Consider the following 288,358-nt stretch of genomic DNA (forward strand, 5'->3'; position numbering starts at 1 on the left):
ATGACCAAGTAGGATGTATCCTAGGAATAAGAGGCTGAATTAACATTCAAAAATCAATCAATGTAAACATTACATTAGTAGAATAAAGTACAAAAAGAACATGATCAACTCAATAAATGTAGAAAAAGCATTTGCCAAAACCCAACTCATTCATGATTAAAACAACCCTCAACATAGTGGGAAGAGAAAGGAATGCCTCAAGCTGATAAAGAGCATCTATGAAAAACCTACAGATAACATCATATTAAATAGAGAAAGACTGAATTCTTTCTCTTTAATATGGGAACAAAACAAGGATGTCTGCTTTTACCAATTTTATTCAGCATTGTACTATAGGTTCTAGTAGGGTCACTAGACAAGAAAAAATAAATCTGTCTTTATTTGTAGATGACATGACCTTATATATAGAAAATCTTAAGGAATCCACTAAAAAACTAATAGAACTAATAAATTAGTTGATCATGGTTCCAGAATATATTAACATTATAAGGCAACTGTATTCCTTTACAGTAACAATGAAGAATCTGAAAATGAAGTTTTAAATAATTTCCTTTCATACTAGTACCAAAAAATAAAATAATTAGGAATACATTTGATAAACAAGTATACTTGTACATTGAAAACTACAAAACATTAGTGAAAGCAATGAAATAAGACATTCTAAATAAACATCCCATGTTCATGAATTAGAACCTATATACCCCAGTGTTCATAGCAGCACAATATACAATAGCTGAGTGCTGGAAGCAACCTAAGTGCCCATCAGTAAATGAGTGGATCAAAAAACTATGGTACATTTACACAGTAGAGTGGATACTATGCATGAGAAAGAAAGAGCTACTACCCTTCGTGACAGCATGGATGGAACTGGAGAGCATTATGCTAAGTGAAATAAACCAGGGGGTGAAAGACGAATGTCACATGATCTTACCTATAAGTAGAACCTGATCAACAAAACAAACAAAGAAAATATAACCAGCAACATTGAAAGTAAAAGGAAGCTGACAGTGATAGGAGGGAAGGAGAGGTAGGTGAAGGGGATAGGAAGGGGACGGGTCAAATTGGGGAGGGTGTATTGAGGACCCATGGACAAAGCCAAAGTGGGGAAGGATTGAGGGTAGGAGGTGGGGGTAGTTGGGGCAGGGGAGAGCAGTGGTGGGAAGGTGGAGACAAATGTATTTGAACAATAAAAAAAAAAGACTATTGTTAAGATGGCAGTGCTTCCCAAATCTGTCTGCAGATTCAACACAATCTCTATCAAAATTTCAGACATCTTTTTTGGGGACAGAAAATGACAAGATGATCCTAAAATTCATGTGGAAATACAAGGGACCCAGAATATCCAAGAACAATCTTGAAAAGAATTAAACTTGGAAGATGTATACTTGCCCATTTAAAAATTTACTACAAAGCTACAGTAGTCAAGTCAGTATGATACTAGCCTAAGGATAGACATAGATAAATGGAAATCACTTGGATCCCAGAAATAAGTTACTACATAAAAGATCAATTGATTTTTGATAAAATTGCTAAGAAAGTTCAGAGGGAAGGAAGTGATGTTAAGCCAAATGGTGTGCAGCCAATAGGATGTTCCCATGCAAGCAATTAATTTGGTCATGAACCTCACACCATACACAAAGAATTAACTCAAAATATACAATAGGCCTAAGTATAAGAGCTTAAACTGTAAAACTCTGAAGAAAACATAAGAGTAAATCTTCACAATCTTGAGTTACACAAAAAATTTTAGCATGACACCAGAAGCACAAATGATTAAAAAATGATAAACTGGATTTAGTCAAAATTTAAAAATTTTCACTTTAAAAGATGCCATTGTGGAAGTGAAATGTCACCCCGAACTCTGGGAGAATATACCTATAAATAATATATCTTATAAAGTACTTGCATTCAGAATATATAAAGACCTCTCACAACTCAATACTAGAAAGATAAATTACTCATTAAAAACAGAATAAGAGTTTGAATAAATACTTTTCCAAAGAGTATATACAAATTGCCAATAAGCACATGAATAGATACTCAACATTATTAGTCATTAGGGAAATGAAAATCAAAACCACAATGAGGTAACATTTTTCACTCATTAGCGTTAGTGAGGATGTAGAGAAATTGGAACTCTTTCATACATTGCTGTTGGGAATGTAAAATGGTGCAGTTCTTTGGAAAATAGTTTGGCAGTTCCACAAAATGTTAAATATAGAATTACTCTATAACTCAGCAATTCTACTCCTAGATACCTATTTACCCAAGAGAAATGAAAACATATGTCTACACCAAAACTTATACATGAATGTTCATAAATCATTATTTACACTAGTCCCAAAACAGATACATCTCAAATGTCCATCAAATGATGAATTGATAAATAGAACATTGGTTTTATTCATGGTATATTCATATAATGCAATATTTTTCAGCAATGAAAAAAATGGAGCACTTCTACATGCCATGATATGAACAAACTTCTAGCACATTATGCTTGATGAAAGAAGCCAGACACATAAGGCTACGTGTTTATGATTATGTTTATATGAAATGTTAAAAAAATCTGTAGAGACAAAGTGATTGGTGGTTGTCTGGGGCTGGGTATGGGAATGGGGATTGACTACATATGACACATGGTGTTTTTTTTTTTTTTGATAATTGACATCTAAAATTAGACTGGAGTGATAGTTGCACAACTCTATAAATATGTTAACATTCTTTAAACCATACATTTTAAGTGGGTGAATTTTATCATATGTAAGTTATATATCAACAAAATTGTCAAAATGCAGTGGTTTAAGAAAATAATTATTATGATGACTTTATAAAGAATAAGATTACTAAATAAATTAAATTTTAAAATGTTTCCAGACATATTTTAAAGAGTTAAAGTATAACTCTTAAATTTATATTCCTGTTATCTTTTCAAGGCATATATAATTTTCCCCATGTACTCATTCTGTACCCTACCATGGACCTCTTCCTTTGGATTCTGTGCTCCACCTCCACCTTTTCACTTGCCTTGAGCTTATTTACCCTTTCAGAACTTCTTTCTCCCCAGCATTCTGGCTTGTACTCTCACCTCTCTCCTGAAGCTCTTTTCTCCTGAGGCTTATTTTAGTTCCACATCCTGAGTGTTTTTATCAAAGTTCTCTATTTCTTTGATGAAAAGTGGCAAATAGTTTCTCTTGGGTTTATGAATTTAACATATGTTTACTGAGTACCTGCTATGTACTTGACCTTGTGATGATACTTGTGGTGGCTTATGTTTCTGATCTTTATATTTTGAGGGCAATATGAATTTTTAAATGTCACTTAAAATATTCTGTATAGAAAAGTACCAGCTAGTTACATTTCCTGGCAGTTTTTAAAAATTTTATTGAATTTATTGTGGTTGACATTGGTTAATATAATTACAGTTTTTAAAAAAGATTTTATTTATTTATTTTTAGAGAGAGGGGAAGGGAGGGATAAAGAGAGGGAGAGAAACATCATATGTGGTTGCCTTCCACATTCTTCTACTGGGGACCTGGCCCGTAACCCAGGCATGTGTCCTGACTGGGAATCAAACTGGCAACCCTTTGGTTTGCAGGCCAGCACTTAATCCACTGAGCCACACCACCAGGGTTAAAATGATAGTTTTTGATCAACCTATAGAAAGGTCTCTATTTCAGAATGACACATAATTGTCTTTTCTTTGTCCCTGAGTTGTCCTTGTGTGTTAGACTTTAAGGCAGTTGTATGCTGGCCACCTGGCTCTCCAGAGAAAATTAAAGAAATAAAACCTATGTGTGTAGTATTGTGATTTCCATAGTGGATATAGTCTCACTATAGCCAGTTTCAAGTTATGTTAGTAACTTGATATTACTCAATGCAGAGTTGAGAAACTAGCCAGTTTGAACCCTCTATTAAGAAGCAATTGCTTTTAATCCTAATCCAACCAAGAATAGTTTACACACTGTTCCGGAGATAACGCCCAGCTTGTTTGGAAGGACTTTGGAAAGGATAGGACTAATGCTTCTGAAATACAAACTCTGTTCTAGGCACTGTGCCCTTTAGGTACTCCTTATAACTCTGTGAGGGAGACACTCATTTCACAGGTGAGTAACTAGAAGCTCAGCGAGTTTTGGGGCATGGTCTGCCCAAAGCTATGCAGTATACTTCAGAGCTAGAATTTGAATCCTGTTGCCAAATCCCATGCTGCTTTCATTGTAACATAATACATTCTAGGGACAAGCTGGCAGTGGAGAAAATGAGATACTGTACTTTTCCAGTGGTAGTGCCCTGTATATTGTTCACCATCTGAGGATTTGGTACATCAGTTGTAGTGCATTTGGCTTCCTAGAGGATGTTAGGGTAATTTCTATGTGGGTAACAGGCAGGGAAGGCAGTGAAGACCAATGTATGATGTAGACCAGGGAACTTCTAAGTCCTTTAATTGATTTGAGACTAAGGAGGGACTGAATTGAATGGCTAGGTGTGGAGGTGGCAGAAATGTTAAAGTAGCACATTTTGGGGGCCTCAGGTGAGGCCTAGAATTGTCCATTTGAGAGGTCAGTGCTGTCCTGGAGGTAGTGGTTTCACAATCAAGTCAAGGAATATAAATAATTGGAACAATTTTCTTTTTTATTAAATTTGTTGGGGCAACATTGATTAATAGGATTATAGAGGGTTCAAGTGTACAATTCTGTGATACATCACTTGTATATTGTGTATGTTTTACTAGAAAAAAATTTCCATAACTGCAGGAATCTTTGTTTTGTTTATTGCTATATCCCCATTGTCTAGAACAGTGCTGGACACTCAATATGATGGGTGGATGTATGGATGGATAGATAAATGGATGATTTGCCTCGAGGCCTGTAGTTCTGTTCCAGACTTGGCTACTGCTTGAAACTATGTTTTTTCTCAGATATCCATAAGAGACCAACACCAAGGACTCACATTTTTCATAGCTAAGTATCTCATCAGCAATTACTTAAAGACAAATGATGTCAGTTGGATGATGAGATGTGTAACGTTGCTTTGGGAAGCCCTCTTCACTCTCTTTGGGTTGAAGAGCTACCAATTATTGAGTGTTTACTGTATACCAGGTAGAGAGACAAGTGCTTTACATGCATTAACTTACTAAATTCTCATAATGAACTTATGAAATAGATAATTAGGCCTATTTTATAGATGAAAAACTGAGGCCTGGAGAGTTTGTCAGCTGGTATGAGGGAGAGCCAGTAATCAAACCAAATTTCCCCCAGCTATTAATCTTATACTTGTTCCACTGTACTCTATTACCTCCTTTTATGTTACTATCCATTCATTGATTCAGGGGACATTTATCAAGTCCCAAGCTCTATTGTATGCCAGACACTTAGACCTTCTGAAAGGAAAGGGGAATCTTGCTGTGCTTAAATGTCATGGAAAACACTTATATTTTCTAACACCATTTCCCCCTATTTCTCATAACTGTGATGCCTGGTAATTTGGAAATATCAGGGGACATTAAATATTCACCGCTCCTCTTCCCAAATGCTTCAGCAAGTTACCTGGGGTGAGGGTATCTTACTTAGTTCCAAAAGATAAATGAAATCCCGAGCAATGGTTTTATAAACTCTACCATACCCAACTCCTAAAATTTTTCTTTATGCATTCAGTACTTGAGATGTTCCCAAGAAAAATCTCACTTTATATCAGAGGAGTCAAGAGAGATAGAATACAGCCTTTAAGAATTTTTTTCGCCCCAAAATGTAAAATCTATTTAATGCTAGTAAAGGGGCTTTAAAGGGTCACATAAGGAGTCCCAGGAGCACAAGTACTTCCTCTTGGGCTTGGATACTCAGAAGGAGGTAGAAAGGGATTGGGTTAAACCCAGGGCTGAACCAGCCATTCCTTTATACCTTCATTAAGGTTCTGGTCCTTTTCATTTGTTTGATTTTTTTGTTTCTTCAACAAACATTTATAGAATGTCAACTATGTGGCAGGCAAGGTGCTAAGCTGTGCTGTCCAATAGAAATATGAGAGTTACATATATGCCATTGTAAATGTTCAAGTAGTCACATAAAAAAAGCAAAAAGAAACAGGCAAAATAAATTTTAATTTATTTTATTTAATGCAATGAATTAAAAATGTTAACATTTCAACATCTCATCAATGTAAAAAGTTATTAGTAAGATATTTTACATTCTTTTTTCCTATTAAGTCTGAAATCTTGTATGTATATTAAACTTACAAATACATCTCAATTTGGACTAGTCACTTTTAAGTGCTCAATAGTCACATGTGGCTTGTGGGTAGCAACTGTACTCAGGTCAGTGCTAGGCCTTGCTCTCAGGGATACTGAAATGTATTAGATACCTTTCTGTGAAGTGATGAAGAAAGGCACATCAGCTGGAATGAGTCTGATAATAGTTTGTTTAGCAGAAAGCTGTTCTTTTAATTATTACTTACATGGCCTGAAAATCACAAGGTTAAATCCCCACATAACATTAATAGTCTTTCAAGCTCCTTTACTGCAAATCTCTTCCACTGCTTTTGGAAGAGTAGTTGTCTTAAAGCAGGATAACATTTTGATTCTTCAAACATTCCCCAAGGCAGGGAGGTCACAGACCTCTGCAGAGTGCCCATGAACTGAGGCAGGAAGCGATTTAAGGTAGAGACCTTCAGGGTCGCCAAAGAAGAGGACCTTGCCATTCAAAACCTTCAACAAGTGCTGGCCAGGTGGTGGAGAAAAGGGAACCCTAGTACACTGTTTGTGGGAATGCAGACTGGTGCATCCACTGTGGAAAAGTTTGTGATTTCCTCAAAAAGCTAAAAATGGAATTGCCTTTTGACCCAGTGATTCCACTGCTGGGATTATACCCTAAGAATCTCAAAATACCAATTCAAAAGAACCTATGATCCCCAATGTTCATAACAGCACAATTTACAATAGGCAAGTGTTGGAAGCAACCTAGGTACTCAACAGTAAATGATGGATCAAAAACCTGTGGTACATTTACACGATGGAATACTACACAACAGGAAAAGAAAGAGCTCCTACCCTTCGCAACAGCATGGGTGGAACTGGAGAGCATTATGCTAAGTGAAATAAGCCAGCTGTGAAAGACAAATACCATATGACCTCACCTATAAGTGGAACGTAATCAATAAAACAAACAAGCAAGCAAAATGTAACCAGTGACATTGAAATAAAGAACAAACTGACAGTAACCTGAGGGGAAGGGATAGGGTGATTATGGGGGAAAGAAAGGGAAGGGTCATCAAGAACAAGTAAAAAGGACCCATGGACAAAGCCAAAGGAGGGTAGGATTGAAGGTGGGAGGTGGGGGTGGGTGGGGCAAGGGAAAATGGCAGCAGGAAAATGGAGACAACTGTACTTGAACAACAATAAAAAAAATGAAAAAAATTATCGGTACTTTGTTAAAAAAAAACCTTCAGGTGATCCATGGGAAAGACCAACAAACAACAAATTACTAGCCTGGGATTCCCTCATTTTTCTCTATCCGCTACCTTACCCCATTGCTCAGTCTCTTCTCCCAGGACATTCCCATCACTCAGGGGCCCCCTTGCTCTCCTCTTTGCTCTGGAGGATATATAACTGTATGTGTTAGGGTGTGCAATCGTGTGTGACTGTGTGGAAGTATACGGCGGTGTGTGGGACTGTGTGAGTGTTACCATGGTTCAGCTATGCAAGGGATGGATGGGTGAGTTTACAGATCCAAAAGTATATCTAGGAATAATCAACTGGAAAGATTCTTCCTAGTTTGTGTCCACTCAGAAGGAGATACAAATTAATGAAGCCTGAATTTAAGCCCAGTGGTCACTTGACAATTTCCAGGGACAGACTTTCCCTGTAGTTGCAGGGCCTGTCTGGATCAAAGGATTCAAAACTGGAGTTGAGTTTGCTACCATTGAAAGAAAATATTTTAGTCTATTTTCCCACATAAAGGGCTCTCAGGGTTATCTTAGATTTTAAGTACTGTTTCTTGATTAGAGACATAGAGGTGGGTTTTAAAAGAGTGCCCTTGGAGAAAGCAGTTTTCCTTTTTAACCCTTTGGGGCAGTAAAGAAAGGAGTGATGGGAGAGTTGTATTTTGCAGTGGGGACCCTTTTCAGCAGCTCATAAGCCACATCAGTCATTCCATCAGACTGGTTGTAAAGGCAATCTGGCTAAAAGGTTTAATCATCTGGAAACTAAGGCAGGTGGCCATCTTGTTGCTCTGAAACAGACACAATCACAGATTGTTTGTTGTCTGCTTCCCTAGGGGGAAGATGTGGCTCTAAGCCAGTGTGTCAAAAGAGAAGAAAAAAGGCACATTCCTTAGGATTAAGGTGTGAGTGAGACCCTCTCTGTTCTATCAGAATAGAAAATGCTTATGGACCACATTTCCCAGAGAGCCTAGTCTGCTGTTGACAAACCATGTGCAGCCAGGATTGACTAAACCTAGGTTTAAAGCTGGAAGGAGATAAGAACATGGAATCCTTGCAATATTTGACACAAAAATAGTGAAGTAAAATGTTTAACCTCTATGTTTAGTCAAGATTACTGAATCAGATCATCCCGTGTTATCCTACCAGATTTAAGAATAATAGAGGAAAGTAACATTCATTTACAGAAATGTACCAGGCACTTCACATATACTTAAGGCCATCCTGCGGGGAAGATTGCACCTTCCCCACTTTGTGGACTAAGACCCATAAAACTTATATGACTTATAGCTAGCAGGGGGATATTCAGACTTAGATATGCCTTATTCCAAAGCCCATTTCTCCTATTTCCATACACTGCTACCTTAAATCTTACTGCTTAGCTATGGATATATGACTTCTATTCTCAAGAATCAATCAGAGAATAATTGTAATTAATTAATTATAATTAATTGTAATTAAACACTAATAATGTGAAGTAGAGATGGCATGTTTTTGACATGATCAGGAACAGTTCTAAGATCAGGGAAGACTTTGAATTTCCCTGATAGTGTCGGTCAGTGTCATGTTGGGTAGCAGGAAAAGTAGATAAGGAGCTGTGAACAATACAGCCCAATGTTGCTAAAGAAAATTACTATAGTCATCTTCCAATTCCCCACAAACTATGCAGAAAGAAACCTGGACAAAAATCTAACAATGAACCCAAGCTCTTCTTGATATACAGAATATCATTAGTCCCATAGCTAACATTATTTTGCCATACTGATAGAGAGACACTCTTTTGGCAAGGCTAGGTTTGAATTCTGATAGGTGGAGAAATACTAGTCCTCTATTGTTCCCTCTGAAGTTATAGCTGAGGATTCAATGCCTGATAGTTATAGAAGATAAGTTTCATTATTCTTTTGTTCTATTGTCACATCACCCTAGGAACAACAATTTCACGGTTGATCAAAGTTGTGGTACCATATAGGTTCATCTATATTCTGAACAATGTTTAGCATAGACTCCACAATTTCAATTACAGAATTCCATTATTGCCTACTAAGTCTTAACAAAGCCAAGTGTCTTGTTATAAATGAATGAAGGTAGATTAAATTAACAATGCTTCTAAAAATACATTCTTCTATGTGTATGTCTTTATGAAACCTTGGGTGAAGGTAATGAAGTCAAGTCTTAAAATTTTCTTATTTTTACGTAGCAAGGCAGACTCTTACTGTTGAATATAGAGTGTCATATTAAATGTCTTAATGCTTAATGACCATCCTCTTCTGGTAACTCATTTCAGAACAATCTTAACCAAGCTGTAGTTAGAGAGCTTTTATTAAATATCCAGCACTGTACTACTACTGTTTATCATTTTCCAACCTGGTTACTTGCTTGAGGATGATGAAAGATGATAATGAACACTATACATAGGGTTCCTTCCTTTATGGTTCATAAAATCAACTGAGTGCAATTAAAAATAACAGATTCAGCAGAAAGAAAAAAAGAACTACTAAACTTCGCGACAGCATGGATGGAACTGGAGAGCATTATGCTAAGCGAAATAAGCTAGGGGGCGAAAGACAAATACCATATGATCTCACCTGTAAACGGCACCTAACCAACAATACAAAGATGCAAGGAAAATAAGACCAGCAACACTGAAAGGAAAAGAAATCAACAGAGACAAGAGGGAAGGAGGGAGGGAGGGCGGGGAAAAGGAAGGGAAAGGGAAAGTCAAGGAACATATAGCAAGGACTCATGGACAAAACCAAAGGGGAAGAGCTGAGGGAGGGAAGGAGGGAGGGGGCAAGGGAAAGTGGTGGGGGGGAGGCAGAGACAAATGTATTTGAAAAAATAAAATAAAATAAAATAAATAACAGATTCAACTGCTTCAAAAGAGGTTTATCAGTAGAAAAAGGACTGCTTTAAACCATTTTAAAAAGGTGGCTACCCACAAATGCAGAAGTTCATCCCTTTAGGAAGGGTCTGCAATAATAGCAATAAGGATTCCTGAATGAAGCCCTTTGGACCCTTCCCTCTGGAAAAGCATGAACCTTAGATAGCTAATGTTGGCCAGGTGGACTGGTACATGAGGCACTCCTTTCTGGTCTCTCAGTATTAGGGTCTCATCGCTGGGAAGTCTTGGCATAGATTCTAGCAAACACCTCCGCAATAATCACTTAATTCCTGGAAGTGCTGCCTGGAGGAGGTCAAAATAATGAGATGGCTTATTACCAGCTTGAAGTCCCCAAGAAACATCTCTTTTGTCCACTACTGGTTCACTGTGGCTTTGATAACCCTAAAAAGATAGATGATGGAGGTCTTATAACAACCAGATTTCTAATGGTAAGTATATAGCCCAGTGTGGGGTCAGCAGTGGAAGCTAGTTAAGGGTATCAGTGATTGGTAAGTTTGCTGAAAGTCTGTTTTAGAGAGAATCTCACCATAGCATACCAAGAAGTGACTTCCTCACACATCCTATCCCCTAAGCAATCCATATCTGATAAACTGTCTTCTTCAAATATACCAAGATCTTTCCTACCTCTTTGTCTTTGCATATGTTGTAGCCTTTGCTAGAATGTTCCCAACTTCTTTTTACACAGTGAACTCTCAACCATTCTTCAAGGTCTAGCTCACATGGCATATTCTCTGTATATCTTTCTCTCATTTCAACCCTACCTTTGCTGTGGTCCCATAACCTTTTGTATAGATCTTTATTCTAGCATTGCTCATACTAGGGAGTATATTATCTATGAAGATATATCTCTTTATAACTGTAACCTTTTGAAAGATGGGAATTATACCTTATTATCTCTGTTACCTCCATTAACCAAAACAGGGACTGGCATGCAGCAGGCTGAACCAGGTAAATGATGACTGAGTAATTATTCAGATGTGACTGGGGTTGCATATTTCTGGATTTCATCATCATTAGGCTTTATTTGGTATTATATCCTGTGTATATGTATTTCAGAGACCTCTTGTTTAATGAAATGATTAAACTTGTTGATCTTTTTTGTTTGTTTCTTAGAGCAAAAGATACATTTGTAGTCTTCAAGTGAATTGGTTCAAGGCCCAGATTCCAATGGAACACCACTGGCTCCCTCTTGTGAGGCAGTCTCAGAATTTCTCCTATAATTAATTTCTTAGGACATCTGTGAACAAGTTCTTAGTAGAGTTATTCTAATGACCTGAGTGCTTTGGCTCCTAAGTGTTGTAAACCAACCAGTTGCTTCTTGGGAAACATTAAGACCTTCACTTGACAAGGGTAAGCAAAGGTATCATTTTGGGAATCTTGACCAGTTCAAAATCTGAGCATCCTAAAGTCAAAAGGGTTCCTGAGGGTCATCTTTATAATCTAATTTCACAAAGCAACTCACACAAGTTTGGAGTTGCTCTCTCTTCTAGAGGGTTCTTTGCCTTTTAGAAGATTATTTCCTTTAAAGAACTAAAATATGCCTCCAAATGAACCAAGGCATAGTCTTTGGAACCATATAAAATACTCTGTACCTTCTTAATAACTAACTGCCCTTTGGATAGTTACAATGTTGGATTCCTCATGACCTATTTTCTTTCTTTCCTTTTTCTATTTCCTTTTAAATCATGTTTATTCTATTACAGTTGTCTCAATTTTCCCCCCTCTGTCCTCCTCCACCCATCCCATCCCATCCCCCTGCTCCCAGAGTAAATTTCCACTCTGTTGTCCATGTCCATGGGTCACTCATACATGTTCTTTGTCTAGTCCCTTCCCGTTCTTTCCACCATTGTCCTCTTTCCCCATCCCCTCTGGTCACTTTCAGTCTGCTCCATCTTTCCGTGCCTGTGGTTTATTTTGTTCATTAGTTTATTTTGTTGAATAGATTCCACTTATAGGTGAGATCATATGGTATTTGTCTTTCACCGACTGGCTTATTTGACTTATCAAAATATTCCCCATTTTCATCCCTATCGTCTCAAAAGGTAGGAGTTCCTACTTTCTATTTTTTAAATGCAGATTGATTTGATTTCTTTATTTTTTTAAATGTTAAAATCCATTATAAAACATTAAGTAATTTAAATCCATTATAAAGTCTCAGCAATTAAACCAACATGACACCAGCACAGAAATAATCAAGTAGATCAATGAAATGAAATGAGCATTCTAGAAAAATGTATATATCTCTTTAACAATGTAATATATTATTAAATTGATATTTCAAATCAATAGGAAAAATTAGGCTTATTCAACAAATAACATGCATGAACCACTATTACTTGACATAAAACAAATATAGAGCCCTATTTCACACATTAAACAAAACATATTCAGGTGAGTTAAAAATCAATATGTAAAATCTAAGATGTTTTCAGAAAAAATACAAAATAATATTTTTCTAACCCTGAAGTAATATATTCAAACCAAGAAGCTATAAAGTAAAATATTGACAGTATGACTATACTAAACATTAAGACTATACAGTCATACACACATAAAAAAGTTAAAGGACAAGTAATAGAATAGGAAAGTATTTGCAACACGTCTAGAACAGGGGTAATAGTTTTTTTTTCCCCCATAGGGAAAAAATTCTACAAACATTTAATCAAAAATGGATAAAGAATTACCAAAAAGTCATTTAAAGATTTTTAAATAATAATAGAAATAGGCAAGAAATATACAAAACAGGTTTAGTTTCAACAAATAATAAAATGACAATTAAAATAACACATCATTGTCACAATCAGATTAATAAGTATTAAAAATGTTCGTAATTTTAAGTATTGGTGACTGTGAAAGGAACTGGGTTTTCATAGACTCTTATTCTTCATCTTCTTAAAGCCGTCCCTTTAGCATATTTTGCAATGCTGGTTGGGTGAAGCTGTATTCTTTTAGCTTTCTTTTGTCAGGGAAACCCCTTATTTCACCTTCCGTTTTAATTGAGAGCCTTGCTGGGTAGAGCAGTCTTGGTTGCAGGCCTTTGCTTTTCATTACTTTGAATATTTCTTGCCATGCCCTTCTGGCTTGCAGGGTTTCTGTTGAGAAGTCAGCTGCTAGCCGTATTGGGGCTCCCTTGTATGTTACTACCTCTTTCTCCCTTGCTGCCTTTAGGATTCTCTGTTTGTCTTTGATATTTGCCATTTTCATGATGGCGTGTCTTGGAGTGGGCCTCACTGGGTTCCTCTTCAATGAGACCCTCTGTGCTTCCTGGACTTGCATGACTTTTTCTCTCCTCAGATTAGGGAAGTTTTCCATCATGACTTTTTCAAACAGGTTCTCTATCCCTTGCTCTTCTTCTTCTGGTATCCCTATTATACGGATATTATTACGTTTCAGGTTGTCCTACCTTTCCTCAATGTCTCTTCATTCTTTTTGAGGCTTTTTTCATTTTCTTGCTCTTTCTGGGAGCTTTTTTCTACCTTACCCTCCAGCTCGCTGATTTGTTCCTCTGCTGCATCTAGCCTGCTTTTGATTCCTCCTACTGTGTTCTCCAATTCAGAAATTGTACTCTTCATTTCCTCTTGCCTCTTATTGATAGTTTCTGTGTCCTTTTTCATGCTGATGTAGTTTGCAGTAAGTTCTTGATAGTTTCCCTGTAGTTTCTCATAGTTCTCTTTGAGCTCACTGAGCTCATTGAGCTTCCTTAGAACCATTGTTTTGAACTCAATATCTGATAGTTTACTTGCCTCTATTTCATTTAGTTTTCTTTCTGGGGATTCCTCCTTTCCCTTTGATTTGGGGGTGTTTCTTTGTCCTCCCATTATTTGTGAGACTCTTCTCTTTTGCTTCTGCTTCTTAAATCGATCTGTCTTGATTTCCTGACATTGTGGTGTGAATTTTTATTGTAGGAGACCACTGTTTTGTTTTGTTTTTTTCTTTTTAGATCTGCCTCTGATGATGTCAGATATTGGCCCTCTCTGACCTTCAGCAGTCTGTTCAAGTCTTCGAGGAATCTATTGTTTGTGTCTGTCTCCTTCAGTTGTTAATCTAGTCACTCTGCACTCATAAGTCAGGCTTAGACACCACACGGTAGGGCAGAGTCTCTCCAGGGGGTGGGGTTATTTGGTCCTCTCACTTTGCTGCCACTCAGGGGAAGGATCTGCCTGAGCCAGATGGCTGCTGCCATATGGAGAAGGAGTCAGCACCAGGATCCCTTCAGCTACTCTCTCCATTCTCTCTTCAAAGCCTCTGTCTCCAGTCTCTCATCAAGTGTCTCTAGACCACTCTGCACATTCTTTAGCCAGGGATCTACTATCACTCTGTACTCAGCAGTCAGGCTTTAGCACTACTGGGCCAGGGCCGAGTCCCTCCTGGGGGCAGCGCTATTGTATCCTCTCATGCAGTTTCCTATCAGGGGATGGTCTGCCTGATCCAGATGGCTGCTGCCTTATGGGGGATGAGTTAGCACTGGGATCCCGCTCACTACTCTCTCAGTTTTCTCCCCAAAGCCTCCTTCTCCAGTCTCTCCTCAGGTGTCTGTAGCCCACTCTGCCCCTGCCTTTGACGGAACCCAGGGTACATGAGTGCAAATAAAAATTTATGCATTAGCCCTTTAAAAGTCTCTCTGCATCTCCAGCTGCCTGTGTCTGGCAGAGAGCAACCCTGCCACTTTTTGCAGCTGGCTGTTATCTGTGTACTTTTTGGGCTCTGGTACTGTAGACCGGACTTCCCCACTTACAGTTTAGACTCTGCTCTTCTCAGGGGGATCTAGCTGGCTGTTTCAATATTCTTCTGGTGCTGCTGCCCATGGGCACCCCGCCCGCCCTCTCGAGTCTCTAACGCACACCTTACCAGTTACGTTGTGCTAAAGCTGATTCTTCTGTCTGTCCGAAGTTTTAAGGCTCCTCTCTTGCTATTGTTCAGTTGTTTGTTCCAGGTTATTTCTCCCCAATTTAGTTGTAATTCCAGATTGGTCCTGGGAGGTGCTCACTGTGACTTACACTCACTCCTCCGCCATCTTGATTTTTTTCCTCATGAAGTATATTCTGTATTCATTTTTTCAGCATTTATGATCACCTTCCTAGTGCCAGGCACACTGGCCTAATCTTCAGGTCCCTCAGCTGTTTCCTATTATGTAAGGTTTTGAGTCCTCTGAACCACTTCTAGATAATTTCCATCTTGTCAGTGGATCCAAAGGTTTTAACTAGTTACATGTTATCCTTGTTAAATTCTTCCCATTGTTCCAGTCAATCCAGATCTTTAAGTTTCCATCATATGTTGAACCTACTATGTCTGGGTGAGCCTGCTCTTTTAGTTCATCAGTATGAGCTCTCAGTTATGTACTTTGGAATACTATTTCTCGTGAAACGCCATGGTGGCGTTGAATTGATGGGCACCAGATCTGTGTTTAGTTCATTCACCTCTTTGAGACTAAAATAGTGCTAATTATCCTTCCTTCATAGGGTAATTGTCAGGATTCATAAGATACTGTCTTTAAAGCCTTAAGCACTGTGCCTGAGCACTTAGTGGGTGCACAGTAGAAGTTAATGTCTCTTTCAGGTTCCTGCCAGCCTTGTCCTGCCCACCACTGCCCTCTACTGAGGAGAGTCAGTAACTGTTCTGTTTCATTTAATCTTTTAGAACTTCAGAGAAGGGGAATCTTGCGTGAGATATAACACAAGCTGGCAAACTGGCCTCAATTCTGTAAAGTAGTTCTTGTAAAAATATTGCAGTAGGTATCATTGTCCATTTCTGACACAGCACAACTAAATTAGACTTCTGTATTGCATGGATAGCTATTGGTATGAACTTACTATTTTTTTAAGTATTACAAAACCCGAATGTGGTAATCATGAATGCTTTGAATATAATCCAAATTTATCTTGTTCACTGTCATGTGAACAGTCAAAATCACAGCCTGAATCTGAATTCATTCACAGATTTTCTGGATAAAATGATTCCTGTGTTCTTTCTGAAGAGGAGCATTTATATCAATTAGCTTTCTTAATTCCTGTGAAAAAATGATCTAGGTTTGCATAAAAGCAATAAAAATACAGGGAAACAAGTGTCACTTAGTCACACACTGATGAAAAGCCATATTGTTGGAATTCTTCTCCATGAGAAGATTTTGAGAGTACAAAGTGTAATTCCTAAGTTTGGCAATCAGACATTATAGTAGAGTGAACAGAGGGTAGTCTTGGAGTCAGATATGAGTTTGAATTCAACCTCTGCTATCCATTAACTGTATGATCTAGGACAAGTCTTTTGACCTCACCTTTCCTCAGCTTTGTCTTGTGTAATATAAGAAACAATTATACCAACATTCTGGGTTTATTGTGACTATTATAAATGAGGTTAAAAATTTTGTACCACTTAGCATAGAGCTTGGCACATGGTAGGCAAGCAATAAATCATTTTTGTTAAGATCATTTCCAGTTAATAGCCGCTAAGCCACTTAAAGCTACAATATCATTTTCCTATTGGAGAGTGAAAGAAACAATATTATGTACATAATTTGGGGATTCAGTTCTTGGGTTCATGTAGAAACTGAGCCACCCTGAGTCATTCAGATTCTGCTGTAAGTTTATAACCATTCACCTGAAGGGCATAAGAGTACACTAGGTTGCTTAATTGCCCTTGGTGGCATGTGGGCAAAGACAGTGAGAAGACGCCTGGTGAGTAAGGTACCACTTATGACCTGGCCCACAATTCTTTAAATCAAAGGACTTGGGTTTACCAAACCAAACAGAAGTGAAATGTTGCTTCCTTTTTTGGATGTCTATAAACATTATGTTCATTAATCTTGTGAGCTAGTCACCAAGGGCTCCTTTTCAGAAGAATATGGTTGCTAGAATCATTGCTTTCTATTGAGGAATCTTGATCTAGAGGCAAAAAAGGAAACCCCTAAAATGTTCAGCTCACAAGAAAAGAACAATCTGGCTGAAGTGGGTTTCTTAGTAAAGGTTAAACTTGACCACCAGCCAGCTTTGTAAATTAAAAACAGGCACAAAAAGTAATATATAGTGACAGAAAGATAATCAATGGTTGCTTGAGGAGTAGGTCATGGAAGGGTGGGTGGCAGTACAAAGGGCTGAAGGAAATTTGGGAGGTTAATATATGTCAACTGTTCCTTAATAAAGCTGTTAAAAGAAACCCAGTAAACATAACACCTGGCACCTAGTAGGCATTTGCTAAATATGTAGTGAATTAAGATAAATGTCTGTGACAGAGCAACTTCTGGAATAGCTGTGTGAGGAGTTCAGAAAACTTCTCACCAGTGAAATAATCAGTATAATGATAAAAACTACAAAAAACCCCCCCACCATTTAAGGTGTCTGGAAATTAGTTTAAAGACATGCAACATTTATTTAAGAAAATTTATGGAATCTTGGCAAGAATGATTGGCATCTGAGACATTTGAGCTAAGGCTTTCCCCTACTCCTCTTTCTAGGTTTATTTTTCAGAAGATTTATTCCAGGTGGTTACAGCCAATAAAATAGGAGCTTTCTTCTTTACCAGCTCCTGGCTGTTGGTCTGTAGTTTTACTCTGGCATGGACAGGCTGCAAGTGACTCTTATTCTTCCCTCTAGTTTTGTGATGTGGAAAATTTATTATGGGTGAGCATGACCAAGAAGACTGCCCTGCCCATCTCCCACTCTTAAGATGGAGTCTATATCCTAGACAGGTGTGGCAAACTGTTAGTGGCAGTTGGGGAAGACCAGGGACTCCCATTTCATCCCTCCCAGGTCCAGGGCTCAGACCCAGGCATTGTATTTGTAAGACAAAGATTTCAAAGGTTTCTAAGGCAGAGGTGTCATCCCAGAAGACACAGGCTGCCATATCACCCTCTCCCCACCTAGCTCCAGCATAGAAGCACAACGTATAGAGGCTGAATTTCTTTAGAAAAGAGCATGAAAGGAACTCACGCTTAAAGGTGTTGCTGAAAATCATAGAGATCACAGTAGTGAAAAGTATAAAAACAATTACATATTAGTAGAAGACGGAAAAGAGCAGACCAGCCAGATATCTTTGCAGAAGGACCTAGGAAAATAAACCATCAAAAATGCCCTACAAAGATCAAACTTCTCCCTAGTGCTCTGGAAAACTGTACACATGCACTAGATTAAACCTGTGTAGGAGCAACCAGAAAAATTATTTGTGAACTTCTAAACTCTGTTTGAATGCAGAATAGAAAAAAAAAGTTCCTGAATTGTGAAGGCATTCCACAACCATACAAAGATACATTGGCAAAGGGTAGAAGCTTTATTGAATCTGAGTGCTTAAGAAAAACCTCTATTTTATCACAGGCTAAACACTAACTATGCTGAACTAGAGATGACACCTATAAAGCCAAGTATAAAAACAAAACAAGGGGAAAATGAGCATGATGTTAGAGACTGCACACTGCAGAGAAAATAGACTTCAGAGAGAATCAGTCCAGGCAAGTCACTAAACAAATAGAGAAAAGCAAACAAAATAGAAACAGCAACAAAACCCAAGGGAGGTGGGTAAACAAAAACCAGAGTTATTACAATATATTACTTAAAATAATCTATTTTACAATAAAATCATGAGCCTTGTCAAAAAATATCATTTACATTAACATCTCCCAAAATGAGATACTTAAGTACAAATCAAACAAAATATGTACAAGAAATATATGAGGTAAACTACAAAATTAAAATGAATGAAATCAAAGAACTAAATAAATGATTAAGTATTCCATGTTCATGGATAGAAAGACTCAATATTGTCAAGATGTCAATTCTTCCCAACTTGATCTATGGATTCAATGCAGTCCCTATCAAAATCTCAGCGAGTTATTTTGTGGATATTCATGAACAAATTCTGAAGTTTGTATGGAGAAGCAGAAGTCCCAGAGTAGCCAACACAATTTTCAAGTCAAAGAACAAAGTTGGAGGACTGATACCATATGGCTTTAAAACTTACTAAAAAGCTACATTATTCAGCCCTGACTGGTGTGACTCAGTGGGTTGGGTGCTATCCTGCAAACTGGACAAAAGTTTAATTCTTGGTCAGGGCACAGGCCTGGGCTATGGGCCAGGCCTCTGGTTGAGGGTGAGGGAGAGGCAAACAATTAATGTTTCTCTCCCTTCCCCTCTCTCTAAAAATAAATCTTTTTTAAAAAAACACTACAGTTTCCAAGACAATGTGGCATGGGTAAGAGAATAGACAAATAGATCAATGGAACAGAGTGGTGAGCCCAGAAATAAACTCGCATAAATACATAATGGATTTTTTTTTTTTGGTTTTGCAAATACGCCTTTTTAATCTTGACAACGAACAGCAATAGACAACAGGATAATAATACATTTTGAATTTATATAGTTATTACAAAGTGGCTTCTCTCCTCCAATTAGTCTTCATAAAATATTTGAGAAGTAAGTATTCTTTTTCAGAATTTAATACTCACAGAACTCATCTTCCCCAAGGAGCAATGGCATTACAATGAAGCAAAAACAGTATTTGGAACAAGTGATGTTGTAACAACTGGACAGTGATATGCAAGAAAATGAATCAAGGCACTAACCCTGACCTTTCACAAAAATTAACTAAACATATATCATAAAACTAAATGTGAAATATAAAACTGTAAAACTCCTGGAAGACACATAGGAGAAAACCAAATGACTTTGGGTAAGGCAATTAATTTTTAGATATAATACCAAAGGCATGATCCATGAAATAAATAATTGATAAGCTGGGCTTCCTTAAAATAAAGAAAAAAACTTCTGCTCTGTAAAGTACATTGTTAAGGGAATTAGAAAACAATCCACCAGACTAGGTGAAAATACGTGCAAAAATACATCTCTGGTGAAGGAATTTATCCTAAATATACAAAGAACACTTAAAATTTAACAATAGGAAAACAACTCAATTTAAAAGTGGGTCAAATATCTTTTTTAAATTTTTAAATCATGTTTATTCTATTACAGTTTTCTCAATTTTCCCCCCTCTGTCCTCCTCCACCCATCCCACCCTGCCCCCCTCTCCCACAGTCAATTCCCACTCTGTTGCCCATGTCCATGGGTCATTCATACATGTTCTTTGTTTAGTCCCTTCTCCTTTTCACCATTGTCTTCCTTTCCCATCCGCTCTGGTGACTTTCAGTCTGCTCCAGGTTACATTGCCTGTAGTTTATTTTGTTCATTAGTTTATTTTGTTGAATAGACTCAACTTATAGGTGAGATCATATGGTATTTGTCTTTCACTGACTGGCTTATTTCACTTAGTATAATCCCAGTTCCATCCATGATGTCACAAAAGGTAGGAGTTCCTTCTTTCTTACTTTTTTTTTAAATTGCAGATTGATTTTATTTATTTATTTTTTAAATGTCAAGATCCATTATAAAATATTTAAAAAATTAAGTCCATTATAAAGTCTCAGCAATTAAACCAACATGACACCAGCACAGAAATAATCAAGTAGATCAATGAAATAAAATGAGCATTTTAGAAACAAATGTACATATCTGTCTAACAATGTAATATATTATTAAATTGATATTTCAAATCAATGGGGAAAATAAGGCGTACTCAACAAATAAGGTTCATGGACCACTATTACTTGAAATAAAACAAATATAGAGCTCTATTTCACACATTATATGAAAAAATATTCAGGTGAGTTAAAAATCAATATGTAAAATCTAAGACGTTTTCAGAAAAAATACAAAATAATATTTTTCTTACCCTGAAGTAAAATATTCAAACCCAGAAACCATAAAGTAAAATATTGACAATATGATTATATTAAACATTTAAGACTATGTAGTAATATACATATAAAGAAAGTTAAAGGACAAGGAATAGAATAGGAAAGTATTTGCAACACATCTAAACAAAGGTTAATAGTTTTCTTTTATTACCTTTTCCTTTTGTTTTTTAGGGCAACAGTTCTACAAACATTTAATCAAAAAATGGATAAAGAATACCAAAAAGTCATTTAAAGCTTTTTAAATAATAATAGAAATAGGCAAGAAATATACAAAACAGGTTTAGTTTCAACAAATAATAAAATGACAATTAAAATAACACATCATTGTCACAATCAGATTAATAAGTATTAAAAATGTTCGTAATTTTAAGTATTGGTGACTGTGAAAGGAACTGGGTTTTCATAGACTCTTATTCTTCATCTTCTTAAAGCCGTCCCTTTAGCATATTTTGCAATGCTGGTTGGGTGAAGCTGTATTCTTTTAGCTTTCTTTTGTCAGGGAAACCCCTTATTTCACCTTCCGTTTTAATTGAGAGCCTTGCTGGGTAGAGCAGTCTTGGTTGCAGGCCTTTGCTTTTCATTACTTTGAATATTTCTTGCCATGCCCTTCTGGCTTGCAGGGTTTCTGTTGAGAAGTCAGCTGCTAGCCGTATTGGGGCTCCCTTGTATGTTACTACCTCTTTCTCCCTTGCTGCCTTTAGGATTCTCTGTTTGTCTTTGATATTTGCCATTTTCATGATGGCGTGTCTTGGAGTGGGCCTCACTGGGTTCCTCTTCAATGAGACCCTCTGTGCTTCCTGGACTTGCATGACTTTTTCTCTCCTCAGATTAGGGAAGTTTTCCATCATGACTTTTTCAAACAGGTTCTCTATCCCTTGCTCTTCTTCTTCTGGTATCCCTATTATACGGATATTATTACGTTTCAGGTTGTCCTACCTTTCCTCAATGTCTCTTCATTCTTTTTGAGGCTTTTTTCATTTTCTTGCTCTTTCTGGGAGCTTTTTTCTACCTTACCCTCCAGCTCGCTGATTTGTTCCTCTGCTGCATCTAGCCTGCTTTTGATTCCTCCTACTGTGTTCTCCAATTCAGAAATTGTACTCTTCATTTCCTCTTGCCTCTTATTGATAGTTTCTGTGTCCTTTTTCATGCTGATGTAGTTTGCAGTAAGTTCTTGATAGTTTCCCTGTAGTTTCTCATAGTTCTCTTTGAGCTCACTGAGCTCATTGAGCTTCCTTAGAACCATTGTTTTGAACTCAATATCTGATAGTTTACTTGCCTCTATTTCATTTAGTTTTCTTTCTGGGGATTCCTCCTTTCCCTTTGATTTGGGGGTGTTTCTTTGTCCTCCCATTATTTGTGAGACTCTTCTCTTTTGCTTCTGCTTCTTAAATCGATCTGTCTTGATTTCCTGACATTGTGGTGTGAACTTCTATGTTAGGAGACCTCTGTATTTTCTTTCTGGATCTGCCTCTGATGATGTCAGATGTTGGCCCAGTGTGACCTTAGGCAGTCTTTTCGAGACTTCCAGGAATCTACTGTGTGTCTGTCTCCTTCAGTTGTTAATCTAGTCACTCTGCACTCAACAGTAAGGCTTAGATACCACAGGTCGGGGAAGAGTACCTCCTGGGGTGGGGTATTGCATCCTTTCACACTGCTCTCACTCAGGGGAGTGGTCTACCTGTGGTATGGGGGAGGAGTCAGCACTGGAATCCCCCCAGCTACTCCCTCCATTCTTTCCCAAAAACTTCCATCTCCAGTCTCTCATCAAGTGTCTCTAGACCACTCTGTGTCCCCTTTAGCCAGGGATCTATTATCTATGGCTTCCACTCTTTACTCAGAGGGCAGGTTAGAGACACCACAGGGCGGGGCCAAGGTCCTCTTAGTGGTGGGGTCATTGGGTCCTCTCATGCTGCTGCTGCTCAGGGGCATGGTCTGCCTGAGCAAAATGGTTACTGCCACATGGGGGATGAGTCAGCACCAGGATCTGGCAAGCTAATCTCTCAGTTCTTTCCCCAAAACCTCCTTCCCCAGTCTATCCTCAGGAGTCTCCAACCCACTCTGCCCCCGCCTTTGCCAGAGACTAGGGTAAGTGGCTGCAAAGAAAAATTCGTGCGTTGGCCCTTTAAATGGCTCTTTGCATCTCCAGCCACCTGTCTCTGGCAGAGAGCAACACTGCCGCTCTTTGCAGCTGGCTGTTATCTGTGTATTTTTGGGGCTCTGGTGCTATAGGCTGGAGATCCCTGCTTCTGGTTTAGACCCCGCTCTTCTCAGCGGGATCCAACTGGCCGTTTCAATATCCATATGATACTGTCGCCCGTGGGCACCCCGCCCCCTTCTCGAGTCTGTACTGCACTTTTTACAGGGTATGCTAAAGCTGATTCTTCTGTCTGTCCTAGGTTATAAGGCTCCTTTTGTACTGTTATTCAGTTCTTTGTTCCAGGTGTTTTCTCCACAATTTAGTTGTAATTCCTGGTTGGTTCTGGGAGGAGGTGAGTGTGACTTCCACTCACTCCTCAGCCATCTTGATTCTCCTCAAATATCTTTTTTTAGTTTCCTTTTTAAAATAAATTTTTTTGGGTAACATTAGTAAATAACATTTTTATGTTTCAAGTGTACAATTCTATAATACATCATCTGTATGTTGCATTGTGTGCTTACCACCCAAATCTAGTCTCCCTCTGTCACCATATATTTGACCTCCTTTACCCTCTTCAATATTTCTCCCACCCTCTTCTGCTGTGGTAATCACCATACTGTTGTCTGTGTCTATTAGTTTGGTTGTTCATTTGTTGCTTTCTGTTTTATATCACCCATATGAGTGAAATCATATGGTTCTTACCCTTTTCCATCTGACCTACTTCACTTAGCACGATACTGTCAAGATCCATCCATGTTGTTACAAATGGCAATATTTTATCCTTTTTATGGCTAAGTAGTACTCCATTGTATATACTTATCACATATTTAGCCAAACATCCATTGAAGGACACTTAGACTGTTTCCATGTCTTGGCTACTGTGAATAATGCTGCAATGAACATAGTAGTACATATATTTTTATGAATAAGTGTTTTAAAACATTGGGCCAAGGATCTGAACAGACACCTCATCAGAGAAGATATACAGATGGTAAATAAGCATATGAAAATTTATTCCATATCATATGTCCTCAGGGAAATGCAAATTAACACCACACTGTAACTCCACTTATGTATTAGTATGGCCAAAATCCAGAACATTGACATCAAATGGTGACAAGGATATGGATCTGTAAGAACTCTCTTTCAATGCTGGTGGGAATGAAAAATGGTACAACCACTTGGCAAAAAATTTTGACAGTTTCTTACAGAAACTAAACATAGTCTTGACCAAATGATTCAGCAATTGCACTCCTTCGTATTTACATAAAGGAGTTGAAAACTTATGTCCACACAAAAATATGTACCTGTGTGTTTATAGTAGCTTTTTTCATAATTGCTAAAAACCTGGAAGCAACCAGAATGCCCTTCAGTAGGTAAATTGATAAATTGTGGTACACCTAGATAATGGAATATTATTCATTATCACTAAAAAAGAATGAATAATAAATCCATGAAAGGACATGGAGGTAACTTTAATGCATATTAATAAGTAAAATAGCCAATCTGAAGAGGCTACATAGTGTATAATTCCAACTACATTGACATTCTTGAGAAGGCAAAACTATAGATTAGTAAAAAGATCAGTGATTGCCAGTGTGCAAGGCTGGGATGAATAGGCAGAGCACAGAGAATTTTTAGGGCAGTAAAACTACTCTTTATGATACTATAATGATGACTACATGTCATATACATTTGTCCAATTCATAGAATGTACAGCACCAGAAATGAACCCAAAGATATACTATGGACTTTGGGTGATTATGATGTATTTATGTAGATTCATTAATTGTAACAAATGTACCACTCTGGTGGGGGGTGTAAATAATGGAGAGGCTATGCATATGTGGGACAAGGGGTATATGAGAAAGCTCTGTACTTTCCTCTCAATTTTGCTTTGATCCCAAAACTTCTCTAAAAATGGAAATCTTTTTAAAAAACAATAGCATTAAACAGTATTTATAAAATCAATAATAACAGCACAAGCAGAGGGACAGGGTAGAAGCCAAAGTTAAACAAGGAAATGACACCAAAGTAACTCTATATACAGAAAGAAATGGAAAAAAAAAGTTGGAAACAGTAAATGAGAACATTAATACAAAATCATTAAATATTTTTTCTTCTCTTTTGTCTCAGCCTCTTTAAAAGACACTAAAGAACAATCATAATACTGTATTATTGGGTTTGCAAAATATAAAAATATATATTTTAACATTTAAATTAACAGGAATGCTAGGATAGTTTAACATTCATAAATCAATATAATACACCATATTAGTAGGGAAGAGGATAAAAACATATTATCATCTCAATAGATGAAGTAAAAGCATACAACTATTTAAAAATCTGGGAAATATTCATGATAAAAAAACTTCAACAAACTAGGAGAATAATTTATTCAACATGATGAAGAGCATTTATTAAAAACCCATAGCTAACATCATAATAGTGAAAGTCTGTTTGCTTCCATCATAATATCAAACAATAAAAGGGTGTCCACTATTGCCACTTGTATGTAGCATTGCACTGGAAGTGCTAGCCAAAGTAATTAGGCAAGAAAATAAATAAGAGGCATCCAGATTGGGAAAGAAGAGGCAAAACAGTCCAGATTTGTGGATAACATGGTCTTGTACATAGAAAATTCTAGGTAATCCACTAAAAAAAACTATTAAGTGGTAAATGAGTTAAGCAAGGTGACAAAATACAAGATAAATGAACAAAAATCAATTGCAGTTCTATATACTAGTAATGAACTGTCCAAAAATAAAATCAAGAAAACATTTGTATTTATAATAGCATCAAAAAGAAAAAAACTTATAAATAAACAACAAAAGAAGTATAAAATTTATATTTTGAAAACTACAAAGTATTGGCCAAAAAATTTAAAAAGACCTAAGTAAACAGAAACACATACCATTTTTACGGATCAGAAGGGTCAATATTGGCACTCTTGCGAATATGGCATTGTGAGTGGTGCTGAGTGTGCAGGCCAGGGCCTGAAGCTTGCCTGCTGTGTGGGTTTCCACCACATCCTGCCTGCCTGCAGTCCTGGAACCTAAGGTGAGCACCTTCTGGACCAATGTGTTCTCTGTGGGTAAGTTCACAGAGAAAGGTGAATGGATAACAGCAGAAAATGGTGTTAGAATGGTGGAAATCAATCAATTTTGCATAGGAAGCTATGGGAGATGATGTTTACTATAGTCTGCCTGAAATTGGGACAAAATTGAACAAATGAGGTGAGTGTTGTGCTTTGGAAAGTATGAAAGTTGCTAGTGAACTCATTTCTCCTCTAACAGAAGAAGTAACTGAAATTAATGGAACTCTTGTAGAAAATCCCGGACTTGTCAACAAATCTTGTTATGAAGATGGCTAATCAAGATGACACTGAGTAACCCTTCAGAATTAGATGAACTAAAGAGTGAAGAAGCATATGAGAAATACATAAACTTGGAGTCCAGAGTGCTAACCATTACACTGAATTCCAGCCAAGATGGAGGCATAGGTAGATATACTTTGCTTCCTCTCACAGCCAAAAGAAGGACAACAAATTTAAATACAAAAAATAACCAGAACTGCAAGAAAATTGAACTGTATGGAAGTCTGACAACCAAGGAGCTAAAAAGGAAACATTCATCCAGACTGGTAGCGGGGGTGGAGACGGGCAACTGGGGTGGAGAGGGCGTGCAGCAAGGCAGCGGCTGGAGGAATGGGTGGACAAGGTAGTGGCTGGCGTACTGGAAGGTCCCACATTGCATGTGGATACACTGGGAGAAACAATTTGGGAGCAGGACAGACCGTGCAATCCAGGGTTCCAGTGCGGGAAAAGAAAGCCTCAAAACCTCTGGAGGTAAAAACCTGTGGAGGTTGCGGTGGCAGGAGAAACTCCCAGCCTCAGAGGAGAGTTTGTTGGAGAGACCCACAGGTCTCTAGAATGTACAGAAACCCACCCACCTGGGAATCAGTACTAGAAGGGCCCAATCTTCTTGTGGGTAGTGGCGGAAGTGACTGAAAGCTGGCTGAGATCTGAGCAAGTGACATTGTTCCCTCTTAGACCCCTCCCCACCACACAGCATCACAAAGCAGTGACCTGGGTTGCCCTGCCCTGGCAAATATCTAAGGCTCTGCCCCTCCCAACATAACAGGCACACTGAGACAAAGAAATATGGTCCAAATGAAAAAAGCAGATCAAAGCTCCAAAGATAGAACTAAGCGATGAACAGATAGCCAGCCTATTGGATGTACAGTTCAAAACACTGGCAATCTGGATGCTCACTGAGTTGGTGGAGTATGGTCACAAAATGGAAGAGAAGGTGAAGGGTATGCAAAGTGAAATAGAAGAATATACAGGAAACCAACAGTGAAGGGAAGAATACCGGGACTCAAGTCAACAATTGGGAGCAGAAGAAAGAGATAAACATTCAACCAGAACAGAGTGAAGAAACAAGAATTAAAAAAAAATGAGGAGAGGCTTAGGAACCCCTGGGACAACTTTAAAAGTTCCAACATCTGAACCATAGGGATGGCAGAAGGAGAAGAGGAAGAGCAAGACATTGAAAACTTATTTGAACAAATAATGAAGGAGATCTTCCCCAATCTGGTGAAAGAAATAGACTTCCAGGAGATCCAGAAAGCTCAGAGAGTCCCAGAGAAGTTGGGCCCAAGGAAGCACACACCAAGGCACATCATAATTACATTAACCAAGATTAAAGATAAGGAGAGAATCTTAAAATCAGCAAGAGAAAAGGAGACAGTTACCTACAAAGGAATTCCCATAAGACTATCAGGTGATTTCTCAAAACAAACCTTACAGGAAAGAAGGGGCTGGCAAGAAGTATTCAAAGTCATGAAACGCAAGGACCTACATCCAAGATTGCTCTATCCAGCAAAGCTATCATTTAGGCTATCTGGAAGGGCAGATAAAGTGCTTCTCAGATAAGGTAAAGTTAAAGGAATTCATTATCACCAAGCTGATATTATATGAAATGTTAAAAGGACTTATCTCAGAAATAGAAGAAGGTAAAAAATTATGAACAGTAAAATGACAACAAGCTCACAACTATCAACAACTGAACCAAAAAAAAAAAAAAGCAAGCAACTAGAACAGGAACAGAGTTATAGAAATGAAGATCAGAGGGGAGGGGAAAAAATGGGGGAAAAGGTACAGGAAATAAGCAGCATAAATAGTAGGTACAAAATAGGCAGGGGGAAGTTATAGTATAGAAAATGGAGAAGCCTAAGAACTTATATGTACGACCCATGGACATGAGCTAAGGGGTGGGGAAAATAGTGGGGGGAGGGGTGGTGCAGGGTGGAAGGGAATATAGGGGAGAAAAAAATGGGACAAGTGTAATAACATAATCAATAAAATATATATTAAAAAAATAAACTCAAGGAGTGAAAATGGACCCCCCTAAATAAAGTAGTATGAAACAAACAAACACACACACACACACACAAAAGAAGTGTCAAGGTTGTCAAAATAGCAACAATTCACAGTTTGGTTCATAGATCCAATGCAAACTATATCAAAATTCCAGATTTTTTTTTTTTTTAGAAATTGAATAATTGATGTCAAAATTCATGTAAGAATTAAAAGGACACAAAGTATTGAAAACAATTTTGATAAAGAAGAGGAAAGTTAGAGGACTTACTGATTTTAAAACTTACTAAAAAACTACTACAATCAAAGCCTTGTAGAACCTACATAAAGACAGACATTTAGATCACTGGAATGGATTTGAAATCCAGAAATAAACTCTTACATTTAGGGTGAATTGATTTTTTGACCAATTAACTAAATTGATACAAAAAGAAGAATGACAAAATTCAACAATATTTCATGATAAAAAACACTGAATAAACTAAGGATAAAAGGGAAGTTCCTCAACTTGATAAAGGGCATTTGTGAAAAATCTACAAATAACATTATACCTAACTGTGAAAGACTGAAAACTTTTCCGTATTTAAGAGCAAGACAAAGATGTCTACTCTCACCACTTCTATTCAACATTGTTCTAGATGTTCTAGACAGAAAAATTAGGCAAGAAAAAGAAATAAAGGTCATCCATTCACAGATGACATGATTTTATACATAGAAAACCCTAAGGAATAAAAAAAATCTATTAGAGATGGTAAACAAAATGAGCAAATTTGCAGGATACAAGATCAATATTTTAAAAATCAGTTGTAGTTCTACATACAAACAATGAACAATCCACAAATGAAATTAAGAATTTCCATTTCCAATACCACCAAAAAGAATACTTCGGAATAAGTTTAACCAAGGAGGTGAAAAATTGTACACATAAAACTCTACAGAATTATTGAAAAAATTTAAGGAAGTCCTAAGTAAATTGGAAGACATTCCATGTTCATGGATTGGGAGACTTAATATTGTTATGATGGTAATGCTTTCCAAGGTGAGCTACAGATTCAGTGCAATCCCTGTCAAAATTGCAATGTCCTTTTTATTTTTTACAGAAATAGACAAGCCCAATATTTCATTCATTCATTCATATTCCTTTAATGTTAATTCTAAAATTGATATTAAATTGCATGTACCTTTTTTTAGCCAAAATGATATTGAAAAAGAACAAAGTCTGAGGACTCAAATCTCTTAAGTTCATACTTGGTATAAAGGTACAATAATCGAAAGTGGTGATGGTTAAATGGAGACAAATGTTTGTGAAAAATTTAAAAAAAGACATAAATACATTTAAAAAATGTAAGTGAAAAAAATTATAAACTTTCCCTCAGTAGGGAGAGAGGATATACAAACCTATTCATTGTGATACAAACTTCATGGTGATTAAAAAAACAATGTGGTACTGGCATAAGGAAATATATAGAGAAATAAATGGAATAGAATTGAGAGTCCAGAAGTATACTCATGTATCTATGGTCAGTTACCATATGACCCAACAATTCTATTCTTAGATATCTACCCAAAAGAAATGAAAACATTTGTCCACACAAAAACTTCTATCAAATGTTCATAGCAGCATTATTCCTATTAGCCAAAATGTGGAAATGTCCCAAATGTCCACCAACTGGTTAATGGATAAACAAAATGTGATACATCCATACAATGGCATACTGTTCAGCAATAAAGAGAATTGAAGTACAGTACTGATACATCCCACAACATGGATGAACCTTGAAAACATTATGCTAGGCAAAAGAAACTAGATACAAAAGACCATATACATATTTTATGATTCCATTTATAAGAAAGGCAAATCTATAGGGACAGAAGGTGATTAGTAGGTGCCTGTGGTTGGGCATGGGAACATATACTGAGCCCAAGTTACTTCTTGGGGATGATGGACTTGTTCTAAAATTGATATGGTTTTGGTTGCACAACTATAATTGTACTAAAAACCATTGTACTTAAGATGGATGAATTTTATGGTATGATAATTTTATGGTATGTAAATTATATCTCAATAAAGCTATTAACTTAAAAATGACAGATAGTTGTTTTCATAAATGCTGCACATTGTCATGTTTTCTATATCTATATATCTCAAGGGAAATGATAGAAAGGAGGCAAGATAAAAAATAAAGTGAAACCTGTTCTCCTAGTCTTTTTTTCTGCAATTGAGATTTCTGGAATAAAATTGTCCATGTGTATGATTCTAGTGTTTTCAGACTGGGATAGACACACATAACATGGCCAGATTCCTTATCTGGGCTCTATTTCAGAATTGTACAGATATATAAAGAGGGAAACCTAGGAAGTTTTTGTAAGACCCTCCTGTTCTTTGGGAGAGTGGGCTTCTCAGGAGTGCGTTGATAGCTGCCTTTACCTGTGAAATATTTTGATTTATTTTAGTGTATTTGTTTCCTTGGTTAATGGTCAGAAGCCACACCTCAGGGTTGTGCTGGTGCTATAGCAGCTGCTGATGACCAGAGTAAAATCAATCTACTGATTGCAGAGGAGCCAAGGGCTGGAGCTGGGCTGTGTGTTAGGGCTTCCCTTAGGTAGACTTTTGCCTGACTTCTCTACCTTTGCCCTAGCTGAAACCCCCACCTCCACCCACCAACAGTCACATTCTTTGGACTTCTCCAGACATTGCTGTGGGTCCCCACACTGGATTTCCCTCCTTCCTCTGGACTTTTCCAGAAATATCTTTTCTGCATTGCTTCAAACTTTCCTTTTCTCTTCCCCTCTGCTATTACTTAACTCAAGGACAGAGGAAATAGTTGCCATAGTGCTCTTTCTAAAACAGAGATCTGATCTCTGTATTCCCCTCTCTTCTAGTCTTTCTCATTTCCTTCAGGAGAAAGCCCATATTATTTAACATGTAGACTGACCTCAACTGCTCTAGTCTCATTTTCCATCACCTGTCCTCACCCTCAGGTAACCCCACAAAGCTATTTACAGTTCTCCTGAACATGCTTTTTCCTTTTCTATATTAGCCTCTTTGCATCTGCTATTCCTTTAACCAGGAATGAATACTGTTTTTCTCTTTTTCTCTATCAGGGTATATTCCACTCATCATTTAACATCAAGTACCTCTGTGAAACCTTAGGCTTACTTGAGAGAGGTTTTCAGCTTTCTTACTGTTTCCAGAGCTCACCGAATATAACTCAGGAAGGCAGAGAGATGCAAAGGAGAGAACTAAGATTATGCAGTCAGCCAGACTGTATGATAATGAGTAAATGACTTAATCTCTCTCTCTCTCTGGGCTTGTTTCCTCAAATGTTAAATGGACATATAAATCCCAACAGGGCAATGTAGTGGGTGTTGATAAATTCCAAGTACAGTACCTGGTACACATTGGATATTTGGGCAATATTGCATGTTGTAAAAGAAATAGAAAAAAAATGATCCCTTCACCTTCAGTTGGGACTTCTGAGGAGGCTTTTCTCATCAAGTGACCTAGTGGGTGGTATTCTCTGGGACTTGGTTACCTAGTCATCTTCTTGGGGTTCATCTTCCTTTGGCCACCTTCACATCTAAAGGGTGCTGTGCAAGTATTCTGCCTTCTTGGGAGTAGCCATCTGCTGCCTTCCCATTCGTGTCCCTTAGAAATCTATATGGGAAAGTATGAGAGAGGAGGAATGAATTTTTAGCACTTCATTCTTCTCTCCCTCATGCTTTAGTCTTGCCCCCAAGCCTAACAGAGATTATTTAGCAATCACTCCCATATTGGCTTTGCTCTTTCTTATAACCTGATCCCTAGTCTTTTTTATGCAATTGGGATTTCAGAAATGAAATTGTCCATGAATAGAAATTTACTGTTCTCAGGTTGGCATGGACATACACACAAGCTGGTTTCTCATCTGGACTCTATTTCAGAAATGTACACAAGATGGCAAAAATATACCAGTTGGAACTAGAGCAATATTTATTTTTTAAAAATAAGGGAGGTGAAGTTCCCGTGCTTCGATTCCTACGAGAATGTAAAATAACTATGTGCTGATGCTGCACTTTGACAGCATTGATTTAGTTATCCTCAGGGTCATTGGATGGGTGGTGTGTACACACACACACACGCACGCATGCACGCACGCACACAATCAGAGTGTTGTGAACTGAGAATTTCAGGCATTCTGATTCCAGAGTAAGGCTTTATTGGATCAAGCCATTCATTAACAACACTTTACTAAGTTCTCTCTTGTGTGCCAAACTTTGTGCTAGGCAGGGAGAAGAAAAGAAGCCAGGCAACCATAAGTCACAGGTTAAGTAATCAGAACACAACAGGCCTGAATAAAGAAAACATTAATGCAATAATACAGAATAATTATTAAAAGATAAGGGGTTGAGATTACTAAACTAGAGTCCCAAGGCAAATTTCCAGGACAGGATGATGAGACTTGAGCAGCACCATGTGGGAGAATAGGATTGAAAACTTTGAGTCATCTGCAGTGCTCTCTCAGAAATGTCCATTAGAATGTATTGAATGGATATTAGTTTGCAAGAGGTGGAAACAAGAATGATCTAGAATTACCTATGTCTGAAAGAGGCCATATGAAAGGTTGAGAGGAATATGAGACAAAGAGGCCAAAGGCATCTTAGTCCTAGTGTCACCACTGACTAATTGTAAGTGACGTTGGGCAAGTCCTTTCTCTAAGAACTTCAGTTTCCCAATCTATACATTGCAACTAAATACTACCAGCTTTACCCACCTATTAGGACAATTGTTAAGAGAACAAATGACATAATTGTGCTTGGAAAAGTAGAGGACTATCCATAATGTAGGTCAGTATTATGAAGGCAGGCGATTATACTGTAGCCACTCTCCTGCAGCTGGGAATAGGATGACCTCAGTATTTGAATGAATTGTTCTTGGCAAACCTCTTGCCTGCCATAATTATAGCCTGCTAGCCACTATTTGAATGTTCATACTTAAATTGAATCTGTCACACACGTGTGTGTGTGTGTGTGTGTGTGTGTGTGTGTATTTGTAAGCTTGCATTGGACTAAGATATTAGAACCATGGCAGAAAACACTGGTGAACTCTTAGGAACAAAAGTGATATGTAGAGATAGGGATTTGTGCAAGGATCTTTGGATCTGCTTACAGGAATACATGCTCTGTTGCCCCTGCAGTAAGCTCCATTATCTATCATCCTATCCTTGGTATATTGCAAAGCCTTTCTATTTGTCTCCTTGACTTCATGCTTCCCCAATCCATTCCATTCTCCATATGGCTGGTAAAGTGCAACTCACATGGAATTCCTGGGCTCCTGGATGCCCACAAGATAGCATATATGCTCATTCACATGACATAGAAGCAGGGTACTGGTATGGCTACCCCTCTTGTTCACATTGTGGACTACTTTGATACTCAGAGTTGCTCCTCTGAATTGCCTCAAGACCTCTCCTACTGCCCTGTTTCCCAGTTCTGGACCCATTTTTAACTTCCTGGTGACCCAGAAACTAAAGGGATACTGCTCAGCACAGCAGGGAGCCTGGAGGACACTGTTCCATGTGTTGACCTGCATCCATTCGCTTGGTCATTTCTCCTGTGGTCTAGTTTTAAAATATTTTGAGGATTGCCTCTACAGTCACAACTCATCCAATCTCAACTTATCTTTATGTCCTCATCTGTCACAAGTTCTCCCCACAGATGCCAGCCACACTGAAATATTCATATTCCATGTCTCAATTTGTACACCTCTCTCTCACTATACTAGAAAGTTGAAGACAGAGACAGTGTTTTCCTCATTAATGTAGCCCCAAAGTCCAGCTCAGGACTCAGAATGTAGTAGACACTCAACACATGATTGTTTTTTAGCACAGAACATGCTGGTAGATGGACCATTCTATTTTTAATCCTGTAAACTACCCCAGAATATAGACCTGACACTGATGCAAAGCACTTTCCTGGTCTTAATAATACCTCATGAATGTTATTCACATTTCCAGTATCCTTGAAGGGAGGGAAAGAGTAAATACTATTTCCATTCTATTACTAGGGAAATGGAAATATTTCAAGAGTGCATCTTTTAAAAATATTTTTAAAAGATTTTATTTACTCTTTTAGAGAGAGGGGAAGGGAGGGAGAGAAACATCGATGTGTTGCTTCTTGCATGCCCCCAACCAGAGATCAGGCCCACAACCCAGGCATGTGCCCTGACTGGGAATCAAACCCGTGACCCTTTGGATCACAGGCTGGCACTCAATCCACTGAGCCACACCAGCCAGGGCTCAAAAGTGCATCTTAATCACAATAAATGCTTAATAGAACGGAGACATAAAATCATGCCTCTGGAACCTTTCTTTATTCACAGCACTGTAAAGCCATTGGGATTTTGGGGCAAAAGCTGTTGTCCTAGTGTGGGTAATTGTAGACCACTGCCTTCTGGGGAGGTGCTGGTTTTCAGGCTCTCTCAGGGGGCCTGAGGACTATCTGTTGGAAGTGATGTAAATGTTCTTGCCCCTTCTCCTGCAACACTACCATCTTTTGGGGTTGGGATGGAGAATACATTGTACCTCTCTTGATTTGGTTGCCAGCTTCTGCTTCATTAATATGGCTTCATAACTGGTTGTCCCTTGAGCAAAAAGCTAACTTTTGCTTCAGTAACCTCTTTGACAACCTTTCTCTGATATTCATCTTCCTTATTCCCACTGTAGCCACCTAAGCTGTGATTACTGTAAAGAAGGCCCAACTGGGAGAATGACCAAACCCTGTTTTTTTAAAAAAAATACTATTTATTTTTTTAGAGAGAGGAGAAGGGAGGGACAAAGAGAGGGAAGGAAACATTGATGTGTGAGAGAAACATCAATTCGCTGCCCTCCACATGCACCTAGACGAGAGATTGTACTAAAAACCCAGGCATGTGCCCTGACCAGGAATTGAACCCATGGCCTTCTGGTTTGCAAGATGATGCACAACCAACTGAGCCACACCAGCCAGGACCTGAGCCCTGTTTTGAAAGAACATAGTCTTCCTTGGGAATCAGGTCTCATACATCAGATATGACTTAGGCTATAAGTAACTGAAACTTCTGCTCTTAACTAAAAGTTATCTCACATAACAGGAAGTCCAGGGAAAGGACAGGCTTCAAGATTCTGCTGCTCATAATGACTATCAGCATGTGTTCTGGTAAATTTTTACCTTGTCCTTGTCTATCAGGAGAGAGAAGAATCTAGTAACTCATAAGTCCAGGAAACCATGTTGGTGTCAAATGTTCTCACTTCCATCTTTATAGACAGTAGAGAAAAATGGGCACTGGAGAACAACATGGTAGATTTTGAGTACCCATTGAGTTCATATTAGCTATGTGGCCTTGCACTAGTCTATTAACTGCCCTGAGCCCGTTCCCTTATGTTTTACTTGGTAATCATAATATCTGACTTGTTTCCTAATAGGTTTATGGTGGGGATCATGTGGCAATGTGAAAGCATTTGGTAAACCATATGAAGTACCATATACTTTTGAGGCCTTTTAAAATTACTATAATCAAAGAAGATATATGCAGAACATATACTGTATACAAGACTCTGCTAGATTGCAAGATTAAAATAGAAGTTAATAACCTCAAGTTTCTCCATATAGTTTAATAAACATCTACTAAACCAACCTATAGGTGCTAGGGACACAGATATGAAAAAGACCTAGTATCTGCCTTCAGGGAGTTCCCAGTAGAGCAAGGGAGACAGACACATGAACAGATAACTTCAATACAATTTGGTAAGTGTGTGGAATAGTGGAAGTGTGTGCAGAGTGTCCTGGAAGTATGCAGGATTTACTAACTTGTAGAACCTACATAGGGAATGGGGTGGGGTAGCGTCAAGAGCTTATACAGCAATAAAAAAGATATTAAAAGAACCATATAACATGCACAGCAAAGCCCCCAAACAGCCTTCTTACTTTGTACTGTAAGAGCAAACTAAAGAGTAGAGTCTGTAGAAAACAATGAGTAAATAATGGGGTGATGAATTCCTTTCTCCCTCCTCTCTATATATTGTAGTTAATACACACATGCTCCTTAGAGATTCTAATCCACATCTACAGGCTGAAATCTAAGCATCTCCATGCATAAAAGGGTCTCAAATTGTCATTGAACACTGACCCTAACTGGCAGAACAGTATCCTCTGAAGCCACTTCATAATCTTCTGTAGCATATCTTCTGGGAATTGCAGAATATTGGGTCCCTAATAACCTGTTGGGACATGTGTATCAACTCTTTCAAAAAAAGATTATTTAATGGTAGAGTCTCACATATCCTATGATTAAAATCATATTCCCTTATCCTGTTACTATTATAACATACCTTAAACAAAAACTTATGTGCATTTTTAAAACAACAATATTTTTCCCTTTTTATTTATTTATTTATTATTATTTTGTAAATTTTTAAAAATACATTTGTCTCTGCCTACACCCACCACTTTCACTTGCCCCCTCCCTCCTTTCCTCCCTCAGCTCTTCCCGTTTGGTTTTGTCCATGAGTCCTTGCTATATGTCCCTTGACTTTCCCCTTCCCTTCCTTTAGCCTACACCCTTCCTCCTTCCCTCTTGTCTCTGTGCTTTCTTTTCCTTTCAGTGTTGCTGGTCTTATTTTTCTTGCATCTTTGTATTGTTGGTTAGGTGCCACTTATAGGTGAGATCATATGGTATTTGTCTTTGGCCCCCTGGCTTATTTTGCTTAGCATAATGCTCTCCAGTTCCATCCATGCTGTCGCAAAGTTTAGTAGTTCTTTTTTTCTTTCTGCTGCGTAGTATTCCATTGTGTAAATGTACCATGATTTTTTGATCCAATCATCTACTGATGGGCATTTAGGTTGCTTCCAACACTTGACTATTGTAAATTGTGCTGCTATGAACATTGGGTGCATAGGTTCTTTTGTATTGGCATTTTGGTATTCTTAGGGTATAGTCCCAGCAGGGGAATCACTGGATCATAAGGCAGTTACATTTATAGCTTTTTGAAGATATTGCACACTGCTTTCCACAGTGGCTGCACCAGTCTGCATTCCCACCAACACTGGACTAGGGTTCCCTTTTCTCCAAAGCATCGGCAGCACCTCTTGTTTGTTGATCTGTTTATGATGGCCATTCTCACTGGTGTGAGATGGTACCTTATGGTGGTTTTGATCTGCATTTCTCTGATGGCTAGTGATGCTGAGCATCCTTTCAAATATCTCTGGACCCTCTGTATATCGTTCTTGGAAAAGCATCTGCCCAGGTCCTTTGCCCATTTTTTGATTGGATCGTTTGTCTTCTTGGAGTGGAGTCGAGTGAGTTCTTTATATAACTTGGAGATCTAACCTCTATCTGATGTATCATTACCAAATATATTTTCCCATAGGGTTGGCTCCCTTTTCATTTTGCTGAAGTTTTCTTTTGCCGTGCAGAAGCTTCTTATTTTGATGAGGTCCCACTTGTTTATTCTTTCCTTTGTGTCCCTTCCTTTAGGAGACATACCAGTGAAAAAATAGCTGCGTGGGATATCTGAGAGTTTCCTGCCAATATTCTCCTCTAGGACTTTGATGGTGTTGTGACTCTTTTATCCATCTTGAGTTTATTTTTGTGTATGGTGTCAGCTGATGATCCAATTTAAATTTTTTACATGTAGCCGCCCAGCTCTCCCAACACCATTTGTTGAAGAGGCTATTATTGCTCCATTTTATGCTTCTGCCCCCTTTGTCAAATATTAGATGCCCATAGAGACCTAGGTTTATTTCTGGGCTTTCTATTCTGTTCCACTGGTCTATGGGTCTGTTCTTGTGCCAGTTCCAGATTGTTTTGAGTATAATGGCTTTGTAGTAGAGTTTGATGTCCGGTATTGTGATCCCTCCTACTTCGTTTTTCTTTCTGAAAATTGCTGCAGCTATTGGGGGTCGATTATGGTTCCATATAAATTTGTGAAATGTCTGTTCTATTTCTGTGAAATATGTCATTGGTATCTTAATAGGGATTGCGTTGAATCCATAAATTGCTTTGGGTGTCCAAGTATGGATATTTTGATGATATTAATTCTTCCAATCCATGAGCACGGTATATGCTTCTGTTCATTTGTGTCTTCCTTAATTTCTTTCTTCAAAGTTGTATAGTTTTCTGCATACAGGTCTTTTACCTCCTTGGTTAAATTTATTCCTAGGTACTTTATTTTTCTTGTCGCTATATCGAATGGTATTTTTTTTCTGATTTCCTCTTCTTCTATTTCATTGCTGGTGTACAAAAATGCCTTTGATTTCTGAATGTTGACTTTGTATCCTGCTGTTTTGCCAAAGTCACTTATTAGGTTGAGGAGTTTTTTGGTAGAGTCTACAGGGTTCTCTATGTACACTATCATGTCATCTGCAAACAATGATAGCTTTACTTCACCCTTTCCTATTTGGATGCCTTTTATCTCCTTCTCTTGTCTGACCACTGTGGCTAGGACTTCCAATACGATGTTGAAAAGAAGCAGTGAGAGCAGACTTCCTTGTCGTGTTCCCGATCTTAGTGGGAAAGCTTTCAGTTTTTGCCCGTTGAGTATGATATTGGCTGTAGGTTTTTCATATATGGCCTTTATTATGTTGAGGAATGCCCCATTTATTCCCATTTTGCTGAGTGTTTTGACCATAAATGGGAGCTGTACCTTATCGGATGCTTTTTCTGCATCTATTGAGATGATCATGTGGTTTTTGTCTTTTCTTTTATTTATGTGATGTATCACGTTTACTGATTTGCGTATATTGAACCATCCCTGCATGCCTGGGATGAATCCCACTTGATCGTTGTGGATAATCTTTTTAATGTATCGCTGGATGCAGTTTGCCAATATTTTGTGGAGGATTTTAGCATCTATGTTCATCAGCGCAATTGGCCTGTAGTTTTCTTTCTTTGTAGGGTCTTTATCTGGTTTTGGGATCAGGGTGATGCTGGCCTCATAGAAAGAGTCTGGGAGTCTTCCCTCCTCTTGGATTTTTTGAAATAGTCTGAGAAGGACAGGGGTTAGCTCTTCCTTAAATGTTTTGTAAAATTCTCTTGTGAAACTGTCCGTTCCTGGGCTTTTGTGTGCAGGGACTTTCTTGAATACTGCATCAATTTCCCCAGCTGTTCCCGGTTTGTTAAAGCTTTCTGTTTCTTCCTCCTTCAGTGATGGGAGATTGTACTTTTCTAAAAATTTGTCCATTTCATCACGGTTTTAAAATTTCTTGGCATATAATTGTTCATAGTAGTTTCTGACAATCCTTTGTATTTCTGTGGTATCAGTTGTTATTTCTGCTCTTTCGTTTCTGATATTATTAATTTGGGTCCTCTCCCTTTTTTCCTTGATCAGTATGCTTAAAGGCTTGTCAATTTTACTTATCTTTTCAAAGAACCAGCTTCTGGATTGGTTGATCCTCTGAATTGCTTTTTTCGACTCTATGTCATTCAGTTCTGCTCTAATCTTGACTATTTCCTTCCTTCCACTTGCTCTGGGATTTATTTGTTGTTGTTTCTCCAGTTCTTGAAGTTGTAGTGTTAGGTCTTTTATTTGAAATGTTTCTATCTTTCTTAGGTAAGCCTCTATTGCTATGAACTTCCCTCTCAGGACCGTCTTTGCTGTGTCCCATCGGTTTTGGACTGTTGTCTGTTCATTTTCATTTGTTTCCAGAAATTTTTTGATTTCTTCTCTTATCTCATTATTGGCCCATTCATTGTTTAATAGTTTACTGTTCAGTCTCCCTGAGTTTGCAAGTTTTTGAAGTTTCTCTTTGAGGTTGATTTCCAGTTTCAAGCCCTTGTGGTCCAAGACAAAGTTTGGTATTATTTCAATTTTCCCGAATTTGCTGAGGTTTGCTTTGTGTCCTATCATGTGGTCTATCTTTGAAAAACTGCCATGAGCATTTGAAAAGAATGTGTATTTTTCTTCTTTGGGATGTAAGGTTCTATATATGTCAGTTAAGTCTCTCTGATTCAGTGTGTCATACAGTGTCACAATATGTTTCTTAATGTTTTGTTTGGAAGATCTGTCCATTTTTGGGAGTTGGGTGTTGAAATCCCCTACTATCAGTGTGTTGCTGTCTATATCTTTTCTGAGGTCGTCCAACAATTTCTTTATAAACTAGGGAGCTCCTATATTGGGAGCATATAAGTTTACAATGTTGATGTCTTCTTGATAGATTCTTCCTTTAAGTATTGTAAAGTGCCCCTCTGGGTCTTTCTTTATGACCTTTGTTTTCAAATCTACTTTGTCTGATACAAGTATGGCAACCCCGGCCTTTTTCTCATGCCCATTTGCTTGGAATGTTTTTTTTCCATCCCTTTACTTTTAATCTGTGTAGGTCTCTTGCTCTGAGGTGGGTCTCTTGTGGGCAGCATATGTGTGGGTCATGTTTTCTTATCCATTCAGCTACCCTGTGTCTTTTGATTGGGGCATTTAGTCCATTCACATTGAGAGATATTACTGATAGAAACTTACTCATCTTTTCTCTTTGTACCTGTGTTCCTCTCTCTCTCATTCTTTTCCTTCGTCTTCTTAAACCAGTCCCCTTAGCATATCTTGGAGTGCTGGTTTGGTAGAGGTGTATTCTTTTAGTCTTGTCTTGTCTGGGAAACTCCGTATTTCCCTTCTATTTTAATGGAGAGCCTAGCTGGGTAGAGCAGCCTTGGCTGTAGGCCCTTGCTTTTCATGGCTTGGAATATTTGTTGCCATTCCCTTCTGGCTTGTAGTGTTTCTGTTGAGAAGTCAGCTCCTAGGTGTATCGGGGCCCCCTTGTATGTTACTTTCTCCTTCTCCCATGCTGCCTTGAGGATTCTCTCCTTGTCTTTGATAGTTGCCATTTTAATGATGATGTGTCTTGGAGTGGACCTCCTTGAGTCCCTCTTGAGTGGGGTCCTCTGTGCCTCCTGGATCCATGAGAGCCTTTCTCTCCTCAAATTGGGGAAATTTTCCATCATTACTTTTTCGAGGAGTTTCTCTATCCCTTGCTCCTCTTCTTCTCCTTCCGGTATCCCTATTATATGGATATTATTGCGTTTCAGGTTGTCCTGCATTTCCCTAAATGCCTCTTCATTCCTTTTGAGTCGTTTTTCCATTTCTTGTTCTTTCTGGGAGCTTCTTTCTACCTTATCCTCCATCTCACTGATTCGATCCTCGGCTTCATCCAGCCTGCTTTGGATTCCTTCTACTGTGTTCTTCAATTCAGAAATGGTATTCTTCATATCCTCTTGTGTCTTCTTGATAGTTTCTATGTCCTTTTCCAGGCTGATATAGTTTGCTGTAAGATCCTGATAGTTTCTCTGCAGTTTCTCATAGTTCTCTTTGAGCTGGCTGAGCTCATTGAGCTTCCTTAGAACCATTGTTTTGAATTCAGTATGTGATAGTTCCCTTGCCTCTATTTCATTTAGCTCTCTCTGTGGGGAGTCCCCTTTTCCACGCATTTGGGGGGAACTTCTTTTTCTTCTCATTTTTGTGAGAGTCTGCTAAGTATTTTTGTCCTTTACTTTTCTTTCTGGGCTTGCCTCTGATGTTGTCAGTTGTTGACCCTATAGGACCTTGGGTTGTTTGTTTGAGCCTTCCAGGAGTCTAATGCCTGTGTCTGACTCCTGCTTGGAGCAGTTCTGTGACCCCTTCGGTCAGGGCTGGGGTATTTTTTGGGATCTCTCTGCACTCTCACGCGGGCTCCTTCAGTGCGCTCCCGGCGCAGCAGGATCCCCCGCCTGCCTGGGCTCGCATGTGCTTGCCCCAGACCAGGGGGCTTACTCGCGCCCTCGCATACTCATCTGGCCCCGTGGCCGGCGAGCTCCCCGGCACTGGTCAGTTTAGGGACTTCTATTGTGTGTTTTCCCCGCTTTTGGCTCTTTGGTTGCGTTGCTTGCCCTCCCCAAATGGGGACTACTGAAATGGGAGGAAATCAGCTCCAGGACTCTCCGGTTTATTCTGTTTCTGGTCTCTCCTCCAGGGATTCTGGGCAGCTCTACTAATTTTGTGGGCCGCTCTGCAATCCCGAGAGGGTGGGTCAATTTATGCTTGCCCTTGCCGCTCTGTGCACTCCCTCGCAGGCCAGATCGGTGCCAGTCTGTGGGAGGCCTTGCCATTGGGTGCAAGCGTTCGCCAGCCCGCACGGGTCACACACACGATCGCCAACCCTCGCCGGTCACTCGGCACAAGTGTGCGCGCCTGTACTGGGTGTTTTTGGGGTGTCTGTGTGCTCTTTGGCTTTTGGCTCTTTGGGGGTGTGGCCTCTTCCCGCGCAATGGAGACTAGGGCAAGGAGAAGGAGTTGGGACTCCCTGGTTCCTCCTCCCTTTCTTTCCCCAAGGCCACCGTTTCTAGTCTCTCCTCAGGGGTCTCTGGGCAGTTCTGTGACCCCTTTGGCCAAGGATCCACCACCTGTTCGGCCTGCGTTTCAATCGCAGGCAGTCTGGTTCCTGTGCGCCCCGCTTCTGCCTCTCTGGGGTCGTGCCTTTCCAGCCCACAATGGAGACTACAGAACAGGGAGGTAGCTGGGACTCCCCGGTTCCTTCTCCCATTCTTCCCCCAACGCCTCCGTCTTCAGTCTCTCCTCAAGGCTCTCCCAGCTGGTCTGCACTCAGCCCCGCAGCTTACACGCATACAAGCTGTGTGCGGAGCGCACAAAAGGCAGGTTAATTGATTCCCTTATGCCTGAGTGAGATGGGAGCTGCAGAGTGGGAGGTGCGTTATCACCTGGGCTGCACCAGCTGTTGTGTCAGTTCTCTTCCCAAAGTTTTCCTCACCAGTCTTTTCCCAGGCACCAGCCCACCCTGCTGCCGCCTCTGCCGAGAGATCAAGGAGGGTGGCTGCCACTGCAATTTTTGCGTTGGCCCTTTAAATTTCTCTTTGCATCCCCAGCCACCTGTCTCCGGCAGAGAGCACCCCTAAGCTTTTCAGGGTTTCATTTTGTTTGTATTTTCTTGGTTTCAGCTGCTGTAGTTTAGGAGTCCCTGTTTATGATTCAGACCCCGTTCTTCTTGGGGGAAGCTAACTGGCCGTTTCAATGTCCCTCCGGTGCTAGTGCCCGTGGGCACCCAGCCCACCCTCTGGAGCCTCGACCGCACTTCTCACCCGTTGGGATGTGTGAGAGTCGAATCCACTGTCCGCAGCACCAAGGCTCCTCTCCCACTATTGTTCCATTGTTTTCCAGGTGATTACTCCACTATTTAGTCGCAATTCCAGGTTGGTCTTGGGAGGAGGTCAGCGTGACTCCCATTCACTCCTCCGCCATCTCCTCCTCCCCCTATCTTCATGTCTTTGGTTCTATTTTGCTCTTTAGTTTGTCTTGTTGATTAGGTTCCACTTACAGGTGAGATCATATGATATTAGTCTTTCACTGCTTAGCTTATTCCACTTAATAATACTCTCCAGTTCCATCCATGCTGCTGCAAAGGGTAGGAATTTTTTTATTCTTTCTGCTGTGTAGCATTCCATTGCGTAAATGTACAACAGTTTTTTGATCCAGTCATTTACTGATGGGCACTTAGACAGTTTCCAGCACTTGGCTATAGTAAATAATGCTGCTATGAGCACTAGGATGCATAGGTTCTTTTGAATTGATGATTCAAGATTCTTAGGGTATAGTCCCAGTAGTGGAATCACTGGGTCAAAAGGCAGTTCCATCTTTAGTTTTTTGAGGAAATTCCATAGTGTTTTCCACAGTGGCTGCACTAGTCTGCATTCCTACCAACAGTGCACTAGGGTTCCCTTTTCTCCACAACCACACCAGCACTTGTTGTTTGTTGATTTGTTTATGATGGCCATTCTGACTGGTGTGAAGTGGTATCTCATTGTGGTTTTAATTTGCATTTCTCTGATGGCTAGTGATCCTGAGCATCCTTTCATGTGTCTCAGGTCCCTTTGTATGTCCTCCTTGGAGAAGTATATATTCAGGTCATTTACCCATATTTTAATTGGATTGTTTGTCTTCCTGATGTGGAGTCATGTGAGTTCTTTATATATTTTGGAGATCAAACCTTGTCTGAGGTAACATTGGCAATTATGTTTTCCCATATGGTTGGTTTTCTTTTCATTTTGTTGATGTTTTCTTTAGACATGCAGAAGCTGTTTAGTTTGATAAAGTCCTATTTGTTTAGTTTTTTTGGTGTATGTTGTAAGTTGGTGGTCTAATTTCATTTTTTTTTTGCATGTATTTGTCCAGATCTCCTAACATTTATTGAAAGGCTATTTTTACTCCATTTTATGTTCTTGCTCTCTTTGTCAAATATTAACTGACCATATTGACATGGGTTTATTTCTGGGCTCTCTATTCTGGTCCATTGTCTGTTCTTATGCCAGTACCAGACTGTTTTGATTACAGGGTCTTTATAATATGGTTTGATATCAGGTATTGTGATCCCTCCTATTTTGTTCTTCTTTCTCAAGATTGCTGTGGTTATTTGGGGTCATTTATGGTTCCATATAAATTTTTGAAATATTTGTTCTAAATCTGTGAAATGTGTCATTAGTATTTTGACAGGGATTGTGTTGAATCTATCAATTGCTTTGGGTAGTATGGACATTTTGATGATGTTAATTCTTCCAACCCATGACCATGGTATATGCTTTCATTTGTTAGTTTCTTCTTTAATTTCTTTCTTCAGTGTTGTGTAGTTTTCTGAGTACCGATGTTTTACTTTTTTAGTTAAGTTTATTCTTAAGTATTTTATTTTTCTTATTGCTGTAGTAAATGGGACTTTCCTCCCCAATTTCTGTTCCTGATATTTCATTGTTAGTGTACAAAAATGCCTTCAATTTTTGAATATTGACTTTGTATCCCAGTTTTGCAAAATTCACTTATTAGGTCGAGGAGTTTTTTGGTGAAGTCTATAGGGTTTTCTCTGTACAGTGTCATGCCATCTGCAGTGAGAGTTTTACATCCCCCTTTCCAATTTGGATGTCTTTTATTTCTTTTTCTAGTCTGATCACTGGGACTAGAACTTCCAATACTATGTTGAATAGAAGTGGAGAAAGCAGACATCCTTGTCTTGTGCCTGATATTAGTGGGAAAGCTTTTAGTTTTTGCCTGTTGAGTATGATGTTGTCTGTAGGTTACTCATATATGGTCTTTATCATGTTGAGGTGTGCTCCCTCTATTCCGACTTAGCTGCTGACTGTTTTTATCATAAATTGGTGCTGTATTTTATCAAATGCTTTTACAGCATCTGTTGATATGATCATGTTGTTTTTGTCTTTCATATTTCTTATGTAATGTATTACATTGATTGATTTGTGTATATTGTACCATCCTTGCATACCTAGGATGGATCCCCCTTGATCATGGTGTATGATCTTTGTAATGTATTGCTGGATGTGGTTTGCCAATATTTTGTTGAGGATTTTAGGCTCTATGTTCATCAGAGATATTGGCCTGTAGTTTTCTTTCTTTATTGTGTCTTTATCTGGTTTTGGAATTAGAATAATACTTCTTTTGCCCATTTTTAATTGGGTTGTTTGTCTTCCTGGTGTTAAGTCATATGAGTTTTTTATATATTTTGGAACTCAAACCCTTGTCCAATGTACCATTGGCAGATGTGTTCTGCCATACAGTCAGTTCCCTTTTCATTTTGATGATGGTTTCTTTAGCTGTGCAGAAGCTTTTTAGTTTGATGTAGTTCCATTTGTTTATTTTTTCCTTTATTTCCCTTGCCCAGGGGGATATATTGGCAAAAAAATATTGCTACATGGGATATCTGAAATTTTCCTGCCTATGTTTTCTTCCAGGAGTTTTATGGTGTCAAAGCTCACATTAAATCTTTTGTCTATTTTTATTTTATTCTGGTGTATGGTGTATGTTCATGTAGGGAATTCTTAATGAAATGTTTCTTGTCCTCCCCTCTATGGGATCCACAGGGTCTCAACCTTGGAAATATTTTTATATCAGCTTCAACTTAATTGCTGAGTACTCTTTGTTAAAAATTGTTTGCAGTTTGGGCCATGACCTTACAATATGGTGTTTGTATAGGATTCAAAATTTTAACTGACTCCCTTGACATTAAACCATATTTTGGTTTTCAAACTTCCTTTTATAAAAAAAAAACAAAAACAAAAAACGGGAAAGCAACCTTTATTGAAAGGAGTATAAGGCAAAAATTAAGAAAAAGAGTGAAGTTGGCATGTGGTCTAAGGTAGTTGTGCCATATCCATTTGAACTCATGGTCAAAAGACTTGGTCATTAGCTCACTTGCACACCCTGTCTCACAGTTCTGGCATCTTTTTCCACCTGTGAGATGATTCCCAATAAAAAAGAACCCCTACCATTTATAGAATACACCCACCCTTCCTTGATTTTTTTTCCAATCCATTTTCTGAAAGGATTCTCTCAGCACTCTTCCCCTTCATGCAGATCCCATCATTAACTAATTAGTATAAGAGAAGGGAAGCATTCCATTTTTCAAGGCCAGGTCCATCCACATTGTTGCCTCTGGCTTTTCTGAGTCCCCTACCTGCTTTAGGGCAACAGTATGGCTGGCTAGGTCCCCCAGGAAAGCACTGTTAAACTTTGGGTATGAGAAAGCAACTTGAGAACAGGCAGATAATTAGGTACCTCAGGAGGTAATAAAGCATAGCGCCTGCTGAAGATCAGAAATGTGGGCTCAAGAAGCTGTCCAGGAGGGGGCTTTATGAGCCAACTGAACAGTAGAGCTCTCCATAGCAAAGGAGACCATACACCAAAAGCACAGAAGACTTTCTAGTGGTCAACTCCAATTGGTCTCTAATTAAGGTGTTTTAGGAGACAGAAAGCCTTGGGCAGCAAAGATCTCTACATAAAAGAGTAGTGACAAGCAAGGCTTTGTCACTGGGACTCAACATGTAACCCTGACTTTTGGTTCAGGGATTAAATTGTACAAACTTTACATACCCTATCCTCACAGCAACACCAGCAGGGCTTACACAGTTCAGAGAACTGATAAAGTCAATGAAAACACTTTTTAAAAAAGATATTATTCATTTATTTTTAGAGAGAGGGGAGGGGAGAGGCAGAGAGAGGGAGAGAAACATTGATGTGAGAGAAAAATCAATTGGTTGCCTCTTGCACATTCTGAACCTGGGACTGAACCCACAACCCAGGCATATGCCCTGATGGGGAACTGAACCCGGAACCTTTCACTTTGTGGAACAGTGCCCAAAGAACTGAGCGATACCCACCAAGGGGAAAACAGCATTTTTAAAAACCAAAAAGTTGCTGTTTATTTAAAGAATATTGTTGTTTTGAGAAGAGGGGCGTACAAGAACCAGACTGCACACGATTGAAACGCAGGCCGAACAGGTGGTGGATCCTTGGCCAAAGGGGTCACAGAACTGCCCAGAGACCCCTGAGGAGAGACTAGAAACGGTGGCCTTGGGGAAAGAAAGGGAGGAGGAACCAGGGAGTCCCAACTCCTTCTCCTTGCCCTAGTCTCCATTGCGCGGGAAGAGGCCACACCCCCAAAGAGCCAAAAGCCAAAGAGCACACAGACACCCCAAAAACACCCAGTACAGGCGCGCACACTTGTGCCGAGTGACCGGCGAGGGTTGGCGATCGTGTGTGTGACCCGTGCGGGCTGGCGAACGCTTGCACCCAATGGCAAGGCCTCCCACAGACTGGCACCGATCTGGCCTGCGAGGGAGTGCACAGAGCGGCAAGGGCAAGCATAAATTGACCCACCCTCTCGGGATTGCAGAGCGGCCCACAAAATTAGTAGAGCTGCCCAGAATCCCTGGAGGAGAGACCAGAAACAGAATAAACCGGAGAGTCCTGGAGCTGATTTCCTCCCATTTCAGTAGTCCCCATTTGGGGAGGGCAAGCAACGCAACCAAAGAGCCAAAAGCGGGGAAAACACACAATAGAAGTCCCTAAACTGACCAGTGCCGGGGAGCTCGCCGGCCACGGGGCCAGATGAGTATGCGAGGGCGCGAGTAAGCCCCCCTGGTCTGGGGCAAGCACATGCGAGCCCAGGCAGGCGGGGGATCCTGCTGCGCCGGGAGCGCACTGAAGGAGCCCGCGTGAGAGTGCAGAGAGATCCCAAAAAATACCCCAGCCCTGACCGAAGGGGTCACAGAACTGCTCCAAGCAGGAGTCAGACACAGGCATTAGACTCCTGGAAGGCTCAAACAAACAACCCAAGGTCCTATAGGGTCAACAACTGACAACATCAGAGGCAAGCCCAGAAAGAAAAGTAAAGGACAAAAATACTTAGCAGACTCTCACAAAAATGAGAAGAAAAAGAAGTTCCCCCCAAATGCGTGGAAAAGGGGACTCCCCACAGAGAGAGCTAAATGAAATAGAGGCAAGGGAACTATCACATACTGAATTCAAAACAATGGTTCTAAGGAAGCTCAATGAGCTCAGCCAGCTCAAAGAGAACTATGAGAAACTGCAGAGAAACTATCAGGATCTTACAGCAAACTATATCAGCCTGGAAAAGGACATAGAAACTATCAAGAAGACACAAGAGGATATGAAGAATACCATTTCTGAATTGAAGAACACAGTAGAAGGAATCCAAAGCAGGCTGGATGAAGCCGAGGATCGAATCAGTGAGATGGAGGATAAGGTAGAAAGAAGCTCCCAGAAAGAACAAGAAATGGAAAAACGACTCAAAAGGAATGAAGAGGCATTTAGGGAAATGCAGGACAACCTGAAACGCAATAATATCCATATAATAGGGATACCGGAAGGAGAAGAAGAGGAGCAAGGGATAGAGAAACTCCTCGAAAAAGTAATGATGGAAAATTTCCCCAATTTGAGGAGAGAAAGGCTCTCATGGATCCAGGAGGCACAGAGGACCCCACTCAAGAGGGACTCAAGGAGGTCCACTCCAAGACACATCATCATTAAAATGGCAACTATCAAAGACAAGGAGAGAATCCTCAAGGCAGCATGGGAGAAGGAGAAAGTAACATACAAGGGGGCCCCGATACACCTAGGAGCTGACTTCTCAACAGAAACACTACAAGCCAGAAGGGAATGGCAACAAATATTCCAAGCCATGAAAAGCAAGGGCCTACAGCCAAGGCTGCTCTACCCAGCTAGGCTCTCCATTAAAATAGAAGGGAAATACGGAGTTTCCCAGACAAGACAAGACTAAAAGAATACACCTCTACCAAACCAGCACTCCAAGATATGCTAAGGGGACTGGTTTAAGAAGACGAAGGAAAAGAATGAGAGAGAGAGGAACACAGGTACAAAGAGAAAAGATGAGTAAGTTTCTATCAGTAATATCTCTCAATGTGAATGGACTAAATGCCCCAATCAAAAGACACAGGGTAGCTGAATGGATAAGAAAACATGACCCACACATATGCTGCCCACAAGAGACCCACCTCAGAGCAAGAGACCTACACAGATTAAAAGTAAAGGGATGGAAAAAAAAACATTCCAAGCAAATGGGCATGAGAAAAAGGCCGGGGTTGCCATACTTGTATCAGACAAAGTAGATTTGAAAACAAAGGTCATAAAGAAAGACCCAGAGGGGCACTTTACAATACTTAAAGGAAGAATCTATCAAGAAGACATCAACATTGTAAACTTATATGCTCCCAATATAGGAGCTCCCTAGTTTATAAAGAAATTGTTGGACGACCTCAGAAAAGATATAGACAGCAACACACTGATAGTAGGGGATTTCAACACCCAACTCCCAAAAATGGACAGATCTTCCAAACAAAACATTAAGAAACATATTGTGACACTGTATGACACACTGAATCAGAGAGACTTAACTGACATATATAGAACCTTACATCCCAAAGAAGAAAAATACACATTCTTTTCAAATGCTCATGGCAGTTTTTCAAAGATAGACCACATGATAGGACACAAAGCAAACCTCAGCAAATTCGGGAAAATTGAAATAATACCAAACTTTGTCTTGGACCACAAGGGCTTGAAACTGGAAATCAACCTCAAAGAGAAACTTCAAAAACTTGCAAACTCAGGGAGACTGAACAGTAAACTATTAAACAATGAATGGGCCAATAATGAGATAAGAGAAGAAATCAAAAAATTTCTGGAAACAAATGAAAATGAACAGACAACAGTCCAAAACCGATGGGACACAGCAAAGACGGTCCTGAGAGGGAAGTTCATAGCAATAGAGGCTTACCTAAGAAAGATAGAAACATTTCAAATAAAAGACCTAACACTACAACTTCAAGAACTGGAGAAACAACAACAAATAAATCCCAGAGCAAGTGGAAGGAAGGAAATAGTCAAGATTAGAGCAGAACTGAATGACATAGAGTCGAAAAAAGCAATTCAGAGGATCAACCAATCCAGAAGCTGGTTCTTTGAAAAGATAAGTAAAATTGACAAGCCTTTAAGCATACTGATCAAGGAAAAAAGGGAGAGGACCCAAATTAATAATATCAGAAACGAAAGAGCAGAAATAACAACTGATACCACAGAAATACAAAGGATTGTCAGAAACTACTATGAACAATTATATGCCAAGAAATTTTAAAACCGTGATGAAATGGACAAATTTTTAGAAAAGTACAATCTCCCATCACTGAAGGAGGAAGAAACAGAAAGCTTTAACAAACCGGGAACAGCTGGGGAAATTGATGCAGTATTCAAGAAAGTCCCTGCACACAAAAGCCCAGGAACGGACAGTTTCACAAGAGAATTTTACAAAACATTTAAGGAAGAGCTAACCCCTGTCCTTCTCAGACTATTTCAAAAAATCCAAGAGGAGGGAAGACTCCCAGACTCTTTCTATGAGGCCAGCATCACCCTGATCCCAAAACCAGATAAAGACCCTACAAAGAAAGAAAACTACAGGCCAATTGCGCTGATGAACATAGATGCTAAAATCCTCCACAAAATATTGGCAAACTGCATCCAGCGATACATTAAAAAGATTATCCACAACGATCAAGTGGGATTCATCCCAGGCATGCAGGGATGGTTCAATATACGCAAATCAGTAAACGTGATACATCACATAAATAAAAGAAAAGACAAAAACCACATGATCATCTCAATAGATGCAGAAAAAGCATCCGATAAGGTACAGCTCCCATTTATGGTCAAAACACTCAGCAAAATGGGAATAAATGGGGCATTCCTCAACATAATAAAGGCCATATATGAAAAACCTACAGCCAATATCATACTCAACGGGCAAAAACTGAAAGCTTTCCCACTAAGATCGGGAACACGACAAGGAAGTCTGCTCTCACTGCTTCTTTTCAACATCGTATTGGAAGTCCTAGCCACAGTGGTCAGACAAGAGAAGGAGATAAAAGGCATCCAAATAGGAAAGGGTGAAGTAAAGCTATCATTGTTTGCAGATGACATGATAGTGTACATAGAGAACCCTGTAGACTCTACCAAAAAACTCCTCAACCTAATAAGTGACTTTGGCAAAACAGCAGGATACAAAGTCAACATTCAGAAATCAAAGGCATTTTTGTACACCAGCAATGAAATAGAAGAAGAGGAAATCAGAAAAAAATACCATTCGATATAGCGACAAGAAAAATAAAGTACCTAGGAATAAATTTAACCAAGGAGGTAAAAGACCTGTATGCAGAAAACTATACAACTTTGAAGAAAGAAATTAAGGAAGACACAAATGAACAGAAGCATATACCGTGCTCATGGATTGGAAGAATTAATATCATCAAAATATCCATACTTGGACACCCAAAGCAATTTATGGATTCAACGCAATCCCTATTAAGATACCAATGACATATTTCACAGAAATAGAACAGACATTTCACAAATTTATATGGAACCATAATCGACCCCCAATAGCTGCAGCAATTTTCAGAAAGAAAAACGAAGTAGGAGGGATCACAATACCGGACATCAAACTCTACTACAAAGCCATTATACTCAAAACAATCTGGAACTGGCACAAGAACAGACCCATAGACCAGTGGAACAGAATAGAAAGCCCAGAAATAAACCTAGGTCTCTATGGGCATCTAATATTTGACAAAGGGGGCAGAAGCATAAAATGGAGCAATAATAGCCTCTTCAACAAACGGTGTTGGGAGAGCTGGGCGGCTACATGTAAAAAATTTAAATTGGATCATCAGCTGACACCATACACAAAAATAAACTCAAGATGGATAAAAGAGTCACAACACCATCAAAGTCCTAGAGGAGAATATTGGCAGGAAACTCTCAGATATCCCACGCAGCTATTTTTTCACTGGTATGTCTCCTAAAGGAAGGGACACAAAGGAAAGAATAAACAAGTGGGACCTCATCAAAATAAGAAGCTTCTGCACGGCAAAAGAAAACTTCAGCAAAATGAAAAGGGAGCCAACCCTATGGGAAAATATATTTGGTAATGATACATCAGATAGAGGTTAGATCTCCAAGTTATATAAAGAACTCACTCGACTCCACTCCAAGAAGACAAACGATCCAATCAAAAAATGGGCAAAGGACCTGGGCAGACGCTTTTCCAAGAACGATATACAGAGGGTCCAGAGATATTTGAAAGGATGCTCAGCATCACTAGCCATCAGAGAAATGCAGATCAAAACCACCATAAGGTACCATCTCACACCAGTGAGAATGGCCATCATAAACAGATCAACAAACAAGAGGTGCTGCCGATGCTTTGGAGAAAAGGGAACCCTAGTCCAGTGTTGGTGGGAATGCAGACTGGTGCAGCCACTGTGGAAAGCAGTGTGCAATATCTTCAAAAAGCTATAAATGTAACTGCCTTATGATCCAGTGATTCCCCTGCTGGGACTATACCCTAAGAACACCAAAACACCAATACAAAAGAACCTATGCACCCCAATGTTCATAGCAGCACAATTTACAATAGCCAAGTGTTGGAAGCAACCTAAGTTCCCATCAGTAGATGATTGTATCAAAAAGTAATGGTACATATACGCAATGGAATACTACGCAGCAGAAAGGAAAAAAGAACTAGTAAACTTTGCGACAGCATGGATGGAACTGGAGAGCATTATGCTAAGCGAAATAAGCCAGGGGGCGAAAGACAAATACCATATGATCTCACCTATAAGTGGAGCCTAACCAACAATACAAAGATGCAAGGAAAATAAGACCAGCAACACTGAAAGGAAAAGAAATCAACAGAGACAAGAGGGAAGGAGGGGGGGGGGGAAGGAAGGGAAGAGGCAAGTCAAGGAACATATAGCAAGGACTCAGGGACACAACCAAAGGGGAAGAGCTGAAGGAGGGTAGGAGCGAGGGGGCAAGGGAAAGTGGTGGGGATTTGGCAGAGACAAATGTATTTGAAAAAAAAATTAAAATAAAATTAAAAAAAAAAAGGACATGAAAATAAAGAAGAAACTGACAGTGACCAGGGTGGAGGGGAGGGTGTATTGGAAGGAAGGGGACGGGACTAGACAAAGAACATATATGAATGACCCACAGAATTGGTCAACAGTGTGGGAATTGACCTGGAGCAGGGGCCATGGGATGGGCAGAAGGCAAAGAAGGAAAAATTTGAACAATGTAATAGAGTAACAATAAAAATGGTTTAATTAAAAAATAAAAATGAGTTCCCTACTGAATACAGCTTTTATTTAGAGCTCAGAATTTAAATATAATTCCAATAATCACTCTGTATGGAAAGTGTAATTATTCTTCCCACTTGACAGATAAGTAAACAAGTTTCAGAGATTTAGAGTGAACTGCCCAAGGTAATACCACTACTAAGTGGCACAGCCAGGATTTGAACTAGTGTCTAGCAAACAGTAGAGTCTCTGCTCATGTATATTTTTTGGAGAAGGAATACAATTAATGAAAGACCTTTCTGGTGATTAAATTCAGTAGCATATTTTGCTTGTTTGTGTTTTTTGACATAACAGAATTTTTCAAACACACAGAGAAGTTGAAAGAATTTTACATTGAACACTCATATATCCATCATTTAGATTGTACTATTAACATTTTACTATAATTTCTTTACTATATATCTATATTTATTTATTGATTCCCTCTATCCACCCACCAATCCCTATACTTTCTGATACATTTCAAAGTAAATTGAGGACACTAGTATAGGTCCCTAAAACATTTCAAAATGTATATCCTTTATGTTTATCAGTTTTCCTTTTTCTTTCAAGATAATATTTACATACAATGAAATATATAAATCTTTACTATATCATTGGGTGAGTTTTGACAAACCCTGCACCTGTGTATCCCAAACTTCTATCAATATATAGAACATTATGATCAACCCAGAAATTTCCCTCATGTATAGGCATATCTGAGAGAGATTTAACGGGTTTGGTGCCAAACCACCACAATAAACAAGTCTTGAAATAATACCACTTGTAGTCTTTTGCTGCTGGAGGCAATATCTGTGAAGCGCAATAAAGTCGACTGCAATAAAATGAGGTATGCCTGCATTTTTTTAGCTCAAAATGTTTTACTTGCTTTTAAAAATGTAATGACAAATGTTATATCAATAGATTCAGATCAAAGAAGAGTATTTTTTTACTTTTATTGTTGATACTATTACAGATGTCCCCATTTTCCAACCTCTTTGGCCACCTCCACCCAGCCCTCACCCTCTCACCTGCCCTCAGGCCATCACCACACTGTTGTTGGTATCTATGTTTATGCATATATGTTCTTTGGTTAATCCCTTCACCTTTTATCTGGTCCCGCCTCCCCTCACTCCCATCTGACAGCTCTCAGTCTGTTCTATGTATGTTGTTTTTAACTGTGCTGTGCAGCTTCCGTAACTGAATCAGCAACTCTGTTGGCAGCCAGAAGTAATGATTCTAACTGGGAGGCGGTGCTGAGATCGCTTTTCCTTCATTGACTGATGCTCTGGGAGACAGCCACGTGGCATTTAACAAGATTTGGTCCCTGGGTCTCTTCATTTTAAAAAATTTCACCTGCAAGCATTCTTTCAAGCAAATATTTGTGAAAGGTTGCACATTGATTATAGCAATTAACTTTATCAGTTTAAACAGTGGTGAAGACATTGAATAATTTGTTTGATTTTATTGTAATTTAATGTCAGTAGTGTATAAGGACTAGCATCAATGGCTGCTCTTTTCAGCAGGGATTCTTTCGTCTGTGTTTGTTTAAAAGTAAAAATAATGCTGCTCAATAGAAAATGTTCCCAGGTTGGTCCTCAAAGTGAGCTCTAGTCAGTTAATTGAAGCGCAGATCAGGGCTAAGGACTGAAATATATACTGAACACTCAAAGGAGTGTGTGTGCCTGAGTAGGATTTAGATAAGAAACCCAAAGGCTCTCAGCCTAATTGAAAAATGCCTATTGTAACGGATAAGCTGAGTTACCTCCTTAAAACCCGGACTTGGAGTGATTTGTTATGTAGTATGAGTCAGGCTATTCCATGATCCAGATATTGTGAGAAATATTGTAGACTGTATTGACAGAAATACTGATGGGCCTACCAAACATGCCTGTAGTCTTGGCGCTATTGGTTATTGGTACTGTTGCTGGTTGGTGATGCATACATCACCACTAGGACTTCTAATCCAGGGATATCCACAATTGAGAGTTTATCAAAAGCACGGTTTGCTGGGGCATGCCCCCAGGATTTATAATTCTGTAGACTTAGGGTGGGTCCAGAAAATTTACATTTCTAACAGGCTTCAGGAAGATGCTGCTGCTGGTGGTTCAGAGGCCACACTTTGAGAACTGCTGCTTTCATGAATGGATGAATGAATGGGATCCATTGCGCAAGAGCACATTTGCCCCCCTCCATATCTTTATGGCATTATTTATAGTTGAGTGAGAATGAGCATACCCCATGTAGAATGTATTTACTCCTGCTAAGTTTTAGAACGTGGGGAATACTAGGGAGGATATATACACTAGTCCCCTCTTATCTGTGGGTAGGCAGATACATTCCAAGACCTCCAGTGGATGTCTGAAACTGTGTGTAGTACCAAACCTTAGACATACTGTATTTTTCTATACATACAAGCTATGATAAAGTTTAACTTATAAATTAGGCACAGCAAGATATTAACAACAATACCTACTGATACAATAGAACAATAATAAAATATCCTGTACTAAAAGTTATGTGAATGTGGTTTTTCAAAATATCTTGTACTGTACTCACCCTTATGATGATTTAAGATGGTACCTTGCCCATGTGAGGAGATGAAGTGAGGTGAATGGCATAGGCATTATGACATAGTGTTAGGCTACTCTCGTACTCTGGGGCCATTATTAAGTAAAATAAGGATTACTTGAACACAAGCACTGTGTTACAAAACAGTTGACCTGATAACTGAGACGGCTATTAAGTGACTAATGGGCAGGGAACATACACAGTGTAAATACACTGGACAAAGGGATGAGTCACATCCTGGGCGGGATGGAGCAGGATGACGAGAGAGTTTATTATGCTACTCAGAACAGTGTACAATTTAAAATTTATGAATTGTTTATTTCTGGAATTTTCCACTTAATATTTTTGGACTGCAGTTGATCACAAGTTACTCAAACTGCAGAAAGCAAAACCATGGATAAGGAAGGACTACTGTAAACTACCTTTTTTTCCAACCTGCACAGCAGGAAATTCCAGTTTGTACAGGACTTATAAGACCCTGATTTTTTCACAGTCCTAACTGATCTTGCTGCAGACAAGGAAAGAACCCAGGCCCCAAACCACATGGCACAGTTTTAATAAACTCTCTCCTGTGTTGGGACCCTTAGAAAGAGATAATATGTGGCAATGGAGACCATACGTCCCAGATTTCCTGGGATAGCTCTTATTTCACATATTCTATCCTCTCGTCCCCATAAATATAATTGTTAGGCCATGTCCTGCTTTTGGGTTCAGAAAATATTGTTCCCATATGCATGGCTTAGGGGCCTTGGGGAGCCAAAAACAAGTCTTCACTTTCTTTCTTGAGACTGAGGGGGGCCAGGGCAAAAGCTTGGCTCACAGAAAGGGCTACAGAGTTGGGATAAATCTAAACATTTGAGATCAGCAACAAGCAGCTTGTTGTTTCCTTTTTTTTTTTTTAAGTGTGTCTCAGTGAAGTGATCCCTGTTACAGATTCTTGAGTGTTACCAATATGAACTTTTGAGTGCTGAGAGGGACTGAATTGGACCTCTGGCTGCCTCTCTTTCTTCCTTCCCCCGCTCTCTGGAAGGACCACACAGAAATAGCCCAGACAGAAGAGCCACTCCAAAGAAGGAAATTCCACAGCCTTCACTGACCCACCATTCAGTCCAATATTTACCTACTTTCTCTGGCAGTAAGTTCTTCCTTCTTGCTAACAGCAGTCCCTCTCATTGGAATTTTAGTTTCTTTTCCCTTGTTCTGCTTTCAGTCAAAATTGAGAACAGCTGGTTCTCACCCTCTGTGTTCTTTATGTGCTTAAAAGTCATATTAAGCCATCCTTCCTGGGTCCAGGTTTAACCATCCTTGGAACTCCTTTATCCTTTGTGCATGCATCTGACTTGCCAGCCATTTAATCATCTTTGCCATAGGGAAGTAGCTTAGGTAGTGTGGGCCAACAGTGCAGCAAAGCCTAAAGCTTTATGACTTGTGCTAATGGGCATGCTAAATGTTTAGTGGAGACTATTTTTGAGCACGCAATTGTGAACAATTTAAAGTGGACTGTACATGGAACCCATTTCCTCTCGCAGCTCCCCCAATAGGGCCTCCCCTTAGCAGCTGAAATGAGTTAGTGGCAATCAGCGCAGAGTAGGAATCCTGTGGTTTCTGCCCTTCCCTCCTGCTGGTTCTATGGCAGCTAGTCTCCTAAAATGAGATTTCTCCTTCATATCGCCAGTAACTGTCTTTGGAATCACTTGGGCAAGGGATCTAGGAATCTCAGCCAAAAAGGAGGTTCTAGTGCTGAAACTCCATGTGAGGTTTAAGAGAGGGTGGGAAGACAGGGTGAACAGGGATCTGTGAGAGAGTGGACCCACAATATTTTCTATCTGCAAGATGCTTGCACCTCAAGGTCAGACATGCCTATTTTGCAAACTGCGGAGGACTTGTCTGGCCTTTGTGCACCTGGCTCCTGTCTACTGTACCAACTCTGTGAGAGTGATGCCAGCAACCTGAGGAAGAATCCCAGTCGCAAGGCCAGTTTTGTTCCTAAAGAGAGAAAATCCCATTGCCATGTGACAGGATTTTCTGTGTTAGGCGGGCTACCTCCCTTTTGTGTGGTGGGGAGGGCTATTATTTTAGGTCACTGGAGGATGGGTCCAGGACTCATGCCCGTCACAGTAAAATAGATCTTGTTGATGGCACTGCAGAGGAAAGGGACAGGGTAAACTGATATTTGTCCTGTTCTCATCATCACACTGTTGACTCCTGCTTTGTAATCAAACCTTAAAAGCGCTTTTCTTCATAAATGCTAGTCAGGCATTTTGTCTCAGCAAAGCTACAGGAACAGTTAATGTACTAAGCCATAAAGAAGGAAGAGAAAATGAAAAAGAAGAAAAAAACTATTTGTGTGAGGGTGTCAGTGAAGACTTCATCACAGATACACTCAAGATGTAGACAGGAACAGAAATTGTCTTGGGGTGGGGGTGGGGAGAGCAGTTTGATTGAAGCATTAGCTGCCTTGGCACTGAGCCAAGGCAAATTGCCAGAGAACCATTAAACTCTGTGTAATTCCATATAATTCACAGCAGCCACAGGTAATCTGAATCAGACCTGACAAAACTTCCCTATCACTTATTGTTCATTAGTGATGAATTCATACTACATGTATTTTAACTTGTGTTTTAGTCATATGATGGTGGCCATATTTTCCAAATCCCCCACATCAGGAAACCTAGCTTAACAAAAGATTTTTTTTCTTACTTGTGAATTTGTTTATATAAAAAGCCTCACGAAGGTATCAACACTAAATCTCACCTAAACACCGAACCAATGTCCTTTAAGGAAACAAGCTATAGTTACATGAGGTTGTGTCAGGGTAAACTCTCATTCAGACATTGGTGAGCCCCCGCAACCTCACCACACACACCTTTTTAGGGGTCTGAAGGAATTGGTTAACTAAGCACTAAATCAAATTAGAATCTGGTTTATGCTCTTAAACTTTTCAGGAATGGTAGACTGAAAGGGCCTGTTGTAATGTCTGTACACAAGAAGGTGGAATAGATGTTACTTTGAATTCCCAGATGGTGGGTGCCGTTAAATCTCCCAGCATTCATGGTCTGTCTGTGAGGACTTGTGTGTGTTTTAAATTAACTTCCTAAGGCTGAGAAGGTTTAAAACTAAGGGGAATCATATATGAGTATAAGGTATTGTTGACATGCACCTAAGTTTAACTTAAAGGCTTAATTTCTCCCACCAAATTAAGTCTAGCAATCACCTCTGGGCACTCCTCACAAACAGGAGATATTTAGCTCAAAGGATAATTATTTTTGGACTATTCTGAGCCAACAATGATAATGCTTTTTTAAAAATCTTGGAGTCTTAAACTGCCTTTTTAACCAGAACTCTGAATTGCTAGCTAAGGATCATGAGTAGTAATATACTCACGGAAAACACAAATGTGTTATCATATCCTTGCAGAAGGAAATATCTTAAACTTGATAGATTCTCTATTTTGGGCAAGTCATGTAACATCCATAAGCCACAGTTATATTATCAACAAAGTGAAAATAATGTTACTTGTCCAGAATCAGACAGGTGAGTGGGGTGATATCCTGAGGTCCATTCTAAGTCTAATTTCAACCACTACTGATGTGCTCAATACAAACATTTGTTTTCTTAATTGCCAGTGATAGAGGTATAAAAAGACACACTATTTTTTTCTTTTTAAAAAATTTATTTATTTTTTTCAAATACATTTGCCTCTGCCTTCCCCCCACCACTTTCCCTTGCTCCCTCCTCCCTCCCTCCCTCAATCCTTCCCCTTTGGTTGTGTCCATGAGTCCTTGCTATATGTTCCTTGACTTACCCCTTCCCTTCCTTTTCCCCCGCCCACCCCTCCCTCCTTCCCTCTTGTCTCTGTTGGTTTCTTTTCCTTTCCGTGTTGCTGGTTTATTTTCCTTGCATCTTTGTATTGTTGGTTAGGTTCCGCTTATAGGTGAGATCATATGGTATTTGTCTTTCGCCCCCTGGCTTATTTCGCTTAGCATAATGCTCTCCAGTTCCATCCATGCTGTCACGAAGTTTAGTAGTTCTTTTTTTCTTTCTGCTGCATAGTATTCCATTGAGACACACTATTTGACTGTTCTCCCACTATAATATAAGAATCCTGACAGAAAGTAAACATATATAAAAATAAGTGAGAAAATACACAATGATAAAGTCTATGAAGAAAATAAAACAAGGTAATGTGATGGAGAATGAGGGTTGGGGATTGGGGAAAGAGAGAGTGAATCTACTTTATATTGGTGATCAGGGAAGACCTCTCAGAAGAGTAGCATTTGAGCTGATAACTGAATGATGAAAGGAACTACATAAGGATCTAGAAGAAAAATAATGTTCTCAACAGAATGCAAAGGTCCTGAGGTGGGATGGGCTTGACGTCTCTGAAGAGCAGAAAGTTCAGTATGACTACAGTGTGTGTAGGAAATGAGGCCAAAAAGGCAGACATGGCCAGATTGTGTAGGGCTTCTGATCTGCTGCTATTTACCTGGTAAGAATCATTCCTTGGTCTCCCTGTCTGATTTAATTCGTGAATATAAGTGCCAGATGTTAATGACAGGGTGCTTGATGTTTGTCCATAAGAAACCCAGGGAGAGGCACTGGTGGGGAGTAGAGGGAAGGCTAACACAGAGAAAACAAGCTCAAATGCCTGAGAGAGAGAGAGGTGGGGATGGAATAGTGTGTACCCAGGAGAGGTGGTTAGGGAAGGCTGGAGAAAGTTTGGAGGGAGGAAGAAAAGCACCAGAGTGACCTTGGCTATAAGGAACACCCTCAGTGCCAAGGTTTGTGGAATCCACTGTCAGAAGGGTCAACCATTATAGGAAAAGGGGAGGGCTCTGTCCTTGTGTTTAAAATTAAAGAAGTGGGTGTGAGCAGGGACTAGAGCCTAAAATCTTTTTTTCTTCTTTTCATCCAGCCTTAGTCTGAAAAGTAAGCCTGTTACCAGGAGAAAAGCTTTCGCACTGCTTTACCCTTTATGATTCCCCAGATGTTGAACTCAGATGCCCATCATTTCCTACTCCGTTTTCTTCTGAAACAAATCCTCGAATTGCAATCCATGCACTCTGATGTAAGAGCCCCTACTTAAAATTGAGTACATTTTCTTTTTATTTTTTTTTCAATTGTGGAAACTCAGTTTTCTTTTATTTGACACATCTTGCTGAGATGGTATGTCACTTCTCAGTCATCATGTGAATAAGAGAGTAGCTTGGACCACAACAGTGTGATGGCTTACCTATTCCCAGCTTTTTTTTTTTTTTTTTTACAGATTTTATTTATTTATTTTTAGAGAGAGGAGAAGGAAGAAGAAAGGGAGAGAAACATCAATGTGTGGTTGCCTCTTGCACGCCCCTACCGGGGACCTGGCCTTCCACCCAGGCATGTGCCCTGACTGGGAATAGAACTGGTTACCCTTTGGTTTGCAGGCCCGTGCTCAATCCATTGAGCTACACCAGCCAGGTTTATTCCCAGCTTTGTAGCACTCTATGAAAGCAGCAGTGATTGTGCTAATTAAATATGAAATTGGATCTATCCTAGGGTGGGTAAAGAATATTATTATTATTGCCTTTGCGACATATAAGTATACCTTTAGTATGTTATTTCTGTGGAAGTTGTTTGCATTGGTAGCCATTATGCTGAAGGATGAGAAGAAATTAAATTCCTCTTTATACCCTTTTTATGTAACACTGTTCAGAGGGCTAAGTGAAGAGCAAAGATTAAAATCACTACTGAGGAAAGTAGGCCTGGGCAGAGGAAAACAATCTTCTGGGAAAAGAATGCAGGGACTCAGCTGTGGAAAAGAGAAAGCCAGCTACCTCTCCCTTCATCCACATCTTATAGAGGGCGTACAGGTGCCTAGTAAGCTGTACAACTGGTTTCCAGACAGTAAGCAGACAGCCTATTGGTTTCCACAGTCAGCCTTTTGTTCCTTCCCCAGAGGGTGTAAGTCCTTTGGTCTTTTCCCAGTCAGAAATGACTAATTTTAGGTATGTGCACTCTTTAGAAACTGTCTTTGGCTTTTTGCATAATGAGTTATAAGTAAATGGTTTTTGCCCTGGCTTGTGGGGCTCAGTGGATTGAGTGCCAGCCTGCGAACCAAAGAGTCACTGGTTCAATTCCCAGTCAGGGCACATGCCTGGGTTGTGGGCCAGGTCCCCAGTAGGGGGTGTACAAGAAGTAACCACATACATTGATGTTGCTCTCCCGCTCTTTCTCCCTCCCTTCCCCTCTCTCTAAAAATAAATAAATCAAATCTAAAAAATAAAGATAAATGTATTTAGGGAACCAACAATGAGTTATTGAGTGACCCTGGCTTTGAGATGGTTCTGATTCCAGATAGTTAATCACATCCTCTTAGGCTGAAAGGCTGTATCTAACTCATTCACATTTAGTTAGAAAGTTAAAAAGATGGTTTTGATGAACCTGAAGAATAGTTTTAACATCAACATTGGGTTGATAGTGGAGAAATAGAGATTATATTAACCCAAGTAGAATGATTTCCATCTCTCTCTTGTATTATGGTGGAATTTAACAACCATTTTGTTTTAATTTGAGCATTTAGTACAAGCATTCACATACAGTTCAGAAATATCAATAGGTTAATGTATCCCGTTTCCATTATTTTTATATTAGATGGCATGAGAAAGACTGTTGGATTTTCTGTCATCTAGGCTCACCCACTAAATTTTCACACCATGTTTTCTTAATGCTGGGGAGCATCATGGACTTTCTGGTTTGTCTTAGATTTTTTTTTTTTAAAAATAACTCAATTTTATTAAAATATACATTTAATGGACATAAGAAAAAAGACTGGAGGAAGAAACCATTAAAATACTATTAATGACTATCATGTCTGATTGGGAGAATATGAATGATTTAAATTTTTGTTTTTGTTTTTTTGTTTTTTTTGTTTTTTGCTTTCCTTATTTTCAAAATTATCTACCTGGATCACATATTACTTTGTGTAAGTTCCTTTTAAATAACATCCATTAGTTTACTTTAATAAAATTGAATATAAAAGAAGGGGCAAAAAGAGACCTACTATTGTATCACCCAAAAAAATTTTTTGGCATTTTTAATTTTTATTTTTTTAAAGGTTTTATTTATTTATTTTTAGAGATTGGGGAAGGGAGGGAGAAAGAGTGGGAGAGAAACATCAATGTGTGGTTGCCTCTCCCACATCCCCTACTGGGGACCTGGCCTGCCACTCATACATGTGCCCTAACTGGGAATCAGCCGGAGACCCTTTGGTTCACAGGTTGGCACTCAATCTACTGAACTACACCAGCCAGGGCATCTTCTGGCATTTTAAAAAAAGTAACATATAATCATTGAGGGCCTAGAGAAGTATAAAATTAATACTGGAAATTCCCATCTACTTACACCCTCCATCCATCCCCCACAAAGGTAAACATAGCTAATAGTTTCTTTCAAGGGGGAAAAAAGAAACCAGTATCTATTAGTGCAAACAGATCCATCTTATTCTTTTAATTTTTAACCCTATGCAAGGGAGCTAATATTATGGTTGTATATAGTGAACTCTGTTGCTGTCAACTGCTTCTAGAAATCAAGCAGTAAAGTCTTTATTTAGCATGCTACTGTATCCTTTCCTCCAGTTTCTTCTACCTCAGTTCTCCCTGAACTCTCTACCACACCAGCTTTGCAAGATTCTTTGCTCACTTGTTTCAATGAAATTGATAGGTTATTAAACAGCCAAGTGCAGACAGTCCGATAGGAGGCAGTAATAATGCCTGAAGAAGAGATAGTTACCTGTGTGACAATGGCCTAATTGGAAGTTCTGCTTCTCTGAGTGGCTATGAAGAACTCTTGGGACCATGAGACAGAGGCATATCTGGGATAGACAGGAGGAGTAGAAAATACCTCCAAGATTGGATGAGGGATTGATTCTGTTTTTATGACATGTCAAGATATAAATTGGTTGGTGATTTTTTTTTAAGTTTCAGTCTTGTCAGGTGGCATTTTTGTTTTTATTTTCATTTCCTATTGAAATTATCCACCTTATTGGGAGGAGTAGGGCAGACAAATAGTGTTTCAAAGCAGAGATGAACAATGGAAAAATTCATATTGTGAAGACTTACTTTTTAAGTGAAATGCTTTATCTTGATTAAAGCTTAAGTATGTGAAAATAGTACCTGATGGTTGATCACTACCTCAGAAATATAATCTGTATAGTGTCTTTATAGTGGTCTTTATTTCTTAAATTCTTTTTTAAATTAAGGAATAATTTATACATAAAGTAAAATGCACAAATCTCAATGAATTTTTAGATATGCATATTTTCATTACTCAGCACCCAGATGAATATGTAAAACATTTTCATTACCCCTGAAAATTATACTCATATGTCTTCATAATCAGTACACCTTCTCCAGAGGTAACCACTATTCTGAGTTTTCTCACCATAGATTGATTAGCTTTGTCTGTTCTTGACCTTCATATAAAATGGAAGCATACAGTATATATTGTAGTCTGGTCTCTTTCAATTAGTGTAATATTTCTGAGACTCATCCATTCTGTTGCATTTAGTAGTAGTTTGTATTTTTATTGCTGTATATTATACCATTTTGCATATGAGTGTGTTTTGATGGACATGTGGGTTGTTTCTAATTTTTGTCTATTATGAATAAAGCTACTATGAGCAATCCAGTCTTTCTGTGGACACACACACTTCTTTCTCTGGGGTATACGTAAATGTATAATGTCTGGGTCCAAGAGAAGGTGCAAAGATTTCTAAAATGGTTGTACAATTTTACACCTCCACCAACAATGTAAAGTTCAAATTTCTCTACATTCTTGCCAATACTTAGTATTTTCAATCTTTTTAATTTTAGGCATTTTGGCAGATTTGTAGTCATATTTTACTGTGATTTTAAATCACATTTCTCTGATGAAAAATGATACTGAGCACCTTTCATATGCCTATTGGGCATTGGACTCCCTTATTTAGTGAAGTGACTGTTCAAGTCTTTTTCTAATTGTTAACTGGTGATTTTTTTCTTATTGATTTGTATGAGTTTTCAATATTCTGGATATAAGCTCTTTGTCAGATGTATGTATTGTGAATATATTTCCCAGTCCGTGGCTTGCCTTTTTCACTTTTTAGTGGTATTTTTATGAACACATTTTTTATTTAGATGAACTTTAATATAACACTCTTTCTTTTATGGTTATTGCTTTTTGAACCCTGCTCAAGAAATCTTTGCCCACTTCATGATCACAAAGATATTCTCCTATTTTTTTACTCCAAAAGTTTTATGGGTTTAGTCCTGTCATTTAAGGCTATGATCTGGTCAAATTTTTTAAGTAAAAATTTACACCAGTAAAAATATTTTGAGTATGTGTCTTCAATATACATAATTTTATTTATGGATGATGTAATTTACTACCACCAATATTAAATATTAATAAGGCTTGGTTTTTAATTTTTTAGATAAGTATAAATATAAACAGAAGTTTCAATATCTCTGGTTCAGTAGATCATCTTGTGCATAACCTGGGATATATGTACCCTACTCTGGATATTATCATTCTAAACCACCAAAGGCTAACATTTTTGATAAACACTGATATAAATAATGTCAGCAAAGGACCTCAGTGTGAGCAATTGGCTAAAGTTTGCAAAGTGTGAATAGGACCCCAATGAGTATATTGCTGATAATGAAAGAAAGCCTGAGTTTACCCTTGCATAGTAATGTTTATTTCCCCTTATCTGATTTATGGAGACAGCAGGATGATCTGGGTTGGTAGGAGCAAAGACAACTGGCTTTTGTTTCCTGATATAGGATATAGTGCTTTTGACTCGCTACCTCTTTCCTCATAACCAAATTCCTAGAGCTGAGTTTGGCTCTTGGCTGACTGAGTTTTTGGCATAGATACTTAGAATTTGACTTGGGCTAATCCCCAGGGATATTTAATGATTTGGAGCTTAGAGGGCCTTTGTTGTGAGGATTAGTAAACTAGGTTATGAATAATCAGTTTGGGAGTTGTCTGTAGGGATAGCATCATACTGTGGTGCATAGCATGATCAGGGGAGCCAGTGGGCCTGATTTCACAGAATTTTACAGTCTAGAACAGCCCTTTGTAGGATTTGGACATCTGCTTCTTTGCTGGTAGAAGGAAAGAATATATTCTCCCTTGATGTCTACTTCCTCAGCCTGTCTCCATACAGGGATTACTACTTAGAACCAGGCCTACTTACATTTTTGTAATTTGTTGTCTTTGAATTCTTCTTTATTTAAGAAAGAGGTTTCTGTTTTCTATTTTGCCTTTTGGGAAGCTTGGGTAAGGTAGGGAAGATGAAATTAAAAACATTAGAGTTTCTTGTTTTTCTAATATGGACTACTTTGGAAATTTGAGAGGGATTTTTGAAGGGAGAGAGTTGCTATGAGAGACAAGTCAGGGCAGCCAGTATATCTGCAACCTGGAATCAGACTGTTGAAAGTCAGTGCAAAAGATTACAGAGATTTCAAAGACTGTATCTCCCCCATCAAGGGCACTCTGATTAACCTCTACTAGCATGATCATATTTTAAGGGATTTCACTAGGGTAGAGAGGGCAGATCAGAAACAGCACCCAACCTATAATCTACTCAAGATTTCAAACTAAATTTCACAATTAGCACAGAATTTATTATTAGTTAATGATTCTACTTCCAAATAGTTAAAATTCTCAAATCCAGCTTATTGCCACCCCTGCATTTCCATTTTATTGACTCCCCTGAGAAGACCAAATTGCTGAATGAGCATCTGAAGTATTAATAAAAACTTAAAAATCTTTCAGAGGGTACCAAAAAGGCATTCAGAGGATATTCTATTTTCTTAAACTAATGCAGGTACTGCATTCTGGGTGGACTTTTTCTGTATATTTGCAAAAATATACATCAATTTAAATAAGTAACCATGTTGTTTGCCTTCTTAGACTAGCTAGTGGAAGTAGGAATATGGGCTGGCAATTTGGCCAGAAGCTCCTAGAACTGGCTAAGAAAATTTTAGTCAATGACTGATTTTCCAATAAATTTATTGTGGCAAGCAGAGGTATTCACAGGCCTGTCATTGATTTTTTAGTGCTGCTCTTACACTATTATAAATACTCAATACCAGTTGGTTATTGTTACAGATGCTGGGTTTTTTTTCTGACTGCATTTTCCAAGATAAACCTGCTTTAACTTTTTTCCTTCACTTTTTCATATCTTCTAAATTTATTCAAAAGACCCAAGCAAGTATCTACTAATATCTGACTAAATAAAAGCTACTAGAAAGCCAGTAAGTGCTGTAAAGCCAATTCTTCTTTGCCTTTTCTCTCAAGGGGCCAACTTGTCAGTTTGTTGACAACTATCAGAGCACTTTATTCTTCATTGAAGACCTACCAACAATTTTCAAATCATCAACTCATTAGGACAAAATGGGACTTCAGGAATCTCTTTCTCTCAGTGTCCCAACTGTGCTGTTTAAGTGTTACAACCTTGATGGACCACTCTGAAACAATTGATAAAGGATACAAGAAAATGAGAGATGAATGTTAATTAGTCCATTTTGGAGGCATGAAACATGGGTGAAGGCAAAGTACAATGGGCATGAAAAGCTGGGATTATTTGTTAGGGGAAGGAATATTGCATGACTTTGCTAATTGTTCACAGGTCATTGAATGTCAGAGCTCCGAAGGCCCTCAGAGACCATCTAGTCAGAACCCTCCATTTTACCAGTAAGGGTAAAAGGCCAATAGAGGGGAAAGGAAATTGTCCAAGGTTAATCAGCTCTTCCCAACTTTCTAGACACCTGTTGGCTTTTGGTTATATGACCTTATGTAATCGATGTTCAATTACTTGAGCCACTCACTGCCAGCTCAGCCATCACTTGGCTGATCCAAAATGACGCAGAAGTTAACCATCATTTACACTGGGCTTTGTGATGTATGTTTATACTGACATTTCAATGCATCTGGGTCCAATCTGAGAATTCACAACACTTCAAATGAAACAAGAAAGCCACCCTGAAGGTCTGATTCAAGAAAAGCTGGAAGGTAGACCAGTCTCACTGAATGGACAGCATAATATGATGCTATACAGCTGCTCAAGCAGGGCATGTTATTCTCAACAAGTTTGTTGATTCACACCTTCCTTGGGGTCCAGCCAGAGCTATGAGTGGGGTAGCTGGAAAGGGAAAACAAAGCCTTTCACAGAAGAATATACAGGGTGAGAAAAAAGTAGGTTTACAGTTTTTGTATGAAAAATAACACAATAATAAATACTAATGTAAGAATAAACTTTTACATACTCACTGCTGTAAACCAACTTTTGCCCCATCCTGTATATATCTTTTTCCCTCCTTCTTTTCCTTGCTCCCTTCCCCTTCTTTTCTTTTCCATTTCCTTGCTAGAAGAATGAACAGCTGCTTTATCTTCTATGTAAAAAAAAATGTGTGGTTGAGCCATTGATCTGAAGAACTGGTTCTCAGGAGGCAAAACAATAAATGGAAGACATGCTGGATCCCAGAAATCTACGTGGAGGTAGGGGAGGAGAAAGACTAGTGAACAGTAATATTTAAACCATCAAAAAATCAGGAGATGTAAAAAGGAATCAGTTGTACAGCTCAGTAAATGTCCTGTGTCTGGGAAAGGACTACTTTGAGATATAGTCCAAGAGATCTTTAACAAAATGAAGTTTCATTCCTTGCTCTGGACCAGTCTGGCCTCTGGGATTGTGCTGGATGCCCACAATTTGCTGTTTTGTTTTCTGCAAAACCTCACCCTTGTGCTAAAGTGGTGTTGTTACACTCACTATTTCTGTCCTGAGAAGATTGCTGGCCTGGAATAAACAGAGATCTTGTTCATGTAACAAAGTGCTTAATTAACCTGAACTGGTACTTAATATCAATACATATTGAAGGGAAGACTTGCTATGGGTAACAGTAAGTAATATGGATAATTGAGATGTATAAATAAAAAATGAGTAGAATGAATTAAGACTAATGTATACCAACAGAAAAAAAATCTATTAGCATTCATTAGCTAGACTCCTTTTTGTGGTTGTTTGTTAGCCATAGGAAGCCCTTTCAAATGGCTGGTACCCCTTGAGAGTCCTGCCTGATGCTGAGGGCCTTCCATGGATGCCAAAGAAATGAGTCATTCAAATAGAACTCCTGAAATTGAACTACAGCACTCTGCTTTCTTTTTTCTTCTCTTCTCTTCTCTTCTCTTCTCTTCTCTTCTCTTCTCTTCTCTTCTCTTCTCTTCTCTTCTCTTCTCTCTCTCTCTCTCTCTCTCTCTCTCTCTCTCTCTCTCTCTCTCTCTCTCTCTCTCTCCTCTTTCTTTCTCTCTTTCCAGGAGTGCAATCCTAATTTGCTGATCGTTGTTCCCTCTTTACTCAAATTGGCTGTAATTTATCAAACAAAGGTTAACTTGTTAAAAAAAAGTGTTGGATTAGCAGCAATAAATTTAATAACAATCTGTGATTTAACTCCGAATTTCTATTTATTTGGTGGGTTTTTTAAAATCCTGAATTAACATTTTTCTCTGTACTCAGGTGTCATCTGCCAAATTGCACATAAGCTGGCCAACCTAAAGCTCAGCAATATTCTAACTTCCATTATGTGGGATAGATTGGAGGGATGCTATTAAAGACTGAGAGGAAGATTGGAACAAGAATGGAAGTGTAAAAACACCTGTGGCAAAAGCCAGTACACAGTTGCCCCACTTAGAATCTACCTTTCCCTAAGGATTGTGTGGTTTAATCACCCTCACCTTCCTTGCCCTTGGGAGAAATAACACATAAACACCTCTTCCTGATTCCATCAGTGGGTTAGACCTTCCTTTTACTTGACCATCTGTGTAGACATATTAACTGTAGATGGTAACACACTCCTGAGTCTGTGAGTTGTGTGTGCTTTGTTCTTTTCTGTATCTCTAGCACTTAGCATGTTGTCCTGTGCATACTATAACTTCACTAAAAACTTGAAGAATGAATTAATGGATGGATGAGATGACTCCTACCACCATGGATGGAACTGATGTTCCAATAGGTAGAACTCACCTTTGGGGTATAAGGAATATATTATGCATAAAAGTAGCCATAAGTGAGGACCTTTGGGGGACATTCTGCTTTGCTTCCCTTTTGCATACCGCAGTGGCTATTATTTACAACTTTGCTTTCAATGCTCCCTTACTCCCACTTGCCGAGATTGTCCTGCTCAATTGAAACTGAATACATTCTTGCCAAGATTGTCCTGGCCAATGTAAATTCTATAGGCTATGGTGGAACAGTGAACACCCAGGTCCCCAGCTTTTGGTAAATGCCCACTGTGTGCCAGAAACTGGAAGTACTGTGCTAGGTACTTGCTGAAGAAACACAGATATATGAATGATTATTTTGTGCATACTTTCTATCCTTTGAATTTGCAATTCCACTCACAGAATATTGATCTGGAAGCCACCTTCAGAGTCAACTCCCTTGCTATAATACTCAGAGCTCTCACATTTATTAAGGATTTACTGTTCCCAGACCCTTCATATACTAACACTCTGTGAGGTATCTACATTTCACTTATGAGATCCTTGAGACACAGAGACATTAGGTAACTTGCTCAGGGTTACACAGCTAGGAAGTACTCGACCCAAGATCCAAACTCCAGTTTGTCAGAGTTCAAAGTGTGTTCAAAGATAAGGAAAAGACTTGACAAAGGTGATTTTGCTGGAGCCTAGATCTTCTGGCTCTAATTTACATGCACATTTTGCTATGCAAAATGGCATGGCTTAACCCATATTGTGGGGGTTCCTTTCAACCATCATTTTCGTATTTAGAAGTGTTTGTTTCCCCCGGATGATTGTACTATTACTGTGTTGCCTCCTTCCTCAAAAGGGTAGCCCAAGCTTTGCCTTCAGTAAATAATGGCCTATTATCAACTTGTTAGCTGCTGCCTGGAGCTTCCTCCAGCCATTCCTCACCCATCCACCCCACCCCTGTCCAAGCACTACTAGTGGCTCAGAAGTTGGGAAGAGCCAAGGAATAAAATTTGGGGGGAAAAGTTGCTTAACCACCTGCTTTCTATTTTTGTTCTCTGCAACACAGATTGAAGATGGGGGCAAGGCAGCCTTGTCCCAGAAGATGAGGACTGGTGATGAGCTGGTGAATATCAATGGCACTCCATTGTATGGCTCTCGCCAAGAAGCCCTCATCCTCATCAAAGGCTCCTTCCGGATCCTCAAGCTGATTGTCAGGAGGTAAGATACAAGATGTCCTGCAAGGTGCAAGGTTTGCCAAAACCACCTGGTTGGTAGTAAAGCCATATCTCTGTCAAAATCTCCAAGGAAAGAAGTGTTTCCCATGAACAGAATTCTGCAGACAACTAAAGCAAAAGGCATAGGAGAAATAGCCTTTGGTTCAAATCCTGATACTACCACATATTACCTATGTCCCTAGGATAAATTTATTTTACCTCTGCAAGATTTTGTCTCCTCATTTGCTACTGAGAGAATGAAATGACTCAATGCATACCGAGGGCCCAGTGTTTTTTTGTATTCTCCTTCATAAGAGGCTACCACTGCTCAACCTTTAAAGAGACTGTAGTGCTTTTCATGGTAGGCATTCTGGAGGCTGTGGCAAACTCTAGGATAGAAACCCTGCCCTTGAGGACTGTACAGTCTAGCAGGGGAGACAAGACACACATGTGACACATTAATTAGCAATACATTTTTGAAGAAAGCAATTAAGGAGATTTTGCAGGGTAAATGGTGATTGTCAAATGGATTGTCCAAACACATTTTGCTATTGGAGTTCAAGAGAAAGAGCACTTCAGAAGAGATTGATAGGGTAAGACTTCATAGAGGAGGTAGAATTTGAGCTAAAGGGTGGGTAGAATTTGACAAATAAACCATCAGAAGTAAAAAGGCATTCCAGGTAAGGTGAGTAGCATAAGCAGAAGGAAGGTAAGGGCATTATGGGACATAGTCATTCTGATGCTGCCAAACATCTGCCTACTGGTGAGATTTCCATATGGCTGCTACATCTTTGCTCTGTATTACTGGAGCTTAAACTTCTTCATGTCTATTAGTTTGTTTCTTATACCCATGCCTAAGTTTCTCCATCTTAATTATTTTTATTAGAAAAAAGAATTTAAAGTGTCTTTTTAAAATTATACTTCCCCCTCTGACTACTACCCCATCTTCCTCCTTTTGCTTATACTCGGTTTTTCTAAAGGAGATTCTATAATCACTGTCTCCTCTTTACCTACCATTTATCTTTCTACCCACTGCAGTCTAAATTTAACCTTCAGAACTCCACTGAAACTACTCTGTCAAAAGCTACATATTACCTCCTAACTGTCAAAGCCAATGGATTATGCCCACCTTTGTGAAACTCTTCTTCCTCACTCTCAAGATACCCATTTACTTGTCCTTTTCTTACTTCTCTCTTTATGTTTTCAAAACCAGGTTTCTACCTGCTCTTCCTTTGACCATCCCTTAAATGTTGGTATTTCCCCCAGTGTGAACCTTTCTGACTTCATTAATATGGCATGGAAAAATCTCACCCAGTTCAAGAGCTTCAATTACTGTCTGTATATGGATGAGTATATCTCTTGTGCCCCAGACCCATATAACCAACTTCCTATTGGACATTTATACTTAGATGTCTCAGAAGCATTTCAAGGACAATATGCTCAAAACCTAAAATGTCATCTTCTCTTCCCAAGCTCCTTATCACAGTGACTGAGACCACCATGTCTTGAGTCAACCAAATCAGAAACACAAAAGCCATTTTTAATTCTTCCATTGTTCTCATGCTCTACATCCAAATGATTTACCCTCAAGGAATAATACTTGGGTTTTGAGTTAGTAAGAGTGAAGTTATATAGGATCCCATTCATTTTTTTACATTACCTACTGGTACCTAATAATAAGCCATGCCTGCCCATGTATCTGGATATGAGGTGACATGTTAGGTAATGCCTTATGCTGTAGACACGTTGTGACTGATTCAATCTTGAATTTATCATGATTTAGGTTTTAAACAAAGCCTCTTGGAGGGGTAGCATGGTGGATTTGGAAGAGTTTTTGTTATGGAGTCAGATAGACCCATGTATGTTACTTCCTCGTTCTGTTATATGAGAAATAATAGTTAATATATAATGACACGGTTGTGTTGATTAAATGAGGCAATTTATGTAAAATGCCTTTCACATAATGGATTCTCAATGAATTTCAGTCTCATTCCGTTTTCTAGGGCATAAAAGAAGCATAATCAGGATAACTAAACATTATTAAATGAGAGCATCAGAACTGGAGTGTGCTTTGCAACCTAGCCTTCAGAGAACACAATTTGCTGGGAAACCATTTAGGGGTGACAGAGATCTGAACAGGAAATAAAGGTCCTATGAGCATTTATAGGAAATACAGACACCATCCAAGGTGGTTTCTGAACCAGTCATAATAATGGGAGTGATCAGATGTGTCACCCCCTCATCTTCCCTTGTTAAGCTCCATGCCCACTTTCTCCCTCCCGTAGCAACATCTGCCACTACTAGTCACTTAATTATGGCCTTGGAGATAGTAGGGCCCTTTGGTTTTGTTGGTGTGGCAGGTCCTACCGCTCCCTGAACCTATGTTGTCTACCCTTTCAGCATCACCTTCTCAGCCCCTTTTGGAGGCTTATTAGATGATGCTGCCCCCTTGTGGGAAACATAACCTGTACCTATTGACTACCCTGGGGATAGTATAGGATGGACGGTTATTCCTTCCTTGTTAATGTAAGTTGTTCTTTAAATTTATGAAAGAACTGTTAGCACTTAAAATAAATGTGTTCTCTCTGAAATTTAATATTTATCCTAGTGTTTTAGACTAAGGTAGAAAGACTTTGGTTTGAGTAAGCAATCAACTGACAAAGATTCAACACTGAGCATTAGGTCTGGGCTTGAGTCCTTTGGAATGAATAAAAAACCCAGAACTTTATAAAACGGCTTACACTGAAAAGTCAACCCAGATCTTCCTCCTATATTTCCTTTTATATAATGGTCAACTAAGTCCAAAATCTAAGTGTTACCTTCAACTCTTTTCGTTTGTCCCAGTTCCCTTCAAACCAGTCCCCTAAAAAGCTCTCTGTAGCTTTTCTCTTAATTCAATCACTCATGATTTCTAGTTTCTCATATTTTGGTCTTACTTCCTCCCAATCAATATATTCTCCAAATAAGTCATCTTATCATGTCACTTACCAATTTGAAAAAAAAAAACCGAAAGGAAGAACAATAACCAAATCATGTTGGTCCCAAGAAATTTATTTTATAATCATAAAAGATTTAAGCTATATTGAAGATATTGTAGTTATAGACTGTTTTTTTTTTTTGCAAAAAGGCATCCAAATATGTAAAGAAAAAACTGTTTGTAATACAAGAAGAAAATTATAGAAATGTCTCTATGGGAGACTTCCATGTAATTTAACTATTACAGATGTAGTAAATCAAAAAATAAGTACTTAGAATATTTGAAAAACATAATTCATTTGATCTAATTAATAAATATGAAAAATATTTTATAGATAGTGAATACACCTTTTCTAAGATTTTCAGAGAACATTCAGAGAAATATTCAGAAAATATTTTTTAATTATCATATGGTATACCACAAAGAAAACCTTTGAATACTCTTAAAAATGGAAATTATATTTGCCCTGTTCTTAGATGATAACATAAAGCTTTTTCAAATTTAAACAAAAGTCTTCAACTGCTTGAATATTTCAGAACACATTTATATATATGTGTTAGCCCAAAGAAACACTAGCAGACTAATAAAAAATAGCAAAAATAAGATTATGACTTATCAAAACTTTGAGTAAAATATTCATAAGTAACTTAATAACCTTAAATATTTCATTATTAAAAATGAAGAATGAAATTACATGACTGAGAATTCAATATAATATGAAGCCAAGGGGTAGGTTTTTTTAAATGGGTAGATGAGGAGGGAGGGAATATGGTGGAGGAGAAAGTGGAAGTCACACTGACCTCCTCCCAGGACCAAATTGGAATTGCAACTAAATTGTGGAGAAATCACCTGGAAAACGATGGAATGATAGCGAGAGAGGAGCCTTGGAGCCTTAGACAGACAGTGGATTCAGCTTTCGCACATCCTAACAGGTAAAAAATGTGGAGGCTTGAGAGGGCAGGCTGGGTGCCCACAGGCGCTAGCACCAGAGGGATATTGAAACAGCCAGTTGGATCCCCCTAAGGAGAAAAAGGTCTGAATCATAAGTGGGGACCTCTAGACTACAACATCTGAACCCAAAAAAGCACACAGACAAAAGACAACTGCGAAAAGCATAGTGGAGCTCTCTGCTAGAGACAAGCAGCTGGAGATGCAAAGAGACATTTAAAGGGCCAACACAAAAATTTTGCAGTAGCAGCCATCTTCCTTGGTCTCTGTGCAGAGACAGGATCAGAGTGGGTTGGAGCCCGAGGAAAGATTGGTGAGGAAACCTTTGGGAGAGAACTGAGACAGTGGCCAGCAGGGCCCCGGTGATGACTCACCTCCCACTCTGCAGCTACCATCTTGCTCAGGCATAAAGGAAACACTAGCCCTACCCTCAGGACACTCTGCCCAGGAGTCGTGCACAGGCCTGGGTGCTGAGTGCAGAGCAGCTGGCAGAGATAGTAGATCACTGGCTAAAGGGGACATAGAGCTGCCGAGAGACATGCTGGAGGAGAGACTGGATCAGAGGCACTGGAGAAAGAACAGAGGGACTAGCCAGGGGGTTCCTGATGTTGATTCCTTCCCCATTCCGCAGTCTCCATCTTTCTCAGGAAGACCCCTCCCCTGAGTGGCAGCTGCCTGTAAGAACAACATAGCCCTGCTCTCAGGAGGCACTGCCCCACCCTTGGGTGCCTAAGCCTGACAGCTAAGGGCAAACTGACTAGACTAACAACTGCAGGAGACAAACACAGGCAGTAGATTCCTGGAAGTCTCAAACAGACTGCCTAAGTTCAGACAGGGTCAACAACTGACATCATTAGAGGCAGACCCAGAAAAAAGAAAAAAAGACCCACCTACTACCATAGAAGTTCAATCCACAAAGTCAGGAAATTGAGACAGATCAATTTAAGAAGCAGAATAAAAAAAAAAAAGTTTCACAAATAATGGGAAGAAAAAGAAACACCCCCCAAATGAGGGGAAAGGAGGAATTCCCACAGAGAGAACTAAATGAAATAGAGGCAAATAAACTATCACATATTGAATTCAAAACTGGTTCTAAGGAAGGTCAATGAGCTCAGTGAGCTCAAATAGAACTATGAGAAACTACAGGGAAACTATCAGGAACTTACTGCAAACTGTATCAACATGGAGAAGGACATAGAAACTATCAATAAGAGACAAGCAAAAATGAAGAATACCATTTCTGAATTGAAGAACACAACAGATGGAATCAAAAGCAGGCTAGATGAAGCAGAGGAACAAATCAGCGAGCTGGAAGATAAGGTAGAAAAAAGCTCCCAGAAAGAACAAGAAATGGGAAAAAGACTCAAAAAGAATGAAGAGGCATTGAGGGAAATTCAGGACAACCTGAAACATAATAATGTCCACATAATAGGGATACCAGAAGGAGAAGAAGAGGAGCAAGGGATAGAGAACCTGTTAGAAAAAGTAATGAAGGAAAACTTCCCTAATTGGAGGAGAAAAAAAGTCACACAAGTCCAGGAAGGACAGAGGGCCCCATTCAAGAGGAACCCAGTGAGGCCCACACCAAGACACATCATAATTAAGTGGCAAATATCAAAGACAAACAGAGAATCCTAAAGGCAGCAAGGGAGAAAGAGGTAGTAACATACAAGGGAGCCCCGATAGGGCTAGAAGATGACTTCTCAACAGAAACACTACAAGCCAGAAGGGAATGGCAAGAAATATTCCAAGTCATGAAAAGCAAAGGACTACAACCAAGACTGGTCTACCCAGCAAGGCTCTTAATTAAAATGGAACGTGAAATTAAGAGTTTCCCAGACAACAGAAGGCTAAAAGAATACACCTCCACCAAACCAGCACTACAATATATGCTAAAGGGACTGGTTTAACAAGATGAAGAAAAAGAGTGAGAAAGAAAAGAACACAGGTGCAAGGAAAAAAAAAGGAATAGAAACCAATCAATAATAACTCAAAATGTAAATGGACTAAATGCTCTAATCAAAAGACACAGGGTAGCTGAATGGATAAGAAAACATGACCCACACATATGCTGCCTACAGGAGACCCATTTCAGACAAAAGGACCTACACAGATTGAAAGTAAAGGGAAGGAAAAAATATTCCAATGAAATGGATAGGAAAAAAAAGCAGGGGTAGCAATACTTATATCAGACAAAATATATTTCAAAACAAAGTCCATAAAAAGAGACCCAGAAGGACACTTTATAATATTCAAAGGAGGAATCCATCAAGAAGACATAAACATTGTAAGCTTATATGCATCCAACATAGGAGCACTGAAACATATTAGGAAAGTCTTGGAGAAGTTAAAGAAAGACATAGACAGCAACACACTGATAGTAGGGGATTTTAACACCCCACTGTCAAAAGTGGATAAATCTTCCAAACAAAACATAAACAAGGGTTTTGTGGAACTGAATGATGCATTACATCAAATGGACTTAACTGACATACATAGAAACTTTCTTCCCAAAGAAGCAAAATACAGATTCTTTTCAAATGCATATGGAACTCTTTCAAAGATAGACCACATGACAGGACGCAAAACGAGCCTCAACAAATTTAGGAAAATTGAAATCATAACAAGCATTTTCTCAGACCAAAAGGGCTTGAAACTGGAAACCAACCTCAAAGAGAAACCTCAAAAACGTTCAAACTCATGGAGACTGAATAGCACACTATTAAATAATGAATGGGTCAATAATGAGATAAAAGAAGAAATCAAAAAGTTTCTGGAAACAAATGAAAATGAACAGACAACAGTCCAAAACCTATGGGATACAGCAAAGGCAGTCCTGAGAGGGAAGTTCATAGCAACCCAGGCCTACCTAAAAAAGATAGAAACATTTCAAATAAAAGACCTAACACTACAACTTCAAGAACTGGAGAAACAACAACAAATAAATCCCAGAGCAAGGAGAATGAAGGAAATAATCAAGATCAGAGCAGAACTGAATGACATAGAGACTAAAAGAACAATTCAAAGGGTCAGCCAATCCAGGAGCTGGTTCTTTGAAAATATAAACAAAAGCAGACTCATCAAGAAGAAAAGGGAAAGGACCCAAATAAATAACATCAGAAATGAAAGAGGAGCAATAACAACTGATACCACAGAAATACAAAGGATTGTGAGAAATTACTACGAGCAATTAAATGTCAAGAAATTTGAAAACCAGGATGAAATGGACAAAATTCTAGAAAAGTATAATCTTCCAACACTGAATGAAGAAGAAGCAGAAAGCCTGAGCAGACCAATAACAGCTGGGGAAATTGAAGCAGTAATCAAAAAAATCCCGGCACACAAAAGCCCTGGGCTGGACAGTTTCACAGGAGAATTTTACAAAACATTTAAGAAAGAGCTAACCCCTGTCCTTCTCAGGCTATTCCAAAAAGTCCAAGAGGAGGGAAGACTCCCAGACTCTTTTTAGGAGTCTAGCATTAACCTAATCCAAAATCCAGATAAAGACCCTACAAAGAAAGAAAACTATAGGCCAATATCACTGATGAACATAGATGCTAAAATCCTCAACAAAATATTGGCAAACCACATCCAGCAACAAAATGAAAAGATCATCCATCATGATCAAGTGGGATTCATCCCAGGGATGCAAGGATGGTTCAACATATGCAAATCAATAAATGTAATACATCACATAAACAAAAGGAAAGACAAAAACCACATGATCATCTCGATAGATGCAGAAAAAGCATTTGATAAGGTACGGCACCCACTTTTGATCAAAACACTCAGCAAAATGGGCATAAAAGGGGCATACCTCGACCTAATAAAGACCATATATGAAAAACCTACAGCCAATATCATACTCAACGGGCAAAAACTGAAAGCTTTCCCACTAAGATTGGGAACAAGACAAAGATGTCCTCTTTCACCACTTGTATTCAACATCGTATTGGAAGTCCTAGCCACAGTGGTCAGACAAGAAAAAGAAATAAAATGCATCCAAATAGGTGAGGAGGAAGTAAAACTATCATTGTTTGCAGATGATGTGATAGTGTACATAGAAAACCCTATGGACTCCACCAGAAAACTACTCGACCTATTAAGTGAATTTGGCAAAACAGCAGGATACAAAGTCAATATTCAGAAATCAAAGGCATTTTTGTACACCAGCAATGAAATAGTAGAAGCAGAAATCAGGGGAAAAAATCCCATTTGCTATAGCAAAAAGAAAAATAAAGTACCTAGGGATAAATTGAGCCAAGGAGGTAGAAGACCTGTACACAGAAAAGTATACAACACTTAAGAAAGAAATTAAGCAAGACACAAGTAAATGGAAGCATATACCGTGCTCATGGACTGGAAGAATTAACATCATCAAAATGTCATATTACCCAAAGCAATTCATAAATTCGATGCAATCCCTATTGAAATACCAATGACGTATTTCACAGACATAGCACAGACCTTTCAAAAATTTATATGGAACAAAAAACGACCCCAAATAGCTGCAAGAATTTATAGAAAGAAAAACAAAGCAGGAGGGGTCACAATACCGGACATCAAACTATATTTACAAGGCCACTGTAATCAAAACAGTCTGGTACTGGCAAAAGAACACACACATAGATCAGTGGAACAGAATAGAAAGCCCAGAAATAAACCCATGTCTCTATGGTCAATTAATATTTGACAAAGGGGACAGAAGCATAAATTGGAGTAAAAATAGCCTCTTCAACAAACAGTGTTGGGAGAGCTGGACAGCTACATGCAAAAAATGATAATTTGATCACCAACTGACACCGTACACACAAATAAACTCAAGATGGATAAGAGAGCATCATGCTAAGCGAAATAAGCCAGGGGGCGAAAGACAAATACCATAGATCTCACCTATAAGCGGAACCTAACCAACAATACAAAGATGCAAGGAAAATATGACCAGCAACACTGAAAGGAAAAGAAATCAACAGAGACAAGAGGGAAGGAGGGAGGGGGACGCAGGGAAAGGGAAGGGAAGGGGAAAGTCAAGGAACATATAGCAAGGACTCATGGACAAAAACCAAAAGCAAAGAGCTGAGGGAGGGAAGGAGGGTGGGGGCAAGGGAAAGTGGTGGGGGGGGGAGGCAGAGACAAATGTATTTAAAAAATAAATAAATAAATAAATAAATAAATAAATAAATAAATAAATGCTTGGGGGGGGGGAGACTTAAATATAAGTTGCAACACCATAAAAGTCCTAGAGGAGAACATAGGCAGGAAACTCTCAGATATCCCACTCAGCAACATTTCCACCGATATGTCTTGTAAAGTAAGGGACATAAAGGAAAGAATAAACAAGTGGGACCTCTTCAAAATAAGAAGCTTCTGCACGGCTAAAGAAAACATCAGCAAAATGAAAAGGGAGCCAACTCTATGGGACAATATATTTGCCAATGATACATCAGATAGAGGTTTGATCTTTAAAATATATAAAGAATTCACATGACTCCTCTCCAAGAAGAGAAACAATCCTATTAAAAAATGGGCAAAATACCCGGGCAGATACTTCTCTAAGGAAGAGATACTGAGGGCCCAGAGACATACGAAAGGATGCTCAGCATCACTAGCTATCAGAGAAACGCAAGTAAAACCACAGAGATATCACTTTACACCTGTCAGTATGGCCAACAGGTGCTGGTGAGGCTGCGGAGAAAAGGGAACCCTAGTACGCTGTTGGTGGGTATGCAGACTGGTGCAGCCACTGTGGAAAACAGTGTGGAATTTCCTAAAAAAGCTAAAAATGGAATTGCCTTTTGACCCAGTGATTCCACTGCTGGGATTATACCCTGAGAATCCCAAGACGCCAATCCAAAAGAACCTATGCACCCCAATGTTCATAGCAGCACAATTTACAATAGCCAATTGCTGGAGGCAACCTAAATGCTCATCAGTAGATGAGTGGATCAAAAAACTATGGTACCTTTACATAATGGAATACTACGCAGCAAAATGAAAGAAAGAGTTACTACTCTTCGTGACAGCCTGGATGGAACTAGAGAGCATTATACTTAGTGAAATAAGCCAGGGGGTGAAAGACAAACACCATATGATCTCACCTATAAATGGAACCTAACCAACAGAACAAACAAGCAAGGAAAATATAACCAGCAATATTGAAAGAAAAAAGAAACCAGCAGAATCAACAGGGAAGGGGAGGGGGACAGGGAAATGAAAGGGAAGGGTCAAGTCAAGGAACATGTATAAAGGACCTATGGACAAAGCCAAAGTGGGGAAGCATTGAGGGAGGGAAGTGTGGGAGGGAGGCAGGGCAGAGTGGTGACGGGAAGGTGGAGACAAATGTATTTGTACAAAAAATAAAAATTTAAAATAAATGGGTGGATGAATTAAGTAGTTAAGGCTCTAATAAATTTCTTCAAGAAATCAAAGGTGAATTATAAGTAAAATTTAAATGATAAGCAAAATATAACAAATACAAAGATATCTTAAATTATGAGATACTACTGCAATTGTACCTTAATAAATTTGAACATCTCAGAGAAATTCAAAATATCTAATAAAAATTTCAATACCAAGCGTTATTGTAAAGTTGAAAACTAAATGGACCTGTAACTGTAGAAACATTGAAAACAATTATCAAAGAGAAACTTCAAAAAATACTTTAAGGTCATATGCTTTTATTGGTGAGTTTCTTCAAACTGTTTTTGAAGCTAACATCACCCTGATACCAATACCTGACAAACTGCTCCAAAAAGAATATTCTATTCAGTTTGTGAACTTAGATGTAAAAGTATAAATGACAATCTGTCAAATCTACTTGAATAATATTGGATGATAAGAATTCATTGCAAATGTTATAATATTTTAAAAGGTAAAATCTTAACTCTCATAATGATACAAAAATGAACATATGTTCAAGATTTTATTTAAATAATTAATGAGGAAATTGTAAGGGTTACACCTAGTTCAAAGGATAAGTCAAAGAAGCACAAATTTAATTTAAAATTAATAATAGATCACAATAACCAAGCAAGAACTATAAGGATAAATACATTCTATTCACAATAGCAACCAAACACAAAGAATATTAGGAATGACTTTAGGGAGAAAGATGTATGAAAGAAAGAGGATGTATATGGTGGAAATGATAAAAGTGTAAAGAAAGAGAAAGTGTATACAATTTTTGATCACGTGGGTAAAGTCTCAGTGTACTATATTAAATGATAAAACAAAATGCAAGACAAAAATTAATGGACAGTATGCCAATGTGCCCTGGTTTAGGTAAACTCTTCACAGACAACTTCCAAACCATTATATGTCCATGGTTTTCATGAGGGGATTCATGCAAAATCCCCTCAGTTTTGAAATTCTAACAAGATGGTTTTACCATTTTTATTTCCTTAACTAACATCATCTATCAGCCTCCAGGTCATTCTCCCACTTCTGTTTTCTATTTTGGCACCTGATTCACTGTCATCTTCTCTACCCCAATTCCTGCTGTCATACTGAATGATTTTATGTCCTTGTAGACTAGAAGGTTACAAACATTAGTCTTATGGGTCCTTGATCTTAACTTCAGCAATAAACCCTTGTAAAGTCACCAGCTCACTCCCCCAACTGTATTATGGAATAATACAACATTTCAACAAATATTTATTGAAAGTCTAACCTATGCTAGAGTTTGGTGATTTGATCATTAATTACATAGGTATGGTCCCTGCTCTCATGGACCCCTAACAACTTTCACTTGTCTTCTGGCAGGGTTCCTTATCTGAATCACAGAACAAAGAAAGTAAGTTGAGTGACTATTATCTCAGTTGCCCCAAGGTTGACAGAGAACTGAGAGCATAAATGAGAAGTCAAATCATTACACACAATGGATGCTTTAGAGCTGTAGTTCTCACTGGCAAGTACCACTTTGGAGCTTGTTTGAAATGCAAATTATTGGACACCACAGTGACCTATTGAATCAAAACTTTGGAGGTAGTGCCCAGCAACAAGTTTTAACAAGCTTTCCACATAAAAAGCTTACAGCTTGAGAATCACTGCCTTGAGGCATTATGACTTAGTTCTCAGGAATTGGTTAACTCTCTGATAACAATCTCTTCTCATTCTAGCTTTCTCATTACCCTTTTCTCTTTACACCAGCTTTTCAAGGCCTCAAATATTATTTTTTCTTGTTGTCAGTCTCCTTTTGATTACCATGGCCCATAATCCTCTTTAGCCTACTTATTTGTCTGAACAACTTCATTTATTCATGGTTTTTACTATCACCTCTGTGTTCCTGGCTGTATCTCTAGTTCTACTCTCTCCCCAATATTCATATGCACAGTAGTAGCCTGGTAAAAATCTCCACAGGAAAACCCAACAGAAAATTGAAATGCAATGTGTACAAATCTGAATTCATTATCAAGCTTATAAAAGTCTCCCCTTCCAATTGCAGATATGTTACTTTCATCTACCTAGTCATCCAAGGGAGAAACCTGTCATTTTTTACTCCTTTCATTCCCTCACTAAGCCATGATGATTTTACCTTGTAGACACTATCAGAATTTATCCACTTCTCTTCATTGCCACTGCTATTGCCCTAGTTCATGTCCTTATCATCTCTCCCTGGACTATATGAGGCTTCTCAGCTGTCTCAGATCTTTCTGCTAAAGTGTTACCACAGGGATAAATCTAAAATACAGATTCTATTATATCAGGCCCTTGTTGAAAACTTGTTAGTGGCCTTCATTTCCCAGAGACATGGCATATAAGACATTTTATATCTTCATTCCTATCCATACCTGCAATTTCATCTGATTCCTCAACAGGAGTAATACCATTGCTGGAGGAGTACCATTCCCCACAAATTTCATATTGTTTATCAACTCTGTAATTCTTTATTCTTTTCTTTCTACTTGGAACATATTTTACACTTTCTTTCCTTAGTAAATGCCTTCATATTAACATGATTTAAGACTCAGTTCTGGGGCTACTGTGTATAGGATACTTTATTTGATGCCTTAGATTGAGTTAGGTGGCCTTTTTTTTTTAACCTTTGGGGGCTTACTTTATTTTTAAGTATATTTTATTGATAATATTATTACAGTTGTCCCACTTTTGCTCCCCTTTATCGCCCTCCACCCTGCATCATCCCTCCTACCAGTATTCCCCCACTCCTTAGTTCATGTCCATGGGTTGTATATAAAACATCTTTGGATTCTCCATTTCCTATATGACTCTTAACCTCCCTACTTATTTTGTGCCTAACAATTCTGCTTCTTATTCCCTGTGCCTTTTCCCCTAATCTCCCCCCTCTCCTCCCGCAACGATAACCCTCCATGTGATCTCTATTTCCGTGATTCTATTCCTGTTCTAGTTGTTTGCTTAGTTGTTTTTGTTTTTAGGTACAATTGTTGATAGTTGTGAGTTTGTTGTCATTTTACTGTTCATAGTTTGTTTTTGTTTTTTTAAATTAATTAATTTATTTTTTCAAATACATTTGTCTCTACCTACCCCCCACCACTTTCCCTTGCCCCCTCCCTTCCTCCCTCCCTTCCTCAACTCTTCCCCTTTGGTTTTGTCCATGAGTCCTTGCTTTATGTTCCTTGACTTTCCCCTTCTCTTCCTTTTCCCCCGCTCCCCTCTCCTTCCCTCTTTTCTCTGTTGATTTCTTTTCCTTTCAGTGTTGCTGGTCTGATTTTCCTTGCATCTCTGTATTGTTGGTTAGGATCCACTTATAGGTGAGATCAATGGTATGTGTCGTTCACCCCCTGGCTTATTTCGCTTAGCATAATGCTCTCCAGTTCCATCCATGCTGTCGCGAAGTTTAGTAGTTCTTTTTTTCTTTCTGCTGAGTAGTATTCCATTGTGTAAATCTACCAGAGTTTTTTTGATCCAATCATCTACTGATGGGCATTTAGGTTGCTTCCAACACTTGGCTATTGTCAATTGTGCTGCTATGAACATTGGGGTGCATAGATTCTTTTGAATTGGCGTTTTGGAATTCTTAGGGTACACTCCCAGCAGGGGAATCACTGGATCAAAAGGCAGTTCCATTTTGAGCTTTCTGAGGAAATTCCATACTGCTTTCCACAGTGGCTGCACTACTCTGCATTCTCACCAAGAGTGGACTAGAGTTCCCTTTTCTCCACAGCCTTGCCAGCACGTGGTGTTTGTTGATCAGTTTATGATGGCCATTCTGACCGGTGTGAGGTGGTACCTCACGGTGGTTTTGATCTGCATTTCTCTGATGGCTAGTGATGCTGAGCATCCCTTCAAATGTCTCTGGGCCCTCTGTATCTCCTCCTTGGAAAAGCGTCTGCCCAGGTCCTTTGCCCATTTTTTGATTGGATCATTTGTCTTCTTGGAGTGGAGTCGAGTGAGTTCTTTCTATATCTTGGAGATGAAACCTCTATCTGATGTATCATTAGCAAATATATTTTCCCATATGGTTAGCTCCCTTTTCATTTTGCTGATGTTTTCTTTAGCCGTGCAGAAGCTTCTCATTTTGATGAGGTCCCACTTGTTTATCCTTTCCTTTATGTCCCTTGCTTTAGGAGACATATCAGTGAAAAAATTGCTGCATGGGATATCTGAGAGTTTCCTGCCAATGTTCTCCTCTTGGACTTTGATGGTGTTGCGACTTATATTTAAGTCTTTTTTCCATCTTGAGTTTATTTTTGTGTATGGTGTCAGCTGATGATCCAATTTCAATTTTTGGCATGTAGCCATCCAGCTCTCCCAACACCATTTGTTGAAGAGGCTAGTATGGCTCCATTTTATGCTTCTACCCCCTTTGTCAAATATTAGATGCCCATAGAGACCTGGGCTTATTTCTGGGCTTTCTATTCTGTTCCACTGGTCTATGGGTCTGTTCTTGTGCCAGTACCAGATTGTTTTGAGTATAGTGGCTTTGTAGTAGAGTTTGATGTCCGGTATTGTGATCCCTCCTACTTTGTGTTTCTTTCTCAAAATTGCTGCAGCTATTCGAGGTCGTTTATGGTTCCATATAAATTTTTGAAATGTCTGTTCTATTTCTGTGAAATACGTCATTGGTATCTTAATAGGGATTGCGTTGAATCTATAAATTGCTTTTGGTAGTATGGACATTTTAAGGATATTAATTCTTCCAATCCATGTGCATGGTATATGCTTCCATTTATTTGTGTCTTCCTTAATTTCTTTTTTCAATGTTGTATAGTTTTCTGCATACAGGTCTTTTGTGTCTTTGGTTAAATTTATCCCTAGGTACTTTATCTTTTTTCGTGCTATATCGAATGGTATATTATTCCTGATTTCTTCTTCTTCTATTGCATTGCTGGTGTACAAAAACGCCTTTGATTTCTGAATGTTGACTTTGTATCCTGCTGTTTTGCCAAATTCACTTATTAGGTTGAGGAGTTTTTTGGTAGAGTCTACAGGGTTCTCTATGTACACTATCATGTCATCTGCAAACAATGATAGTTTTACTTCCTCCTTTCCTATTTGGATGCCTTTTATCTCTTTCTCTTGTCTGACCGCTGTGGCTAGGACTTCCAATACGATGTTGAAAAGAAGCGGTGAGAGCGGACATCCTTGTCGTGTTCCCGATCTTAGTGGGAAAGCTTTCAGTTTTTGCCCGTTGAGTATGATATTGGCTGTAGGTTTTTCATATATGGCCTTTATGACGTTGAGGAATGCCCCATTGATTCCCATTTTGCTGAGTGTTTTGATCATAAATGGGTGCTGTACCTTGTCAAATGCTTTTTCTGCATCTATCGAGATGATTATGTGGTTTTTGTCTTTTCTTTGATTTATGTGGTGTATCACGTTTACTGATTTGCGTATATTGAACCATCCCTGCATCCCTGGGATGAATCCCACTTGATCGTGATGGATAATCTTTTGAATGTATTGCTGGATGCGGTTTGCCAATATTTTGTTGAGGATTTTAGCATCTATGTTCATCAGTGAAATTGGCCTGTAGTTTTCTTTCTTTGTAGGGTCTTTATCTGGTTTTGGGATCAGGGTGATGCTGGCCTCATAGAAGGAGTCTGGCAGTCTTCCCTCCTCTTGGATTTTTTGGAATAGTCTGAGAAGGACAGGGGTTAGCTCTTCCTTAAATGTTTTGTAAAATTCTCCTGGGAAACCGTCCGGCCCTGGACTTTTGTGTGCTGGGAGTTTCTTGATTACTGCTTCAATTTCCCCAACTGTTATCGGTCTGTTCAAGCTTTCTGTTTCTTCCTCCTTCAGTGTTGGAAGATTATACTTTTCTAAAAATTTGTCCATTTCATCCAGATTTTCAAATTTCTTGGCATATAATTGTTCATAATAGTTTCTGATGATCATTTGTATTTCTGTGGTATCAGTTGTTATTTCTCCTCTTTCATTTCTGATATTATTAATTTGGGTCCTCTCCTTTTTTTTCTTGATGAGTCTGCTTAAAGGTTTGTCCACTTTATGAATCTTTTCAAAGAACCAGCTTCTGGATTGGTTGATCCTCTGAATTGTTCTTTTTGTCTCTATGTCATTCAGTTCTGCTCTAATCTTGACTATTTCCTTCCTTCTACTTGCTCTGGGATTTATTTGTTGTTGTTTCTCCAGTTCTTCAAGTTGTAGTGTTAGGTCTTTTATTTGAAATGTTTCTATCTTTTTAAGGTAAGCCTGTATTGCTATGAACTTCCCTCTCAGGACCGCCTTTGCTGTGTCCCATAGGTTTTGGACAGTTGTCTGTTCATTTTCATTTGTTTTCAGAAATTTTTTTATTTCTTCTCTTATCTCATTATTGACCCATTCATTGTTTAAAAGTGTACTGTTCAGTCTCCATGAGTTTCCAAGTTTTTGAAGTTTCTCTTTGAGTTTAATTTCGAGTTTCAAGGCCTTGTGGTCTGAGAAAAAGTTTGGTATTATTTCAATTTTCCTGAATTTACTGAGGCTTGCTTTGTGTCCTATCATGTGGTCTATCTTTGAAAAACTGCCATGAGCATTTGAAAAGAATGTGTATTTTTCTTCTTTGGGATGTAAGATTCTATATATGTCAGTTAAGTCTCTTTGATTCAGTGTTTCATTCAGCGCCACGATATATTTATTAATGTTTTGTTTGGAAGATCTGTCCATTTTGGACAGTGGAGTGTTGAAATCCCCTACTATCAGTGTGTTGCTATCTATATCTTTTTTGAAGTCATCCAACAATTTCCTTATAAACTTGGGGGCTCCTATATTGGGAGCATATAAGTTTACAATGTTGATGTCTTCTTGATAGATTCTTCCTTTAAGTATGATAAAGTGCCCCTCTGGGTCTCTCTTTATGGCCTTTGCTTTGAAATCGACTTTGTCTGATACAAGTATGGCAACGCCAGCCTTTTTCTCATGTCCATTTGCTTGGAATATTATTTTCCATCCCTTTACTTTCAATCTGTGTAGGTCTTTTGCTCTGAGGTGGGTCTCTTGTAGGCAGCATATGTGTGGGTCATGTTTTCTTATCCATTCAGCTACCCTGTGTCTTTTGATTGGGGCATTTAGTCCATTCACATTGAGAGATATTACTGATAGAAACTTACTCATCTTTTCTCCTTGTACTTGTGTTCCTCTCTGTCTCATTCTTTTCCTTCATGTGCTTAAACCAGTCCCCTTAGCATATCTTGGAGTGCTGGTTTGGTAGAGATGTATTCTTTTAGCTTTCTTTTGTCTGGGAAACTCCGTATTTCTCCTTCTATTTTAATGGAGAGCCTAGCTGGGTAGAGCAGCCTTGGCTGTAGGCCCTTGCTTTTCATGGCTTGGAATATTTGTTGCCATTCCCTTCTGGCTTGGAGTGTTTCTGTTGAGAAGTCAGTTCCTAGGCGTATCGGGGCCCCCTTGTATGTTACTTTCTCCTTCTCCCTTGCTGCCTTGAGGATTCTCTCTTTGTCTTTGACATTTGCCATTTTAATGATGATGTGTCTTGGAGTGGACCTCCTTGGGTCCTTCTTGAGTGGGGTCCTCTGTGCCTCCTGGATCCATGAGAGCCTTTCTCTCCTCAAATTAGGGAAATTTTCCATCATTACTTTTTCGAGGAGGTTCTCTATTCCTTGCTCCTCTTCTTCTCCTTCTGGTATCCCTATTATACGGATATTATTGCGTTTCAGGTTGTCCTGCATTTCCCTAAATGCTTCTTCATTCTTTTTGAGCCGTTTTTCCATTTCTTGTTCTTTCTGGGAGCTTTTTTCTACCTTATCCTCCATCTCACTGATTCGATCCTCAGCTTCATCCAGCCTGCTTTGGATTCCTTCTACTGTGTTCTTCAATTCAGAAATGGTATTCTTCATATCCTCTTGTGTCTTCTTGATAGTTTCTATGTCCTTTTCCAGGCTGATATAGTTTGCTGTAAGATCCTGATAGTTTCTCTGCAGTTTCTCATAGTTCTCTTTGAGCTGGCTGAGCTCATTGAGCTTCCTTAGAACCATTGTTTTAAATTCCATATCTGATAGTTCCCTTGCCTCTATTTCATTGAGCTCTCTCTGTGGGGAGTCCCCTTTTCCACTCATTTGGGGAGAACTTCTTTTTCTTCCCATTTTTGTGAGAGTCTGTTAAGTATTTTTGTCCTTTACTTTTCTTTCTGGGCTTGCCTCTGATGCTGTCAGTTGTTGACCCTATAGGGCCTTGGGTTGTTTGTTTGAGCCTTTCAGGAGTCTAATGCCTGTGTCTGACTCCTGCTTGGAACAGCTCTGTGACCCCTTCGGTCAGGGCTGGGCTATTTTTTGGGATCTCTCTGCGCTCTCACGAGAGCTCCTTGAGCGCGTTCCCAGCGCGGCAGGTTCCCCCACCTGCCTGGGCTCGCATGTGTTTGCCCCAGACCAGGGGGCTTATTCGCGACCTCCCGTGCTCATCTGACCTCCCTGGCACGCGAGCTTCGTGGCACTGGTCAGTTTAGAGTCTTCTATTGTGTGTTTTCCCCGCTTTTGGCTCTTTGGGTGCATTGCTTGCCCTCGCCAAATGGGGACTACGGAAATGGGAGGAAATCAGCTCTCTGGTTAATCCTGTTTCTGGTCTCTCCTCCAGGGACTCTGGGCAGCTCTACTTATTTTGTGGGCTGCTCCGCAATCGCGGCGGGTAGGTCAATTTATGCCTGCCCTTGCCCCTCTGTGCAATCCCTCGCAGGCCGTATGGGTGCCAGTTTGTGTGAGGCCTTGCCGGCAGGTGCAAGCGTTCGCCAGCCTGCGTGGGTCACATACACGCTCGCCAACCCTCGCCAGTCACTCGGCGCAAGTGTGCGCGCCTGCTCTGGGTGTTTTGGGTGTTTCTATGTTTGCTTTTCGGCTTTTGGCTCTTTGGGGGTGTGGCCTCTTCCCGTGCAATGGAGACTTCGGCAAGGAGAAGGAGTCAGGACTCCCCGGTTCCTCCTCCCGTTCTTTCCCCAATGCCTCCGTTTCTAGTCTCCCCTCAGGGGCCTCTGGGCAGTTCTGTGACCCCTTCGGCTGAGGATCCAACCCCTGTGCGGACTGCGTTTCAATCGCAGGCAGTCTGGTTCATGCGCGCCCCGCTTCTGCCTCTTTGGGGTCGCGCCTTTCCAGCCCACAATGGAGACTACCGAACGGGGAGGGAGTTGGGACTCCCCGGTTCCTCCTCCCGTTCTTTCCCCAACGCCACTGTCTCCAGTCTCTCCTCAAGGCTCTCCCAGCCAGTCTGCACTCAGCGCTGCAGGTCACACGCGCACAAGCTGTGTGCGGAGCGCACAAAAGGCAGGTTAATTGATTCCCTTATGCCTGAGCGAGATGGTAGCTGCAGAGTGGGAAGTGCGTTATCACCCGGGCTCCACCGGCCGCAGAGTCAGTTCTCTTTACAAAGTTTTCCTCACCAGTCTTTTCCCAGGCACCAGCCCACCCTGCTGCCGCCTGTACCCAGCGATCAAGGAGGGTGGCTGCCGCTGCAACTTTTGCGTTTGCCCTTTAAATGTCTTTTTGCATCCCCAGCCACTTGTCTCTGGCAGAGAGTGCCCCTAAGCTTTTTGGGGTTGTGTTTTGTCTGTATTTTCTCGGCTTTAGCGGCTGTAGTTTAGGGGTTCCTGTTTATGATTCCGACCCCGTTCTTCCCGGGGGGACGCTAACTGGCCGTTTCAATGTCCCTCTGGTGCCAGTGCCCGTGCGCACCCAGCCCACCCTCTCGAGCCTCCACCGCCATTCTCACCCGTTGGGATGTGTGAGAGTCGAATCCGCTGTCCGCGGCACCAAGGCTCCTCTCCCACTATCGCTCCACTGCTTTCCAGGTGATTACTCCATTATTTAGTTGCAATTCCAGTTTGGTTTTAGGAGGAGGTCAGCGTGACTCCCTTTCACTCCTCCGCCATCTTTTTCTCTCCCAGTACCAGATTGTTTTGAGTATAGTGGCTTTGTAGTAGAGTTTGATGTCCAGTATTGTGATCCTTCCTACTTTGTGTTCCTTTCTCAAAATTGCTGAGGCTATTATGGGTCGTTTATGGTTCCTTATAAATTTTTGAAATGTCTGTTCTATTTCTGTGAAATATGTCATTGGTATCTTAATAGGGAATGCGTTGAATGTATAAATTGCTTTGGGTAGTATGGACATTTTGATGATGTTAATTCTTCCAATCCATCAGCACAGTATATGCTTCCATTTATATTTGTCTTCTTTAATTTCTTTTTTCAATGTTGTATAGTTTTCTGCATACAGGTCTTTTACGTCTTTAGTTAAATTTATGCCTAGGTACTTTATTTTTCTTCTTGCTATATCGAATGGTATTTTTTTTTCTCATTTCTTCTTCTTCTATTGCATTGCTGTTGTACAAAAATGCCTTTGATTTATGAATGTTGACTTTGTATCCTGCTGTTGTGACAAATTCATTATTAGGTTGAGGAGTTTTTTTGTAGAGTCTACAGGGTTCTCTATGTACACTATCATGTCATCTGCAAACAATGATAGCTTTCCTTCCTCCTTTCCTATTTGGATGCCTTTTATCTCTTTCTCTTGTCTGACCGCTGTGGCTAGGACTTCCAATACGATGTTGAAAAGAAGCAGTGGAAGCGGACATCCTTGTCGTGTTCCTGATCTTAGTGGGAAGGGTTTCAGTTTTTGCCCGTTGAGTATGATATTTGCTGTAGGTTTTTCATATATGGCCTTTATTACGTTGAGGAATGCCCCATTTATTCCCATTTTGCTGAGTGTTTTGATCATAAATGGGTGCTGTACCTAATAAAATGCTTTTTCTGCATCCATCGAATGATCATGTTGTTTTTGTCTTTTCTTTTATTTATCTGATGTATCACGTTTACTGATTTGCGTATATTGAACCAACCCTGATGCCTGGGATGAATCCCACTTAATCGTGGTGGATAATCTTTTTAATGTATTGCTGGATGTGGTTTGCCAATATTTTGTTGAGGATTTTAGCATCTATGTTCATCAGCGCAATTGGCCTGTAGTTTCCTTTCTTTGTAGGGTCTTTATCTGGTTTTGGGATCAGGGTGATGCCGGCCTCATAGAAAGAGTCTGGGAGTCTTCCCTCCTGTTGGATTTTTTGGAATAATCTGAGAAGGACAGGTGTTAGCTCTTCCTTAAATGTTTTGTAAAATTCTCCTGTGAAACCGTCCGGCTCTGGTCTTTTGTGTGCTGAGAGTTTCTTGATGACTGCTTCAATTTCCCCAGCTGTATTCGGTCTGGTCAAGCTTTCTGATTCTTCCTCCTTCAGTGTTGGATGATTATACTTTTCTAAAAATTTGTCCATTTCATCAAGATTTTCAAATTTCTTTGCATATAGTTGTTGATAGTAGTTTCCGACGATCATTTGTATTTCTGTGCTATCAGTTGTTATTTCTCCTCTTTCATTTCTGATATTATTAATTTGGGTCCTCTCCCATTTTTTCTTGATGAATCTGCTTAAAGCCTTGTCAATTTTATTTATCTTTTCAAAGAACCAGCTTCTGGATTGGTTGATCCTCTGAATTGTTCTTTTCGTCTCTATGTCATTCAGTTCTGCTCTAATCTTGACTATTTCCTTCCTTCCACTTGCTCTGGGATTTATTTGTTGTTGTTTGTCCAGTTCTTGAAGTTGTAGTGTTAGGTCTTTTATTTGAAATGTTTCTATCTTTTTTAGGTAAGCCTGTATTGCTATGAACTTCCCTCTCAGGACCGCCTTTGCTGTGTCCCATAGGTTTTGGACTGTTGTGTGTTCATTTTCATTTGTTTCCAGACACTTCTTGATTTCTTCTCTTATCTCATTATTGACCCATTCATTTTTTAATAGTGTACTGTTCAGTCTCCATGAGTTTGCAAGTTTTTGAAGTTTCTCTTTGAGGTTGATTTCCAGTTTCAAGCCCTTGTGGTCCAAGACAAAGTTTGGTATTATTTCAATTTTCCTGAATTTGCTGAGGTTTGCTTTGTGTCCTATCATGTGGTCTATCTTTGAAAAACTGCCATGAGCATTTGAAAAGAATGTGTATTTTTCTTCTTTGGGATGGACGGTTCTATATATGTCAGTTAAGTATCTTTGATTCAGTGTGTCATTCAGCGCCACAATATGTTTCTTAATGTTTTGTTTGGAAGATCTGTCCATTTTTGGGAGTTGGGTGTTGAAATCCCCTACTATCAGTGTGTTGCTGTCTATATCTTTTCAGAAGTCATCCAACAATTTCCTTATAAACTTGGGGGCTCCTGTATTGGGATCATATAAGTTTACATGTTGATGTCTTCTTGATAGATTCTTCCTTTAAGTATTATAAAGTGCCCCTCTGGGTCTCTCTTTATGGTCTTTGTTTTGAAATCTACTTTGTCTGATACAAGTATGGCAACCCCGGCCTTTTTCTCATGCCCATTTGCTTGGAATATTTTTTTCCATCCCTTTAGTTCCAATATGTGTAGTTCTCTTGCTCTGAGGTTGGTCTCTTGTAGGCAGCATATGTGTGGGTCATGTTTTCTTATCCATTCAGCTATCCCATGTCTTTTGATTGGGGCATTTAGTCCATTCACATTGAGAGATATTACTGATAGAAACTTACTCATCTTTTCTCTTTGTACTTGTGTTCCTCTCTCTCTCATTCTTTTCCTTCATCTGCTTAAACCAGTCCCCTTAGCATATCTTGGAGTACTGGTTTGGTAGAGATGTATTCTTTTAGTTTTCTCTTGTCTGGGCAACTCCGTATTTCCCCTTCTATTTTAATGGAGAGCTTAGCTGGGTAGAGCAGCCTTGGCTGTAGGCCCTTGCTTTTCATGGCTTGGAATATTTGTTGCCATTCCCTTCTGGCTTGTAGTGTTTCTGTTGAGAAGTCAGCTCCTAGGTGTATCGGGGCCCCCTTGTATGTTACTTTCTCCTTCTCCCTTGCTGCCTTGAGGATTCTCTCCTTGTCTTTGATAGTTGCCATTTTAATGATGATGTGTCTTGGGGTGGACCTCTTTGAGTCCCTCTTGTGGGGTCCTCTGTGCCTCCTGGATCCATGAGAGCCTTTCTCTCCTCAAATTAGGGAAATTTTCCATCATTACTTTTTTGAGGAGTTTCTCTATCCCTTGTTCCTCTTCTTCTCCTTCTGGTATCCCTATTATACAGATATTATTGTGTTTCAAGTTGTCCTGCATTTCCCTATATGCCTCTTCATTCTTTTAGAGCCGTTTTTACATTTCTTTTTCTTTCTGGGAGCTTCTTTCTACCTTATCCTCCATCTCACTGATTCGATCCTCGGCTTCATCCAGCCTGCTTTGGATTCCTTCTACTGTGTTCTTCAATTTAGAAATGGTATTCTTCATATCCTCTTGTGTCTTCTTGATAGTCTCTATGTCCTTTTCCAGGCTGATATAGTTTGCTGTAAGATCCTGATAGTTTCTCTGCAGTTTCTCATAGTTCTCTTTGAGCTGGCTGAGCTCATTGAGCTTCCTTAGAACCATTGTTTTGAATTCAGTATGTGATAGTTCTCTTGCCTCTATTTCATTTAGCTTTCTCTGTGGGGAGTTCCCCTTTCCACTCATTTTGGGGGAACTTCTTTTTCTTCCCATTTTTGTGAGAGTATGTTAAGTAATTTACTTATTTATTTATTTTTGCTTCTGCTTCAATTGGGCCGTCTAGATTTCCTGACTTTGTGGATTTAAGTTCTATGGTGGTAGGTGGGTCTTTTATATATATATATATATATATATATATATATATATATATATATATATATATTTATTTATTTATTTCCTTTACTTTTTTTTCTGGATTATTTATTGATTCATTGATTTATTTATTTATTTCCTTTACTTTTCTTTCTGGGCCTGCCTCTGATGATGTCAGTTTTTGACCCTTTGTGACCTTGGGTTGTTTGTTTGAGCCTTCCAGGAGTCTAATGTCTGTGTCTGTCTCCTGTTTTGGGCAGCTGTGTGACCCCTTCAGCCTGAAATCCACTATTTCTGTGGATCGCTCTGCACTCTACTGCCGGCTCCTTGATCACGCTCCTTGATCATCTTCCGGCCAGCAGGATCCCCCGCCATCCTGGGCTGGCGCATGCGCTTGCCCCAGCCCATGGGGCTTCTTCAGGTCTCGGGTACTCGTCTGGCCCCCCAGGCCAGCTGGCACCCCGGTGCTGGTCTGTTTAAGGTCTTCTATTGTGTCCTTTCATCGCTTTTGGGTCTTTGGATGTGTTGCTTGCCCTCGCCAAATGGAGACTACGGAAATGAGAGGAACTCAGCTCCAGGACTCTCTGGTTAATCCTGTCTCCAGTTTTTTTTCCAGGGACTCTGGGCAGCTCTGTGACCTCTTAAGCCCGGGATCCATTATTTCTGCGGCCTACTCTGCACTCGCGGCCCGCGCGGGTCAATTTGCACCTGCCGTCGCCGATCTGTGCACTCCCTCGCAGGCCCCCTCGGTGCCAACCTGTGGGACGCCTTCCCAGCCTGCGCGAGCCCTCGCCAGCCCGCGCAGGTCCACACACACACTCTCCAATCCTCGCAGGCCACTTGGCGCAAGTGTGCGCACCTGCACTGGGTGGTTTTGGGTTCTCTATTGTGTGCTTTTAGGCTTTTGGTTCTTTGGGGGTGTGTTTTTTTCCTGCACTATCAAGACTAGGTAAAGGAGAAGGAGTCGGGACTCCCAGGTTCCTCCTCCCGTTCTTTCCCCAACGCCTCCTTTTCCAGTCTCTCCTCAGGGGTCTCTGGGCAGTTCTGTGACCCCTTTGGCCAAGGATCCACCGCCTGTGCAGACTGCGTTTCAATCGCGGGCAGTCTGGTTCATGCATGTCCCGCTTTTGCCTCTTTAGGGGCGCGCCTTGCCTGCCCAGAATGGAGAGTATGGATCAGGGAGGGAGTTGGGTCTCCCCGGGTCCTCTACCCGTTCTTTCCCCAACGCCTCTATCTTCAGTCTTCCCTCAGGGCTCTCCCAGCCAGCCTGCACTTAGCCCCCCAGCTCACAGGCGCACAAGCTGTGTGCAAAGTGCACAAAAGGCAGGTTAATTGATTCCCTTATGCCTGAGCGAGATGGTAGCTGCAGAGTGGGAGGCGTGCCATCACCGGGGCTCCACCGGCCACCGTGTCAGTTCTCTTCACAAAATTTTCCTCACCGTCTTTTTCCAGGCACCAGCCCACCCTGCTGCCACCTCTACCCAGAGATCAAGGAGGGTGGCTGCCGCTGCAATTTTTGCGTTGGCCCTTTAAATGTCTCTTTGCATCCCCAGCCACCTGTTTCTGTCAGAGAGCATCCCTAAGCTTTTCGGGGTTGCGTTTTGTCTGTATTTTCCTGGTTTTAGTTGCTGTAGTTTAGACGTCCCTGTTTATGATTCAGACCCCGTTCTTCTCGGGGGGGAGCTACCTGGCCGTTTCAATGTCCCTCTGGTGCCAGTGCCCATGGGCACCCAGCCTATTCTCTCGAGCCTCCACCACACTTCTCACCCGTTGGGATGTGTGAGAGTTGAATCCACTGTCTGTCCGTGGCTCCAGGCTCCAAGGCTCCTCTCCCACTATAGTTCCATTGTTTTCCAGGTGATTACTCCATTACTTAGTCGCAATTCCAGTTTGGTCGTGGGAGGAGGAGGTAAGCGTGACTCCCATTCACTCCTTCGCCATGTTTCTCCTCAAGTCCTGTTCATAGTTTTGATCTTTTTCTTAGGTAAGTCCCTTGAACATTTCATATAAGAAGGGCTTGGTGATGATGAACTCCTTTCACTTGACCTCATCTGGGAAGCACTTTACCTGCCCTTCCATTCTAAAGGTTAGCTCTGCTGGGTAGAGTAATCTAGGTTGTAGGTCCTTGCTTTTCATGACTTTGAATACTTCTTTCTAGCCCCTTCTTGCCTGCAAGGTTTCTTTTGAGAAATCAGCTGATAGTCTTATGGGAATTCCTTTTAAGTAACTCTCTCCTTTTCTCTTGCTGCTTTTAAGATTCTCTCCTTATCTTTCATCTTGGGTAACATAATTATTATATGTCTTGGTGTGTTCCTCCTTGGGTCCAACTTCTTTGGGACACTCTGTGCTTCCTGGACTTCCTGGAAGTCTATTTCCTTTGCCAGATTGGGGAAATTTTCCTTCATTATTTTTTCAAGTAAGTTTTCAGTTTCTTGCTCTTCCTCTTTTCCTTCTGGCACCGCGGTGATTCAGATGTTGGGACATTTGTCCCAGAGGTTCCTAAGCCTGTCCTCATTTTCTTGAATTCTTCATTTCGTTCCAGTCGAACATTTATTTCTTCCTTTTGTTCCAAATCATTGATTTCAGTCCAAGTTTCCTTCCCTTCATTGTTGGTTCCCAGTATATTTTTTTTTTATTTCACTTTTCATAGCCTTCATTTCTTCCTCTATTTTGTGTCTGTACTCAATCCCTTCTGTGAGGATCCTGATGACCAGTGTTTTGAACTGCATCTGAGAGGTTGGCTATCTCTTTATCACTTAGTTGTTTTTCTGGAGTTTTGGTCTCTTCATTCATTTGGACCATATTTATTTGTCTCAGAGCACCTGTTACATTTTAAGGGGTGGAGCTTTAGATATTTGCCAGGGCGAGGCAAGCCACTTTGCTGTGTTGTGGCCCTGTATGTGGGGGAGGGGTCAGAGAGGAAACAATGCTGCTTGCTCAGCTGTCACCCCACTTTCCATCACTTCCCCTGCTACCCACATGCAAATTGCACCTTCCGGTGCTGCTTCCTGGGTGGGTGGGCTTGTGTATGTTCTAGGACCCTGTGTGTCTCTCCAATGAACTCTCCTGTGAGGCTGGGAATTTCTCCCCCCGCCACAACCCCCCACAGGTTTTTACAGCCAGAGGTTTTGAGGCTTTAGTTTCCCATGCTGGACTCCTGGGTTGTGCAGTCTTTCTTGTTCCCCAGTTGTTCATCCTGATTTACCTGCACGTGAATGTGAGACTGCCCTGTCCACCAGCTGCTGCCTCTCCAGTCCAGTCCATTACCTTGCCCACGTCCTCTCCTCTCCAGCTGCCTGTCTCTGCCCCTCCTACCAGTCTGGATGAAGGTTTCTTCTTTAGCTCCTTGGTTGTCGGACTTCCATACAGTTTGATTTTCTGGAAGTTCTGGTTGTTTTCTGTTTTTCAATTTGCTGTCGTCCATTCAGTTGTGCGAGGAAGTAAAGGATATCTACCTATGCTTCTATCTTGCCCAGAAATCCGGGGATTTGCTCATGGTTAACTTTCTCTAGCTCCCATAGAACTTTGGACTTTATCACATTGTACTGAAATAATTTCTTTCTGAATTTATTTTCCTCTTTAGAATGTACCAGGGGTTGGACAACTATATAGCTCATTGGCTAAGTCCAGCCCACCATCTGTTTTTATATGTTCCCCTAGCTAGTGTTTTTTAAAATATATTTTTAAATGGTTGGGGAAAAGCAAAAGAAAAATTGTATTTTATGAGATGTGAGAATTATATGAAATTCAAATTTCAATACCATAAATAAACTTCTATTGCAATACAACCATGCTTAATCATTTATGTGTTGTCTATGGCTGCTTTCACACTAAAGTTGCACAGTTTAGTAGTTGAGACAGAAACTCTATGACATGAAAACCTAAAATATTTATCATTTGGCCCTTTACTGAAAACAAAATTTTTTTATCTCCAGGTGGAAAAACCATGAGGGGTGGAGCTACTTCTTATGCACTGTTGTGTCCCCAGCACCTAGTATACCATATGGCCCTAGAAAAGACTCAGGATTTTTTCTCATACATCCTGATGTAGGGAAGCAGATAATATTAGTATCTGGTCCACTTAATAGTGATATTCTTCATGGTCATTTAAATTGGCATATGAGATTGTATCCAGCCTTTATGAGTATGGTTATTTGTGAGCCTATTTTTAAGTAACTGATTGATTCTAGGTATACTGATCAAAAAACAAACAAACAAAAAACCCTAGTTTTTGTCTTAAAAACCTGATCTTGGACCAATATGATTCTGAAAGGGAAGTGCCGTATCTTTGGGTTTTTTCCAGGCTACCTGCCAACTTCCCTAGCTGAACTTTTTCTGTTGTTATTATATCCCTGACATCTATAATAAAATGAAAACCATTAAAAATGTTAAAACTCCTTAAAACTGTAGCTGTCCTATCATGTATTAATGTATCAGAGATAGGAGGAACTTTTTAGTTGACGTTGCATTAGAGAAGTCCTGGAAAGGCAGGAAATGAAAGAATCACCACCTGTTTTCTGCAAATAAAGTTTTATTGGAACACAGGCATGCTAATCCATCTATGTGTTGTCTGTGACTGCTTTAATACCAATAGCAGAATTGAGTAGTTGCAACAGAGACCAACATGGCACTCAAAACCTAAAACATGTACTACCTGGCCCTTTATAGAAAATTTTGCTAAGTTTGCTGGCTCTGGTATAAATCACCTTCCAAAAAGACAACCTTCAGACTCTATCTAAAGGTTAAAAGGACTGAAAGAGAATTTTCAATGCCTACAAATAAGAATTTATTGAAAAAATTACAGAATGTCTAAACCAACAAACATGCAAGGCAGACTGATGCGTTATTGAGATCCAATTATTCTTTTGAATTTGGGCAATGATGTGGTTGGTATAGGGCAAAATGAATGGTATTTGTGTTCTCACAAGTATGTGTTTTCTTGCTTTCTTTCTTCTACTCAAAAGATAGTTATTGAGTGCTAATATAATCTAGATACTGAGCTAGCTTCTGGGAATACTATGGAGAATAAAACAGACACATTCTCTGCCCATATGGAGCTTATTACTGTTGTGTTTGATCCTGGCACTACTCCTAGTAGCTGTGTGATTTTGAGCAAGTTTACAGAACCACTTTTAGCCATTCTTTTCCCACCTGCATAATGAGATTACTAATGCTTCTTCTGTAAGTTTGTTGTAAAGATTAAATTTTATATATGTATATATTTTTAACGTTCCTTAAGTCACTGAAAGAATATTTGTTGAGTGCTGAATATATATGCTAGGCACTATTTCAGGCATTGGTAATACAGTAGTCAATGCAACAGATTTAAAAAGAAAATATTGTCCTTGTGGAAATTGCCTTTCAGTCAAATATATGAAAGTACCCGAAACAAAGTACACATTTAGTAACTTTTCTTTTCCTTTTCCTGAGGAGATAAAAGTTAGGCAGTGCTTATCTTTCAGTCCTGATTTTAGTAGGGAGTACAGTACTGGTTAAAACTTCTTCACACAGATTTCTTTTTAATGGCTAGCACTTTTGACAACATAGACCAAATATTACTATCAATCATATATTACCTTAATAATTGTCAATCAGAATAATCTTTTCTTTCTGCTGCATAGTATTCCATTGTGTAAATGTACCATAGGTTTTTGATCCACTCATTTACTGATGGGCACTTAGGTTGCTTCCAAGCATGGATGGGACTGGAGAGCATTATGCTAAGTGAAATAACCCAGGGGGCAAAACACAAATACCATATGATCTCACCTATAAGTGGAATCTAATCAACAAAACAAACAAGCAAAGAAAATATAACCAGAAACATTGAAAGAAAAAAGAAACCAACAGAACCAAGATGGACGGGGTGGGGAAAGGAAGGGAAGGGTCAAGTCAAGGAACCATGTATAAAGGACCCATGGACAAAGCCAAAGTGGGAAAGGATTGAGGGAAGAAGGGGGTAGGGGGGCAGGGGAAAGTGGTCATGGAAAATGGAGACAAATATATTTGAACAATAAAAAAAGATTTAAAAAAAACATTCCTTTCTTCAGGTGAAAAATAAAAAGAAGAATCCTTAGGTTGGATAATTCAAGTTGTGAAAAACAAGTAGCTCCAAGTTGGTTTACTTCTCATTTCTGAAATGTGCCTTTGCCTTTTCTGTATTGTTCCTTGACGTAGAAAGTTTTCCACCCCTTTCCATCAAACCAAAGACTGGCCATACACTAAGTCAAGCTGCAATAAAAGGAAAATATAATGTCAGAACTTAAAAGGGTCTCTGTAATCACTGTATTCATTTGACTCCATTTTATAGGTTAAAAAACTGAGGCCTTCAGTGAAAAAGGACTTTAATGAGGCCACACAGCTTGGAAATAACAAAAGTAGGACTAAAATATCAGCTTCTGCTTATTAGCCAAGCATTCTTTCCACTGTTTCTGGGATGTCTCACATTATTTACCTCCTTTCGGAAGCCTTTCTGTACTTGAGGGAAACATCTTTCTATATCCAAAGCACATTTGTAATATTATTCTTTACCTTATCTTTTTTGTCTGCCAACTCTTATGAAATGATGCACTTCCAAGGGTTTTTCCCTTGCCTGGATACCAGAGACTGCCAAGTCCCTCTGCCCTGCTTTACCTTCTTTCTGAGCTGCAGAGTTACATTCCAAATTGTGCATTGCACCTCACCCAATCTCCCCCTTGATATCTCTGTTTCTGTCCAAGGCATATTACCTACCCGTGTATGTCAAGCTCATGAGTACAGAATCCTCTTCAATATACTCCTTTATCACCAACAGTCTCCAAGACCTTTCAGAGCTCCTTTTGTAGTGTTTTTAATATCCATCTCATCTATCTCCTTTGACTTCTTCCTGCTACGCCAGGGACCTATTATCTTTGTCTGGATGCCCTCCAACCCATTCTCTGCAGTTCTTCCAAATGAATCTCGCTGAAGCACATCTCTGTGTTCATTTTAATCAGTAAATGTTCTCTGGGTAAACCTCATGAGTTATGAGAACTCAGTTGTACTTAGTCTGGGTCTTGACATTCCCTTACTCAAAAAAAAAAGCCTTAATCACCTCCAGAATTAAGTCTGAATACTTAATTCCAGCATTGGTAACCATGTATAAATGGGTCTAAATGACTTTTTCCCTACCATTATCTTACTTAAACCCAAAGGGATATAAATTAAGAGTTTATCTCCTCATTTGGACACACCAATTCTTTCCCTTGTGGCCTGGACCTCATTCCCTTCCACTTTCTGAAGAAATCTCACTCCTTTGATTCTTATTCTCTTTGCCCTAGTTCCATCCTCTACATCTTCAAACCAGCTCATACCACTCCCATATTGGGGAAAAAAAACTTTCTCAGACTTATGTTCATCTTCAGATATTGCCCTTTGTTTCTCAGCTAAACAACTTTGAAAAATTGTCCACACTCACTGCTTCTACTCTACCACCTTTCGCTAACAAGCACAACCTATAATAATCTACCCCTATTCCCCATCCCTCAAGTGACTCTGGCCAACATTACCTGTTAATTATTTAAAGAAATGAACTTTTTTTTCCAGTTCTTATCTTACTTTACCTCTGTATTAGTGTGCTATGGCTGCCATAACAAAGTAAAAACTCGTGCCTTAAAACAAGGAATTCTCTCACAGTTCTCAAGGCTAAAAGTCTGAGATCAAGGTGTTCAGAACCATGCTCCTTCTGAAGGCTTTAGGAAGGAATCTTTCTTTCTATCTTCCTAGCTTTTGGTGGTTGCCAGCAATGCTTGCATTCCCTGGATCATAGATAGATCACTCCAATCTCTGCCTCTATCTGCACATAGCATTTCCCCCGTGTCTCTGCATCTGCATGGCTTTAGTATAATGATACCAGCCATTAGATATAAGGCCTACTTTAATCCAGTATGACCTCATCTTATCTAATTACATCTGCAAAAGACTCTATTTCCAAATAAGTTTGCATTCTGAGATTCTGAGTGAACATGAATATTAGGGGGACACTATTCAACCCATTACAACCTTTCCTCAGCACTTAACATGTTGAACACTGCTTCCTTCTAAAAATTTCCTCTCTCCTTGTCTTCAATAACATTACTCTTCCCTGTTTTTCCTTTGGCTTTATTTACCTATTCCTTTTCTATGGCTCCTTTTCCTCTACTTTCCCTTAAATATTATAGTTTTTTCTCATACTACACATTCTAAGTAACTTTAATTCATTCTCATGATTTTACTTAGCAAGCAAGACTTCTAAATCTCTCATTTTATTCCATACCACTCTCCTATATATCACACTTCTTTCTGAATATCTTCATTTGTATGCCCCCACAGATAACTTAAAAACTCCATATGCATATATTACACTCATTAACCTTCACCTCCAATACTTGATAAAATCTGGTTCTTCTCCTTTGTATCTCTATATAAGTAAATAGTTTATATTGAACTCAAGTTTTCTCAACTACTCACTTCTGTATCTAATTGATCAAGTCTTGGCAATGTTTACTTACTGAAAATTTCTCAAATTTCTCCTCTCTTGTTTGTTCACAGCAGTAGTCTTTCAGCTAGTTTATCTACCTCCAGCCTTACCATATTTCCAAACTCCTGAATTCATTCTCCACACTACAACCAGAGTCTTCTTAAAAGTAAAATTTGTCATGAAACTCTTACTGACCAAAACTCATCAAGATTCCCTATTGTGTTCAGAATAAAGTCCAAACTCCTTAATTTGGTTGAATAAGACCCTTTGGATATAACCACTATTTATCTCCATACAAGCTTGCACTCTATGTTATGGCCATATTCAACTGCATGTACATTCCCAACTATAACATCATCTCCCATATCTCTGTATCTTTTTACGTTCTACTCCTTCCATGAATGGTGACTCTTCCCTCCTCTTCTTTGTTAAGCTAAGTCCTAATCAACACTTAAAGTCTTAACCAAGGCTTTACTACTTCTAAGATGCTTTCCTTAGTTCTTTCACTCCTGGACTGTATTAAGTTTTCATCCCATAAACAACATCTTTGGTTTTCTCTACCTAGAATTGCTAATTCTATATTTAACAGCTCTTTACTCTTCTGTTCCCTACCCCCTGTAAATTTTGGGCAGTGTCCATGTGTTATTCATCCTAGCAGGGTTACAGGCTCAATACTCATTGAATAGCTAATTGAATTGAATGAATGTGTGCCAGGCAAGGGTAACTGGAGTAAGGATTAAAAGCTGAGAATCCCAGGGGTGTTGGGTTGTCAAAGTTCCAAATGCTTGAAAATTGAAGTGGTGGGTTCAGTAAAAGAAAGAAATATGAGTCCAAAGTGAGTCCAAGGTTTCTTGCTTAGTAGACTAGATGGTGTTACAAGAAATAGCATTTATGGAATGCCTACTAGGTACTGAGCATTTGACTAGGTATTTTATGTACATTATATCAGAAGGAAGGAAAATAATGAATTTAGTTTTTGGACATGCAGAGTTTGAAGCATTTGTAAGTCTAGGTAGAAAAACCCACCAGGAAATTGTAACTATAATTATCATATACAGGAAAGAAACAAGGGCTCAATAATTAGATTGTGAGTTATTTAGGTAGATGTTAATTAGAGCCATTGAGGTGGAAGGGACCATCCCAAAAGGGTACTATAGAGGAGAAGTGAACAAGACTGGGACAAGATATTGGGGAATATATATTTGAGAGCTATGCACTGGGAGAGAAACTGTTCCTTCCCTTTCTTTCTTTCCTTCTTTCTTTCTTTCTTTCTTTCTTTCTTTCTTTCTTTCTTTCTTTCTTTCTTTCTTTCTTTCTTTCCTTCTTTCCTTCTTTCTTTCTTTCCTTCTTTCCTTCTTTCTTTCTTTCCTTCTTTCCTTCCTTCCTTCCTTCCTTCTTTCTTTCTTTCTTTCTTTCCTTCTTTCCTTCTTTCCTTCTTTCTTTCTTTCCTTCCTTTCCTTCTTTCTTTCTTTCTTTCCTTCTTTCCTTCTTTCTTTCTTTCCTTCTTTCCTTCCTTCCTTCCTTCCTTCCTTCCTTCTTTCTTTCTTTCTTTCCTTCTTTCCTTCTTTCCTTCTTTCTTTCTTTCCTTCCTTTCCTTCTTTCTTTCTTTCTTTCCTTCTTTCCTTCTTTCTTTCTTTCCTTCTTTCCTTCCTTCCTTCCTTCCTTCTTTCTTTCTTTCTTTCTTTCTTTCCTTCTTTCCTTCTTTCCTTCTTTCTTTCTTTCCTTCCTTTCCTTCTTTCTTTCTTTCTTTCCTTCTTTCCTTCTTTCTTTCTTTCCTTCCTTCCTTCCTTCCTTCCTTCCTTCCTTCCTTCCTTCCTTCCTTCTTTCTTTCTTTCTTTCTTTCTTTCTTTCTTTCTTTCTTTCTTTCTTTCTTTCTTTCTTTCTTTCTTTCTTTCTTTTCTTTCTTTCTCTTTCTTCGTTCAGAAAGTATTTACTTGGGCCATACACTGTATCAGGTACTCTAGTAGGAACAGGGGATACAGCAGTGAACAAAATAGTCCCCTATCTCATGGAGCTGTTATTTTAGTAGGGACAGAGGAAGTAGACAATAATCACAAACAAATAAACATTATATCTATATAATCAGTTAGTGATAAGTGCTATAAAAAAAACAGAACAGTGTAAGACCATATAAAATGACTAAATGTGAGTATGGTGGGTGCAATGGGTACACAGGAGACTTTAGCTAGTTCAAGGAAGGCTTCTCTGAACATATTTGAACTAAGAATTAAATGATGAGAGGCAGCCATATAAAGATCTGGGGGAGGAGAGAGCATTCTGGGCAGAAGGATATCAATTATAAATGCCCTTAAATGGGAAAATACTTTATGTATTTAAAGATCAGAAAGAAAGCTACTGAAACTGGAGTGTTGTAAGCAAAAAGAAGCATGAAAAGAGGTGAAGTTAAAGAGGTAGTCAGGGACATAGAACCTAGTGAAGCCCTTGTTAAGTGTTCAAATTTATTCTAATTGCAAAGGGAAACTGTTCTAAGCAGGACAGTGGTATGATTTGTTTTGGACTCAGAGATGAACAGCTGGCTGCTGTACCACGAACAGACTCTAAGGGGCAGAGAAGAAGCAGGGACATTTGTTAGGATGCCAATTAGAATAATTTAGGCAGCAAGTGATTATGGGTTGGACTTGAGTTTTAGTAGTGGAGATCGTGAAAAGTAGTTGAATGTGGGATTTGTTTTGGAGAACTTGTTAATGGATTAGGTGTGAGTTGCGGAGTTGTGGTATAGAGTGGGTGGGCAAGAATAAAAGGTTCCTTGGTTTTGGCATGAATAAGTAGATGGTGCCAGTGACTGAGGTGAGAAAGACTGGAAGAGGAACAAGTTGAATGATGGGAAGAAATAGGAAATAAATAGCTTGGTTTTGGACATGTTTGAGATGTCCACTGGGCAGCTATATGCTAATATTTAGTAAGAAATTAGATAAATGAGTCTAAAGTCCAGGAATAATTCAATGTTAAATATATAAATTTTGGAGTCACCCTCTGATAATTAAAACTTTGAGACTAGATGAGATCACTAATTGGTTAAGTGTAGACAGCAAAGAAGAGAGGTCCTTGGACCAAGTCCTGGGATACTCTAATATTTAGAGATAGGGCGGATAAGGAGCAACCAGAAATAAGCTGAAAAGTGGCCAGTGTGGTGGGAGGAAAACTAGAAGAGTAGTGTCTCACGACCCAAGTGAAGAAACTGGTTCAAGAATAAGGGAGTAGTCAACTGTGTCAAACGTTGATGAGGCATTGATTCTGAGAGTTGACTATTGATTTTGTACATGGAGGTCATTGGCAGCCTTGACAATAGAATGTTGGAGAGAAAAGCTTGAGTGAATTGTTTCATGAAAGAATGGGAAGTGAAGAAAATAGTAAATCTTTCTAAGCATTTAGCTGTGAAGGGAAACAGAAAAGTGGAGTGTTAGCTGGAAGGTGATTAGCACCAAGAAAGGGAGATTTTCCTTTAATCATGAATATTAAATATCTGACTACTAAAAGGATAATCCAGTAGTGAGGGGGAACTTAATGGTGTACAAAAGAAAGGATAATTGCAGCAGCAAGGTCATTGTGGAGATCAGAGCAGAATTGGAAGATTGAACTTTATAAAAAAAAGGATAAATCATCTATATTAAAAAGAGGCAAGGCAAGGTAGGTTGGTGAGGAAGTGATAGAAAGATGAGAATGTCCTATTCTCAATGCTTTTCTTTTTTAAATCAAATGTAAGGAGAAGCCATCATCTGAGAGTGAGAGAAGAAAGGGGCTGTAAAAGAGAAAAAGAAAGGGCAATCAGAGATCTAGGAGGAGACATATGGGAGAGTGGTATCAGGAGAAGAAATGGCAAGGGGTGGGATATCAAGAAGAAGCAGGCCTTCAGTCAACAGTGTTAAATGATCTTGCATTTGAGTTGTATGAATATAGGAAAGAGGCTATGGGATTTGCTGATTAAGTTATTGGTTGATGTTGGCAGAAAAGGCTTCATTAAAACATTGAGGGCATAGGCCCAAGTTCAGTGAAGGGTAAATGGGAGGAAGGAATTGTATCTATAAACAATAGTCTTTAGAAAAGAAGGCAGGGGGGTGGGTAAGTTGAAGAGAAGGACCTATTCATCTCCTTTATTAGACTAAATTTCTTGAGGAAGAAGAAGGTGTCAGATTCACATATTATACATAATGACTTGAACAGGGTATGACACTACTGTTTTCCAATAAAAGTTGAGTATGTGAGTGAATTCTGTACCCAGATAGAGTCAACAGAATCTTCTAAGATGTTCTTCTGAGGAATTGTATTTGTTTTACTACCCTCCTCAAAACATGTGATTGGAAAAAAATAGCTAAAGAGGTGCTTCTGTACCTTAGACAAATAGAAGAATGGAGATGACAAAAAAGGTAGTTCGAATGCAACCTGTGGTCTCTAGATTCCCACACCACTGCCCAGTGTATAAGCAGTGATCTGTAAGGTCTGACCCCAGAACTGCAAGATATTAGATGGCATTCTCTGCATAGGGTAGGAAATACTGGGGTGGCTAGATGTTGTGGCAAGATTGCAGAGTTTCCTCTACCAAAGTTAGGTTAAGATTCAGCCAACTGACTCTTGGAGAGGGGAAGGAATAGTGTGTGATAGCCATATAGCTATATTTGAAGGGTATAAAAACAACAATAAACAAGGACTTGCATAATATGGAATAAGGGTATATGAGAGCAAAATTAGATGAAAAAACAGGGGCTGACTATCAGAGAAACCATCTTGACACAGAAAATTACTTGATTGTGGGCTAACCTTTGAGAGGAAATAGTGGAAACCCTGCCACTGAGTCATTTATAATTATTTACAACTAGACAGGACAATGAAGCTGAGAGATAATGTAACATAATACAAGGAACAGTTTTGCTGTGTTCCCAAAGGAATGGAGTGGATGTGACCTAATAGGTTTTTCCTATGCTAATTTGGCTGCATGTGTCAGAGAAGACAGCTTGATCATTTTGTTTTCCCCCTGTTAAGTGACTCATAGTTGAGTCGATCCCAGGGATATAACAAAGAGACTGCCCATTAATAAGGCAGATGGCAGAATATGGAACGGGAAGCCAACAGATTGGAGGAGAAAACTCAAATTCCCCAAGACTTGAAGAGTTGTTCAGAAATAGGTAAAGCTCCCTAAAGTTCAGACCTTGTGTTGTTCACCATTGATTTTAGTTCATGGCTCCAGAGACAGGAATATAGCATTTGATGGATAAAATAGCTGAAGAATGAATGAGTGATACCTCGGGAAGAACACTTAGGAACACCAATATAATATGAGCAGTGGACTGATAGGTTGAACATGCTCCTTAACATCTCTGAGTCAGTTTTCAATGTGTTCTGAGGATGAAATGAAAGCATATAGATAAGATGCTTGGGATTTAAGACCTTAAGAAGTACTTGCTCCCTTTCCACTTTATTTTTCCAGTTTCAATCTCCCCAGACAAGCCGAGCTTTCTGTTTATGTTTTACCACAATACCTTGTCTCTTTAAAAAAACATAGATATTGATGTTAAAACAGCTTTGCTTAGTATTAACCAACAGTCTAGGAAATTTTAGACCAATTATTAAAAATAATAAGTAGCTAAGGTACCTCCAGGTATGATATTCTTTCACTTTGCTTGTATGAACTCACCATGAATTTCTTTTTCTTCTTTCTCTTTCTTTTTCTTTCTTTCTTTCTTTCTTTCTTTCTTTCTTTCTTTCTTTCTTTCTTTCTTTCTTTCTTTCTTTCTCTCTTTCTCTCTTTCTCTCTTTCTCTCTTTCTTTCTTTCTTTCTTTCTTCTTTCTTTCTAATTACATTTGTCTCTGCCTCCTCCCCACCACTTTCCCTTGCCCCCTCCCTCCTTCCCTCCCTCAGCTCTTCCCCTTTGGTTTTGTCCATGAGTTCTTGCTACATGTTCCTTGACTTTCCCCTTCCCTTCCCTTTCCCTGCCTGCCCCTCCCTCCTTCCCTCTTGTCTCTGTTGATTTCTTTTCCTTTCAGTGTTGCTGGTCCTATTTTCCTTGCATCTTTTTATTGTTGGTTAGATTCCGCTTATAGGTGAGATCATATGGTATTTGTCTTTCGCCCCCTGGTTTATTTCGCTTAGCATAATGCTCTCCAGTTCCATCCATGCTCTCGCGAAGTTTAGTAGTTCTTTTTTCCTTTCTGCTGCATAGTATTCCATTGTGTATATGTACCATAATTTTTTGATCCAATCATCTACTGATGGACACTTAGGTTGCTTCCAACACTTGGCTATTGTAAATTGTGCTGCTATGAACATTGGGGTGCATAGGTTCTTTTGTATTGGCGTTTTGGTGTTCTTAGAATATAGTCCCAGCAGGGGAATCATTGGATCAAAAAGCAGTTCCATTTTCAGCTTTTTGAGGAAACTCCACACCGCCTTCCACAGTGGCTGCATCAGTCTGCATTCCCACCAACAGTGGACTAGGGTTCCCTTTTCTCCACAAGCTCGCCAGCACCTGTTGTTTGTGGATCTGTTTATGATGGCCATTCTGACCGGTGTAACTCACCATAAATTTTAATTCAAATAAAATTTGAAAACTCTCTGGTAACATGTTCTTATCTCTGGGATTTGCTCAGTATCCAAAATCCCCAGGCCTGCCTCTCTCAGTGATCAACTGTAATTTACAATATTGTGGCCACAGATAAGCTGCTCCCCTCTTCCTGGCTATTGGAGCTAACCAATGAAAAACTTCAAATTTACCTTTTTAAACCTCCTTGCTTCCAGATTTCCTTCTATCATTTTTTTGTCCTTCCATAAAGACAGAATTTATAGAAAAAAGAATGGCTTCATTCAACAAGTGATACCACCAAATGTATCACTTTCCTTAAGCAGGAGCTAGTTTCTATTTTTCTCTGGTGCATTTCTTCTCTTCCACTTTGCTGCTTTTGAAGCTGGAGTTAAGAGATATAGGTTTAATATGGATACAATAACTGGACTTAATTAATATCCCAGGGCAGGCCACTTCCTTTAGCAACACTGCCTGACACTTTTTTCCTCTGAAATGTGTTTTTCATAGGCTTATATGCCTTGAAAAGAACAGAACATTTTGAACAATACTTAAACACAGTATTAGATCAGAGAGTTAAAGTGATCTTGTCATAACAGCTAAAGATGAGTGCAGGGAATTTGGTGAGCATTCAAAGAATTGCTATAAAGTCATTAATGGTTAGAAAAATCATTCAAGTGAAGGCTTTGTAAAGAATCAAAATTAGTGAATTCAAAGAAGATAATTTTCAGACCCTTAAAAATATACACTTGCCAGGGATGGTTTGATAAACAACAACAAAACCAAAAATGCCAACTTGACTCATTTCACAACCAATTTAATGTCCATGGAGGAGTTTTGCGTTGCAACATAAAGAAACTGTGTGTTGAAGTCTTTATATATTTGTTTCAAGACAGGAAGAAATGATAGAAATGATTTAATAACTGCTTAAGTACTGAAGTATTCTGTACAGAAAAGGACAGACAAAGGACAGAAAAGCTCTTCTAGAGTACCAAGAATGTATCTCATGGTCTCCTCTAAGATCCCTTTTTTTCCTGTCAGCCCTATGACTTCCAATCAGTCACTTTATTTTTCTTGCAAAATGTACCTTCACATGCTATTTATACCTGAAAACACATTTGTGATACAGCCAACAGGGTGTCTGATGGTTTTCTTTTTTTCTTTGAGGACAGCACAAAAAGAAACAGCATCATTTGTAGCAGGAGGGAGTTTGCTAGGTCCTCTAGACAACTTCCAAATCACTTTCTGTAGTAAGTGGTAATTTAACAAAAAAAAAAAAAAACAAAACAAAACTATGGAATTTTCTTTACTCACCTCAGCAGATCCTTACCTCCCAAGAGATGCCATGCTGAGACAGAAGAGAGAAGGAAATTGGCAGCAATGGCTGAGAAATGGATGATCTACAGCCTTTTCATGTATTTTTATTCAAGCCAGAGTTCTCTAAATGTTAATGCATCAAGGGGAATCTAAACTACTTTTGTGAAGGTTGAATGGCAAGCACTCAAGAAAGAACGTTGGACTTTGCTCTGTAAATTTCTTTATTCACACACACACACACACACACACACACACACACACACACACACACCCCTCTCAGTCTGTCCTTTAAATATGGAACATAATTTACTACCATGGCTTCAACTACCTGAATAATGATGGCTCTTACATTTACATCTTTAGCCCATAACTATTTTCTGAATACTAACCTCACATTTCCAGTTGCCTGAAGAACATTTTGGCCTCAAAACAGAGTTACCTTGACCTCAACGTGTCTTGATATTCCCCCTTCCAAAAATAAGAACTCCCTTCCTTTCTTGCTCATTTAATAGTCCTGGTCTCCTAAAGTAAGGCTTAAGTTTAGTCTTTCTTTCTCTTAGCTACCCATTTCACTTTTACATAATCAGTTCCATATCATGTTCATTTTACCTCAAATACATTTTCTTTCAGATTTCATGCTCTTAGCCTCCTTGAACATTTTAACCATTCCCTGAGTGTCTTCTCATGACTCTGTCTTTACAGATAGTGTTTTCTCTTCTTAGAATAGTCTCCCATCCCTTATTTACCTGTTAAGTACCTGTTCATTTTTAAAAGACCTGACTACATTTTATAAGCCAATCCTCATTCACACAGGAGAGCTGATGTTTCTCTCTTCTGCATGTTTACCACATCATATCATAAATATTGGTTTAGGTATCTCTTTTCCCTACTAAACTATAAGCTTTTCAAAGTAAGGGACTGCATCTTTATCATCTTTAAAATCCCAGAATCCAGTACATAATAGTCTGTGGTAACTAAGAATGAATGATATAAGCCTTAGAGCATGTATAGCTTTATATTTACATGATGTTTACATGAAATCCATGATCCATTTTGAGTTTTTTGTGTGTAATTATGAGACTTATATTGAGGTTTATTTTTAGGCCTATGGTTGTCCAATTATTACACCACCATTTTTTCAAGGGCTATCTTTCCTCCATTTAATTATTACAGTTTTGCCAGAAATAAGTTGTTTGTATATATTTGGGTTTATTTCTGTAATTTCTATTTTCTTCTTGATTCCTCCATGTTTCTAGAATAATTGTGTCTATACCTACAAAAAAAACTTGATGAGATTTTTGTAGGAATTTCATTAAATCTGTATATGAATTTGGGGAGAATTGATTTCTTTGTTACGTTGAGTCTTCCAATCCATGAATACAGTGTGCCTCCCCATTTATTTGATCTTTGATTTCTTTTATCAGCATTGTTGTCATTTTCAGGAAATACACCCTATACATGTTCTGTTAGATTGACAACAAGCACTTCATTTACTTTTCAGTAATTGTAAGTGATATATTAAAAAATTTGTATCCAGCCCTGGCCAGTGTGGCTCACTTGGTTGGAGCGTAGTCTTGTAGGTGAAAGATTGTAGGTTTGATTCCTGGTCCAGGCACATACCTGTACTTCAAGTTTGACTCCTGGTCCAAATACATACAATCTTCCAATCTCTGGTATGGGTGTTGATCCCCGGTCTGGCTGTACCCAAGATGCAACCAGTCAATGCTTCTCTCTCCCATAAATGTTTCTCTTTCTCCCATCCTCTCTCTCTAAAAGCAATGAAAAAAATGTCATCCTTCTGGCCAAGATGGATGTGGAGGTAGATATGCTTTGCTTCCTCGCACAACCAAAAGAAGGATAAAAACGGATTTAAAAAAAAAAACCAAACAACCAGAACTTCCAGAAAATCAAACTGTATGGAAGTCCGACAACCAAGGAGCTAAAGAAGAAACCTTCATCCAGACTGGTAGGAGGGGCAGAGACAGGCAGCTGGAGAGGAGAGGACGTGGGCAAGGTAATGGACTGGACTGGAGAGGCAGCAGCTGGTGGACAGGGCAGTCTCACATTCACGTGCAGGTAAATCAGGATGAACAACTGGGGAACAAGAAAGACTGCACAACCCAGGAGTCCAGCATGGGAAACTAAAGCCTCAAAACCTCTGGCTGTAAAAACCTGTGGGGGTTGTGGCGGGGGAGAAATTCCCAGCCTCACAGGAGAGTTCATTGGAGAGACACACAGGGTCCTAGAACATACACAAGCCCACCCACCCAGGAAGCAGCACCGGAAGGTGCAATTTGCATGTGGGTAGCAGGGGAAGTGATGGAAAGTGGGGTGACAGCTGAGCAAGCAGCATTGTTTCCTCTCTGACCCCTCCCCCACATACAGGGCCACAACACAGCAAAGTGGCTTGCCTCGCCCTGGCAAATATCTAAAGCTCCACCCCTTAAAATGTAACAGGTGCTCTGAGACAAATAAATATGGTCCAAATGAATGAAGAGACCAAAACTCCAGAAAAACAACTAAGTGATAAAGAGATAGCCAACCTCTCAGATGCAGTTCAAAACACTGGTCATCAGGATCCTCACAGAAGGGATTGAGTACAGACACAAAATAGAGGAAGAAATGAAGGCTATGAAAAGTGAAATAAAAAAAAATATACTGGGAACCAACAATGAAGGGAAGGAAACTTGGACTGAAATCAATGATTTGGAACAAAAGGAAGAAATAAATGTTCGACTGGAACGAAATGAAGAATTCAAGAAAATGAGGACAGGCTTAGGAACCTCTGGGACAAATGTCCCAACATCTGAATCACCGCGGTGCCAGAAGGAAAAGAGGAAGAGCAAGAAACTGAAAACTTACTTGAAAAAATAATGAAGGAAAATTTCCCCAATCTGGCAAAGGAAATAGACTTCCAGGAAGTCCAGGAAGCACAGAGTGTCCCAAAGAAGTTGGACCCAAGGAGGAACACACCAAGACATATAATAATTATGTTACCCAAGATGAAAGATAAGGAGAGAATCTTAAAAGCAGCAAGAGAAAAGGAGAGAGTTACTTAAAAGGAATTCCCATAAGACTATCAGCTGATTTCTCAAAAGAAACCTTGCAGGCAAGAAGGGGCTAGAAAGAAGTATTCAAAGTCATGAAAAGCAAGGACCTACAACCTAGATTACTCTACCCAGCAGAGCTAACCTTTAGAATGGAAGGGCAGGTAAAGTGCTTCCCAGATGAGGTCAAGTGAAAGGAGTTCATCATCACCAAGCCCTTCTTATATGAAATGTTCAAGGGACTTACCTAAGAAAAAGATCAAAAGTATGAACAGTAAAATGACAACAAACTCACAACTATCAACAATTGAACCTAAAAATAAAAACAAAAACAACTAAGCAAACAACTAGAACAGGAATAGAATCATGGAAATGTAGATCACATGGAGGGTTATCAATAGGGAAGGAGAGCGGGGAGATTAGGGGAAAAGGCACAGGGAATAAGAAGCATAATTGGCAGGCACAAAATAGAGAGGGGGAGGTTAAAAATACTATAGGAAATGGGGAAGCCAAAGAATTTATATGTACAACCTATGGACATGAATTAGGGTGGGATGCTGGAGGGAGGGGAGATGGGGGTGGAGGGAAATAAAGAACAGAAAAGGGACAACTGTAATAGCATAATCAATAGAATATACTTAAAAAACACCATAAAATGTCCTCAGGTGAAGACTAAATAAATAACTAATAAATAATTTCTTTCCACATCTGTTGTTAGTGTATGGAAATGTGATTGCTTTTGTGTATTGATCTTGTATGCTTCAAATTTGCTGAACTTAGTAGTTTTAGGAGTTTCTTTTTTATTTCTAAATCATGTTTATTTTGTGACAGTTGTCCCAATTTCCCCCCCTTTGCCCTCCTCTACCCATCTCTCCCCGCACCCCTGCTCTAACAGTCAATTTCCACTCTGTTGTCCATGTCCATGGGTCGTTCATACATATCCTTTGTCTAGTCCCTTCCCCTTCTTTCCACCATTGTCCTCTTCCCCCATCCCCTCTGGTCACTTTCAGTCTGCTCCATCTTTCCGTGCTTGTGGTTTATTTTGTTTGTTAGTTTATTTTGTTGAATACTGTCCACTTACAGGTGAGATCATACGGTATTTGTCTTTCATCAGCTGGCTTATTTCACTTAGCTTAATATTCTCCAATTCCATCCATGTTGTCATAAAAGGTAGGAGTTCCCTCTCTCTCTCTTTCTTTCTTAAATGCAGATTGATTTTATTTATTTTTTTAGATGTCAAAGTTAATTGTAAAATATTTAATAATTTTAAAACCATTATAAAGTCTCAGCAATTAAACCAACATGACACCAGCACAGAAATAATCAAGTAGATCCATGAAATATAATGAGCATTCTAGAGCAAATGTATATATCTGCCTAACAATGGAATATATGATTAAATTGATATTTCAAATCAATGGGGAAAATAAAGCCTATTCAACAAATGAGGTTGCATGGTCCCTATTACTTAAAATAAAACAAATATAGAGCCCTATTTCACATATTATACAAAACTATTCAGATGAGTTAAAAATCAATATGTAAAATCTAAGGTGTTTTTGGAGAAAATACAAAATAATACTTTTCTTACCCTGAATCAACATATTCAAACCCAGAAGCTATAAAGTAAAATATTGACAATTTGACTATATTAAACATTTAAGATTATATAGTAATATGCATATAAAAAAGTTAAAGGACAAGAAATAGAATAGGAAAGCATTTGCAACATATGTAAAAGAGGATTAATAGTTTTTTTTTTATTATTTAGGGAAAAGATTCTACAAAACTTTAATCAAAAAAATGAATAAAGAACACCAAAAAGTCATTTAAAGCTTTTTTAAACATAATAGAAATAGGCAAGAAATATACAAAAACAGGTTTAGTTTAAAACAGCAATCAAGTAACAATTAAAATAACACATCATTGTCACAGTCAGATGAATAAGTATTAAAAATATTGGTAAAATCAAGTATTGGTGACTGTGAGAGGAACTGGGTATTCATAGACTCTTTTTCTTCATCTTCTTAAAACAGCTCCTTTAGCATACTTTGTGGTGCTGGTTTGGTGGAAGTGTATTCTTTTAGCCTTCGTTTGTCTAGGAGACTCCTTATTTCACCTTCCATGTTAATTGAGAGCCTCGCTGGGTAGAGCGGTCTTGATTGCAGGCCTTTGCTTTTCATGACTTGGAATATTTCTTGCCATTCCCTTCTGGCTTGCAGTGTTTCTTTGGAGAAGTCAGCTGCTAGCCATACTGCGGCTCCTTTATATGTTACTACCTCTTTCTCCCTTGCTTGCTTTAGGATTCTCTGTTTGTCTTTGATATTTGCCATTTTAACGATGATGTGTCTAGGAGGGGACCTCATTGGGTTTGTCTTGAATGGGACCCTCTGTGTTTCCTGGACTTGTGTGAATTTTTCTCTCTTCAAATTAGGGAACTTTTCCATTATTGCTTTTTCAAACAGGTTCTCTATCCATTCCTCCTCTTCTCCTTCTGGTATCCCTATTATATGGATATTATTATGTTTCACGTTGTCCTGCATTTTCAGTAACACCCCTTCCTTCTTTTTGAGTATTTTTTCATTTTCTTGCTCTTTCTGGGAGCTTTTTTCCACCTTATCCTCCAGCTCGCTGATTCGATCCTCTGCTTCATCTAGCCTGCTTTTGATTCCTTCTACTGTGTTCTTCAATTCAGAGATTGTGTTCTTGATTTCCCCTTGCCTCTTGTTGATATTTCCTATGTCCTTTTTCATGTTGATATAATTTACAGTAAGTTCCTCGTAGTTTCCCTGTAGTTTTTTGTAATTCTCCCTGAGCTCATGCGCTCCCTTTGAACCATTGTTTTGAACTCAATATCTGATAGTTTACTTGCTTCTATTTCATTTAGTTCTCTTTCTGGGGATTCCTCCTTTCCCTTTGATTGCGGGGTGTTTCTTTGTCTTCCCAATATTTGCGAGACTCTTCTTTTTTGCTTCTGCTTCTTAAATTGTTTGATTTCCTGACTTTGTGGTGTGAACTTCTATGATAGGAGACTGCTGTTTTACCTTTCTGATTCTGCCTCCTATGATGTCGGTTGACCTTGTGTGACCTTAGGCAGTCTGTTTGAGTCTCCCAGGAATCTACTGTCTGTGGCTATCTCCTTCAGTTGTTAATCCAGTCCCTCTGCACTCAGCAGGCTGGCTTAGAGACACCACAGGACAGGGCAGAGTCCCTCCTGAGGGTGGGTTATTGGGTCCTCTCATGCTTCTCCCACTCAAGGGAGTGGTCTGCTTGAGTCAAATGGCTGCTGCCACATGGGGGAGGAGCCATCACCAGGATCCCTTCAGCTACTCCTTTCTCTCCCCAAAGCCTCCATCTCCAGTCTTCCCTCAAGTGACTCTAGACCACTCTGCAACCCCTTTATCCAGGGATATACCATCTCTGGCTGCCACTCTATACTCAGGAATCAGGCTGTAGCACTACCGGACCAGGGCCGAGTCCGTCCTGGGGGCAGGGCTATTATGTCCTCTCACACTGTTGCCACTCAGGGGAGTGGTCTGCCTGAGCCAGATGGCTGCTGCCCAATGGGGGATGAGTCAGCACTAGGGTCCCACTGGCTACTCTCTCAGTTCTCTCCCCAAGTATTCCTTCCTCAGTCTCTCCTTAGGTGTCTGTAGCCCACTCTGCCCCAGCCTTTGCCAGAGCCCAGGGTAAGTGGCTGCAAATAAATATTTATGCGTTGGCCCTTTAAACGATTCTTTGCATCTCCAGCTTCCTGTCTCTGGCAGAGAGCAACCCTGTCACTTTTCTCAACTGGCTGTTATCTGTGTACTTTTTGGGCTCTGGTTCTGTAGGCTGGAGTTCCCCGGTTATGGTTTAAACCTCACTCTTTTTAGGGGGATCCAACTGGCCATTTCAAGATCCTTCTGGTGGTGCTACCCGTGAGCACCCCACCTGCCTTCTTGAGTCTCTATCACATTCCTTACCTGTTAGATTGCGCTAAAGCCTATTCTTCTGTCTCTGAGGTTACAAGGCTCCACTTTTGCTATTGTTTAGTTGTCTATTCCAGGCAATTTCTCCAAAATTCAGTTGTAATTCCAGGTTGGTTCTGGGAGGAGTTCAGCGTGACTTCCACTCACTCCTCTGCCATCTTGATTCAGGAGTTTCTTTTGTTTGTCTGGTTTTATTTTTAGATTCTTTGGGATTTTTCCTACATATGTCATATCCAAATAGGGACAGTTTTATTTCCTCCTTTCTGATCTGAGTGCCTTTTATTGCTTTTACTTACCTTATTGTTCTGGCAGTGAATTCTAGTGCTATGTTGAATAAGAGTGGAGAGAGTGGACATATTTCTTTCCGTTGTCTCTGATCTTAGGGGCGAAGAATTCAGTCTTTGATTGTTAAGTATGATGTCAGCAGTAGGATTTTTGTCGATATTCTTTTTCCAGTTGATCGAGTTCCCCTTTATTCCATGTTTGCTGAGAATTTTTATCATGTATAGATATTGGATTTTACTGGATCAGTATATAGTTGTATGAGTTTTCTTCTTTAGTCTGCCAATATGTCATATTTACAGACTTTTTAATTGAGGTAAAATTTTTATATATCATTATATGTTTCAGATGCACAACTTGTAATTCAGTATTTATATGTACTACAAAGTGATCACCCCCAAGAGTCTAGTTATCTTCTTTTACCATATAACTAACCCTTAATCCACTTTGCCCTCCCCCAATCTCCATCCCCTCTGGCAACTACCAATGTGTTCTCTATATCTATAAATTTGTTTTTGTTTTGTTTTGTTTTGTTAATTTGTTGTTGTTTACATTCCACATATAAGTGAAATCAAATGGTATTTGTCTTTCTCTGTGTGTCTTTTTTCACTTAACATAATACCTTCAAGGTCCATCCATGTTATTGAATTGGCAAAATTTTTTCTTTTTTAATGCTGAGTGGAATCCCATTGTATTTATATACCATATCTCCTTTATCCATTCATCCATCGATGGACAGTTAGGTTGTTTGCAAGCCTTGGCTGTTTTAAATAATGCTGCAATGATCGTAGGGATGCATGTATCTTTTTGAGTTAGTATTTTTGTATTCTTTGAATAAATACTGAGAAGTGGAATAGCTGGATCATATGGTAGGTCTAAATTTTTTTTGAAGAATCTCCTTACTGTTTACCATAATGGCTGTACTAATGTCCACCATTAGTATATGGTTCTCACCAAGAGTGAGTGAGTCATCCCTTTTCTCCACATCCTCTCCAAAACTTGTTTCTTATCTTTTTTATAATAGCCCTTCTAACAGATGTGAGGTGATATCTCACTGTATTTTTGATTTGCATTTTCCTAATAATTAGTCATGTGGGACATCTTTTTAAATGCCTGTTGAGCACCCCTATGTTCATTGCAGCATTATTTTAAATCTCCAAGATATGGAAGCAGCCCAAGTGTCCAGCAATAAATAAGTAGATAAAACAACTACGGTACATCTAAATAATGAAATACTTCTCAGCCATCAAAAAGAAGAAAATTTCACCCTTTGCAACAGTATGTATGGACCTGGAGAACATTATGCTAAATGAAATAAGCCAGTCAGAGAAAGACAAATACCATATCTTTTTTTTATTTATTTTCTTTATTTTTTCAAATACATTTGTCTCTGCCTTTCCCCCACCACCTTCCCCTGCCCCCTCCCTTTTTCCCTCCCTCAGCTCTTCCCCTTTTGTTTTGTCCATGAGTCCTTGCTACCCATTCCCCGACCCTCCCATTCCCTTCCTTTTCCCCCCGTCCCCCCTCCCTCCATCCCTCTTGTCTCTGTTCATTTCTTTTCCTTTCGGTGTTGCTGGTCTTATTTTCCTTGCATCTTTGTATTGTTGGTTAGGTTCCGCTTATAGGTGAGATCATATGGTATTTGTCTTTCGCCCCCTGGATTATTTTGCTTAGCATAATGCTCTCGAGTTCCATCCATGCTGTCACGAAGTTAGTAGTTCTTTTTTTCTTTCTGCTGCGTAGTATTCCATTGTGTAAATGTACCATAGTTTTTTGATCCAGTCATCTACTGATGGGCATTTAGGTTGCTTCCAACACTTGGCTATTGTAAACTGTGCTGCTATGAACATTGGGGTGCATATCATTTCATTCGCATGTGGAATCTAACGAACAAACTGAACTAACAAGGAAAATAGGGCAGACACATAGATGGAGAGCAGGTGGAGGGATTGAGTGAAAAGGCAAAAGGACTCATGGATATGGATAACAGTGTGGTGATTGCTGGAGGGGTATAAGGGGACTGAAAGGTAATGTAAAAAATACAATAAAGATAAAATTTTTAAAAAATAATAAAATGCCTGTTGGCCATTTGTATGTCTTCTTTCGAAAAGTGTCTGTTCAGATCCTCTGCCCAATTTTTAAATCAGATTGTTTCTGATGTTGTTGATGAGTTCTATGAGTTCTTCATAGAATTTGGATATTAACCTTTGTTGGACATATGACTTGAAAATATTTTCTTCCTTTCAATAGTTTGTCTTTTTGTTTTGATGATGATTTCCTTCACTTTGCAGAAGTTTTTTTTTAGTTTGATTTAGTCTATGTATTTGTTTCTGTTTTTGTTTGCTTTCCTTTTGAATTCAGATCCTCAAAAACATTGCTAAGACTGATGTAAAGGAGCTCACTGTCATTTTCTTCTAGGAATTATATGGCTTGGGTTCTTATAGTCAAGTGTTTAATCCATTTGAATTAATATTTGTGTTTGATGTAAAACAGTGGTCTAGTTTCATTATTTTGCATATAGCCATCCAGTTTTCCCAGAACCATTTATTTAAGAGATTGTCCTTTCTTCATTGTTTATTCTTAAATTAATTGTCCATATATGTGGGAGATTACAATGGCTTTGTACAATAGTATAGAAATCAGGGAGCATGATCCCTCCAGCTTTGTTCTTCTGTCTCAAGATTTCTTTGGCTATTGGGGATTTTGTGGTTCCCCGAAAAATTTAGAATTATTTGTTCTAGTTCTGTAAAAAATGCCACTGGAATTTTGATAGGGATTGCACAGAATCTGTAGATTGCTTTAGGTTTTATGGACATTTTAACAATATTTTTTTTAATCCATGAGCACAGAATATCTGATCATTTATTTTTGTCTTCTTCAATTTCTCTTATCAGCATCAGTATATAAAAATTTCTTTTATATTGTTCAGTGCACAGGTCTTTCACCTCCTTGATTAAATTAATCCTAGGCATTATATTCTTTTTGATGTAATTGTAAATGGGATTGTTTTCTTAATTTCTCTTTCTGGTAGTTCATTATTAGTGTATAGAAGCATAATAGAGTTCTGTATATTGATTATGTGTTCTGCAACTTTGCTCAATTCATTTATTAAATCTAACGGCTTTTTGGTGGAGGCTTCAGGGTTTTCTATGTATATAGTATCATGTCATCTGCAAATAGTAAGAATTTTCCTTTTTCCTTTCCAATTTGGGTGCTTTTTTCTCTTTTGCTTTTTCTTGCTTAATTTCTCTGACTAGAACTTCTAATACTATATTGAATAAAAGTGACAAGAGTGGGCATCCTTGTTTTGTTCCTGGTTTTAGAGTTTTTAGAGTTTTAGAAAAGTTTTCAGCTTTTTACTATGGAGTATGATGTTAGCTGTGGGTTTATCATATATGGACTTTATTGGGTTAGGTTCTCTATATACTCACTTTGTTGAAAGTTCTTTTCTTTATCATAAATAGATGTTGAAATTTATCTAATTCTTTTTCTGCATCTATTGAGATAATGATATAAATTTTATCCTTGATTTTGTTGATGTAGTATATGTTAATTTATTTTTGGATGTTGAGCCATCTTTGCATCCCCAGAATAAATTCCACTTGATCATGGTATATGATCCTTTTAATGTATTGTTGAACTAAGCTAATATTTTGTTGAGATGTATGTCTAATGTCATTAAGGGTATTGGCCTATTACTTCCTTTTGTGTGTGTGTGTGTGTGTGTGTGTGTGTGTGTGTGTGTGTGTGTGTGTTGTCCTGTCTGGTTTTCATATCAGGGTAATGCTAACCTTGTAAAATAAATTTGAATGCTCACCTTCCTCTTCAATTTTTTGGGAGAGTTTGAGAAGAATGGGTATTAAATCTTCTTTGAATGTTTGGTAAAATTTTCCAGTGAAGCTGTCTGTTCCTGGACTTTTGTTGGGAGGTCGTTGACTAATTGAACCAGCTTTACATCACAGGAATAAACACCACTTGGACACATTATATAGATTTTATTAATATTGCCAAATTTTAGTTTCTTGTATTTTATTAAGGCTTTTTAAAATAAGAAGTATAATTATTCATGGAGTTTGTAGTTTATATTTTCATACTCTCTTTGGTTTTTATGTCAGGGTAATTCTAGTTTTAGAAAATGAATTGGTGAAGTCATATGATATTTGTCTTTCTCTGACTGGCTTATTTCACTTAGCATAATGTTCTCCAGGTCCTCATATGTGGAATCTAATGAACAAAGTGAACTAACAAGCAAAATAGAGACAGACCCACAGATAGAGAACATGATGTCAGCTAAGGGGGGAGGCTAGGGGGTAGAGGAATGGAGCAAAAAGGAGAGAGGACTCATGGACATGGACAACAATGTGGCGATTGTTGGGGGAGGGGTAAGGGGAATAAATGATAATGAGAAAATACAAAAAAAAAGTAAAATAAAAATAAGCCAAATAATGAACTGGGAAGTGTTTCCTCCTCTTTGATTTTCTGGAAGATATTGTGTAGAACTGATGCTAATTCTTCTTTAAACATTTGGTAGACTTCTCTAGTGAAACCATCTGGGGCTGAGGATATCTTTTGTGAGAATTTTTAATTTATGTGTACAAAGACATCTTTTAGATATCTGCAAAGCCTGTAATAACCCTTGTTTCATTCCTGATATTGGTATTTTGTATCCTCTCTCTTTTTTTCTTTTGTCAATTTTGCTAGAGGTTTTTCTTTTTAAAGCATATTTTATTGATTATGTTATTATGTTTCTTCCAATTTCCCCCCTTTGCCCCCTCTCCACCTAGTACCCCCCTCCCTCCAGCGATCCCCACCTTAGTTAATGTCCATGGGTTGTGCATATAAGTTCTTTGGCTTCTCCATTTCCTATAGTATTCTTAACATCCCCCTGTCTATTTTTTACCTACCAATTTTACTGTTTGAACCCTGCACCTTTTCCTCCCTTCTTCCCCTTCCCCTCCCTGCTGATAACCCTCCCAATGATCTCTATACCTATGATCCTATTCTTTTTTTTTTTTACAAATTTTTTTTTATTTTATTTTTTTTTAATTAATTTATTTACTTTTTATATACATTTGTCTCTGCCTTCCCCCCCCCTCTTTCCCTTGCTCCCTCCCACCTTCCCTCCCTCAGCTCTTCCCCTTTGGTTTTGTCCATGAGTCCTTGCTATATGTTTCTTGACTTTCCCCTTCCCTTCCCTTTCCCTGCCCCCCCCTTCCCTCTTGTCTCTGTTGATTTCTTTTCCTTTCAGTGTTGCTGGTCATATTTGCCTTGCTTCTTTGCATTGTTGGTTAGGTTCCGCTTATAGGTGAGATCATATGGTATTTGTCTTTCGCCCCCTGGCTTATTTCGCTTAGCATGATGCTCTCCAGTTCCATCCATGCTGTTGCGAAGTTTAGTACTTCTTTTTTTTTCTGCTGCGTAGTATTCCATTGTGTATATGTACCATGACTTTTTGATCCAATCATCTACTGATGGGCATTTAGGTTGCTTCCAACACTTGGCTATTGTAAATTGTGCTGCTATGAACATTGGGGTGCATAGGTTCTTTTGTATTGGCGTTTTGGTGTTCTCAGGGTATAGTCCCAGCAGGGGAATCGCTGGATCAAAAGGCAGTTCCATTTTCAGCTTTCTGAGGAAATTCCACACTGCTTTCCATAGTGGCTGCACCAGTCTGCATTCCCACCAACAGTGGACTAGGGTTCCCTTTTCTCCACAGCCTCGCCAGCACCTGTTGTTTGTGGATCTGTTTATGATGGCCATTCTGACCGGTGTGAGGTGGTACCTCATGGTGGTTTTGATCTGCATTTCTCTAATGGCTAGTGATGCAGAGCATCCTTTCAAATGCCTCTGGGCCCTCTGTATCTCCTCCTTAGAAAAGCATCTGCCCAGGTCCTTTGCCCATTTTTTGATTGGATCGTTTGTCTTCTTGGAGTCTTGTTCTGGTTATTTTCTTAGGGTTTTTTTTTTTTTTTTAAAGATTTAGGTGTTGATAGTTGTGAATTTGTTGCTTTTTTAATGTTCATAGTTTTGATCTTCTTTTTCTTAATTAAGTCCCTTTAACATTTCATGTAATAATGGTTTGGGGATGATGAACTCCTGTCATGAGGGGTGACGCGTTGTGGGGAGCACAGGGCGCGGGTGCTCCTACATCTGAGGATTACTGTCTGGGGCCAGCTGAGGAGAGAGTGGGGCTCTGAATCCTGCAGAGCTCGTCCCAGTGTTGTCACGGATGGGGGTAATAAACACGAGTTACCACAAACACTTTTCTGTTTGCCAGGAGAGGGGACATGGCAACTTCCCTCTAGTAGAGAAGGCACTGAACCCCTGTGTCCAAAGGCTTTTACTGAGAACCCTAAGCACAGGGGTATGGAAGCAAAGCTCATCAATCAGTGTCAAAAGGCTATGTTTACAGAAAACAGAGACAATTGAAGGATCATAAGAGATCTGCCTCAGGTCAGGGTCTATGACTAATGTTAATCTCCTTCCCAGTGTGAGCTGGTTATAATCACTTTTGAGGGAAGAACAAGCAAGCTTAGAGGAACTTACTTCTAGGTCTTATTGTCCCCAGGAACCAAACTGATCCAGTTTTGGGCTGTACCTGCCTTTAGTATTGTTTCAAGCCTGAGCCAAGCAGGCGGGACAGAGCCACCAAGAGATAAGGAGACTTCTTTTAAATGGAATGAGGACTCCAGCCATGTCCAAGCCAAGCCGAGGGGTGCAGGCCTTTTTGCCCTTTCTCCGTGTCCCCCCAAGTCCTTGTCCCACTGCCCGTACCAGCCAATGTCTGTCTTAGGTCGTCCCTCCTCTTGAGAGAACTTACCCGTCATCAACAACTGACCATCACAGGGCCAAGCAGGGTGATGTGAGGGAGACAGGGGTTGCACCCCTGCCAGGAGGGCAGGTTTCATCTTCTCAGTGGCCTGTTTTCCCAAGGCCTCCTTGATTATTTCCAGCCTTGGGGCCCGCTCGCCTGTCAGCAGGGCTACAGTCCCTGAAACCAGATGGGGCGTTTCCCAACAAACTCCTTTAGCTTTACCTTGTCTGGGAAACATTTTATCTGTCCTTCCATTATCAATGATAGCTTTGATGGATAGAGTAATCTAGGTTGTACATCCTTGCTTTTCATCACTTTAAATACTTCTTGCCAGTCCCTTCTTGCCTGCAAAGTTTCTTTTGTGAAATCAGCTGATAGTCTTACAGGAACTCCTTTGTAGCTAACTCTCTGCTTTTCTCTTGCTGCTTTTAAGATTCTCTATCTTTTACCTTTGGCATTTTAGTTATGATGTGTCTTGGTGCGGACCTCTTTGGATCCAGCTTGTTTGAGACTCTCTGTGCTTCCTGGAGTTGCATGTCTATTTCCTTCACCAAACTAAGGAAGTTTCCTTTCATTATTTTTTCTAGTAAGTTTCCAATTTCTTGGTCTTCCTCTTCTCCTTCTAGCATCCCTATGATTCAGATGTTGGCACTTTTGGAGATGTCCCAGAGTCTTCCTATATTCTCCTTGGGTTTTTTTTTTTTTTTTTGAGTTCTTGTTTCTTCTTTCTGTTGTGGTTAAATTATTATTTCTTCCTTATGTTCCAAAGTGTTGACACCCATCCATTCACTGTCGGTTCACTGTAGATTTTTCTTTATTTTACTTACTGAAGCCTTCATTTCTTCTTTATGTTGTTGCCATACTCAATGAGTTCTCTGAGCATTCTGGTGACCAGTGGTTTGAACTCTGCATCTGATAGGTTGGCTATCTCCATTTCATTTAGTTCTTTTCCTGGGATTTTGATCTGTTCTTTCATTTGGGTCATATTTCTTTGTCTCCTCTATTTGGCAGCCTCCTTGGGTTTGTTTCTGTGTATTAGGTAGAGCTGCTTTGACTCCCTGTTAAAAGGCACCTATAAATTGTGTGGGGAAGAGCCATAAGTAATCACTAGGATGGGGCAACCCATTTCACTGCTTTGGGGCTCTGTGTGATGGGAGGGCTTGGAAGTGGAACTGTGCTACTGCCTGGCTTCTGGGGGTTTTCCCAGCACTTGCCCTATTTCCAGTCACTTGACTCACTCCCCATATGCGACTGGCACCCTTCCAGCTGTTTCCCTGGTGCCAAACCCTAGAGGGGGTGGGTTCCCATATGTTTTAAGACCATGCAGGCCCTTTAAGCAGAGTCCCCTGAAAATCTGGCAGTTTCTTCCACTGCCCCAACTCCAACTGGTTTTTACAGCCAGAAGTTATGGGGACTTATGTTCCCAGTGCTGAAACTCTGGGCTGTGCAGTCTGGTCTGGGGCTGGGGCTGGGATCCGCCACTCCTAACGTGTCCCTCCTGGTTTTTATCCACCACAAATAAAGAATGTGGGACTGCCTGTGCCCCTTCCATCACTACCACTAGCTCTCCATGCCATGCTGCATCTCCTCACCTCTCTGCCCTATCTCTGTGTTTCCACCCCTCCTAACTGTCTGGATGAATGTGGCTCCTTTAAGTCTTTTGTTGTCAGACTTCCATACAGTTTGATTTTTTGACAGTTCTGGGTGTTGTTTTGAGATTTAGTTGTAATTCCTTTTTGTGGTTGCATGAGGAGGCGAAGCATGTCTACCTTCGCTTCCATCTTGACTGGAAGTCAATTTTGGTAGAGGTTTTTCAATTTTACTAGCCTTTTTGAAGAATAAACTTTTTCCCCATTGATTTTCTCAGATTTTTGGTTTCAATTTCATTGATTTCTGCTATATTTATGATATTTGCGCTCTCTTTCGGTTATTATACTCTTTTGTTCCTAGTTTTTTGGCATGTGAGCTTTAGATAATCCTTTTATTCTTTTAAAATATAAGCATTTAGTGCTTTAAATTTCCCGCTTAATACTGCTCCAGTTGTGCCTCACAAATTTTGATATATTGTATTTCATTTTCATTTAGTTAATGTAATTTCTGGTTTCTCTGAGAGTTCCTCTTTGATTCATAGATTGCTTAGAAATATGTTGTTTAGTTCCCATTTGTTTTCTATTATTCATTTCTGGTTTGATTTCATTGTGGTTAGAGAATATACTGTATATGACTTCAATTCTTTTAAATATGTTCAGGTTTCTTTTATAGTGTAGGTATAGTCTATCCTGGTATTTATTCTATAAGTGCTTGAAAATAATATGCATTCTACTGTTGTTGGGTAGGTGAGGTATTTTATAAATGTAGATGAGATTGTGCAGGTTGCTGGTAGTGTTGAATTATTCCATATCCTCACTTATTTTCTGTGTAGTTTTTCTATTTATAATAGTTGAGAAAGGAGTGGCGATGTCTACAAATGTAACTGTGGATTTGTCTATTTCTCTTTCTAGTTCTATCAGTTCTGCTCATGTATTTTGTAATTCTGTTTTAATGCATACACATTTAGAATCATTATGTCATCTTGGTGGTCATTTTGTTTTTCAATGACCCTCTCTTTCTCCAGTAATTTTCTTTGCTCTGAAACCTGCTTTATCTGCTATTAATATAGCCATTCCTTCTTTGTTTTGATTAGTATTTACATCATATATTTTCCCATCCTTTTACTTTCAACCTGCCTATAGTGTTTAATTTGAAGTGAGTTACTTTTGACAGTATATAGATGGGTAATGTGTTTTTTATTCATTCTGCAACTATCTGTCTTTTAATTACCATTTACGGTCACTTTAATTAGTGATATGTTAGGCCTTAAGTCTAACATTTTAATTTGTTTTTTCTTTGTATACTTCATTTTTATTTCTGTTTTCTTTTTTCCTGCCTTACTGTGGGTTACTTAAACATTTATTAAAATTCCATTTTTATTTATCTCTAGTTTGGGGGTATATCCCTTCATATAGATTTTTTAGTGGTTGCTATAAATATTACACTATATATACACAATTTATCTCAGTTTATTTGTGTTGTCATTTACTTTGAGTGAAGTATAAAATTTTTATATTCCTTTATCCTCCCTCATTTATAATAAAATTGTCTTCAATTTTTACTCTACATACATTAAGAACCAAATCAGATATTGCTATAATTTTTGTTTCTACCATCAAACATAATTTAGAAACTCAAAAGGACAGGAAAGTCTGTTGTTTTTACATATATATATTTCTGTTGTTACTTCTTTCCTGATATTCCAGAATTCCTTATTTCATCATTTTCTTTCTGTTTAGAGAATTTCCTTTAGTCATTCTTTTAGAATCGATTTTCTAGCCATGAATTCTCTTAGTTTTCCTTCATCTGAGCATGTCTTGATTTCCTCTTCATTCCTGAATGACATTTTTATCTGGATATAGGATTCAGGATTGATAGTCTTCTCTTCTAGTAGTTAAAAAATATTGTGCCACTTTCTTCTGGCTTTACCAATTTATGATGATAAGTCATATGTCTTTCAAATTATTTTTCTTTTACAGGTAAGGTATTATTTTTCTCTACTTTCAAGTTTTTTTTTCTTGGTCTTTAGCTTTCAGACGTTTCACTGAGATGTATCTTCATATGAATTTCTCTGGGTTTATCTTGTTGGGATTTGTTTAGTTTCTTTATTGCAGTTTTATGTCTTTTGCTACATTTTGGAGTTTTGAGGCATCATTTTTTTCAAATACATTTGTTTTAGCCCTACTCTTTCTTATCTCCTTCTGAAACTCTGATGCCATTAATGTTACATTGTTCATTACAGTCCAGCAGGTCCCTGAGGCTCTTTTTATTTTTTCAGTCTATGTTTTTATTTTTGATATTGGGCAATTTTTGTTGTTCTGTTTTTGAGTTCATTGATTTTTTTGTGTGCCCCTCATTCTCCTGTTGAAAGTATTCACTTAGTTTTTGTTTTAAATATTGTATTTTAAGTTCTAAAACTTTTATTTGGTTCTTGTTTATACCTTCTATTTCTTTGTCAAGACTTGCTATTTCTTTGATGAGAATTTATATTTTTCCATTTGGTTCATGAATATCTGTAATTAGTCATTGAAACATTTTTATGATGGCTGCTTTGTCATATGATCTTAACATTTCTGTTATCTTTATGTTGGTATGTATTGATTATCTTCTCTCATTCAGAGGTCTTCCTGATACTTAGTATGATGAGTGATTCTTGATTTAATCTACACATTTTGAGTATTATCTTATGAGACTTTGGATCATATTTAAAATTTCTGTTTTAAATGGATTCCTCTGACACCACTCAAGCAGGGTAAAGTGGTTGCTGCCTCATTACTACTACCTGGAGGTAAAAGTTCAGGTTCCCTACTTGGTATTTATTTTTAATCAAGGAGGAAAGCTCCTTTTTCCTGAGCCTCCACTGATACTTCCCCTTCTGGGAGGGCTAGGGTGCCTCCTTGATGCTCTCCATGTGGCCTCTTCTGACACCACATAAAAGGGAGAGGCCTCCTTACTGCTAGATGGTGGTGGAAGTTCTGACTCTCCATTAGGCCTCTTCTGACACCACTCAATAGGGAGATTAAGTGGCTCCTTGTTACAATCAGCTGGGTGTACACGCCCATGCTCCCAGCAGAGATTAAAAGTCCTGTGTCTATATTTAGACTTTTCTACCACCACCTTGGCCATGGTGATGTCAGAAAAGACCTTCTGATATCCTAGTCAGTGTGGAAGTGTAGGTTGCCCATTCACTCAGCCTTTGTTGACATCAGTGGGCATGGGGGATGAGCCTACATTTTTTTCTATACTGTTTGGCAGACTTTAGTTATGACTTATTTTGTCTGTGCCCATTAGCATTTCCAGGTTGTTGCTTCTCATCTCCAGGTCTGGGCTATATAAGGCAAAAAACAAAACCCAGGGAACTTACCGTGTGTTTTTCCTTCAAACCCAAGATCCCTAGCAGGTCTGCCTTCTTAATGTAATGGAAATCTTCTTTATTACATTAAGAATCTTCTAATTGGATTGTTTGTTTTATACCCTTGAGTTTTAAAATGGTTTTATATATCCTAGATACTAGTCCTTTATCAGATATGTGTTTTGCAAATATTTTCTCCTAATGAGTTATACCAGAAGAAACAAACAGAAGTCTCAATAATATTTTAACCCATCATCCTTAGATTTATAAGCCTTATCCTCCCATATCCTTAATAAATTCAAAATTAAATCTACTACATATGGTACTAGGTGGGTACTAGACTTATCAGGAGGATCACTTCATAAAATATAAATATATAATCACTATGCTGTATACCTGAAGTATACATATTATAAAATAATGTTGCATGTCAACTGTAGTTGAAAAATTAATAAATTAATGTCTAAATTAAATAATTTTAATTAAAAGACAAATGTCTTGCAAAAAAATAGATGTAGACAGAAACCTTACATCCTCCACAAAAATTAATTCAAAATTGATCATAGACCTAAATATAAAATGAAAAAAACATAAAACTAGAAACTAACATAAGCAAAATCCTAGATGACATTGGATAAGGTGATGGCTTTTCAGATATAATACTCAAGGCATAATCCATGAAGTAAGTCATTGATAAGCTGAAATTCATTAAAATTAAAAACTTCTGCTCTGTGAAAGATAATGTCAAGAAAATGAGAAGACAAGCCATAGACTGGGACAAAATATTTGTAAAAGATACATCTAATAAAGGACTGTTATCCAAAATATGCAAACAAATCTTAAAACATAACCATAAAAAACAAACAACCTAATCAAAAAATGGCCAAAAGACCTGAACAAACAACTCACCAAAGAAGATAGACAGATAGTAAATAAGTATATGAACAGATTTTATATGTCATATCTCACCAGTCAAATTCAAATTAAAAGACCAATTAAATATAACTACACACCTATTAGAATGGCCAAAATCTGGAACACTAATAATATCAAATGCTGGCAAGGATGTGGAGCAACAGGAACTCTCATTCATATTTGGTGGGCATGTAAATTGTATAGGCATTTTACTAGACAGTCTGGCAGTTTCTTACAAAACTAAATATCCTCTTATATGATCCAGTAATTGAGCTCCTTGGTATTTACCCAAAAGAGTTGAAAACTTATGTTCACACAAAAACATGCACCCTGGCTAGTGTGACTCAGTGGATTGAGTGCTGGCTGTGAACCAAAGGATCGCTCATTTGATTCTCAGGCAGGTCACAAGCTTGAGTTGCAAGCCAAGTCCCCAGTTGGGGGCATGCAAGAATCAACCACACGTTGATGCTTCTCTCCTTCTCTTTCTCCTTCCCTTTCCCTCTCTCTAAAAAAAATAAATAAAAAATCTTAAAACAATGCATATGATGTTTATGGTAGCTTTATTCAGATTGCCAAAACATGGAAGCAACCAATATGTCCTTCAGTGGGTGAATGGATAAATAAACTGGTAATGAAAGTATTCTGTATGATACTTTAATAGTGGATACATGTCATTATATATTTGTCCAAACTCATAGGATGTACAACACCAAAAGTAAACCCTGATGCAAATTATAGACTTCAGGTGATTATGGCGTGTCAGTGTAAGTTCATCAATTATGACAAATGCACCACTTTGGTGGCAGATGTTGATAATGGGGGAGGTTATGCATGTGGAGCAGGTGGGAAATTTCTGTACCTTCCTCTTAATTTTGCCGTGAACCTAAAAATACACACTAAAACCTAAAATGTCTTAAAAAAACAGTATCTTTATTAAAACAGTTAAACTAAGTAAACCTTAAGCACCATAGGGTTTTCTTTTAGTTGATGAAAAAAACATAAATCTTGAAGATGTTCAGTGTGCCTCACCAGTCCTATTACTTAGCATCTTCTTCAAGCCCCAGTCATAAATTTTAGTTCTGATGAGTATGTGAACCCTGGATCTTAGTGCAAGTGTCAAGACCCATTCTGGGGATTGTATCTGAACTGCCAGCTTTCTGGACTTCAGGCCAGTTTCTATTTTGAGTGAAAGCTCCAATCTTTAAGAGTGTATTGATTGCTCTCCAGCTAATCATAGGGAAAGCATTGGTTGGCTGTTTTGGCATCCTTGTTCAGCTAAAAATGATTATGTCTCTGGCTCCTAATGCAAATATATATTCTTCATTTTTTTTCCTGTGATGAGGGTGCAGAACATCCTTCAAATTCATTAAGTATAAAGTTAATGTATGCCTTTGAAGTCTTTGAGAAGTTATACAAAGTAGGTGTTTTTTCTAGAGGAAGAGGAGAATATCACCCGCCCTTCTCTTTCTCAGTCATAAAATTTGTTGATCTAAACTTACATAAAGTGAAAGTTAGTTACCTGAGGTTTTCATTCTTTGCACTTTAAGAATACATTTCTTAAAGTACCAGTGGCTCTTCCAACAGAATGGAACATTTTGAACAAAAATTAAAAACTGGTTTTTGTGCATGAATTTTATATGAGATTAGGAAATTTTTCTATTGGGAGAAACTTTGGGTTTAATAAAAGAAAGTTTAAGGATGAGTGGAAGAAGCACTTATGAAGTGATAGGATGTATGGCTAACCTCTTATATGTAATTCAGGATTGCTATTATGCTGAGTGGCCCAGGATAGGAGAATTACTAGAAGCCCCTTTTCAGGCCATAGTCAAAAGAATTTTTTCTTCTCTTCCCATTGGTTTGCCACAGCTGGACAGAGAAAGTAGCTCTGTGTTGCCTGTGTATTATATTCCAGGATCTAAGTAGCTTCCTTGGCTAATACCTCATGTGATCATGAGAGTACAATAGTGATAGCACCTTACATGTATTATCACCACAGTTTTACAAAGTATGTATTGCACAAGGCAACCAAGATTCAGAATGAACATTTGAGTTGTCTAAAGCCACATAGCTAAAAAGTATGAGGACTGGGACTAAAATTCAGTGTCTATGTGTGACTCCAAAACCTGTCTCTTTTCCCTGTATCAGCATTACTGAGTTTGGGGGAATTCCAGTCATTGGGACTATTATACTTCTACAGCTCACTGAGGTAATGTTGTAACTGTACTTTTCACAGTAGTTGGTTTGAAGATGTTAAGACTGGTAAGGGATAAACTAAGTTCTCCTTAGGATTTTAAATTCAGGCTGAAGGATTTTTCCAAGGTACCTTCCCACCTAAGTGTGAAGAGGTAGCCAGAGCCATGATTACTTTCAAATTTAATTCAGACACTGTAAACGTTAGTTCTGCCTCTATCCCAAAACTTACTGTGGGTCAAATACAGTGCCAGCAATTCTCAAGTGTATCATGCTATTTAGTTGTTACTACACTCTTATGAGGTATAGGGATGAATATACCCCTATATTACAGATGAGGCGATTAAGGTACAAAGAAATGAAGTTATTAAAATGTCTGCTCTTATAGCCAAGCCTGTATGACTCTATAGGTAGTTTGCTCTCTGTAACACCTCAGTTGGTTTCCACCTACCTACCTACTTTGATTCTGTCTCAGTAATATTTTCAGAGGATTTAAATTTAATATTTTAGGCAAGATCTTAAAAAAAATTCTTGTGTGACCTTAAAAATATTTAGGCTATGATTCCCCCTGTGAATATGATTCTCAGCAATAACCTTGAATCCCGGTGGATCCTAGAGCAAAAGAAAGTGTAAATTGGGCTGAGAGGATAATTGAATCTTTCTCAGTCATCCAGGCTTTAGCTTTCCATTGACCTTGGATGCTTGCTAGTCTTGACAAAAATAAAAAAATAAAAAAAGTAAAGATAAAGAGAGAACCTTAAAAGCAGCAAGAGAAAAGCAGAGAGTTAACTACAAAGGAGTTCCCATAAGATTATCAGCTAATTTCTCAAAAGAAACTTTGCAGTCAAGAAGGGACTGGCAAGAAGTATTCAAAGTGATGAAAAGCAAGGACGTACAACCTAGATTACTCTATCGATCAAAGCTATCATTGAGAATGGAAGGGCAGATAAAGTGCTTCCCAGACAAGGTAAAACTGAAGGAGTTCATCGTCACCAAGCCATTATTACATGAAATGTTAAAGGGACTTATCTAAGAAAAAGAAGAAGATCAAAACTATGAACATTAAAAAGACAACAAATTCACAATTATCAGCAACTGAATCTAAAAAAAAACCCCAACTAACTGAACAATCAGAACAGGTACAAAATTATAAGTATGGAGATCATTGGGAGGGCTATCAGCTGAGAGGTGGAAGGGGGAGAATGGGGGAAAAGGTACAGGGAATAAGAAGTATAATTGGTAGGTACAAAATAGGCAGGGGGAGGTTAAGAATAGTATAGGAAGTGGAGAAGCCAAAGAACTTATACGCACGACCCATGGACATGAACTAAGGTGGGACTGCTAGAAGGAAGGGGGATGCAGGGTGGACAGAGGCAAAGGGGGAAAAACTGGGACAATTGTAACAGCATAATCAATAAAATATATTTTAAAAAATAAACTGAGTTAATTGGCTTTCAAATGGGTTGAGAGTTAAGGTGCTAGGTGTGGGTCTGTTTGCAACTGATCTGGAGGTTGTTGGCTTCTTACATTAAGACATCTAAAAGCCATCTGTTAAGTGAAGGCATCTTTTTTTCTGACCTGAAGCTGAGTCAGTCTCAGTCAGAGGGAAGATGTTGTCATTTGTATTCTGCATTCCTCCTGTTTCTTTGGGGTATGCTATGTTTAATAAAGTATGCATTAGGAGATACTGAAAAAAAGAGATTTTAATCTAGTATTTTCCTCCCAATTGGTTTAAACTGTCCCCAAAGTGTATGTTTGTGAGTGTTTTAGACCAAGTATCACTGAAGAAGTTGACACCTCATTATGTGTAGGTTATTGCATTTATGGGACAAATCTCCCTTAAGTGATATATCTACTATGTTTCATAAAAATTAATTCACTTTATGTGTACCTATTTTCATTTCAGTCATCTTTAATAAGGATATATATTCTGGTAGATTAGTTTACAGTGTTTCTAAATAATAAATCAGAAACACAAGTAAAATGAAACATCTAAAATGTGCTTATTTGGGAGTCAATTATATGTTGATTAACCTTATGTGCTTTTGCCATAACTCTTACTATTGCCATTTTCCTTTGCTGTCAAACAATTCATTTTTGAAACATAAGATACATAACTATGAATGTTAATATAGCACCTTGCTGCATCTCATCTCCCATTGCATTATGGAACAAGTTTACTTCAGGGATACTAAGTTACTTTTTTTCATTATTGGTAGTAATTGTAATTAGACACTAAACTTGAGATATATTAATTATCTTTTGTTATTTAGGATTTTCTTTTTTAAATGTTTTATTGTTCTTCAAGTACAATTTTCCTCCCACCACTCCCCCAGCCCACCCATCCCCACCCTCAATCCTACCCTCCTTTGGCTTTTTCCATGTGTCCTTATACGTGTTCCCTGAAGACCCTTCTTCTTTCTCCCATTATCTCCCTCACCCTCCTCTCTGGTTACTGTCAGTTTGTTCTTTATTTCAATGTCTCTGGTTATATTTTGTTTGCTTGTTTGCTTTGCTGGCTAGGTTACACTTAAGGTGAGATCATATGGTATTTGTCTTTCACTGCCTGGCTTATGTCACTTAGTATAATGCTCTCCAGTTCCATCCATGCTGTCATGAAGGGTAGGTATTCCTTCTTTTTTTCTTTTTTCCGTTGTATAAATGTATCATAGTTTTTTGATCCACTCATTTACTGATAGGCACTTAGGCTGTTTCCAGTACTTGGCAATTGTAAATCATGCTGCTATGAACATTGGGGTGCATGTTCTTTTGAATTGGTGTTTCGGGATTCTAAGTGTATAGTCCCAACAGTGGATTTCCTGGGTCAAAAGGCAGTTCCATTTTTAATTTTTTGAGGAAATTCCATACTGTTTCCCCCAGTGGCTGCACCAGTCTGCATTCTCACCAACAGTGTACTAGACTTCCATTTTCTCCACAACCTCTCCAACACTTGTTTGTTGATTTGGTTATCATGGCCAAATCTGACTGGTGTTGAAGTGGTAGTTCATTGTGGTTTTAATCTGCATCTCTCTGATGGCTAACGATGCTGAGCATACTTTTATTTGTCTTTGGACCCTGTGTATATCCTCCTTAGAGAAGTGTATTGTTCAAGTCCATTGCTCACTTTTTAATTGGGTTATTTGTCTTCCTGGAGTGGAGTCATGTGAGTTCTTTACAAATTTTGGGGATCAAATCCTTGTCCAAGGTATCATTTGCAAATATATTTTCCCATACAGTTCGTCCCCTTTTCATTTTGCTGATGTTTTCTTTAGCTGTGAAGAAGCTTTTTTATTTTGATGAAGTCCCATTTGTTTATTCTTTACTTTATGTCCCTTGCTCTAGGGGACATATTGGTGAAAATATTGCTGCATGGAATATCTGAGATTTTCCTGCCTATGTTCTCCACTAGGACTTTTATGGTGTCACAAGTTATATTTAAATATTTTATCCATCTTGAGTTTGTTTTTGTGTATGGTATAAGTTGGGGGTTGAGTTTCATTTTTTTGGAAAAAAAAAACACCAAAATCCTACTCGACCTAATAAGTGAATTTGGCAAAACGACAGGGTTCAAAGTCAATATTCAGAAATCGAAGGTGTTTTTGTATACCAAAAATGAAATATCAGAATCAGAATTCAGGAAAAGAATCCCCTTTACTATAGCAAGAAGAAAAATAAAGTACCTAGGAATAAATTTAACCAAAAGGTAAAAGACCTGTACTCAGAAAACTACACAACACTAAAGAAAGAAATTAAGGAAGACACAAATAAATGGAAGCATATACCGTGTTCATGGATTGGAAGAATTAACATTATCAAAATGTCCATACTACCCAAAGTGATTTATAGATTCAACGCAATCCCTATTGAAATAACAATGATGTATTTCACAGATATAGAAAAAACATTTCAAAAATTTACATGGAACCATAAACAACCCCGAATAGCTGCAGCAATTTTGAGAAAAAACAAAGTAGGAGGGATCACAATACCTCACATCAAACTATACTACAAGTCCACAGTAATCAAAACAGTCTGGTACTGGCGTAAGAACAGACATATAGATCAATGGAACACAATAGAGAGTCCAGAAATAAACCCATGTCTCTGTGGTCAATTAATATTTGACAAAGGGAGCAGAGCATAAAATGTAGAGAAAATAGCCTCTTCAACAAACGGTTGGGAGATCTGGACAACTACAAGTTTTTTAGAATTTTCTTATATCGAGACTATAGGAAATAATGTTTACAATTCAACTAAGAACCATAGGACCCTGTTAAAAAATGGAAGAAAGGAATCTGTGGTATGGATGATTGAGCAGTGGGGTTGGGGGTTTTAATTGTAGGCTCTGAGTCCTCAGGGGAAACAGTAGAAATACTGCTGGGCAAGTCTTTAACTATCTCATAGCTTTGTCTTTATGGGTAATTCAGAGTAATTATTCCCACCTGACAGGGATCTGATAAGGATTAAAAGGTACAATACTTCATGAGAAAGTGCCTAGAAGCTAATGAATATGTACTGTTTTTAATATGACATTTAAAATTTAAAAAGAAAGTAGCCACTTCCTAAAGATTAATTCAAATATATCTTTATATAGCAATTTTTCATTATATGATCTCATTATTTTAATAAATATTTTTGAGTTTGAGTGCATAAAATATACACGGTGGCATATTAAGCAGTGTGGTAGGGATTATAGTGGGACAGAAGTATGCTCTAGCCTTGAACTCTAGTGTAGAAAGATAAGACACATATAGGTGAAATGGTTGAGCAAGGAGGTAGGTGAGTGATACCATAAGTGATAGTAATGACTGAAAGAACAGCACAGGTAGCTTGCAAAAAGGGGTGGTGGTGGAGTTTGGCCATTTCCTAAAAGGTGTGTGGGAAGGCATAAAGAGAGGATGGACAGAAATGTAGATTTGGGGAATATTAAGGAGTCCCATCCAACTTAAAATTTATGTAGGAGATCAGTGAAAGGTAAATTTGAACAATTTATATAAGGCCCAGAAAAGCAAACTTTAGCCCTAGCTGGTGTGGCTCAATGGATTGAGCACCAGCCTGCGAACCAAAGGGTTGCTGGTTCGATTCCCAGTGTGGGCACATACCTAGGTGGCAGGCCAGGTCCCTAGTAGGGGGCACACAAGAGGCAACGACACATTGATATTTCTCTCCCTCTCTCCCTACCTTCCCTTCTCTTAAACAAACAAATAAATAAATAAATAATCTTTTTTAAAAAAGTAAACTATTTAATAGGCAATGGGAAGACATTGCAGAATTGTGAGTAGGTAAATAAGAATGTAGTTGGTGTTTTTGGAAAATTGGTATGATTTGGGTAGGCTGTAGGGAGGTCATGTGACATGGCTGCTTGTGTAGAGTAGGGACAGTAGGAATTGAGAAAACAAGTTAATTGAGATGTTTCATAGCCAGGACTTGGTGACTGATTCAATATAAAGGCTGAAGAAGAGGAAGAGTTAAACAATGGTTACAAGGTGTGATCCAGTCAGACTTTTAAGTATTTAAAACAAACAAGACAAAATAAAAGATAAATTAGGAGGGCATAGGTTTTGTGTCAATGTTTGCTTGGTTTTTGTTTTGCTTTGTCTTTAATTTGAGGTTGCCGATGAGATTGTAGAGATTCAACAGGCAGTTCAGGAGTATAGGAAGAATTGCTGTGGTACTTAGGTGAGAAACAAGGACCAGAGATTGTCCTAGACCTGTAGAATGCTATTTCTAATCTAAACTAATTTAAAGTCCACAGAAATATCTTCAGGTGGCCACTTCATCCTAAAATCATTATCTGCCCTTAACCTTCATTATTCTCTAACGACCAGTTGTTTTCTTTCACAGCCAGGCTTCTTCAGCTTTTAAAAAATATTCCTATACTCATTGTCTCCATTTTCTCATCTTCCATTTCCTCACTGCAGCCTGGCTTATGCCTATACCACAACTCTTCTCTGTATAGTTACAAAATGAATTAATGCCCTCCAGATTGAAAAAAAAAATCAAGGAGCAAATTTCCTTATCATTTTCCGTTGGGCCATTTTTCTTTTTTTTTTCCTTTACCTCTTTTTTTTAAGATTTTATTTATTTATTTTCAGAGAGAGGGGAAGGGAGGGAGAAAGAAAGGAAGAGAAACATTAATATGTGGTTGCCTCTCATGCGCCCCCAACTGGGGACCTGGCTCCAGTGGGCCATTTTTCAAGAGCAGTTTTTCAGCAGTGTAGTACAGTGGAAGGAACATAGATAGTTATATAATAGATCTGGTGTCAAATCACATATTCACTGGCTGACCTGTAAGTTACTTAATCATAATTTCCTCATCTGTAAAATGGGAATAATGATATCTACCTTATAGAGTTATATGAGTAAATGAGGTCCTATTTATAAAATCCTTTAGAAATAGTAGTTGGTTGAGCATATCTTTCTGAAAATTTCTTACCTTTGATGAATTATCAAACATCTCTTTCTCACAATTTTCCTCCTACTACTTATTTTCAGCTCTTTTTCTTAATTTGTCTCTTAACAACCACTGGTTAACTCCAAAGCAGTAGTCCTCAAACTTGAGTGCACTAGAATCCCCTATAGAGTTTCTGACCAAGAAGTTGTCAGGTAATGCCGCTGCTACTAGTCTGAGGACTGAATATGGAGAACCATAAGGTTCTGTCTCAGACTTTCTTTCTCAATCTATGACCTGTTCTTGAGAGGCTTCAGGTATCACTGATGACACCCAGATATCTATATTCAGAGAAAACCGCACTCCTAGATTTCAGATTATCATTTTCAATTGTATGTTACAATTTTACAAGTTGTTTCCCAAACACATCATAACCCAACATGCCCAAGCTCATTTTCTAAAGTACATGTGGAAATATAAATCTATAAAATGAGTTAGGAAAGATCTGCAAAAGAAGAGTAATAATGGAAAAGGGACCAGTCCTGTTGAAACATATTATAAAAGTACACTAATTAAAACAGTTTGGCACTAGCAAATGAACAGATAGATCAATGGACCATAACTGAGTCTAGAAATTGGTCCAAAGATGTAGTTTATTATTTTTAATATATGATTGTATCTTGAAATATTGAAGGTCTTTCTAAGCAATACACAAAGGAAGCCGTAAAAGTAAACTTGAATACACAAAAGTTAAAGTTTATAGCACCACAAAAGGACATAAAAAATCCAGAGACAAAAAAAACTGGGAAGAAGATTTTGCATCTGATATGGGACAGAACTGTTACCCTTAATATATAAAGAGCTCATGAAATTGAAAATCACTAAAGAAAATACCAACAAACCATTATGAAAGAGGAATAAAGGACCTAAACAGGCAGTCTGGAGAAAAAGAAAGTTGACTTATAAAAATAAATGAAAAGATGCTCAACAACACACATAATTAAGGAAATATAAATTACTTTAAGCAAAAACTCTCATCTTAAGCTACAAATTTCACTTATCACAATGGCAAAAATCAGAGCACTTAATATACATATTTTTGGCAAGCATGTAGAGAAACACATACCTTTACATTGCTATATACCTTGTTACTCAGAATATGATTCTAGGACCAGCAGTATCTGTATCAACCAAGAGCTTATTAGAAATTCATCCTCATCCCAGACTTAGTAAATTAGAATCTGCATTTTAATGAGATCTTCAGGTAAACTATGAAAAAATTCAGACAGTGCAATACTGTGCAGTTATTAAAAACTTGTGAAAAAGTACATGCAGATACATATTTATCTTCCAGATGTATTAAGTACAAATAGCAAAGTTCTAAACAGTATTCTAGTATTTTTTGTTTTATTATTATAATTCCCATTTTACAGGTAATATGAGGCAGAGATGTTAAATAGCTGGCTCAAGGCCACACAACTATCAATGGAGGATGCAGATCCAGAGAGTCTAGTTACCAGGGCTTATTCTCTTAACACTATGCCATGCTGCTGCTAAGGGATAAACAAGAAACTGTTAATTGTCATTTTCTCTGGAGTGTGGGGGATTGACTCTTTTTCATTATATATGCCTTTGTACTGTTTGAAATGTTTGCCTTCTGCAAGTATTGCTTTAAAAAATAAGAAATACTTAAAAAACAACTTTTCCAAAATTGGAATGATTCCCCTCTACTCTTCTGCTGGAATTGGTGACAGGACAAATCATTTTTTGGCTGAGAAATCTGGCAGATACCTTGGACTTCCTCTTCTTCTTTACTGCCCACATCTGTCCAGTCAGGCACCAAGGTTTGTTGGTTCTACCTCCTAGACAAGACAATTGTCAAATCTGCCTTCTCACTCTATACCTGAATTATAAATCACTTCAATTATAACATGTATTTCCTAACTGGCCCACCTGACTCTTCTCTCCCTACACAATTCTAACAGATACATTTTTACAAAATGCAAATTGGGTTCTGCCACTCTCTTGCTTAAAATCCTTCACTGGCTCCCCAGTGCCTGTGGGAAAAGTCCAAACTCATTAACATGACAACCTAGATCTTTCTTGTTCTAACCAAGCCTACCTCTCTGGCCTTACTTCCCACCACCCCTCTTCATACATTCTCCCCTCAGGACACCATATTCCCTTCACATTTACATAATTTTAACATCCTATTCCTTCTTTAGAAACACCCTTCATCTGGGTCAATCCCTAGCCTTTCTTCAAGACCAGACCTTAAGCATGACTTCTATTATGTAGATTTCTCTGGTTGCAAGCTATTAGACATTATGCATTCTTTTCCATAGTCTCTCAGTGTACCACAGGAAATGCCTCCATTATCAAAGCACTCCTGCCTGAATGCTGGGCATTTACACTTCACATGGACACCAACATGAATGCAATATCCCACAGCCTGCTTCTCTGGCTCTCTCCCATGACTAGTTCAGGTTTTTTTCCCAGGTCTACCATAGGCCTTCAGCACTCTTCTTGGTCACCTAAAACAGTGTTCCCCAACCTTTTTGGCACCAGGGACCAGTTTCATGAAAGACAATCTTTGCATGGACTGGGGAGCAGGGGGATGGTTTTAGGATGATTCAAGCACATTACATTCAAGCTCACTTCTTGCTGTGTAGCCCAGTATCAGTCCATAGCCCCAGGGGTTGGGGACCCCTGACCTAGAACATCTGGGAGACTTTCCATTTTATTTTCAATTTTAGATTCATCACCCCCTCCCCCAAATCCTTCTATCTTTACCTTTAAGCAAGGCAGGTTAGAATACTGGCTAAGAATACAGGCCGCCTGGGTTTGAATATGATCTCTGTGACTTTTTAGTTCTGTATTCCTGGGCAAGTTATTCAACCTCTGGTTTTACCCTCTGCAAAATGGGGATGACAGTGGGAGCACCTGCCTTATTAGGGTTGTTATGAGTGTTAAATATTTTCATATTTGTAATCCATAGTAAACACTGTGGTTTTGAGATAAAAATGCCTAAAGTATGAGTGGGAGAATATTTTCTTTTTTTAATATATTTTATTCATTATGCTATTACAGTTGTCCCATTTTTTCTCCCCTTTATCCCCCTTTACCCTGTACTCCCCTCCCACCATCATCTTCCCCCTTAGTTCATGTTTATGGGTCATACATATAAGTTCTTTGGTTTTTCCATTTCCTATACTATTCTTAACCTCCCCCTATCTATTTTGTACCTACCATTTATGCTTCTTATTTGCTGTACCTTTTTCCCTAATCTCTCCCCTCCCCCTCCCCACTGATAACCCTCCATGTGATCTCCATTTCTGTGATTCTGTTCCTGTTCTAGTTGTTTGCTTAGTTTGTTTTCATTTTTGTTTTTGTTTTTAGGTTCAGTTGTTGATAGTTATGAGTTTGTTGTCATTTTACTGTTCATAGTTTTGATCTTCTTTTTCTTAATAAGTTTCTTGAACATTCATATTATAAGGGCTTAGTGATGATGAACTCCTTGAACTTGACCTTATATGGAGAGAACTTTATCTACCTTTCCTTTCTAAATGATAGCTTTGCTGGATAGAGTAATCTTGAATGTAGGTCCTTGCTTTCATGACTTTGAATACTTCTTGCCAGCCCCTTCTTGCCTGTAAGGTTTGTTTTGAGAAATCACCTGATATTCTTATGGGATCTCTTTTGTAAATAACGTCTCCTTTTCTCTTGCTGCCTTTGAGATTTTCTCCTTATCTTTAATCTTGGGTAACATAATTATGATATGTCTTAGTGTGCTCTTCCTTGGGTCCAACTTCTTTGGGACTCTCTGAGCTTCCTGGACTTCCTGAAAGTCTATTTCCTTTCCAGATTGGGGAAGTTCTCCTTCATTATTTTTTCAAATAAGTTTTCAATATCTTCCTCTTCCTCTTCTCCTTCTTGCATCACCATGATTCAGTTGTTGGAATGTTAAAAGATATCCAGGAGGTTCCCAAGATTCTCCTCATTTTTTTTTTTAATTCTTGTTCTTTCATTCTGTTCCAGTCAAATGTTTATTTCTTCCTTCTGCCCCAATTGATTGATTTGAGTCCTGGTTTCCTTCCCTTCACTGTTGGTTCCCTGTATATTTTTCTTTATTTCATTTTGTATAACCTTCACTTCTCTTTTGCAACCATACTCAACCATTTCTTTGACCATCCTACGTACCAGTGTTTTGAACTCTGCATCTGATAGGTTGGCTATCTCTTTGTTGCTTAGTTGTTTTTCTGGAGTCTTGATCTGTTCTTTCATTTGGGCAATATTTCTTTGTCCTGGCACACCTGTTACATTGTAAGGGGCAGAGCCTTAGGTATTCACCAGGGCAGGGCAACTCGCGTTGCTTTGTTGTGGGCCTGTATGTGGGGGAGGAGTCAGAGAGGGAACAATGCTGCTTGCTTGGTTCTTGACTGACTTTTAGTCACTTCCCCTGATACCCACAAGTGAATTGGGCCCTTCTGGTGCTGATCTCAGGTGGGTGGCTTTTTGTTCATTCTAGGACCCTGTGGGTCTCTCAAACAAACTCTCCTGTGAGGCTGGGAGGTTCTCCCACAGCCGTAACCCCCCCAGGAATTTACAGCCAAATTTTGAGTCTTTCTTTTCCCGCACTGGAACCCTGTGTTGTGCAGTCTGTCTTGGTCCCCAGTTGTTCCTCCCCATTTATCCACACACAGATGTGGGACCGCCCAGTCCACCAGCCATCGTATTGCTGCACATCCTGTCTGCTCTGGATGCCCATCTCTGCCCCTCCTTCCAGTCTTTTTTTTATTTTTATTTCAATTTATTTTTTCAAATACATTTATCTCTGCCTCCACCCACCACTTTGCATTGCCCCTCCATTCTTCCCTCCCTCAGCTCTTCCACTTTGGTTTTCTCCATGAGTCCTTGCTATATGTTCCTTGACTTTCCCCTTCCCTTCCTTTTCTCCGCCCTCCCTCTCTCCTTCCCCCTTGTCTCTGTTGATTTCTTTTCCTTTCAGTGTTGCAGGTCTGATTTTCCTTCCATCTTTGTATTGTTGGTTAGGTTCCACTTATAGGTGAGATCATACGGTATTTGTCTTTCGCCTCTTGGCTTATTTCGCTTAGCATAATGCTCTCCAGTTCGATCCATGCTGTCGCGAAGTTTAGTAGTTCTTTTTTTCTTTCTGCTGCGTAGTATTCGATTGTGTAAATGTACCATAATTTTTTGATCCAATCATCTACAGATGAGCATAACGGTAGCTTCCAACACTTGGCTATTGCAAATTGTGCTGCTATGAACGTTGGGGTGCACAGGTTCTTTTGTATTGGCGTTTGGTGTTCTTAGGGTATAGTCCCAGCAGGGGAAGCCCTGGATCAAAAGGCAGTTCCATTTTCAGCTTTTTGAGGAAATTCCACAGTGCTTTCCACAGTGGCTGCACCAGTCTGCATTCCCACCAACAGTGTACTAGGGTTCCCTTTTCTCCACAGCCTCGCCAGCACCTGTTGCTTGTGGATCTGTTTCTGATGGCCATTCTGACTGGTGTGAGGTGGTACCTCATGGTGGTTTTGATCTGCATTTCTCTGATGGCTAGTGATGCTGAGCATCCTTTCAAATGCCTCTGGGCCCTCTGTATCTCCTCCTTGGAAAAGTATCTGCCCAGGTCCTTTGCCCATTTTTTGTTTGGATCATTTGTCTTCTTGGAGTGGAGTCGAGTGAGTTCTTCATATATCTTGGAGATGAAACCTCTATCTGATGTATCATTAGCGAATATATTTTCCCATAGGGTTGGCTCCTTTTCATTTTGCTGATGTTTTCTTTAGCCGTGCAGAAGCTTCTTATTTTGATGAGGTCCCACTTGTTTATTCTTTCCTTTATGTCCCTTGCTTTAGGAGACATATCAGTGAAAAAATTGCTGCATGGGATATCTGAGAGTTTCCTGCCAATGTTCTCCTCTAGGACTTTGATGGTGTTGCGACTTATATTTAAGTCTTTTATCCATCTTGAGTTTATTTCTGTGTATGGTGTCAGCTGATGATCCAATTTCAATTTTTGGCATGTAGCCATCCAGCTCTCCCAACACCATTTGTTGAAGAGGCTATTATTGCTCCATTTTATGCTTCTGCCCCCTTTGTCAAATATTAGATGCCCATAGAGACCTGGGCTTATTTCTGGGCTTTCTATTCTGTTCCACTGGTCTATGGGTCTGTTCTTGTGCCAGTACCAGATTGTTTTGAGTATAGTGGCTTTGTAGTAGAGTTTGATGTCCGGTATTGTGATCCCTCCTACTTTGTGTTTCTTTCTCAAAATTGCTGAGGCTATTCAGGGTCGTTTATGGTTCCATATAAATTTTTGAAATGTCTGTCCTATTTCTGTGAAATATGTCATTGGTATCTTAATAGGGATTGCGTTGAATCTATAAATTGCTTTGGGTAGTATGGACATTTTGATTATGTTAATTCTTCCAATCCATGAGCACAGTATATGCTTCCATTTATTTGTGTCTTCCTTAATTTCTTTTTTCAATGTTGTATAGTTTTCTGCATACAGGTCTTTTATGTATTTGGTTAAATTTATGCCTAGGTACTTTATTTTTCTTCTTGCTATATTGAATGGTATTTTTTTTCTGATTTCTTCTTCTTCTATTGCATTGCTGTTGTACAAAAATGCCTTTGATTTCTGAATGTTGACGTTGTATCCTGCTGTTGTGACAAATTCACTTATTAGGTTGAGGAGTTTTTTGTAGAGTCTACAGGGTTCTCTATGGACACTATCATGTCATCTGCAAACAATGATAGCTTTACTTTCCTATTTGGAAGCCTTTTATCTCTTTCTCTTGTCTGACTGCTGTGGCTAGGACTTCCAATACGATGTCGAAAAGAAGCGGTGAGAGCAGACATCCTTGTCGTGTTCCCGATCTTAGTGGGAAGGCTTTCAGTTTTTGCCGTTGTGTATGATATTTGCTGTAGGTTTTTCATATATGGCCTTTATTACGTTGAGGAATGCCCCATTTATTCCCATGTTGCTGAGTGTTTTGGTCATAAATGGGTGCTGTACCTAATCGAATGCTTTTTCTGCATCTATCGAATGATCATGTCGTTTTTGTCTTGTCTTTTATTTATGTGATGTATCACGTTTACTGATTTGCGTATATTGAACCATCCCTGCATGCCTGGGATGAATCCCACTTGATCGTGGTTGATAATCTTTTTAATGTATTGCTGGATGCGGTTTGCCAATATTTTGTGGAGGATTTTAGCATCTATGTTCATCAGCGAAATTGGCCTGTAGTTTTCTTTGTTTGTAGGGTCTTGATCTGGTTTTGGGATCAGGGTGATGCTGGCCTCATAGAAAGAGTCTGGGAGTCTTCCCTCCTGTTGGATTTTTTGGAATAGTCTGAGAAGGACAGGTGTTAGCTCTTCCTTAAATGTTTTGTAAAATTCTCCTGTGAAACCGTCCGGCCCTGGGCTTTTGTTTGCCGGGAGTTTCTTGATTACTGCTTCAATTTCTCCAGCTGTAATCGGTCTGGTCAACCTTTCTGTTTCTTCCTCCTTCAGTGTTGAAAGATTATACTTTTCTAAAAATTTGTCCATTTCATCAAGATTTTCAAATTTCCTGGCATATAATTGTTGATAGTAGTTTCTGACGATCATTTGTATTTCTGTGCTATCAGTTGTTATTTCTCCTCTTTCATTTCTGATATTATTAATTTGGGTCCTCTCCCATTTTTTCTTGATGAATCTGCTTAAAGCCTTGTCAATTTTATTTATCTTTTCAAAGAACCAGCTTCTGGATTGGTTGATCCTCTGAATTGTTCTTTTCGTCTCTATGTCATTCAGTTCTGCTCTAATCTTGACTATTTCCTTCCTTCCACTTGCTCTGGGATTTATTTGTTGTTGTTTGTCTAGTTCTTGAAGTTGTAGTGTTAGGTCTTTTATTTGAAATGTTTCTATGTTTTTTAGGTAAGCCTGTATTGCTATGAACTTCCCTCTCAGGACCGCCTTTGCTGTGTCCCATAGGTTTTGGACTGTTGTCTGTTCATTTTCATTTCTTTCCAGACACTTCTTGATTTCTTCTCTTATCTCATTATTGACCCATTCATTTTTTAATAGTGTACTGTTCAGTCTCCATGAGTTTGCAAGTTTTTGAAGTTTCTCTTTGAGGTTGATTTCCAGTTTCAAGCCCTTGTGGTCCAAGAAAAAGTTTGGTAATATTTCAATTTTCCTGAATTTGCTGAGGTTTGCTTTGTGTCCTATCATGTGGTCTATCTTTGAAAAACTGCCATGAGCATTTGAAAAGAATGTGTATTTTTCTTCTTTGGGATGTAAGGTTCTATATATGTCAGTTAAGTCTCTTTGATTCAGTGTGTCATTTAGTGCCACAATATGTTTCTTAATGTTTTGTTTGGAAGATCTGTCCATTTTTGACAGTTGGGTGTTGAAATCCCCTACTATCAGTGTGTTGCTGTCTATATCTTTTCAGAAGTCATCCAACAATTTCCTTATAAACTTGGGGGCTCCTATATTGGGAGCATATAAGTTTACATGTTGATGTCTTCTTGATAGATTCTTCCTTTAAGTATTATAAAGTGCCCCTCTGGGTCTCTCTTTATGGCCTTTGTTTTGAAATCTACTTTGTCTGATACAAGTGTGGCAACCCCGGCCTTTTTCTCATGCCCATTTACTTGGAATATTTTTTTCCATCCCTTTACTTCCAATATGTGTAGGTCTCTGGCTCTGAGGTGGGTCTCTTGTAGGCAGCATATGTGTGGGTCATGTTTTCTTATCCATTCAGCTACCCTGTGTCTTTTGATTGGGGCATTTAGTCCATTCACATTGAGAGATATTACTAATAGAAACTTACTCATCTTTTCTCTTTGTACCTGTGTTCCTCTCTCTCTCATTCTTTTCCTTCATCTGCTTAAATCAGTCCCCTTAGCATATGTTGAAGTGCTGGTTTGGTAGAGATGTATTCTTTTAGTCTTCTTTTGTCTGGGAAATTCCTTATTTCCCCTTCTATTTTAATTGAGAGTCTTGCTGGGTAGAGCAGCCTTGGCTGTAGGCCCTTGACTTTCATGGCTTGGAATATTTGTTGCCATTCCCTTCTGGCTTGTAGTGTTTCTGTTGAGAAGTCAGCTCCTAGGTGTATCGGGGCCCCCTTGTATGTTACTTTCTCCTTATCCCTTGCTGCCTTGAGGATTCTCTCTTTGTCTTTGACATTTGCCATTTTAATGATGATGTGTCTTGGAGTGGACCTCTTTGAGTCCCTCTTGAGTGGGGTCCTCTGTGCCTCCTGGATCCATGAGAGCCTTTCTCTCCTCAAATTAGGGAAATTTTCCATCATTACTTTTTCAAGGAGGTTCTCTATCCCTTGCTCCTCTTTTTCTCCTTCCGGTATCCCTATTATACGGATATTATTGCATTTCCCTAAATGCCTCTTCATTCTTTTAGAGCCGTTTTTCCATTTCTTGTTCTTTCTGGGAGCTTCTTTCTACCTTGTCCTCCATTTCACTGATTCGATCCTCGGCTTCATCCAGCCTGCTTTGGATTCCTTTTACTGTGTTCTTCAATTTAGCAATGGTATTCTTCATATCCTCTTGTGTCTTCTTGATAGTTTCTATGTCCTTTTCCAGGCTGATATAGTTTGCTGTAAGATCCTGATAGTTTCTCTGCAGTTTCTCATAGTTCTCTTTGAACTGGCTGAGCCCATTGAGCTTCCTTAGAACCATTGTTTTGATTTCAGTATCTGATCGTTCCCTTGCCTCTATTTCATTTAGCTCTCTCTGTGGGGAGTCCCCTTTTCCATTCATTTGGGGGGAACTTCTTTTTCTTCCCATTTTTGTGAGAGTCTGTTAAGTATTTTTGTCCTTTACTTTTCTTTCTGGGCCTGCCTCTGGTGATGTCAGTTGTTGACCCTATAGCACCTTGGGTTGTTTGTTTAAGCCTTCCAGGAGTCTACTGTCTGTGTCTGACTCCTGCTTTGAGCAGCTCTGTGACCCCTTCGGTCAGGGCTGGGCTATTTTTTGGATCTCTCTGCACTCTCACGCGGGCTCCTTGAGCACACTCCCAGCTTGGCAGGATCCCCCGCCTGCCTGGGCCCGCATGTTCTTGCCCCAGACCAGGGGGCTTATTCGCGACCTTGCGTACTCATGTGTCCCCCCTGGCTGGCGAGCTCCGGGGCACTGGTCAGTTTAGGGTCTTCTATTGTGTATTTTCCCCACTTTGGGCTCTTTGGGTGCATTGCTTGCCCTTGCCAAATGGGGATTACGGAAATGGGAGGAAGTCAGCTCCAAGACTCTCTGGTTAATCCTGTCTCTGGTCTCTCCTCCAGGGACTCTGAGCAGCTCTACTAATTTTGTGGGCTGCTCTGCAATCGCGGGCAGGCGGGTCAGTTTACACCTGCCCTCGCCGCTCTGTGTACTCCCTCGCAGGCCGTAGTGGTGCCAATCTGTGGGAGGACTTGCCGGCTCGTGCAAGCGATCACCAGCCCACGCATGTCACACACATGCTTGCCAACCCTCGCCGGTCACTCAGCGCAAGTGTGCGCGCCTCCACAGGGTGTTTTTGGGGTGTCTATGTGTGCTTTTCGGCTTTTGGCTCTTTGGGGGTGTGGCCTCTTCCTGCGCAATGGAGACTACAGCAAGGAGAAGGAGTCGGGACTCCCCGGTTCCTCCTCCCATTCTTTCCCCAATGCCTGTGTTTCTAGTCTCTCCTCAGGGGTCTCTGGGCAGTTCTGTGACCCCTTCGGCCAAGCATCCACCACCTGTGCGGCCTGCATTTCAATCGCAGGCAGTCTGGTTCTTGCGCGCCCCTCTTCTGCCTCTTTGGTGGCGTGCCTTTCCAGCCCACAATGGAGACTATGGAAAGGGGAGGGAGTCCGAGTTCCCTGGTTCCTCCTCCCGTTCTTTCCCCAATGCCTCCGTTTCCAGACTCTCCTCAGGGGCCTCTGGGCAGTTCTGTGACCGCTTTGGCCAAGGATCCACCCCCTGTGTGGACTGCGTTTCAATCACAGGCAGTTTGGTTCATGTGCACCCCACTTCTGCCTCTTTGGGGTCCCGCCGTTCCAGCCCACAATGGAGACTGCAGAACATGGATGGAGTCGGGACTCCCCAGTTCCTCCTCTCATTCTTTCCCCAATGCCTCCGTCTCCAGTCTCTCCTCAAGGCTCTCCCAGCCAGTCTGCACTCAGCCCCGCAGCTCACACACGTACAAGCTGTATGTCGAGCGTGCAAAAGGCAGGTTAATTGATTCCCTTATGCCTTAGTGAGATGGGGGCTGCAGAGTGGGAGGTGCATCATCACCGGGGCTCCACCGGCCGCCGTTTCAGTTCTCTTCACAAAGTTTTCCTCACCAGTCTTTTTCCAGGCACCAGCCCACCCTGCTGCCGCCTCTGCCAAGAGATCAAGGAGGGTGGCTGCCACTGCAACTTTTGCGTTGGCTCTTTAAATATCTCTTTGCATCCCCAGCCACCTGTCTCTGGTAGAGAGCCCCCCTAAGCTTTTCAGGGTTGCGTTTTGTTTGTATTTTCTTGGTTTTAGCTGCTGTAGTTTAGGAGTCCCTGTTTATGATTCAGACCCCGTTCTTCTCGGGGGAAGCTAACTGGCCATTTCAATGTACCTCTGGTGCCAGTGCCCGTGGGCACCCAACCCACCCTCTTGAGCCTCGACCGCACTTCGCACCCGTTGGGATGTGTGAGAGTTGAATCCCCTGTCCGCGGCACCAAGCCTCCTCTCCCACTATCGCTCCACTGCTTTCCAGGTGATTACTCTACTATTTAGTTGCAATTACAGTTTGGTCTTGGGAGGAGGTGGTCAGCATGACTCCCTTTCACTCCTCTGCCATCTTCTCTCCCCTCAATTTCCCCTCCTTCCAGTCCTGATGTTTGTTCTTTAACTCCTTGGTTGTTGTACTTCCATACAGTTCAATTTTTTTGGCAGTTCTGGTTGTTTTTCTGTGGTTAAATTTGTTGTCCTTCTTTTGGTTGTTTGAGGAGGCAAAGTGCATCTACCTACACCTCCATCTTGGCTCGAAGTCTGAGGTGGAAGAATCTTTTCAAAATGGCATAGTAGGCAAGCCTTTTTCTCCTTTATGGTTCCTTTCTACTAAAAATGGCTCATTAAAATTAGAAACAAGTGTACTTGAGACAAGAATACCCTCCCCTTCTCAAGTCTCCTGTAATTTTGAATTACTTCCTGAAATATATTAAAAGTTTCTTGAGGGCAAGAATCATAGTGCATACATTTTAAACTCCTTAGCACCTACTAGACACAGAGTTTACTTCCATCACTCTTAAAATTAAATTCAGAGTCCTTACAGTAACCCAATTACTTGGCCCTGGCCTTCTTCCCCAAATTTACTTCCTACCATTCTTTGTTTTACTTACCCCATTCTAGCCACATTGGTTTTTATGCTGTTCTTGGGTTATGGTAAGATGATTCTGTCTCAGTCCATTGCCCTTGCTAACACCCCTGCTTACAATATTTTTCCTTCAGATATTCACCTGGCTCCTTCCCTGACTTCATTTAAGTCACTGCTCAAATATCACCTCCTAACAGAGGCCTTCCCTGACCAAGTCGTTTAATAGCATTGGCCCCACATATCCCTGTCACTCAGTCTACCATTTACTCTGCTTTCTCTGTCTTCATAGCACTTAACATTACCTGACATATATTTATTGAGTTGAGCCCCATGAGAACTGAGGTCTTGTCTGTTTTATTCATTGCTTTGCCCTAGCACCTTGAACAGTGCTTGCTTGGCTCTCAATAACTAACAAATAAACCAATCTTTCAATCACTAAATAAATGAATGAACTCAGTGCTAGTACATGTGAAGAAGGGGATACATAACAAATTCTGTTCACTCCTAGAATTTTGAATACTTCATAATTTTTATTACACAATTTTGTCTTTTGGCTTTAACATTTTTAAATTAAATCAATATCCATGTATGGGTTCTGTTTCAATTTTACAAACATCACCTTGACAAAATTTAAAATCCAATTTAAGTTTAGTCCAAGTTTAAAAAAAAACAGCTGTTTAATTTTTCTCCATCCCAAAGGGAAAGAGTGTATATGATTGAGTGTGTGTGTTTTGTGTGTGTGTGTGTGTGTGTGTGTGTGTGTGAGAGAGAGAGAGAGAGAGAGAGAGAGAGAGAGAGAGAGAGAATGAGAACAGTTACCTGCAGTAAAGAAACTGGATAGGTAGTGGGTTGGGGAAGCTGGAGTAGGGCAATCCATGTTCCTTAGAAGAGAAATCATTAATTTCAATTCTGCATTTTCTTTAAACTATTGCTTCAAAATCCTTTTAATAATCTAACTGAAAACAAAGGAAATTAAAAGCCTGATGAACTAGAGGTTTGTAAATATAAATATATAAGAACAGGGAATTTCTCAGGGGCTTATGTAGAACACTGTGGAACCATGCGAAAATATATTAAGAGAACCTCCAAAAGGGATGCAGCTATATGGCACCTACTTGCCAGCTCATATCTTCCCCCAGAAAGGGAAACTGTGACCTGGGAATTGCCCTCTTTGTTCTGGGAACTTCCTCACCATGAAGTAGTACGTTCCTGCCCCTGGAGCCTAAATTCTATTCAAGCGGCTTCTCTCTATTATGTAAAAAGCCACTGACAGTTGAAGGGAGGCTCCCAGCCTGCCTTAGAAGACAAGACCCCACATAAGTCAAAGCAGCAGCCAGTATTTTAAAGAAACCATATGAAAATCTGTTTTTAAATGTATGGCAGCATTTTTTAGAGTGATGGATCTCAAACTTGAGCATGCATCAGAATCACTTGGAGGGATTGTTAAAATTCAGATTGCTGGACCCCACTCCCAGAGTCTTTGATTCACAAGAACTTAGAAGCAAAGAACTTGGATTCAAGCCTTATATGATTTACTTCACTTCTCTGAACCTGAGTTTCTTCTTTTCTAAAGTAGAGTTTATAAGATTGTAGTAAGGATTAAATGTAATGGTGTTTGTGAAAGTTCTTTGTGAAGTGTAAACACGGTGTACAAATATTAGCAGTTAGATGGCTTCACAAATGGTACTTGCTGCCACCACCTGCCCACCAGATTTCCCTGTGTTTTGTCCCCTCTCCACCCAGCTTTGTCTGGACCAAGTCCAACAGGCACCCAGAAAGAAACTAAAACCAAGAAGGCCCTGAGTAGCAAAAAATTTTTTTTTCAATTCATTGGGCACAGCCTTGATGCTGACTTTGATTTGACCTCCCTTTTCCTCTGCCTGTCTCCCCTCAATTTGCTTCTTGTTTTTCCAGCCCTGGCAGTCTCTCACAGCAAAGAACAACTCTCAGTACTAATATTGAGGTAAAAACTGTCAGATGGGGTTTTTTTTTTTTAAATTAGTAGAATAAACAGAGGAATCCACTGCTAAGCAGAAAAGCATTTATTGGGGAAATCATCTTGCTAGGTTGGTGAGCTGTAGGGTGATCTCCCTAAGGAGAAAATCTACATGTTTGAAATAGTTAAATGGAAGTACAAGTATAATTGCAATTCCTAACTTCTAGACAGTTCTGACAGTTGCCACAGTACATGATATGTCTATGTAGAATGGTGTCCTTTTTCTTTGGAAACATTTTCTCATTCAAAATTAATGCATGTGTAGTGTAGAAAATTTCAAAATTTTAAATCAGTGTAAAAAAATAAAAATCACTGTTAATTCTGCCACACAGATATAAACACCTAGTGGTAAGATAGTGCATTTTCATCCAGACTTTTAATATGAGTATGCTTGTATATAAATATGTAAGTACATGAATATATATTTTTAAATTGGACTAGTATTAAGTACAGGTTTGTATACAGTTTTTCTTTCACTTAGGATTATATTGTGAGCCTTTTCCAAGATCATTAAGTAGTCTTCAAAAGCGTGGTTTTTAATGGCAGAATATTATTGCTTCATGTAGATGTATAATTTTTCACCTAACTGTTCCTAAATGTTGGATGCTTACAATATACCTTATTTTACCATTATAAATAACCCTGCAGTGGATGGCACTTCATGTATATAAATCAATGTGTGCATCTCTAATTGTTCTCTTAGGACAGACTCCTAGGAGTACAAAACTGGATCAAGGGATAGGAACCTTTTATTGGGGGTTGGGGTTATTTATTTATTTATTTTCCAGGGTTTTTAAAAAAAAATTTAAGTCATGTTTTTTCTATTACAGTTGTCTCAATTTTTCCCCCTTTGGCCCCTCCACCCATCCCACCCCCAACCCCCTTCCTACAGTCAATTCCCACTCTGTTGTCCATGTCCATGGGTCATTCGTACATGTTCTTTGTCTAGTCCCTTCCCTTTTTTTCCCCCATTGTCCTCTTTCCCCATCCCCTCTGGTCACTTTCAGTCTGCTCCATGTTTCCATGTTTGTGGTTTATTTTGTTCGTTAGTTTATTTTGTTGAATAGATTCCACTTATAGGTGAGATCATATGGTATTTGTCTTTCACCAACTGGCTTAGTTCACTTAGCATAATACTCTCCAGTTCCATCCATGTTGTCGCAAAAGGTAGGAGTTTCTTTCTTTCTTTCTTTCTTTCTTTCTTTCTTTCTTTCTTTCTTTCTTTCTTTCTTTTCTTTCTTTCTTTCTTTCTTTCTTTCAGATTGATTTTATTTATTTTTTACAGGTCAAAGTCAATTATAAAATATTAAAAAATTAAAACCATTACAAAGTCTCAGCAATTAAAACAGCATGACACCAGCACAGAAATAATCAAATAGATCAATGAAATATAATGAGTATTCTAGAAACAAATGTATATATCTCTCTACCAATGTAATATATGATTAAGTTGATATTTCAGGTTGTCCTGCATCGGATAGGAACCTTTTTAAAAACATAATTTACATACCATAAAATTATTTACTTTAAAGTATGTGATTCAGTGGATTTTAGTATATTCACAAGGTTGTATGACGATCACTGATGTCTAAGTCCAGAAGAAAATATGGAGCACTTCACAAATTTGCATGCCTTTCTTGTGCAGGGGTCATGCTAATCTTCTCTGTATTATTTCAATTTTAGAATATGCTGGCTGAGGCAAGCACAGTGGGAACATTTTTTGTCTCTTGATAACATATGACAAATTTCTGTCTAGCAAAAGTGTATCTATATCCATTGGCACCCAGCAATGTATAAGAATACCCATTTCCCTGCAACTTTACTAACATTATTTTAAAAACTTTATTGCTAATATCATTGAAAATGGCTTTTCATTTGTTTTGCCTTTGATTAATTCTTCTTTCTCTCCCACCTGAACTATATCTGTTACATAGAGATCTGTCATCCACCATCTTTCCTTTGCACACATGTACTATGGGCAGTCACATCCACTGCAACAGCCTTGGCTGCCTCCTTTCTGGATAATGACAGCATGGACATATCTTTCTTTAACCTCTCGCTAGCACTGCAGCCCAGATGTGAGACTTATTTCTGGGCATGCCTATTCACATAATTTGACAGCATAACAAACAAACTTGTATCTAAAATCAAACTCATGTCTCCTGAAGCCAGCTCCTACTTTCAACTTCCCTATCTAGATTAGTGATACCACCATTCTTGTAAGTATTTCAGTCATCTTAATTCTTCTCTTTCCTCCATATTTAATTAGTAGTCCAACCCTGTTGATTCTGTCTTACATGTCTTCTATTACATTATTCACTTTTTCTCCATCCCCACTGTCATTGATCTAGTTCTACTTTTTGTGTGTATTGCGCTAGCCTACTCACTTCTCTATGTTTTCAGTATTTAGCCACATAACTCGCCCTGCATGTGACTACAAGAATAATCTTTTAAAATACTGCTTTTACCATGTTGCTCTCCTAGCCTGGAACTTCCAAAGCCTCTCTCTCTTGCCTATTGGATTATTTAAATGAAATGCTTTACCCTGATAGTTAAGGTCCACCATGTCCTTGCATCATTCTTATTTTACTTCCTATGTGCCTTATAGAAATTGTGTGTCCTCCCTGCAGCATATTCCTGCTTTTCCCACTCTTGTTTATACAAAACCTGGCATAACTTCTCCTCTAGTATTCTCCAGTTGAAATGGTACTGAGTCTTCAAAAATTAGCTCAGAGTCTCTGTAAAATCTTTGATTCACCCCTATGCTTTCTCTTTTATTTAACTCTCATTTTGTTATTGTTTCCTTTATGACAGGACATTCTATCCTGTTTAATGGTTACTTAGGTATTTTTATTCACCTTCCTATCACACTGTAAATTCCTTGAGCACAGAGATTATATATTTTTTTGGTTTTGGTGTGTTCCATAGTAGTACCTCTCCGAGCACCTTAAATGCAGACAGAAGCTCCATAAATGCTGAAATAAAAGAGTAGTGAAAACTGCGAACATATTTTTAGAACTACTAATGACTCAGTTTCAGAACAAATTCTGTGCTAAGAAGGAACAGATGCCAAATGACCCAAATGTCATGGTTTATCCTTCTTTTTCCCTTGCTCTCCATATTCAGTCCATTAACAAATAACTGTCAGCTCTACCTCTTCAGGATAGATAATCAAACCTCTTTTCTCTACCCCTACTGCTTCTTCCCTGAACAAACCACCATTATCTCTTATCTATAAGAGCTTTTTAAACTGATTCCCCAGCTTCTACTCTTTTCTTACCTAAATACATCAACCAAGTGAGATCTTTATAAAACTTAGATTGTGGTAGTGCCCTGCTTAACAACCCCCATTAGCTACTAACTGCACTGAGAATAAAATGTAAACTACTTAACTTGACTTTGGAAAACTTCACGATCTGGCCTTGGCACTTCCCCAACCTCATCTACCAATACTGCTGAGCATTGGCACTTCCTTGTTGTCATGTTTGCACAAAGCAGAGTGAGTAGGTATTCTTGGTTCTATTGGCGTTCTGGCTATTGTTAGTTATTGTCCTAGTGTTTCATGTCTTAGGTAGTGTGGGCAACCAGAAGTAATTCTAAGGGCTTTGAGACTTGACTTTGGGGAAAGCTTTGGGGATTCCATCTTTTCCCAGAAAAGTGGTATCTCCAATAATGAGTTTGAGATGAGAGATATTTGAGTTAAAGGGAGAAGTAAGTGAATCTTGTATGATTCTTGTAACCTCCTTCCCAAGGGATGCTATACACATTTCTGCTAGAAACCAGAGCTGGAGGGCAAGAATCCTCCCTCTTCTTTATCACTCTTAGTATTAGTATAGGAAATTGAGCATCACAGTGAAGCTGACTGTACAGATGCTTCTCCGTGAAACTGTTTCATTTTCCCTATGCTCTCCTCATCAGCCCTCATCAGTCCTCTGGAGTTGCACCCTTAGCTTTTGTATATACAAGAAAGAAAGAAAAGCCCTCTTTCATTATTCAGTTTTTTACTAGCTCCCCTTGCTTCTAGAAGCTGTGATATATGCACCATTCACCTCATTGCTTTTGGGATAATTGACAAAAAAAGTCTTTGATATGTATGTTTTATCAGACTATCCATAGAAAAACCAGGATATGCTCCCTAGCCCACTTTGAAAGAGAATTCCAAGCATTGTTTTTCTAAACTCTTAAGCTTTTTCTAGCCCTTAATATTTGCAAAACTCTCCCAAAACCTGCATATGGTTGTGGACTTCCAACCTTCTTTAGAAAAAGAGGTGTCCCCATGTTTTACAGATTCCAATGTGAAAATGGAGAAATGAAAACAGAGGTCAAATGTAAAGGCATTAACCAGATGAAGCTATCACTCTTTACCTAGAAAGCCAAAAGGCACCCCCTGACACATACCACAGCATCTGGGGGAGTCTTTATTTCCACCCCAACATTTCCTTCATTTCTTATCCATTTCCCTAGGTTTCTTTTGGCCAGAGGTGGATACTGAGGTTGAGGGTGGAGATGGGTACCCAGCAGATTTATATGAAAGATCTTGACCTGGCTATTTAGATAATTTAGGGGAGGTGGAAAAGGTGGGAAAGGTAGGGATGCAGAACTGTGTAACAAAAGCTTCATCTGCATAAAGTATTCACATCTCACTTGACTTAGATTATAACTTTCCCAGACTGAAAAGCAAGCCATTGTCCTAAAATTTCTCTTTAAAATTATACATACAAACACACACATACACAGAGATACATGTGCACACACATACACACACACACACACACACACACATATATATATATACATTTACAGAAATACATAATCATACACACAAATACACATACACACATAGACATTTGCATTTAAACACATTCACATACCTATTCTTCCTTGGTTGGGTCTGTAGTAAGGATCTCTGGATCACCAGGCTTCAAGGTCCCTCAGCTAACAATGAGGAGTGAGTGGGCCATTGTAGCTTTGTGTCCATCCCTGGTGGTCAAGCAGGTTTCCCCCTCTTCTGTCAGATAAACACGCCATGCATTGTTCTGTCCGCCGGTTGGTATATGGGCTTCCCTTCCTGCTAAGCCAGCCAGAATGAGCTTGGACTCCTTCATGCAGGACATGGGGAATGTGCTGTTGTGAGAGGATGAACGAGTCACAAAGAGTAAACAGAGGCAATCAAGGATGCTCTTTTGTGCTTCTCCTTATCTAAACACTTTCAAAAGGGGAAAGAGCCTACAATAGGTTATGGCCCAGACCTCTGGCTAAACACAACCCCAAACAATAGGGGCCATATTTTCCTTCTTGCCCTAGGGTATGGCAGAGTCGTGGTTATATTTCTCTTTCTCCTTACCTGCCCCCTCTAAATATGTCCTGAGGGGTCTGCTAGGAGCCAGGATCAGAGATGTTTAGTACTGTCTGAAGATATTAGGGTGACAGCCCACCAATACAGCTAGAGATTGACTCCTTCCAGAATTGGTCCTCCTCTATCCTCCTACCTCCCCCAACAATCTTTACAAAGACTCCTGGGAGTTAGCTTCTGCCTTATCTGCTACTTCTGCCTGCATGTGCCCTCACCCCAATGAACCCACACTCACTTCTTATTGTCCAACTGCTTGGAAAGAAGCAGTCATCTTTACCTACCTAGGAAGTTATACTTGGTCATGTTATCTGGAACTCAGCTCTGCTAAATGAGAGGGTGCTCCCTTTATCCACACCCCATCTCTCAGTCTCTTTCCCTAATCCCATAATAGCCAAACTGCTCACATTCCTCTCTTTCCTTGCCCAAGAATTTCTCAAGTATATGCTGTCTGTGTCCACCTGCTTATTCTATCAACTCATCTGGTGACTACCCAAATCATACTTCCACCTGCGTCCCTACCCAAGCCAGTCCTATGAACATGCTTGTGCTTCTAGTCATAATTTCCATAGCCTCACCTGGCCACTGACAGGGCCAGGCTGCTATCAACTCATTGTTCTTTACTTTGTTAGAAAGTGGGAATCAGTAAGCCTCATTAGGGAAGCACTTTTAAGGCCTTGGTTACTGAGTGGAAGGGTGAATGTGCTTGGTGACCAGAAATTTAGGGAAAGCTGGACACCCAGGCCTGAGTAATGACATGAGGAGAGTGTTTATTCTGATGGTTTTTTGTTTGTTTATTTTCAGGCCAGGGTTTTTTCCCTAATGTACTATTAATGGTTTTGTATTCCCTAGTGTATTGTCAAAGTCTAGTTATCATACCCATAGCATCAGCATTACTATAGAGTTTGTTAGAAGGTCAGAATCTAGAGCTCACTCTAGACCTTCTGAATTAGAATTTGCATGTTAACAAGATGCCAAGGCAATGAGTATGCCCACTAAAGTTTGAGAAGCTCTCTTCTAGAGTACTAGGTTTGGCTTCTGAACCTTCTCTTAACTAGTCCTTTCTCTTTCATCTTCATTTGGATTGAAGAAGTTATTTTTCTTGCTACTAATGGTATCTTGCCTATTACTATTTTTGGTAGAATATAATAGTAATAACAGATACCATTTATTGAATGTCTGGAGGTGAGTAAATTAAGGTTCTGTGACATACTCAAGGTAAAACAACTCGTCAGTGGTAAAGTGGAGGCTCCCGCCAGACCAATATGCCCACAAAAATCCCCAAACTTTTTCTATACCATTTTTGTAACTACCAAAGGAGAGCCTATGGACTTACTTGAATGGTACCTGACTTTTGTAGAATAAATAAACATCAACCCTGACTTCCCTAGGAGGTACAGAGAGGAGAGAGGGGAAATGACCTCTAGCTTCTGGGCATGATTTCCCCTGAGAGGAAAGGCCCTAGCATATTTCTTGTCCTGTGGGAACTCACGTAAGCCCTTTGAGGAGCCAGAATTTGCTGGAATTGGGGCCAGAGGCCAAAGGAAACTAGAGTGGGGATCAGGACGATTATGAAGGGAAATCCCCAACTCTATATCCCCAAGAGAAATTAAATTCTGATGCCTGAGTCTGGACTTAGAGTGTGCAACAAACACATGTGGGGCTATTCTGGGTTCTGGCTATTGCACAGATAAGTGAGGACACCATTTGAAGCCTCAGCCCGGGGCCTAGGACTATTACATCATAGCATGCCATAGCCGGAAGGGTTGTTTGTGATGATGGAGTCCAATGTTTTATTTTGCAGAGAGGAAACAGAGACTCAGAGAGGAGGAGTAAGTTGTCAGAAGTCAGAGCAAAGTCATGGCAGAGCCAGGGATGCTGAGTTTGAGTGCCACTCTTATGGAGGTGGAGTTTCTGGGATGAAATGGAGTTTTCCTTAGGTCTTCTCAGTTGCCCATAGGCAGCACAGACCAAGTATATATGGCCCAGAATGGCTTGTGAGTCTTTGTATCTCAGCAGGACCTTCACCTTCAAAAATCTCTAGGTCACATGCCCCGCCTCAGGCTGTGTAAAATCAGCTGCAGTGCTATTTGCTCTTCTGGCCCTGGAGGCTACTAGGCCTGGCTGATCTGGGCTTCCTTTTCTGTGGCTCAGAGGATCGGAGATGGCTGGGTGGGGTCAACTCAGTCCAGGAAGCACAGGAATTCTTTTAAGTGTATGTGTCTGGGGTATTTTTCTCTCTCACTTACGTGTATTTTTAAAAATTCTTTTTAGACACCCGCTTTATCTTTCCCAAACATCATTTCCTTGCTCCTTTCCTGAGTTCCAGCAGTGGCTGGGCCAGCTTCCTTATTGGCTTCTGAGCTGTGGAAGGGGATGGGCCAGGCTTCAGAGGAGGCTGGAGTAAGGAACAGGGGGACTGTTTGTGCTACTGGAACTGCTTTTCATCCTTCCCTTTGCCAACAGGGTGCTGGCTGGTTTCTTGGGCAGTGTCTTCACTCCTATCCAGTCCTTAACACTGGCTTTCATTCACTAAGACTGTGGCCACATCTAGGGCCAACCAGGCTGATGGTCATACCTTGTTTTCAATTCCACTCCCTTCTGTTCTTGGAACTGGGACCTGACTGTGGCTGGGCTCCTTGGATCACACTCAGGAACTTGGGCTGATTGCCCCTCGTCTCAGCAGGTCTTAACAGGAAGGCAGATGGCTTTCAACTAGGGGAGGTTCCAACTTGCAAAAAGAAGCCCTGGGGTCTGGCTGGAGGGGCTGTTGATGAGCATCTGAGTTGGCTGAATACCCACCTCTCTCCTAAACCATCTCCCCACCCTGGACAACTTTCCTGGTACGTACAACTAGTAGCCATGGTTGCCATGGTTACTGCCCCTCTCCCCACTTCTGCTTTCTTTCTTCAGTATCCCTTTTTGCTTCCTAAGAAATGAGTTTTGGGGTAATAAATGATAGGGTATGTGTTTAATGTTGGTCCTGAGCTGTCCTTAGAAGTAAGGAATAGTTGCCTCCACAGCTAGGCCTGGTGATGCCTGGCTAGTGGTTCCCATTTCCTTACCTCTCTGTTCATTTCTCCTCATCCCACTTCCCTACTGCCTAAAAGAAGGGATAGTTTAAACTTGAGGACTACTGATTTCCTTACTGACTGCTTCTTAAGTGAATAGCTAGGAGAAGCTTCAAGTATACAAGTTTTTTGAGACAGATTGCTTTTTGGGGAGGAGCAGATGTATGATATCCTAGAAAGGGCTGGAGTATCTGTGCCTCATTCCCAGCTGCTGGTTACTAGCTGTATACCCTTAGCAAAGTAATTCAGCTCCCTGTGTCTGTTTTCTAATCTGTAAAGAGAAGAATAGCTCTTATGGATAAGGTTGGAATGAAGATTGAATCAGCTAATGCACACAAAGTACTTAATGCCTAGCACATCTTAATTATTCAATAAATGATTCTTATTGTAATTTTTTTAAGTTTATAGTATTTCAGACACTATGCTGAATGATTTCACGCATGGGACTTAATCCAGACTAACTCCTGAGTAAGGGATGGTTATCTTCCCCATTTTGCATATAAAGAATCTATAACTCAGAGATGTGTTTTGCCCAAAGTCTCACAGCTAGAATTGGAATGTAAGTGTGAACTAAGTCTAGAGCTCTTCAGGAATAATTATAAACCAAGTATTAGACTCTATAGATGATTTCCTCTCCTTTCCCAAATTAGGGCTAGAAGGCTCCAGCTCTGGCTGCAGTTCGTTCCTCTGCTGGGATTTTTTTCCCCTGCAGTGTTCCCAAAGCCTCCAATGCCTTGCTTATGTCTCCTTTGGGATTTTCTCCCATTCCTGGAGGAACCCTAGAGAGAGTAGGGGGCCTTTGTAAGCTATTTTTCAAAGTGTGGCAATGGAGTGGTACAGCAGAACTTTGACAGTGGATGGACAAATCTGGGTGGGAGTACTCTCAAACCATCAAGGACAAGTCTGAGTTGATAGCCTTTATTATAGTACCAATTTATTGGCAACTTGCTATGTATTAGGCTGTGTCACAGATGCTTTGAGAATATTACCTCTAAACTCCACAGTAACCTGGCCAGGTAAGGATTATTGTTCCCTTTTTCAGATAAGAAAACTGAAGGTCAAATGGGCTGAATGACTTGCAAAAAATCACACCTCTAAAGAGGTAGAGTTAAGATATGAACCTAGACCTGTCTCACTTGTTTTTGTCTCATTTTCTGCTGGCTCAGTATAGTTGGAAGGATGAGACTAACATGCATGAAATAATGATGAGCAATATAAACCATACTATTATGGACTAAACTGTGAGGACTAAATTACTAAGGGCAAGCACCCTGAAGGAAATGGTACTTGAGCAGTACTTCAAAGAACAGGTAGAATTTAGACTAACAAAATGCAAGGGGGGAATTACAGGCAAAGGAATAGTCATAGTAATAACTAAAATTGGGTAAGAGCTTATCAGACCCTATTCTAAAAAGCTGGCATGCATTGTCTAATTTGATTTTTATAATCCCCATTAATTAGGTACTATTATCCCCATTTTACTACCGTGGCAACTCGAGCTCTGACAAGTGAAGTCACCTAACTAAAGCAACAGAGCTAATAAGTGTTAAATCTAGGATTCAAACAAAGGTGGTCCAGCTCCAGAGCCTGTGCTAGATTCTGCTGGAAAACCAACAGCAAAGTCATAAAGGTGATTGAAGAATGTGGTTGGAGCAGAAGCATGGGATTGGGCTGGGTGGGTGAAGATAGCTTATAGAGGCCTTTGAAAGTCTGATACAGTTTGCATTTGATATATGACAGAATAAGAAATTGGTAGCCAGTAAAGATTCTTGAATAGGAGAGGGCTGCAATTCAGTTGGTGTTTGACATATGATCTAAAACTAGTGACTGGAGATGGAATGAGGGGAGACTAGCTGGCAGACTGACAGAGTATTTGGACAAAAAGTGCTAAGGGCCTGGAATAGAACAGGAGGTGTTAGTGGTGGGTTCTTGGTTCTGTGGAGGAGAATTGTGATTATGTAGAATAATCTCAGTGAGAATGGGGAGAGAGAGAGAGAGGCAAAGCTAGAGAGATATCATAAAAAAAGACTCCAAAGAACTCAGTGAATAATGTGAATAATTTGACTGTTGGGGAAAATATAACTGCTTATATTTTAAACCCTGGACTCAGAAGAACTTGAGAAATCCTGGATGTGGAGGAAGAGCCCAAAATAAGAGAGGTCCCAGGTTCTCCACGGTATGCTTAGTGCACAGAGGTATCATACATAGTTGGTACACAGCCCATAGTAGTATATCCTTTTTCTGGTGAGATGCCTTATAAATAGTTGTTAATGGATGACTATTGGGTACAGCAGCTGAAGAGATTTCTAGCATCAGGGTTTTGTATATGAGACTCTGGAGCAGGCACCCCGCCCCGCAAGGCCTTCTTGAGTCTTCAGCCTCCCCACTGTGCACCCTGAAGTCTATAATAGAACAATGTGGTTAGAAGTGGAAGCCTCACCTGGCTCTCCTCAGTAAATCTGAGTCACTGCTACTGACCTGTGTATGCGAGTTCCAGACCTTTCACAAGCAGCTTGTTCTGCCTTTTCTCTTGTACCTTCTTGTCTGTGTCTGGCCTGTTACCAGTCAACCCATGTTTTTCCCAGCAAGGCTGTTCTCATCAGGACTACATTTTTAGGCCTTAGCCCTCCAGAGCCCTGCACTGCAGGGATTTTCTATGTTTCTGCTGAATTACCCCACTATAAAACAAGCTTCTTGAAAACAGGAGCCCTTATCTTAGTCAACTCTACACCCTTAGTATCTAGTATGGAGTCTGCCACAGTAAATGACTGTATAAATTAGTAAATAAGTTATCATTCATTTACCTCTCTGTCATCTACTTATTTATCATCTGTTTTTCTTACTCTGTCATTCATCTGTCTCCATCATTCAATTCTCTCTACTATGTATTTCTCTATAATTATTCTCAGAGTTTTCTCCTTTTCTCTCATTTGTATTTCTCTGTATCATCTTTCCCTCTTATCTCTATCATCTACCTGGCTCCTTTCTTTTCTTTTCTTTTCCTTTCCTTTTCTTTCTTCCTCTTTCTTTCTTCTTCCCTCCTTCCCTCCCTCCCTCCCTCCTTCCTTCCTTCCTTCCTTCCTTCCTTCCTTCCTTCCTTCCTTCCTTCCTTCCTTCCTTCCTTCCTTCTTTCCTTCCTTTCTTTCTTTCTTTCTCTCCCTCTCTGTCGCCCTCCCTCCCTCCTTTCTCCTTTCTTCCTTCTCTTCCTCTCTCCCTTTTCTCTCTCTCCCCCTCTCCCCCACCCTCATTATTCCCCCCTCCTCCCTTTGCCCCTCTGTCATCACTCTTTTCTTTATCTTCTGGCACTACTCATGCCCCATGTGTTCTCTTACCCATACTATTTTACCCTTTTCCAAGGGTGGAATCTATTAATGTGAAATATACCAGAGGACAGGGTTTGGTCCTGTATAAGCCAGTCAGTTCCAGAGTTGTTTCAGCTTTCAGCACCAAGACAGACCCTGTGGTTGCATCCAGGGCCTTGGCCTTAGACCCTTTTCCCTTTATTCACCCCTACTCTGCTGAGAAGCAGCCTCCTTTGTCAGCTAGTACACAGTCTTCACTATTCTCTTCTATTTTGCCTTTCAGGAGTTGGGGCTCCTTTTCCCCTCTTTTCCTACATATTCAGGTGTCTCACTTCTTATCTTCCACTCTGTCAAGGCCTTTACCACTCTTTATTTTAATAACTCTGTCCTTCTCACTGATCTATAACTCTCAAGGGCAAAGACTATGTTCGATTGATCTCTGTATCACCAGAGCTATGCAAAGAGGATACACAGTAAACATACAAAAAATGCTTATCAAATGAATAAGCAAAGATTAGAGAATTTGAAGCCCAATGTTGACTTGTTCAAACTTCTCAATCACTGCCCTATTCCTTTCTTAGAGAAAAATGGGAAGATTGACCAGATTGATTTTTTTTTCCTCAAAGACAACTTAGGGTAGGGTCACTATTTATTGATCAGTAGCACTCATTCATTCTACAAATATATATTGAGCATCTGCTGTGTGTCTGGCATTCCTATACATGCGTGGGATATACCTATGAACACAATAGCTGTGTAAAGCTAACATTTCATTTCTCCAGGAATCACTCTTGGAATGAAGGAGATTTTAGTACTGGGAGCTGAGGAGGGCCCCTAAGCTTCCCACACCAGCTCCTTGCAAGATATTCTACTTTATTTTAAGGAAAGAGGGGGATGGGGCGGAAGCTGCCTGGGAAGTGATTTCAGCTCTAGTTCTCTAAGCTGACTTCCTGTCCCTTTTTTGCTGTAGGAGAAACGCCCCTGTCAGTAGGCCGCACTCATGGCATGTGGCCAAGCTGCTAGAGGGATGCCCTGAAGCAGCTACCACCATGCATGTCCCTTCTGAAGCCTTCAGCTTGTCCTGGCATTCCGGCTGCAACACAAGGTGAGTCTACAACTGTCCTCTCAAGATGGTCTAAGGGGTAGACAGTGTGGCCACTCCTTCTCCTCTGCTCCAGAACCAATTAGATGTTATAGAACCCAGAGTGCTGTAATGGAAAATGGAGTGGGAGTTCAGTCTGTGTTCTAGTCCTAGCCTGCTGTTCACTCTGTGACTTTGGGTCCATCCTATTTCTTCTGGAAAATGTTCCTTGAAGTATTAAACTCACTTCACTTGAAAGACCCCACATTTCCCTGCTTTTCATACTGTTTCACTGGCTGCTCTTTTGCAGTCTCTTTCCATGATTCCTCCTCATCTCCTTGGTCTCTTAATGAAAGAAGCCCCCAGGGCTCCTTCCCTGTTTATAGTAACTCACTGGCAATCTCGTACAGTGTTCATCAGCTCTGTCGCAGAGCCAAAGCCCTCAGAATGGGACCTCCCTGAATAACAGGGTCTACCTGTGGTAAGGATCTCCCAATGCAGAGAGTGTGGTATATATAGCCTGTTGTTGAAACAACTGCCCTAAAGAAGAGGCAGTCAATTATTTCAGCAAGCTCAGAGCCAGCAAAGCTGTTGGCCTCTGCTATCTTTTCTCTTCCACAAGATCATCCCTCCAAGAAGCGATTTCTGTTGAGGAGGCTCAAGGAAGCTAAGGTTTGAGTTTGCCCCCATTTGGTGATTTTACTTGGCATTGGAAGCCATGGACTCAGGGCTGAGGCAGAGACAATTTTATTCTGGAAGAATATACAGAAACACATTTTGAGCCTGGCTCCTGTTGGAGTGAGGGTGTGGTTGTTTTCAGCAGGAAGGGTGGTGGGATGGGCAGCATGTCCCCTTGCCAACAAGGAATTGAAGGATTCCAGTCCAGAGGTCAAGTGAGCAGCGTGGCTAAGGGGCAGCACAAGGAACAGGAATTAGGGGAGACTGACCTGAGAGTTTCATGGGCTCCTGCCACTGCTCCGCTCTGGCTTTCTTAACTATGGCGTTTCTGAGTGAAGCCTGCAACCTCTAGGTTTCTAGTCATCAGGAGATACTGACATGACTTGGCTCAGTTTGTCTTTGTGTGGGAAATCATACTTAAAATTCAAGATTGTGTCTGACCTTAGTCCTTTCCTTGGTCTCCCCAGTTTGGCTTTATGTAACATGGGGGATGAAGGCAGCATCATGGGCAAGTGCCACTATACTATAAATACTAGTAGTAGAGAGGATGCTGATAACAATAGCAATAGAAACAGCAATCAAGAGAGGAACAGCTACCATGTATTGAACCTTTGCTAGGTGCCTGGGCTGTGACAAGAGCTTTACTTTTATTCTATATTTTCACCCACAAAGCAACCCTCTGATGCAGATATTACTATATTCCCATTTAACAGATGATATAGCAGAAAAGCTAAGACATTGAACTTACAGAAGCCTGGGTTCTAATTCCAGCCCTGCTTCTTTAACAGTTTTGTGAGGTTGTCAGTTTACCTGACTTCTTGAAGCTTCAGTTTTCTCAGTTGTAAAGTACATATAATAATTTCTTGCCTTCAGTTTGAAATAAGACATTCTAAAGTGCTTGGCACATTGTAGGTCCTCAGTAAATTGTCATTATTATTATTATCAAGAGAAAAAACAGGGGACATCCAAATTCCAACTTTGTCTGGGCCACAAGCTAGAACTGGGCCACAAGCTAGATCTTGAGAAAAGTCACCTTTTCAAAACCACTTCCTTTGTGGGACTCACTTTATACCAGTGGATCTCAAAAGTGTGGTCTCTGGACCAACAGCAGCATTATCACCTGGAAACTTGTTAGAAGTGAAAATTCTCAGGATTCACCCATACCTAAAACTTTTGTGATGACGCACAGTAGCCTGTGTTTTGACAAGCCCTCCTTGTAATTCTGATGCATGCTCAAATTCCAGAAGCACTGATTTACAAAATAGGCTGGCCAAAATTGAATTGGCCCTTTAGGCCCCTCTCTAATGGTGATAGTCTGTGATTGCCACTCCTGGCCTAGAGTTCCATGCTAACTCCCTAGGGAGAGTGACAGGTTAGAAGCAATTTTAGACTCACTGATGTCAAACAAAACATAACCCCCAATGGACTCCTCACACTTTTAGTCTTTGGGATCTTGCTCCATCCTCCTTCCATATGCTGTTTTGTCTTCCATTTTACCACATCACTGTAGTACACAGTGTCTATCTCTTTCCTTGTTTTCCTTACTTCCTTTCTTGCTTTGTCTCACTCTCATTTGTGGCATGGATGCCTCTGGGTTTTCCTGCCTCCTCCCATGGCAGGACTGGCCATGGTGAGAAAGGGATCTGGTAATTTGGCTAACCAATCAGTATGCCCTGTCTTGCAGTGACGTGTGTGTGCAGTGGTGTCCACTCTCCCGGCATTGCAGCACTGAAAAAAGCAGCTCCATTGGCAGCATGGAGAGCCTGGAACAACCAGGCCAAGCCACCTATGAGGGTCACCTCTTGCCCATTGACCAGAACATGTATCCCAACCAGCGAGACTCAGCTTACAGCTCCTTCTCAGCAAGCTCAAATGCCTCTGACTGTGCCCTTTCCCTCAGGCCAGAGGAGCCAGCCTCTGCAGACTGCATCATGCAAGGCCCAGGATTAACTAAGGCCCCTAATGGCAGGCCTAATGTGGCTGAGACCTCAGGAGGTACCCAGCGCACCAACGGGGGCCACCTGACTCCCAGCTCCCAGATGTCATCCCGCTCACAGGAGGTCCACCACTCAGGGTCTGCCAAAGCTGCCAAGGGCCCACCACAACCTCCAGTGAGACGAGACAGTCTTCAGGCCTCCAGAGCCCAACTCCACAATGGAGAGCAGCGCAGAGCTTCTGAGCCTACGGACTCTTTGCAACAGAAGGAGAAACCCACCTTAGACACTGAGCTGTGCCCAAGGAACACTAACAGGTTCTGCTGCCTCAGTGGGCAAGACCAAATGACAAATGAGAGCCATCAAAACTGTGAGCTCAACCAACCTCCTGAATCCAACCAGCAGGGCTATGAGCACCTACTGATAGAGGCCTCAGCCAAAGCCGTTGGATTCCAAAAATCATATGACAAAGTTTCCAGCATAGATTTCAGCCCACTCAACAAGGTTTCAGCAGAGCTATCTAAGACTTCTTCTTTTGGCAGCCCTCCACACCTCACAGGACCCACAGGCCATCGCCATAGTGCCCCTGAACAGCTGCTGGCATCCCACTTGCAGCATGTGCACCTTGATACCAGGGGTAGCAAGGGGATGGAGCTCCCAACAGGGCAGGATGGGCACGAGTGGACTCTGTCCCCTTTGCATAGCAGCCACACAGGGAAGAAAAATCCGTGTCCCCCTGCAGGGGGAACCCAGGACCAGTCCAGCAAAGAGAGAAAGACCAGGCCAGTGGATAATAAGCCTTTGGGTTCAGGGCACCAGAACCCAAGCAGCTCCTCCCATGAAGAAACTGATGGACACCCTCCAGAAAGAGGTTTCCAGGACCCAAACAGAATAAGCAGAGCAGGCAATGAATTGGCCAGCCAGCAGCCCTCTGCCTCCAGCTCTCTTGTTCAACAAACCAGGGACTGTTCTTCAACCACTAAAGTAGCCGGAATCACAGAGGCAGCTGAAGAAGGGAACAATGAGCTCAAGGAGTGTGGCCAGGTGGGTGGTAGGCGAAATGGAGGGACCCGGGGCCGCTCAATCGAAAACCGGCGGAAGAGTGAGCGTTTTGCTACCAACTTGCGTAATGAAATTCAGAGGAGAAAAGCCCAGCTCCACAAAAGCAAGAGTCCCTTATCACAGCTGTGTGATACTAAGGAGCCAGTGGAAGAGACTGAGGAGCCCCTAGAAAGTCTTCTACTCCCTGCCTCTAACTCACCTCTTCTACCTTCGTATAAAAAACCACCTAGCCCCAGAGACAAACTCTTTAACAAGACTGTGATGCTTAGGGCTAGGTCTTCAGAGTGCCTCAGCAAAGCCCCTGAGAGCCATGAATCTAGGACAGGCTTGGAGGGACGAATAAGCCCTGGCCAGAGGCCTGGCCAGTCCTCTATGGGCTTGAACACCTGGTGGAAAGCATCTGATCCATCCTCTTCAGACTGTGAGAAAACAAAAGTTCACCATGGAGCTCATGGAGGTCATTGGAGGTGGTCTCCAGAGCACAACCTGCAGTCACATGTGGCACTAGGCATGGAAAGCTCTTCCAACCCAGGAGATAACAAAGAATTGAAGGCTTCTACTGCCCAAGCTGGGGAGGAAGCCATCCTCTTGCCCTTTGCAGACAGAAGAAAGTTTTTTGAAGAGAGTAGCAAATCCTTATCGACATCTCATTTACCAGGTTTAACCACTCATAGTAACAAAACTTTTACCCAGAGACCAAAACCTATAGACCAAAACTTCCAGCCAATGAGCTCTAGCTATAGGGAATTGAGGCACCATCCCATGGACCAATCATATCATTCCACAGAACAACCATATCATGCCACAGACCAATCATATCATCCCATGTCACCCCCTCAGTCAGAAACTCCTACTTACTCCGAATGTTTTGCAAGCAAGGGTCTAGAACAATCTGTGTGTTGTAAGCCACTGCACTGTGGTGATTTTGATTACCACAGGACCTGCTCTTACTCTTGCAGTGTCCAGGGAGCTGTAGTACATGACCCTTGCATTTATTGTTCTGGAGAAATCTGCCCTGCTTTGAGAAAGAGAAATATGATGCCAAACTGCTACAACTGTCGGTGCCACCACCACCAATGCATTCGGTGTTCAGCTTGCTATCATAATCCCCAGCACAGTACCCTGGAGGACAGCAGTTTGGCACCTGGCAATGCTTGGAAACCCAGGAAGCCGACAGTGCAGGTGAGGACTTGGTTCTTGTGTGGGTGAGCTTCATTATTCTCTTTCAAAGGAGAAAACAAAGTGAATCATTTGAAAACAATTGTAATTTCTTAAAACTATGTAGTCCTGGTCCACCATATGGTAGCTTATTAACCTTGGGCAGGACACTCAGCCATCAAGATTGCAGTTCCCTCATTTTTAGAGTTAGAGTAAAATAACTTTTCCTTCACAAAATGGACATAACTGAGATTTATAGCCTGACTGTATAATTTTATCTAAGTGACCTGAAGCAAGTTATTCACCCACCAAAATTTGCAATTATGTGATTTTTTAAATTTAAATATTTTATTATTTATGCTATTACAGTTGTCCCAATTTTTCCCCTTTGCCCCCCTCCACCCAGCCCACCCCCAACTCCCACAGTCAATCACCACACCATTGTCCGTGTCCATGGCTCATGAATATATGTTCTTTGACTAGTCTCTTCACCTACTTTCAACCAGTCCCCACCTTCCCCCTCCCCTCTTACAGCTGTCAGTCTTTTCCATGATTCTATGCCTCTGGTTCTATTTTGCTTGTTAGTTTATTTTGTTCATTAGATTCCACTTATATGTGAGATCATATAGTATTTGTCTTTCACCCACTGGCTTATTTCACTTAGCATAATAGTCACAAGGTCCACCCATGCTGTCACAAAAGGTAAGAATTCCTTGTTTTTTACTGCTGCGTAGTAATCCATTGTGTAAATGTACCACATTTTTTGTCTACCCATCTACTGATGGGCACTTAGGCTGTTTCCAAACCTTGGCTATTGTAAATAGCACTGCTATGATAATAGGGGTGCATATATTCTTTGGAATTGTTGTTTTGGGATTCTTAGAATATATTCCGAGCAGTGACCACTACATCAAAAGGTAGTTCCATTTTTAATTTTTTGAGGAAATTTCATGCTGTTTTCCACAGTTGCTGTACCAGTCTGCATTCCCACCAACAGTGGACTAGGGTTGCCTTTTCTCCTGATCCTCTCAAGAACTTGTTGTTTGCTGGTTTATTAATGATGGTCATTCTGACCAGTGTGAGGTGATACCTCATTGTGGTTTTAATTTGCATCTCTCTGATGGCTCGTGATGTTGAGCATCTTTTCATGTGTCTCTGGACCCTGTGTATGTCCTCCTTGGAGAGATGTCTGTTCAGGACCTTTGCCCATTTTTAAGTGAATTGTCTGTCTTCTTGGTGTTGAGTTGCATAAATTCTTTATATATTTTAGAATTTAAACCCTTATCAGATGTATTATTGACAAATATATTCTCCCACACAGTGGGTTCTCTTTTCATTTTGATGATGGTTTCTTTGGCTGTACAGAACCTTTTAAATTTGATGTAATACCATTTGCTTATTTTTTTCCCATTCTTTTCCTTGTCCTAGCAGATATATGGGCAAAAATATTGCTATATGAGATACCTGAAATTTTACTGCCTATGTCATTCAACCACCAAAATTTACAGTTACATGATTTTAAAGGGACAAAAAGAATTTTTACTTCATAAAATGGCCAGTACTAAATAAATTCTTATTGCTTCATCACTAAAGTGGAGGAAAATAATGGCTATCTCATAAATCAGTTGTGATGATCAAATGAGATTGTGTACATAGAGGGTCAGGCCCAGTATCTGGTACAAAACAGTATGTATTTCCTTCCATTTCCTTTAAAACTATTTGGAGCCTCAAACTTTGCAAATGGTACCCCAAGCTTTGCTTTCAGAGATCTGGCTTTTCTGGTTTTCTAAAGGACAAATCCTTTCCCCTCTTTTCCATTCTCTCCCTCTGTCAGAGAACCAGGTTTAGACTGGCTGTTGCTATACCTGGTTATGACCTACCACCCTAACATAAGCCACCACCATCTCCCAGAGTACTTCTGGGAGGACCCCCTAGATCCTTACCAGCTCACTGCCAGATTCCTTCTCCATGGCTTTCTTAGTGCCACGTTTTGGCTGGTGCATTCAAACCAGAAGTCAGTTTCTGTGTTGAACTGTTGTTGCATAGGCAGACGCTTCTGAATGACTCAGTGTATGAAATTGCTCGATGCATATTCTTTGAATAAAGGAAACTTAGGGGGTGAAAGAAGCCTTACACAAAAGAGTACGTACTCTACTATTCCTTTTATATAAAGTTCTTTTTTTATTATCATTCCTGTTTATTCTACTCAGTTGTGCCAATTTTTCCCCCTTTGCCCTCTTCTACCCATCCCACCCCTGCTCCCACAGTCAACCCCCACACTCTTGTCCATGTCCATGGGTCATTCATACATGTTTTTTGACCATTCCCTTCCCCTTCTTTCCACCATTATCCTCCTCCCCCTCCCCCAGGAAGCTGTCACTCTGTTCCATGCTTCCATGTCTCTTGTTTTGCTTATTTATTTTGTTCATTAGATTTCTTATTTCTTTCTTTCTTTTCTTCCTTCCTTCCTTTCTTTCTTTCTTTAATTTATTTTCAGAGAGGGGAAGGGAGGGAGAAAGAGAGGGAGAGAAACGTCAATGTGTGTGGGTGCATCTTGTGCACCCCCTACTGGGGACCTGGCCTGCAACCCAGGCATGTGCCCTACACTGAGAATCGAACCAGTGATCATTTGGTTTGCAGGCCGGCGCTCAGTGCACTGAGCCACACCAGCTAGGGCAGATTCCTCTTATAAGTGAGATCATGTGGTCTTTGTCTTTGACTGGCTTATTGCACTTTGCATAATGGTTCCAACCATACTGTTGCAAAAGGTAGGAATTCCTTCTTTCTTTCTGCTGCATAGTATTCCATTGTGTACCACAATTTTTTTTAAACTCATTCATCTACTGATGGGCACTTAGGCTGTTCTAAAGCAACTATTCTATGGAAAAATAATTCAAAACAGTGACTGCCTATGTGAGGTGGCACAGAGGTTGACTGGGATAGGGCAGAGGGAACTTAGTTGGGTGATGATAACATTCTATATCTTGATGAGTTTGAGTTGCACAAGTGTATACACTCATCATAACTCAACAAATGCGCACTTAATATTTGTGCATTTCACTAGAAGTAAATTTTGCTTTATGATATTATAAACAAATATGGAACTTTATTTAATATGTGTGCTGAAGTTTTTGAAGTTTGTTGATGCTCCAACTTATTTTATAGTTTTCAGTATACAAATGTACATATTTTGTTATATTTATCCCAAAGATTTCATGATTTTGATGCTATTGTAAATAGTATTTTTTAATGACAATTAAAATTCCTTGTTGCTATTATATAGAAATACAATTCAATTTTGTTGTATTGGTCTTATATGCTATAAGCTTTTCAAAGTAATTTATTGGTTCTAGTGGCTTTTTGATAGGTTTTTAAAGATTTTCTACATAGACAATCATGTCACCTGAATATGGAAATAATTTCAAATTTTTCTTTCCACTGTGTATGCCTTTTCTAGGGGAGAGAGGTGCCTTAATGTACCTTCTAGGACCTCAAATACAAAGTTTAATAGAAGTGGTGAGAGTGGATATTGTTGCTTTGTTCCTTGTCTTTCACTATTAAGTATGATGTTAGCTGTAGGTTTTTAATAGATGCCCTTTATCAGGTTGAGGATGTTCCCTTTTATTTGTAGCTTTTATCAGCAGTGGATGTTGAATTTTTTCCAAATGTTTTTTCTGTATATATTGAGATGATCATATAGTTTTTCTTTTTTAGTCTACTGATATGGTGAATTACACTGGTTGATTTTTGAAACAAGAACCAGCCTAGTATCACCCACTTTGTCATGACGCATTATCCTTTTTATGTGTTACTAGATTGGATTTGTTCATAGTTTGTTAAAGATTTTTGTGTCTATGTTTATCAGGGGTTTTAGTCTGTAGTTATCTTGTAATATCCTCTTCTGGTTATCATATCCAGGTGCTGGCCTTACCAAATGAGCTGGAAGGTATTCCTTCCTCCTCCGTGTTCAGGAAGTTTGTATAGAATTGGTATTGTTTCTTCCTTAAATGTTGAATAGAATTCATCACTGAAGCCTACCAAGCCTGGAGTTTTCTTTGTGGAAAGACTTTTTTTAACTAAAAATTCAATTTATTTAATAGATATAGGGTCATTTAGGTTATCTATTTCTTCTTGAATGAGCTTTGGTAGTTTGTCTTTCAAGGACTTTGTCCATTACATTTAAGCTTTCCATTTTTATGGGGATAAAGTTGTTTGTAACTTAATTTGAAATGCATCAAGAAATTAAGATGGATTGGTGGGTAGATAAAGGAGTGAATAGAAGTATATGTGATAAGATAAATATGGTAAAATATTAATCGTAGAATCTAGGTGGTGGATATATGTGTGTTGACTGTAAACTTGTTCAACTCTTCTGTATACTTGAAAATATTCATAGTAAAATGTTGAAAAGAGAGGAGAGTAAATATAAAATATTTGTGTAAGGGCACTGATGCTGGAATCAGACTCCCTAGGTTCAAATTCCTAAGCTTTCCCACTTAAAAATGGAGGCAATAACAACATGTACTTCATAAGTTCATTGTGAGGATTAAATGATGAAACATGTGTAAGGCATTTAGAACAGTGACTGCCAGATCGTAATCATTTTATAAGTGTGAGTTATTATCTTTTAAAATAAAGGTAGAGATTGGCTTAGCTTGAGAAAGTTTCTGAAAGAAGGACCTGAAAGCGGACAATAGAAAAAGGGGAGTGAAGCGGGGTGGGGGCATGGGGTTAAGGAGATGGTGGCTGCAGAAGTGTCACCTGAGGGCCAATAACTCTATAAAAGAGGGAGGTGAAATTTCCAGGTTGCATCAGTTGGCAGCAGCAATGAAGGTTTTCTTATGCACTCTGAGGGAGGGACATGTTCAGTTCCTAATGCCTGTTAGTCTAGCTAAACAGGTTTGCTTAGACACTAGGCTTTCAGACATTTGGAAGACCATCTAAGAGCCACTTTATGCCCATTCTTACTCCTACCACCTGAACACACCCCGACCCCCAGACATGAGGAAAACTTGTAGTGTGGATTAAGATTCTGCAGCCCATATGACTAAGGCTGTGTGAAGTAGGGCTGATATCCTTCTCCTTATGGCCCATGAAAGATGTTGGAGAGCTAATTGGCTCCTGTATAGTGCTGTTAAGAGAACTAAAACCAGTACACACTTATATCCCTCATACTTCATACTAGTTAGTTTTCCATTTATTATCAAATTATTTCATTTAACAATTGCATGATATATTATAATAGGATCCCAATTTTACAGCTGAGGAAACCGAGGCTCAGAAGAGTCACACATCTAGCAAATGGCAAAGCCAGGATTTGAACAATAACATTTGAGTGTCTACTCTGTACCAGGTACTATTCTAGGCACTTCACATATAGCAACTCATGCAGTCCTTAAAGCAGTCAAGAAATAGGTAATGTTATTATCACAATCACACTATTAAATAGCTGGGGGAAATGAGATAAAGAGAAGTTATGTATTTTGCTTGAGGTCACATAGCAAGTGTGGGATTTGAATCCATGTAGTTTAGGTTCAGGGCCAAGCTCCTAATTATGCTACAGTGTCTCCGCATAAGCTGATTTCAAAGCCCAGGCTTTGTCTAGCATGGCAGGATGCCTTTTAGCAATATACTTTCCCTTAGGGCAGCAAGTTCCCACCACAGTCAGTCATCATCTGCAATAAGCCATGGGGTAACTGCCTTTTCAGTTCAAAGGGTGCAGGCAATTTACAGCAACCTAAGCTCAAGAAGAGAAAAAAAGTAATATGATACTGGGAATCTGCGAAGGAGGTTCAGAGTTGGGATACAACTTTGTTTGATTTGGCCCCTGCTATTTACTGAGCACTTCCCATAGGGCTAGACAGGGCATAGACAGGAAATCCTGGCTCCCACTGTAGCTGAACAAATATGAGGGCAGGGACATCTCACAAGGGCGTCAACACAGAGTCTGAAATCTAACAAGTGGTTAGAGCTGCTCTAACATGGTAGGTACAGACAGGGACTGCTCTGATTCTGTAAAAGCTGAGAAACCTCATCCTTTCCCTGGCAACTGACATCCAGAGCCTCCTATGTGCTGAGCACTGTGCTAGGCCTTCTCTATGCACATACCATTTTATCTCCACTACTGGAACCCCAGCAAGGCTAGATAGCAAAGTCCTTATTTGCCAGATCAGAATATGAGGTTAAGGAAGGTGACACAACTTCCCTCAAATAACAGTTATTAAGTATCTTAGCCAGTATGACTGACACCAAATGTCTTACTCCCAAAAGAGAATAATTTGTTATTTAACTGGGACAAAGGTAATAAAACTTTAAATGGGTCCAATAATAGCATTGAAGAAAGAGGGAATTTGGAAGATCAGCGAGGTTTAGAACAACTGTGCCTTTTTATTGGGCTAAGCTATGCATTGCTAGAGAGTGCTGAATGCAAAGCTGGGGAAAATGTCAAAGGCAAGTTTGCATTAGGTTTGGAGCTAGAATAGGGATGTAGGGACATTTTTTATAAATGGTACACATAAAGAGGGAAAATACTTGCTTTGGCAAAGCCCTTAAGGAAAAAAATAATGCCCAGGGTGAAGAATCTACTCCTGTAATATGGGGAACAAGGCACATAGCACTCAGGCTCCCCAAGGATAAGCCCATCTCAGCCACTGCCAATGGATCTGGGAGTAGGAAAGGCCCCTGTAGTACAGTAGTGTGCTGGAATGCATGATCTCCATCTGCCTCACTCTAGGAAAGGGTTGCAGCAGCAGGAGCTTTAGGCCTCAAAGGCGCTTCAAGGGTCAGGGCTTCCAAGAAGATGCTTTCTATGTTGGAAGAGTCAAAAGGAAAGAGCAGGTTCACCAGGCAGAATAAACAAAAAGACCTCCTTTGCAACAGCCAAAACAAACAGCAAATGTGCTAAACTGGTTTTTAACATGTTTTTTTTGGGGGGGGGGAGTGGAGAAACAGAGGAAAACAGAGTTTCTAGAGTACACTTTCCAGGTCCCTGAGTGCTCTCTTAGTGTTCTGCATGCCCCCAGCAGCTCATTAGGCCTCCTGACAGAAAGGCAGCCTCCATGTACCTATTTCTCTATCCTGCATGGGAGAGTAGAAGGAACCAGCTAGAGAACCTGGCCGGGAACAAGTTCCTAGACTCTTCACATTTTTGAGGCCATCTAGATACCTGACTGCTCGGAGCTCCCTAACTTATCAGAATTTTGCTTTGCAGGAATTTCCTGGGGACAAGTGGAAACCAACAACAGGAAACAGGAAGACCAGCAAATCAGGAAGGTAAGTGGCTTCTCAGGGTGTTGGGGTGTTTGGTACCTCTGAAGTTTCTATAGAAACGGTAAGCTCTTCCATTTGTTCAGCTTTCTTTGGGGAACCTGGTTTGGTATTTACATCAAGGGCTTCATGCCATGGATGTCATCCAGTCTGCCCCCTGCAGTGGGCTACAGACCAAACTAATTGCTAGGACATTTTAAAATATGGAGTAGTCAGGCAGTATTGTGGTACATTGTGCCCATCATCTCAGAGGCCTGAGGCAGGCCTACTCAGGCACCAGAACATGTAGGACCAGACCATGATGAAACAGATGTGAAGGCATAAATTATGCCTGCCTTCCCAGTGGCCATTGGGCAGTTGGAGGGAGCAAAAAGGAGGTAAGGCTATCTAGCTACTGTTGTGCTTTTGCCTCAGAGTTGTTGGAGGTACTTATTTCTTGGGTTCTGCCACCTTTCTTTTTATAGGACTTATTAAAAACTTAAGGTCTGCTCACTAAAAGTCCAAGGGCAGATTATGCTAACAATAGGTTAAAATCCCCAAGAGAAAGCTGGACATTTTCACAAATGGCATATATGGCTTGAGCTAGAGGAAAAAAAGTTGCTTGGGCAAAGCCCTTAAGGAAAAAAAATGCCCATAATGGAAAATCTGTTCCTGTTATGTGGAGAGCATGGCACACAGCACTCATGTTTCCCAGAGATGAGCCCACCTGCCATAGGTGACCATAGGAGTGACAGTTACCTTCTCTGGGGTGCTCTCTATCAGCCTGGCTGGACCCTTTCTTTTGTGAAATTCCCTTGATATACTCTGACAGTCAGTTCTTCTCCAGGCCTAATTTTAAGACACCCCTAAATTATATTGATTCTTTAACTCAAATTCCAGGAATGAAGGAGGAATAGGGAAAAAAGCTCTTAGCTGTGCCTCGATAGGGGCACTTAGGGAGGGGACACAAAAGGAGAGGACTAGATTCTGAGTCTCCTGACCCCAGAAGAGCCTGGGGGTCTATATTGTCTCCTATGATTTGGTGGTGTAGTTGGGAATAATTTTGGCTTGCTTTTGATTCCAAAGTCTGGGAAACCTACTTGTTTTCTGGTTGGCAATGAAAAAAGGAGGAAACCAATATAAAGGGTCAGTCACTGGGTTAGATCTTTTTACACCCATAATCTCGTTTAGTCTCCACAATAGTTCATTTTTACTACCTATTTTATAGATGAGGTGCAGAGAGGTTATATAACTTAGCTGAGGTCACCTAGTATAATTGATGGAACCAGGATTCAGACCCTGGTTTGTCTGGCCCCAAAGTTCATTCATTTTCCACCATAACTGCTTCAATTAAGATCCCTAAAGAAACCCTTCAAACTGATCACTCAGCATCATGTCTGAGGAGTCTTATCCTGGATGGGGATTCTATAGGATTTTATGGCTAGTCTTGATTCCTCACTGTAAACTAGCTTATATTATATCCTTGGAGAACTTGTTTCAGTCTAGTGGGTCTGCAGAGTTTTCCACAATATTAGACTGAAACTTTTGAGAGAGGAGACCACACCTTGGTCATAGACTTACTCTATGTGCCTAGCACAGAGAAGTTGCTCAGGGGTATTTTTCATTTGCTTGCCAGATGAAGAAACAGAGTCTCTACCATTGAGTGGGTGAAATGACACAAAAATAATGCTAATTAATATTTCTTGAGCACAGTGCTCTACTCTGGGCACCATTCAAAGCACTTTACATTTATTTATTACTATAACCTTAAGGGATGGGTACTATGAATCTCCCCATTTGCCTGAGAGGAGAAACGGAAGCAAACACAGATAAATTAATTTGCCTAAAGTCCCACAGATATTAAGTTGACTAGATCCAAGCAGTCTTACTTCAGAGACACTCCACAATAAGTTCTCACTTAACATCATCAATAGGTTGCAAATTTAAGTGAAACAATGTAATGAAATCAATTTTACCATAAGCTAACTGATATAAACAAGAATTAAGTTTCTGCAGCATATTTCTGGTCACAAAAACATTGCCAAATTTCTAATCGAAGACCCAAAACAATTCTAATATTAAACATTGAAATAAAGATGAATAAAAATTAATTATTTCCTAACTCACCTATTTCAGTCCAGGGTTGCAGATGGCCGGAGTCGATCCTGGCAGCTCAGGGAGCAAGGTTGGCCCAAACCTTAACAGAATGCCTTTCCACTTCAGGATGCACTCACACATACACATCTTTGGGATGTGGTAGGAAATCTACAGAGAAGAACAGGAGAACTCCACACAGACAGTGGCTCTGGCTGGGAATCATTTTTTCTTATCAATCTTATAACAAAATACCATTGAACAAAGTGATGTTATTCAAGGACCTGCTGTACTACCCTACAGTGCTTCTCCAAAAATGGTTCTCTTACCAACCAGTCAGTAAAGAAGGAAGACTTTATTCAAAACTTAGGGTATGTACTGCCTTTTTGTAGGTGAGCAGGGAAATAATAAAGAGCATCAGGAAGCAAGATGCCTGCCCACCCACACCTTGAGCAAGAAAGACTAACCCACACAAAGTTAAGTAGTAGTAATAAGAAATTACCATTTGCAAAACAACCTGATACCACAGCTAAGTTATAGATATTATGTTTTATTGTTCCCAAAACTCTGTCAGGTAGGTATTATTATAGCTAGGGTGGTAGTTCTCAAACTTGAGTGTGCATTAGAAACACCTGAAAGGCTCGTTAAAAGAGAGAAATAGGTAGATCTCACCCCAGTGACTATGATTCAGTAGGTGTGCAGTGGGGCTCAGACTGCATGTCTAACAAGCTCCCCAGGTGATGCTGATGGGATCACACTTTGAGAACTGTTGACTCAGATAAAGAATCTGAGATTCGGACAAACTAAGTAATTTACTGAAGATCTCACAGCTACTAAAGGGACAAGCCAGAATTTATTATTTTTATTTTATTTTTTAATCCTCTCCTGAGGATATTTTTATTGACTCTAGAGATGGAGGAAGGAGGGGAAAGGAAGAGAGAAGACAGGAGAGAGCAAGAGAGAGGGAGATACAGGGACAGAGCTTGGTTGCCTCCAGTAGGCACCTGACCAGAAATCGAACCCGGTACCTGGGTATGTGCCATGACTGGGGATTGAACCCACAACCTTTTCGTGTATAGAATCATGCTCCAACTGAATGAAACACACAGGCCAGGGCAGAACAAGCCAGGATTTAAACACAGGTGTTGCTTGTTCAGACAAGTTGCTATAGGATGAAGTGTTAAATACATGGTTTAAACAAGAAATGCCTGGCACATGGCAAGGGGCCAATACATGGTAAGTGTTATTGTGCTTTAAGTTCATTGGAGGGTAAGTAAACTGAAGGTTGGGATCTACAGGAGGAAAGGATCAGAGGGAAGACTAAGCGGGGTGTGTGGGAGGAATAAGCCCCCATGGTTAAGGGTTCTGACCTTGGAGTCAGTCTCCCTGGGTTCAAATCCAGCTTCTTCCATTCTCCAGCTGTTGTAGTTTGGCAAGTTTCTCCATCTCTCTCTATCTCCTTCTCCCCCTTTCCCATCAGTGTTCTTATCTACCTCATGTGATTGTTGTGAGGATTAAATGAGTTAATATATGTAAAGCATTTAGAACAAAACCCAGCACTGTAAACCCTCATTAAATATTAGTTGTAATAATGAGAAGGAGGAGGAAGAAGAAAGGGAAGAAGAGCAGGAGCAACAACGGTATAGAAAAAGGGCAAATAGCAAAGTATTGGGCAAGGATAGGTAGGCCCTAAAAACAAGATAGGATCACTCATATGTGGGATCTAGTGAACAAACTGAACTAACAAGCAAAGGAGAGACAGACTTATAAAGAGGATGACAGCTAAGAGGGGAGGGGAGGAGTGGAGGGATTGAGCAAAAAGGAAAAAGGGCTCTTAGACATGGATAACAATGTGGTGATTGTTGGGAGGAGGGTGGTATAAGGGGGATAAATGGTATTGGGAAAAAATTTAAATTATTTTTATTATGTTTTATTTTATTTTATTTTTAAAATTTATTTATTTACTTTTTAAATACATTTGTCTCTGCCTCCCCCCCCACCACTTTCCCTTGCCCCCTCCCTCCTTCCCTCCCTCAGCTCTTCCCCTTTGGTTTTGTCCATGAGTCCTTGCTGTATGTTCCTTGACTTTCCCCTTCCCTTCCCTTTCCCTGCCCCGCCCCTCCCTCCTTCCCTCTTGACTCTGTTGATTTCTTTTCCTTTCAGTGTTGCTGGTCTTATTTTCCTTCCATCTTTGTATTGTTGGTTAGGTTCCGCTTATAGGTGAGATCATATGGCATTTGTCTTTCGCCCCCTGGCTTATTTCGCTTAGCATAATGCTCTCTAGTTCCATCCATGCTGTCGTGAAGTTTAGTAGTTCTTTTTTTCTTTCTGCTGCGCAGTATTCCATTGTGTATATGTAACATAATTTTCTGATCCAATCATCTACTGAGGGGCATTTAGGTTGCGTCCAGCACTTGGCTATTGTAAATTGTGCTGCTATGAACATTGCGGTGCTTAGGTTCTTTCGTATTGGCGTTTTGGTGTTCTTAGAGTATAGTCCCAGCAGGGGAATCCCTGGATCAAAAGGCAGTTCCATTTTCAGCTTTTTGAGGAAATTCCACACTGCTTTCCACAGTGGCTGCACCAGTCTGCATTCCCACCAACAGTGGACTAGGGTTCCCTTTTCTCCACAGCCTCGCCAGCACCTGTTGTTTGTGGATCTGTTTATAATGGCCATTCTGACTGGTGTGAGGTGGTACCTCATGGTGGTTTTGATCTGCATTTCGCTGAGCATCCTTTAAAATGCCTCTGGGCCCTCTGTATCTCCTCCTTAGAAGAGCATCTGCCCAGGTCCTTTGCCCATTTTTTGATTGGATCGTTTGTCTTCTTGGAGTGGAGTTGAGTGAGTTCTTTATATATCGTGGAGATCAAACCTCTATCTGATGTATCATTAGCGAATATATTTTCCCATACGGTTGGCTCCCTTTTCATTTTGCTGATGTTTTCTTTAGCCGTGCAGAAGCTTCTTATTTTGATGAGGTCCCACTTGTTTATTCTTTCCTTTATGTCCCTTGCTTTAGGAGACATATCAGTGAAAAAATGGCTGCGTGGGATATCTGAGAGTTTCCTGACAATGTTCTCCTCGAGGACTTTGATGGTGTTGCGACTTATATTTAAGTCTTTTATCCATCTTGAGTTTATTTTTGTGTATGGTGTCAGCTGATGATCCAATTTCAATTTTTTGCATGTAGCCGTCCAGCTCTCCCAACACCATATGTTGAAGAGGCTATTATGGCTCCATTTTATGTTTCTGCCCCCTTGGTCAAATATTAGATGCCCATAGAGACCTGGGCTTATTTCTGGGCTTTCTATTGTTCCACGGGTCTATGGGTCTGTTCTTGTGCCAGTACCAGATTGTTTTGAGTATAGTGGCTTTGTAGTAGAGTTTGATGTCCGATATTGTGATCCCTCCTACTTTGTGTTTCTTTCTCAAAGTTGCTGCGGCTATTTGGGGTCATTTATGGTTCCATATAAATTTTTGAAATGTCTGAAAAAAACTAGATAGGATCACAAACATGGAAGCAATTAAAGGTTATCCATCAGGTAAGTGACATGGTAAATGTAGCACTTTAGACAGCTTGGCAGCATTTGTAGCCTAGATGGGTTGAAGAGAGGCCAATTATGGGCGGTGATCTAGGCATGAAAGAGTGCGGCTCTGGATTGAGAAGGTGGGGGTGGTGTAGAAGAAATAGATAAATATGTGTAATATGCAGGGGAAAGTGTTTGTCTATCATGAATATAATATTACAGGAAATAAAAAACAGAAGAAAAAGTAGCCTTAGTCCTACCACCCTAACACCCTGAATGTTTTCATCTTTCTGCCAACCTCTATCTTTAGGTATAGAGATATTTTGGGCATGGTTAAATAACTATATAGATGTGATTGTGTTTGTCCTGCTTCTTTTTCCTCCCACTAAGCATTATTTGGTGAACAGTTTTTCACATTGCTATACAGGCTTCCTCCATAGTTATAAATTTTAATGGCTGCATAATATTTAACTAGCCTAATGTGCTTTAATTTGCTTAGCCGTTCCCAAATTGTTGGATAATTAGATCGTTTCCAATTTCTTGCTATTATAAAGTAGTGATGCAGAAAATTTGTATAGTTATAATCTTTTTCTCATTTTGAATGATCTCATTAAAAACAATTATTAGAGTTCAGATTACTAGTTGAAAGAATATGAACATTCTTATTGTTTCACCAAACTGCTTTGCTGGGAGGTGGTTTACACTGCTGCTGGCAATTTATGAGGATACCAATTGACCAAAATCTGGCCATCATAGAAAATTTTCTTTTCCTAATGCAATATATGCAAACTGTACCCATTATAATTTTAATTTGCTTACTTTGATTATTCTAGTTTGAATTTTTTATATGTTTACTTAACATTTGCATTGCTTCTCGTGTTCTTTTCAGATTATTTGCTCACAAATATGTGAAACCTTTTGAGAGAAAAGTAGAGAGAATTTGGTGATTGGAATTTGGGAAAGAAAGGAGATAAGTCAAAAATAACTCCAAAACCTGGTGACTTGGAGAAAGTTATTGACATAGCTAGGGCAAGTGAGAAGGGGAGCTGGTTTGGTGGAGGTGATAAGTTTGAGTTCAGATATGTTGAATTTTAAGTTAGCAAGGGAGAAAAATGAATACTTTGAAGGAGACTGGTTCATCACCCAGCATGAGGTAGGATGAGGAAGAAGAACTAGCAAGTAAACCAAAGGGGCAAGCAGCTGGAATGGTAGAAGAGGAAGTATGCCAGTGCAACAACACAGAGGATGAGAGGACTTCTTCTGGCTTTGACAGTTTAGAATCACAAGTGACCTTCAAAAAATCTTAGTGAAGTGATGGGCATAAAAAGTAGATGGGATGACAGTCTGTAAGGGAGGTGAATGGAGAAGTGCACACAGCATTACACATCATAAATTCACTGGTTTTAAGTACACGATTCAATGAGTTTTGGTAAATTTACAATGTGGTGCGATCATCACCACAATCCAGTTTTTAAGACATGTCTATCTTCCTAAAAAGTTGTCTGTGTCTACTTGCCGTCATTCCTTATTCCCACCTTCAACTTCAGACACCCACTGATCTATTTTCTCTCTCTATGGATTTCTCTATTCTGGACATTTCATATAAATGGAATCAGACAATATGTGGGCTTTTTAATCTTGCTTCTTTCACTTAGCATGCTTTAGCAGTTCATCATGTTGTAGCATGTATCACTATTTCATTCCTTCTTCTTGCCAAATAATATTCTTCTGTATGGATATAACACATCTTATTTATCCATTCACCCATGAATGGACATTTGGGTCATTTTCACTTTTTAGCGATTGTGAATAATGCTGATATGACCATTTGTGTTCAAGTTTATATGTGGACATATGTTTTCAGTTCTCTTGGGAATATACTTAGGAGTGGAATTTCTGAGCCATATGGTAATTCTATTGACTTTTGGAGGAACTGCCTGTTTTTCAAAGTGGCTATGTATATCATTTTTAAAAAATTTTTAATCATCATCTGAGGACATTTTTTCATTGCTTTTTAAGAGGAAGGGAAAGAGAAAAACATTGATGCAAGAGAGAAGCATCGATTGGTTGCCTCCCATAAGCACCCGGACCAGGGATCCCATGTGCCCGGACCAGGGATCATGTGCCTGGACGAGGGACCAAACCTGAAACCTAGGTATTTGCCCTGACTGGGAATTGAACCTGCAACCTTTCAGTTATGGGGCAATGCTCCAACCAACTGAGCCACACCAACAAGGGCAGTATACCATTTTTATTTCCTTCAGCAACGTAGGAGGATTTCAGTTTCTTTTCATTAATTTTAATACATCGATTATGTGTTAGTGTTACTGTGTGATTTAAAAATATTTTAAAAGAAGATTTTTTTTTATTTTTAGAGAGAGGGAAAGGGAAGGAGAGAAGGAGAGAAACGTCAATGTGTGGTTGCCTCTTATGCGCCTTCCACTGGGGACCCAGCCTGCAATCCAGGCATGTGACCTGACTGGAAATCAAACTGGTGACCCTTTGGTTCACAGGCTGGCACTCAATCCACTGAGCCACACCAGCTAGGGCAACAGAAAAATGTTTAAAAAGACATTTAAACATTAAAAATGTTTATATGAACATTTAATGAATAAGAAGTTGGCCAGGGGAAGGAAGAAGAAAATTGGATAGCAATGGGGCAATAGAGTTTAAGTTAGTGGTTCTCAGATTGTGGCCCTAGGACCAGCCACCTAAGTTTCATCTAAGAACAGAAAATGCACATTTTTAGGCCTATCTTAGACCTACTGACTCAGAAACTGGAATATTGCCCAGTGATCTGTATTTTAACAAGCCTTCCAGACAATTGTGATTTGAAAAGCTAACTATGAGAACTGGTGGTTTGAATGAAGGTTTGATCAAGACTTGGGAAACTGATTTAAATTTAAGAACAAAACGGAGAGGTCAGTGGAAAGGGAAGAAGTATTAATACTGCAGATGACAGTTTATGAACTCAGGGAAGAGGAGAAGGCCTAGGAAAGGTCAAGGGCAGAGATGACATTTAAGAGGAGAAATCCTGATGGAGTTTCCACTGCCTCACCCCACATACACACATTTTAACATTTCTTTTTTTTTCTTATTGTTCAGTTATAGTTGTCTCAATTTTTCCCCCATTGCTCTCCCCTACCCTACCCACCCCTGCTCCCACAGTCAATCCCTACCCTGTTGTCCATGCCCATGGGTCCTTTATACATGTTCCTTGACTAGACCCCACTTTCTTTCCTCCCTTATTCCCTCCCCGATTCCCTTTGATCACTATCAGTCTCTTCCTTGTTTCCATGCCTCTGGTTCTATTTTTCTCCTTTGTTTTGTTTATTAAGTCCCACTTATAGATGAGATTATATCATGTTTTTCTTTCACTGCCTGGCTTTTTCACTTAGCATGACACTCTCCAGATCCATCCATGCTGTCACAAAGGGTAGGAGTTCCTTCTTTCTTTCTGCTGCATAGTATTCCATTGTGTAGATGCACCACAGTTTTTGATCAGCTCATTTATTGATGGGAACTTAGGCTATTTCCAGCACTGGGCTATTGTAAATAATGCTGCTATGAACATTGCAGTGCATAGTTTCTTTTGAATTGGTGTTCAGAATTATTTTTTTTTAAAGATTTTTATTTACTTGTTTTTTAAGGTTTTGTATATTTTTATTTATATATATTTAATTGATTATGCTATTACAGATGTCCCATTTTTTTCTCCCCTTTATTCCCTTCCACCCTTCCACTGCCCTGTCCCCCAACAATACCCGTCCCCTTAGTTCATGTCCATGGGTTGTATATATAAGTTCTTTGGCTTCTCCATTTCCTATATTAATCTTAACCTCCCCCTGCCTATTTTGTACATAATATTTATGCTGCTTATTCCCTGTACCTTTTCTCCTATTTCGCCCCCCTCCCTCCCCTCTGTTTTACTGTTTATAGTTTTTGATCTTCTTTTTATTAGGTAAGTCCTTTTAACATTTCATATAATAAGGGCTTGGTGAAGATGAACTCCTTTAAGTTGACCTTATCTGGGATGTACTTTATCTGTCCTTCCATTCTAAATGATAGCTTTGCTGGATAGAGTAACCTTGGATGTAGGTCCTTGCTTTTCATGATTTTGAATACTTCTTTCTAGCCCCTTCTTGCCTGCAAGGTTTCTTTTGAGAAATCAGCTGATAGAATTATGGGAACTCCTTTGTAGGTAACTGTCTCCTTTTCTCTTGTTACTTTTAAGATTCTCTCCTTATCTTTAATCTTGGTAACTTAATTATGATGTACCTTGGTGTGTGCTTCCTTGGGCCCAACTTCTTTGGGACTCTCTGAGCTCCCTGGATCTCCTAGAAGTCTATTTCCTTCATCAGATTGGGGAAGTGCTCCTTCATTATTTGTTCAAATAAGTTTTCAGTTTTTTGCTCTTCCTCTCCTCCTTCTGGCACCCCTATGATTTGGATGTTGAATTGTTTAAAGTTGTCCTAGAGATTCCTAGGCCTCTCCTCATTTATTTGAATTCTTGTTTCTTCATTCTGTTCTGGTTGAATGTTTACTTCTTCCTTCTACTCCAAATTACTGATTTGAGTTCTGGTTTCCTTCCTTTTACTGTTGGCTCCCTGTATATTTTTCTTTATTTCACTTTGCATTGCCTTCACTCTTTCCTTCATTTTACAACCATACTCAGCCAATTCAGTGAGTATCCAGATTACCAGTCTTTTGAACTGTGCATCTGATAACTTGGCTATCTGTTCATTGTTTAGTTCTATTTTTGGAGCTTTGCTCTGTTATTTCATTTGAGCCCTATTTCTTTATCTCAGTGCACCTGTACATTAGAAGGGGCAGAGCCTTAGATATTCGCAAGTGCAGGGCAACCCAGGTCGCTGAGCTGTGACGCTGTCTCCAAAGGATTTGAGTCTTTTTTTGCCCCCGCACTGGAACCCAGGATTGCATGGTTTGTCTCACTCCTCAGCTGTTTCTCCAGTTTATGCACATGCAAATGTGGGTCCGCCTCATCTGCCAGCCACCACCTGACTGTCCTGGTCCTCTAGCCACTGCTTTACTGAGCTGGCATCCTCTCCACCACAGCTGCCTGTCTCTGCCCCTCCTACTGGTCTGGATGAATGCTTCTTGTTTAACTCCCTGGTTGATGCACTTCCTTACAGTTTGATTCTCTGGCAGCTCTGGTTATTCTTCTTTTTTAAATATGTTGGTGTCCTTCCTTTGGTTATGCCAGGAGGCAAAGTGTGGACACCTATGTAGACCTATGCCGCCATCTTGGCCAGAAGGCCGGTGTTAAGAATTCTTAGGCTATAATCTCAGCAGTAGGCACACTGAATCAAAAGACAGTTCCATTTTCAGTTTTTTAAGGATGTCCTGTACTGTTTTCCACAATGGCTTCACCAGTCTGTTTTACCACCAATAGTGTACTGGGGTCCCCTTTACTCCACAACCTCACCAGCACCTGCTATTTGTTGACTTGTTTATGATAGCCATACTGTCCACTTAGCTATTTTGAAGTGGTATGTCACTGTGGTTTTAATTTGCATTTTTCTGAGGGCTAGTAATGATGAGCATCCTTGCACATGTCTCTGAGCCCTGTATATGTCCTTAGAGAAGTGTCTATTCAGGTCCTTTGCCCATTTTTTAATTGGATTGTTTGTCTCCCTGGAGTAGAGTCTTGTGAGTTCCTTATATATTTTGGACATCAAACCCATGTCTTAGGTATCATTGGCAAATATATTTTCCTCTGCTAATGTCAGATGTTGACCCTGTCTGACCTTAGGCAGTCTGTTCAAGACTTCCAGGAATCTACTGTTTGTGGCTGTCTCCTTCATTTGTAAATCTAGCCACTCCGCACTCAGCAGTTAGGCTGAGGCACCACAGTGTGGGGGGCAGAGTCCCTCCTAGGAATGGGGCTATTGTTTCCTCTTATGCTGCAGTGCCTCAGGGGAGTGGTCTGCCTGAGAAATATGGCTGCTGCTTCATTGGGGATGAGTCTGCACCGGGATCCCACCAGCTCTTCTCTTAGTTCTCTCCACAAAGCCTCATTCCACAGTCTCTCATCAGACATCTCCAGCCCACTCTGTCCCTGCCTTTGCTAGAGCTCAGGGTAAGTGGCTGCAAATAAAAATTTATGCATTGGCCATTTAAACAGCTCTTTGAATCTTCAACTGCCTGTCTCTGGCAGAGAGCAATCCTGCCGCTTTTTGTAGCTGGCTGTTATCTATGTACTTTTTGGGCTTTGGTGCCTTAGGCTGGGGATCTCCGCTTATGGTTTAGACCCCACTCATCTCAGGGGGATCCAACTGGCCTTTTAAATATCCCTCTGGCATTGCTGCCTGTGGGTACCCAGCCAGCCTTCTCAAGTCTCTGCCAAACTCATTACCAGTCAGGTTGGGCTGAAGCTGATTCTTCTTCTCTGTCCAAGGTTATAAGTCTTGTCTCTCATTGTTCACTTGTTTGTTCTGGGTTATTTCTCCACAATTTAGTTGTAATTACAGATTGGTCCTGGGAGGAGGTCAGTGACTTCCATTCACTCTTCTGCCACCTTGCCCCCCGCTCCATTTTTAATTTTTTGAGGCATCTCCATACAGCTTTCCACAGTGACTTCACTAATCTGCATTCCCACCAACAGTGCAAAAGGGTTCCCTTTTCTCCATAGCCTCGCCAGCACTTGTTTGTTAATTTATTGATACAGCCATTCTGACATGCGTAAGATATCTCGTTGTGGTTTTAATTTGCATTTCCCTGGTAATTATTGACATCGGGCATCTTTTCATATGTAGGTTGGCCATCTGTATGTCCTCTATGGAGGAGTGTCTATTCACATCCTTTGCCTATATTTTAATTTGGTTGTTTGTTTTTTTGGTGTTGAGTTTTTTAAGTTCCTCATAAATTTCAGATATTAACCCCTTATCAGATGTATTGGCGAATATGTTCTCCCATTCTGTGGGTTTTCTTTATATTTTGTTGGTGATTTTCTTTGCCGTGCAGAAACTTTTTAGTTTGATATAGTCCCATTTGTTCATTTTTTTCTCTTGTTTCCCTTGCCCAGAGAGATACATCCAATAAAATATTGGTATGAGCAATGTCCAAGATTTTGCTGCCTATGTTTTCTACATATTTTATGGTTTCAGGTCTAACATTTAAGTCTTTAATTCATTTTGAATTTATTCTTATGTGTGGTATAAGAATGTGGTCTAGTTTCACTTTTATGCACGTATCTGTCCAATTTTCCCCACACCATTTATTGAATAAATTTCCTTTAGCCCACTGTATGTGCTTGCTTCCTCTGTTGCATATTGATTGACTACAAAGTTGTAGGTTTATTTATGGGCTCTGTATTCTGTTCCATTGATATTTGTGTCTGTTTTTACACCAGTACCATGCTGTTTTGATAACTATGGCCTTATAGTATAGTTTGATATAAGATAGTATGATTCCTCCAATATTGTTCTTCTTTCTCAAGATCGTTGTTGCTATGTGAGGCCTTTTGTGGTTCCATATATATTTTTTTAAGCAATCTATAGATTCAATGCAATTCCTATCAAGATTCCAATGATACAGTTCACTAAACAAATATTGTTTACTAAACAATGATACAGTGAACTAAAACAAATATTTCAAAAACTTATATGGAACCCAGGTTTTTTTAATTCTCAGCTTAAGAGTGGCTCTCTTCCTTCCCTTTGTCATGCCACATCATGAACAGAGCTGGAATATCCTGTACACATTTCCTATGTGTTTATTGAATGAAACAAAATGAATAATTTAGAGTTGAACTTAATTTCATTAGGAAGAATACACTTTTCAGGAAGGTTTTGCCACCTAATAAGAAGGCAACCTTCACAGGTATGGAAGGATTTATCAAAAGTATGACAAAGTCAATTTAAATACTTGGGTATTAATTTAATCCTAGGCACACAAAACTTGTTCAAGGAAAATTATAACTCTTAATTGGATAAATAAAGACCTGCATAAACATATAACTATATTCTGCTTCAATTTGGGAAGACTAAGTGTAATAATGATTGCAATATTCCCTAAGTGAATAAATAGATGCAATGCACTACTGATTAGAGTCACTGTGGGATACTTTATAGAACTTGCCAAATTCATAGTGAAATTTATCTGGAAGAATAACTAGACAATAATACCATATAATACATTTATTTAAAAAGGTAATGATGGTACCCTTACCCTGTCAGATTTTAAAGCCAGTTGTAAAGTGACAATTACCAAAAGCATATGATAGTGGGTTGAAAAAAAGTCAAACAGTGAAATTTAAAAAGAGAAGTTCTAGGAACAGATCAGCTATTCTAATAATGTAGAGCACAGTGGATGAAACACTGAACTGGAGAAAGCAATCACTCTTTCTTTACAAAATGTTGGGGATCCTAGGTATGAGTATGCAGAATAATTATATCAATAGTGCATATAAATCCAACCAAGGAGGTAAAAGATGTATACTCAGAAAACTAGACAGCACTGATGAAGAAATTAAGGAAGTCACAAATAAATTGAAGCCCATACTGTACTCATGGAATGGAAGAATTAACATCGTCAAAATGTACATATTACCCAAAGCAATTAAAATACCAATTATGTATTTCATAGATATAGAACAAACATTTCAAAAATTTATATGGAACCATGAACAACCCTGAATAGCACAGCAATTTTTAGAAAGAACAATGTAGGAGGGATCACAATATCTGGTATCAAACTATATTACAAGACCACAGTAATCAAAACAGTCTGATGCTGGCCTAAGAACAGAGACATAGATCAGTGGATCAGAATAGAGAGCTCAGAAATAAACCCACGTCTCTATGATCAATTAATATTCAATAAAGGGGGTAGAAGCATAAAATGAAGTAAAAATAACGTCTTCAACAAATGGTGTTGGGAGATCTGTATAGCTACATGCAAAAAAAAAAAAAAAATGAAGCTCCACCACCAACTTACACCATACACAAAAAATAAACTCAAGATGGATAAAAGACTTAAATACAAGTCGTGACACCATGAAAGTCCTAGAGGAGAACATAGGCAGGAAACTCAGATATCCCACGCAGCAATATTTTTACTGATATGTCCCCTAGAACAAGGGACATAAAGAAAAGATTAAACAAATGGACCTTCATCAAAATAAGAAGCATCTGCATGGCTAAAGAAAACATCAGCAAAGGGAACCAACCATATGGGGAAATATATTTGTCAATGATACCTAAGACATGGGTTTGATCTCCAAAATATATAAGGAACTCACACGACTCCACTCCAGGAAGACAAACAACCAAATTAAAAAATGAGCAATGGGCCTGAACATACACTTCTTCAAGGAGGACATACAGATGTCCCAGAGACGCATGAAAGAATGCTCACTATCACTAGCCGTCAGAGAAATGCAAATTAAAACTACAATGAGATACCGCTTCACAATAGCAAAGTGGACAGTATGGCCATCATAAACAAATCAACAAACAACAGGTGCTGGTGAGGTTGTGGAGAAAAGGGAACCCTAGTCCAATCTGGTGGGAATGCAGACTGGTGCAGCCACTGGGGAAAGCAGTGTGGAATTTCCTCAGAAAGCTGAAAATGGAACTGCCTTTTGATCCAGCGATTCCCCTGCTGGGACTATACCCTGAGAACACCAAAACGCCAATACAAAAGAACCTATGCACCCCAATGTTCATAGCAGCACAATTTACAATAGCCAAGTATTGGAAGCAAACTATGTGCACATCAGTAAATGACTAAATAAAAAAACTGTGGTACATTTACACAACAGAATGCTATACAGCAGAAAGAAAGAAGGAACTACTACTGTTCTGGATAGCCTGGATGGAACTGGAGAGTATTATGCTAAGTGAAATAAGCCAGGCAGTGAAAGACAAATACCATATGATCCCACCTATAAGTGGAACCTAATCAACAAAGCAAACAAGCAATCAAAATACTACCAGAGACATTGAAATAAAGAACAAACTGACAGTAACCAGAGGGGAGCGGAGAAGGGGATTATGGAGGAGAAAAGGGGAAGGGTCATCAAGGAACATGTTTAAAGTATGTATGGACAAAGCCAAAGAGGGGTAGGATTGATGGTGGGAGGTGGAGTGGGTGAGCCAGGTGGAGGATTGGTAGGTGAAAAATGGAGACAAATGTACTTGAACAACAATAAAAAAAAGAATTGCTTCATGAAAATACTGAATTACTCAACTTGATCTCAAAAAAAAAAAATTCCCACTGAGTATCAAACACTGTGCCACCTATTTGGCAAGTTATGGGCATAACACCCTAATGATTTTCCCTGAAATAGTTAAACAAATATTAAGGAAACCATTACCATCTGTTCACATATTTATGTGTTTCTGAAATCTGAAAACAGTATGACATGAAGTCAGAGAAGCAGTACCTTGATGGTCAACTTAATGAATGGTGAGCTTGCTTTATTTCAACCCAGTTATCCTAAAGTGATAGATTCCAGACTGCATCACTTTACCAATTAACCCTTGAAAAAATTACCATTTTTTTCCTGGTGATATTTTAAATGTTAACAATATGAACATTATGGTTAATGTGTAATTTATTGTTTTATTAAAACATTAGTCTTTAAAGAAAAAAGAATAGTGCATACAGTACTTTGTAGTAGAGTCTAGAAAACAGACCAGTGGAATGGCATATTTATTTCAGCTATGAATGGAAGGTAAATTTGTATGTGTTAAGTGGAGGATATTGTCAGAGACAAGATGGATGGTTTCAAATACACAAAATTAAGGGGGGGTCCTTTGTACAAAAAATGTAATAAAAAACTAAACAAGAGAATGAGGAAATTGTCTGGGGTCAGCATCACTGATAACAGCTGACTGTCCAAAATATATAAAGAATGGATACGGATATTGAAAGTTGGTTTTCAGATTCAGCTTCATAAATGAGCAAGGGAACTGAATAGGCAATTTATACATAAGGAAATAAAGGCAGTAAAATCATTGCATGAAAAAGAACAACTTCTCTAGCATTTAAATAAATGCAAATAAAAACAGCTTCAATGTATCACAGCCTGCTTATTAAACTATCAACAATTAATGTAAATGATACAGAAATTACAAAACCCTATCTTGGCAAGGTTGTGAGGAAACAGTATCTTTCTGGGAGTAGTATAAATTGGTTGTTTTCCTAGATGGCAATCTAGAAGTATGTGATAAGAGTTACAAAACTGTTCATACTCTTTGACCCAGTATACCCTCAAGGAAATAACCTGAAAAGGAAAAATAATTTGTTTACAGATGTGATAGTAGTGCTATTTATAATCATGAAAAAGATTTACCAATTTAATATATCATCATGATAGAATATAATATAGCCATTAACAGTGGCAGGTATACAAATATTGGGTCTTGCACAGAAATAGGTATTTGTAATAATATCAACCAAAAAGCTAAATCCTAAATCATATGTTGAAGCTGATGGTAGCCACACACAAAGAAAATTCAGAAAAAACATATAGTAAAGTGTAAATTTCTAGAGTTGAATGTCCATGGTGTTTTCTGGATACATGTCAAATTGCTGGAATTTATAATAAAAAAGAAAATCTGAGGAAGAGTCAACCCACATTAATTGGATTTAGGCCTGGGAAGTTAAATATCAAAGGCTTTGGAAAAATCACCATACCAATAACAGTGTTACTTCCAGACACGCTTGAACTCACTGTTAGCTAGAATTTGGTTTGCTAGAATTCTCCATCAACCAGCACTTCTGCTTATCTAACTCTGTGAAAATTTTGACATTTCTGAGGGGGCACATGACTACATTTTTGTAAGTGAATCTCCAAATTCATCACCACCACTACAACATAAAGCCCCCTCCCTACTACCACCACCAATAAACATTTTATTATCTGTCTCAGAAACATCACTTTCTTAAGACCTTTCTATTTCTGTTCTCACCTTTCTATCACTGTTATCACCAGAACTAGTTTGCAGACAGTTTGCATTTTAGTGTCATTATTAACAAAGAAGCACATTTTCTCTCTACCATGATTACTTCACATATCTACCTCAACAACAAATAGAGACCAGTAGAGCCACATTGAGATGGGAGTGCCTAGTGGTTGACTAGGCTAGGCTCCCTCCTTTGCTGGGTGACTTGCTGTACAAATGACTATTGTGATGCCTCGCAAAGTCAAATTCATACCCTTTGTACAATGAGCAGTTACTACATTTCATGAATCTTTAGGGTTACTCTCAAAGCAATAAAACTTCAAATTTTTAATATATGTGCGTCAAAGAACTACTGTATAATAATAATAATTGTCATTCATAATTAAGAACCCAGGATGCCTTTTAATCTGAGATAGAATCATTTATAATTTTATAATTTTGATATTAAGTCTGTTTCATTGTATTCTGGGTCTTTGAAATTCAGCACATTAATGTCTGGTATATAGAAGGACTCCCACAGACAAAACTTGCCTATTCCCTTGGGCTTGTCGATTATTTAACCATGGTGGGGCACAAAATTTGCTTAAATAGTATCTGGATTCATAGAGCTTTTTGGAACTCCAGTATGTCCATTATTTTATTTTGTAAATATTTATCCCATTTGTCATGTGGGTGGTATGTATGTATAAAGTTAATTAAAATGCACTTTGTTTTGAGAAGCTTTTTAATGGCTTTATACCTCTTATAATACCCTGGTGAGTTGGAAAACTGGTATTAGGGGTGTCCAACCCATGGCATGTGGGCTGCATGTTGCCCAGGATGGCTATGAACGCAGCCCAACACAAAATCATAAATTTGCTTAAAACATTGAGATTTTTTTTTGTGATTACACGTTGCAAATGTATTTAATGTGTAGCCCATGACAATTCTTCTTCCAGTGTGTCCCAGAGACGCCAAAAGTTTGGACACCCGTGGTGGATAATGACTGATTAGGGCGGTGGATCTCAAAGTATGATCCCTGGCCTACAGTACCATCATCATCTGAGAAATTGTTAGAAATTAAAATTGTCCACTGTATCCCAGACCTACTAAATGAAAAATCTGGGGGTAGAACCCAGCAATCTTTGTTTTAATAAGCCCTCCAGGTGATTCCCGTGCATGCTTAAGTTTCAGAACCATTGAATATTAGAGAAGAGAGGTTTAATAATTTTGGCTAGCCTGATACCAACATAAATTGTTCTTGTGGATATCAAACCTTCCTGGCCCCTTGGAAATGTGTTATATGCTCCTAAAATGTCTTTTATTAACTCTCTTAAGAAGGTTATGTGAACACTGGAGAGGCAGCATGTTGTGGGGGCTAAGATGTGGGCGTTGAAGTCTGATGGACCTTAGTTGTAACTTCTCCGGGTCACTTACCCTCTGTGTTCCCTCAGTTATTTAACCATTCTGAGCCTCATTTATAACACAAAGAAAAAAATACTCAGACCAGAAGATTGTCTCAAAGGTTGAATGAGATCAAATCTGTAAGTGTGCAGCCCTGTACCTGACATATGACAAAATCTCAGTAAACAAGCGATTATTACCATACCTTATCACCATGGATATGACACTGTGTAGGGCCCAGGGACTAATGGGACTTTGGAAATTCCAGGTTGGGGTCATTGGAGAGGGGGAGCTAAGCTTCACACAGAACAGCCCATATAAAGCAAGGACTTCTCTTATCTCTTCAACAGACACTGTGCCAACCTCCTAAAGGCTATAGATGCCTCAGGGCAAGTTCTGCTATTTGTATTTGTTTTTGCTAAACTAATTGTTCTTTACTTGAAGTTCTGTAAACCTAGCAGCAGAGAAGGGTGGTAACAACAAACTATCTGAGCCCTTCTCCTCTCCCTATATAGCCTCCTTGTGTCTCACTTCCTGGATCTTGCAAATATTTCCTTCAGCAATAACCTGGGAGTGGCTGTTTCTCTTGGAGCAGTCTTATCTTTTGGCTGCTAAGGAAAGGGAAAGGGGAGAGGGGCTGGACCTGTGCACTCTTGCTGCTGAGATCCTAGAATGCCAAGCTATTGTGGGGAGTTTAAAAATAAAATTTCCAAACAAAAAAAAAAAAACTTCAAAAAGGCGGTGGAAGAGGCAGGAGGAGCTTGTTCAGTCTCTGCAAATATTGATTTTCATTTTCAATTATTATTGGGCAAGAAAAAAAAGATTTTAACAAAAGGGGAAAATCTATTCATTGGAAGATAAGGTAACCTGTACCAAGAGGAAAAGGAACAGCCCGTGACTTGGCAGGCAATTTATTTTTGTTTTTGAGATGTATTCTCCTTGCTGGTGTCAACAAAGCCCTTTCTCATACTTAGACTTCATGCTTTCTCCCCTGTCTTCAGCAAGGAGTTAAAGTCTTCATGGACACTTGCGGATGAATGTAGTCCAAGTACTCCCCCACCCCACCCCACCCCTACCAGAAGTCCTTGCTTCAGTGGGATTGTCCCATGAAGTAAAATAAGGCAAGAAGTTTCAATCTGGACACTACTTCATCGTATTAGTTAGGAAAATGATATATCCTTTCTAAGCCTCAGGATTCTCTTCTGCAAACTGTCAATAATGGTATCTACTTCAAGGGGTTAGTGTGAAGATTAATAGAAATGCATACATGGAAGTGACTAAAACAGCACCTAACACATAGCAAGAAGTAAGAAACAGTAGTTCTGTTCCATTAATAAAGCTCCTTGTCCTCCACTCGGTCCCAAAGTGAAGCTGTAGATTTCTGTGCATATAGAAGACTTGAGCCCTTTGAAAATAGGGCCTCTAGAGGTCAGTAAATCAACTTGAGCTTGACCCTTCAATGGAAGCTTCCTATTCACCAGTTTGCTTCAGCTGTTGCAAGGGCTTCAGGAAGGCGAGGGCTACGTTGGTTTTACTCCCCTTGCACAGTATAATAGTCAGTGACAGCTTGGAGTGACTTGTATATTCATTGGTCCAGCTGATCCCATTGAGGGCTGTTCTTCCCCTTTCTGGAGTCCTGCCTACTCTGTTTCCCTGATATAAATGTCTCTGCAAGGCTCAGGCTAATCCTGCACAAGTTGTGTAAGTGGGATGGCAGTGCTTTAAAAATCAGAATCGATTTGGAGAATAGCAAGTTCCAGGTTGCCTTGTTGGAGCCCAGTGCCTCCAAATAGGACCACAGTGTCACAAATAGGTGCACCAAATGTCCCTAGAAAGACATGCTCTTTTCTTCCAGTTGATTCTGGGCTTGGCTACCTAGAGGTAAGTTCTGTAAGACTGATTTAATGATTAGTACCTAAACAAGACAACTTAGAATACCTAGTCCTTTTGATCTTCTCTCTGCACTTAAGCCTAAACTTGTGTTTTATTATCTTTCCTCTTTAACAGATGGGAAGAGTGAGTAAATGAGCCCAGGGTTGAAGTCCTTGGTTAGCCAGGGCTTCCTGGCTAGGCAGCCATGTGGCTGAGCTAGGATCCAAGATCTCCTGATCTCTCAGCTATTAAGCAGGTCTGAACATTAACCAGAGGGGCATGCAGTCCAAATCCTTTGATGGGAACAAGGAACAAGGCTGAAGCATACAGCACTGAAGGGTGTGCAATTCAAAACTTGTACAACCACATGCAGTGGCCCTGAATAAGGGACTTCACTCTAAAAGTAAACATAGTTCTGTCACTTATTAATCATCTTTCATGTACCCAGCATAATTGTGAGGTCCTTTTTTATTTTTACTTATTTTATTTTTAATTGAATTTATTTGGGTTATATTGGTAAATAAAATTATATAGGATTCAGGTATACAATTCTATAATACATCACCTGCATATTGTATTGTGTATTCACTACCCCAAGTCATGTCTCCTTCCATCATCATTTATTCCCCCTTGACCTTCTACCACAACCTGCCTCTTCCTCCCTGGTAATCACCTTACTGTTTTCTGTGTCTATGAGGTTTTATTTTTTTGCTTAATCCTTTCATTTTTTACCCAGCCCCCCAACCCCCTCTCCCAACTGAGAACTATTAGTCTGTTCTCTGTTGCTAGGCCCTTTTTATATAGTTAATTCTCAGAACAGCTTTGTAAGATAGACATTACATTGAAACTGAGGTAAATTAAATACTCTTGCTCAAGGTTGTACAGCTTTTGGGTTATAGAGCCAGATTTTAAAATATTACTGGAATTTAGACCCAAGTCTTTCTGACAATGTGTACTTTCTGTTCTACTCTATTGTTTTTCCTGTGCCCTGGCTAGGGAAGAAGAAAGAGTAGTAAATTTGATTACTGTCATGAAGCAGGGTTCTTCTCACCATAGCTGAGGGACAATGGCCCAAATGAGGCTTTTGGAGGTGATGCTGTCACTGCCTGCATTTTATCAGATGGAGACTGCAGATGAAAATGGGGAAGGGAGAGAAAAGCAGGGATAGAAGGTAGGACTGTGCGTGGTAAGAGATAGAAGACAGGCTGTATAGACTGAAAACCAACCTAACTAGAACAAATAACTCTGTCTTCAAACCTCTTCTGCTAAACCACAACACTCATACATCCTTTTTACCCTGGCCCTTTGTTTCCATAGTATGGTTTCTTTTTTTCTTTTTTTTTTATTTATTTACTTTTTAAATACATTTGTCTCTGCCTCCCCCCCACCTCTTTCCCTTGCCCCCTCCCACCTTCCCTCCCTCAGCTCTTCCCCTTTGGTTTTGTCCATGAGTCCTTGCTATATGTTCCTTGACTTTCCCCTTCCCTTCCCTTTCCCTGCCCCCCCTTCTCTCTTGTCTCTGTTGATTTCTTTTCCTTTCAGTGTTGTTGGTCATATTTTCCTTGCATCTTTGCATTGTTGGTTAGAGTCATTTATATTAGAATCCCTTGGGCTAATTTTTAAAACGGATTCCTGGACCCCACCAGAGGTACTAAGTTCTAGTTTCTGGGGCTGAGGCCCATGAATTTGCTTTTTAAGCAGTTTCTCCAGGAAATTCTGATTAGGAGCCACTTCAGTTAGAAATGACTCTCCCAAAACAGTGGTTTCCAACCTTTTGGATTATACATCCTTCTCAGAAAGAATTTTTTTAAGTATGTACCTTCAGTATATGCTTGTAGTTTATTAATATTAATAAATTCCTTATATGTACTAATGTCTTAATACTTATGTTTTTAAATGCAAAAATACATTAGTATTCTTATATGAGAAGGGTCTCTAGTTTTTCTTTATGTTGTAGGTTTTGGTATTGACAGTGTGCAGGATTCTGTTTTTTTTATCCCTCTATTCTCTAGATTCCAGAGTCTAGGAAGCATAGATAGCACTGGAATTGTCTGTTCCTTGAAGGCTAGAATTAACATAAGACCATGTGAATGTGCTTTTTATTTTTGGTCAAATTTATCAATATTTTTCTGTGGTAATTGGTGGGTTTAGATATTCTCATTCTTCTAATTTTTTGCATTTAGCAGGTAGTCTGTCTTATTTAAATTTTAATTCAAAGAACTAGATTTTAGCTTTAATTTTTTGTTCTATCATTTGTTTTCTAGTGTATTGATTGGTACCATGAGTTTTCTTTATACTTTGCTTAGGTCTATTTTTGTGACTCTTTTCTTAACCTCTTTTGCTGAATGGCTAATTTGTTTATTTTAATTTGTTCTTCTACAATTTTTCCTTTTACCACTGCTTTAATCAACCATATCCTCTAGTTACTCATATTTACATTGTTATTATTTTCGAGGTATTCTACAGTTTCAGATCAGATATCCTCTTTGACTAGAGTGGAGAATAATTTTCCCTTTTATTTTCTATACTAGAAGTTGTTTTGTTTTTCTTTTTTGTTGTTAATTTTGAGTGTTACTGTATTATGATTAGATACTGTATTCTGTACTACTTCTACTTTTTAGATGAACATATAATCAATTTTTTAAATGTTCAATGGACCCTTAAAAAGAGTTTATTTTTAATGTATCAATAAATTTATATTTTTTCCATTGGTTAAAAAAAATTCTTATTCATTTATTTTTAGCGAGAAGAGAAGGGAGGGAGAAAGAAAGGGAGAGAAACATTAATGTGTGACAGAAACATAGAGCAGTTGCCTCTCACACACACCCCTACTGGGGACCAGCCTGCAACCCAGGCAGGTGGTCTGACCTGAAATCTAACCACTGACCTTTTGCTTTGTGAAACAATGTTCAACCAACTGAGCCATGCTGGTCAGGACTCGATCAGTTTTTGACTGTCAAATCTGTCATCAGTTGAAACAATCTCATATTTTGTTTCTGCTTTTTTTTTCTAACTTTGCATTTCCTATAGGTTTTGTTTTAGAAAATTTTTATTAATTTTTTCAGTTATAGCTGACATACAATATTATATTAGATTCAAGTGTACAATATAGTGATTAGACATTTATGTCACTTATGAAGTAAACACCCAGATAAGTCTAGTACCCACCTGGCACCATACCTAGTTATTAAAATGTTATTGACTATATTCCCTATGTTTTACTTTACATCCCCTTGACTTGCTTTAGAAATTTTGATGCTCTATTTTTTGGTACATAAAGATTCAGAGTAGTTAGATCTTCATCATCTGTTCTAATAATTAATATTCTAGTACCCTTCTTTGTCTTTATTGTTTTTGGTCTTTAATTCAACTTTTTAATGATATGAATATCATGGTCCTTGTGTTTTCCTCATTTTGGCAGTAATTCATTTATTAAACAAATACTTATTGAATGCCTACTGTGTGCCAGGTACTAGATACTAGAGGAATGAGACATGCAAGATCCCTGCCAGTATGAAGTTTTAGTTAGAGATTGGACCATAGAATAAACAAGTAAAAATAGGTATGTGACAGACTATCAGGTCGTGATGTATCCTCTGAGAAAGAACAAAATAGAAAAAGGAAAATTAAGAATGTCATCTCTATTTTAGATAAGGTGGTCAGGATAGTCCTCTCTGCCTACCACATTTTTTTTAATTACTTAATTTATTTTTTCAAATACATTTGTCTCTGCCTTCCCCCCACCAATTTTCCCTTGCCCCCCTCCCTCCCTCAACTCTTCCCCTTTGGTTTTGTCCATGAGACCTTGCTATATGTTCCTTGACTTTCCCCTTCCCTTCCTTTTCCCCTGCCCCCACTCCTTCCCTGTTGTCTCTGTTGGTTTATTTTCTTTTCAGTGTTGCTGGTCTTATTTTCCTTGCATCTTTGTATTGTTGGTTAGGTTCCACTTATAGGTGAGATCATATGGTATTTGTCTTTTGCCCCCTTTATTTGTTTGTTTCATGAGGGGAAAACGCCAGGTGGAACAGTTTGTACACAAGACATCGTTTTAATCTAATGAGCTTTAGGTGGGCCAAAGCCCAAATGAGAAGAGAGTGGGGAATGTGAAAATATGAATTTCTGATCCATGTGACTGATGAACTAGCCAGGGTGGGGACTGGAGATGAGGGGAGTGAAGGATATTTTGTTTTCCATTCTATCTGAGCTTGGCTACCATCATATATATTATTAAAGAAATATTCTCGGTCTTTATCATGACTATTCAATGAATAGTCTGTCTGATGATTTTATTGAACTGCTGGAATTTCCTGTTATTAGGCAGTACTTAGAATGATGCAGATTGCTTACAGGCTACAACAGAAAACCAGATCTTTTGGCTTAGAGGGCTTAATAGATGTCCTCTGACTTTGGTGACTCTTTATTATATAAAAGCTTGACTTTTTATACATATTTTAATAAATTTGGAAATAAACCTGGACTCCATTTCCTTGGGTATTTTCTTCTATTTATCTATAAGATGAGAATGTTATTTTTCCTCAGAAGTAATTTTAGGTTTCATAGTTTTTTCTTATAGGTATATTATATACACATATAACATGTATATTAAATTCATGATATAGCTTGCCTCTAGAGAAGCAACAGGGGAATGGAAGTGGGAAGTGAAACAAGGGTATTTTTTCTTATTTCTTAAAAAAATTTTATGAAGCATCAGTGAATGGCAAAGTATTAAGATGTGCTTATTGTGAGCAGTATGTGGGAGCATGAATATTTATTTTAGCAATCTCTGTATGTTTGTAAATATTTGAATGTTTTATAATTAAAAACAAAACAGATGAAACAAGATAGCCAGACTTGTAAGCCTAAGGATATAGCACATTCAATCTGAGTGCTACAGACAGACTGAGGTGGTGTGTATATTCAGATTTTGGAGATAGACTGTCCAGGTTCAAACCCTAGCTCTGCCACTTACTAGCTTTATGGCCCTGAGACAGTTACTTAACCTGCCCATGCCTCAGTTTCCCCAGCTGTCAGGACAACAATAATAGCAACTTCCTAGGGTTATTATGTCACTTATGACATATGTTAAATATGTTGACATTAAATATGTCTTAAATATGTTAAGGATTAAATATGTTAAGACATTATATATTAGTATTATTACATTCACTACATAGATTACATTGTTTTGTGGCCATTTTAAATTTTACATAAATGATGTCATCAAAAATATGGGATCATCAGTAACTTGCTTATTTTATACAATCCCCATCTGCTCTTTTGCAGGGAAATGGCTCATTCTAAGGCTGGCTTTTCATGGGCAACTCCCTTCCATCCTTGCCTTGAGAACCCAGCACTGGACTTGTCAAGCTATCGAGCAATCTCTTCTCTTGACCTCCTTGGAGATTTCAAGCACTCCTCGAAAAAAACAGAGGAAACTTCAGTTTATGAGGAGGGGAGCCCCATGGCTTCCATGCCCCACCCACTGCGTAGCCGTGCCTTCTCAGAGAGCCACATCAGCTTGGAGCCCCAGAGCTCCCAAGCCTGGGGGCAGCATAGGAGGGAGCTCTTTACCAAAGTTGATGAAACCCAGCTAGACCCTCTGGTAACCAGGAAGAAGGCCTTTCCTCCTCCTCGTCCTCCTCCTCCCAACTGGGAGAAATACAGGCTTTTCCGTGCAGCCCAGCAGCAGCAACAGCAACAAAAGCAGCAACAGGAGCAGCAAGAGGAGGAGGAAGAGGAGGAGGAGGAGGAAGAAGAGGAGGGAATAGAGGAGGAGGAAGAGGGAAGAGAGGAGGAGGAGCTGCCACCCCAGTATTTCAGTTCAGAAACCACTGGTTCCTGTGCTCTCAACACTGAGAAGGTCCTGGAGCAGCCACAACCCCTGGGCTTTGGTCACCTGGAAGTCTCAAGGCAGAGTGCGCAAAGTCTCCCAGCAGAGCAGGAGTCTTTTGCTCTCCATTCCAGTGATTTCCTGCCTCCAATAAGGGGCCACTTGGGATCCCAACCTGAGAAAGCTCAGCCACCTTGCTATTATGGCATTGGTGGGCTTTGGAGGACATCAGAGCAGGAGGCCACTAATCCCTCCAAGTAAGTGCTTATGAAAGACATTAAGTCCCTGAAGAGGCAGGCACCATGAGTATGAATTCAACCTCTACCATATACCAGTTGTGTGACCTTGGACTGTTCCTAGCCTCAATTTTCTCATTTGGGAAATAGGCATAATGATATCTATTCCATGTGATTGTTGTGAATATGAAGTTAATCTATGTAAAGGACATAGCCCCATGCTTAGCACAGAGTAGGTGCTCAGTAAACTGTAGTTGTTCATGTTCTTGTCCCTAAATACCACTATCAAAGTATATTTTTTATTTCCCAGTTTTTCTTTAAGATATGCATCAGTTTCTTGCCCCTGAACCCAATGGCCTTGTTGTCAGTACTAGGCTTTTCCTAGAAGCCTGATTCAGGCACTTTTTTTTCACCTTTTCTTATGCTTGTTCTTCAGAATAAGAAGCCAGGTCACAACCTGATCTGCCTTTGCTCTAGAACCTGCGTGGGCTTTTTTTTTTAATTTTTATTAGGATTTTTAAAAATTTATAAATCATGTTTATTCTATTACAGTTGTCTCAATTTTTCCCCTTTTATCCCCCTCCACCCATCCCACTCCCACAGTCAATTCCCACTCTTTTGTCCATGTCCATGGGTCATTCATACATGTTCTTTGTCTAGTCCCTTCCCCTTCTTTCCACCATTGTCCTCTTTCCCCATCCCCTCTGGTCACTTTCAGTCTGCTCCATGTTTCCGTGCCTGTGGTTTATTTTGTTCATTAGTTTATTTTGTTGAATAGATTCCACGTATAGGTGAGATCATATGGTATTTGTCTTTCACCAACTGGCTTATTTCACTTACCTTAATATTCTCCAGTTCCATCCATGTTGTCACAAAAGGTAGGAGTTCCATCTCTCTCTCTTTCTTTCTTAAATGCAGATTGATTTTATTTATTTTTTTAAATGTCAAACTTAATTATAAAATATTTTTAAAAATATAAAACCACTATAAACTCTCAGCAATAGTGTACTCTGAATAGTGTATTTCTAGTGACTGTTTCTTAAGCTGTCCATCTATCTGGGGAGCATTCTTATTGTAATTGGAATACATTTTGTGGAAAGTGACTATGATTGTTACCTGTCACAGCAGGGAGAAGGGAAGGTGACCTAATATATAATAAGTACTTAATACTCAGAAGAAAGACAATGAAATAAAGAACAAACTGACAGAAGCCAGAGAAGAAGGAGGAGGGGGATAACAGGGAAAGAAGGGGAAGGGCTGTCAAGGAACATCCACAACAGACCCATGGATGAGGACAATGTGGGGGATGATTGAGTGTGGGAGGTGGGGGTGGGTGGGGCCGGGGAAAGTGGTGGGGGAGAAATGGGGACAACTGTAGCTGAACAACACTAAAAAATATAAATTTTCAGAAAAAGGAGAAATAATAGATGAATGAATTAACATGAATTAAGCATTCACTCTATGCCAGACACTGCTAGTCATTTTATATCCATTATTTCATTTCATTCTCCCAACAGCCCTAAGGGCCATTATTATCCCCACTTGATAGATGAGAAAACTAAAGCTGAGCAAAATAAGGGACCAAATAAGTTAGAATTGTGCAGGAAAGGTTCAAAACCAGATCTGTCTGACTCCTAAATCCATGCTTATTTCACTATTTTAGTCTCAGAGAGATTTTGTCCTTATAGTAAGCCAGGCCTTTATGAGGCCCTTCTGTCTCCTATAGGGGAATATGTATGGGAAGTAGTAGTTATAGTACCTCTGTCAGTCTCCTGGTCCTTCTTCCTTTATGTGTCTCCATGTGCCTTGGCACCTTGGCCAGAGAAAAAGAAATTGCTATTACTACAAATCTTGTAACTTGTTCCAGAGATTTTTTTAAAAAAATGACTATGCAATGCAAGGGGAAGCATTTGTTTGCATACAACCCTGGCTTGTGGCTGCAAAAAGTCAATTATAGATGCTTCTTTGAGTGATGGCAATTTAAGGAACAGCATCAACCTCAACATAGCTAATATTTTTGCTTGCTTACCACGTATCAAGCATTGTTCTAAGCACTTTCATGTATTGATAGATTTAATCTTCACAACAAACCTATGAACTATATACCATTAGTCTCCTACATTTTTTAGATGAGAAAAATGAGGCACAGGTAGGCGAAGTAACTTACAGAATATCACACGTAGCCAGAACTCAGGCAGTCTGGTTCATTGTGCCCACTACATCATCCCAGGATTTCTAGACTCCTCAGGAAGAACCTATTACAGATCCTCAGATAACACAGGGTTCTAACCAGAAGGAAGTTGTGTTAAGATATTATAAGGGAGAATAGTGTTAGGGGCAAGTAGATATGTAATCCTTTTAATCTAAATTAACCCAGATTATCTCTGTAATCCACATACTATTCAGTTACAAAATTCTGGGGTACATTTAGAAGCAGGTTAGTGGAATTATCAAGTGTTAGTTAAGTCTAATAACACTGATTCAGGTGCTGGTATAGCTTGCTTTATGGACTCTATGCATTTCCTTTCAGTGCTCTGTAGAAGGAATCCGATTTTGTGTTCAATGTCCATTATCAAATTCAGATTGTGTTCTCAGATCTCCTGTAAACCCTTACTTATTAATGGAGATTATGGAGAAATGAACCCTAGAACATGGTGCCTAATACGATATCCTATAATATGATACAGAGCTCTGTTTGCTGGGGAACTGCATCTCTAATTAGCACATCCTTTTAAAATATATTTTTATTTTTCCAGTTTTATTGAGATATAATTGACATACAGCCACATTCTTTTTTTAAAAATTTTATTTATTGATTGATTTTTGAGATAGCAAGGGAGGAGGGAGGAGGCAGGGAAAGAAAGAGAAACATCTATATGTTGTTCCAGTTATTGATGAATTCATTGGTTGACTCCTGTATGTGCCCTGACTGGGGAAGGAACCTGCAACCTTAGCGTATGGGGATGCCACTCCGACAAAATGAGCTACCTGACCAGGGCTACGTCCTTTTTTTTTTTTAAATCTTTTTTTAAATTCAGTGCTTTTGGCACTTTCTGAGTCAGAATGGTCACATATGCCTTAAATAGTTTTCTTATAGATAGGAATTCCCTATCTTATACATTCATATACCCTCCAGAATGTTCTCTTTTCTCTGCTAACATAGATACAGTTCACTCAGAAAATTCCTTACATGCACAGTTTTATATGCTGTCAAGTTGTCCCTTTGGGAGTATAGCATAGTGGATAAAAGCACATATTTTGGAGTTAGATCACCTAGGTATAAATCATGGGTCTGACATTTACTATTTGGCAGCCTTGGGAAAGTTACTTTACCTCTCAAAGCTTTGTGTTCTTTATCTATAAAATGGTTGTCATGAACATTGAGTTTTATATCTGTATCTATACTGCCTCCCACACCACCACACACACAGCATAGGACAGCTTCTGGGACATACATAATAAACACTGTGTGGTGTTAGCTAATAGTGTTCTTTTATCAGTGTAATTAGCTTAAAAACCTACATATAAAATGAATACCTAGGATGAAGAATGTTCGTGTGCCAAAGTTTCTTTTGTGTGATGAATTATGAGACAGTGTAGCATGAATTGGTAAAATAGCTGTGGAACATTTCAACCATTATTTTTGACCTTTATCTAAGAGCTGCAAATAGCTGCAAAAATGACTAATGAGTTTCTCCTATTTTTCCTTTCAAACAGCTAGAGGTTAGCAAAGGGGCAGTGACACAGACAGGTGGGGGTGGCTGGTAGTCAACAATAATATAGAAGAGGTAGGCCTCCCCTTTGCATAAATTATGGGTGGAATTATTTGCCCCTCTATCCCTGAAGCCTGACATTGAAGCATTTTATTTTTATTTCCTTCCTAATGCCAGACCAGAAGCCTTGATGGCAGAAGACTCCAAACCCAAGCCAGCATGGAGCCAGAGCTACTTCTTTCCTGAAGAGCAGTTCTCTTTGATGTGCTGGAGCTCCAAGAAGCAGCACCTCAGTCCTGTGGGCTTCAGTGAACCAAAGACAACAGGGTCTGCTACTACATTTGTCAAGCCCCTTGGTGCCACTGGTTTCATTTTTTCCCTATTTTATTATGCAGCTATGGAGGAGGTTGGGTCCTTTGGGCATATGCCAGAAGTGAAGAGATGCTATTCCTTCTCAAGCTGAAGGCCTACTCCAAAGCAGGCAGTCTCAAAAGAGATCATGAGAGATGTGGGGGGCTGTGACAAGTACCTGGCAGGGTTGCTAACCCCAGCCTCTAACATGGTGACCACTTGTTAAGGTCATGGGTGACCTCTTTGCTGTGGCAGATCTGCAATGGAAGGGCCATTTCAAGCAGGAGTCCTACCGCCAGGAAAGAAGAAGTGATTAGGGTCCAGGAAAGCCACAGGGTGCTTTTGAAAGCAAGCAGACTAGATAGAGCAGGGGTGGGTGGGGTCCAGGATGGGTAGTTGGGAAGCCAACAGGCTTAAGAGGACAAATAGCTAAGGTGTCAGATACAACCCCACCACCTAGCTCCTCCCTTGGGATCAATGTATTGGGGCCATGAACCAAAGGGGATCATTGATGATAAACCCAGAACTTTAGGGAGCCTGTCAGTTTTTCTGGAATTTAGTGGGATGTCCATTACCAAACCAAATTATCTACAAAGAAGTCCCTGTAGCTGCAGAAGTCAGGGACAAGGAAACTGCCTTTTAAGTTGTTAATGCTGGCCTTGACTTGGCTTTTAGATAGCTTTTATGTGGTCTGTTCACATTTGAACAGTGCTTCCTGGTCCATCATTTCCTTATTTTACAACTCCTTGGTGAAGCAAGGTCCCATTGTATTACAAATAGGGAAGCTAAGAACAAGAAAGGTCAGCAGCCTCTCAACAGAGGTGTTCAAATGGTCATTCTTTGTTCCCGCAGACAAGAATTTCAGCACTTCTCACCTCCTCATGGGAGCCCAGGGATCCCTACCTCTTACTCGGCTTATTACAATATTTCTGTGGCCAAGGCAGAGCTGTTGAACAAGTTGAAAGACCAACCTGAAATAGCAGAGATTGGCCTAGGAGAGGAGGAAGTTGACCATGAACTGGCTCAAAAAAAGGTGAAAATTTTTTAAATACCTTAGATATTTTCCAGTGTTTAGCGTGAGTATGTCTAGAGGTTGCTCTGGCCTCTAGATTCTTTAGAACATCTTGGTACTTTCCTGTAGTTTCAATATGGCAATCAAAAAGCCTCTCTGGGTTTCTCACAAATGCAACTCCAGTCTCTTTTTAATCTGGTCAATAATAGTAATTATGGTAGTAGTAATCATAATCATCACTGCAGTATCTCTCTAATCATCAAAACAGCTCTATAAGGAAGACATTAGTATCCCTTTTTTACCGGTTGAGAGGGCTAAGTTACCCAGGGTTACAGACTAGGTGGTAGATTCAGGACCTGAAGGCAAGACTGTCTGACTTTCTATTGGGCTGTCCCTCCACAGTAAGCCAGCCTTGTTAAGAAACTTGCTGCCCAGAGCACATTAGAGTTTTGCCAGTGAGCTCTAACCAGTGGCAGTCATTGATTGTATTCTCTGTGTAACTTTCTAAGAGAGAGAACAGACTGACTAAAAAAGAAAAGGAAAAATTATAAGCTGGTGAACTTCAGTATTTATTTGCAAATATAGTCAGTAATCTCTTAAAAAAATTAAATAGATAAATGGAAATGTTGTTCCAAGCCTCCCCTTTCTTCCTCGAAGTACCACTAGCCTGGTTGTCTAATCAGATTCCTGGAATCCCTTTGCCGTTCCTGTACTTACCCATTTTATTTCATAAACAACTGGGTTTTCATGGCAACCTGAAAGGCCCAATTTACCACTTTGTGGACATCTGGATTCAAGGTAAATTGGTCATCTGCCCATGTTTCCCATTCAGGATATGACCTGTAGGAAAACTCAAGGCCATTTACAAGATACCCCCATCACCACTTTCTAATCTGGAACAAAATGTCAGGGAAAAATTGGAAGTGTGTTTGTATCACAGTTTTATTAATCCAGATGCCTGCTTCCTTGGATTCTATGTTCCCTGATCATGGCATGGCTGCTCCTGCCTTACTCAGGAACTTTATATTATGAGCAAATCTAATAAAATATGACCAGAAAAAGAGAGAAATGATCAGAAACAGCAAAGCACAGAACAGCAGATAGTGATCTGAAGTGATAATGGATGGGTTGGAACAGTTTTATCTCTGAGGAAGATAGGTGTGGAATGATGTTGATTTATAATGTACCAGAAAAGTAGCTCAGCCGTACCTGGGTCTGTGATGACTTCACAGCTCTATCTACTACACTTTCTCCAGGTTTGAAGTTCAGGTTGCAAAGCCCAAGTGCCAACAAACAAAGGGGTGTCTTCACTTTCATTCTGGGACATCTATGGAACCTAAGAGCTTGGGTGGGTAGGTGATTTTCCAGGTTGATCATTTGGCCCCCAGGCCTCCTTTGTCCTTGGCATTAAGTTTTATTTGGGAGAGAAGAAAGTGAGGATATAACTGGGAGCCTCTTGGCCTCTAATTGTGTTGCCTCATTAATATCATTGATCCCTCATTCCCAGTGGGTTTTGGAATGTTTCCTAAATACAAACCTATTGCAGTTCACACTAAGATCGCGGTGATCTCTTAAATTTTCATAAGTTTTGAAATATGACAAGAGACCCTGAACCTGGAGTAGGTTCTTTTGGTCTTGGTCACTTTGGGTATCTCTAAATAAAGTACTTGAAAGGAACACTATAGAAAACTACAAGCCCATGGTGCCTGGGCAGGAATAATAATAAAACAAACATAGAAGCATACTTCTAATATACAAGATATTATTCTAAGCGTGTAACATCTATTTACTCACTTTATTCTTTTCTATTGATATTCAAATATGGTTGTCCCACTTTTTCCCCATTATTCTCCCTTGCCCTGCCCACCCACCAACCCTGGCTCCTACAGTCCATCCTCACCCTGTTGTCCATGTCCATGGGTCATTTATATATGTTCCTTGACTAGACCCTTCTCCTTCTTTCCCCCCTTATCCTCCTCCCCTCTCCCCTCTGGTTGCTGTCAGTCTGTTCCTTGTTTCCATGTCTCTGGTTCTATTTTGCTCGTTTGTTTGTTTGTTTTGTTGGTTAGGTTCCACATATAGGTGAGATCATATGGTATTTGTCTTTTGCCCCCTGGCTTATTTCACTGAGCATAATGCTCTCCAGTTCCATCCATGCTGTCACAAAGGGTAGGAGCTCCTTTCTTTCTGCTGCATAGTAATCCATTGTGTAAATGTACCACAGTTTTTTGATCTGCTCATTTACTGATGGGCACTTAGGCTGTCTCCAGCACTTGGCTAAATAGTGCTGCTATGAGCATTGGGGTGCATAAGTTCTTTTGAATTGGTGACTGGGGATTCTTAGGGTATAACCCCAGCAGTGGAATCATTTAATTCTTTCAACAATATTATGAGGTAGGTACTATTGTTATCCTATTTTTGGATGGGGAAATTGAGGCAAAGAGAACTTGAGTTATTTGCTCAAGGTCACTCCACTACTTGGTGGAAGAGCTGGGGTTCAAACCCAGATAGTAGTAGTAGTAATACCCAGGTGATAATAATAACAACAACAGCAGCAGAAGCAGCATTAGTAAACATGTATTAGGTGTTTAATGTGCTGGGCACATTACTAAGTATTTTACCTCTATGCTTTCATTTAACCTTCACAAAAATGGGGAGTGGGAGGAGAGGAGGCACTTTGCTAGTTTACAGATGAGGAAACAGAAGTTTCAGTGGTACTGGATATCTCATCCAAGGCCACACAGTTTTGAGGAGCTGGAATTGGGTTCCAGGCATTTCTGACTCCAAAACTCCACTCAACCACACTATCTTCCTGTGAGTGCAGTCCCAGAACCGATTACACCTATAGGGGAGACAAATCAGAAGACACAGGCAGTACTTCCCTTGAGAAATTTACATAGTTTCATCAATAGTAGGATAGGAATCAGACATACACAGATGAAACAAAGTGAACAACTTCAAATTACACTATAGGCTTCTAAGAGACTGGAGAGTTCAGAAAATAAAAAGATTATTGAAAGAGGAGTTATGGGGGCAGGGGCTATCAGCAGGGAGGGTAGGGGTAAAGCTTGGCTCAGAAGAAAGAATGGGACTAGCCAAAGTGAAAGAAGAGATAAAGATCAGGTAGAACTGCATAAGCAAATCAGGAACACAAGAATGAGTGTTGTGAATGCAGAGGAGAGTGAGGAGCGAATCCTGAAAGGTTCTGAGGGGTGAGATTAGAATGGCAGGGTGGGACCAAACTGAATAATAATAATAATAGCAGCCAGTTTTTACTGAGACTTAGTCTATGCTAGATCCTTTGCATTCATTATATCATTGAATCCTTATTATAATTCAGTGAAGAAGGTACTGCAGTTGTTCCCATTCTTCAGATAAAGTAAACTCCATAAAGAAATTCACCTAAGGTCACACAGCTAGGAAGTTGCAGAGCTATAAGTCAAACATAGCCATTACAGACAACTCTAAAACTCGGACTATTATCCAAAGGGCCTCAAAAGCTAAGCTGAGGTAGTGAAGATCTACCATAATGCCATGAACATTGGAGGTACTTAAATGGATAGAAGGAGAATAAATGAAGAAATAGGCAAATAATTGATGACAATGGTTTTCCAACTTATGTTCTCACAAGCATTCAAGTTCTGTTTATGAAACAGTCTCAGCAAGTATTTATTTATTTATTTAATTTATTAGGTGACATTGGTTAATAAAATTACATAGGTTTCAGGTGTACAGTTATGTAATGCATCATCTGTATATCATATTGTGTGTTCACCACCCCAAGTCAAGTCTCCTTCTGTCACCATTTATCTCCCCTTTACTGTATTCTACCTCCCCAATCACGCCCCACCTCCCTTCCCTCTGATAATCACCATATTGTTTTCTGTGTCTGTGGTGTTCTTTTCTTTCTCTCTCTTTTTCTTTTCTTTCTTTCTTCTTTTTTTTTCTTGCTTAATCCCTTCACTTTTTCACTCAGAGCCCAACCCCTCTCCAATCAGAGAGCTGTCAGTCTGTTCTATGTATGTATGATTCTGTTTCTATTTTTTTGTTAGTTTATTGTGTTCATTATATTACACATATAAGTGAAATCATATGGTATTTGTCTTTTTCTGACTGGCTTATTTCACTTAGCATAATACTTTCTAAGTACATCCATGCTGTTGCAACAGGTAAGATTACCTTCTTTTTTATGGCCAAGTTGTATTCCATTGTGTAAATGTACTACAGTTTTTTTATCCACTCATCTACTGTTGGACACTTGTGCTACTTACAAATCTTGCCTATTGTAAATAATGCAACGATGAACATAGGGGTGCATATATTCAGGTTTCTTTTAATATATTCCCACAAGTGGAATTGCTGGATCAAAAGGCAGTTCCATTTTTAATTTTTTGAGGAAACCATACAGCTTTCCACAGTGGCTTCACTAATCTGCATTCCCACCAACAATGCATGAGGGCTCCCTTTTCTCTGCATCCTGGACAACACTTGTTTGTTGACTTATTGATGGTAGCCATTCTGATGAGTGAGGTGATGTCTCACTGTGGTTTTAATTTGCATTTCTCATGATTAGTGAGGCTGAGCATTTTTTTACATGTCTAGTGGCCATCTGTCTGTCCTTTTTGGAGAAGTATCTATTCAGGTCCTTTGCCCATTTTTAAAGTGAGTTGTTTGTTTTTTTGGTGTTGACTTGTCTCAGGTCTTTATAAATTTTGGATATGAAGCCCATGTCAGATGTATCATTGGCAAATATGTTCTCCCATTCAGTGGGTTGTCTTTTCATTTTATTGATGGCTTCCTTTGCTGTGCAAAAACTTTTTAATATTATGTATCGCCATGTGTTTATTTATTTTGTTTCCCTTGCCTGAGGAGTTATAGCAGAAAAAAATATTGCTACGAAAAAGTCTGAGATTTTCCTGCCTATGTTTTCTTCTAGGATTTTTATGGTTTTTGAGTCTTTCATTTAAGTTTTTATTCCATTTTTAATTTATTCTTGTTTATGGTGTAAGAAGGTGGTCTAGTTTAATTTTTTTCAGCAACTATTTATTAAGTTACATTTGGTATTAACACATGGATACCACTTATCTAATGCCAAGAAGTTTGGTGGTGACAGAGATTCTTCCTGGATTCTAAGAGATGGGAGACAAAGTACCTGTCTTGAAAATTGGAATTGCTTATGACTTGCGGAGGTCTCTTTTGTTTCCAGTGACTAGGGTAGAGCCCACCATCTGTTACTTGGATCCCAAAACAGAGGTTATAAGAACAGATCAATTTCTGTCAGTCCCCATTCTCATCCTTTGCCTCTTCTTTGTTTCTCCTAGATACAACTTATTGAAAGCATTGGCAGAAAACTTTCTGTCCTGCGGGAGGCCCAGAGAGGATTGCTGGAGGATATCAATGCTAATTCTGCCCTTGGGGAGGAGGTGGAGGCTAATCTAAAAGCTGTCTGCAAGTCCAATGAGTTTGAAAAATACCGTTTGTTTATTGGGGACCTGGACAAAGTGGTCAACCTGTTGCTGTCACTCTCTGGACGACTGGCACGAGTAGAAAATGCCCTCAACAGCATTGATTCAGAGGCTGACCAGGAGAAGGTAAAGTTGGAGTCTCTGAGATGTGGATGGAAGGAAATGTCATCTATTTCTTCCCAGGGCTTCCTCTTTCAAGTTTGGCTCATCTGGGAGGCAGTAGATTATAGTATTGAGCATGAGCACTCGCTTTTAAGTGCCTTGAAATTCTGGCTCTACCACTAATTAGCTGTGTGACTCTGGGCAACATACTTAACCTCACTCCATCTCAATCTCTTAAAAATGGGGTGAACACACTACCTACCACATAAGGGTTGAGAATTAAGTTATTAACCATGTTAATGTCTTAAAACAGAGCCCAAAACTGGGTAAACACTGAATCAGTGCTAGCTGGGAGTAGTAGTAGTAATCGTAGCAGCAGCAGCAGTTTCCTCCCGCCTCCTTCCCTGCCCCACCTGATTAGAGGGAGAGGTCTCACTAAGTACTTGAGATTGGGAGGCTGTCAGTTCCACAGCTTGGATACAAATGGTTTTGCATACAACTTTGAAGCCACATATGTAGGCACATATGCATGTGCCTACAGATATGACTACATATATACGCATACCCAGACACCCATGCAGAAACACATACCATTTTGAAAGCATTGTCACCATGATGTTTGTTCACGAGATAGAAGGGGTCTGAGCTGGCTTTGTCAGGGCCTTCCCCCACCCCTATGTCAGTGGTGGTCCACTGATTAAAGACAGAGATGGAAAAAGGTGATTGTATATCCCTCTGTCCAGAATCACTGTTGTGTATATCTTCCCCCTACTACAGCAAAGAAAGGCTAGTGCATGAAGGTAAATTTCAGGGTAGAAAATCCAGGACTGATCAGTTAGCAGAATGGGAAGTTGTTTTGTGGCAGCACGCCTGGTGGAGCACTGGGTTAGGCAGGTGATTGGAATGGCCCTTAATTGGTTTTCTGCTTCCCCAGTTGGTGCTGATAGAGAAGAAGCAGCAGCTTACGGGGCAGTTGGCAGATGCCAAGGAGCTGAAGGAGCATGTGGACCGACGGGAGAAGTTGGTGTTTGGCATGGTCTCCCGCTACCTGCCTCAGGACCAGCTCCAAGATTACCAGCACTTTGTGAAGATGAAATCTGCTCTTATCATTGAACAGCGAGAGCTAGAAGAGAAGATCAAGCTTGGGGAAGAGCAGCTCAAATGTCTCAGGGAAAGCCTACTCCTGGGGCCCAGCAGTTTCTAATTCCACCAGCAGACTGCCCACATCATCCCTGCCCAGCCACAATGGGAAATGCTTTCAATCTTTGTTAGCAGTTTGTTAGCAAATAGGTAGCAGTTAGTTAGCAGTTTGTTCCATATCCTCTACTCTGAATGTCTCTCACTGCCCCTTACCTAGCAGTGCACCCAACCCAACCAGCTAAGAGACTAGGGAGGACCTAGGCTTCTACCCTAGGGTGTAGAAGCAAGAAGTAGAAGCTGTAGTAGAGTGTGATTATACAACCACACTCTCTTTCCCACAGTTTGCACAGCAAGCACTCACCACATACAGAACCAACAAAGTGCCTTCATTCTTCTTTGTACTAGGATATCAGAGACATCATGTGCTCACCACCCACCCACACCATACTTAGCCTCTCAAGGCTCAGAGAGAAACTGCCTATGTGGCTCCACTCTGCCTCAAGGCTCATGGCCCAGCCATTTCCCACAAGATCTGGCTGTCTTGAGGGCATTCACCTACTGGAATTTCAGGGCCTCACTCAAGCTTTTCAGTGGGAAGCAGAGGAGAAATTATACTTAACAGAATGTGAGCAAAGGTTTGGGATCCCCAGATGCCCTTCTGGGAGGAGCTAGGCTTAATTAAATTGGCTCCATCCCTACCTTCCCCAGCATCTACATGATGGGGAAGAGGTCTACTCTCAGCCCTACTTAGTGTGGCCTCCTTTTGTCCTAAGACCTTGGGTCTACCACTTCATCTTGCCTATCCCAAGGGCTTCACACTATGGTCCATGAATAGCTCTGTTAAAGCTGACTTCTGCATACAATTTTCATTATTGGGGGGAAGGGGTTCTTATTGTTATATTTTAAATGGCCTTTTGATTTTATTTATTTTTATGTTTTATTGTTTTTTTCATGTTTTTTTAACTAATAAGGCGAAAAGAGGGGAGTTAGAAGTGAAAAGTTAGCCCAGGAAGAAAACATTTTCTGCAGATCAGCCTGAATTCACCATGGCTAGGTAAGCAGGTGCCAAGGTCTTAACTTATTCACACCATAGCTAACAGGTATCTAAAAAAGAACTTCTCACTTTCTACTCAGAGCTTCCCTACTGTGGCCTGGCTCTATACTTCCACTGAAGTATGGATAACCATGAGCTTAGTGTTCCCAGACAGGTTTCAATTTTCTCTTACTTATTTTTTCTTGAAACCAAAGAAATCTGAAACTAACAAGGGTCCACCTATTTCTCTACAGTCTCAAAGCTAAAGAAAGAGAAGAGGTGAGCTCAGGAGGAGCTCCTCTTATCTAATTGCTTTCTTAACCTGTGGCCTGGCTCAGGGAACCCAAATTCATGATAGCTGAAAGCTCCAGCCAGGGCCTGTCCCCCAGAGCAAACTGTGATCCAGCTAGGATCTGAGGCAGACAAACAACTGATGATGATGCTGTTGCCTAGACCCTTAAACGGGGAGCCAGTTTCTATCCTGGAAAAGCCCTTAGGTTGGTGATGGCAAGAAGGGAATTGTAGCCAAACTCTGCCTGTTATACAACTCAGTTCCCTATTCCTTGCTAACTGAGGCCCATGGTTGGTATTGCACAGCCCTGGCATCTGTTCTAGTTAGTGCCGAGTTCCTCACTGTCCTTGGAGGTTAAGTGTAGCAGCAGGAGTGCCTCATTTAACCGAAAGAATTTGCCAAGGAACTTTGTTGCTGCTACAAATACTGGTTGTTAACTTCCGTTTCCTTCTCATTGTATTTGGAAACAATAGAAGAATCTTGGCCAGCAGGGTATCCTGAGGTAGGGGCAGGGGCTGGGTATGCTCTTAGTACACTGATGCTGTCATAACTAGAGTTAAAATGTCAACCTGCCATCCTCCCCCCAAGTGGATAATTTTACTTTTTTCAGGAAGGCCGATAGCTTGTAAAGGGGTAGGCTTACAAAACCAAGTTAGAGAAAGGTGGGGGAGTGCTTTGAATATAGGCTGTGGCTACCATCTTTAAAAAAAAACAAGCTCTAAGACAAACAATGAGTAAGTTTAGATGTCCTGTAATGAGGGGAGGGGGATGATGTAGTCCATGATTATAAGATGTGTAGAGGGGGAGGGGCTAGAACAGCTTTTTGGAAATATAGGCCCAGGGAAAAGAGTGGTCGCCCACCTGGACATTATGGCCATAGTCTGAATTTTTCTAGTCAGCAGTAGAGTGATCGTACCTTAAGTTTATCACACTAAAAGTACTATTTTTGTCCCTCATCCCACCTCAAATCGTTTTAGAGTTGCAATCAGAACACAAGGATGCTCATTTGCATATGGAGAGACAGTTTCCAAAGATCTTAATAAAATAACCCATAAATTAGACTGAGCACTGAAGTTTGGCAGACAAAGGTGCACTACTAAATGGGCACTGATGCCCAGCACTGCTAACATGGCAGTCCCATTGTGAGTGATAGTGCTGCAAAGCTATCACTTTTACTTGAGATGTATTGTCTCCTCCATTCTCATTTCCTGGGTGTGGCCTTCCACAAAGGCCTGCCAGGGGGTAGCAGTTTGGAAGTCAGGTTAAGGGATTTCCACAAAGATAGTTATTGGTCATGACTTCTGCCCTCTCCCTTCAAATACTCGTATAGGACCCAGTGAGTAATAGGTAAGTACAGTGGTTGATATGTAGAGAGCAAGAGCTACTATAACATGTCCCTTTAACTCCCCACTCCCAGGGGCCTGGGCAATTGAGTCTCCCTGAATCCTACTGGCTTCAGATTCAGCCAGGGTATAGCAGTAAATGCTCAACGGGAATCCAAGAAAAAGAGACAAGACACTGAAAATAAAGTCCTCACCAGGGAGAAACTGGAAGCAGAAGAACAGAGAGAGTAAAAGATGAAAAGCCTACTTCAAGGCCAGTTTTAGGTTCTGTTTTCCATTTAACCTCATGTGCCAAAAAGCTGTCAAGGGACACTAGAGCCACAACCTTAACCCCAGTCTCCCTAAAGGTGATACTCTGCCAGTAGCAGGTTTCAGATGAAGGAAGCTGGGCCACTTCTGGCCACTTCCTCCTGTCTGGAGCTTGGTGACTCCCGCTGTGTTTGCCAAAGGTATTATCTATGCCAATAATGTTTCTGAAACAGCATATTATATTCTTTGAAGATTAGTAGATCTTTAGAGGGGGGTGGGGCCGGGGGAAATTTCTATAGATAAAGAACCAGTTTGTTGTACAACAGTTGGGGGTCATCTATCCCATGTGAAGCTATTATTTTTCTGAGTCTTATTGTTTCTGCATTTCTGTCCTCCACCGCACCCGTCTTGGCTGGCATTGGTATTCCTGCCAGATTGTCATCAAGGGTCATACTTCAATAAAAGGTGCTAAGGACAAAAAAAAATTATCTCACGTGTCTTGACTGAGGTAATGGAAATCCCCTAATATCCTACTGAAAGTTATTGGAAAGGAATTTTATCACCTATCTATAGTTTTTCATAGGTAACCATATGACCAGAGCCTTGTCCACATTCCAAACCCCTTAAACTGGCCCCTCAAGGATAGCATTGATGCTACAACATTCATTGTCCCCAGTAAAATAAATTAGAATTCAGGAGTCAGCAATAGTTGTAACCTCAAATGTAGACCTCAGCAGTACAGAGTCCAGTTCTGAAGTCTATTCTGGTCAGAAATGAGCTACTTTCTAGACCTCCTCCAATCTTGACTTCTGTCTACTAGGATCATCTTCCTTCTACCTTATATTCCAGTCTCACACCTTCACTCTTAGCAACCTGGACAGGAAGGTCTTCATGGACCACCTCTCTAAGATATCCTCAAGGTTTAGACCCAAATGCACTCCAGGCAGCTCCCCTGATCCTGAAAAGCTTAATTTTTTCCCTGATCTATACATCGTTCATATCCCAACTAATCTCCTATTTTAGATAACCAGTTTGGTAGAGTAGAAGGAGCCTAGCTTTGGCATTAGAATGAACTGTGTTAAATCAAATCCCTGTTCTGCCACTTAGTCTATGAACTTGGTTATTTACTCAACTTCTTTTTTTTTAATTAATTTATTTTTTCAAATACATTTGTCTCTGCTTACCCCCCACCACTTTCCCTTGCCCCTACTCAACTTTTTTTTCTTTTTGAAATCTTTTTGATCTTTATTGTATTTTTTTACATTCCCTTTTAATCCCCTTGCACCAACCTTCTTCCCCAGCAATCACCACAGTGTTGTCCATGTCCACGAGTGTCCTTTTTTTTTGCTCAATCCCTCCACCCCAACCCCCCAATACTAGCTGTCATACTGTTCTTCATCTTAACCTCTGAGTTAATTTTTATCTATAAATGGGGACAATTTTATATATATGTGTACACACACACATACACACACACACACACACACATATATCTAGCAGGGTTATTGTGGCTTAACAATAATAAATGGAAGCCACTAGCTGTCTGTGAAAAAATTGTTAGAAAGAAAGAATCCCAGTCTCCACCCAAACCCACTGACAAAAGTCTGCATTTTATTTATTATATTTTATCTTCTTTTTTCAATTGTTCAAATACATTTGTCTCCATTTTCCCACCACCACTTTCTCCTGCCCCACCCACCCCCACTCTCACTCTCAATCCTTTCTCCAAAAATCTGTATTTTAATTAGTAGAGTCCCAGGAGATTCATATCCATATTGAACATTGAGAAACACTTATCACAAACATACTCAGTACACATAACTATATATTTTCTAGTCCTAATTTACTCAATTCATTCCTTCTAAATCCTAGACATATTCTTGCTTTTCTCATACTGCCCACCTAAATGAGTTTAGCAAGTTTTCATGATACAAGGTTGATATACAAAATCACCTGTATTTCTATACATTAGCAATGAACAATCTGAAAAAGTTAAGAAAACAATTCCATTGACATTAACGCCAACTTAATAAAATACTTAGGAATACTTTGAGCAAAATAAGTGCAGGTACACTGAAAACTACAAAACATTGAAAGAACATTTTGAAAGTCTAAATAAGTGTAAAGGTACCCCATGTTTATGGGTGGGAAGAATTTCCAAAAAGAACATTTCTTGAATTCAAAACTTGCTACAAAACTATAGTAATCAAGACATTGTGGTACAAGCACAAGGATAGATACATAAATAAGTGAAATAGTATTGAGAGTACAGAAATAAACCCTCTGGAGGGAGGTGAGGGTGTGGAGAGATCAAGCAAAAACAAAAAAGAACTCATGGATATGGACAACAGTGTGATCATTATGGGGGGGGAGTGGTATAAGGAGGATAAATGGTATCAGAAAAATACTAAAAAAAAAAAGAAGGAAGGAAGGAAGGAAGGAAGGAAAGAAAGAAAAGAAAAGAAAGAAAAGAAAGAAAGAAAAAGAAAGAAAGAAAGAGAAAGAAGGAAAGAAAAAGAAAAAGAGAAAGAAAAAAAGAAAGAAAGGAAAGAAAGAAAGGAAAAGAAAGAAGAAAGAAAAAGGAAAGGAAAGAAAGAGAAAGGAAGGAAGGAAGAGAAAGAAAGAAACCCTTACATTTTTGGTCAGGTAATGTTTGATAAGAGTGCCAAAACAGTAAAATGGAGAACTAATAGTTTTGCCCCAGGCTGGTGTGGCTCAGTGGATTGGGTGCTGGCCTGCGAACCAATGGGTCATCCATTAGATTCCCAGTGCAGGGTACATGGCCTGGGTTACAGGCCAGGTCCCTGGTAGAGGGCATGCAAGATGTTTCTCTCCTTTTTCTCCCTTCCCCTCTCTAAAAATAAATAGCTAAAATAAAATAAAATATAAAACGAGAGAAATAATAGTTTTTCAACAAATAATGTGGGGACAACTGAGGATTCATATGAAAATGAATGAAGTTGGACCCTTTTTTATACCACATGAAAAAAATTAATTTGAAATGGATTATAACCTAAATGTAAATGTAAAATGTAAAAGTTAACATTACAAAACTCTTAGAAGAAAACATAGTAGTAAATCCTCTTGACGTTAGGTTAGGCAGTAATTATTTAGAACTCCAAAAGCACAAGCGACAAAAGAAAATATAAATAAATTGAAGTACATAGAAAATTCAGATCTTTTGTACTGCAAACAATACCATCAAGAAACCCTCTGGTTTCAAGAAAGTAAGAACACAATTCACATAATTGGAAAAATATTTACATATAATATATCTAATATTGGACCTTTATTTAGAACATATAAATATTACAACTCAATAATAAAAATAAATTATTAAAATGGTCAAAGGATTAGAATAAACGTTTCTCCAAATAATATATACAAATGGCCAACAAGCACAGGGAATGATGCTCAACATTAAGGAAATACAAATCAAAACTACAATGAGATACTACCTTATACCCAGTACGATATCTATAATAAAAAAGACAAACAATAACAAGTGTTAAGGATATAGAGAAATTGAAACACTCATACATTGCTGGTGGGAATGTCAAATTATGTGGCCATTTGGAAAAAAATTTGGCAGTTCCTTAAAATGTTAAACATAGTTTTCACATGACCTAGCAATTCCACTCCTAGGCATACATACCTAAGAGAACTAAAACAAGGATTCAAACAAAAACATGTACATAAATGTTAAAAGCAACATCATTCATAATACCCAAAATGTGAAAACAACCTAAATGTTCATCAACTGAGGAATGGATAAGCAAACTTTGTATATCCATACAGTAGGATGTTATTCCACCATAACAAGTACTGATACATGCTACAACATGAATGAATCTGGAAAACACTATGCTAAGTGAAAGAAACCAGTCATAAAAGATTACATATCATATGATTCCATTAATATAAAATGTCAAGAATAGGCAAATCTATAGAGGCAGAAAGTAGGTTAATGGTTGCAAAGGGCTAAAGGGCAGGAAGGAATGAGGAGTAACTGCTAATGGGCATGGGGTTTCTTTCTGGGGTGATGAAAATATTAAAATCAGATTGTCATCATGGTTGCGCAACTCTGAATGTACCATAACCACTGAATTGTACACTTTAATGGGTGAGCTGTGATATATATGAATTATTTTTCAATAAAGATTTTTTAAAAACACCTTTTTCCTGTCCATTAATCATTTTTATTATACAAAATGCCTGAAAATTAATAAATGTTACTGTTTCCACATATATAGCCCTATACCATGTACATGTTTACTTGTAACATTCACATATAATATTTCACATGTGTTATCTTATTAAAGAAAGGTAAAATTCTACCCCTTTTTACAGGTGAAGAAACTGAAGCCCAGAAAATTATATTACCCATCTAGCAGGTGGTAGAGGCAGCATTCCAAAGAAGTTCTAATTTTATTGTTTCCTCTAATGTCTATTTTGCAATGTTCTTGTTCTCCTATTGTTCAGAAAGTATTATTCTCCCTCTTAATGACAAACTCCCAATGATATTGAGTAAGTTTGATTTTTCAAAAAGCTGTCCTTTGAGTGGTAAGAGCCTGGTGGATCATGCACATATGATTGTGGGTGTGTGTGTCCCCCTGGGCAATCTTTGGTGCTCCAGAGAGCCTGGTGCCATTAGCAAAGAGCAACAGGGTATTGGCTGCAGCCCAGGGCTGAGGCTCCAGAAAGTGTTGGAAAGCAGAGTTGTGAGAGCCATACTCACAAGAAAAGAATCTATATAAAGTCATATGACTTTATTTATTTATTTATTTATTTATTTTCAGAGAGTAAGCTACATATTCTTGATTCTTACCTAGTCCCATGAGATTGTGAGCTTCAGGCATTTTTTTTCCATCCCTGTGGCCCTAGCTAACATCTCAGTGCTGAGCATGACAAATATTTGTTATATGAATAACAATATAATCTCTCCCCCATCCCCTAGTCAATGTTTCCTATGAAATCCCAGAGAGGTGCTCATTTCCTCTTCTCTGGGCTCATGTGGAATGGAGGGGTTCCCATGAACCCCAGAGATAGCTCACCATCCCTTTGGGAAGCCAAGCTGGTGAAGACCAGATTTCAACCCACATCTCTCTACCCACAGCTTCTCCCACTGGCCACAGGAAAATCCCCTGATGGCTGTAAGCATAAGCTGACCTCTTTGTAATATCCACACAAATGTTTTCTCCCTCCTTCTCACCTTTCTTACCAATTCCTTCTCATCCTTCTAGGCCTATCCCAAGGATCATGTGCCCTCATTAGCTTTCCTTGACTTCACATCTCCAATAAAAAGAAATCATGAACTGAGCAGGAAATGCAATGGTTTCATTAGTTATAAGCCCTGGCGGCGAGGGGCACAGACCCATCTTCTTGCTGATGCTATTGGGCTAATCCAGCACCTGGACTGTGTTGAAAAATCAATGCTGATTGAAACTAGTTTTTAAAAATTAAAGACTGCTCTCATGTTCAGAGCAATTGTTCCCTCATTTCTTCAAATTCTTCTCATTTATTTTCCTCTGAGCATTAGAAGGAAAAACCTTTTTAATGGAAATTTTGAGTCATATCAAAAGTGGAGAAAATCTTATTCTTTCCCATCACTCAGCTTCAATAATTTTTAACATTTTTCAGTCTTATTTCATGTAGCCCTTGCCCTCAACTGTTTTTTTAAACTAGAGTATGTATTTATGTATTTATTTATTTCTCTTACTTTTTCATTGTTCAAGTATAGTTTTCTCCATTTTTCCCCCACTGCTCTCCCCCACCCCACTGACTCCCACCTAACACCCTTAATCATACCCTGCTTTGGCTTGACCCAGTTATTCCACTCCCAGGATCATACCCTAAGAACCCCGAAACACCAATTCAAAAGAACCTATGCACCCCAATGTTCATAGCAGCATTATTTACAATAGCCAAGTATTAGAAGCAACCTAAGTGCCCATCAATAAACAAATGGATCAAAAGACTGTGGTACATTTACACAATGGAATTCTACGCAACAGAAAGAAAGAAGGAACTCATATCCTTCATGACAGCATGGATGGAACTGGAGAGTATTATGCTAAGTGAAGTAAGCCAGGCAGTGAAAGGCAAATATCATATGATCTCACCTATAGTGGAATCTAATCAACAAAACACACGAGCAATGAAAATAGAACCAGAGACATGGAAATAGAGAACAAACTGACAGTGGCCAGAGGGGAGGGGGGAGGAGGATAACAGGGGAAATATGGGGAAATGTCATCAAGGAACAAAAATAAAGGACCTATGGACAAAGACAATGGCAGGTGAGGGGAAGGATTGAATGTGCGAGGTAGGGGTGTAGGAAATATGAGATCCTTGGTAGAGCTGGACATGTGGTAGGTCCTCAGTAAAGGGTGGTTCCCTTCCTCACCCACCCTGATCTGTGCCCTGAATCATGATTTCCTTGGACTTGCAGAAAAAAATGTTTCAGACTAAGGAGGTCCCCATAGCAAGTATATTTTTCTGGCATGCTCAATACTACCATCTTATTGGAACAACGTCATCTATTACCTGCCTACACCAATATTTCCAAGAAAACACTCCATTCAGAGCAGTAGAGTAAAAACTATTTTGCATGTGAACTACTTGGGCTCCATTTGGAAATCCTCTACTTCTCTCAAACCTGTCTTTAGATTTGAAGTCAACTTAAAAGTTATTGAATTCCCTAACCTAGGTTAGGCATTTTCACATATTTTTACTTCCACTTTTTTTTCTATCTAAATATACAATTTTTAAACAAAAATCCTCATTTAATCTTTACAACAGATCTGTGATTTTTTAAACACTTAAGTATAAAGTCACAATTTGGGCAGTATATTTGCTATTTGTAATTAAACAAAAGGAGTCTAACTGTAATGCCATTCATTCATTCACTCACTCATTCATTCATTCATTCAACTAATGTGTCAGGTATTGGTTCATGCTCAGGAGACTCAGAAGTGAACAAAATATGCAAAGTACTACCTTCATGGGGTTTCCAGCCTAATGAAAGAGACATATACAATTGCATGATACTTCATATTTAAAAATACACACACATATGTAATCTTTTTTTACCCTGTATAGAAGGCAAAACAGATTTTTCCCTTGATTCCATGGATATTAGTAATAGGCTAAATTCATCAATATCTTTGCTAATGTAATAACTAGAATATTTACATTAATTTTCAGCAGAGATATTATTTTCTTACTAAATAAAATTTGTATTAGGAATTGTTAAAATGTTTAGCAAAATATGGCAAACCGCTATCACTGAAGAAGTCAGATTTAAAGATAGTTTAGGCAGAAAGGTTGAATTCCACTATTGATCAAGACAACCAACCTATATCATATATGGAAATCTTGCCCATTTTGTGCATAGTTCAAATATGGCCACAGGCTAAGGGATTCTTGCAAAAGCCTCTCTCCTAGTGGGCAATGTAAACCTGTAGAGACTGTGCTCTATGTGTATACTGTTGGTTTCTTAAATATGGCCCTTCATCCTGGCTTTGCTCACCACTATTTATTAAGTAAAACAACATGGTTTTGAACTCCCATTTTCCTCCCAGCTACTGACTTTTCTATCTAAAAAGGATAATTAATGGAACTCACTTTCTCAGGTACTGAGTTGGTGTGGTTTTTTTTCTTTTTCTTCATAGTAAATAATTTAGGAAAAGGCCATTATGAGTGAAAATCCAACTTGAAAATGTATGAGATTAAATGCGAATAAGTCAAAGTGCTGAAAAAATAACAACTGGTATGTGATTTGTCCACATTTTTAGTTTCATAATGGTGAAGCAGAACCATTAGTAGATACAACAAATGATAACTTCTAATTGAGAGAAATCTTACATTGGCTAAGCTTAAACAGCTACTATTTAGAAGTTTCACAAATTACTATATATTTAAATGCCTTTTATAAATATAAAAACTTTATTTTTCTTTTTGGAAAGTAGATTGTGGTAAGAGTAAGGAGAGGAAGATAGAGAAGAATAATGAGACTGAATAAATCAGATATATGCAAGAACACAATTTTGGTTACTTTCCCACAGTCTGGTAGCTATTAAGTAAGTCTGATTAAAGAATGAGACAATTACTAAAATCTTTTATAAACAAATCCAGTTTTGACAAAAACATAACCTAAACCATGTCTTTTCCTGAAACAATCTAAAAATGAGGAAAAACCATGTGTTTTCTGGAGCTTGCTGGAATGGCATTCAAAATGCTAAGACCTAGAGCCATCTCTGCCCTCTGATAAAGCGTTCTTTTATCATTTCTGAAAAGGGGGTACTTTTGTGGTTATTAATGGGAAGAAGTAATATCCTACCTAGCTCCAGGATCTGAGTATAGAGTTCACATAACACCACTCTCCAAGCCTTACTCCCAAATGGCACATGAGGCCAGCTTCCTCTACCTTGCCTCACTGCCCATAGGATAAAGTCCAGACTCCTTGTATACACAGCCTTTCATAAGCTATCTTCCTATGTACTTCTCCAGATATGACTTCTGACACCTCCTCACACACACACCACTTAGCTCTAGTCAGTTCTCCTAACATGCCATATAGTCTTATCCTTCTGTGCTTCTAGGCAGGCAGGTACCCCTGCCTGAAATCCCTCCCCGGATTTCCCCCGTTTAACTAATTCCAGCTTGTCCTTCAATGTGACTCAGATTTCACTTCCTTCAGAAATATCCCTTTATTATACTAATAACAGTGTATGATAATTTGGGTAAGATAATTGTTCCTGCTTTCTGTCTCTCACTTTAGGCTGTGGGCAGAAACTAATTTATACCAGTAACACTTAGGATAGTGGCCCAAGCTTACAGTAAATGCTTCAGAAATATAGGGTATTAATTATGAGATAGATGCATTCATGGAGCCTTTGCTTTAAGATTCATATTTTGGAGATATTTTATGCTGCCTTATCCTCCTGAACACAATTATTAAATGTTGGAGTTTCTTAAAGACTGATCCTAGTCCCTCTTCTTCTTGTTCTTTCATATATATATGTGGTTGATTCCCAAATTTTATCTCCAGTTTAGATCTTCTCTTAGTTCCAAAGCTGTATCTCTATTTGGATGGCTCGATTACACTTTAAATCCCATGTGTCCGAAACTGAACATGTTATCTTTTCCCACCAAACCTGATTCCTTACAGTGTTGTTTATATTTCAGTGACTCATACTGCTATCTAACCAACTAGGAAAAACAGACATCTTAGAGTGATCCTATATCAAAATATTAATAACACATTTATTATTAAAATGTTAGTCTTTTTAAAAAGTTTATCACTATAATCTGGGAACAAGATTTTTAAACACTGTTACACAGCCTACTATACTGTTGATTTCTCCTCAATAGCATTTTTACAGCCACAACTTTACATTTATTTGTTTGACTAGTTGATTAATGTATGAGTCTTATGATAGACTGTAATCTCCAGAAAAGCTGGAGCCTGTGTCCACTTTTCCTTATAGTAGTTGTTTTGGTCAAATAGAGTTCTTGGCTTTCATATGACCCTTGCCCATACCTATTCTAACATTTCATGGGAAGGGAAACTGTTAATATCATCAAAACACACCAAAGTTATTCTACCAGAGATAATCACTAAATAGCAAGAAACAGGTTTATGAACAAGAAAGTTCACTTTAAGATATTCAATAATAGCCCTGGCTGGTGTGGCTCAGTGGATGGAGCGCTGGCCTGCAAACCAAAGGGTCACTGGTTTGATTCCCAGTATAGGGCACATGCCTGGGTTGCAGTCCAGGTCCCCAGCCGGGGGTGGGGGTGCAAAATGCAACCACACGTTAATGTTTCTCTCTCTCTCTTTCTCCCTCTCTTCCCTTCTCTAAAAATAAATAAATAATATCTTTTAAAAATAATTGTGTTTTATTTTGCTTAGCACAATAATCTCCGAGTCTTTCCATGCTATCGCAGAGGGTAAGAGTTTCTTCTTTTTTACAGCCATGTAATATTCAATTCTGTAAATGTACCACATCTTTATTATCCACTCATCTACTGATGGGCAAATTGGGCTGTTGTGACAGTGTGGATGGACCTGGAGACTATTATGTTAAGCAAAATAAGCCAGTCAGAGAAAGACAAATATCATTGGATCTCAGTTATATGTGAAATATGATGAACAAAATAGGACCAGAGGGACAGATACATGGAATAGACAGACAGATTTCAGAGAGTAGGTGGGGGGACTGCAAGAGATTAGCCAAAGAACATATATGCATATATGCATAGCTTGTGAAAACAGACAACAATGTGGTGAAGGTAGGTGGGGGGGCACTGGGTGGAGGGAGATAAAAGGTGGAGAAAATGGGTGACATTTGTAATAGTTTCAACAATAAAAAAAGACATAGTGAAAGAAAACAAAGAAAAAAATAAAATAAAAAGTAATAATTGTGAAAATTTGGAAGCAACCTAAATGTCCAACAGTAGGGGAATTGTTAATTACATTATGGTATATCAATTCCACACAGGAAAAATATGTACCATTCATTCCTCTATTAGGTGGTCGCCCTGTCTAGAGACACAGACTGCAAAGGAGAGTGCCACCCAAACAGTACCACCTGCATTTCCTAATAATAATACTGTAGCAAAAATAAATTAATATACTTTGGACTCAAACAGAACTAAGTTCAAACTCTAATTTTACCAATCTTGGATGGGAAAAAGGAGGTCTGCCTATCCTGAATGAGGTTTGTCTGAAGCTGTGTTTTTCAAACTATGGTCCTTCAAACAGCAACAGCAGCATCACCTAGAAACATGTTAGAAATTCAAGTTTTGAGTTTCAACCCAGACTTACTGAATGAGAATCTATGGAGATTTGGCCCAAAAATCTGTTTTAACAAGCCCTCCAGGTGATTCTGATGCATGTTCATAAATGAGACCTCAAATTCAAGTCACCTATGTTTTACCCATCCCATTTTGGTCGTTTTGGTTTCCAACCACAAGATGGCAACCTTTGTCTAATGTCATAAGAGTTGACCAACTGTTATAGTAAGTGGATCTGGTCTAGTCACCCAGCTGTCCAAAAGACAATAAGTAGTTATGTGATATAGGGATGTGAGAGAGAAGTGGGAGATGAAAATGAAGGAAAGAGATGGAACGAGGAATACGGCTGGAGGGGGCTTTATCTCTGCTTTGAGCACAACTAGTTAGCTAGGGTGAGGAAGTAAGGGTGGTGGTGCTTCGGATGTTGATATAATGTTGTTTACTGTCTAACAATTCAGCTCATTATGGGTATAAAACAATGTATACCAATATTGGAGTGTTTGTGGGCAACCAATTTCATCTATGCTTTTCATCCTTGTAATACCCAGACACCACCCAAAAGCAAGTACCACCCCACACGATCACCTTACCCTCTTCCCACCCTCGTACACCAATCATGAATTCCCTCTCCAATTCTCTTCCCATCATTGATTTCATTCTTTTCAGACTTTTCAACAGTTTTCCATGAAACCTTGTTGCACAGTAAAGCAAGCTCAGCTCATGGAAACATAGAGATATTGTGGTTGCCCGTCTTTATTGACCTTTCCTTAGCTGAGACCTGGCAGTCCCCTGAAGAGTCTACTTTCCAAACAACCCTCTCTGGTGAAATCTATTAATTTTCTTACTCCACATATATTGCAGTATTTGACAAAGAGAGTAAAGGAGAAAACCCAAAAATAGAAGTCTCAAAGGATAATAAAATTTTCCTCATCTCTGGCAATGTAGACATGTCACCTACCATCTTAAGATCTCAGTAATGTTGAATGCCTCAATTTTATTTTACTTCAGCCACTGTAACCCATTACCACACTGTGGCTGGTTTCAACATCTAGAGGAAATCCACACTGGAAATCAATTTTGATTCACTTATCTTTCTCTTCTTTCCTGTTTTTCAAATAAATAATTTATCTTTTATTGTTCAACTACAGTTACCTCCATTTTCCCACCACCACTTTCCCCTGTGCCACCCACCTCCACCTCCCTCCATCAATCCTTTCCCACTTTGTCTCTGTTCATGGATCCTTTATACATGTTCCTTGATTTGGCACTTCCCTTCTTTTTCCCAGTGATGCCCCTCCCTACTTCCCTCTCTTTACTGTCGGTTTGTTTCTTCTTTAAATGTTGCTGGCTATATTTTTCTTGCTTGTTTCCTTTGTTCTACTTATAAGCGAGATCATATGGTATTTGTCTTTCACTGCCTGGCTTAATTCGCTTAGCATAATGCTCTCCAGTTCCATCTATACTATCCTGAATGGTACAATTTCCTTTTTTCTTTCTGCTACGTAGCATTCCATTGTGTAAATGTAACAGAGTGTTTTGATCCACTCAGTTAACTGATGGGCACTTAGACAGTTTCCAGCACTTGCCTATTGTAAATAACATGGCTATGAAGATTGGGGTGCATAGGTTCTTTTGAATTGGTGTTTTGGGATTCTTAGGGTATAAACCCAACAGTGGAATCAGTAGGTCAAAAGACAATTCCATTTTTTTTTTGAGGAAATTCCATACTGTTTTCCACAGTGGCTGCACCAATCTGCATTCCCACCAACAGTGTACTAGGGTTCCCATTTCTCCACAACCTCACCAGCACTAGATGTTTGTTGATTTGTTCATGATGGCCATTCTAGCAGGTGTGAAGTGGTATCTCATTGTGGTTTTAATTTGCATTTACCTGAGGACTAGTGATGCTGAGTATCCTTTCATAAGTCTCTGGGCCTTCTGTATGAAGACCTTAGAGAAGTGTCTGTTCAGGTCCCTTGCCCATTTTTTAACTGGATTGTATATCTATCTGGAGTGGAGTCGTGTGAATTCCTTATATATTTTAGAGATTTAACCTTTGTCCAAGGTATCATTGGCAAATATATTTTCCCATATGGTTTGTTCCCTTTGCTGATGTTTTCTTTATCCATGCATAAGCTTCTTATTTTCATGAAGACCCATTTGTCTATTCTTCCTTTTATGACCCTTGCTGTAGGGGACATATTGGTAAAAACATTGATGCGTGAAATATCTGAGTTTCCTGCCTATGTTCTCCTCTAGGACTTTTATGGTGTCATGACTTATATTTAAGTCTTTTATGAATCTCAAGTTTATTTCTGTGTATGGTGGAAATTGGTGGTTGAGTTTCATTTTTTTACAAGTAGCTATCCAGATATCCCACATCATTTGTTGAAGAGGATATTTTTACTCCATTTCATGCTTTGGCCCACTTTGTCAAGTGTTAATTGACCATAGAGACATGGGTTTATTTCTGGGCTCTCTATTCTCTTCCATTTATCTATGTGTCTGTTCTGATGCCAGCACCAGACTGTTTTGATAACAGTGGCCTTGGAATAGAGTTTGACATCAGGTACTGTGATCCCTCCTACTTCGTTCTTCTTTCTCAAAATTGCTGCAGCTATTTGGGGTCATTTATGGTTCCATATAAATTTTTTTAAATTCCTTTTTATTTATTTTTTTAATTTTGTATTTTTTATTTATTTATTTTTTCAAATACATTTGTCTCTGCCTACCCCCCTCCACTTTCCTTTGCCCCCTCCCTCCCTCCCTCCCTCCCTCAACTCTTCCCCTTTGGTTTTGTCCATGAGTCCTTGCTATATGTTCTTTGACTTTCCCCTTCCCTTCCTTTTCCCCTGCCCCGCCCCCCGCCTTCCCTCTTATCTCTGTTGGTTTCTTTTCCTTTCAGTGTTGCTGGTCTTATTTTCCTTGCATCATATAAATTTTTGAAATGTTTATTCCATGCCTGAGAAATACGTCATTCATATTTTAATGGAGATTATGATGAATCTATAAATTACTTTGGGTAGTATGAACATTTTGATGATGTTAATTCTTCCAGTCCATAAACACAGTATATGCTTCCATTTATTTGTGTATTCCTTAATTTCTTTCTTCAGTGTTGTGTAGTTTTCTGCATACAGGACTTTTACTTTCTTGGTTAAGTTTATTCCTAGGTACCTTATTTTTCTTGTTGCTATAGCAAATAGTTTTTTTTTCATGATTTCTGATTCTGATATTTCATTGTTGGTGTACAAAAATGCCTTTGATTTCTGAATATTGACTTTGTATCCCACTGTTTTGCCAAATTCATTTATTAGGTCGAGTAGTTTTTTGGTGGAGTCTAAAGGGTTTTCTATGTACTATGAAAAATACATACACTATGACTATCATGTCATCTGCAAACAATGACAGTTTTACTTCCTCTTTTCAATTTGGATGCCTTTTATGTGTTTTTCTTGTGTGAACGCTGTGGCTAGGACTTCCAGTACTATGTTGAATAGAAGTGGAAAAAGTGGACATCCTTGTCTTGTTTCCAATCTCAGTGGGAAAGCTTTTCATTTTTGCCTGTTGATTATGGTGTTGGCTGTAGGTTTTTCATATATGGCCTGTATTATGTTGAGGCATGCCCCCTTTACTCCCACTTTGCTGAGTGTTTTTACCATAGATGGGTGGTGTAACTTATCAAATGCTTTTTCCACATTATTGATATGATCAGGTGATTTTGGTCTTTCTTGTGTTTATATGATGTATTACATTTGTTGATTTGCAAATACTGAGCCATCCTTGCATCCCTGGGATGAATCCCACTTGATCATGGTGGGTAATCTTTTTAATGTATTGCTGGATGCAGTTTGCCAGTATTTTGTTAAGGATTTCAGCGTCTGTGTTCATCAGCGATATTGACCTGTAGTTTTCTTTCTTTGTTGTGTCTTTATCTGGTTTTGGGATTAGGATGATGTTGGCCTCATAAAGAGTTTGGGAGTCTTCCCCCTTCTTGGATTTTTTTGAATAGTCTGAGAAGGACAGGGGTTAGTCCTTCCTCAAATGTTTTGGAAAATTCTCCTGCAAAACCTTCCAGTCCAGGGCTTTTTTGTGCCAGAAGTTTTTACATTACTGCTTCAGTTTTAACAGTTGTTATCACTCTGTTCAAGCTTTCTGCTTCTTCATTCAGTGTTGGAAGGCTACATTTTTCTAGAAATTTGTCCATTTCACCTAGGTTTTCAAATTTCTTGGCACATAATTGTTCATAGTAATTTCTTATAATCCTTTTTATTGCTGTCTTGATTTCCTGACTTTGTGGTGTGAACGTCTATGGTAGGAGACCTCTGAGATTCAGTGGTGCAGTCTCCTTGATCTCCTGAACTTGATGCTCTTGGGATGCCTTTTATGCTGTTTATGTTGGCTCTCTGGAAGTAACTGGGTTTTGATTGTTGGGTCATTCTTCTCTCTGGATAACTTCTGATGATATCAGATGTTGACCCTGTCTGATCTTATGCAGTCTGTTCAAGACTTCCAGGAATCTACTGTCTCTGGCTGTCTCCTTCAGCTATTAATCTAGTCCCTCTGTGCTATAAAAGTCAGGAAATCAAGATAGATTAACTTAAGAAGCAGAAGCATAAAATAATACTCTCACAAATAATGGGAAGACAAAGAAACACCTCCCAATTGAAGGGAAAGGAGGAATCCCTAGAAAGAGAAGTAAATGAAATAGAGGCAAGTACACTATCAGATATTCAGTTCAAAACAATCGCTATCAGGAAACTCAAAGAACTCAGTGAGCTCAGGGAGAATTACCAAAAACTACAGGGAAACTATGAAGAAATTACTGCAAAATACATCATCATGAAAAAGGATATAGAAACTATCAATAAAAGGCAAGAGGAAATGAAGAATACAATTTCTGAATTGAAGAACACAGTAGAAGGAATCAAAAGCAGGCCAGATGAAGCCAAGGATCGAATAAGTGAGCTGGAGGACAAGGTAGGAAAAAATCTCCCAGAAAGAGCAAGAAAATGAAAAAAGACTGAACAACTGAAGAGGTGTTGAGGGAAATGCAGGACAACCTGAAACGTAATAATATCCATATAATAGGGATACCAGAAGGAGAAGAGTGGGAGCAAGGAGAGAACCTGTTTGAAAAAGTAATGGTGGAAAACTTCCCTAATTGGAGGAGAGAAAAAGTCACACAAATCTAGGAAGCACAGAGGGTCCCATTCAAGAGAAACCCAATGAGGCCCACTCCAAGACACATCATCATTAAAATGGCAAATAGCAAAGACAAACAGAGAATCCTTAAGCAAGCAAGGGTGAAAGAGATAGTAACTTATAATGGAGCCCAGATATTGCTAGCAGCTGACTTCTCAACAGAAACCCTGGAAGCCAGAAGGGAATGGCAAGAAGTATTCCAAGTCATGATAAACAAAGGCCTGCAACCAAGACTGCTCTACCCAGCAAGGCTCTCAATTTAAATGGAAGGAGAAATAAGGAGCTTCTCAGACAAAAGTAGACCAGAAGAATATACCTCCACAAAAGCAGCTTTGCAAAATATGCTAAAGGGACTGCTTTAAGAAAACAAATAAATATAGTATATGAATATCCAGTTCCTTTCACAGTCACCAATACTTGATAATACCAATATTTTAATACATATTAATTGGATTGTGACAATGATGTGTTATTTTGTTTATCATTTGTTGAAACTAAACATGTTTTTGTATATTTCTTGCCTATTTCTATTATTTTTGAGAAAAGCTTTAAATGAGTTTTTGGTATTTTTTTATCTGTTTTTTGATTAAATGTTTGTGGAATTTTGTCCCTAAAAAGCCCCCAACTAACTGTTAACCCTTTTATAGATGTGTTGCAAATCCTTTCCTATTCTATTACTTGTCCTTTAACTTTTTTGTATGTATATTACTATATAGTCTTAAAATTTTAATATAGTCATATTGTCAATATTTTACTTTATAGCTTCTGGATTTGAATATGTTACTTCAGGGTAAGAAAAATATTATTTTGTATTTTCTCCTAAAACTCCTTAGATTTTACATATTGATTTTTTACTCCCCTGAATATTTTTTGTATAATGTGTGAAATAGGGCTCTATATTTGTTTTATTTCAAGTAGTAGTGATCCACGCACCTTATATGTTGAATAAGCCTTATTTTTTCCATTGATTTGAAATATCAATTTAATCACATATTACGTTGTTAGAAAGATATATACATTTGTTTCTAGAGTGCTCATTTTATTTTATTGATCTACTTGATTATTTCTGTGCTGGTGTCATGATTGCTGAGACTTTATAATAAATTTAAATTTTTAAATATTTTATAATGGATCTTGACATTAAAGAAATAAATAAATAAAATCAGTCTGCATTAAAAAAAAGAAAGAAGGAACTCCTACTTTTTGTGATAACATGGATGGAACTGGATTATATTATGCTAAGTCAAATAAGCCAGTCAGTTAAAGACAAATACCATATGATCTCACCTATAAGTGAAATCCATTCAACAAAATAAACTAATAAAGAAAATAAACCACAGCCAAGGAAACATGGAGGAGACTGAAACTGACCGAGGGTATGGGGAAGGAGGACAATGGTGTAAAGAAGGAGAAGGAACTAAACAAAAAACATTTATGAATGACTCATGGACATGGACAACAGAGTGGGAATTGACTGTGGGAGAGGGGGGCGTGGTGGGATGGGTGGAGGGGGGCAAAGGGGAAAAAATTGAGACAACTGTAATAGAATAAACATGATTTAAAAATAAAAATAAAAAATATATTATAAGTTGATAAATACAAAATAATGAAGAGGGAAAAGGAGTATAGGAATGGCTACAACTTTAAACAAAGCAGTATTAGGAAAGATCTCACTGAAGAGGGCATCATTGTAATTAAGATTGAGGGAGGTAAGGGAGTGTATTATTTAAGTATTTGGGGAAGATTTTTCCAGGCAGAGAAAACAGCTAGTTCAAAGCCTCTGTGGCAGGGGCATGCTTGGTATGTCCAAGGATCAGCAAGAGAACCAGAGTGGCTGCAAAAGAGTGAGCATGAAGCATAGTAGTAGGATCTGATGTTGTAGAGCTAAAAAGGAAAAAAAAATCATGCATGGATTTATAAGTCACTGTAAGATCTTTGCTTTTTACTCTGAATGAGATAATAAGTTATTGAAGGATTAGGAGCAGAGGAATGTTATGATGTGACTTGAGAATTAAAATATCTCTCTGGCTGCTATAAGGAAAACAGAATATAGAGGGCAAAGGTAAAAACAGGGATGTGTACAGCTTAGAACTAAGTGATAGCAGTAAAAAGGATGAAAAGGTGATCAATTTTAGAGTAAATATTGAAGGTAGACCCAGCTGTATGAGAAGAACAGTTGTGAGGTATGAGAGAAAGAGTCAGTGCCTGGTTCAGATTCCTTTATCACACTCCCTGTTGGGCCCAAGAATTGCTTTGATCAAGATATTGTCATTAATTATCATCCTCTCTTCTGGTCCCAGTTTTAATCCAACTCCAAGGATACTCTTGAAAGTCTACTGAACTCTAGGGAATTGTGGGAAAGTACTGAAGCCAGCAGAATCACTGTAGTGAGCCACTGCAGGGAGGGTGAGGCAACTTGGCCTCATGTGTCCTCTCCTAATCCAGACTACCTGTCTTAGAACCACTGCAAGAAAACAGAGTATTGTGAAATTCGAGGCCATATGAGCTCATTTGCCTGCTGTGTGAGATAGCCATTATGGCCTGAGCAGGAAATAGTGTGGTTGCCCTGGCTGCTCCCTCAGATAGTCAGCAGAGATGACTTGACAGACTGCAGACAGGTCCTCAGGGGGAAGAATCCACTCTATTTCAATATAAGTCACCTGTAAGAAATGTCTCAGATCCCATGGCAGATACTTGGGACCTAGAAGAGATTTTTTTTTGGGGGGGGTGTTTCTATTTTGGGTGACAGCTGTACATTAAGATATTTGCATGTGAAAAGTAAAAGGTTTTGCTCCTCCTCTCCTCCTTGATTTAGACTCCTTATTACTAGGATTTACAGTTTCAAGATTCTTGACAATAGCAGCTAATCCTAGTCATGCTTTCAGTTATGGACCTCTAACAACTGCATTTACAGGGAGATATAAAATAAAATGACACTTTGTTAGAGAAGAAAAAGATTTACTGTGAAATTGGGAGAGGTCAGAGTCCCTGCAGGGTGCCTGGATCTTGAGTTTGCCCAGTTATTCACTGCTATCTTCCCAGAACTGGACTGGTATAGATTAAAGGGATTGAGCAATGCAGTTATCTCCAGAGTCTAGCTGTGACATGTGAACTAATATCAAGATGAGAAGTTGAGATCTAGCCTTCTTCTTTTCTTGCTGTCCTCACCCCAGTGGTAGCACCCCGAAGGGATCACTACCCCTTCAGAATGGCAGGCACACATATGGAGCTATTCCCTAACCCAAGCCACTCTTTGTTCATACTTGCTAACTGGAAGGCACCAGCAACCCAAAGCTATAAAGTGTCCAACAGTCTAAGCCATGAGTTACCAGGAGAGGAAATTATTTTAAAAAATTAATGTGTTTTCACTTGGATGGGCCTCTGAGGAATCAGTAAGAACATTAAACCAATTATTCTTAAGGCTATGCTGAAAACTCTATAAGTCATAAAGTAGTAATAGTCATGGCCTCTACTTATGGTGACCTACTCTGTGGTGGATGTTGTATACACTTTTACTCATTTAATCCTCATAACAACCTTTCAGAATTGGTATTGGCACACCCTTTGGAAAGGTGAGGAAATCGAAGCCACCACTGACTTTGTCCTATGTCACATACTAATCAATGTCAGATTCAGGATTCAAAGTTGGGTTTGTCATACTTACTCTAAATTGATAGAAGTGTCTATAGAATTCAAGACTCTTTAAATTTGGCTCCTTCCTTACCTATCAAACTCTCCTGTCTCATGGATTCCCAGTCTCTGTACTCCAGTCAGCTGTCTATCCACACAAACCCTTATAAAAACACCTTGCAAACTGAGTAGGTAAGTGGGGTATTAGTTCAGACTGAAGGCTCAGGAGCCAGACTGGATTCATAATACCATTTCTGCCACTTCCTTGTGGTATGGCCTCAGTTTTATCATCTGTAAAATTGGGATAATAATAGTTTATCATAGGGTTGTTTTGAGGATTAAATGATATAGACAACATAAAGCTTTTAGAACGGTGTTTGGCATAGAGTAAGAACCTTTTAAGTGTTAAGAATTATTATTCCTGTCCTGAACTGTGTGGCTCAGTTGGTCAGGCATCATCCTGCAAAGCAAAATGTTACTGGTTTGATATCTAGTCAGGGCACATGCCTGGGTTGCAGGTTCAGGCCAGGGTTGGGGTGCATGCAACCAATCAATGTTTCTCTCCCTCCCTTCCCCTCTCTCTAAAAAAGAAATAAATAAGGTTTGTTTTTTTTTTTAAAAAAAAAGAATTATTATTCCTGGCTCTAGGTCTTTCCTATTTCTGTTACACTTTATTTGGAGAGCAGTCCCACCCTCTCCTTTCCATCCAGATACTTCCTAACTAACCTTCAAAGCCCAGTTCAAACCCCATATACTCTGAGATTTCTATGACCACCACAGTTTCCAGTACTTACTGTATGGATGTATTATCCACTCTGTGTTCACAGCCTATGGTTGGGACCTAGAGGGTGCTCAATAAATCCTGTGTAGATACACAAATGTGTCAATAAAGGAGTCATGTTCCTGGCTGGTTTTTCATATGTGAAGTCTCATACCACCTGCTCTACCCACTTCTGCCCAATTAGGCAATGCAGACATTGCTGTTCTTTTATAGCTTAGCTTAACAAGACTTGGATTTCAGGATGGAATTTTTTTGACCAGGCAGCTTGCTCATTTCTCACTTTCTGACTTGTCTCCAGGAGACAACTTAACCTAACTTGCTAACACTTTGCCTTCCTGACTAGATGCCTCAGCTACATAGTGGGAAAAGTATAACTTTCCTCCTTTTTACTAGTGTGAAAACCACTGGGAGATTCTGATTTGTGGTTTTGAACCTTCTCTTCCTAGTTCAATTCTTGGACCTTCTTCTCATCCCATTCTGTGCTCTACCTGGGTGATCACATTCATTCATATAATTTTAATCACTACCTGTATGTTAATGGCTCCCATGCAGTGGTATGCTTATAAGTACAGGGTGTGGCAGAAGTAGGTTTACAGTTATGAGTATTGTATTGTTTTCCAAACAAACAACTGTATACCTACTTTTGCCCCACCCTGTATTTAACCACTCATTCTCTGAAGAATAAAATTTCCTGATCTGTATGTAGTGTTTGCTATTTTCCTTTGTGTAACTACTTTCACCATGTCATACTTCAAGTTACCAATATGACATCACTGAACACAGTGATGGGAAGAGATGCAAAATAGCATACAATTATATAAGATTTCCACCATACAAATACAATGCATGCAAATAATCTCAAGAGCATAGATAATAAAATAAAGATGAAGCAATGAATTGAGTATTTATATTTGTTTTTATTATAATTTATATATTTTACATTACTTATATGTTTATATAATTTCATTTTTAATAACTGCTATGTTTAACAATCCGTTCACTTAAATCTCTGAAAACTTAGCAGACTCTCACAAGCCAATACAGTCAGGACCTAGTACACCGCTAGTCCCATTGTACACCATTGGTGATTGTCTACCAAACAAAAGACTCCAACCCAGATTGCTCTCCTAAATTCCAGTCCTATGTACATGAACAATGACAACTCAACTCCACTTGGATGTTCAATAGGAACCTATAACATATTTCAACAATTATATTTTCCATCAATTCCTGTTGTCTGAAGTCTACTAAACACTTTGTCTTCCCTATCTCAGTAAACAGAACAACTAGTCATCTAGTCACACATGCCAGAAACCTGGAAATCATCCTTGGCTTCTCTTTATTTTTAAGCTACCCAATACCCCCTGAGCCTTTTCAATTCTAACTTAACCCCATTTCCCCTACTATGGCCTTACTTTAGGCTTTTTTATTTCATACGTAGAACATGACAATAATCTTCTAACTGCTCTCCCTATATTTTCACCCAAACTCTCTACTGATATATGCTACAGAAAATAACTAAAATGAAATTCAAACCTCACCATGTCATTATCAAGCTCAAAACTTCTCAGCGCAGACTGACTTCCAATATGACAGTATGAGGAATCCACTGACACCCTCCCTGGTAAAACTGGTGAAAAATATTTTTAAAACAACCATTTAAATCTCTGGAAATGGTCCTAAGGACAAATAGCAAATGAAGAGACATCTATTCAAGAAAATCTGCAAAAACTCATTACAAAAGTGAGAACTTGTGGTATTTGAACCAAGACAGCTCCTTCTTTCCCCCTCACAGCTCAGCAAGAAGCGAAATTCCACTCCAGAGTACTGTAACCAAGAACACAGGGCTCCAGCTCTCCTAGCTTCTAGTCAGAGGACTTTATTACCACAGGAAGCAGGACATGAGTATTTCTCAACCTGTTCCAAGCTACCTGTTGCTAAGGCTAGGTCCTGTTTCTCTGAGGTCAAGAGATGGTGTCTCTCATCTTTTACCAAGCCCCAACTCATGGAATGGAGACTCTATCTTAAGTAAGTCACGATTAGAACACTAGGGCCTTGATCACATTTTCCTACCTCATGATGTAGCAGTTCCCTGGCAGGAGAGGAAAGCTGAGAGGATCTCATGTTACTAAATACCCACCCCACTGCCACCACCAAGGGATCAGCTCCTAGAATGAGAGTGTTATCCAGAGAGAAGCTTGTCATTTTCTCATCTCCAGCTCCAGAACATTGGCTCATAGATTTGGCCTGGGAGTGGTGCAGGAAGCAAGTCATAAAACTGATCCTAGTCTTTTACTAAAGGAACTGACTATTTGTAACAGCTTGAAGAGTAACAGGCCTACAGGAACTCTCAAAAACACTGCTGATTGTGATGAAAAGAAATTGGGAGGAGGGTTGTGGATTTAATAAAAGTAAATTCTAGACTGTGGGCAAGATAGTTTGCAGAAAAAAATCTGGGTAATAAGACAGCTGGAAGGAACCCTCCAGGGGTCACAACAAATATCAAGCACTGAACTCAAAGACCATTGTCTCTGAGAAAATGGAAATTCTGTAGTTTAAAAGTACAATAACTGGACTTCTGGTTTCCAGTTCCTTATAATGAGCTGGGAAGTTGCCACTATATCCCAACAAGTAAAAACCTAAACAGCCTTAATAAATCAACAAATCTTGGATCCATAAGAGAATTGACTCAGGGAAAACTGCTGACCCCAAAATTAGAGAGACAGGTAAATAAAGATTATCACAACTTATCAGAAAAGGGACTCAGGAGCAGAAATCACCAGGGGAACTACTGCTGCGATAGAAAAATCTGAACTGGAGGCTGAGTATGAAAAACTCTAAGAACTACAAACTCCGGGGGGCCCCAGTTATGCTGAAGTTCCAAAATGTGATATTTGCCTCCAGGAGCTCAAACAGTTTCTGATAGTAAGTATCAGAAAAATCCCCTCAGGTTTCCAGCAAGTTGAGAGGAAAAGGAACCATTTTGAAATGCAGCAGAGCATTCTGTTTTTCTTAACAAGACCTGTCCTCAGATGAACTCAGTTAACCGGAGCCTAGCCTGCTAGAATATTATCAGAGCTTAACTGACATGGGGAAGGGAAATGTTCAAATCTAGCTGCCTCTAACCATTCTCTCCCATCTAAATAGACAGAAGAAGACTGAGAAACACTTGTGAAGTTTAAAGTCCAGAGGCATAGGCACCCTAAAAGACAAAGACCTAACCATAGAATTTTAGAATGCTTCCCTCTTCCCCACACTTCACCACCACATTACTGAAGACCTATTTACAGCAGTTCATTTTACCTGGCACATCATCTTAAGCTATCAAGAAAAAAATTCCAAGATATATCAAAAGCATAAGACACAATTTGAAAAAAACAGCAAGCAACAGAACAGACACGTCAGGCATGTTGGAATTATCAAGACTAAGGATTTAAAACAACTATGATTAATATGTGGAGAGCTTTAATGGATAAAATAGACAACATGCAAGAGCATATGGGCAATGTAAGCAGAGTGATGGAAATCCTAAGAAAAACAAAAAAAAAATGCTAGAGATAAGAAAACACTAACAGAAATGAAGAATGCCTTTGATGAGCTTATTAGTAGACTGGACACAGCTGAGGAAAGAATCACTGAGCGAGATTACATATTAATAGAATCCTTGAAAATATAAAAGAAAATAAAAAAGACTGAATATCCAAGGACTGTGGGACAACTACAAAAGGTATAATATGTGCATAATGAGAATACCAGAAGTAGAAGAGAGGAAGAAACAGAAGAATATGTAAAATAATAATGACTGAGAATTGCCCTCAAATTAATGTCAGATGCCAAACCAAAGATCCAGGATTCTCAGAGTACCAGGCAGGATAAATGTTCAAAACAAATCCCATACCCACCAAGTTATATCATTTTCTAATCACAGAAAATCAAAGATAAATTTAAAAATCCTGAAAGAAGCCAAAGGAGAAAAAAAAAGAACTTACCTATAGAAGAACAAAGATAAAAATTACATCCAATTTCTTTTTAGAAACTATGCAAGCAAGACAAGAGTGGTGTGAAATATTCAAAGCTTTGAAAGAGAAAAACCACCAACCTAAAATTCTGTACCCTAAAAAATTATCCTTCAAAAATTAAGGAGAAATACTTTCTCAAACAAAAAAACATTGGTGGAATTGGTTCCCAGTAGACTAGCCTTGCAAGAAATGTTAAAAGAAGTTCAATGGAGAAAAAGTACATAATATGTGTCAGAAACTTAGATATACATAAAGGAAGGAAAAATATCAAAGAAGGAATAAGTGAAATTAAAATTAAAATGTTTAGTTTTATGTTTCTTAATTGATCTAAGAAGTAATAATTTATTCAAACTAAAAGTATTACAATGTGTTCAATTATGTATGCTTACATGTATCTATATATATGCACACTTATGAATGCCTACATTCAATTATGTATGCTTATATATATGAAATAAATGACAAAATGACATAAGGCACATGAAGAAAGAATTAAGATTATCCTGTTATACTAAAATACTATATGTAAATACTACATGTAAAGTGGTACAGTGTTATTTAAAAGTAGCCTTTAATTTGTTGTAGATGTATTATATTGAAAACTCTAGGAAAACTACTAATAAAGGTTAAAAAAACAAGTATAACTGGTGTGCTAAGAGAAAATGGAATCATATAAAATGCTCAGTTAAAACAAAAGGCAGAAAAGAGTGGAAAACAAAAATAGAAACAAAACAGAGGTAAAACGGTAATGAATATGGTAGATATTAATTCAACTATATCAATAATCACTTTGAATATCAATGGCCTAAATGTAAAAGACAAAGAATGGCAGACTAGATCAAAAACCACAATTTAACAGTATGTTGTCTACAAGAAACCCACTTTAAATATAAAGACACATAATGGTTAAAAGTAAATGAGTAAAGAAAAATATACCATGCTAATACTAATCAAAAGAAAGCAGGTCCTGACGGGAGTTGCTCAGTGGTTTAGGTGTCATCCTGCAAACCAAAAGGTCACCAGTTCAATTTCCAGCTAGAACACATGCCTGGGTTGCAGGCCAGGTCCCCAGGTGGGGGTGTGTGAGAGGCAACCAATGCATATTTCTCTCCCTTTTTCTCCCTCCCTTCTCCTCTCTAAAAATAAATAAACAAAATCTTTAAAAAAGACAAAAAAAAAAAAAAAGAAAGGAGAGGTGGCCGTATTAATCACAAAGAATGAAAAATAAGAAATCGGGGGGGAGGAAGGATATTACACAATGACAAAAGAGTCAATTTTCTGAGAAGACATAACAATTCTTAATGTGTATGTACCTAACAACACAGTATCAAACTACATGAGGCAAAGACTGATAAACTTGCAAAAAGAAATAGATAAATCCACTATCATAGTTGGAGGTTTCAACACCCCTCTCTCAGAAATGGACAAATACAGCAGGCAGAGAATTGGTGAGGACACACTGGAATTCCACAACACCATCAAACAACTGGATATAATTGACATCTAACAACAGTATAAACATTTTTGTCAAGCTCACATGGAATATTCACTGAGATAGACCACATTCTCAGTCATAAAACAGACTTTAACAAATTTAGAAGAATAGAATTTATACAATGTGCATTCTCAAACCACAATTGAATTAGACTAGAAATCAATAAGAGAAAGATAATTAGAAAATCTCCAAACACTTGGAGATTAATCTACAAAATTTTCAATAACACATGGGTCTAAGAAGAAATCTCAAAAGAAATGTATATATATATTAAACTAAATAAAAATGAAAACCTAACTTATTAAAATGTTTGGGATGCAGTAAAAACAGTACTTAGAGGGAAGTTTATAGCATTAAATGCATATTTTATAATTGAAGAAAGATCTAGCCCTGGCTGGTATAGCCCAGTGGATTGTGTGCCAGCCTGTGACCAAGAGTCGCCGTTCAATTCCCGGTCTAGGGCACATTCCTGGGTTGCAGGCCAGGTCCCCAGTAGGGGATGTGTGAGAGGCAACCACACATTGATGTTTCTCTCCCTCTCTTTCTCCCTCCCTTCACCTCTCTAAAAATAAATAAATAAATAAATACAATCTTAAAAAAAGATCTAAAATCAATCATCTAACTTTCAACCTTAGGAAACAAGAAAAGTAAGAGTAAATTAAATACAAAGTAAGCAAAAGAATTAGAAAAAAATCAATGAAATTGAAGAGAAGAAAACAACACAGAAAAATTAACACACCCAAAAACTGCTAACTTGAAAATATCAATAAAATCAATAAACCTGCCCTAGCTGGTGTGGCTCAGTGGATTGAGCACTAGCCTGTGAACCAAAGTATTGCCAGTTTGATTACCAGTGTAGGGCACATACCTGGGTTGTGGGCCAGGTCCCCAGTGCGGGGCACGCAAGATGCAACCACACATTGATGTTTCTCTCTCTCTCTTTCTCCTTCCTTTTCCTTCTCTAAAAATAAATAAATAAAATCTTTAAAAAATAAAATCAAATCAATAGACCTGATAAGCCAAGCTAAGGAAAAATGGGAGAGGACACAAAATATTGATGTCAGAAATAAAAGAAAGGATGTAACTATAGATCCCATGAACGTTAAAAGGTTAATGAATACTTTATTAACAACTTTGTTCCCACAAATTCAGTAAAGATGAAAAGGGCCAACATCTTCAAGGAAAGAACTCATGTAAAAAGAAATAGATGATCTGAATAGGCTTATATCTATCAAAGTAATTGAGTCAAAAATTAATAATCTTCCAAAACACAAAACACCAAGTCTACATAATGAATTCTAGCAAACGTTTAAGGAATAAATTATACCAATTCTCTATAATCTCTTTCAGAAGCTAGAAGCAGAGGGAATACTTCCTTATTCTATGAGGCCAAAATTACTCTAATACCAAAATGATGCAAATATTACAAGAAAACAACAGACCAATACCTCCCATGAACAAAGATGCAAAAATCCTCTACAAAATATTAGCAAAGTGAATCCAAAAGAGTATAAAAAGAATTATACATCATTACCAATTAGGATATATCCTAGGCATGCAAAGCTAGTTCAACATTCAAAAATCAATTAATGTAATCCACCATATCAACAGAGCAATAAAGAAAAATCACATGATCATATTGATAGATATAGAAAAAGCATTTGAAAAAATCCAACATCAATTAATGATAAAAAATTCTCAGTAAGCTAAGAATAGGGGGAAACATTTTCAAATATATAAAGACTTACTACATAAATACTACAGTTAACATCATACTTAATGGTAGCAACTAGAAGCTGTTTCACCTAACATCAGGTCCCATTCTCACAACTCCTTTTCAATACTGTATTAGAAGGCAAGGAAGGCAAGAAAAAAATAAAAGATATACAGAGGGGAGAAAGACATAAATCTATCTTTGTTCAGAGAACATGATTGTCTATGTAGAAACTATAAAAGAATTGACAACAAAATTCCTAAGACTAATAGCAAGTCTGCAGGATACAACATTAATATGCAATATGATTGCTTTTTCATATACCAACAATGAATGAGTGCAATTTGGAAGTAAAAACACAATACCATTTATATTAGAATCTACAAAATGAAATGCTTAGGTATAAATCTAACAAAATATGTACAAGGTCTATATGAAGAAAACTAAGACTCTGATGAAAGAAATCAAAGAACTAAATAAATGGAGATATAGTCTGTGTTCATGGATAGGAAGACTCAATATTGTTAAAGTGTCAATTCTTCCTAGCTTGATATATGAATTCAATGCAATCTAAATCAAAATCCCAGCAAGTTATTTTATGAATATCAAAAAACTGATTCTAAAATTTACACGGAAAAGCAAAAGATGCAGAATAGTCAACATAATACAAAATGAAAGGAAAACTTGGAGGACTTATATTACCCAACTTCAAAACTTACGATAAAGCCACAGTATTCAAGACTGTGGTATTGGAGAAAGAATAGACAAGAAGGACTCATGGACAAAACAAAAGTGGGGAAGGATTGAGGGAGGGGGCAGAGGAAAGTGGTGGGGGGAAGGCAGAGACAAATGTATTTGGAAAAATAAATAAATTAATTTTTTAAAAGATCAATGAAATAGAATAGAGATCTCAGATAGACCCATGTACTCATAAATATATCAACTGATCATTGACAAAGGAACAAAGGCAATACAATGGAGCAAAGATAGATAGATTCTTCAGCAAATGGTACTGGAAAAACTAGACATTCACATGCAAAAAAGTGAAGCTACACATAGACCTTACATTTGTCACAAAAATTAACTAAAAATGGAATATAGACATAAATGTAAAATTATAAAACTCATAGACGATAACATAGAAGAAGCCTAGATGACCTTGGAAATGATGATGCCTTTTTAAATATAACACCAAAGATGCCCTGGCTGGTGTTGTTCAGTGGATTGATTGCCAGGTTGTGAACCAAAGGGTCACTGGCTCAATTCCCAGTCAGGGCACGTGCCTAGGTTGCAGGCCATGTCTCCAGGAAGGGGTGCGTGAGAGACAACCACACTTTGATGTTTCCCTCTCTCCTTTCCCCTCTCTCTAAAAACTAAATAAATAAAATCTTTAAAATGAAGAAATGTAACACCAAAGACATGATCCATGAAAGAAATAATTAATAACATGAGCATTATTGAAATAAAAAAAAGCTTCTGGCAAAAAACAAACAAACAAACAGGCACGTGAACCAATGGAACAAAATCAAGAGCCAAGAAATAAGCCTGTGCCTATACAGTCAAGTAATATTTGACAAGGGAGCTAAGAAAGCTCAATGGAGAAAAGACAGTCTTTTTAATTAATAGTGCTGGGGGAATTGGATATTCACATGTAAAAGAAGGAAATGAGACCCTTATTTTTACACCACTCACAAGAGTTACCTTGAAATGAATTAAAGACAAATAAATATAAGACCAGAAACCATAGAACTTATAGAAGAAAATAGAGCAAAAGCTTCTTTAAATGGATTTTGGTAATGATTTTTTTAAATACAAAACCTAAAGCAAAATAAAAATAAAAACGGGACTATATCAAAATAAAAAGCTTCTGCACAGCAAAAGAAATGGTCAACAAAATAAAAAGACAACCTACAGGATGGAAAAAGTATTCACAAACTATATATATCATAAGGGGTTAATATCCAAAATATGTTAAGAACTCCTACAACTCAATAACAAAAATAATAATCTAATTAGAATGGGCAAACATATAGCATAGACTCATGGACAAAACCAAAGGGGAAGAGCTGAGGGAGGGAAGAAGGGAGGAGGCAAGGGAAAGTGGTGGGAGGTAGGCAGACACAAATGTATTTGAAAAAAATAAATTTAAATAAATTTAAAAAAAGAAAAAAAAATGGGCAAAGCACCTGAATAGACATTTTTCCAAAGAAGATATATGAATGGCTAACATTCATATATCCAAAGAAGATATATGAATGGTATATGAAAAGATGCTCAATACCACTTATTATTTGGGGAATGAAAATCAAAATAAAAATGTGGTATCACCTCACACATTAGAATGACCAGCACCAAAAATACTAGAGATAAAAAAATGATTATGAGGATGTAGAGAAAAGGGAACATTTGCATACTGTTGGTGGGATTGTAAAGAGGTACAGCCACTTTGAAAAACAATATAGAGGTCCCTCAAAAAAATTGAAATTAAAACTACCAACACCATTTGTTGAAGAGGTTATTTTTACTCCATTTTATGCTTCTGCCCCCTTTGTTGAGTATTAATTGACCATAGAGACATGGGTTTATTTCTTGGCTCTTTATTCTGTCCCATTGATCTATGTGCCTGTTCTCATGCCAGTACCAGACTGTTTTGATTACAGTGGCCTTGTAATATAGTTTGATATCAGGTATTGTGATCCCTCCTACTTTGTTCTTCTTTCTCAAGATTGCTGAGACTATGCAGGGTTGTTTATGGTTCCATATAAATTTTTGAAATGTTTGTTATATATATGTGAAATATGTCTGGTATTTTAAACGTGGTTTTGTTGAATCTATAAATTGCTTGGGACCCATGGACAAAGCCAAAGGGAGTTAGGATTGAGGCTCAGAGGTGGGGGTTGGTGAGTTAGGGGAGGGCAGTGGGAGGAAAATGGAGACAACTATACTTGAACAGCAATAAAAACAAAAAAGAGGTAACAGAAACTGAAAAAAAATTAAAACTACCATATGACCTGGTAATTCTACTTCTGGAATATATTCAAAGGAAACAAAAATGAAGCACTATCTGCACCCCCATGTTCATTGCAGTATTATTTACAGTAGTCAAGACATGGAAACAACCTAAGTGTCCATTGACAGATAAGTGGATAAAGAAGTTGCAATATAGATATACTTTTTATTATTATTATTCAGCCATAAAGAAGGAAAAAAATCCTGCAATTTATGACAACATGGATGAAACTTCAGAGCATTATACTAAGTGAAATAAGTTCAATAAAGACAAATGTTGTATGATCTTACTTATATGTGGAATTTATTTCATATATCTATCAGATTTGAGGTTAAGCAGGGGGTGGAGGGAAAATTGGATGAAGGTAGTCCAAAGGTACAAACTTCCAGTTATAAGATAAATAAATATAACTGGAATAAGTAGGGATGTAATGTACACCATTATGACTATAGTTTACATTACTGTACTGTATGCATAAAAGTTGTTAAGATGGTAAATCTTAAGAGTTTTTATTATAAAAATGTTTTTTTATTTTATTGTTTTTTGTATCTATATGAGATTATGAATGTTAACTAAACTTATTGTGATAATCGTTTCATAATATGTAAACCAAATCATTATGCTATATACCTTAAACAGATACAGTTCTGTATGTCAAATATATCTCAATTAAACTAGAAAATATAAAACAATATCAAGATAATTAGGAAACAAGCTACAGACTAGAAAAATATTTGCAAAAGACACATGTGATGAAGAATTTTTATGTAAAGAGTTTTTATAAAAAAGATCTCAATGCACAGAATGACAAACTGAAGAAATAACTGGGAAGGATTACTTTTTACATTGCAGAAATTTCATGTAATTGTTGAGCTATGCCAGCAAACTAATAAAAAAGCTATTTATGGCTTTACAAATAGCTCCCCAAATAACATTATATCATATCGATGTAAATAAAACATTAACTTCTATCACTTTGCCTAGGGAAGGCAATATGGATGGTTAAAAAAAGAACTTTTATGTAAAATACACAAAGAGCTCTTCTAATTCAACAATAAGGAAAAAACAACTCAATAAAAAGCGGGTCAAGGACCTAAACAGACAAAATGCCAAAGAAGATAAAGAGATGGAAAATAAACATACAAAAAGATGCCCACATCATATGTCATCAGTGAAATGAAAATTAGAACAGCAAGATACCACTACACACCTATTAGAATGGCCAAAATCCAGAACAATCCCAACACCCCATGCTGGTGAAAATGTAGAGCAACAGAGGCTCTCATTCATTGCTGGTAGGAATGCAAAGAGGTGCAGCCAGTTTAAACAACATTTTGACAGTTTCTCACAATTCTAAACAAAATTTTATCACACAATTGGGCAATCAAGTTAACTGGCAATTACCCAAAGGAGTTAAAAATGTATGTCCACACAAAAACCTGTACATGAATGTTTATGGCAGCTTTATCCATAATTGAGAAAACTTAAAAGCAACCAAGCTGTCTTTTAGTAAGTGAATGGATTACTAAATTGTGGTACACTTAGACAATAAAATATTATTTAGCACTAAAAATAAATGAACTATCAAACCATGAAAAGACATGGAGGAACCTTAAGTGAATATTATTAAGTGAAAGAAGCCAATCTGAGAAAGCTACATATTGTTTGATTCCAACTATATCACATTCTGTAAAAGGTAAAACTATGGAGACAGTAAAAAAGATCAGTGGTTTCCTTAATGGATGTTGGAGGTGTAGGGAAGAGACAGTGATAAATAGCCTGAACAGGATTTTTATTTTTTACCCACCCACCACTTTCCCTTGCCCCTTCCCTCATTCCCTCCCTCAGCTCTTCCCCTTTGGTTTTGTCCATGAGTTCTTGCTATATGTTCCTTGACTTTCCCCTTCCCTTCCCTTTCCCTGCCCGCTCCTCCCTCCTTCCCTCTTGTCTCTGTTGATTTCTTTTCCTTTCAGTGTTGCTGGTCATATTTTCCTTGCATCTTTGTATTGTTGGTTAGGTTCCGCTTATAGGTGAGATCCTATGGTACTTGTCTTTCGCCCCCTGGCTTATTTGGCTTAGCATAATGCTCTCCAGTTCCATCCATGCTGTCACGAAGTTTAGTAGTTCTTTTTTCCTTTCTGCTGCCTAGTATTCCATTGTGTATATGTACCATAACTTCTTGATCCAATCATCTACTGGTGGACACTTAGGTTGATTCCAACACTTGGCTATTGTAAATTATGCTGCTATGAACATTGGGGTGCATAGGTTCTTTTGTATTGGCGTTTTGGTGTTCTTAGGGTATAGTCCCAGCAGGGGAATCACTGGATCAAAAGGCAGTTCCATTTTCAGCTTTTTGAGGAAACTCCACACTGCCTTCCACAGTGGCTGCACCAGTCTGCATTCCCACCAACAGTGGACTAGGGTTCCTTTTTCTCCACAACCTCGCCAGCACCTGTTGTTTGTGGATCTGTTTATGATGGCCCTTCTGACCGGTGTGAGGTGGTACCTCATGGTGGTTTTGATCTGCATTTCTCTGATGGCTAGTGATGCAGAGCATCCTTTCAAATGCCTCTGGGCCCTCTGTATCTCCTCCTTGGAAAAGCGTCTGCCCAGGTCCTTTGCCCATTTTTTGATTGGATTGTTCATCTTCCTGGAGTGGAGTCGTGTGAGTTCTTTATATATTTTGGAGCTCAACCCCTATCTGATGTATCATTGGCAAATATATTTTCCCATAAGGTTGGTTCCCTTTTCATTTTGCTGATGTTTTCTTCAGCCATGCAGAAGCTTCTTATTTTGATGAAGTCCCATTTGTTTATTCTTTCCTTTATGTCTCTGGCTTTAGGGGACATATCGGTGAAAATATTGTGCGTGGGATATCTGAGAGTTTCCTGCCTATGTTCTTCTCTAGGACTTTTATGGTGTCAAGACTTGTACTTAAGTCTTTTATCCATCTTGAGTTTATTTTTGTGGATGGTGGCAGTTGGTAGTCAAATTTCAATGTTTTTGCATGTGGCTGTCCAGCTCTCCCAACACCATTTACTGAGAAGGCTATTTTCACTCCAATTTATGCTACTGCCCCCTTTTTCAAATACTAATTGACCATAGACACATGGATTTATTTCTGGCTTTCTATTCTGTTCTGATCTCTGTGTCTGTTCTTGTGCCAGTAATAGACTGTTTTGATTACAGTGGCCTTGTAATATACTCTTATGTACGGTATTGTGATCCCTCCTGCTGTGCTTTTCTTTCTCAAAATTGCTACGGCTACTCAGGGTCATTTATGTTTCCATATATATTTTTGAAGTGTCTGTTCTATTTCTGTGAAATATAGCATTGGTATTTTTTTCTGATACTTTAATTAATTTATTTACTTTTTAAATACATTTGTCTCTGCCTTCCCCCCACCTCTTTCCCTTGCCCCCTCCCATCTTCCCTCCCTCAGCTCTTCCCCTTTGGTTTTGTCCATGAGTCCTTGCTATATGTTCCTTGACTTTCCCCTTCCCTTCCCTTTCCCTGCCCCTCCCCTTCCCTCTTGTCTCTGTTGATTTCTTTTCCTTTCAGTGTTGCTGGTCATATTTTCCTTGCTTCTTTGCATTGTTGGTTAGGTTCCGCTTATAGGTGAGATCATATGGTATTTGTCTTTCGCCCCCTGGCTTATTTCGCTTAGCATGATGCTCTCCAGTTCCATCCATGCTGTCGCAAAGTTTAGTACTTCTTTTTTCTTTCTGCTGCGTAGTATTCCATTGTGTATATGTACCATAATTTTTTGATCCAGTCATCTACTGATGGGCATTTAGGGTGCTTCCAACACTTGGCTATTGTAAATTGTGCTGCTATGAACATTGGGGTGCATAGGTTCTTTTGTATTGGCGTTTTGGTGTTCTCAGGGTATAGTCCCAGCAGGGGAATCGCTGGATCAAAAGGCAGTTCCATTTTCAGCTTTCTGAGGAAATTCCACACTGCTTTCCATAGTGGCTGCACCAGTGTGCATTCCCACCAACAGTGGACTAGAGTTCCCTTTTCTCCACAGCCTCGCCAGCACCTGTTGTTTGTGGATCTGTTTATGATGGCCATTCTGACCGGTGTGAGGTGGTACCTCATGGTGGTTTTGATCTGCATTTCTCTGATGGCTAGTGATGCAGAGCATCCTTTCAAATGCCTCTGGGCCCTCTGTATCTCCTCCTTAGAAAAGCATCTGCCCAGGTCCTTTGCCCATTTTTTGATTGGATCATTTGTCTTCTTGGAGTAAAGTCGAGTGAGTTCTTTGTATATCTTGGAGATCAAACCTCTATCTGATGTATCATTAGCAAATATATTTTAATAAGGATTGCATTGAATCTATAAATTGCATTGGGTAGAATGGACATTCTGATGATGTTGATTCTTCTAATCCAGGAGTACGGTATGTGCTTCTATTTATTTGTGTCTTCCTTAATTTCTTTCTTCAGTGTTGTATAGTTTTCTGCATTGAGGTCTTTTACCACCTTGGTTCAATTTATTACTAGGTACTTTATTTTTCTTGTTGCTATAGCAAATGGGATTTTCTTTCCTGATTTCTGCTTCTGATATTTCATTGTTGGTGTACAAAAATGCCTTTGATTTCTGAAAGTTGACTTTGTATCCTGCTGTTTTGCCAAATTCACTCATGAGGTCGAGTAGTTTTTTGGTGAAGTCTATAGGGTTTTCTATGACACTATCATGTCATCTGCAAACAATGACAGTTTTACTTCCTCCTTTCCTATTTGGATGCCTTTTATCTCTTTCTCTTGTCTGACCGCTGTGGCTAGGACTTCCAGTACGATGTTGAATAGAAATGGTGAAAGCAGACATCCTTGTCTTGTTCCTGATCTTAGTAGGAAGGCTTTTCATTTTTGCCTGTTGGCTGTAGGTTTTTCATACATGGCCTCTATTACTTTGAGGAATTCCCCCTTTATTCCTGTTTTGCTGAGTGTTTTGATTGTAAATGGGTGCCGTACCTTATCGAATGTTTTCTCTGCATCTATTGAGATGATCATGTGAGTTTTGTCTTTCCTTTTATTTATGTGATGTATTACCTTTATTGATTTTCAAATATTGAACTACATTTGCATCCCTGGGATGAATCCCACTTGATCATGGTGGGTGATCCTTTTAATGTAATGCTGGATGTGGTTTTCCAGTATTTTGTAGAGGATTTTAGTATCTGTGTTCATCAGTGATATTGACCTGTAGTTTTCTTTCTTTGTTGTCTTTATCTGGTTCTGGAATTAGGATGATGCTGGCCTCATAAAAAGAGTTTGGGAGTCTTCCCCTTTCTTGGTTTTTTGGAATAGTCTGAGAAGGACCGGGGTTAGCTCTTCCTTAAATGTTTTGGAAAATTCTTCTGTGAAACTGTCCAGTCCAGGCCTTCTGTGTGTCGGGAGTTTTTCATTGCTGATTCAATTTCACCAGCTGTTATTGGTCTCTTCAGGCTTTCTGCTTCTTCTTCATTCAGTGTTGGAAGGTTGTACTTTTCTGGAAATATGTCCATTTCATCGAGGTTTTCAAATCTTGGCATATAATTGCTCATAGTAATTTCTTACAATCCTTTGTATTTCTGTGATATCAGTGGTTTGTTCTCCTCTTTCATTTCTGATATTATTTATTTGGGTCCTCTCCATTTTTTCCTTGATGAGTCTGCTTAAAGGCTTGTCAATTTTACTTATCTTTTCAAAGAACAAGCTCCGGGATTGGTTGATCCTTTGAATTGTTCTTTTCATATCTATGTCATTCAATTCTGCTCTGATCTTGATTATTTCCTTCCTTCTACTTGCTCGGGGATTTATTTGTTATTGTTTCTCTAGTTCTTGAGGTTGTAGTGTTAGGTCTTTTATTTGAAATGTTTCTATCTTTTTAGGTAAGCCTGTGTTGCTATAAACTTCCCCCTCAGGACTTCTTTTGCTGTGTCCTGTAGGTTTTGGACAGTTGTGTGGTTTTTTTTTTTTTTCATTTGTTTCCAGAAACTTTTTGATTTCTTCTCTTATCTCATTATTGACACATTCATTATTTAATAGTGTGCTATTCAGTCTCTATGAGTTTGAATGTTTATGAGGTTTTTTCCTTAAGGTTGGTTTCCAGTTCAAGCCCTTGTGGTCCATGAAAATGCTTGTTATTATTTCAACTTTCCTTAATTTGTTAGGGTTTATTTTGTGTCCTATCATGTGGTCTATCTTGGAAAATGTTCCATGTGCACTTGAAAGAATGTGTATTGTGCTTCTTTGGGATGTAAGGTTCTATATATGTCAGTTAAGTCCATTTGATTTAATACATCATTCAGTTCCACAATATCCTTGTTTATGTTTTATTTGGAAAATCTATCCATTTTTGACAGTGGGGTGTTAAAATCCTGTAGTATCAGTGCGTTTCTTCTATATCTTTCTTGAAGTCCTCCATGATTTTCCTTATATATTTGGGTGCTCTTATGTTGGATGCAGATAGGATTACAATGTTTATGCCTTCCTTTGAGAATTATAAAGTGTCCTTCTGGGTATCTTTTTATGGCCTTTGTTTTGAAATCTATTTTGTCTGATATAAGTATTGCTACCCCTGCTTTTCTTTCGTGTTCATTTGCTTGGAATATTTTTTTTCCATCCCTTTACTTTCCGTCTGTATAGGTCCTTTGTTCTGAGGTGGGGCTCTGGTAGGCAGCATATGTGTTGGTCATGTTTTCTTATCCATTCAGCTATTCTGTGTCATTTGATTGGGCATTTAGTCCATTTATATTTAGAGTTATTATTGATAGGTTCTTATTCAGTTTTTCTCTTTGTACCTGTGTTCTTTTTCTCACTCTTTTTCTTCATATTCTTTAAACAGTCCCTTTAGCATATCTTGGAGTGCTCGTCTGGTGGACAAGTACTCTTTTAGTCTTCTTTTGTCTGGGAAACTCCTTGTTTAACCTTCCATTTGAACTGAGAGCCTTGCTGGGTAGACCAGTCTTGGTTGTAGGCCTTTGCTTTTCATGACTTGGAATATTTCTTGCCATTCCCTTCTGGTTTGTAGTGTTTCTGTTGAGAAGTCAACTACTAGCCATATCTGGGCTCCCTTATATGTTATTACCTCTTTCTCCCTTGCTGCCTTTAGGATTCTTTCTTTTTCTTTGATATTTGCCATATTAATGATGATATATCTTGGAGTGGGCCTCATTGGGTTCTTCTTGAATGGGGCCCTCTGTGCTTCCTGGACTTGTGTGCCTTTTTCTCTCCTCCAATTAGGCAAGTTTTCCATCATTACTTTTTCAAACAGGTTCTCTATCCCTTCCTTATCCTCTTCTCCTTCTGGTATCCCTATTATAGGGATATTATTATGTTTCAGGTTTTCCAGCATTTCCCTCAATGTCTCTTCATTCTTTTTTAGTCTTTTTTCCCATTTCTGGGAGTTTTTTTTTTTTTTTTACCTTGTCCTACAGCTCACTGATTCGGTCCTCAGCTTCATGTAGCCTGCTTTTGATTCCTTCTACTGTGTTCTTCAGTTCAGAAATTGTATTCTTCAATTCTTCTTGTCTCTTATTGGTAGTTTCTATGTTCTTTTTCATGTTGATATAGTTCGCAGAAAGTTCCTCATAGTTTTACTGTAGTTTTACATGATTCCCTTTAAGCTCACTGAGCTCATTGAGCTTCCTTGGAACCATTGTTTGGAATTCAATATCTGATAGTTTACTTGCCTCTATTTCACTTAGTTCTCTCTGTGAGGATTCCTCTTTTCCCCTCATTAGGTGGGTGTTTCTTTTTCTTCCCATTTTTTGTGACACTCTTCTTTTTTGCTTCCACTTCTTAAAATCATCTGCCTTGATTTCCTGACTTTGTGGTGTGAACTTCTATTGTAGCAGATGGCTCTTTTTTCTTTTTTTCTTCCTGCTTCTGCCTCTGATGATGTCAGCTGTTGACCCTGTCTGACCTTAGGCAGTCTTTTTTAGACTTCCATGAATCAGTTGTCTGTGGCTGACTTTTGCAATTGTTAATCTAGTGGCTGTGCCCTCAGCAGTCTGGCTTAGGCACCACAGAGTGGGGCAGTGCCTCCTATGGGTGGGGCTATTGTGTCCTTACAGGATGCTGACACTAAGGGGAGTGGTGTGCCTGAGCAAGACGTAAGCTGAGGCGTGGGGGAGGAGACAGAACCAGGATCCCTCCAGCTACTCCCTCAGTTCTCTCCCCAATGCCTCCATCTCCAGTCTCTCCTCAAGCATCTCAAGGCAGCTCTGTGTCTTCTTTAGTCAGGGATCCACTTTCTGTACCGGCCACCCTGCAGTCAGCACCCAGTCCTGCGTGAAACCCCTGGACGGGGCAAAGCGTCCTCAGGGCAGGGTATTGTTTCTTTTCCTGCTGCTGCCTCTCTGGGGCGTCGCCTGCCTGAGCAAGATGGAAACTGCTGAATGGGGAAGAAGTCAGCACCTGGGTCACCTAGCTAATCCCTCAGTTCTCTCCCCAATGCCTCCATCTCCAGTCTCTCCTCAATCGTCTCTCAGCAGCTCTGTGTCCCCTTTAGTCAGGGATCTACATTCTGTACTGGCCACTCTGCACTCAGCACCCAGGCCTGAGCACAACTCCTGGCCAGGACAGAGCCTCCTGAGGGCGAGGATATTGTGTCCTTTATATCTGATCTAGATGGAAGCTACGGAGTGGGAGGTGAGTCAGCACCGGGGTCCTGCTGGCCACTGTCTCAGTTCTCTCCCCAAAGCTTTCCTCACCAATCTTACCTCAGGTGGCCCAGCCCACTCTGTCCCCGCCTTTGCCCAGAGACCAAGTAAGTGGCTGCCACTGCAGATTTTTGCTTTGGCCCTTTAAGCATCTCTTTTCTTCTCTAGCTGCTTGTCTCTGGCAGAGAGCAGCACTCTGCTTTTCGCAGCCATTTTTTGTCTGTGTGCTTTTTGGGCTCTGGTGCTGTAGGCTAGAGGTACCCACTTATGATTTAGACCCTGCTCTTCCCAGGGGGATCCAATTGGCCATTTCAATATCCCTCTGGTGCTGCTGCCTATGGGCGCCCAGCCCACCTTCTGGAGGCTCCACAGAACTTCTTACCTGTTAGGTTGTGCGAAAGCCTATTCCACTGTCTGTCCGAGGTTTTAAGGCTCCTCTCTTGCTATCGTTCTGTTGTTTTCCAGGTGATTTCTCCACAATTTTGTTGCAATTCCAGTTTGGTCCTGGGAGGAGGTCAGTGTGACTTCCTCTCGCTACTCCACCATATTGTTTCTCCCCTCCTCTCAATTTTATTGTAAACCTAAAACTTCTTTAAGAATTTTAAATGTTGAAAGAAAAGTAGAATAGTTGAAATAAAAATTTACTAAATGGCCTCAACTGTAGATTTGAATTGGCAGAAGAATTAGTGAACTTGAGTATAGGTTGCTACATAGAAAGCAAGCCAGAAAACATAGAGAATAAAAATAAAGAAAGATAAACATATCCTTGGAGAAATTTGGGAGAAAGAGTGGAGAAAGAAAAATGAACAGAAAAATATTTCAGGAATATATCTGAAAGACCCCAAATTTATTAGGAAACATTAAACTAAATGCCCAGGAATCTCTTGAACTCCAAGTAGAATGAATTTTTTTAAAAAATCCACAAATAGGCACATCATAATAAATTTCTGAAAGACAAAGACAAGAAAAAATTGTGAAAGCAGCAAAAGAACACAACTTATTTCTCAACAGAAACAATGAAAGTCCGAAGGCAGTAGGATAATATATTCACAATGCCTAAAGAAAAAAAAAACTGTCAACCAAAAAATATGCACCTCATTCAATAGAAAGTAGTAAAGGAAGAATAGAGAGACAAAAAAATTAAAGAGACAGAGAAAACAAAAATAAAATTGCAGGCATTAATCAAACTATACCAATAATAACACTAATTATAAAAGTCCTAGAGGAGAACATAGGCAGGAAACTCTCAGATATCCCACGCAGCAATATTTTCACCGATATGTCCCCTACAGCCAGAGACATAAAGGAAAGAATAAACAAATGGGACTTCATCAAAATAAGAAGCTTCTGCATGGCTGAAGAAAACATCAGCAAAATGAAAAGGGAACCAACCTTATGGGAAAATATATTTGCCAATGATACATCAGATAAGGGTTGAGCTCCAAAATATATAAAGAACTCACACGACTCCACTCCAGGAAGATGAACAATCCAATTAAAACATGGGAAAAGGACCTGAACAGACACTTATCTGAGGAGGACATAAACAGGACCCAGAGACTTATGAAAGGATGCTCAGCATCACTAGCCATCAGAGAAATGCAAATTAAAACCACAATGAGATATCACTTCACACCTGCCAGAATGGCCATCATAAACAGATCAACAAACAACACATGCTGGCGAGGTTGTGGAGAAAAGGGAACCCTAGTCCACTGTTGGTGGGAATGCAGACTGGCGCAGCCACTGGGGAAAACAGTGTGGAATTTCCTCAGAAAGCTAAAAATGGAACTGCCTTTTGACCCAGTGATTCCACTGCTGGGGTTATACCCTAGGAATCCCAAAACACCAATTCAAAAGAATGTATGCACCCCAATGTTCATGGCAGCACAATTTACAATAGCCAAGTGCTGGAAGCAACCTAAGTGCCCATCAGTAAATGAGTGGATCAAAAAACAGTGGTACATTTACATAATGGAATACTATGCAGCAGAAAGAAAGAAAGAGGTACTACCCTTTGCGACAGCATGGATGGAACTGGAGCGCATTATGCTAAGCGAAATAAGCCAGGGGGTGAAAGACAAATACCATAGGATCTCACCTATAAGCGGAACCTAACCAACAATACAAAGATGCGAGGAAAATATGACCAGCAACACTGAAAGGAAAAGAAATCAACAGAGACAAGAGGGAAGGAAGGGGGCGGGGAAAGGGAAGGGAAGAGGAAAGTCAAGGAACATATAGCAAGGACTCATGGACAAAACCAAAGGGGAAGAGCTGAGGGAGGGAAGGAGGGAGGGGGCAAGGGAAAGTGGTGGGGGGAGGCAGAGACAAATGTAATTAAAAAGTAAATAAATTAATTAAAAAAATAAAACAAAAGATTGTACTAGAGATAAATAGGGATATTTTATCATGATAAACAGGTGAATTTATCAGTAAAACATAAGAATTATAAACATATATGCATCTGATAATAAAGTACCAATATACATAATGCAAAAACTGACAAAAATGAAGGGAAAAACAGACAACTCAACAGTAATAGTTGGAGACTGCAATACTCCACATTCAATAGTGGGTGGAACATCTAAACAAAATATCAGTAAGAAATTAGAAGACATGAACATTCTATACCACCTAAACCTACCGTACATCTATAGAACACTCCATCTAATAACAACAGTTTATGTACTCTTCTCATGAGCACTTCTGCTGAAGAACATTCTTCAGGATAGACCATATGCTAATCCATAATACAAACTTCAATGAATATAAAAGGATAGATATAAAATAAAGTATGTTCTCTAATCACAAAGTGATTTATTCCAGTCACGATGGATTAAAATTAAAAACCAGTAGGAGGCAAAAATATGGAAAACTCACAAATCTGTGGAAATTAAGCAATGCACATTTTTAAGTAGAGGTAGTATTGATTAGTAACATAAATTTCAGGCATACAACATTATAATTTGATATCTGTATCTGTTGACCTCCAAAAGTCTAGTTTCCTTCTGTTACCATATATTTAATTCTCTTTATCCACTTCACCCCTCCCCAATCCTTCCATACTGGTAACCACCATTCTGTTGTTTGTATTTATGAGTTTGTTTTGTTTATTCATTTCTTAACTTTTGTGTTATAATCTGACATGAATGAAATCATACAATTTTTCCTTTTCCAACTGACTTATTTTACTTAGCTTAATATGCTCAAGATCCATCCATGTTGTCATAAATGGCAATATTAAAAAAACATGAGTAACAAAAGAAAAATAGACAGACTTCATCGAATTTAAAAAGTTAGTGCTTCAAAGTATACCACAAAGAAAGTGAAAAGGCCGCCCAAGTAATGGGAGAGAATATTTGCAAATTATAAATCTGCTAAGGGACCTGTATCTGGAATATATAGAGAAATCATACAACAGCATAATAAAAAGACAAATTACGTAGTTAAAGATGGGCAAAGGCTCTGAATAAATTTCTCCAAGAAGGATATACAAATGGACAACAAGCACATAAAAAGATTCTCAACAACTTTGGTCATCAGGGAAAAATGCAAAACAAACAAGCAAATAATAAACAATAAAAACCACTAGAATGAAATACCACTTTACATTCATTAGGATGTTTAGAATAAAAAATGCAGATAAAAGCCAGTGCTGGTGAGGATGTGGAGAAATTGGAATCCTCAGTATATGAGAATATGTAAAATGGCACAGCCACTTTTGAAGTTATTCTGGTAGTTCCTCAAATGATTAAATATAGAGTTACCATATATGTCCATACAAAAACTTGTACATTAATGTTATAGCAGTGTTATTCACAATAACCAAAGGTGTAAGAAACTGAAATTTCCATTAATTTGGTTAATGTATGGGCAAAAAATATGTATAGCTATACAATAGGATATTATTCAACCATTTATTTTTTTTATTCAACCATTTAAAGGAATGATGTACTGATACATACTTCAACATGAATGAACAGTGAAAACATTGTGGTATATGAAAGAAGCCAGTCACAAAAGACCACATATTATATGATTCTATTCAAAGGAAAGTTTAAAATAGGAAAATCTATGGACACAGGAAGTGTATTAGTTGTTCATTAGGCTTCAGGGTGTGGGAGAGATGGAGGGACAGGATGGTTAGCTAAATTGTGTAAAGTTACTTTTTGAGTGACAAAAATGTTACAAAATTGACTGTGGTGATGGGTGCACAAATCTGTGAACATACTAAAAACTATTGATTTGTATACTTTAAATAGGTGATTAACAAACTGACAGTGAACAGAGGGTAAGGGGCAGGGGGGTAATGGGGAAAGAAGGGAAAGGAACACAAATAGAGGACTCATGGGCATGGACAATGGGGGGATTAACTGTGGGAGTGGGGGGAATGGAGTAGGGGTGAGCAGTGGGGGAAAAGGCAAGACAACTGTAATTGAGCAATAATACATTTTTTAAAAAGAAATATATTGTAACAAAGAAAAATGGGTGATTTGTATGGTATGTGAATTATATCTCAACAAATTTCAATAAAAAGGCTAAAAATAACTCCTCATTGGCTCACAAATATCTACACAAGATAAGTCCAAAGACACATAAGTAGCCTGGCCTCTGAAACTCTCCACAATCTGACTCCTACCTACCTTCACAGCTCCTGTTTATACTACTCATGGCATTACTCTCTGGAACTTTACCCTTCACCCATACTAAAATTCCTGTGTTTCCATAATTATGAAGAACTTTCTCAAAATTCTATGTAATTACACAAGCTGCTCTTTGCTCTTAGAATGCTATTTCCTCATCTTTCTTTGACAACTTCGAGCATCAGCTCAGATGTCTGACCCTCTAAGAAGCTTTCGTAGACAGGCCTATGTCTTTTATGTAAATTTCTACAGCATCCTCTGCTTGTACTTTATACTTAGACAATACTGTAATCAAGTCTTTCTTCCACTATATAAATAACTTATATCTTGAGTATTAAATTTTATAGCTATTTAACAATATATTAACTCTACTGTTAATAGATATATTGCATTGAGTTTGGATCTGTTATAAATACAATACTATGAACATCTTTGTACATGTCTGTTGGTAAATGAGATTACACTTTTGTCTGAATAATCTTCACTGGGTAGTTGGAACTGGTGATAGGGCAGAGAAGGTTGGAGGTAGAGAGAGTAAAAGATCAAGTAAGTAACAAATTGATGGGCCTCAAAAACAAAATGTTGATCAAAAGCTACAAGACATAAAAGAGTACATAGTATATAATTCCATTTGTAGAAAGTTCATTAATGGGCAAAATTTTTATATGGTGATCATAGTAGGACAGTGGTTTTCTTTGGTCAGTAATAGTGCCTGGAAAGGGGCACAGAAAACCTTCTGGGAAGAGGTGATGAGAGAAGACAACGTTTTGTTTCTTGATATGAGTTTTGGTGACATGGATATATTCAGATTGTGATTATTTATTGATCTTTTATCCAGTGTTTTTGTGTATACATATTATAGTTTAATAAAGATGTTTAAAAACAATAAAATTCTGTGGTCCATAAATTTTTATATAGACCTGATTGCATCACTCCCTTTCTGAGGTATAGTAGAATGAGCACAGGCTTTTGGCATCTGACAGACATGAGATAGAGTCCAAATTCTTCCAGATAATTGTGTATGACATTAAACAGATCATTTCACCAATCTTCAGTTTCCTCATGTATAAAATAGGAGTAATAATATCTACATTGAATAATATTCCATTGGATGTACCACAGTTTATTTATCCATTCATCTACTGAGGGACATCTTGGTTGTTTTCAAGTTTGGGCAATTATGAATTAAGTTGCTATAAACATCCATGTGCAGGTTTTTTGTGTCAACATAAGTTTTCAGCTCCTTTGGGTAAATACCAAGGAGTGTAATTACTAAATCATAGGGTAAAGAGTGTGCTTCATTTTGTGAGAAACCACCAAGCCATCTTCCACCAAGCGGTCTGTACTATTTTGCATTCCCAATAACAATGAGAGTTCCTGTTGATTCACATCCTCTTCAGCATTTGCTGTTATCAGTGTTCTGGATTTTTGGCCATTCTAATAGGTGTATAGTGATATCTCATTGCTGTTTTAATTTACAATTCCATGATGCCATATGATGTGAAGCATATTTTCATATGCTTATTTGCTATCAGCTTACCTTCTTTGATGAGGTGTCTGTTAAGGTCTTTGGCACATATTTTATTCAAGTTGGGTTTTTTTAATTGTTGATTTTTAAGAGTTATTTTTATGTTTTGGATATTTCCAAGAATGTTTTAATTCTCAAGATAATCTACACTAAGCCTCTAACAACTCATTGAAGTTAACATTTAAGTGTCCTCCCTATTTCTCTACTCCAGAAGCTTCTGCCTCTGGTAAATGGTGATTCTCTGTATTTCCCTGTCTCTCCAGCTTTTGGCAGTTTGTCCTGTCTCCTTAACTTTCTGATGGATCTAAGAAAAATTATTGCTTTTCTGCTTGTTCAACTCTTCTTGTTGTGAATGTGAAAGTGACAGCTTCTAAGCTCTTTGCATGTTGGAGTTGAAACCAGAAGTCTTCCATTTGAATATTTTTATAATATATGCTTTGTCACATATTCCATCCTCTATGCTATCTTGTTTACCTCTTTCCCCATGCAAGCTGAGATTTTCATGGTTCTTTTTATGCTGGTAATTTTGGATTATAGCCTGGACATTTTGAATATTCTATTATGGGGCTCTGGATCTTGTTTAAGTCTTATGGGAAAGATGGTATTTTGTTTTAGCAGACGCTTGAATTTGTTTAGTCCAAGCTACAAGTTTCAACCCACTTTCTGTAGGCTGTGGTTCTAATGACAGTTTAGTTTTCAAAGACTTTGCAGTGATACTTGGATCTATCCTCTATGTGCACCACCCAGTGGTCACTCTAGGACCTGTACTAAGTAAGATTTGTACATTATCTCAGTTCTCAAAATATTTGTTAAGTTAAGGATGATTAGACCTGCAGCTGTACAAGTCAGGATTGAGCCCAGGAATTCAAAAACTTCCTTATGGGATCATTTTCCTATGTTCCATCTCTGCTCTCTCCTTGGTACATTCTGGTTCCCTGGGCTTCCTTTTGTCTGCCCATAAACTGATCACTTCTGTAATTGCATTGCATCCAGAGTCCAAGCAACAGAAAGATCAAGAAAGAATGTAAAATAAGCAATGGAGTTTGGTCTGACTTTTCTTTCTTTCTTTCTTTCTTTCTTTCTTTCTTTCTTTCTTTCTTTCTTTCTTTCTTTCTTTCTTTCTTTCTTTCTTTCTTTCTTTTTACAGCAGAAAGTTTCTCTGCCTCATGGATTTAGCTCATACAGTTTCCTTTTGCCACTCACATTCATTGCTACCTCTTCTCCTAGTGAGGAGCCACTTGTGGGCTGTGGTATGAAAGAATGGAGAAAAGTGGGGGAGCAAGGGAGCAAAAACCATGGGATTTCATCTACTCACTCTGAGCTCCAAGTATTCCTTTTTTCTTTCTTTGACCTTTGATCCAGAAGCAGAGTGCTTTTCCTGTATCTCTCTGACTGCACTACAGTGCTCACTTTTGGGTTTTGAGTGCATTGACTTTAGGCCAGAGAATTTCAGAGAAGGAATAATGATAAATTTATAGCTGGTTCAGTAGTACTTTGACTTTTTGTGTTCTTCCTCTGCTGATATTTACTTTTCATGTTTCTCAAATAGCTGCTCATGAATTCTTTCCAGGTTTTCTTGTCATATCCAGTGGGAGAGAAAGGCTGACATATATTTATTCCATCCTTACTGAAATCAGAACTCTTGAGGAAAAATTTTCAAGCATAAATCACATTATGTCACTCCCCTACTCTCAACCTACACACTTTGAATAAATTTAAAACATATACTTCTAAAATGCAATGACAATCCATCAAGCTGTTTTCCCAAAATGCAATGTATGAACAAACAAACTTCATTTCATGTATGTCGATACCAACCCCAATCAACAAAAAGAATTATCAACACATGTTAATACTTGCTGTTCACATGATACAGCCACTGATTTCAAGTAGAAGGGAGAAGGAAAAAAAGACATATGGTAAAACTAAATGAAAATCAGAAATAAGACTAAATTTTTCTCAAGGAGAAACAGGTGGCTGCTGGACTAGTAAGCTCAGGCATAATTCTATGGAAAGCTGCACAAGTAATAGAGCCCTGTGACCTGGAGTGGTTTTGGAAGACCTCATGGAGAAGATGGTGCTTGAGAGAACCTCATTCATTCACTCAACAAATACTTATTGATAAGTTTTTTATGTGCTAACATGCCCCTGACATTTTTTCTATCACTCTAACTTTGAATTTATGATGCCTTGACTTATTTAACCATAAACTATTAAGCACTCAGAGACCTTTTCTGAAATGCAGCAGTAGAAGTAGTGTTTGAGAGCATAAGCTAAAGATTATATAATGCATGCAAGATAGTAAGCATTAAGTCTGGCATGTAGGAAACTCTTAATACTTGGTAGCTGCTATCATATGGACCTGGTATAAATAAATATACATTAAATATATACCAGATAATGCCTTCAAGGTTAGTTACTATTTCAAGAAAATGAGACAGTTTATTTTGTATGTTGTGGTGAAAGGGGGCTCTAGAAGTACCATGAACAATGGCATAAGCAGAAAAATTGAATTTATAATAAGAGACTGGTGAAATATGCTACTTTCTTTTAAATGTAAATTTACCAAAAATTAGTAATGGGGTCACAAGGTCAAGGACATTGGGTATTTTGCCAGGGATTTTTAACTTTATTCAATGGTCAATAAAATGACACTGAAGAAACACATTGACTAAAAAGAGAAACAAAGAACAAGTAAAACAAATACAAAAGAGTTACAAATATTACAGATAATCTATGTCAATAATCACTTTAAAACCAAATGGTCTACATACATCAAAGTACACCATCAATAAAGCGAAAAGACAACCTACACAATGGGAGAAAGCATTCAGAAATAATATACCCAAGAAAGAACTTGTGTGAAGAACACATAATGAAGTTTTAGAATTCAACCATAAAAAGGCAAACCCTAGCTGGTGTGGCTCAGTGGATTGAGTGCCAGCATGCAAACCAAAGGGTTGCTGGTTCGATTCCCAGTATAGGACACATACCTGGGTTGCAGGCCAGATCCCGAGCAGGGGGCAAGGGAAATGCAACCACACATTGATACTTCTCTATCTCTCTTTCTCCCGTTCTTACCCTCTCTAAAAATAACTATTCATTTTGTTTTACTTTATTTTTTAAAATACATTTGTCTCTGCCTTCCCCTGACCACTTTCCCTTGCGCTCTCCCCCTCTCCCTCCCTCAATCCTTCCCCTTTGGATTTGTCCATGAGTCCTTGCTCTATGTTCCTTGACTTGCCCCTTCCCGTCCTTTTCCCACCCACACCTCCCTCCTTCCCTCTTCTCTCTGTTGCTTTCTCTTCCTTTCAGTATTGCTGGTCTTATTTTCCTTGCATCTTTGTATTGCTGGTTAGATTCTGCTTATAGGTGAGATCATTTGGTATTTGTGTTTTGCCTCCTGCCTTATTTAGCTTAGCATAATGCTCTCGAGTTCCATCCATGCTGTCGCGAAGTTTAGTAGTTCTTTTTTGCTTTCTGCTGCATAGTATTCCAATGTGTAAATGTACCAAAATTTCTTGATCCAGTCATCTACTGATGGGCATTTAGGTGGCTTCCAACACTTGGCTATTGTAAACTGTGCTGCTATGAACATTGGGGTACATAGGTTCTTTTGAATTGGCATTTTTGGATTCTTAGGGTATAGTCCCAGCAGGTTTGATGCCCGGTATTGTGATCCCTCCTACTTTGTGTTTCTTTCTCAAAATTGCTGCAGCTATTCAGAGTCGTTATGGTTCCATATAAATTTTTGAAATGTCTGTTCTATATCTGTGAAATGGGGCATTGGTATCTTAATAAGGATTGCCTTGAATCTATAAATTGCTTTGGGCAGTAAGGACATTTTGATAATATTAATTCTTCCAATCCATGAGCACAGTATATGCTTCCATTTGTGTCTTCCTTAATTTTTTTCTTCAAAGTTGTATAGATTTCTGCATACAGGTCTTTTTACCTCTTTGGTTAAATTTATTCCTAGGTACTTTTTTTGCTTGTTGCTATATTGAATGATAATTTTTTTCTGATTTCTTCTTCTATTTCATTGCTGGTGTACAAAAATGCCTTTGATTTCTGAAAGTTGACTTTGTATCCTGCAGTTTTGCCAAATTCACTTATTAGGTTGAGAAGTTTTTTGGTAGAGTCTACAGGGTTCTCTATGTACACTATCATGTCATCTGCAAACAATGAGAGCTTTACCTCCTCCTTTCCCATTTGGATGCCTTTTTTTTCTTTTTCTTGTCTCACTGCTGTGACTAGGACTTCCAATATGATGTTGAAAAGAAGCAGTGAAAGCTGACATCCTTGCAGTGTTCCTGATCTTATTGGGAAAGCTTTTTTTACCCATTGATTATGATGTTGGCTGTAGGTTTTTCATATATGGCCTTTATTATGATGAGGAATGCCCCATTTATTCCCATTTTTCTGAGTGTTTTGATCATAAGTGGGTGCTGTACCTTATCGAATGCTTTTTCTGCATCTATCGAGATGATCATGTGCTTTTTTTATGTGATGTATTACTTTTATTGACTTGCATATATTGAACCATCCCTGCATCCCTGGGATGAATCCCACTTGATAGTGGTGGATAATCTTTTGAATGTATTGCTAGATGCGGTTTGCCAATATTTTGTTGAGGATTCTAGCATCTATGTTCATCAGCGAAATTGGCCTGTAGTTTTCGTTCTTTGTAGGGCCTTTTTCTGGTTTTGGGATTCGGGTGATGCGGGCCTCATAGAAAGAGTCTGGGAGTCTTCTCTCCCCTTGGATTTTTTGGAATAGTCTGAGAAGGACAGGGGTTAGCTCTTCCTTAAATGTTTTGTAAAATTCTCCTGTGAAACCGTCCAGCCCTGGGCTTTTGTGTGCTGGTTGTTTCTTGATTACTGCTTAAATATACCCAGCTGTTATCGGTCCGCTCAAGCTTTCTGGTTCTTCCTCCTTCAGTGTTGGAAGATTATGCCTTTCTAAAAAATTGTGCATTTCATCAAGATTTGCGAATTTCTTGGCATATAATTGTTCATAGTAGTTTCTGACAATCCTTTGTATTTCTGTGGTATCAGTTGTTACTTCTCCTCTTTCATTTCTGATATTATTAATTTGGGTCCTCTCCCTTTTTTTCTTGATGACTCTGCTTAAAGATTTGTTGATTTTAGTTAGTTTCAAAGAACCAGCTTCTGGATTGGTTGATCCTTTCAAGTGTTCTTTTCATCTCTATGTCATTCAGTTCTGCTCTAATCTTGACTATTTCCTTCCTTCTACTTGCTCTGGGATTTATTTGTTGTTGTTTGTCCAGTTCTTGAAGTTGTAGTGTTAGGTCTTTTATTTGAAATGTTTCTATCTTTTTTAGGTAAGCCTGTATTGTTATGAACTTCCCTCTCAGGACTGCCTTTGCTGTGTCCCATAGGTTTTGGACTGTTGTCTGTTCATTTTCATTTGTTTCCAGAAATTTTGTGATTTCTTCTCTTATCTCATTATTGACCCATTTATTGTTTAATAGTCTACTGTTCAATCTCCATGAGTTTGCAAGTTTTTGAAGTTTCTCTTTAAGGTTGATTTCCAGTTTCAAGGCCTTGTGGTCCGAGAAAAAGTTTGGTATCATTTCAATTTTCCTCAATTTGCTGAGGCTTGCTTTGTGTCCTATCATGTGGTCTTTCTTTGAAAAACTTACATGAACATTTGAAAAGAATGTGTATTTTTCTTCTTTGAGATGTAAGGTTCTATCTATGTCAGTTAATTTCATTTGATTCAGTGAGTCATTCAGCTTCACAATGTGTTTGTTGATGTTTTGACTGGCAGATCTGTCCATTTTTGACAGTGGGGTGTTGAAATCCCCTACTATCAGTGTGTTGCTGTCTATATCATTTTTGAAGTCGTCCAACAATATTCTTGTATACTTGGGGGCTCCTATATTGGGAACATATAAGTTTACAATGTTTATGTCTTCTTGATAGATTCTTCCTTTAAGTATTATAAATTGCCCCTCTGGGTTTTTTTTTTTATGGCCTTTGTTTTGAAGTCTACTTTGTCTGATACAAGTATGGCAACCCAGGCCTTTTACTCTTGCCCATTTGCTTGGAATATTTTTTTCCATCCCTATACTTTCAATCTGTGTAGGTCTCTTGCTCTGAGGTGGGTCTCTTGTGGGCAGCATATGTGTGGGTCATGTTTTCTTATCCATTCAGCTACCCTGTGTCTTTTGATTAGGGCATTTCATCCATTCACATTGAGAGATATTACTTATTGAAACTTACTCATCTTTTCTCTTTGTACCTGTGTTCCTCTCTCTCTCATCATTTCCTTCATCTTCTTAAACCAGTCTCCTTAGCATGTCTTGCAGTTCTAGTGTGATAGAAATGTATTCTTTTAGCCTTCTCTTGTCTGGGAAACTCCTTATTTCCCCTTCTATTGTAATTGAGAACCTTGCTTGGTAGAGCAGCCTTAGTCATAGGCCCTTGCTTTTCATGACTTGGTATATTTGTTGCCATTCTCTGCTGGCTTGTAGTGTTTCTGTTGAGAAGTCAGCTCCCAGGCATATCAGAGCCCCCTTGTATGTTACTTTCTCCTTCTTCCTTGCTGCCTTGAGGATTCTCTCTTTGTCTTTGATAGTTGCTATTTTAATGATGATGTGTCTTGGAGTGGACCTCCTTGAGTCCCTGTTTAGTGGGGTCCTCTGTGCCTCCTGGATCCTTGAGAGCCTTTCTCTCCTCAAATTAGAGAAATTCCCCATCGTTACTTTTTCGAGGAAGTTCTCTATCCCTTGCTTCTCTTCTCCTTCTGGTATCCTTATTATATGGAGATTATTGCTTTTCAGGTTGTCCTGCATTTCCCTAAATGCCTCTTCATTCCTTTTGAGTCTTTTTTCCATTTCTTGTTCTTTATGGGAACTCTTTTCTACCTTATCCTCCATCTCACTGATTCAATCCTCGGCTTCATCCAGCCTGCTTTGGATTCCTTCTACTGTGTTCTTCAATTCAGAAATGGTATTCTCCATATCCTCTTGTGTCTTCTTGATAGTTTCTATGTTTTTTTTTCAGGTTGATATAGTTTGTTGTAAGGTCCTGATAGTTTCTCTGCAGTTTCTCATAGTTCTCTTTGAGCTGGCTGAGCTCATTGAGTTTCCTTAGTACCATTGTTTTGAATTCAATATCTGATAGTTCCCTTTCCTCTATTTCATTTAGCTCTCTCTGTGGGGAGTCCCCTTTTCCACTCATTTGGGGGGAACTTCTTTTTCTTCCCATTTTTGTGAGAGTCTGTTAAGTAATTTACTTATTTATTTATTTATTTTCGCTTCTGCCTCAGTTGGGCCATCTATATTTCCTGACTTTGTGGATTAAACTTCTATGGCAGTAGGTGAGTCGTTTTATTTATTTATATATTTATTTATTTATTTATTTATTTATTTATCCTTTTACTTTTCTTTCTGGGCCTGTCTCTGATGATGTCAGTTGTTGATCCTATATGACCTTTTGTCATTTGTTTGAGCCTTCCAGGAGTCTACTGTCTGTGTCTGACTCCTGCTTAGGGCAGCTCTATGACCCCTTCCGTCAGGGATGGACTATCTCTTTGGATCGCTCTGCACTCTCACGCCGGCTCCTTGAGTGTCTCCCCGGCACGGCAGGATCTCCTGCCTGCCGGGTCTCGGGCATGCTTGCCCCAGCCCAGGGGGCTTCTTCGCGACCTTGCATACTCGTCTGGCCCCCCTGGCCGGCGTGCACCCAGGTACTGGTCAGTTTAGGGTCTTCTATTGTGTGTTTTCCCCACTTTGTTTCTTTGGATGCTTTTGAGCAACTAATATTTGACAAAGGGGGAAGAAGCATAAAATGGAGCAATAATAGCCTCTTCAACAAATGGTGTTGGGAGAGCTGGACAGCTACATGCAAAAAATTGAAATTGGATCATCAGCTGACACCATACACAAAAATAAGCTCAACATGGATAAAAGACTTAAATATAAGTCACAACACCATAAAAGTCCTAGAGGAGAACGTTGGCAAGAAACTTTCAGATATCCCACGCAGGAAGTTTTTCACTGATATGTCTCCTAAAGCAAGGGACATAAAGGAAAGAAAAACAAGTGGGACCTCATCAAAATAAGAAGCTTCAGCATGGCTAAAGGAAACATCAGCAAAATGAAAAGGGAACTAACCCTATGGGAAAATATATTTTGCTGATGATACATCAGATGGAGGTTTGATCTCCAAAATATATAAAGAACTCACTCGACTCCACTCCATGAAGACAAATGATCTAATCAAAAAATGGGCAAAGGACCTGGGCAGATGCTTTTCCAAGGAAGAGATACTGAGGGCCCAGAGACACTTGAAAAAAATCCTCGGCATCACTAGCCATCAAAGAAATGCAGATCAAAACCACCATGAGGTACCACCTCACACCGGTCAGAATGGCCATCATAAACAGATCAAGAAACAACAGGTGCTGGTGAGGCTGTGGAGAAAAGGGAACCCTAGTCCACTGTTGATGGGAATGTAGACTGGTGCAGCCATTGTGGAAAGCAGTGTGGAATTTCCTCAAAAAGTTGAAAATGGAACTGCCTTTTGACCCAGTGATTCTACTGCTGGGACTATACCTTAAGAATCCCAAAATGCCAATTCAAATGAACCTATGCACCCCAATATTCATAGCAGCACAATTTACAATAGCCAAGTCTTGGAAGCCACCTAAATGCCCATCAGTAGATGATTGGATCAAAAAACCATGGTACATTTACACAATGGAATACTATGCAGCAGAAAGAAGAAAAGAACTACTAAACTTTGCGACAGCAGGGATGGAGCTAGAGAGCATTATGATAAGTTAAATAAGCCAGGGGGCAAAAGACAAATACCCTATGATCTGACCTATAAGTGGAACCTAACCCACAATACAAAGATGCAAGGAAAATAAGACCAGCAACACTAAAAGGAAAAGAAACCAACAGAGACAAGAGGGAAGGAGGGAGTGGTGGACTGGGGAAAAGGAAGGGAAGGGGTAAGTCAAGGAACATATAGCAAGGACTCATGGACAAAGCCAAAGTGGGGAAGAATTGAGGGAGGGAGAGGGCGGCCGGGGGCAGGGGAAAGTGGTGGTGGGAAGGCAGAGACAAATGTATTTGGAAAAATAAGTTAATGAATTAAAAAAATGAGAACATTTAAGTTCTACTCTCTTAGCAAATTTCAATTATATAATATAGTATTATCAACTATCATCACCATACTGTACATTAGATCCTCAGAATTTATTTCTTATAACTGGTTTGTATCTTTTACCATCCTCTCTCTAGTCCCAGCCTCACCCCTGGCAACCACAAGTCTCCTCTCTGTTTCTATGAGTTCATCATTTTTTCATATTCCACATATAAGTCATATTGTGCAGCCTTTGTCTTTCTCTGTCTGAATTATTTCACTTAGTGTAATACCCTCTAGGTCCATCCATGTTGTCACAATGATAAGATTTTATTCTTTCTAATGGGTGAATAATATTTCACTATACATACATACACTAGTATATATAATAATATACATTATATATAGTGTTATTTAGAGAGATAGAGATACAGATATACAACATTATCCATTTATCCTTTGAGTGACATTTACCTTGACTATTGTGGATAATGCTACTATAAACATCAACAGATATTTCTTCAAGATAATGATCTTGGCCTTTGGTTTTCATCTTTTGGCTTGGAGAGGCCTAGATGCAACTTTCTTTGGTTGTTCCGAAACCAGATCTATCTAACACCAGCCGCCTCCACTATGACGCTGAAGTTTGATCCCAAAGATATAAAAATTGTGTCCTGACTGGTGTGCCTTGGTTGTTGGGCATGGTCCTGCAAAGCTAAATGTCTCCAGTTTGATTCCCACTCAGGGCACATGCCTGGGTTGCAGTTTCATTGCCTTATGAGGGCGAAAGGGAGACGATCAATGTTTCTCTCTCACATTGACATTTCTCTCCCTCTCTTTCTCCTTCCCTTCCTCTCTCTCTAAAAATAAATAAATGTTTTTAAAAAGTTGTATATCTGAGGTGCTCCAGTGAAGAAGTTAGTGCCACGTCTTCCCTGGCCCCCAAGATCGGCCCTCTAGGGCTGTCCCAAAAAAAAGTTTGGTGATAATATCACCAAAGCAAACTGTGATTGGAAAGGTCTGAGGGTTACAGCGAAACTGACCTTTCGGAGCACATAGGCCCAGATTGATGTAACTTTCATCTTTGCCCTGATCATCAAAGCCCTCCAAGTACTGCCAGGAGAAAGAAAGAAGTAAAGAAACATCAAGCACAGTGGAAATATCACTTTTGATGAAATTGTCAACATTGCCTGACAGATGCAGAACTGATCTTTAGCCAGAGAACTCTCTGGAACCATTACAGAGATCCCAGGACTGCCCAGTCTGTGGGCTGCGATGTTGATCACCGCCACCCTCATGACCTCATAGATGACATCAACAGTGGTGCAGCAGAATGCCCAGCTAGCTAAGAACTACAAAGGAAAATATTTCAATTAAAGATCATTTGACAACCAAAAATGACAATAATTTTGTTTATAAAAGATTTTATATAAGAAAATGAATTATGTACTTCACAGAACTGACATACAAATGAACTTTGCAACTCAAACCATTTGTAAATTAACAATGACATGTTTATGATCAATAAATATCAGATTAGTGTTTCAGACAATAAATACTATTAGAATTCAGATGGAAAGATCCCTCTGTATTAAAGATTCTGGGAAGTGTTTTACAGATGAGACAAGAAAACACCCTAGGCAGTAGGAGCTAGAGCATTAAAGCAAGAATTGCCCGGGGTATATTTAAGGGTAATTGCTTGAGTGAATGGCTTAGATGGAAAATATTAGATAGAATTATAGAAATGTATGAGGATCTATGGCAGCAAGTGATAGAAGTATTTAGAGTTTATATGACTTCTACTGTTAGTACTCTCCGCCAACTTAAACATAAAACAATACACAGTTCTGTGTATGTTTGTATAGAAATCATTACTTTCCCCTCCAAATTACAGTATAGCCTATCCTTTTACTGTACTCCTAATCTCAGTGAATGACAATACCATCCACTCATTTGCACCAGGTAAAATCCAGGGAAAATTTCTTTGACACATCCTACATCTTCATTCCCACATACAAGCCATAAACAAATCCTGTGAGCTCCAGGCCATAAACATATCCTGAATTCACCCACTTCTCTCCTGCCATACTAACCTCCACTGCTATCTTCATAGTCCAAGCCACTAATGTCTCTCATTTGAACTCAATATCCTCCTGCATCCACACTTGCCACCTTCACCGAAGTCAATGACTTTACTCAAAGCCAAACTAACTAGATTACCAATGCTTTAAACTCCTCAGTGGTTTCCCATGATTTTAGGGAAAAAAAAAACTTCTTAACATGGCCTTTCGTGGTTTGTCCCCTACTATAACTCTAATTACATCTCAAATCATACACTCTCTACATTTGGCCACACTAACCTTTCAGTCCTTCCTGCTTCCCATGTCTCTGCTGTCAGGGGGACTTTGAAGGCACTGTTCACTTTACTTAATATGTTCTTCCTTTTCTTCTCTCTTCACCTACTTAACTCCTATTGATTCTTCAGGTTTCTACTACATAGCATTTCCCCTGAGAAGCCTTACTTGGTCTGCCAGTCTAAATTGGGCCCTCACATTCTCTAATAGCACATGGAAGTTTTTCTCTTCCAGTGCTTTTCAAAATGGGACCTTTAGATATGCCTGTGTGATTAATTAATATCTGCCTGTGTTTTTAGTCTGTAAGCTCTGGGTTGGGAAGGTTAGGATCGAGATATATATATATATATATATATATATATAGCTTTCCAGTGTTCCCTATCCTTTTTCACCCCTTTTCCAAGAAGTACTGGAACTCAGGGGAAATAAGGAATAAACCTGTAATGATAGCTCCAGAAATAACCTTTGACTCTTTTCTGGTTTTTGTGGCACAAAGGATCATAAGCAGTAAAGTCTCCTGCAGCATGCTGTACGAGGTGGTGCAGGAAGTCCTGCATAGGAACCAGTGCAAGGACCAGAAGTTTTGGGAGATGGTAGAGCTGCAGATCATGTTGAAGAACTATGATCCTCAGAAGAACAAGTGCTCCTTGGGTGCTGTCAAGCTTAAGTCCACACCCTACCCCAAGTTCTCCATCTTTGTTCTGGGGGACCAGCAGCACTGTCATGAGGACAAGACTTTGAATATTTGCCACATGGACATTGAGGCACTGAAGAAACTCAACAAGAATAAAAAACTGGTCAAGAAGCTGGCCAAGAAGTATGATGTCTTTTTGGCTTCAGAGACTCTGACCAAGCAGAGCCCATGAATCCTGGGCCCAGGCTTGAAAGAGGCTGGCAAGTTCCCTTCCTTGCCAACCCACAATAAGAACATGGTAGCCAAGGTCAATGAAGTGAAATCCATGATCAAGTTCTACATGAAGAAGGTACTGTGTCTGGTGGTGACTGTTGGCCACATGAAGATGACAGATGATGAGCTTGTGTACAACATCCACTTAACTGTCAATTTCCTGATATCATTGCTCGAAAGAACTGGCAAAATCTCCTGGCCTTATACATCTAGAGCACCGTGGGCAAGTCCCAGGGCCTGTACTAAGGCACAGAGTAATAAACCATACTGCTACTATTTGTTTAAGAAAAGAATCTTTGAATGTTCTCAAGTGAAGAAGAATACTGCTTTTTATTCACATATGAGAAAATTATTATATTAGAGAAATAAAGTAGACCTGCATTTCATAATACACATTCACCACATAATGACTTTTTCTTGATGATGGGCCCCATATATGATGGTGGTCATGTAAGATTATAATAAAGCTGAAAAATTCCTATCACCTAGTGATGTTGCCATTGTAATGTTATAGCACAACACGTAACTCATGTGTTTGTGGTGGTACTGGTGTGAACAAACCTACTGTGCTGATAGTCACATAAAAGTATAGCAATACAATTATGTACAGCACCTAATACTGAATAATGATGTATGATAAATGACTATGTCACTGGTTTATGTATTTAGTATTCTATACTTTAATAATTATTTTAAAATGTACTCATTCTCTTTGTTTTTTTTTAAAAAGTAAAACAGTATGCCATTTTACACCAGCAGCAGCCTCATACATCTCATGTTTACTGCATTTCTTGATTGCAACATTTTCTCCTGTGTTTGATTTAATCGCTTTTGTTTTCTTCATCATAGTCCCTAAGCATGCAAAATCCACCACTAATGTTGCCAGTAAGAGACCATGTCAAGTTATTGATCTGCAAATAAAATTAAAAGTGATTAAGAACTATGAAGTAGAAAATCAGTGATGGTTGTTGCTCAACAGTTAAGCATGTCCCATGCCACCATAGCTATGAGCTTGAATAACAGTGAAACTGTTAAAGCATCTTTGTTGAAGGCAATGAAACTTACAAAAATTAAAGAAGGACTTATATCAGACATGGAGAAACTGCTAATGATCTAGATTGAAGACCAGACACAGAGGCATACCCCTCTCTGCATCATGATGATTACAGCCAAAAAAAAAAGTTTGTGATGTTGAAAAGAAGGTTAGACCCAACTATGATGTTGAATTTACTGTTCTGGGTGGCTTAAACAATTCAAGAATTATGCTTCATTAAATAATGTGAAAATGAGTGGTGAGTCTGTGAGTGCTGATATGAAGGTAGCTAAAGACTTTATGGAAACTCTAGATGAGCTGATTTTGGACAAGAATTATTTGCCAGAGCAAATGTTTATTATGAATAAAACCTCCCTATTCTGGAAACAGATGTCTGAAAGGACTTTCATCCATAAGGAGGCCATATCAATACTAGGCTTCAGGGTTTTTAAGGACAAGATAACAGGCTTGCTTGGGGGCAATTATTCAAGCTACAAATTGAAACCTTTTGTGATCTGGCACAGTGAGAACCCAGGGCCTTCAAGTACATCAGTAAGCACAGGCTACCAGTGTACTGCAGGAGCAATAACAAGTCATTGATGACTCCACTCCTCTTCCAAGATGTCTTCCTGAGTTGTTATGCCAGCAAAAAAAAAAAAAAAAGAACTGTTTGGAGAATAACATACCTTTCAAGATTTTGTTTGTTGTTGATAATGCTCCCAGATAACTTCCTTTTATTGGTGATCTACATCCCAACATCAAAGTGGTTTTTGTTTCTCCAAAACTACCTCTTTCATTCAACCAGCAGATCAAGGAGAAAAGCATATTTTAAGGCCTCCTATCTGAGGAGGACCTTTGCCCAAGCTATTGCTGCAACTGAGGAAGACCACTGAGAAAACACTGATGCAATTCTGGAAGGATTACAACATCTCTGACTGTATCAAGAACCTTGCTTGGGTCTGAGGCAGTGTTACCAAGGAGTGTATAAATGGCATCTGGAAGAAGACAATTAAGAGATTTGTCCATGCCTTCAAAGGATTTGCCAAGGATGAGGACATTGCAAAAATCAACAAAGCTATGGTTGAGGTGAAATACAAATTTAACTAAGGTGTGGATGAGAATGACATTGAGGAGCTCCTAGAGGTGGTTTTTGAGGAATTGATTCATGAGTTGTTGGAACTAGAACAGGAATACATAGCTGAAGAAGAGGCAAGAGAAAAGGAAACTTCAGGAAAAGAAAAAGAGGAACCTCCAAAATAATTCACAGTGAAGGGTTTAGCAGAAACTTTGGCAGACTTCAACAAACTCTTTAAAATGTTTAAAAACATGGATTCCAACATTTAAAGTTTTTCATTAATAAAGAATTTAATGGTGCATTATCTGCTTACAAGCAAATCTATGATGAAAAGAAAAATCAAGCAAACCACCATAGACATACCCATATTTTGCCATGTATAATGCACAGTTTTTGCCCAAATTTTTAAGGGGGAAATAAGGGTGCACATTATACATGGGCATAATGATTACAAACCATGGGTATAATAATCCTGTGTATACTCTGCACAAAAACGTGAGGGCACATTATACACAGCAAAATAGGGTACTTCTAAAAAGAGTGACACCTTCTCAAGGAGAGCCTCAAGCAAATCATTCAGGAAGTGTTCCAGAAGAAGGCATTGTTAGCATAGGAGATGACAGTTCTATGTGTGTTATTGTCCCTGAACACCTTCCAGTGGGACAAAATGTAGAGGTGGAAAATATTGATATTGATGATCATGACCCTGTGTAGACCTAGGCTGATATGTATGTTTGTATATTAGCCTTTAACAAAAATGTTTTAAAAGTAAAAAATAAAGTAATTTGAAATATAAGAAATCTTATAGAATAAGGATATAAAGAAAAATATTTTCATAATGCATGTTTTAAGGTAAGTTTTATTACAAAAGAGTCAAAAGTTTAAAAAATAAAGTTTATAAAGTACAAAAGTTACAAGGAGCTAGTTAATTTATTATTGAAGAAAATGTTTTTATAAATTTAATATAGCCTAAGTGTGCAGTGTTTATAAAGTCTACATTAGTGTACAGTAATGTCCTGGGCCTTCACATTCACTCACTACTCACTTACTGACTTACCCAGAACAACTTCCAGTTCTGCCAGTTGCATTCGTGGTAAGTGCCCTATATAGGTGCACAAATTTTTTATTTTTATATAATATTTTTACTTAAACTTTTTATGTTTAAATATGTTGTTGGATACACAAATATCTTTGTGCTATAATTGCCTATAATATTCAGTACAGTAACATACTCTACAGGTTTATAGCCTAGGAGCAATAGGCTATACCATATAGCCTAGGTGTATAGTACGCTATACCATCTAGGTTTGTGTAAGTGCCCTCTATGATGTTTGTACAATGATAAAATCAACTAGTGACACATTTCTCAGAATGTATCCCTGTCATTAAGTGATACATGACTGAATAGTTAAAAGAGCTCTAGCTTCTGTTTATGGATCCAAATGATAATGTACCTTCATAACTAAATTTTTTTGCTGGAAACAAATAATGGAACCAATTCACAATTTCATAGCAAGGTTCACAATTCATGTCACTGAAAGAGGGGCTTGTAGGAGTCATCTAATCAGTGTCATGAGGCCCTGATTATGGTTCAAACATCAGAGACCAAATACAAAATGTACTAAAAGAAAGTTTTCAGCTTTCCTGAGGTTACTAGTTAACAAACATAAGATCATTGTTTATTTGTTCTTCCATCGGCTGTGTGTTTTTTAAAGCTTCTCAAACAGAATATAACAGAACAATAACATGGGATGCAAATAGCCAGACTTTAAGGTTCTTGGATGAATATTAACCTCAAACTATCCCCCAACTATTTTTCCTAATCATTCCAACCACAAGAGGAAAAGCAGTGGATGTCTTTTTGTTTATTCTTGTAAAGATTAAGATACCAACTGAATGTTGCCAGGCTGTCTTTATGGAGCTGACAAGTAGTTACACTAGGGAAAAAAACAAACACCATAATATACAGCTTTCAAAGCCTTTGACCTATCAGACCCATATATAATAACCCTAATGTGTAGGTATGAAAGAGGTGCCAGGCAAGAGCCTACCATGGCACTGTGATTTGTTTTTTTGCAGGTTCCAATCTCCTGTACAGATGATCCCCTCCCACACACTTGTCTCCTATAAGATTATTCATGTGAGACACATATTAAAATACCCCCAGGTTTAAAGGGGATATCAGGTGTGTAGTGAGGGAAGGGAAATGGACCATGAAATCAGAACAATCAGATAAAACAAGAAACCAGCTTTATCATCTTTCGTAATACTATTTTTTGTTTTGTTTCTTCAAAGGCATCCCCAAAGCCCAATCCCTCTGTTGTTAACTCTCCTGTCTTATGACTAAGTTAGCAGTATCTGGAACCAGCCTGCTTCATTTCAATTCAAAGTTGGGCAAATGAATTAACTCTATCTCTGCTTCCTTGCTTCTTCTTCTGTAAACTGGGGAGAATAGCAGTACATACCTCTGAGGGTTTTTTGTGGCAAGAAAGTATGCTTATAAAGAACTTAATACAGAACTTTAATGTTCCCAAAAAGAGTAGCTGTTGTTATTATTTCAGTTAGCAAAGGGGTAGGGTTAATTAGTCAGTTGCATCAGCCAAGACAAACTAGGCCTAATCTGACAGCCATGATTTGTAAGCTTTTTTTTTTCTTCAGTAAACTGACATCTTGTTTCCTTTCCCCTTGGCTTCAAAATTAAAAAAAAATTGCTTGTGCTCAAAAATTGTGTCTCTACTACTTTTATTATCTGTGTGACATTCATTGTTTCAATTTCTTCACTTACAAAAAGAATATAATAATAGCACTTTTATGATCAGTTCATTGTGATGATTAAATGGATTATTTCACATAAAATCTCTAAAAAATGATTTCTAAAAAGACTGAGTGTGACTGGGACAAGATCAAAGAAAGTCTGGGGAAGTCAGTTTTAAAGATGAGAAAACTGGAACACAAAGAAGTTAAGTAACTTGTCTAAAATTTTACAGCTAGAAGTAGTGGATTGAGAATTTGACTATAGTCTAGTGTGCTTTTTTTCTAGAGGTTCCCTCCTTCTCTTATTGCCCATTTCTCCCTGGTATGAACTGCCTCCTTCACAGTAGTATATCCATTGGTCTTCAAATATACCTTGAGTCAACACACCTTTGCACACACCATAGGTTTGTTTGGAATGTCCTTTCCCATTCCTTTATACCTCTCTTAATCAAGGCCTAAATGAAATTCCAACTTGCAAAATTGAGTCTCACCAACTTGATTTCTAGCTCACATTGATACCCTTGCCTCTTGACTCTGGAATTCTCAGTGTCTAGATCAAACCCTTGACATTACCATTAGTGACTAATACTAACTGAATGCCTACTATGTACCTAGGTATCATGCTAAGCAATGCATGATCTTGTTTAATCCTCCAAGAATCCCAGAGCTAAGTACTTTTATTAGGAGCCTTGTTTTACAGGTGAGAAAACTGAGGCTCACCAGGGCTAAGTAATTTGTTCATAGCTAGTAAGTGGAAGAGACAGGGTTCCATGTGATCTCCAAGACCCATGCTGTTCCCCACAACATTCCACTGGCCGGTGTCCTCAGGCTTTTCTTCACCTGTTTCTCTCAGCTCCCCAGCTTGAATCTAAGCTAATTGAGGGGAACAACTGAGTCTTTTTTATCTTTTTAGTTCCAGTGTGCCTAGTAGCATAGTGCTTGGCAAGGAATAGGTATCATAAATATCTACTTAATAAGAATCAGCTTCCAACTTAATCCACGATTTCACCTTGAAAATCAAACATAAACAAACATGAATCATGTTTATGGATGAAATTAGGAAAGGCAGTGTGGCGTAATCATCAAACCCATTAGTCATTAGTAGCCAGGTGATGTTTGCATATTCTGGAACCTGAGATAAGCTTCTTTTTGTCTTTCTGTCTTTCTTTCATTACTCACTCATTCAGTCAACTGTAATAGAGGTAAAATCTTGCATAAGGTGCTGTGGGAGCATAAAGAAAAGAACTGACTCTGGAAGTGGAATGGGCAGGGGAGGGTGTTGTGAAAGGTTTCTCAGAGTAAGTGGCATAGCCCCATTGAGCAGCCACTGTATTACCATTTCAATGGATGCATAATAAATGATGGCAATAATAGCATCACCTTAAAAAATGGAAATAGAATAATGTTGGCAGAGATCACTTGATTTCAGAATTTTTAGTGAAAGCAAGTTAGGGAAAGGATTTTAGAGCTTAAAGACATGAGATTTGCCAGGGCTTGAAGCATAGATTTTTGGTAAGAAGTAAAAGATGGGGGAATTTAAAAAAAGAACCTGCCAGTTATTGAGTGCCTCTTAATTGCCAGATGTTTGATGTATACTATTTCATTTAGTCCCCAAAGGGATCATGTGAAACAAATCTTTTCTCCCATGTTATGGTAATAATGCTGGGGAGAAGAAGGTAAAGTGACTTACAAATTGTGAAGATCTGTTTGACTTCACTTTTAGTGCTTTTTCCAGAAATAATAGTAGCAAACTCTCCTATAGTGCTTATAAATTACAAAGCATGTTTCTTAGGGTGTTACATGGTTTAAGTTATTAATTCTCTTAACACCTCCAATGAGGTAGGTATTACTATTACCATATTATTTTACAGATAATGAAATTGAGATACAATTTGTCCTAGATCACATAGGAAAGAAAATGATGGAGTCAGAATTTAAACACAAGCCATATTTCTCTTAAACTATGTACACTAGGCTGTGTCCACTATGTTAGGTCTAGTTAGCTAGAAGGAGGCATTGGCTTTTCCAATTCTGCCAGGCTATTAGCATAAACTGTTCTTGTGAAGATGACTGACTGGGGTAGGTGTGATAGAGTGTAGGAAAAGAGATCTGGAGTCAATAGAGGAAATCAACATTTCTTTTCTTTTTTTTAGATTTTATTTTTACTTATTTTTAGAGAGGAGGAAGGGCAGAAGAAAGAGAGGGAGAAAAACATCAATGTGTGGCTGCCTCTCACGCACCTCCTACTGGGGACCTGGCCTGACTGGGAATCAAACTAGCAACCTTTTGGTTCTCAGACTGGTGTTCAATCCACTGAGCAACACTAGCCAGGGCAGAAATCTGCATTTTTTACCATCCTTTTTTTCTCTCCTGCTTTATCCTGCTTTAAATCACCTATTTCAGGATATATTCATTGCCCACTTTCTGGAGATGTGGGTGCATGTGGAGGATTGCATTTGGTTCTAGTGTCTCTTTGTCCCTATTCTCCTCAGTTCTGGCACCCACACACAGGAGACTAATGACTGTGTGGAGATGAGCACAGGTTCCTGGCCAGAAAGCTCAGATCTCACAGTAATTCACTGGGCAAATGCCTCTCCTTTATGAGCCAGTGTCTATCTGTCAAGGAGAGGATTCAATTAGCTGATTCCTTAGTTTTAAAATGTATCTGATTCTCTCCTTTGTAGCTTTATTTCTAACCACATATAGCTGTCCCTGGGGTCTCCAACTTACATCAAATTCTGTTATGCCTCAGATTTGAATTGTAGAAAATAGATCTCTGAGAAGCAACCTAATGTATGAATTATTGATGCTCCCACTGCACAATCTCTGTGTGAATATTTACTTGTATCACTGGGTATGTAATCCTGACAACAAATCATCATTTGAATGATTCACTGATGTTTTCCCTTCAGTGATTCTGTACATGTGTTTCTTTCACATTGAGGACTGTGCAATTCTTTCTTCCCCCATGAGACTCTGACACTGAATAGGAAAGAAAGTGTCAACATCTTAATCCCGCCTTTAATATTTTTCTATTATTCCCTTACAGATTGTTGCATTTTTCCTCTACTCTCTATTCTCCTCCACCCCTAGTCATTCCCACATCCAGTGGTTTGTCTTTTGCTCTCCCCACTTCATCGCTCCAGCAGCTAGAGCCACAGTTCTGCTCAATGAGGTCCTCAATATGCTCATTGATCTGGTGAGTCCCCAGAGAAAAAACCCTTCCAGATATCTCAGCTCTGTACTACGGGTCTTGATCAGCAACTGTTGCATCCCTCACCTTCTCTCTGGTCTTGGCTATCTACTGTTGCACTCATTTCTCACCCTATTACTGCATTCATTCTATGTTCCTTTTATTTCTCTTCCCCTCCCTCCTACTTCTCCCTCTTCCCCCCCCCACAAGAGTTGCTACAGGCTTGGTTTCAGCCAATACTTTTCTCTGCCTATAGGTTGAAGGAACTTGTATTTCCTTGGAAATCCCGTGAAGTAACCACTTTTTATCACCTCTAGTGGGGGTTGGTGCCATAACACTGATTTAATTAAAGGTGTAAAGATGATTTGACTTCGGGTGGTGGGCACAAATGCAATATACAGATCATACATCATAGAAATGTACACTTGAAACCTATACAATCTTATTAACCAATGTCACCCCAATAAATTTAATTAAAAATAGAGGTGTAATAAAGTCAAACTGCAGAAAACACTTAGAATGAAAATTCTTTCTTGTTACAAATGATTCTCTGTATGTACTGCCTTGCAGATTGGAAATGGGGAGATCAAGTATATGCTTCATTTCTTATTCATGATAGAATGGGGGTGCCCACTTCAACTAGTATATGCTTTTCTGTAAGCAGGGATGTCCCAGTCAGCTCAGTTGGGGCCCTGGTATGATACATTCAATTCCGAATATGTGGAGCAGCCTGAGTTGAATGTCACTGAGCAGCATGCAGTGAAGTATTGGTATATCTAATAAAAGTGCCTTTAGGAGACACAGTCTGGACCAGGCTCCTGTCTTCTCTACTTGGGCTAGCCACTTTAAAAAAAGAAGAAACATGATGAAACTGTTCACCAAAGTGACATAACAAATGTTGATGATATATAGTCATCTAATTTGCCAAAAAAAAAAAAA

The 288,358-nt window shown here is 39.0% G+C and overlaps 1 protein-coding gene, 1 non-coding gene and 1 pseudogene across 2 annotated transcripts; 2 read left to right on the forward strand and 1 right to left on the reverse strand.

Annotated features, from left to right (window-relative positions):
* The first annotated feature begins 68,520 nt into the window (after positions 1 to 68,520).
* On the forward strand, positions 68,521 to 221,716 carry SHROOM4 (shroom family member 4). Its single transcript, XM_054566313.1, has 12 exons — positions 68,521 to 68,562; positions 71,716 to 71,867; positions 162,201 to 162,301; positions 163,083 to 163,239; positions 167,740 to 167,874; positions 170,213 to 172,706; positions 179,893 to 179,954; positions 206,021 to 206,824; positions 210,694 to 210,843; positions 211,720 to 211,900; positions 217,201 to 217,470; positions 218,381 to 221,716. Exons 1-12 carry the CDS (start codon positions 68,521 to 68,523, stop codon positions 218,648 to 218,650), a joined length of 4,818 nt encoding a protein of 1,605 aa, XP_054422288.1. The 3' UTR covers positions 218,651 to 221,716.
* Positions 156,647 to 156,750, reverse strand: LOC129065301 (U6 spliceosomal RNA). Its single transcript, XR_008528566.1, has one exon. It is a non-coding gene; the product is annotated as a U6 spliceosomal RNA (small nuclear RNA).
* A 57,184-nt stretch (positions 221,717 to 278,900) lies between the features above and the next one.
* On the forward strand, positions 278,901 to 279,610 carry LOC129065027 (60S ribosomal protein L10a-like; annotated as a pseudogene).
* The last annotated feature ends 8,748 nt before the right edge of the window (positions 279,611 to 288,358 follow it).

Source organism: Pteronotus mesoamericanus, unplaced genomic scaffold (assembly GCF_021234165.1).
Source record: "Pteronotus mesoamericanus isolate MK-2021 breed Mesoamerican mustached bat unplaced genomic scaffold, CSHL_Meso_final contig_173, whole genome shotgun sequence".
NCBI classification, from domain to species: Eukaryota; Metazoa; Chordata; class Mammalia; order Chiroptera; family Mormoopidae; genus Pteronotus; species Pteronotus mesoamericanus.

Excerpts from the sequence above, each read along its gene's own strand:
- SHROOM4 (XM_054566313.1), top strand. The coding sequence starts at position 68,521 with ATGACGCAGAAGTTAACCATCATTTACACTGGGCTTTGTGAT. Across the intron at positions 163,240-167,739 it reads CACCCTGGACAACTTTCCTG|GAGAAACGCCCCTGTCAGTA; the intron begins GTACGTACAACT and ends TTTTTGCTGTAG. Across the intron at positions 217,471-218,380 it reads CAGAGGCTGACCAGGAGAAG|TTGGTGCTGATAGAGAAGAA; the intron begins GTAAAGTTGGAG and ends CTGCTTCCCCAG.